This window comes from Xyrauchen texanus, chromosome 38, assembly GCF_025860055.1.
Source record: "Xyrauchen texanus isolate HMW12.3.18 chromosome 38, RBS_HiC_50CHRs, whole genome shotgun sequence".
NCBI classification, from domain to species: Eukaryota; Metazoa; Chordata; class Actinopteri; order Cypriniformes; family Catostomidae; genus Xyrauchen; species Xyrauchen texanus.
In genome coordinates this window covers 30,002,868-30,291,225 of record NC_068313.1, presented here as the reverse complement: position 1 = coordinate 30,291,225, position 288,358 = coordinate 30,002,868, and the positions used below count along the sequence as shown (strand labels likewise).

General features: G+C 38.9%; 2 protein-coding genes and 2 non-coding genes across 18 annotated transcripts; 1 reads left to right on the top strand and 3 right to left on the bottom strand.

Annotated features, from left to right (window-relative positions):
- Window positions 1-12,580: 12,580 nt before the first annotated feature.
- Window positions 12,581-56,329, bottom strand: LOC127632131 (neuronal tyrosine-phosphorylated phosphoinositide-3-kinase adapter 2-like). The gene is made up of 7 exons (XM_052110650.1): window positions 55,695-56,329; window positions 52,121-52,341; window positions 34,811-35,112; window positions 23,415-24,584; window positions 18,105-18,263; window positions 17,579-17,700; window positions 12,581-12,894 (listed from the first exon to the last, which is right to left on the bottom strand). The coding sequence occupies exons 2-7, from the start codon at window positions 52,315-52,317 to the stop codon at window positions 12,664-12,666; spliced, it is 2,181 nt and encodes a 726-aa protein (XP_051966610.1). The 5' UTR covers window positions 52,318-52,341; window positions 55,695-56,329; the 3' UTR covers window positions 12,581-12,663.
- Window positions 56,330-74,969: 18,640 nt separating this feature from the next.
- trnav-aac (transfer RNA valine (anticodon AAC)) lies at window positions 74,970-75,042 on the bottom strand. Its single transcript has one exon. It is a non-coding gene; the product is annotated as a tRNA-Val (tRNA).
- A 3,741-nt stretch (window positions 75,043-78,783) lies between these two features.
- Window positions 78,784-78,856, bottom strand: trnav-aac (transfer RNA valine (anticodon AAC)). The gene has a single exon. It is a non-coding gene; the product is annotated as a tRNA-Val (tRNA).
- A 7,220-nt stretch (window positions 78,857-86,076) lies between these two features.
- LOC127631731 (MDS1 and EVI1 complex locus protein EVI1-A-like) lies at window positions 86,077-279,173 on the top strand. Of its 15 annotated transcripts, none has more exons than XM_052109998.1 (17): window positions 86,077-86,483; window positions 166,064-166,419; window positions 244,341-244,457; window positions 249,699-249,801; window positions 249,885-250,131; window positions 252,031-252,178; window positions 252,354-252,531; window positions 260,632-262,033; window positions 262,570-262,660; window positions 264,799-264,825; window positions 269,505-269,671; window positions 270,767-270,844; window positions 272,095-272,264; window positions 272,722-272,866; window positions 275,871-276,110; window positions 276,209-276,380; window positions 277,141-279,173. In XM_052109998.1, the coding sequence occupies exons 1-17, from the start codon at window positions 86,309-86,311 to the stop codon at window positions 277,267-277,269; spliced, it is 3,945 nt and encodes a 1,314-aa protein (XP_051965958.1). In that variant the 5' UTR covers window positions 86,077-86,308; the 3' UTR covers window positions 277,270-279,173. The 15 variants fall into 15 exon arrangements, with proteins under 15 accessions (XP_051965958.1, XP_051965969.1, XP_051965965.1 ...); XM_052110004.1 differs by having other exon boundaries at window positions 86,078-86,483; window positions 252,354-252,507; window positions 262,573-262,660; XM_052110003.1 differs by having other exon boundaries at window positions 86,078-86,483; window positions 252,354-252,507.
- Window positions 279,174-288,358: the final 9,185 nt, after the last annotated feature.

Below are 288,358 nucleotides of genomic sequence, written 5' to 3'. Positions count from 1 at the left end.
TCAATAAAGTTAACATGTTTTCAGCCCTTCTGTCCCCAGCAGCCTGCACTACAGGAATTGTTTGTTTCTTGCAACTATAAACAGTGACCCCAAATGTATTTGGACACTTAGTAAAAATGTAGAAATGTTATTGCATTCGAAAACAAAACATGAAACCAAGTGTCATCTGCAAACAAATGAAGGTTGAGCTTTTCTCAGAACTAACTACACTTTTCTTAGCATTAGAAAATTTTGCAAGACACAATTTTTAGTGCTGTAGGAAGTCCAAACTGTGACAGATGTGAAATAATGTAGGACTTAAGTGTTAGGCTTTTAGGTTAAACTCAATCGACCGAATTTGTAGCATAATATTAATTACCACAAAAATGTGTTTGAGCTCGTCCATCCTTTTCTTTAAAAAAGGCAAACATCTGGGTTACAGTGAGGCACTTACAATGGAAGTGAATGGGGGCCAATGTTATATGTTAAAATACTCACGGTGTCAAAAGTATAGCCACAAGACGTAAACAATAATCATGCATTAATATGATTGTTGTGTGATTATATCACATAGTGAGCTTTTCAGTGACCATTTAACTCATAGCCAATTGTACATCTTTGTTTCCATTTCGATGTGTGTGTGTGTGGGGGGGGGGTCCCCTTGCATCACGGGTCCCCTTGCCTCATGTTGCCACATACACTCACATATAAAATAAAATTAGCATTTAACAAGACATTTATGAACATAAACTCTCTCTCTCTCTCTCTCTCTCTCTCTCTCTCGCTTTTTTTTTTTTTTTTTTTTTTTTGCTTGTTTGGGAGTTGGTAGGGGGCATGACTGTTGAAGTAAAAAAATAGACAGAGAGTGATGAATGAAAAAGAGGTGAATAATAGAAGAAAGGAAAGGAGAAAGACATGCTGGGAAGAGAAAGAGATGACAACACCAAAAAAAGGAAGAGAGAGAGAGAGAGAGAGAGAGAGAGAGAGGTTACATATGGAAGAATTTATGAATAAGGTCTCCTGGTGGAGGTGTAAGCTAAGGAATGCCCTTATAAAGTGAATAACAGGCTTTTGCCCTGGGGTAGCAGTTGTCACACACTTCAACAAACGTTTGTTCGTAGAGTGTGCACACACAGTCTTCACTTACAGTGGAAAGACTTGGCCTATAGAGGGAAATAAGCATGTGTGGTTAAAATGAAAGAGTGCATGATGCCGGTATGGCTGCTGTGATCGCTGACAGGTTATTTTCCATGTAACCTACAGCTGGTGGTCATATCTGTTAACGGACTGCACATACACATACACTCACACCAACACACTCTTGTGCACACAGCTGAATTAGTCTAACATACTCTAGTATTTGTGCCGATTGATATAGGACACTGCCACCTTGTGGTTCATCTTGATATTAAACTTGAGGGAATGTTTCAGGTTCAGTAAAAGTTAAAGGATTAGTTCAACCATAATAGACATGCTCTCATCATTTACTCACCTCGTGGCATCCCAGATGTTTTAAAAGAATATCTCAGCTCTGTAGGTCAATACAACGCAAGTGGATGGTGGCCAGAACTTTGAAGCTCCATAAAATACATAAAGGCAGCATAAAAGTAACCTATATTACTCCAGTGGTTAAATCCATGTCTTCTGAAGAAATATGATATGTGTGAGTGAGAAACAGATCAGTATTTAAGTTTTTACTATTAAAGGTGGAGTGTGTAATTCCTGCACAACTAGTGGCACCAAACGGAATTACAAAAATAAAGCATGTTTTCAAACAACCTTTGTCAACACCCCACATTCACACTCTCTGATTCCCTATGAACAAATAGGCCATTCTAAATAAAAGATAATAAATGTTTTACATCGCAATAAACAAGACCACTATAAAATAAACACACCATACAGAAAGCATTGCAGAGGGATCGGCTTGTCTGATAACATTGCTGGTGTTATGGTTCAACTGGCTTACTTCAAGGTGGAGTAAGCGATTCCTGAGAGAGAATGTTGATATTTGAACTCAACAGCCAAACAAACACACACCTTCCTTCAGTGCTCCTTCAGAAGCTCCATTGTCCATTGTCAATGCTGCATGATCGCAACAGTGTTGTGTGGATCGGTCTGATCCACTTTGTTTATTTTCCCATTTACAGAGCCAGGGCTGTGTAAAAACACCAGATTTGTTTTCACAGACAGCTAGTGGGCCGTGAAGAGATATTCACGGAATTTGACAAAAAATGTTTACTGGATTCTAATTACACATTGCACCTTTAATTTGCAGATATGCACGAAGAATGTGAATTGCCAAAAAACAGAAGAAGAGGAATGTGAAAGTGGAGATTTATAGTAAAAATTTAAAGCAAAACTTAAACCTCATATTTTTTGTTAAAGTAGTTACATGATTTTTACATTTTTTAAATGTGTATTATTTTAAAAACAAGATCGTCTGAATCATAATTTTGCGGTGGAACTACACCATACCTGCCAACACTCGATTGTACTCCGATTTACAATTTTTTTTATTGAAAAACACAAGTTCTATATAAATGTTCAGTAAGATTTATAAAATTACACATGTGTGAATACTATCACTGAGTCATAAAGACAAGAAGTATGGATGAAGGAAAAAAGTAACACATTTTTTTACATAAAAATATATATTAAACTAACATAGATCACAGATGTACACATAAATAAAATACAAATTATAATCAAAGAAATAAAAAGAATTATATTTTTTTACAAGTCATAGATCAGGAAAGTTCTCTATCTCCCTATTTTACATAATTTATTTGATACAATTTTTTTGTATCCTTGCACATATCCTGCCAACATTTTGTTACATTTGTTTTGTTTTTAAACGAGTGTTAAAGGAATAGTTCACCCAAAAATAGCTCCCACTTATGACTTCCCAGGTTCCTACCTTTAAGGTGTGCATTGGTGGGGGTGCCCAGGCCCCTGCTGAGGTGGGGGAGGTGGAGGTGATGCACTGTAGCTGCAGCTGTTGGAAGGTGTCGTGGGGGATGGTTTCAGGACTGTCCCTTTGTTGGGAGGTATCATGGGGAATGGTTACAGGACTGTCCCTTTGTCTTTCAAAGCGGCAGTATAACTCGTTCAGGTCGTTGGCTAGGCGTCGGTCGTTGATGGCCTGGGGGGCTTTAGGCTTGTAGTTGGTGATCTGCCTGATCCCTTTCCAGACAGACGCAGAGTCGTTGGCTGAGATCTGGTGTTGGAGCTTCTCAGAGTACCGTCGTTTAGCCTCTTTCACCGCCTTGCTAAACTTGTACTTCACCTCTTTAAATCTGTCTTTGTCCCTACTCCTGAAGGCCTCTTCCTTATCAAACCTTAACCTTCTGAGTTTGGCTGTAAACCAAGGTTTGTCATTGTTGTAACTCACCCTGGAGCGTGATGGAACACAGCAGTCCTCACAGAAGCTGATATATGACGTCACAGCCTCTGTGTACTCATCCAGACTGTTTGTAGCATTCCTAAACACGTCCCAGTCAGTAGAGTCAAAACACGTCTGGAGATCCTCCACAGCCTCACTGGTCCACTTCATTGATGTCCTCACTGCAGGTTTGCAGAGCTTTAGTTTCTGCCTGTATGCAGGAATCAGGTGGACCATGACGTGGTCAGAGTGTCCCAGTGCAGCACGGGGTACGGCATGATAAGGATTCCTTACTGTGGTGTAACAGTGATCCAGAATGTTCTCTTCTCTGGTCGGGCATTTAATAAACTGTCTGAATTTAGGGAGTTCATGAGTGAGGTTTCCTTTGTTAAAGTCACCAAGGACAATAACTAAAGAGTCCGGGTTGGTCTGCTCTTCAGGAGATAGAACCCCCGGAAAGCTGCTGGACCGGATGCTGTCTCCCCATCCAGCTTGAAGCACTGCGCTGATCAGCTGTCTCCAGTGTTCACAGACATTTTCAACACCTCACTGGAGACATGTCACATGCCAGCCTGCTTCAAGTCCTCAACTATCATCCCTGTTCCCAAGAAGTCAAGGACCACAGGACTTAACGACTTCAGACCCGTCGCCCTGACCTCTGTGGTTATGAAGTCCTTTGAGCGCCTTGTGCTTTCACACCTCAAAGACATCACCAACCCCCTCCTGGACCCCCTGCAGTTTGCATAAAGAGCCAACAGGTCTGCAGACGATGCAGTCAACTTGGCACTCCACTACATCCTCCAGCACCTGGACTCCGCAGGAACCTACGCCAGGATCCTGTTTGTGGATTTCAGCTCTGCCTTTAACACCATCATCCCGTATCTGCTCCAGGAGAAGCTCTCCCAGCTAAGTGTGCCTGACTCCACCTGCAGGTGGATCACTGTCTGACAGGAAGCAGCATGTGAAGCTGGGGAAACATGTATCCGACTCACAGACCATTAGCACTGGATCCCCCCAGGGCTGCGTTCTTTCTCCTCTGCTCTTCTCCCTGTACACTGCACCTCCAGTCACCAGTCCATCAAGCGTCTGAAGTTCGCAGACGACACCTCCCTCATCGGACTCCTCTCTGAAGGTGACTGAGTCCGCCTACAGGTGGGAGGTTGACCACCTGGTGACCTGGTGCAATCAAAACAACCTTGAGCTCAATGCTCTAAAGACTGTGGAGATGGTTGTGGACTTCAGAAAGAACTCAGCCTCACCTGGACATGCCCCCATCACCCTCTGTGACTCCACAATCGACACTGTGGAGTCTTTCCGCTTTCTGGGAACTATCATCTCCCAGGACCTCAAGTGGGAGCTGAACATCAGCTCCCTCATCAAGAAAGCACAACAGAGAATGTACTTCCTGCTGCAGCTGAAGAAATTCAACCTGCCAAAGACAATGATGGTGCACTTCTACACAGCCATCATCGAGTCCATCCTCACATCCTCCATCACCATCTTATACGCTGCTACTACTGCCAAGGACAAGGGCAGACTGCAGCGTGTCATCCGGTCTGCAGAGAAGGTAATTGGCTGCAATCTGCCGCCGCTCTAGGACCTGTACGCCTCCAGGACCCTGAAGCGTGCTGGAAAGATTGTGGCTGATCCCTCCCTTCCTGGCCACAATCTCTTTGATACACTCCCCTCTGGCAGAAGGCTGAGGTCCATCAGGACAAAAACCTCACGCCACAAGAACAGTTTCTTCCCATCCGCCACTTGCCTTATCAACAAGGCCCGGTACCCACCCTGACACTCTCCACTACTCTGGCTCTACATACCACTGTACTTACTCTGCTGTACTGCTCTCTTTTATTTTTATTCTTACTTTTAATATATATTTAAATTTATATTGCTTATATTTTATTACTTGTTTTTTATATTTAGAAAATGTGTGACATGTGCCTACAACACCAAAACAAATTCCTTGTATGCTTAAAAAACATACTTGGCAATAAAGCTTTTTCTGATTCTGACTTCCATTATATGTGTCTCCGCTATTTTAGTTTTTTATTAAATCAACAATATGCCACAAAAGCTTAAAAATATTTTAAAAAGAGAGATTTCTTTAACCCTGATTGCCCTCTTAAAAGTAATAACAATTATAATTAAAAGTAATAGTACTATTCTTTATAGCACCTTTCACAAACCCAAGGCCGCTTCACAATGCAAATACAGCATAAGAAAAAAGTATAACTAAAAAGACTATTAAAAAAAAGAATAGGTTCTTAAGATTATAGCACCTTATCATCAATAATAATTTTTCTCTTTATAGGGTTCTTGAGTTAGTTGTACTGAAAGATTTGACCAAGCATTTTCTAAAGAATAGAGAATAAATTATTTGTGGAACTTTTTTAAAGCTCTTTTTGGTGCTAATAGATGTTGGAATCGTTATATAACATTTTTTTTTAAGTTGCAAATGTTCAGCGTTACAATGACACAAACTGACATGATGTTATTTTAAATTTAGATTTGAAAAAAGAGCAAAGGTTTAGCTTGGAGCATACCCTCTCATGATTTACATCATGGCTTCATGGCTGCCGTGGGAGTGTGAGGTCATAAGAGATATGTGTGTGATCTACACCTCTGGATACTGTCTCACAGTTAGAGAGAGAGAGAGAGAGAGAGAGAGACATGACCCAGATATTACTGGGCAACCCGAATGACCAGACGTGTGACACTCACCTAAATACAAGAACATAAAAAAACAAAACACAGACAGCTAAATGCAAAAACATATGTTTTTATTTCTGTCATACTCTGTGAATTATTCAAAAGAAAAACAGTGATACAATAAGCATACTCTTTTTGTTTGTACTCTTTTTTTTTTTTTTTTGACATTCTAACGTAAAAATACTAGAAAAGGTAAAGACTGCAACACTCTTGAGTGCAGAAACAACCACACACACACACACACACACACACACACACTCGGACACCACTGTGCTAATGTTACACTTTCATAGTGCAACAAATGCGTCCACTGATTAAACTAGAGAATATTTACACACTGCAAAACTCAAAACTGCAGAGAGAGAGAGAGAGAGAGAGTGAGTGAGTGAATAAGAGAGCTTGTGTGTCATTTTTTTATTTATCAACCACAATTGCAATGTTTCTGAAATGTTCTCCTTTTTTCACTTTCTTTTTTAACATTTATTTTACGTTATATTTCTTTAGAAGTATTTTGTATTTATTCATTGTGTGTTTTTTTTTTCTCCAACATCTAGGAAGCTAAATGTTTTGTTTATCAAAAGTGTGTAAAAGTGCACTGCGAAATTACTGCAAACAACTCTGAAAGAAACTGGTAAGTGCTCTTTCATTTTATTTTTGAACTAATGGTTGTTAACTAACTTGCTAAGAGAACAAACTCCCGAAGCATTCGCAATGTATGCCACGAAAACCCGTATTCGGGAACATTTCACATTAGAATTAAAATGCATCAAAAACTCCATTTGCATCACATGCATTCTATATAGAACCCGCCTATCTTCATTTCAGATTCCATGTGTCTGACTCTGGGGAATCACTGTGTTGGGTTATGTATGCTTGGTTCTAACTCTCTAACTGAGATATTAAAGGAAAAACAGATTCCCTTCCTATCACATCCTGAACCCCCAATAAAAAGATCTGAATGCTTTTTTGGCTTTTTATCCTTTTAGTGTGTAGACAAGATGGTTAGATTCACTATAAGAACCATGATGGAAATTTTGTTTCTATTGCTGCAGCCCAATTAACATAATAAATTAACATACAAAATTAGAATTAGTGCATTCCAAATCATAATATGTTGACAATAGTAAGCAAATGGTGCCAGGATGATGTATTTGTAAGGGTTAAGTTAAAGGGATAGTTCTCTCAACATTACCTTTATGTCATCCTAGATATGTATGACTATCTAGGATGTTCCTCTGCAGAACACAAATGAAGATTTTTAGAAGAATATTTCTGCTCTGTAGATACACACAATGCAAATGAATGGTTACCAGAACTTTGAATCTCCAAAAAGCACAAAGGCAGCAAAAAGTAATCCATAAGACTCCAGTGATTAAATCCATGACTTCTAAAGCGATTAAGTCATTTTTTTATATAAATCGACATTTTAACTTTCACTTCCATATTCTTCTTCTTTTGTTTTTTTGGCGATTCACATTCTTCATGCATATCCCACCTACTGGTCCCATGGGGCTGGTCAAAGGTGGAGATTTACAGTAAAAAAATGATTTAAATATTATATTGCTTCAGAAGACAGAGTCTTATGGATTTCTTTTATGCTGCCTTTATGTCCATTTTGTGCTTCAAAGTTCTGGCCACCACTCACTTGCGTTGTATGGAACTACAGAGCTGAGAGCTACATTCTTCTAAAGATTTCTTCTGCAGAAGAAATATATTCATACACATCTGGGATGTCATGAGGATTTTTCTTTTTAGGGGGGAATTTTTTGTGTACCCCCAAAAAACTTCTGACCCCCGCCCCCAAACCCAGGCAAAAATATCAAGAAGGAGCACCCCCGGACCGACAAAGAGATAAACAGCTGCCCACCCTACAGATCCTAGTACCAGCCCTGACACAGGGTATAAGCATGCAAATTAGATACTTCAGCACGTTACTGCACCTCACTTTGCTCCGCTTATGTTTTTGGTCTTTGGATATCCTCCTAACTCTCTGTTTGTTTGCATTTGCTTTTTTTTTCTTTTTTTTTCTTTTTTGTGGTGAGATCTGTTAGTGATGTTAGTTGTAGAATTAGCCTTCAATGTGTAAACCTTTTAGGACATCATACCTCTGAACTTTAATACTCTTCCTAAATTCTCTTATAAATCACAGTGAACCCAGGTCTCCAAGGCAATGCTTTTTACTTGGATGCCAGCTTTGTACATGTGTATGAGTTTATATATGTGAGTGTCTGCGGTACAATTGTTTCATTTTTTTTTTTTTAAAGTGCTGCATTTTATGTGCAATGAACATGGTTAGAGTGAAATCAAAGCGATTAGGTATATTGTAGTGTGTCTTGTGTGTGCTGATTTAATGTTGTGTGTGTTATGTGAGCAGAGAAATTGTTTAGATGTGTGATTGTGTGTTGTGATAATGGGATGGCGGTACGGACTTCAGACTGCCCCATCTTTAGGTGTGTGGCTTTATCACACCTGAGCAGACATCAATCAGTGCTTTATCATGACATCACAGTCCTGCCCATAACAGTGCAAAGAACAAGAGAGCACAGTGTCTCCATGGCAATCGCTGTATACTAGAGCATAACAGGGTTTGTGTCGCATTAATTGGCGTAAAATATCTGCATTGGTCCCTCAAATGACTGACAGCAAATCCAGACAATGTCTAAGTGACGTCAACACCTGATCACTGCTCATTGGCAACTCCACATAACCATCAAGTAATAAATTAACAAAAAACAAACAAAAAAATACTTAAAAGGTAAGTGGAAATACAATCCACCTCTCCAATCCATCTTGATTCAGTTTTCTGAACCTATATTATACTACTTTTACTCTATTAATGGCCATAAACATTCTTTATGCACATAAATGAATGCAAATGCTACTAACCCCACAAGCATGCATTTTTCACACCACAATACAAGTATGGGTTGCACTCTCAGGCCACATCTACGCTCATCACTATTTTTAGTTTCCTAATGTCAGCATTTTCCAAAGGATGCCATAATGGAGGGTATTTTCGAAATGCTAAATTTTTGGTGGAGGACAATGCTGTTCAACTGTGGATGGGCGGTGTGAATGTTGCAATATCAGTCTGTTTTCAAACAAAAATGCATTCATGCGGATGTGGCCTTAGTGCTGCCACAAGGGGTGCTATGTCACATTAGCATAAATAGTGGCCTTATGCTGTTTATTGTCAACTACTGTCATGACGGTGCAACAGTTTGAAGAAAATCTTGCCAAGCAAGTTAGGCCACGTCCACACTAATACATGTTTGTTTATAAACACATTTTGCTACATTTACGTCTCTCATCCACACTGAAATGGCATTTTCCACCACAAGATATGGACGCCTTCGAAAACACTCTCTAGTACCACATTTTGGAAAACTATGACATTACAAACTGATAATGGAGATTTAAAACGAAAATGAATTGTGTGGACTTAGGCTACATTTAGACTAATAATTTGTTTGAAAACACATTAATTTTGCTATGCTTACTCACACTCACACGAGGACGAGAAGAGTAAGCGTAGCAAAATCAATGGGTGGTACGTTTCGCCACTGAAAATGGACACTTTTAAAAACGCTCTCTAGTAACATGTACTTTGGAAAGCAATGACGTTTTTAAACTGAAAATTGAGATTTTAGACAAAATCTGATTTGTGTGGATACGTCCAGACTAATATGCTTTTGTTTCAAAATGCATTGATTTTGCTACGTTTATACCTCTCGTCCACACCACAGCATTTCCCTCCACCAAAAGTGGACACTTTTGTAAACGCAATCAAGTACCACTGATGATAGAAAACTGAAAACAGAGATTTCTAGTGAAAATCTTTTTGAAACACATTGATTTTGCTATAAACGGCATTTTCCTCCACCAAATACGGACACATTCGAAAACACTCTCTAGTACTGCGTAATTTGGAAAACTATGATGTTAAAAGCTGAAAATGGATATTTAAAACTAAAACAAATTAGTTTGGACGTAGATTACATCCAGACTAATATGCTTTCGTTTTAAAATGCATTGATTTTGCCACGTTTACACCTCTCGTTCACACTGGAACAGCATTTTCCACCACCGAAAATGGACACTTTCGTAAATGCTCTCTAGTACCATGGATGTTAGAAAACAGGAGACAGAGATTTCTAAAGAAAATGGATTAGTGCGGATGTGGCCATGTCTACACTATTAGGTGTTAGTTTAAAAATGCATTTATTATGCTGCGTTTATGCCTCTCGTCAACACTAGAATGGCATTTACCTTCAACAAAAAAGGACACCTTTGAAAACCCTCTAGTACTGCATACTTTAGAAAACGGAAAACAGATTAACATAGAGGTGGATTTGGGCCATGTCCACACCAATACATTTCTGTTTAAAAGCTCAATAATTATGCTACGTTTAACCCTCTCGTTCACAGCAGAATCTCGTTTTCCTCCACAAGTGTTTCGAAAACACTCTCCAATACTGCGTACTATGGAAAACGATGACGTGAGTTTTCAAACTAAATCTGATTAGTATGGATATGGCTGAAAAGTTAAGATAGCTTCCTGCATAATAACACTTCTTGTTTTTTGAACAGATATTTGAAAGCAACTGTCACCCCCTTTTGGTTTGTTTTTATTACATTATGTACAATGGGACTGCAGTTGGTAATGCACTGGCTAAGCATTCGCATCTGCGTATTTGAATAGAGTATGTTTCCGGCCTAATCAGCTCATCTGATTCTAGAATCAGCTCAAAACATACATAAAGGCATTTACTCTATTGCCATGTCAGAACCATGCTTTGTTTGCCAGGGGGCAGTGCTTATGATAAGTACATGCATGTCTAACCCAGTTAACATCCAATGTCAAGTGTGCTTGAATGCACTGGCATGGCTTTTTGATTGTGGCAATGGTAAACTTGGAACGGCTATGGGTACAGCCTTGATGAGCGTAAATAGATGGTTCTTTGCTGCTTAGTCCTTCTTGTGTGAGCTAAGACTTTGTGCATAACCTCCAGAAAGCCTTTTTAGTACAACAAAATTGCCTCATGCCTGCCCTTGACTGTTGCGGTAATGCTAAACGAGTGTGTAAACTGATATTATGTCTGCATAGTGCATCATAAAATGTTAGCGTTTGTATTAGAAATGTATTATCTGACATGGTGTATGGCCAGATTTATGAAAGTCACTGTGATAAATGGAACCTCTCAACTAAGTCAAACGTGGTACCACAAAATCTTTCTTTATACAATCCCTGATCAGGTTACCGGAACTGCAAACAATTTTAAGGGATAGTTTACCCCAAAATAAATGTTGTCACCACTTACTCAACTTTTATGCTGTTCCAATCCTGTATGGAACAACTTTCTTATATGGAACACAAAAGGAGATTTTTGGAAGAATGTTAGATTCATTGTATGAAAATCCAATTAAGAATAACATGACGGCGAGTAAATCATGACAGAATGTTCATTTTGGGGGGATCTATCCCTTTAATATGTGTCTTAGTAAATTTCTTTAAAACGTTTTTCTTACAGAATGTGTGACTGTCATGTAGCTGTTAAGGTTGAACATTCAAGAAAGGAGTTGAACAGCACCAAATGTTAGGACATAAACAGGGCTGGACTGGGAAGAGAAATCGGCCTGGGATTTTATATAGCAACTGGCCCAAGAGGGGGGGGTTTCTCTATTCTGCATATCGCGGCACCGGTTTGTGGTCCGTTCTGCATAACTCGCCGGCTCATTTTAGCTTATCGCGGACCATTCGGCCCATTTTGGCCCGGACCCCTCCGTTCTCCTGATAGCCAGTCCTCCCCTGATTGGCCCCAAAGTGCATCGGCCCACTGGGAAAATTAGTTTCCAAGACTCACAATTGACAGCACCTGCTGACCTCACAAGAGGGACAGGAAGTGCCCAGTACCTCACAGTTTATCTGACCAACAACCTCAATAAAATCCATAAACAGCCCAATATCTACAGTAACAACCAATCTAATCAAACCAACAACCACATATCTCACAATCCAACCAATCACCTTCAAGTCCATCCCAGAAATCATAGGTCTGACACCTCACAATCCAACATTTTAAATACAGACACCAAAAATGTATTATTTCCAAATAAACTCTGCACACAAAAAAATTATTATTAAAAAAAAATAACAAACACGCCGTCCATGCTGTATAACCAAATGCATAGCCATAAAAAACAATGTCGTTCTCAATGGAATTACTGCACATATTTCACCACACATTATAGATTATTTCCCCAGACACACAGATGAGTGCCAAATATATATAAACACCCCAAAAAAGGATAGAAAATAAATATCCATTCTGAAGAGGACAAATATCATCTTAAGGGTAAAAGTATACTATTCTGACTCCGCTTTTCATATTAATCATATTTAATATTAAGACAGTTATTTCCAATATAAAAATATCAAATATAAACAGCGGAGATCTGATAATCCTTCAGGTATATTTGACGTAATCCTGCTTTTTTTCATCCTGCTAGCTTTCAATCAATGTTTTGACATGCCCCCAAGTGGGTGTGTCGGTTTATCTCCATGGCTGCAGTCTACTGGTAACCCATTATATAGCAGTGTCCCAAAATACAGTGGTTTGGGTGGAGTAAGGAGGAGGGCCGAATTTCTTTCCCCCGTTGGTCTTCTTCCAGCTGGGGAGGATGGGCATGCTTTCCTGTTTGCAGAGAGCTTTGTCTGTCGGTCTCTGTCTGGCTTTTATCTCCTTGCAGAGGTGACGTTTCTTCTCAATCATCTCCATCATGGTGCTGTCCCCACATGCCCAAGGCATCAGGGGAATCTAATGGGCAAGGAGGGGTGGCAAGGGGGGTCAGATAATAGTACCGCCAATCACACCTGGCCACATTTCAGAAAAATGTTAACTCTTGAATACTGTCTTATCTTTATAGTAACCAATTAGATTTCAGAATCCTAATTCAACTAGATTTTAAATTGAGACTTTCTGTAATCATTCACTCACCCTCATGTTGTTCCAAACACTTTCATTGCATCTGAATGGGAATGGCGACTGAGGCTGTCATTCTGTTATATAGGTTTGGAACAGCATAAGGGTGAATAAATGATGATATAATTTTTGTATTTGGTTGAACTATCTACAATCTACATCACAATTTAAGATTGTACGTTTCTGTACGGCCCTGTATTGTAACTCAACCACATTTGACCCTGTGATTAGGGGTGGCAATTTACCGCTTAAATTGTGTAATGCTGCCACATGGTCAGAAATACAAATTTTACCTCAGTTATTCAATAACATCTTTGTCAACTGTGCATTAGTATGAAAACACAAAAAGGTTTCCAGTATCCAATGGAAGACTAAATGTAAAACAAATTCATAGTGGAGGGGTTTGCTTCAGAATCAAAGCAAGCACTTATTCGAACTAAAAAGAGGAAAGTATTAGTAAACAAAGGAAATAAATCACAGCACAAAGAAATTAAGTCACAACACAATGGAAATAAGCGTCAACAAAACAAAATTAAAACACAACACAATTAACAGAACATAAATGTTTTAAACACTGATTTTTAATATGTGTGGGAATTCTGACTCAGTGAAGGCGAGATCTTGATTTAATTCAATCATAATTTTTTGTGTTGTGGATTATTTCCATTGTGTATTGGCTTTTCAGTTGTGTTGTGTCTTAATTTATTTGTGTTGTGGATTATTTCCATTGGGTATTGGCTTTTCTGTTGTGTCTTGATTTGTTGTGTTGTGGATTATTTCCATTGGGTATTGGCTTTTCTGTTGTGTCTTGATTTGTTGTGTTGTGGATTATTTCCATTGTGTATTGGCTTTTCAGTTGTGTTGTGGTTTATTTTGTTGTGGTGTGGATTATTTCCATTGTGTATTGGCTTTTCAGTTGTGTTGTGTCTTAATTTATTTGTGTTGTGGATTATTTCCATTGGGTATTGGCTTTTCTGTTGTGTCTTGATTTGTTGTGTTGTGGATTATTTCCATTGTGTATTGGCTTTTCAGTTGTGTTGTGGTTTATTTTGTTGTGGTGTGGATTATTTCCATTGTGTATTGGCTTTTCAGTTGTGTTGTGTCTTAATTTTGTTGTGTTGTGGATTATTTCCATTGTGTATTGGCTTTTCAGTTGTGTTGTGTCTTAATTTTGTTGTGTTGTGGATTATTTCCATTGGGTATTGGCTTTTCTGTTGTGTCTTGATTTGTTGTGTTGTGGATTATTTCCATTGGGTATTGGCTTTTCTGTTGTGTCTTGATTTGTTGTGTTGTGGATTATTTCCATTGTGTATTGGCTTTTCAGTTGTGTTGTGTCTTAATTTTGTTGTGTTGTGGATTATTTCCATTGTGTATTGGCTTTTCAGTTGTGTTGTGTCTTAATTTTGTTGTGTTGTGGATTATTTCCATTGTGTATTGGCTTTTCAGTTGTGTTGTGTCTTAATTTTGTTGTGTTGTGGATTATTTCCATTGTGTATTGGCTTTTCAGTTGTGTTGTGTCTTAATTTTGTTGTGTTGTGGATTATTTCCATTGTGTATTGGCTTTTCAGTTGTGTTGTGTCTTAATTTTGTTGTGTTGTGGATTATTTCCATTGTGTATTGGCTTTTCAGTTGTGTTGTGGCTTAATTTTGTTGTGTTGTGGATTATTTCCATTGTGTATTGGCTTTTCAGATGTGTTGTGGTTTAATTTGTTGTGTTGTGGATTATTTCCATTGTGTATTGGCTTTTCAGTTGTGTTGTGGTTTAATTTGTTGTGTTGTGGATTATTTCCATTGTGTATTGGCTTTTCAGTTGTGTTGTGTCTTAATTTTGTTGTGTTGTGGATTATTTCCATTGTGTATTGGCTTTTCAGTTGTGTTGTGGCTTAATTTTGTTGTGTTGTGGATTATTTCCATTGTGTATTGGCTTTTCAGATGTGTTGTGGTTTAATTTGTTGTGTTGTGGATTATTTCCATTGTGTATTGGATTTTATGTTGTGTTGTGTCTTAATCTATTTGTGTTGTGGATTATTTCTATTGTGTATTGGCTTTTCTGTTGTGTTGTGGCTTAATTTTGTTGTGTTGTGGATTATTTCCATTGTGTTTATAGCTTTTATTTGCTTTGCAATTATGTTGTGTTATGCACCCCTGGGCCACCGTAGTAAAGCCTTTTTTTCTTTTCTTTTATTGGAAAACAAAGCAGAGAAGATGAAAATATAACTTATTAAAATGTGTATTGTATTTGTTTATAAACGTGTTCTAATGCAATATATATTGCAGTTCTACTACTAATATGGACATTGTTTTAAATAAAAAAGGAACATTCATTATACTGTATATCTTTATCAGACAAAACATTTGATTTATCTAAAAAAATCACTATATAAATTTGTACTTTTATCACCCACCAATACCTTTGATATATGATGTCCACACCAGTTAAAACTATTTTTAAACACTTTCAATGGTAGGCTATATGTCATTTTATATCACTGCCCTCTTTAAATGCCATTGAGTTTTATATTTATGACTAAATTAATTCAAAATGGCACCAAGCATTGTTTTGCACCAAGTATCTCTGGAATATTGACTATTAGCTTCCTTCTCAGTGGATATATACCTAACTCTCTCAAAATACATAATTAAAACAGAGATTTGTTCCTTTTGATTAAATCATTCTTGAATCAAAGGGTTAAATCATGACGTTCACCCCCCCCAATATATCTGTCTTAATCATGTACACACATAATAAATGACCATCCGCCTTTAAAAAGTGACACAAAATCTCTGAGTTGAATACATGAGCACACACATTATTTCAGACATGCACGCACACGCACAAGGTAGGAGGCAGCAGACAGACACAGAAAGGACAGTGGACACCCTCTAGGAGAACATGTAATTTTGACAAGGTTTTATTTAGTTTTTTTTGTTTGGGTTAGTTTTATGCCTTAATTTTGCTGTGTATTTGGGTTAGTTAAATTACAGTCACTAACAAACAAACACACACAACTGGGGAGTGAGAGTGGAGCTGAAATTAAGTGTTCTGAGTAAAAGAGTTTACATTGTGTAAGCATAAGTTATCTATGTGTCATCAGTGTGTTTATCCTTTATCTATGGCTACAGCTATGTCCCTATGAAACAGTTTAATAGGTTTGTGTTCTAATATCGCTACATCGTGTTTTAATGTATCAGTAACCCCTGTCAGCTGTGAGATGTGCAACTGACTCCCCAGTCTCTGTGAAAGTGACAGCAATATGAAAAAACAATAATTTATTAAAGGATTTGTGTACATAATACAGTTGCTCTAAAAACCTTTCGAATAAGGCAACAGACAAACAGGAGAGGGCATTTGACAGATGACACTGATATAAATGCCATGTCTAGACACGTATACTGTATACAAACATCAAACGGTCTGTAGAATTAGAAATATTAAATTGAAACTTCAGACAGTTCTTTATTACTAAAAGTGGCACTTATGTAACACCCCCCCCCCCATTTACTTGCCCTCAGGCCATCCCAGATGTGTATGAATGTTTCGTTTTTTTCTGCAGATCGCAGATTTGACACCTACTGGCTGGTCAAAAGTGGAGATTTGTAGAAAAAGGATTGTTTCTCACCCACATCTATCATAACATTTGGATTTAACTACTGGAGGCATATGGATTACTTTTATGCTGCCTTTATGTGCTTTTTTGAGCTTCAAAGTTCTGGACACCATTTACTTGCATTTTATGTACCTACAGAGCTGAAATATTCGTCTAAAAATCTTTGTTTGTGTTCAGCAGAAAAAAGAAAATCATACACATCCGGGATGGCATGAGGGTGAGTAAATGATGAGAAAATTTTTATTTTTTGGGGTGAACTATTCCTATTACTAAGTAATATTGTAAGCAATGTTGCAAAATACTATGTTGAAATGAGATCTACTCCTCTGAATTTAGGAGCTGATCATTGTGTTCTTGTTTCATGGCATTATAGCACATGTTGTTTGATGTCTGTACATCTATGTGTCTGAAAGTTTGATAGAAAGAGTCACACTGAGGATGCAGCTGGTCAAGAGTAAGGCTGCCCGTATATGCTATGAGGAGGTTCTCATTCAAATTCACATCAGTTCAACCTTCTGAAGTGCTTAAACCACCTGACATGTAAAAACGTAATTGTGGATCTCTTGTCATAAACTCCACTGAAAGGATGATTTTAATGTGAGAGCCTCTTCAGAGCATGATGAGAAGAGCAGCCCTGGTCTGGACCAAACACAGACATACACATATAAAGACAGACAATGAACGCTTAAAAAGCGTTGAACCAAAATGAACTGAACACACAGTGGTAGCAGCAGCAGAGCCAAAGGAAGAGCGACAGACAGAATAGGATAAACACACAGCCGTAAGGTCAAAGGTCAAAGACATGATGTTTTGTATTGCTGGGCAGACTGAGAGTGACAGACACGGAGACAGGAACCGAACTCCACACACATGCGATCTCTCGCTCACTCTGAGGTATAAGGGGGCTGTACCTGGCACGGGCTCCCGCTCTGATGGGCCAAGAGGTCAGGGGCGTGCCTTTGGGGTGTTCCAACAGGGGAGGGGACTCCTGATGTGGAGGCAGAGCGACCAAGTTTACACCCGGCTTTTGATTCTAAAAAGTAGAGAGTACGTTAGTTCAGTGTCAAATATCAACTCAAGGGTGTTTCTTCAACTTCAGGCACTTTTAACTCTGTGGATTTCTCATTAAAAAAAAATTCACACTCGCTATTTTTTTAATCATCTCCTCACAATGTCCAACAGTGTATGTAAATGCATTAGAGGTGATATTTGTTAATCATTTTGGTATTATTATTAAATGTTAAATATGTGGGACATTCTTAATTTTTGAAAACTTTCTTAAAATTATTTTTTTATTTTTTTAACATTACCATAGTTTTAAACATTAATAAAAATTTGTATTTTTATAATGGATTTTTATTATATATATATATATTAATATGACACCTATTTGCCATCACCTGATTCATTTTCACACAAATATACCTAAAAACTCACCTCCAAGCATGGTAGTCGGGCTGACGGAAGAGCGGCCTAACCGACTGGGCGTGGCTGTGGGTGTGGATGATTGTCCTGTGGGCGTTTCCCAATCTTGTGATTTTGGAGGAGAGCTACGAAGAGCTCTATCCCTACTGTCACTTCTGCCTTTACTTTCACCTAGAAAAGAGAGAAGTAGAGATTTCAGTATGCTTTTGAGAAACCAAATGTCAAGAGTGATTGTATGAGATCAAGTGAACAGTAATGCAGCAGTACAGTATATCACCACAGGATGTCACCAGAGAGCCGATGTAACGTATGGAATAGCGTACAAACATTCTATATGCATTATTGTAGTATGCAGAATTCTACGTTTGGTTAAATGTGCAGTATACATCAGCACACTGTGCTGGGTACTTCCATTTCCAATGTATTAAACGAACCAGAAGGAAAATCAGCTATTTTTAGCATCTCCTTTTTGATTAATTATTTATTGTACTGCCAAAAGTTAAGCTAGGATTTTATTTCCATGATTATAATTGGATCCTACTTGCTGAATTAAACCTGCAATGCAATGAGATCAAGTGACAACAATATAGCCTAGTATTGTTTGTAATGTCTATATTTGCGTAATGCATACTGTTTAATAACCAAATCTTTACAAGTATAGTTTGAAGTATATGCAGTATGCCAGTATTCCATTCTGAATGTATTCATTGAGCTAGAAAATTACAAAGGTCCTCTTGCAATAAACAATGTTAGTATTGAATAAATATAATACTCAGATCTTCTTCTCCAGTGTGTTTCTTTTTGCGTCCTTACTCCTGTACCTATAGCCCAAATTTAAACATTTCTTTGTTGTTTATCCTCAGTACCTTCACCTTTAATTCAGACAACTTTTTTACCTTTCTGTTTGCCATTTCATCTCTCTCTTAATCTCTCTCCCCTCATAGGGGATCCATTAGTAGTCACATTCATCACATCTCTCATTGGGTCTGAAGACATTAGGGAAATTGGTTTACTAATATATGAAAGCTTTTCAATCATATCAGCTGGCAAGAGTATCTGAATACATGTCCATATCGTCCGTTTAGACGTGTGATATTGTCTGACACTTTTGGGCAGATGAATTGAAGGTGACATCAGTGTATGTCATCAGTGTGTGTGGGCGGGTGTGTGTTTGTATTGACCTATCCATATGCTAATACAAAGTCATGAGCTACTTCAGTTCATTTCAGTTCACTCTGCATTGCTACAATGTTAAAGGGCTAGTTCTACCAAAACTATTGTCACATATCTATCTGACTTTCATTCTTCTGTGGAACACAAAAGGGGAGGTTATGTGGAATGTTAATGTCAGTCACCATTCACTTCATTGCATCTTTTTCCCAGACAATGGAAAAGAATGGTGATTGAACTCTGTGTTCTGTATAACAAATAGTTTTGTGTTTAACAAAATAAAGAAAGTAATATGGGTTTAGAACAACATAAGGGTAAATAAATGATAACAGAAATGTCATTTTTGTAAACGAACATTCTGCATTCTGGTCCCATGCTATTTATAAGGATAGTTCACAAAAAATGGAAATTCTTTCATACTTTACTCACCTTCATGTCATCCCAGATGTGTTTGACTTTCTTTCTTCTGCTGAATACAAATGAACATTTTTAGAAGAATATCTCAGCTCTGTTGGTGCATACAGTGCAAGTGAATTGTGGCCAGAACTTTGAAGGTCCAAAAAGGACATAAAGGCAGCATAAAAGTAATCCATACAACTTCAATAGTTAAAGCCACGAATTCTGAATTGATATGATAGGTGTAGATGAGAAACAGATCAATGTTTAAGTACACGAAGAATGCGAGTTGCCAAAAAACTAAAGAAGGATGTGGAAGTGATAGTGAAATTGGAGATTTATAGTAAAAAATACTACTTAAATATTGATCTGTTTCCAACCCACACCTGTCAAATCGCTTCCAAAGACATGGATTAAACCACAGGAGTTTTACAGATTACTGTTATGCTGCTTTTATTTCCTTTTTGGACCTTTTGCATTCTGGTTACCATTTAATTTTATTGTATGGACCTACAGAGCTGAGATTTTAATCAATAATTCTTCATTTGTGTTCTTCAAGAAAGAAAATCATACACACCTGTGATGGCATGAGGTTGAGTAAATGATGAGAGAATTTTAATTTTTGGATGAACTATCCCTTTAAATGACTAAAAACCATACTTTCCATCCTTTATCTCTCTAGAAACACACACACACACACACACACACACACACACACACACACACACACACACACACACACACACACACACACACACAAACATGCACACATTCAGTTGTCTGGCCCACATCTATTGAAATTCCATTAGTCTTCGGTGTCCTACTCCATCATTCTCCATATAATTAGTGTCCTCTGTCATTAGTTTTGGGCGCTAATGCTAAGACTGCAACAGATTTATCATATTTGTTTATTAACATGCACACAGTCAATGCCTGGATGTGGCCTGCTGAAACACTGTGCTGTGTATGTGTATATGATTGTGTCCATTAGCGGAGGCAATTTGTGTAGGTGTGTGTTGGTAGGACTCGAGTCTTGTCAGTGTTCATAGAGTCAGATTTTTCTAATAAATAGAATTTTAAGTTACATTGGAAACAGTTCTCCTGTTGAATAGCACATACTGACAGCCAAACTGATCCGCCATGAAAATAACTTTTGCCCAGATAAGCCCTCTATGTCAAAGCAGGGCACAATGTAAGCACCACTGTACATTCTAAATAATGCTAATGAATGCCAAACTCAAAGCCATAATGATGAGGAAATATATAAAATGTGTGGGATTTTTATTAGCATATGCTAATGTAACCTTATTATTTGAACTTATACACATAATTTTAGAAATAATTCAACTATTCAGTGCTGCAGGAAAACCACTATTTTTTTAAATATAGATGCATACAGTACATTAAGGCATAACAGTATATTGTTCCCCATTAAGGCTTAATTTTAGCCAGTTATGGGTCCTGTAGGGCACATTAACCAAACTAACATGCCTTTTAATCTAGACTGCTCCTTAAAACAGATTTACACACATACCCACATATCTACAATTGCATGCCACTTGAGACTGGCACATTTTTAAAGTCAAACATTCAACACTCTATGCCTTCCTAGATCTAATTGCTAAATTATAATAGATCTTCCTAACAGTAAATGGACCAGGATAACTCCCCTAAAAAGGGAATAGTTTAGTCCATGAACTTTATTTCTGAATGGGTACTGCTCAGTATGACTGTGTGAAGTCCAAGCAAGCATTAGGCACGATTGGATATAGAGAAAATACATTCTGAAAGCAGGTTTTCACCAGGTTTATCTCATTAAATATTAAATCAGAATCATACAGTAAATTAATGAGTACACACTGATCACAAATGTATGCATGGCTACAATTTTCTCAGCTTTATATGAGATCTAGGTGTGTTTTGGATCACTGTGACAGACCGTATCTCTCTGTCTCTCTCTATGTCTGTCAGGCACATACACACTCACATAGTGGCAGCCTGTTAATCTCACATCCTCCGCACTCTGTCAGGCACGAAGCCAAATTCACAGATCCGTGTTAGACATATTGACGGGAGGTGTCTGTATGTTTGTGTGGGTATCTGTGTTTGTATTATGTCATTGCTGGACTGGGCGGCATAAAATTGTTTGTGATTGACAGACTGGTGTGCTTCTGTTTGCATGTGTGTGTGCATTTCGTATGTGTTGGTATGTGCATATGCCTCATTATACTGAAATGAACTCATATGATGTTATGTACAGAATAACAATAGAAAATATAATCTATGTGTGTTTGTGCATGTGTATTTTGAGGGTTCTTATGTTATCAACATGATAGCCTTGACTCATTAATCTCAAGTATGTCAGAATGAATAAATTACAATTTTATTCATGACTTGAAAGCTCATGAGAAAGAAAATCAATGACCCTCACAACACAACAATCCACAACAAACACTAAGTTTGATTTGAAGGGGCTTCCTTTGGGGTTGGAGAATCTGGGTAATTTTCTCTCTCTCTCTCTCTCTCTCTCTCTCTCTCTCTCTCTCTCTCTCTCTCTCTCTCTCTCTCTCTCTCTCTCTCTCTCTCTCTCTCTCCATAAGCATGTTGAACAGTCTGTGCGTAGGTTGATCGCTCAATTTTTAATCTGTGAACAGGCTCAAACACATATCCACACAGACACACCTGAGGTGATGATGGAAGTGGACCGTGGAAATAGGACATGAAAGCCATCTCTCCTCCACACACACACAGGGGAAAAAATAACACTTGAGAAAAAGTCCTTAGATGCAGCTCTCAAGATGATTACACGCGCTCTTTAAACCCAATCAAGCTTCACTCTCTGAGACAACATCGCTCACTTTGAAGTTGTAACTGAGAGGGCTACCAATCACCCCCGACGTTCAAACCTTTATTTAACAATTCTAGTGAACTGCTGTATTTGCTTGGTTTCAAATCTGTGGATCCAATTGATTCATTTCAAGGCAAACACTTGTTTGCTGATCTGGGCTGGTTTGTGCTGGTTAGTTCTGGTTTGGTGCTGGTCTAGCTGGTTAAAAAGCCTGATGGTGACACCAAGAAGACCAGCATCCAATATCTAGGACCAGCATGCTCCAAAACACAACATACTGTATGCTATTCTATCTACAGTGAGTTACGATGCATTCAAGTAACACATTTTTAGTTAAAAAATGTTTTATAAAAAAATGCTCCTGAGAAGTAACTTATATAATTCTTAATATTTTATTCTAAGCCCAGTATACACATAACGTAAAATATGATTTGATGTTGATTTAATTTTATGGGTAGAAGGAAATGCTTAGTCTAACTTTTCAGATTGAGAACTTGTAAATAAATTGAGAAAACTGGAGTATCTGAATAAAAGAAGGGGAATCCAGGGGGGAAATTTTACCCCTGAATCGAAAAGTTATTAGTTTCTGACCCTGTGAGCATCATGCCAAAACAGATGTTTTAATTTTAACAAAACACTATTTGTAGTCAGCCATGACTATATATTTCAGCCAGTGAAATATAAACGTGCAATTTTGGACTGCTCATGTAATCTCAATATGGCGGTGCTTAGGAATGTATGCCTAGCACCCTATGTAGAATCAAGCAGCTTTTTCTCTTATACTGCTATGAGTGTACATGATTTTAAGAATATTTTTACTATACAGCTATTACCATTACTTTCTGTTTAAAAGTTTAGTAATTAGCAAGAAAATTACTGAGTGCACCTTTAATACAATTGGCACTCACCATCTGCTGACTCTTTGCTCTTGCGTCCTCCAGAACCTTTCTTCAGCTTGTTCCGTCCTGAGGTTAACAAATTGCTAAGCTCATCCAACGGACTTGTGGGTGTACGACAGCTTCGACCCCCTGATCCTGAACTAGACCCGCCTGATCCCGAAGATGTGGAAACATTTTGCATGGAGCCCCCATGCACGCTGGACAAGTTTGAGAGCCGTCCACTTCCATGCGGAACTCCAGATGCACTGCGAGGGATTGTACCAGTCATGAGAACATCGTAAGGTGGGGGCCGTTTTAAGGTGAGGGGCGTTAGCGCACGACCCATACTAACAGGAGATGGACAAGCGGAGTGGCTCCGTGGGTAACCGTGCGCTGTGGATGATCCGCTGCTTTTGTACAGTGCAGATGTCAGGGGTGGGGCAGAAGACCGTCCTGATGCTGTGATCGTCTGTTGCTCCTTAGTCTCTGCTGACTTCTTATGATGGTGATGATGGTGGTGGTGTTTACCAGACACCTGCTGAGCTTCCAGTGGTTGCCCAGGGTCTGCAGAAGTTGGGGATGTACCAGGTTTGCCAAATCCAACATTGTCCAGCATGGGCAATTTGATGACCTCTAGTGGAGTGAGAGGGGACTCGTCAGAGTTGGGGGAACACTGGGCAGGTGCTGGTGGAAACACCAAAAGTGGGGGGCGATGGGAAAGCAGATTTGGGAAGGGGGCAGGAATGTCACAGAGTGAACCACGTGGAGTGGTTGGTCGTGTAAGTTCTACTTCTGGCACCAAAGGAGTGGGGCACTGCTCCCAACGTGATTGGGTGTGGTCTAATGATGAAGCAATATCATCGTAGGCAGGATATTTCATTTCCTCGTACACACTTTCACCTTGATCGTCCTCCTCATCGCCGTTGGCTCCGGCAATCTGACTAAAGTCTCGTAAAATGTTTCCAACCATTTCTATATATACAGGTTCTACCTCCTCGTCAGTGTCTGGGGCCGGGCTTTGATTCTGAGATGCCGACTTCTTTTTCTGTCGTCGAGGCAGAGAGGCGGATTTGGCCTTGCTTACATGGATTTGGGTGTAGGACTCGTCAAAGGACGTGCTGAGCTGGGTGTTAGGATTGCGTTTGGGTTTGGGAGGAGGCATGCGACGGTACTCCTCACTGCAGGGGCGGGATTTAGATGCTGTAGGTGAGAGAATGGAAAGTTTAGAAATGCTTTCATTATATCCATTTGCCCATTTGTCACAATATAAACATTACAAAACATGTACATTTTAATGGCATATACTGCATGTAAAGATTTCTCGCTGTAAACTTTTTCCCACTCATATGCAGACATGTAGTTACACTACAAAAAAAACAACAGATTTTCTTAATGAGCATTTTGGGGTTTTTTTCCTTACCCCATTGGCAAATATTTTGTTTTTTCATGTAATAAGCATAAACAAGGCTACATGTTTACAAAATATCTTATGTAATTTGGTTTCTCAAGTAAATGTACCTTGTATTAATAATGTTTTTTTCTTTACAGTGCAGCTGACTTGCTGTCTACCTAGGCAGCAACCTGCTATGGCATCATCCTCACCATCATTGAACCTCATTGACAACTGGTGTGCAACATAGGCACAAACGTCTCACTAAAACTGAATGAGTTGAATGCAATGTAGCAATATGTATAATCAATATTTTTTGAAGGATACAGGTGATGCTTCCTAATATTTGGATATCTTGTAAGTCAGTATAATTTTGCTGCCTACTCTTTGCAGCAGCCTGTCCAAGTAGGCAGCTCACTAGGTTTTGAAACACAGTTATATAATTTTTTTAAAGAATTTGCATGTAGCATAGAAATCAATAATCTAAGAAAATAAACAAGTTGATGTGGAAGCTTACATAGACAGCATAGCAGTATAGTATTTCATTTAGGGTGTTAACAGTGTAGTTGTGGCCAATACATGTGTTTGCATGAAATATTAGCACCGCTAAGGCTTGGAATAAAGGTAGTCAGCATATATTAGAATTTATTGTCAGTGCAAACCCACAAAGCTTTATGGGGCTACACTGTCCCATTACCTTTATAGTGTGTGTGTGTGTGTGTGTGTGTGTGTGTGTGTGTGTGTGTGTGTGTGTGTGTGTGTGTGTGTGTGGCTTCAAACATTTTATTCTTTCTGCTCTCATCAAGTCGTCAACTACCCTCCCTCTACGGTGGGTAATCCTGAATGTGTGTGGTTTTGAAGTGAATTAATAGGCTTCTCCGAGGACTTTTAGTGAGAATAGTGTTGAACACTCTGCTTGAGACAGGATTAATTATACACAGTTCAACTACCAGTGCCGAAAAATGAGGCAAGCAGGCAACACTCAATGTAACTGGAGTTGTCAGCTTGAAGAGATATTAAAGACCCCATGAAGTTGCTTGTCAAGCACAGATGTCTTTCCTTCGTATATTTTTCTTTTCTATTGAAACTGAGATGGGGCAGTGGTGGCTCAGTGGTTGAGGCTCAGGGTTACTGACCAGAAGGTCAGGGGTTCAAGCCCCAGCACCACCAAGATTCCACTGTTGGGCCCTTGAGCAAGGCACTTAACTCCAGGTTGCTCCGGGGGGATTGTCCCTGTAAGAAGTGCACTGTAAGTCGCTTTGGATAAAAGTGTCTGCCAAATGCATAAATGTAAATGAAACTGGAATTTTGGGTGGGACATATAGAAGGACTCATTCCTGTTTTTAAATAGCCAATAAGCTGTCATTACATCCTAGCCAACATTTCCTGTGTTTCACAGAAGAAAGTATGTCATACAGGTCTGGAAAAATGTTAGGGTGGGTAAATGATGACATCATTTTAGTTTTTGGGCAAACTATCCCTTTAAGATTAGATTTGTCAGTATTAGTAGAAGAGGTCATAAAAAATCAAACAAACACAAACCGCCAGTTTTCTACACACAGAGGAGGGTGGAGAGAAAGAACTAGGTGAAGAAAACTAGGTCATTTTAACTTCATGAATGAATTTCGCTCTGTCTAATAATTTCAGTGGTAAGCCTATTTCCATTTCTCTTCCTCCCTCCCCCTCTTGTTTACTCACACACTCCATCTTTCCATCATTCCTATCTACATCAACTCAAGTGGGCTCAGTGAAGGGCAGCTTCACTGACCCATTTCTTCTTGCAGTTTCAGGGGTGTGTGTGTTTGAGTGTGTCTCGTGTCAATAGCAAGTGCAAGTAATAGTTAATGTGGCAGCAAGGGATGAATGCAAATTTTTAATCTGCTGTAAAGCTGGCTGATGCCATAATTACATCACTCTCAAGAGGCACAGTCGTGAGTGAGTGTGTGTGTGTGTGTGTGTGTGTGTGCGTGTGTGCGTGTGTGTGTGTGCGCGCGCGCGCGTGTGCGTGTTTTTGTGATTTACGAGGACAATTTTGTAAGTTACAAATTAGTAATTACAAGGGTATTATGCTATAATTGTGATTTATGAGGACATTTCTAGTGTCCCCATAATTCAAATCGCTTAAAAATCATACTAAACAATGTTTTATTGAAAATGTAAAAATGCAGAAGGTTTTCTGTGAGGGTTAGGTTTAGGGGTAGGGTTGGGTTTAGGGGATAGAATCTATAGTTTGTACAGTATAAAAGTCATTATGTCTATGGAAAGTCCTCATAATGATAGGTAGACCAACATGTGTGTGTGTGTGTGTGTGTGTGTGTGTGTGTGTGTGTGTGTGTGTGTGTGTGTGTGTGTGTGTGTGTGTGTGTGTGTGTGTGTGCTAATGTTATGTAAAGGACATGACAGGGTGAAAAGTCAGCAAGAATGACAAAATGATATAACTTATTTTTTAGTGAAAGACTGAGAGAGAGAGACCACAGTACCTCACCCATGTGACAGAACAAGGACAGAGTAGATTGCATTCCCTCAGCAAAAACACACAGGCACACACACACTTTTTTAAATGTAGACTGTACGAGGACTTCCCATTGACTTTTGTAATTCTTAATTACTAGACCCTAACCCTACCTCTTACTGACACTTTTTGGTGCCTTTATGAACTATTTTAAATGATTTTACTAATGATGGTTTTAAGAGATTTTACTCTACTTGTGAGAACATTTTCAGAAATGTACTGAAAAACATGCATGTACATAATTATAATGAAACAAGTGCACACCTCATGCCCAACCTCTCTCATCTGTCCAACTCTTTCTCTCCGCTCTGTGGATGCTTTGTAGTATATTGTCTTGTTTTCTAGTAAAAACATGTAAAATGCTTAGAGAAATATTCCACATTAAGTTCAGTCGGCAGGATTTCAGCAATTGATAGAAAAAATAATTTTGAATCATCCCTACTTTTCTTTAATAATAAGCAAAAATTAAAGTTACAGTGTGAATCGGGACAATTTTTGAAAGGCTTTAAACGCAGAATGTGAAGTTTGTAATGTGATAAAAGCATTTAAAATAATTATTCTGTTAAAAATTCTACTGCTCCTGTATAATTTCAGCTATAAAAGGTTAGTAAGCGATTTTTTTATCACACTAAAATCATGTTAACACGCATATTGTTCACGTCTTGTGACTATAATCTTGAAACAGTGAGTATTTTAATGTTTACAGATTGGCCCCATTCACTTCCATTGTAAGTGCCTCACTGTAACCCAGATTTATAATTTTTTTATTTATTTACGTTTAGTGGGTTTTTTTTAAGAAAAGAGGGACAAGCCCATTTTTTTCTAACAATCTTACAAACTTCAAGTCAAGTAAATTGATCTTGTTTAAGTATTTTTAGACATTGTACTGGAAAACAAGACTATTCTTTAAAAAACACACACACAAAAAAAAAAGTAATTTAAGAATAAAAAAATCCTGTGTATTAGAAGATTTTCTCAAGTTGTTTGAGAGAAGAAATTCACAAAATGGACCATTTCCAAATTTTTGGGGTTGGAACCTGGAATTAAACGATTGTGGGGCAAATTCTGTAACAGTGGAAGACCACAGTATGTCTTATTTTGCATTTTAATTTACGCCAATAGCAAAGGAAATAATCCACTATTATTTTTCCATGACTTTGCAAAGGAGGTTAAAATGTGGTAGTGGCAGTCTGATGAGGGTAAAGCAGCTGCATTTGTAAGCCCATCGCAGCAGTGGTGACTAGTTTTTAGACTAGTTTTTAGTTAATGCCAGGGTAATATAACTTTCAATAATGTGAATGAAAAAAGCAGCAGGAATTTTGTGTGTCTGCGTGTGGACATGTACAAAGTGTATTAAGGCGTTTGTGTATGTGTGTGTGTGCAGCAAGTCAATTTGATGGCTGTGACTCTATGGCTAGCTGAAAAAAATATAGGGCACTGTGTTCCAGAGGGTGGCAGGTGCACAATGTACCTTCCTCTCAAGCACATCCCTCTATCTCTCTCTCCTTCTCTCTCTGTCCCTCCCTCTCTCTTTGAAGCAGAGTAACAGGGTTCTGATATTTTTCCCATCACAGGATGTGGCAAATGTTCTCTTTAATCTAGTACACTAGATCTAGTACACTAGATATGATTAGATATAATGTAGTAAGATCAGAGTTCCAACACTGTTTCGCCAATATGATTGCACATGTAATTTGTGCTTACTGGATACAGTTTTTTAAAAATCATTTTCATTCAGACTGATTTGTCATTAAACTTGAAACAATTCATTAAAAATGATCAACTCAAAAGAATGATTTGCTCGCAAACTGGACATCTTTATGGCTTTAAAACAGGTTTTACTCTACACCAGAGGAAAAACTATCTGATTATATGTTTTACAGTAGAGCATAATAATATAAATATACAGTACATTCACTATAGAAATGTTATCAATTTCCATGACTTTTCCAGGCCTGGAAAACACAATTCTAAAATTCCATGAAATGTCCAGGTTTTCCACTCCCATTGGGATCCTGTTAGATAATAGATCCTATTTCACTTATAATTTTGAATAGATGTTGTATGAGCACATGTTAGACAATGCATTTATATTGATTTTCCTCCAAATTAGAGGTGAAGTATGAGATATACAGCACAGGCCCGTAGAGGAACCACATCTCACATGTCATTAAGTTAAATATGATGCTGTTTAAGGAACGCTGATCATGATTTATTTAGGTTTGCATGTATGTCACAAGCACTCTCTCTCTCTGTCTCTCGTGTGTAGCAGAGTTGCGTGGATCAGAGATGATGTCCTGTGTGTAACGCCATGTGTCATCAGCTCTATATATGGAACAAACATGTTCCCTTTTACTGTAGGCCAACATATAGAGGAAAACACGCACACTAGCACACACATACTCTTCCATTTCTCTTATGGATCCCATGGAAAAAGAAAGATGGGTATAACTACCGTTTACTGTATAGAGATAGGGATAGAAAGAGAAAAGGGCAAGAAATTGAAGGCTACACTTACAAAAAAGTACCATGGTTTTACCATAATTTGTAGATAAAATGATGGTGTTGTACTAAAGCAATACCATGTTGTTTGGAAAATACCATGCTATTCATTAAAGTACATTGTAAGTACCATGTTAATACCAAGGAAATCATTTAGTCCTATGGTAAATATCATAGTACCATGTTAATACAATGTTTTTTATATAATAGCAATGCAATACAATGTTTTTGAGACATACAATTGTAATACTATAGTGCCCTTTATAGTACCATGGTTACTTGGTAAGTACCAAGTTAATATGGTAATCATTATGTGTGATTGTATATTTCAAAGTACTTCAGTATTACCATATACATATAACATTTTCATAGTATCACCATCTGATACTATCACTCTAGCATTATACCACTACAGGATGCTTTTGTAAGAATAGAAAAGGAAGAGATGGAGAGATAATTTCACATAGACTAAGGTTTTGGAAAATAAACAAGATGAAAAAATGGGAGGATGGTCTTTTAGAAAAATTGGGTGAAATAAAAGACAGGATTATAATGAGGAAAACCAGAGAAAAGGTACCAAAGTGGGTTTGGAAATGAAGGCAAGGAAGTAAAGGATGGTTGAAGGAGAAATGGGAGCTTGAGGGAGAGAGAGAAGTGGATACGGAGGAGAGAAGGAGAGATGTTTAGCTCTTTGAGGCTCCTCTAGACGAATAATCCGTTGCCCCAGCGTGGTGGAAATGCCACAGAGCCTCAAGCTAAGTGAATCAAACACAATCAGATTCTATAGGGAAAAACACATACTCACACTGCCTCTCTGTAAAGAGATCACTGGGTGTAAATCAAGGCATCATGATCATATATGATTCTAAATGTACTGTATATTCCGGATAGGATTTGAATGCAGGGAAGAGAAACAAGTGGATGGAAAAAGGAAAAAATGAGTTTGAGTTAGAAAGAGTTAAAAGTGTGTTTATGTGTGTAAGAATAGTAAAGATGATACCCAGAGTAGAGTATATAATGAGTTTGCATATCCCTTACAAAAGTACTGTGGTGGTATTATGGTAGAGTGATGGTGTCAGATGGTAATACCATGGTAATTTGATACATACCATATTGCTTAATGATTACCTTATTCATGTACCATGACATTTACATGGTACTCCAAGGTGCTTCAAACAATACCAAGGCACCATGTAAAAAAACTTGATATTACCATAGTACCATATCTTAAAAAAAATACAAAAACAATACAAGGTTGTACAATGATGCTTTTTTGTGCTTATTCAATTGGAAAGCAATCCGATCAGTAAAAGGCATGAAGTGACCAAATGTAAATTCCCTCTCAGTTACCTTATGATTCTTGATGGATCAGATTGCTATCCAACTGTGGGATGCACATTCCATTTACACTTAGCCACATAAATGCATCTCTGCAAAGTGGATATAAATCTGATCTCCCTATCTCGAATGTGGCTTGGAAGGCATTTACACTTGGTCTTTTTCATGATTGGGGACTAACAGTAAAACAGTAACTTTTTCAAAAGTATAGCCAAAAACATAAACAATATGCATTTAAACATTTTCATTTATCATACATTTTAATGTGAAAAAATCACTAGCTAAACTTTTCTGTGTACATTTATAACCAATTTTACAACTTTGTTTCCATGATGATATAATGACAACAAACCCTAAAACGACTGTAAATATTATAAATTAAACAACTTTACAGCTCAAATAATACATACGTTTAACAGAAGAATTAATGTAAGTGCTTTAAAAAATATATAAGCTTCACATTTTTGCCTTTTACACATAAACAAGTTGGCCCCATTTACTTCCATTGAAAGTTCCTCACTTTAACCTTAGTGGTTTTTTTAAACTTGGAATATTCTTTTAAATTATATTTTTGACTAGAATAAAACCATTTAATTTACATGTTTCCACATGAAGAACATTTATGTTACCTGACAAAATGTGTTTTACAGTGCGTAAATACCCCTTTATAAAGGCCTGAAGTGGAAATATGTATATTTATATAATACATGACTTACCACCGGTTTAAACCTTACTTAGGTGCAAAACAGTGTATCAGATCTGATCACGCCCTAGTAGTGTCTGAGTGGGGATTTGTGTCTGTGTTTTGTGTATGCCGATCACGTCACTAGTGTGCTGTATTCTGCTTCTTGACCTTGTAGCTGTGAACTTGTTTATATGAGGCATCATCTGTGTTTTGGTTGATTCCGTCTGAAGCTGTCACCGCCAGTAAAACACTTAGGCCAGGAATGTTGCCAACGGCAACGGTTGCCCCCATTCATAATAACACTGCAACCAGCGAGAGAGCTCCTGTATGCTCAGGGTGACCAATCATAGAAGGACATAGAGCTGATGTCACTTGTTCCTAGAAAGACGCTGAAGTAAATTGAAATGTGTCTGTAAAAGCATGGGACGTTCAGTGTTAAATGTGGTTTCATTCTATGGTGATCTGTGTAGAGAACTAAAAGAGAGTAAAGTACACTTTAAACTGCATTACAGCCCATTGAAGAGAGGGTAAATCTATCCCTCACAGCCTTGTTGCCGTTCCCGTTAAAAATCAAAGATGGTGCTAACATGAATAAGGTCTATTATAATTTTTTGGTCTGTATTCTACCCATTAATACTCTTTTATACACCCATCTTTCAGTAGTATCAGTGTGATCATAAATTACAACAGCAGACTGCAATCGATGCATTTTATGGCCATGAAAGCGCATTAGCACCATGAGTGCAAAAGTTAAACATTACAAGTTACACATTATTTACTTCATATATATTGATATAAATCATCATCGAATAATTAAAACAGTTTCTTTTTATGATCTCTTGGAAAGTATACAATGAGGCATAAACTCATTGACAACACATTTTAATGTCATTGATGTTTTACATGTAGTCTTAAGCATCCTCATGTTTAAATATACCTCTAAATACCAACAGTTTGACCATTGTCTGAATGTTTGCAATCAGTGTTTCGTTGCTCAGCTGTTTTGAACTTCTATTTGGCTCTGAGCGAAGAATAAAGAAGCACTTTGCCGTGAATGTGCCGGGCCTTATCTGTCACAAAAATAGGAAAAGTTCTGCACTGAAATTTAATCTTGAAAAGAGTCTTTTATTGTATTGCAGCAGGGGAATAAAGACAAACGTTTTGGACAAAAGCCTTCCTCAGTGTGTACTAACTCATCCATGTGATGTGGAGAGTGCAGAGAGAAAGAGTTTGTGTGTGTATGAAACCTAAATAAAAAAAAGCCCTGTATGTGATGATCCATGAGAACGAGAGATTGTACAGTATTTATGCAGTGGCGGATTTAGGCATGGACGACATGGGCAGTTGCCCAGGGCAGCATCTTTTTTTTGGTGGGGGGGGACTAGGCAGCGGCGGCATGGTTAGCATTCATTGCCATGGTATATATATAGTTTAAAATACCATAGTGTTACCATCTTATACCATCACTTTACAATGGTACCACCACAGTACTTTTTGGTAAGGACTTTGTTCCGGACATTCCAGACCACATGCATAAATAGGACACAAACACACCTTTCAGACCCATAAACTCTCATACTCATGTGAAAACGTCATGGTTACTAATGTAACCTCCGTTCCCTGGTGGAGGAAATGAGACATTGTGTCGATGTAGTGACACTAGGGGTTGCTCCTGGGAGCCCCAGACATCTCTGATCTTTGAGAAAAGGCCAATGAAAATTGGCGAATGGAATTTGCATACCACTCCCCCGGACATACGGGTATAAAAGTAGCTGGAATGCAACCACTCATTCAGGTTTCGCACTAAGGAGCCGAGACAAGGTCCCGGCCATTTCAGCGGGTAGGTCAGTGTTGTGGCAGGAGGGACACAAATGTCTCATTCCCTCCATCAGGGAATGGAGGTTACGTTAGTAGCCACGACGTTCCCCTTCGACGTTCACTAGGTGTTGTGTTGATGTAGTGACGCTAGGGGTTCCTAAGGAAAATGCCACAACTACTGAACTGTGTTACGTGGACTGGCGGTGCGAGCTGGGCAGACCTCTGTGTGCCTCGTAGCCAGCGCACCAGGCCATCACGCAACTACCCCCAATGCACTCGTGGGCGTCAAACGGTCCCCTGCAACTCAAAAAAAAAAAAATAAGACTGGCTGATCCTATCCAAAAGGGGAGGAGATACTACAAACACGGTGACCGGGGACAGAGAGGCCTTTGCCCAAGGAAGATGTGGTTTACCAACGTGGAAACCCTTTTGCGGAAAATACATCACACAGGGTTATTAACGGGATATCCAATGCAGGTGGAGCACCCACCCCAGTACAGGGCCTAATTGACACACGTACTGGGCCAACGGCGTGTTTCTCTGAAAACTCACCAGCCACAGGGCTAAGGAGGAAGGACATCCAGGGTCCACACTTTTGTGAATGTGACTGGGAGAAGGAGCGCACGTCTTCGCCTCAAGGGAGGGGAAAGGCACTATACCAACACGTGCTTGCCCCGGATCAAAGGCAAAAGCCTCCGCAGGGCAAGGAATACTGCCAGCAAGTATAATGAATATACTCTTTTAGGCTGCTGAAGTGCTCAAGGGTGTTCTCTGCACTCAACCGGTGCAAGAGGGGAGAAGCCGCTGTAATGTGCCGGCTAGAGATACAGCTACAGCTAGAGATAAATGGATCGGCAGAGTAATTCAGCTCAGTGAATACAACTGGTCGGCTCCGAAGAAGAAGTCTGAATGAGTGGTTGCATTCCAGCTCCTAACATACTGGTATATCCGGGGGAGTGGCATGCAAATTCCACTCGCCAATTTTCATTGGCCTTTTCTCAAAGATCAGAGATGTGTGGGGCTCCCAGTAGCAACCCCAGTGTCACTACATTGACTCAACATTGAGTGATTGACAGAAGGGGAACCAAACTCACACTTATAATTTCTCACAAGTGAAAAGTTCTGTCAGAATTATCCCAGAAAATTTTTTAAGCGAGCATGGTGCTCACACAAGTATTTACCATCACATGTCTCCTTCCCGCTGTTCCCTGTGCTAAGCCCAGCGTTGACGGTCTCTGAGGAAGTGCTGAGTTTGGTATTGGGATCTCGTCTGGGTTTTGGAGGGGGCTGTTTTCGGGACGTGGGGCTCCCCTCCTCATCTCCCCCACCCACTGAGTGCAGAGACTGCGAGCGCACAGTGAAACCCAGCCCACAGGGTGGAGGAATGCGGTCCTGAGGGGCCGGCATCGTCATAAAGCCCATGCGAAAGTGTTTACCTGCATAACCCCCTCCTTCCGTCACCCGGGCCACGTCCTCGCCAATCCTGTAGAGAGAAACACAATTTAGTTTGCCATTCACAATGTCCCCTGGCAAAGCAATAACTACAAATTGGCAAAATCATCTATGATCTTTTTCTTAAAGGTGCACACAAACCAGTTACAAAATTGCATTGCCTGCATAAGCACCAAGGCTCAACATGTCAAAAGCATTTGGCACCAGATTATTAAGATGAACCAGACCTTATAAAACAGTTAGACCTCTTAGATCTTCTTGTCTTGAACCTGTTGACTGTATCCAGATACAAAACTAAAGGTGATAGAGTGTTTGTAGTGAAGCTCCCACGATTATGGATCAGCCTTCCCTCTGCTCTGCAAATCTGCTCAATCTGTGTCTGTTTTTAAGTCTTGTTAAAAGTTAATTTGCATAGACTTGCTTTTACTACATTATGATTTTTTGTTTTTACAATGTGTTTTACTGAGAGTGTTTTTATTTTATGTTTGCTAATAGGTGCATTAAAATAACATAAACTAAAAAAATATATATATATTATTGTAATTAGAACCTGAAAAACCTGGGCTATGTGTTGAATAGTTGAATACTATACTGTACTATACTATACTGTACTATACTATACTATACTATACTATACTATACTATATTATACTATACTATACTATAATGTTCTGCATTTTGCAATTCTACAATGTGCTGTTCTGTACTATTACTATATTATACTAATCTATACTATATTATAATGTTCTGCATTTTGCAATTGTACTGTTCTGTACTATTACTATACTAGCCTGCAGTATACTATTGTTAGGGTTACCTCGTCTTGTTCTCACTGTTACCCCTTGGTTGTCATTTTTGTCACTTTTGTATTCCGTAGTTTTGCTCCACAGTCTCCCTGTTAGCGTTCGTGTTCTCATTCATTGTTTTCACCTGCCCTCGTTAATTTGCCACTGGTTTCTGTTTATCCCCTTGTTATCTTGTTTGAGTTCTGTTTGTTCATTGGTTCCTGTCTTCCCATGTCCGTGTATTTAAACCCTGTCTGTTTGCTCAGTCGCTGTCTATCGTTGAATGTTGTTAGCCTGGAATGTTTCCCCTGCCCGTGTTTCCTAGTTTTATGTTTATTTCCCCATTGAGGGTTTTTCCTTTGTTCCCGTGTTTTACGTGTACCTGCCTTGTTTGTTTCCTTAATAAAGTTGAACTGCACTTGGATCCGCATCTCCTCGTCTGCCTTCACTGCTCACTCATATATCACTATAAAGTGCTGCATTTTCCAATTATACAATTTACTGTTCTGTACTATAACTATATTATACTAATCTATACTATATTATAATGTTCTGCATTTTGCAATTGTACTGTTCTGTACTATTACTATACTATTCTGCAGTATACTATAATGTGCTGCATTTTCCAATTATACAATGTACTGTTCTGTACTATAACTATACTATACTAATCTATACTATACAATAATATAATGTGCTGCATTTTGCAATTCTACAATGTACTGTTCTGTACTATTACATACTATTCTACACTATACTATGCTATACTATAATGTGCTGCAGTGTGCTACATTCTACACTGTGCTGTTCCACACTATACTACACTACACTGTGCTATACTATAACTTATTGTACATTGTGCTATCCTGCGCTATACTATACTTTATTGTGCCGCAGTGTGCTATGCTATGCTGTACTGTTCTATACTATATTATATTAAGCTACAGTGTTATCTTTCAATATAATGTACTATACTATAATGTGCTGCAGTTTGCTATTCTACACAGTAATGTTATATTCTATACTATCCTATAATGTGTGCTGCTGTGTGCTGTTCTGCATTTTACTGTTCTATACTGTACTATCCAATGCTATGCTATACTATAATGTGCTGCAGTGACCTATCCTACACTATACTGTCCTATACTATACTTCATTACACTATATTGTGCTGCAGTATGCTATCCTACTCCATACTGTTTATACTATACTATTCTACACGGGACTGTTCTATACTATACTATGCTATAATGTGTGCTGCAGTGTGCTATTCAGAATTTTATTGTATATTTTATATCTATACTATATTATAATATACTATAATGTGCTGCATTTTGCAATTCTACAATTTACTGTTCTGTACTATTACTATACTAATCTACACTATACTTCTAGATGTGCTCACACAAACATAAGAAATTTGGTCTCTGATCATAAGCTTCTAGTACAGAAATACAACAACTAGACACAGAATTACAGGATAAGATGAATAGTTAGTATACATGTTTTTATACAGGAAAAAAAGGAAAGGTTATTATGTTCAAAAGGGTATGGGTTTGTAGAGGTAGTATAAATATGAAAGGTTAAATGTAAAAATAGTGATTCTTCATTTCGAACACATGGGTTTGTATAGGTAGCATGTACAATATGAATTTACATGTTTTTTACAAGCACATATTTCATATTGTACCATACTGTGTACTTCTATACCGCATTGCACTATACTGACTATACTGTACTTAGATAAGCATCATGTGAAGACTTTTAGATGCTTTGTCTGTGAGAGTATGCTCTGTGCATCGGGTTGAAAAAAGCTTTAATGTAGCTATATATATACTACAGTATACAACACTACACAACACTACAATATACTACACTATACTATATTGTGCTGCAGTGTGCTATTATACGCTGTACTGTACTTTTCAATACTATACTATACTATACTATACTATATTATACTATACTATATTATGCTACAGTGTTATCTTTCAATATACTATGCTATGCTAAGCTATACTATATTATATACCAAGGTAGGCCAAGGTAGGTGTTTGGAGGACATTCTGTGCAGGACTGTAAATACCTAGTCTAAGATCTTGTGAGAGATATTTACACCTTTTTTTTCCTGCCTGGATGCCGAATTTCTGTAGGGATTATTTCATTCTAAACAGCTTCTAATATAGAAGTTTAATTTTTTATAATTTATTCCATGTCTGATGTGCAGGAATGTTACAGAGGACAAACAAATTCACTTCATCCTTTCATCCATCCCTCATAACTTCATGAATCTATCTTGTGTGAGAGCAATTTTTGTGTAATTCAATTCAGAGCAATTTGCCTGGATTTTAGGATGATTTTTGCACTGAATATCAGAGAAAAATTGAGTTAGTTTCATCTGCCTGTTCATGAGTGTAATAGAGAGGGAGAGAGAGAAAGAGAGAGGTGGAGAGAGAAGGGGGCAGTCAGTTCAATTGCTGTCTCTCAATCTCTCTCTCTGAGGAAAACTAATCATGCTAAAGGGCAGACAGGATTTACTCACGTTGGCTTTAAGTAACCACACACACACACACACACACACACACACACACATTGTGGGTGTGTAATCAGAGTTGAGGTTGTTCGTAAAGAATGATTGAGTGTCTGGTTTGCTGTCTGCCAAACTTACTGCACCAGTGTCCCTCATCTTTCTACATCCTCACATCCTCTTCATTTCTTGCTCTTTCCATCCTTTCATCCATGTATCTTGTCATCTATCTTGTCTTTTTTGTATCGTCTGCAGTTTTTTTCCACCCTTTTAGTGTTCACACTTCACGCCATCCTGAGTGGCCAGTAATTTTAGTAACATCCCTTTTTAATGGATTTCCTTTCTCTTCTTACCCTCCCATTTTCTGAGTAAAAATTCTCTCTTTCTATCTGTTCGGGTCAGTGTAGGTAATGTGGGACACTCCTTCATAAGTTGTTATTGGCATTAATATAAAATACTATGGCAAATGGATTTTTAATAATATTAATGGCTCTTAAATTCATCTCCTCTACACTATACTGAGGCGAAAAGAAAGAAATATTAAATACAAAAACTTTACCAGCTGTCCCCTTTACATACTCATATACTCTCCTATGTTGATTAATGTAAAGAAGCAATACAAATTGTACTGACCATGACAGGACATTGAAAAGAGGCTTTGGATGAAACACTAAATCACATGCAAATATATATGTAACCCAAGATGTTTCACCTTCATATTCTCTTGTCTTGTCTTTATCTCTCCTTCAATCACTCCATTCTCTGTTGCTATTTCATATTTCAGAGGGACTGATGAGAGGAATGCTGTCATTCCTCCCCTCCCTCTCTTAAAAGCTTCCACATTCCTTATTTATTCACAGAAGAATATTGTATGGTATTGTTTCGGTTACTAATTCATAGATCACCTCACAGAAAGGCCTGGTGGAAGTTCACACTAGCACACTAGAAGTGTCTTTATGAGCGTTTTGGAGCATCAAAAGTTTGGCACTCATTCACTTAGTACGGACCTACAGAGATTAAATATTCTTCTTAAAATCATAATTTGTGTTCTGCATAAGAAATAAAATCAAACACATCTGGGATGGCATAAGGGTGAGCAAATGATGAGAGAATTTTACTTTTTGGGTGAACTATACCTTTAAGAAACACCACACTCGGAGTAGCAGATAAGGAACCACAGGTTAGGTTTTCGGGTAGTTTTTAAGTCCGTTTAATTTTATTTATTTTTTATTCATTAACATCATCCTTTACATAAGTTACATGCGCAGCAACTGACGTTATGCACTAATAGCAAAATATGTGAGCGCGGTAAAGTTAGTTTGACGTTCGACATTCATTGGACATTCGGTTTCGCAGATTTAAGGGACCTTCTGAAAACTCCACTCACTACGCTAAAACATAGGAGATATCCAGCCAATCATTCAATTCACGTACAAGTTATACATGGAAAAAAAAAAGAATATTCCTATAACTTCCCAGAGGACAGACAGACATACTACAGCTGATATTATTACAGTATGATCAATTATACAAGTACAGTAATCAATTTAATAAAAAAAAATAAAAAAAATAGATGTCCACTCATTCATTCAATTCACGTGCAAGTTATACATAAAACAAATTATAAAATTAAAATACATTTTCACATTCAGAATGTTCCTATAACTTCCCAGAGTACAGACAGAGATACTACAGGTGATATTATTACAGGATTATCAATTATATATGTACAGTAATACATTTTAGAGGACAGAAGAACTTACTAAATCACTAAAATAAAAAATAAAAATAAAAAAATACAGCCTTTAAAATTAGAAAATATAATTTTGGTGAATTTTTGTGATTTTTTTTCTATAAAACAATTGATTACTACTTATATATTTGATGATACTGTAATAATTGTACCTGTAGTAAATTCATATATCCTCTGGGAAGTTACCATAGCCTTTAAAATGAGAAAATATAATTTTGCAGATATTCACTGAATATTTCATCAAATATTCACTAAAATGCACCAAAATTACGTTTTCTCATTTTAAGGCTGTATAACTTGCACGTGAATTGAATGATTGGCTGGACATCTGCCGCCACATACACTTTGAGCGTGGATGGTGATCTGCCCTTATCCAGCAGCTCTTGTAGAAATACGAGCAGCGACGACACCCCACATGTCCGCGGGTCCAGGTCTCGGTCGGTGCACCATTTTGAGAACACAGACCATTTTGACGCATAGAGTCTTCTCGTGGAAGGGGCTCTAGCGTGTATGATGATGTTTATTACTCCTTCTGGCAGAGCGACGGGTAGTCGTTGATCACCCACGCATGCAGCGCCCAGCGCTCTGGGTGGGGATGCCAAATTGTGCCGCTGAGCTTGAGAGAGGAAATCTGCTCTCACTGGGATGGGCCACAGCGCTGTCAGTGACAGCTGCGTAAGCTCCGGGAACCATGTCTGATTCTCCCAACGCGGGGCTATGAGGAGCACCGAGTGACGCGTTTCCTGATCCTCTGCATTACCTGTGGCAATAGCGAGACGGGAGGGAAGGCGTAAAGCGGGCGTCTGGGCCAGTCCTGGGCCAGCGCGTCCTCGCTCGAGAAAAATATTGGGCAGTGAGAGTTCTCTTTGGACGCTAAAGAGGTCTATCTCCGCTCTGCCGAATAGGTGCCATAACGTCTGGACTGTTTGAGCGTGCAGGGACCATTCCCCTGGGGAATATTGTCTCTTGACAGTCTATCCGGGTCGCCGTTCAGGTGGCCTGGCACGCGCGTCGCCCTCAGCGAGCGCAGGTGGCACTGGGACCAACTCAGTATGCGTTTCGTCAGATGGAAGAGGTTCCTGGATCTGACACCGCCCTGACGGTTTAGGTAGGATACCACAGATCTGTTGTCCGAATGGACCAGGACGTGGTGACCCTGAATGACCGGGAGAAAGCGCGCAGCGCGTACTCGACCGCTATCATTTCCAGACAATTTATGTGAAGGAGCTTTTCCTGAACTGACCATAGGCCGAAAACCGGAGAGCCCTCGCAGACCGTGCCCCAACCCGTGTTGGACGCGTCTGTCGAGATGACTTTTCGGCGAGATACAGCTCCCATTGTCACTCCCCGCTGATACCATTCGGCCACTGTCCAGGGCTGCAGAGCTGAAATACAGGTCTGAGTCACCTTGATGGGCTGGCGGCCTGTGGCCCAAGCCCGGCGAGACGCCGGGTGTTTAGCCAATGCTGAAGCGGCGCATGTGCAGTAAACCCAGCTGAAGTACTGCTGCGGCGGAGGCCATGTAGCCTAGCACTCTCTGAAATTTCTTCAGAGGTGTGAGGCTGTTCATCTGAAATGACGCGGCTAGTCGCTGCACACGGCGCTGCGCTGTGTAGATAAGCGAGCCGTCATTGCCACTGAGTCTAGTTCTATTCCAAGGAAGGAAATTGCCTGACTGGGCTGTAGTGAGCTCTTGGTCCAATTGACTGCAAGGCCCAAACTGTTCAGATGACTGAGGAGAACTGTCCTGTGAGACAGAAGCTCCGTATGTGATTGTTCCAAAATCAGCCAATCGTCCAAATAGTTCAGAATTCGCAAACCCTGACTCCGCGAGGGGTGCGAGCGCCGCGTCCATGCACTTCGTGAAAGTACGGGTGCTAAGGACAGGCCGAACGGAAGGACGGTGTATTGATAAACCTGGCCGTCGAAGGCGAATCTCAAGAATGGCCTGTGACGGGGATTTATCTGAATCTGAAAGTATGCATTTTTCAGATCGAGAGAAATAAACCAGTCCCCCTGGCGCACATGTGCGAGGAGTTTGCTGGTTGTAAGCATTTTGAACGGTCTTTTTGCAAGCGCTTTGTTCAAAACCCTGAGATCTAATATTGGTCTGAGGCCGCCGTCTTTCTTGGGGACAAGAAAATAACGGCTGTAAAACCCCGACTCGCTCAGGGGAGGCGGCACTCTCTCTATGGCCCTTTTGCACAGAAGGTTTGCTATTTCTGAACGAAGCATGCACGCTGCTTCCGTTTTCAAAGTAGTTTCGAGTCGCGCTCTGAAGCAAGGAGGACGGCGATCGAACTGTAGCAAATAGCCCTGTTTTATTGTGCTTAACACCCATTCGGATATCCCTGGAATATCTTCCCACGCTTTGAAGCGTAATGTTAGAGGGTGAATGGCCAAATTGCTCTGATTGCTGCACACAGCGCGCTGAACAGAATGTGTGAGCGCGCTTACTGTGCTTATGCTGGACTGCTCGCAGACAGCATGGACAGGCTGTTCTGTGAGTGACTTCCCGATTGAGGTGAATGGGGAAAGAGTCACGTCTGTTAAGTGATGCGCAAGCATAGCCACGGGCACGGGACTTACATACAGAGAAGTGTTTGCTGGCCGTGTGACAGAGCAGGCAGAGAATGGGCGCGCGCACGTATTCGTGAGCGCATTTATTGACTCTAACACTCGAGTGGTTCGTAACCGCTTTTGAGTGTGCTCTGATGGGGACACGGAACGTGTAATGCTTGTGTGTAGAGGTGAACACTAGATCGTGGGCACATTTTCTACACATAAGGCTGGTCGTGTGACAGAGCGGCCAGAGAATGGGCGCGCGCACGGATTCGTGGGTGCGTTTATTAACCCTAACACTCGAGCGGGTCGTAACCGCTTTATGTGAGTGTGCTCTGATAGGGACACGGGACGTGTAATGCTTGTGTGTAGGGGTGAACACTGAATCGTGGGCACATTTTCTACACATAAGGCTTTATTTTAGGCGCCGTGGAAACGGCGTTTGAGTGCAGGCAAGCGGGTAATATCACCGGCTTGTTGGCTGCTGAATCCACCACTGCAGTAGCCTGAGAGAAGGGGACTGACAGGGGCGTACGGGACTTACATACAGCTGGCCGTGTGACAGAGCGGGCAGAGGAGGGAGCGCGCACGGGCTCGTGGGCGCGTTTATTAACTCTAACACTAGAACGGGTCGTAACCGCTTATGTGAGTGTGCTCTGATAGGGACACGGGATGTGTAATGCTTGTGTGTAGGGGTGAGCACTGGATTGTGGGCACATTTTCTACACATAAGGCATGTTTACTCTTTACAAGATTTCTTTGGGTCGCCGTGAAAACGGCGTTTGAGTGCAGGCAAACGGGTAGTATCACCGGCTTGTTGGCTGCTGAATCCACCACTGCAGTAGCCTGAGAGAAGGGGACTGACAGGGGCGAAGCTTTGACGGTGGTCCGGCCGTGGCGGGACTGAGCCGTCGTTTTCTCAACAACGCTAGGAGGACTTCGGTTGCTCAGGTTTCAGTACAATCTTAGGCCGAGGCCCGCAGGGGGCGGCTGTCTGAGCGCTGATCGAGGGCGGCCGCCCTGTCGACGCTGAGAAGTCTGGCTTGTTGAGCTGGGCACTGTGAAGAGGCTCGTGCAGGAGGCTGGTCACGTGGGCGGCCTGCAGAGGAGCTAGCGCGACGAGGCAGAAAGAGATTCATGGCTTGGGCTTCGAGAAACGGTCAACAATGCCACTCACCGCGGAACCGAAGAGACCGGACAGAGACAGCGGCGCGTAGTGCGTTCAGCTTCTCCCAAGTTGGCTAGTCAGATCTGAAACAGCCTCTGTCTGTAAGACGGCCATGGAATGCAGAGCAGATGCGGCTTGGCCGGCGGCGGTATAGGCACGGCCAACACAGGCGGAAGTAGTTCTGCAGGCCTTAGACAGGAGCACCAGCTTAGACCGCCATCTCGCGGAGGGCGGGCAAAGGTGCGGCGTGGAGTCTGTTGGGAGCCTGTTCAGGGGGCGGTGACCACTCGAGCCTGAGGCGGTCGACGGCCTGTGTGAGGAGGCGCGTTAGTTCCCCTTCGACTCCGGCGCGGGTCCTGCTGGATTCCTGGGCCGAGGAGGAGGCGTGTGAGCCTGACCACTCCTCGCTGTCCGAAGCCAAGAGCAGCTGCTCGGCGCCAACTGCGCGTCCCGAGTGGGCGGGGAGGGTGAAGGCGATGCTCGAGGGAGGGGCTCCGGCGAGGCAATCGCTTCTACCACTGGTTCCGGCAGCCTTTGAGAGCGGCGCTTTTTACTGCGCGGCTGAATGGAAGGCGGCGCGGCGGCTTCGGTCCTGAGCGCTTTGAGTCGAGCCCGCAGGGTCGACATCGGAAGCTCCTCGCAGAGATCGCATCCGCCTTCAGCGAGGGCGAGCTCTGCATGCCCCAGTCCCAGGCAGAGAGCGCAGATGACGTGACGGTCTCCGGTGCTGAGAGGGGCGCGGCATGAGGCGCAAGTGGAGCGAGGCATCTTTAAAAAGACGCTCGTACTCTTTTGTGAAGTTCATAAGAACTAGCTTGCTTTAAAAAGGATACGTCACCGGATGGCTTAGCTCGCAGGACGGCTGAAGGTGGCGAAGACGGCCGGCTTCTTCGAGCGCTGTCCACGCTTGCTTGATGCCCCTCGAACGGCGACGCGGCTTCCAGTTCAGAGATGCGAAGAGCTTCGCTGAAGAGATGAAAATCAGGGTTCCAGCCTACTGAACTACGCTTATATGCACTCTAGTCACGCCCATTTTGGCGGGCTTTGTTGCAGTGAGCGCGCGGACGCTTCTCATTGGATCGCGAGTTCGCCCAAGCTCGTCTATAGGCTGCAGCAGTTGCCGCAGAGCAACCTATGAGCTCGCTAGCTAGCCCGCTCAAGGTCTGCAGCTGCCGCACTGCGTTGACAATGGATACAAAAATTAAGGATAATTTTTTGGCTTCAATATCTCAGAAAAGATGAATCTTTCCCGTAGCGTAAGCTAGCTTACGCAATACTCGTTCCCTCATCTAGAGAGAACCGAGGTTACGTTAGGTAACCGATACGATTGGCTGGACATCTCCTATGTGGAGTTTTCAGACGGTCCCTTACATCTGTTAAACCGAATGTCCAACGAATGTCGAACGTCAAACTTTACCGCGCTAAATCAGTGAGGCCAACGACATCCAGCTGGATAGTGAGTATGGCGCGAAAAGAGCAGGAGAGACGGAAGAAAAAGCAGGCAGCATCGTCATTGTCGCAGAATATTGAACATATGTTCAAAAAGACAAACAACAAGGTTGTTATACTTGGTAAGCAATTTGACAATATTGTAGTAAATATTTTCAGTGCATCAAAAAGCGTGCTCGTTAAGATACAAGCAGACAAGCTAATCCAGCACAAATAGAACGTATTGAACCTCATAATCAAATGCAAAATGAGGGGGAAAACTGCAATAAGGTCCTCTTTTTGAAAAAAGAACCCCTTTCCACTAGGCTGGCTACGGGCCTGATCTGGACTGTGGTGGGGTGACATATCAGTGCCTTAGTAGCTGGTTGTTTGTGTTAAGGGCTAAAGGTCATGAGAATAGTGGTTAGTGGTACAACGCTTGGATTTTCTGAGCTAATGGATTTAATGGACACAGTTAGAATTGACGAGATATGTCTGTATACTATATAGCCTACATAGAGGATGTATTGATTTAGCATGCTACTATGAACACTTTTTTTTAACATGCAGATCCAATGCCATATGGACAGTTTTGTACTGAAATCTTTGTTTCAAACACACACTCCCTGTAATCTCAGTAGATGCAGAGAGATGTATTAATGTGTTTCTGTGAAATCCCGCTGTGACTGATGCAGGTGCATGTACAAAGCTATAGTTTGGACACAAGTTTGCCCCCAGAAGTGAGCCAAGTCTGACAAAACCTTAACTTTCAGGACATGTGGTGACAATCGCATTTATGAAAACGATTAAAAAATAAATGCATGTTATTTTAATCTAAAAAACTAAACAAAAAAGTATTAGGGTTTGGGTTAGTGTTATTCTGTACTGTAGTGTGCATAATTATCATAAGCTATATTGTGAGCAATGGCTGGAAAACCGCTTACAGGAATAGTTCACCTAAAATTTTTAATTCTCCCATAATTTCCTCGCCCTCATGCCATCCCTGATGTGTATAACTTTATTTCTTCTGCTGAACACAAACAAAGATTTTTTTAGAAAAGTATCTCAGCACTGTTGAGCCATTTAATGCAAGTGAATGGTGGTCAGAACTTTAAAGCTCAAAAAATAATATAAAGGAAGAATAAATGTAATACATATGACTCCAGTGGTTTAATCCATGTCTTCAGAAGTGATATGATACATGTGGGTCAATATTTAATTTATTTATTTTTTTTTACTATAAATGTTCACTTTCTCTTCCACATTTTTCTTCTTTTGTTTTTTGCGATTCACATTCCTCATGCATATCACCACCTAATGGGCAGGGAGGAGGATTTATAGGAAAAAGGGACTTAACTATTTATCTGTTTCTAACCCACACCTATCATATCACTTCTGAAGACATGGATTTAACCACTGGAGTCAAATGGATTACTTTCTTGCTGCCTTTATGTGCTTTTTGGAGCTTTAAATCTCTGGCTGCCATTCACTTGCATTAAATGAGCTGAGACATTATTTTAAAAATCTTAATTTATGTTCTGCAGAAAGTAAGTCATACACACATGGGATGGCATGTGGGTGAGAGAAATAAGAGAATTTTCATTTTTGGGTGAACCATCCCCATAATAATACTAAATAAGGTCTTAATGAGAAAAATGATCGTTTTGAGGGTTAGGTTTAAGGGTAGGTATAGGAGAAGGGGACAGCAAATATAATTTGCTCAGTATAAAAACAATTGAAGTCAATGGAAATAGATCATGATAGAAAGTGTACGTGTGTGCACGCGCACTCAGTGCTGATGTGTTATATTTGTCTTTATTGATCAGAGCTCAGTAAATAAACTTCTGTCTCTGCCCATCCAGCAGTTCACACCCATCTGCCCTTCTCTAATATATCAACCTCTCATCCCTTCATCCCTATCTGATGGATATCCTGCAGTGTTTTTTCTGTGCTTTTCCCGTTTTTGCCATTCTTTTCAGCCTTTGTCTGACTTTTTTGTCCCTTTCACCTCATTTTCCTTGATCTTGTCTTGTGCTTTCTTCTAGAGATAGCTCTCTGGGTTATTTCCTTTCTGTCATTTACTCATCTTCATGTTGTTCCAAACCTGTATGACTTTCATCACTTGAACTCAAAAGGAAATGTTAGGCAGAATGATGCACTCAGTCACTATTCACTTTTTTATTATATGAAAAAAAAAAATGCAATGAAAGATGCAATGAAAGTGAATGGTAACTTAGGCTGCCATTCTGCCTAACATCATCATATGTGTTTCATGGATGACAACGAGCCATATGGGTTTGGAATGACATGACAGTGAGTAAATGATGACAGAATCTTAAATATTTGGGTGAACTGTTCTTTTAAGAAAAGCCATTTCATTTTGCTGTTGTTTACATTTAGTCCTTAGTGACACTGTTTATATTAGCATTAGCATACACAATACTTTTGACTGCAGTTTGCTTTGGAGATTAAATTGCTTTTGGGTTTCTGGCTGCTGCCATGGCAACAATTTCAAAACTAATACTAGCCAATTTATTTAGTGTGAATTATCATTAATATCTGAAAGGCTGTCAGACAGTTCACCCTCTCTCTGTGTTACACCGTAATGATATATAGTGCACATATCCAAGTATGCACACTAACTAACCCTAACCCACACACATACTGTACACACTACCTGCACAAAGACCACAAGAATTAAAGTTTGTTTGTATTCTGGCTTATTTGCCAGTGTGTAAAATGCAATATAGTTTGTAATATGTGTGTGTGTGCTCATGTAGATCTTCGAAGGAATGAAATTAAATGGCCTGAAACTGTCCAATCAAGATTTATAGACGACTATAACACACAAAACGCAAACATTATTTGCCTGTGATCCTATCTAATATGTTCACATTCTTCTATATAGAAAAACGTGCACATATGTCACAATAGATGAACATTTGTATTTTGTACCTAACAATTCAGATTCAATCCCAATCTGATTTTATTCACATTTGCCTCATGAACACAAACACATCTAAAAGGTTAGATTTGTGTGTGTTGTAACAGGATTTGTGGCACTGAGTAAATCCTTGAAGGTCATCGAATCCAGATTTTCAATATGTTCTATTGGTTGTGTTGCCTTTCATCGCTTTTTCAATGCGTGTTTATGTGTGTGTGTGAAAGACAATGAATGACACATGCAAACCAGTCTTTTGTTGTGTGTTTTGAGGAAATGTGTATGCATGTGCCCTCAGGGGGGAGCAGTCTAAATTTATCAACGAGAGGAAGACGAGGACCAAGCCCACTGTTGCCATAGAAACTCACCCCTCTGTCTCCATGGTGACAGACCCCGTTTTTCTCTCTCTCTCTTGGCTAAGGAGGTGTGACTTAACTCCTCCCACAGTCAATGTTTTTGTTTGGGAGTGTGTGTGCTGATTCTCTGTCTTAATTCATGAGTTTATATTAATGAAATCTCATCTGTAATCCTGATTGTTTAATCTCACTAAAAACCTCTCACAGGAGAGAGACAAACCCACTGATGGACTCAGTGACACTGTGTGTTTGTGTTTGTGTGTGTGTGTGTGGGCGCGCACACGCACAATTGTTGCACTTCACTTCCCATGAAGAAGACCCCACTCACGCCCCATTACCGCAGTAAGAGTTGCTCAAGATGAGTGTCCCAACACTCAGAGAGAGAGAGAGAGAGAGAGAGAGAGAGATGCGCACGCTTACGAGGAAAGATCTGCTTAGGTTCAATTACAGGGTGAAAGGGGGAGGATTTGTGGGGTTAAATGGGCAGAGGGAGAGAAAGATGAGGGGATTTGGAGGACAAGTGGATAATACAGAAACATTTTGCAAAGAAGAGGCTGGTGAGTGTATCTGTGGATGAAGAGAATTAAAATTAATTATGGAAAGGAGAAGAAATAAGGCAAATTACTGTGTGTGTAATTTTATGGATTTTAGGAAATTAGGAACAATGTAAACTGTCACCTTTGACAACAAGAAATTAAAAGTGACCCCATAGAGGAATTCCTGCTGAAGTACTACATTACCCATGATCCAGAGGGATAAAGTCCACCAATCAGAGAATTGCGGCAAAGGAGCCCAGCAGATACTGGGAACCGCTGTGAATTATGAAACTGAGTATCCCTATACCTACACTCTCAAACTACTTATATGCAGTATTTGAATATTTTGCAATATACTTTAAACATATCTATCCTCATAATAAAGAACTTTAAATCAATCCATTGTTTTTAATTTGATTACATCATTAGTAATGCTTCATGGGATTGTAGTTCAATCCCTCATTAAAGACGTTTAGTATATGGTCTTGCATTTTTATATATACTGTATATATATATATATATATATATATATATATATATATATATATATATATATATATATATATATATATATATATATATTAGAGATGCACCGATTGCAATTTTCTTGGCCGATTCCGATTTTTTTTGGGAGTCTCCCGTTTTGTTATTTCAACCAAAAAAACTCCCGTAATTTGTATGGCCCAAACCACGTTATATGAATAATCACATCAATATATTATTCCAAGGTGGTCCAGTTGCCAGATCTTGAATGAAACGCGTCCTACTCACACAATCGACACATCATACAAATTTCAACCCATTTATGACCTCAATCTGGCAACCTACAACCCATTTGCACTGTTGATATCTGCGCAGGCAGTAGACGTGGGATGTTAAATCAAGCATCACTGGTAGATGGGAGGAGAAGAATCAGCTGGTGCTCCGGTGAAAAAAATAAATAAACATGTACATTTAACAACAACTGGATGGAAGAATTTAATTTCATATCCCGAAGCCATACCAACAATGCCCACACCTTTTTGCAATGTGTGTCGCACTGATATTAATATCGGGCACGATGGGAAAAAATACGTTACTCAGCAATTTAAATCACAACGGCACAATTTGTATGTATTTAGACTCTGCCTCCAGCACCCCACTTCCCCTCTCCCGGATTTGTGTACCCAAATGTTGACAGATAACAGGCTGCGTGTGTGACATGACACGAGATTAAACAACTCTGGCGATGTCGGAAAGTACCTCCTACTCCGCATTGAGGAAATGTAGCAGATTTCTGAAGCCTCTGTCCTTAACTATGGAGAACAGCTGGTCATCCAGGGCCATGAATTCCACAATTTTCCTCGTAATTGCTTTGGTCTTTTCGCTGCTCATACCAAGGGATGATAGGAGAGGCTGCTGATTTGTCGCTGGCTCTGAGCTCTGGCTAGCTTTAGCCGCTTTCCCTTTTTTTAGCTTCTTTTTTAAAATGGGCATGTTCAGCTGGTTGATGGTGTTTTAAATGTCTAATTATGTTTGTTGTTCTGAAAGTTATTGTGGTGGTTCCCCCACGGTTTACTTTGGCCTTACAATTATTACACATTTCGAACTTTATGTATTCTAAGATCTAACACGCCAATGACATGTTTACATGCGGCTGTGATGTTATTGCCTGCGCCGCTGGCAACAAAACGGACCGGCTTGGAATCGGAAAGACTTGAGGCTGACCGACCGGTCACCGGTCCGGGCCGAGCATGCGGAAAATCGGCTAATTCCGGTCCCTGGCCGGTTGATCGGTGCATCTCTATATACTTTTTTGCCCAAAATAAATGTTTGTAATGTAATTCTCCTTGGAGCTGGTTGGATTGGTTCATTGCATAGAACTCTTTTATGAAGGATGAATCTTTTATTAAATACCTATTAAAAAATAATTATGGGAAAAAAAATTTAGAACCAGGATGGCTGCGAAAGTAGTTAAGCACTGTTGCTCTAAATTACCAAAGGATAAAATAAAGTCTCGCCCAACATACAGTAATTCCCCGATGTATATTCTGTTTCAGTCACACATATGTCACATTACTAAAGTTAAATGTGTTGTGTAAAGGTGTTTTTTGTGTGTTTTTTGTCTGGATTAAACTGAAGCTAAATAGAAATCAAAATAGCAGTTAAGCAGAATGGAAATGCTCAAATATACCATTACACAGACACAAGTTTACATACTTCAGGTCACATAGAAGCCATATGCCATTAGATAAATCAGAGCATCCTTTCGTGTCTCCCATCAGTGAGATTGGCAGAAATGTCTGCTCTACATTACTCTCTCTCTCTCTCTCTCTCTCTCTCTCTCTCTCTCTCTCTCTCTCTCAAAAACATATGACATAATTGCCTAAGGTTTATTTTCACTCTGTCTCTCTAATTTCCAGCTATTTCCTCATTGACTTTTAGAGATCAGGACCAGGGACCTTTATATTTCTCTAACCTCTAAACCCTAAGAGCACAACTGGCTATAAAGCTAGATTTTGAGTGGTGCAAAGCTTGGGTGTTGTGGGTGCTTGCTAGGATGTTGCTTAGCAGTTGCAAAGGTGTTCTGAGTGGTTCTTGGAGCATTGCTGTTTAATTTTAAGGGTGATCAGGGTGGTTGGTGGTTGCTAGGGCCTTGCTAGGGTGTTCTTGGTGGTTGCTTACTGGCCCACCCACAAGTCACTATGCTATTCTCATCCCTAGATATGGCTTGGGTGCCCTCCAAGTCTGTGGGATTTTACCGTTCTATCATCTGCCAGGCAAAATCCATAAGAAAATTACTTCCAAAAGCCTCATGATTTAATGTAGCATGTGTGGGATGAGTAATGCACAATTTTAGAGGTTTGTTTAAATCCATAACCCTGAAATGAGCAATAGTAATAAAAATGCAAGTGATGCCTGCCTTAGTTTAATTATGTGCAATGTTCACATTTGCATATTGCGGTTTTAAACCATGCTTTTGTTTTTGTGTGTGTATCTGTACCTCTTGATAGCCTCTTCTTGCCGTCTCTTCTTCTGGTTTTTCTCCTGTAGGTATGTCCATTGCGTGTGGTTACGGATGCGATCGCTCTCTCTGGCAATGTCAGAGGCGTTCTGGATGACCAGCTCATCATAAGCCCTCAGACCGTTGTCCTCCACATACTGCAGGAAACGTGTGCACTCCTCTTCGCTAGGATCCATCCTTCACCAGAGCAGAGAGACTGCCTAGGAGGGAGAGTAAGAGAGAGAGCTGAGTGTCTCACACATAATGTCCTCTTGAGGGCCTGTGCTTAAAAAAACAAAAACAAATGCACTTTGGAAGCACAGGTGGGAATTACACACACACAATGGCATGTTTTCTCAGGGGAATATCTGATCCTTTAACACAGAAGAGCATGATTCACTGCTGGGAGAGGGCAAGCAGCTTCATGTTTAACACTTACACATGCATAAATACTCTTTATTCGGCACACACAAGGCAAGACAAGAAAGAGCAGTCAGTAACATAGCATAAAATGCAAATGGCTGTAGCATCTGGATAATTCTCGATATGTTCTTTAATTTTGTGTGTTTGTGTGTGGGTCAGGTTTGCTATCTTTATTGGTAACAAATGTTTCCACATGGACAATCAAACCTTAAATCACTTGCATGGTGAGGTCCCCATGCAGAAAACTGTGTAATTAGGGTGTAATTTGTTTGATGATAAAATACTTTCTCCTTTCCCATCTTAAAATGCAGATATTACTATAAGTAGTCCATTGGTAGATCGTAGATTCCCCCCCCCCCCCCAAAAAGTATTAATACTGTGGTTCTGTAATGATATCAAAACATTGGTCCGAGTTTGGGGCAGGACTATATGTCTGTCCAGCCAATCACTGATTCTTGAGATAAGGGACAAAACATGTCATACAAAAGTCCTCTTATGTTAAAAATCAAGAAATTCATAATAATAAAAATACTGAAAAAGTTAAATCTAAAGGAAATGTGTACACTCGGGGCATTCATTTCTTATATTTTTTTAATTTAATTAGAATGCAAAAAGGTTTCTGTAAGTCAATATAAAAACAGTAGTCAATGGAAAGTCCACCCTGTCACTCACATGCCTTGTACATTGCTGCAACTTTTTTATACTTCAACAATGGCCACCTTCTTTTTCAGGTAACTCCACCCATTCCACTACGTACGGTAAGCCTCGAGTGCTTGGTGCACAAAGTGTCCAACATTTCACACTCTGTTTTGACGGTTAAAGTACATCATCCAAGTACTCGTAGTACACTATGTTGTGCTTTCAGTCTCAACAACACTACACGCACTACTTGCGCTACAAGATGAAGTAGAAGAGTGCAGATGTGCTTGATTTGAGACGCATATAAAGGTACTAATTGATTTGAAGTTGATCATGAGTATAGAAACAATATATTTACACTATTCAATTCAAATGTGCTTCTTGGGCAAGACAAAATGTACAATGAAGAAGTGTGTGTGTGTGTGTGTGTGTGTGTGTGTGTGTGTGTGAAGGAGAAATTGTGCAAAAAGTTTATTTTAGCAACTATGTGAAGATGTCAGAAAGGCTATTGTTCATGTTGTATTATTCAGCATCTCTTAATATAGACTCATATATCTCTCCCCATCCCTTCCTTTGTCATAATCCCTCTCCTACTCATCTGCCTTTTCCTTTATTTAACATATTTCCTACACACACAAACACCTGCATACACACACACATTTAGACAAATGTCTGCAGCCATTCTCACATCCACACACACACACATTTGCACATGCCCAATGACGCTCACATACACGAATACACAGCTGTATTCTATAAATGGAACGCAAGGAAAGAGAGAGAGCTGTGGGTTTCCAGGCAACAGTGTCCTAGCGCGCTGACATAACGCAGGAAGCTGGGAACCTAATTCCGTGCTGAAGATGCATTAGTTCCGCTTTACACTGGCAGGCGTGGTATCCCAACCGTGTGTGTGTGTGTGTGTGTGTGTGTGTGTGTGTGTGTTTCTGATGTAATGCCTAAAGCATGAAACATGATCTTCCTTCCCTCTACTCTTTGCTGCAGATGGATAACATTTCCCCATCCTTTGTGTGCTTGAGCATGTGTGATTGTAGCTGTTTTAATATCACATCAAATTCAAAGTGTTGTATCACTCTTTGGAATGATGAGGTGGCAAGATGCCATATTCCTTGTACTCTGGACACACATAAAATAGGTCAGATAGAGACCACAAAACCACATCAGTGGTTCCTGGTGAGAGGAGTTCAACTTCCTTTTTCATTCCATTGCCCTGTAATTCATTGTTTCCACAATAATAGCTCCAATTCATCACAGCGGCATTGAAATAGCCTTTAAACCATTTAAAGACACATATACATCAAATAATCCAGCATAAGTAAATCAAGAACCATGGATTCACATAAAGAATGATTCAAACAGTACTGTCATCAGAACCGTTCAAGTACACCACCACCAACCAAATTTCTCCCCTTTTCTGCCCAATTTGGAATGCCTAATTCCCAATGCGCTCTAAGGTCCTCGAGGTGGCATAGTGAGTCGCCTCAATCTGGGTGTTGGAGGACGATTCACAGTTGCCTCCGCGTCTGAGACCGTCAATCCGCACATCTTATCACGTGGCTTGTTGAGCATGTTACCGCAGTGACCTAGTGGGTGTGATGGCTCACGCTATTCTCTGTGTCATCTACGCACAACTCGCCACGTGCCCCACCAAGAGCGAGAACCACACATTATAGCAACCACGAGGAGGTTTACCCAATGTGACTCTACCCACCGTAGCAACCAGGCCAAATGGTTGCTTAGGAAGCCTGACTTACTGATTCACTCAGCACGCCCTGGATTCAAACTTGCAACTCCAAGTGTGGTAGTCAGCGTCTTTACTTGCTGAGCTACCCAGGACCCTCATCTAAACCCTTTGAAAAAAGATGTAAAGATGGATCCCGTATCTGTACCATCACAATCAAGAGCTTGAATCTTGAAAGGATCTGACAGTGTAGGTATGTAATTTCTGAAATGTGATGATTTGGATCCCAAACCCTTGAACCCTTCGCTCAAGATGAAGCTGAGTGTGACATTTTCCTTTTATATGGAAGATGAGGAACTGAAGACGACCATAGAAAGATAAAGAAGGGATGGAAACCAAAAAAAAATCTTGATTTGTCTAGAAACAAGAACATTGATGTCAGATGGACACACACGTGATTAGGCTCAGAAGAAGAGACTTACTCATAGTATCCCAATTAATTTCATCTAAACACTTTGGGAGAAAAATAAATATGGTAAGATGGATCTCGTTTCTGTACAATGGCAATCAGGAGCTTGAATCTTGAATTAATCTGAAGGTGTAGGTGGGTAATTTCCTAAATGTGCTGATTTGCATCCCACAACCCTTGAACCCTTGACTAAAGATGATCTTCAGTTTGACACTTCCCTTCATATGGATGATGAAGAATTTATGAAGATGACCGTAGAAGGAAAAAGAAGGGATGAAATCGAGAACATTTTTTTATTTATTTATCTGGAAACAAGATCATTGCAAGAACAGGTTCCTACTCACAGTGTCGGTGAATCTCCAAGTACAGCTTATCTCCAGGTGTGTCAAGTGTGTGTTTCTCAATACCGTACGTTGTCAAATCCCCCCTCGAACACACTTGTGCTCACACACACGGCTGACAGACATGCCTGGCGACAGCGACGCAGCTCAGAGGAAGCACACACTGGTGTGAGGAAAAGGGTGAAGGTTGAGAGGAAGATGTCCATCTTTGGAATTCTAGAGGCTTGATGAAAAAGAATGTCTTCAGCCCTAGGTGGTGGTCGGCAGTCCGACCCTTCCCCACCTACGACCGCTCCTGCAGCGCTATGGCCACCAAAGCTGTCCCATGCCTTAGTACACGCTTCTGGAAAGATCCACACCTCTTCATTTGCGCTGTCCCCACACACGCATAGTGTGTGTGGGGTGGGCTACGTGTGGATGCTCGTAGTATGAGCGTGTTCTCTTTCAGCTGGCTGCGGTGTGTGCACAGCGACGTTAGGCTGCTAAATTCATCATGCCCTACAATCGCTCTGATCCGTCCTCCCCTGCTGCCACTGTGGCTGCCGTCTCACACACACAAACACACACCCCTCGTGCACGTCACACACATGCAGTGCTGAACCCAGCTCTGGCGTCATGTGCAGTTGGCAAAGAGACCAACTACAGCATCTGTCTTGTCTTCTATTCCTTCTTTTCTCTCTCTCTCTCTCTCTCTCTCTCTGTGCCCTCTTTACCTTCTCGCTCTCGTTTTTGCACTCTGATCTCCTTCCCTCAAGCTTTTCCCAACACTCTCTGCTTACTCGCTCTATGTCCCTGGTGATCTGTCATGCGCGCTCTCTCTCTCTCTCTCTCTCTCTCTCTCTCTCTCTCTTCTTTCACTCAACCCTAATGTCTCTTACCCATATTGCTACTCACTTAGAGCTGTCCATGGTTCTGAAAGAGAGAGAAAGATTCTCTGTCTTTTACTTAACATTATTTTATTTTCAGTTTCTTGCTATAAGTAAACTTTGGCAATATATTGTGTGTGACGCTACAGGGTTAGTTCTGTCATCGTTTACTCACCCTCATGTTGTTCCAAAGCTGTATGATTTTCTTTCTGCTTGGAGCACAAAAGACATTACACAGAACCAGTGGCGATTCCTTTAAGACTGTTCTGGAAGCACAGTTTTCCTTAAAATGTAATAAGAAATATGGTAATGAGGTGTTATATATATGTACAAATAAAATATATTTATAAATGACATGCATTTTGGTAAATAAAATATGTATAATATCACACATCGCTCTTACCCTGTTCATTCAAGTAGTGAAATAAGATTTTTTTCCTACATTAATATGTCTATAGAAGTCAGGAGACACATTGCCCACTATTAAAACCTTGCTTCAATGGGAGTCTGTGGCACATACAGTACCTGTACCATTCAAACTAATGGTTCAATAGATTGATGTTTATTGGACGAGAGGCTCTAAACAGGGGAGTAAGCACATGGTGGGCAGCCGCCCTAGGGCCTGGGTGAGAGGGGGCCCGCAACAGTCAAAAGCAACCATAAAAACGACTGCAGGCCTGACGAGCAATGAAAAATGGCCGAGGCTCCCCAAAGAAGAGGCCCGACAGGTTCTTTGCACTGGGGCCCGTAAGATCCAAGTTACGCCACTTTACACATTAATTTGTGTTGCGCCCAGATGCCATGGTTTTTTGAGAGTATATGGAAGCTGCTTGAGCGCTGATTGCATTAGATCTGCATCAGATTTTTTGTTCGAAATTTGTTTTTCAATCAATGTATCCCAGATGATCATTGACCATTCTCTCAAATGAAGGGGACTTTGCAAAAGATAGCCAGTAATTGAAATGGTGATGTATGTGATTATCAACGTATGAAATGTAAAAGTGCCACCGTCGAGTGCAGAGTGTCCAGTGGCTCGGAGATATATGCTCAGTAATTTACAATTTCAAATAACACCTTTATTTTAGTCATAATGGGATATTTGGCCTATTTTGTTGCAAAAAACAGTTTTGAGCTTTATTTTTTTTTTTCTTAAAGACATTTCTCTGTTGTTATAGTTTGAGTAAGGTAGTTTTGGAGTAACATTACAGAAACCAAAAACAATAATCTGTGCTTCCCTACTTTTGAAAACAGTAGGCAACAGCCACCAATGGGCAGAACGTTATGGACTGACAACCACAGTCAGCATTCACATTTATTGTAAGGAAAAAAAGATGCAGTGAAAGTGAATGGAGATGCCTTTAGTGTTCCATGGAACAACATAATGGTGAGTAAATGATGGCAGAATTTTCATTCCTTTAACAGTCAAGCTGATAGCTTTGTTGACTCCGACTTCGGGAGAGAGCACGAGTGGGTGAAGTGTGTGGCTGTTTGTGTGATGATCCTCTCTTGAGGGCATGACCGCTGTCCATACGATGCTATTGCCGGGGCAACTGCGTTTTCTGCGGAAAATGCACTCAACAGGCAGTCAGATATGTGTATTGATGTGTTTTGGAGTATACAGTATGTGTATGTAAGAGTATAGTAAACTAGCTAAACAGCAGCTTCACTTTTTTTTTTTTTCTCTCTACCTCATTAATTTCTTTGCTGACACACATACACGTCCAGTGAAAACAACATTGCAATAGAATTTGTAGGGGATAATGAACAGTCAGTTGGTCATTATCTTAAAAGAAACCCTGACATGGTGATCAGGAACCTGAATCAAAGCAGAGGGGGTTGTATCAACCTAAAAGGGTTTATTTTGCTATACATGACTGGCTGACTGCATTATCTTGCTTATTACACGGCTACTTAACAAATAAATGTATACTGCATACCGAATATACCACTTAACACATAAATAGACATGACATATTGATTATGAAACGTTAAATGAGAGACATGAATCTGTCACAGCTATGTAGCAAACCGGTACCTGGGACAATTATACATTTTACAGTTATAATAAAATTATAAGCATCACATTTCTGCATTTTAGTCCTTCAAAAATGGGATCTATTCACTTCCATTCTAAGTGCCTCACTTTAACCTCGATATTTTCTTTTTTGTATTTTAAGAAAAGGAGGGACAATTAGAAATTAATTTTTGTGGTAATCAACATTATGCCACAAATGCTGTCAATTAAGCTTAACTTAACTTGAACCCAGAATATTCCTTTAAGAGTCTCTCTCGTTCTTTGTGTATGTTTTTCTGTGTATGGGCTGAATGTCTGTCTAAGGGATTTTGTCCATCAATCACTCCTTGCCCCAATGACATCATAACCCCATTTAACCTGAACTGAACAAACACATACAGTAAACATGCACATTTTTAAAAAGAAATGTTTAAAGAAGCACATTTAACACTTCTAAACTTCAAGTTAGTTCTTTAGACTAGTGTGCGTCCTGTAGAAGTCATACAAGGATATTCCATAGAGACTTATTGAAGAGGCACAGGCATAAACACATTCAAAAGCAATGACGCCTATGCATTGGCCTTTGAGTCATAAAGGAGTCATATAAATAAACAAATCAAATGACTAAATAATCAACCCAAATCCTGAGTATGGGCAATGATTTGTTTTTACTTTATGTAATGAGGACTGAATAAAATAGACTGCACTGTCTCTAGTGGCCATTCACTAAAACTTTGTTTGACCTGAGCTTTGACTGACCTTGTGATCATTTTCACAATGCTGGACAGGGTTTGCTGTTTGAGTCAGTCTGACTCAGTTACTGTCACTGTTACAAAAGTATAGCCACAAGACATAATTTTTTTTAATTTAAAATAACATACAAATATTTTGTGTGTAAATGTATCCACAATATTCCTGAGTCCCATGATGCTTTGTGGGCAGAACTTCCAGATGAGCACAAACAATCGTTATGTACCAACACAGCATTAAATAATGACAGAAACTTGAGATCAAATGATCACAAAATTATAGCGAGGCGATGTTGTTCTTCCTCACCTATGTGTTAATGATTATGGGTTTCAGGATGATGTCCAAATATTGCAAATAGAAGCATTTTAGTTATTTTGTTGAGTGTTTATCCATCAATGGAAGAGCTTGAGCAGACTAACTTGAAAAGCTATGTAGCCTATTAGCGCCTTCACAGCTGTAAAGTTGGACATGTTTTGAGAACTGTAGATAGTTGTTTATTTTAAAGCATATACAGTATTCAGAACCTGAAGAGTTTGTTGTACCGAGATTATGTACTTACTGTAGATACAGGGGAGGTCCAGACAGCAGGATGCTCGTGTATTAGAGGCCTCGGACGATGAAACTGTCATGCTGCCGGTTTTTTGGGATAAAATAAAAATAGTTTGCAGGGAATCAATGTGTAGTAAGCTCAATCTAGCTTTATAAGTGTTAGTTACATACATAATCTCTGTATCTAAATGATATAACCTACATTAAATGTTTTAGTGTTGACTGAACAACTGATCCTGTTGATAGATTGAATTGATTGTTCTTTTGTAGGAAATACCGGTGTCTTAGCAGCCACACAATAAACTGTACCGTACAAAAAGAACTACATGCAATACAAATAAACATATTTATTTGGACAAACATTATAAACTTTTTACAAGAAAGTTCAATGTTCTTCGTAAAGCAACTATAAAACAGTATGTATTATTAAAAGCACTGTACAAATACATTTTATTGATACTGAATTAATGTCCACACCTTTTTCCCTTAAGGGACGACTTGCACAATCTGCAAAGACTCAAAAGAAAGTGAATTGCAGGCAGGAAAAATGCAGGAAAGGGGAAAATCATAATGCAATTAATTTCAATCGTGATAATACATCTCACTTCTGTGTATGTCTCATCTATATAATTATGGTCTTCCACTGTAGAATTTATCCATTTAGCATCACAGCATAAAAAAAGTTGAATACATCACTACTCACAGACAGTTCAGGTAAAACACTGTTCCTTTTTATACTCCGTAGTAATGCCATTTCAAAACATGTGAAGCATTCACAAAGGCTACCGCTGAATAGAAATTCACAAACTCTAAAAATTTCTATTGTAATTTCAGCACATGTACACACACCTGTTTGCACAAGGAGTTAATGTAACTCATTGCACTCAGTTTCTGGACTATCATAGCTGGACCGTTACAGTGGATAATACAATATAATCTCTCCCCCCCACGTGTTGACTTGCCAATAAAATGAAAAGAGCACACAAACAAATGATTGCATACTTTTTCAAACAGATGTTCCTAATCAATACTTCTGTAGGCAGCCAATGGAAGGAGCAGCATCTGGGACTGGAGCACTTTGCCTTGTAAGTGGTTTCTGATCATAACATTGCTGTTTTAAACAAAACTTGTTTAGTTTCTCTTGATTATTAGGATAAACATTAACTGCACACATCTGGGAAATTTTAGATATCTTACAACATTTAAAAAGCAAGCATAGGCTGGCTACACATAAAACGGCAACCAATCTAAAGATTGGCTGACCTACCTAAAGCAGCCTAATTGTGAGATGATGGATAAGTTGGGTGTATGCCTGGCTGAATAGATAAGTCTTTAGTCTAGACTTAAATTGAGTAAGTGTGTCTGTGTCCCGAACATTGCGAGGAGTTAATATTAAGAAGAGGTTCTGAGATTACAGGGAATACTTCTTTTAAGAGCTTATTTGATATGGGATCTAACATACATGTTGTGGCTTTTGATATTTGCGATATAACTTTTTTCACTCTTCGTGACATATGACAGTGAAGGAATGAAGTTGCATGTAAGGAAAATTATGAGACACTGTGACAGATGATTGCATAATTCCAATTACTGTTGTGCTCTGACGGAATATCTGGTTCACTCGAGGCTTTATTCCTAACTAGTTTAGCCACAGTAAGGATCGTTGTGGTTATTTTCTATTAATTTGCAAAAATATGCTGACCTGGTAGCTTTTAGTGCCTGTCTGTAGCTACAGACACTATCATTCCATGCACCGTGAAATGCCTCTAATTTTGTATTCTTCCACTTGTGCTCCATTTTCCTAGCTGCTCTCTTGAGAGCATGAGTGTGATCATTGTACAATGTTTTGCTTTAATTTTCCTTAATCGAAGAGGGGGGGGCGCAACATGATCAAGCGTGCAGTGTTGTGGAGTAACGGAATATATGTAATGGGATTACGTATTTAAAATACAAAATATAAGTAACCGTATTCCACTACAGTTACATTCAAAGAGTATTTTGATTACTGAAGAGATTATTTTTTTTTTGTCATTTGTTTCATTTAAGATATTATTAATTTCAGATGGAAAACCTTTATACATATAAATGATGCAATCCAAAGTGCATTTGAACAGCGGTGAAATGCTTTCTTATGATGTGTTACGTTCATATGAGCAGACAGAGAAGTACGTTTGGAGCAGAAGAAATAGAAAAAAACCTTGTGTAAATTATGAGTTTTACACTAAGTTAAAATGCTATTTCTATCCATTTTAGATGCACATGTTACCAGACACTATCATATTTTTATATCAAGAAAATTCACGTTGGATCATAATTTCTTTTTCTGTAGAAAGACCTTTTGATATTAGGGCAAAAATCATATTTTTGATAATAATTTTTTGTATTGTATTTCAGTAAAAATATCTAAAAATCCTTAACTAGATCAATGTGACTCATCTTGTTTTAGAAACAACACTGCACAAGATATTTAGGTTTTTCAGAGAATGTATTTTTAACGTGTGTATTTTGTTTTTCTGTACTGGCAGAGTTTTTATAGTCAAAACAAGTGAAAAAATCTACCAGTGCTAAAGAAGTAATCCAAAGTATTTATAATAAGTTACTGACCTTGAGGAATCTAATGGAATACGTTACAAATTACATTTAACAGCATGTATTAATCTGTAGTGGAATACATTTTAAAAGTAACCCTCCCAAACCTGCAAGCATGCTAGAGAGGACTTCTAGACATTTTGGCTATCTGAGTATATGAGACAAATCTGGAAGATTATATCTGAACCTATCTTTAGTGGTCGAAAGAATAGTTCTACCAGAACGATAGCATGGTGTTACATTAGCTAATCGCAGCATACAAGAGACAAGGTAATTATCTGAGATGTAATCGCTCTGCTGCATAATTTCTATAGTATCAACATCAACTCCACATGGCAGAATTAAATCTAGCTTATGATTATGGTGATGAGTTGGTCCGGTCACATTTTCTCTGACTCCAAGAGAGTTGAGAATATCGATAAATGCTAATCCTAATTTGTCATTTTCATGATCTATGTAAATGTTGAAATCCCCAACAATTAAAGCTCTATCCACAGTAACTACTAGATCTGATCTAAAACTAGAATACGGCACAGGTGAGCTATATAATGTAGCAAGGGCAAAAGACGAGATTTTTTTTTTTTATCTGACGGTGTCACATTAAGCATTATTAGTTCTAAAGACTTAAACTTATATCAGGTACTCTGAATAACTCCAACAACTTCACTGTAAATTATAGCAACACCTCCTCCTGTCACTTGCATTTAAGTAGGATAATCATTTTAACAAAAGTACAAAAAAAGTGCATTAAACATAACAAATGAAATTAAAAATTAAATCTAATATCAATGATAGTGCATGGCCAAAGTTTATAATTCAGAGCACTTGAGACATCAAGTTAATTTTAAGTGCATTACATTTAAATTTATTAATTTGGCAGACGCTTTTATCCAAAGCAACTTACAAAAGAGGAAAAACATCAGCGAATCATCTTAGGGAGACAGTGGTACAAAAAGTGCCATATTACAAAGTTTCACTATCATCAGAATAGTATACAAAACAGATTTAAGTGCAACAAGAAATGTAAATATATATTTTATTTTATTTTTTTAGTGACCGGTTAAGTGCTTTTGGAAAAGATGTGTTTTTAGCCGTTTTTTGAAGATAGAGAGTGAGTTAGCTTCCCGGATTGAGTTGGGAAGGTCATTCCACCATCGTGGTATGATGAAACTGAAAGCCCAGGAAAGTGTTTTGGTGCCTCTTTGTTTTGGTATGACAAGGCGACGTTCCTTAGCCGACCGCAGGCTTCTGGTGGGAACGTAGCTCTGCATAAATGTTTTTAGGTATGCTGGAGCAGGCCCCGTGACTGTTTTGTATGCCAGCATCAGGGCCTTGAATTTAATACGTGCATGAACTGGCAGCCAGTGGAGAGAGACAAAAAGTGGTGTAACGTGCTCTCTTAGGTTCATTAAAGACCAGACGTGCTGCTGCATTCTGGATCATTTGGAGAGGTCTAATAGCACATGCAGGAAGGCCTGCAATGAGAGTGTTACAGTAGTCTAGTTATGACAATGGACTGAACGAGCAGTTGTGTGGCATGTACAGAGAGGAAGGGTCTTATCTTCCTGATATTGTAGAGTGTAAATCTACATGATCTTGCAGTCTTTGCAATGTGGTCTGTGAAATTTAGCTCATCATCAATGGTTACCCCTAGATTTCTGACCGTTTTGGAAGGTGAAACTGTAGTTGGACCCAGCTGCACGGTGATGTTGTGTTCAACAGCAAGGTTGGCTGGAAAGACAAGGAGTTCGGTCTTGGCTGGGTTGAGTTGAAGGTGGTGTTCCTTCATCCAGGCTGAGATGTCTGCCAGACAGGCAGCGATTCGAGCGGTAACTGTGGTGTCGTTGGGCTGGAAAGACAAGTAGAGTTGAGTGTCATCAGCATAGCAGTGGTAAGGGAAACCATGTGACTGGATGATGGGTCCCAGTGATATTGTGTATATGGAGAAGAGAAGTGGCCCAAGCATTGATCCCTGAGGTACCCCAGTAAGTAACTGGTGTGGCTTGGATACCTCCCCTCTCCAGGCTACCTCAAAGGACCTTTCTGAGAGATAAGAGTTGAACCAGTCAAGCACAGTTCCAGTGATGCCCAGTTTAGCATTAAACAATAGCAACAGTACATTACAGCAATGACGTTGCTAGGTCAAAGCTTTCACCTTAAAAAAACGGAAACGCTTTTAACCCTTACTGCTACTGATAGTCCATCACCTATTCCAAAGCTGAGGTTATCCATGCTGTGGATTCCATTGCATCTGAGCTACCCAGACTCTTAACTAATTTCATTATTAAAAATTAAACAATAAATAGTCAGTTCATTTGAAAATACCATCTAGATTTTTCGTCAGGTAAAATTCAGCCTGTTATATTTCATTTAACAAAATTTGCTTCCTCAAATTCAGTGGTTTAAATTCGGTTGGATATTCAACCTTCACATCTGGGAACTGCAGGAAAAGCAGCAGCGTACTGATGCTCAATCTCAACCTGGTGCTATTCGATCTCACCAGTAGGTGGTGAAATGCGATCATGTGTTGACTGCTGAAGACCAAAGCTACAGGTAGAGAGAACAGCCTTGTACGTTTTGATAGTTTGTTTTTCAATTTGAAACGAAATGAGCAGAACATTTTATAAAATAATTACAATAAAAATAATGAATGAAAAATTAATTAGGCCTCAATCAATAAACAATAGTCCTACATTTGTGCACGAGTTGGTACAAAGTGTCTGCATGATATACTATTAAATTCAGAAGGAATGATGATGTTATACTGTATCTCCGGGGAAATTGTCTTTGCGAGTCTTCCCACATTCCTTTTCTTTACAAACTCATCTTTGTTTCTGACACCGATTGACGCTGTCACGTGCACATTGTTTGAATTGGCGCAAAGCACTGATCTCCACTTAAACAGTTAATGTTTGTACATTTACCCTATGTTAGTGCTTCCGTCGCCCTATTGTGCACATGAAATGGGCCTGCCTATTTGAACGTTTCTTTCTATCATTTAGAGAATGTGCGTTCCCAAACCGCACACCTTTATTCTGTTCTACGCCATTTTGTATTGTTAGTAGCGCGTGTTGTATGTTTACACTCAAAATGCAACAAAAAGAAGTGTACTACGAATACCGTATCATGCACCGTCAAAAAATGTGGATGCTATTTTTTGCTACAAGTGTTGGCTGAGGTTGGCTGAGACGCACGCTAAAGCTAGCTGCAGCACGTAACATTCGTTTGAAACATCACTTCCGTAAGCTGTTGAAAAATTCACACACATGGTCTCAACAACTACAGATCAGTCACATACCTCATCTGATATCATGACAACCTCAGAAAGTGGGTCCCTCACTGGGGTTTAAGGAACTGCCACAACTGGATTTGTGGTTCTTCCAAGAACCCTCTATGACTACAGTATAAAAACTGGTACTTGGACACAATAACATGCAGTATTTCAATATTATTGACATTCGAATACAGTTGATATGCAGTATTCTAATCTATGTAGAATAGTATAATACAGTAAAAGCGCTCTGCCATATTTGGTATATACAAACACAAACCGGCACACAGATGTCAGCAAAGAGACAATAAAACAAATATGACGTTAATGTCAACTGCTTTTAATGAAAATTTCAAATCTATTTGACTTCCTTTTTTTTTTTCTTTTCATGGAATGCAAAATATGTTAGGAAAGATTGTTAGCCTCAGTCACCATTCCCTTTCATTGTAAGGAAAAAGGATGCAATGAAATGTAATGGTTACCCGGGGGGTATATTCTTCCTAACATTTCCTTCAGCACTTCACCAAAGAAAGCCATATGGATTTGAAGAACATGAGGGTGAGTAAATGATAGAATTTTCATCATGGATGAACTATCCCCTTAAATCATGAATGTTTGGGGTCAATGGGAGGAATCGCTGATCAATCCATTTCTTCTATTTTCTCATTCTCATAACTGCAAATCCCTTTTTTATGCCAGTTTCTGTTAAAACATCTCCCATGTTCCTCAGCTCATGCTGGTGAGTGTTTACATTACAGGAGAAATGTGTATGAATCTCACACAAATTATTCAGCTCCTGAAATAGCCTGTGAGTCTTAATCCCTTCTAAAGGGAGGATGTGTTAGTTTGTCCTCTGGCTGGTACAGCAGAAGGAGTGAAGCTCCAGGACAGAGAAGGATTAGGCTATTTTAGGCCCTTATCAACACACTTTAAATCTTTCTGCTCTGAATGACTGATTGGGTGAGAGAAAAGCCTGAATTAACGTTTTTATATAGAGACTGCGGCTACACAAATGCACACTATTCTTTAACAAGGTAATTTCCTGCTGAATACATTACGTGCAGGCCAATTAAACAAACAAACTCATTGCAGTTGCTGCACACATAATATTGTTTCACATTGAATTGTTTGTTAAGGTCACAAACTTTCAATTCTGAAATATATTATACAAACACACTCAGAGGTTTATTGCAAAGTCAATCCATCCTCCCGCATATATGATCTCATTCTTTGCCATCCATCATTAATAATGATGGATGGAGAGAGAAATGTTTTCAATCCATTCAAACCTTCCTCTTGCTCACAGGTGAACTGTGAGTGTGGCTGTCATCTTGTTCTGGACAGTTATCTGTTCCTTTCTGCCATTCTGCCCCCGTAATTAATATTTTATGGTCCGAGCACTCCCACTGCTACAGCATGGTTTATCCTAACACACATTATCTCTCGCTTTCTCTGTGTATATGAGAGAGAGAGAGAGAGAATTCCCCAGTTGATTTAGTTATCTTTTTTCAGGACAGCACCCCAAACTGGTTCAGCACTGTAATGACATCACACTGCTCATTTATTAAGATGATGAAATCATAGACTGGTGACCTGAACACACCCTTGGCACTGAGGGATATAAACTGTGATTAGATTTAGCATCGATCACATGATCAATGCTACCTTCCTCCCAGGGTACCAAACCACACATCCTTTTCTCTCCCGTTTCTTTTTATTTTATTGGCACTGTTTACTGACCATGGCCAAAGTAGTAGTAGTCTGAATTCATAACAGCCCGTAATAATTTGTATGAGACGATGAAATTGTAAGATATTGTTTGACTTTGCTCATACAAAAACATGAAAAACTCATGTTTGTCTTTCATTCCCATAGAGACCAACCAACCAACAGAATTTGAAATCGATAAAATACGGGCATCTAAGTTTTAGCTTGCCTACTATCCAACACTTTATTTTAAGAAAGTAAACGTATGTCTACAAATGTGGTTACTTGTTCCATATTGATATATACAATACAACTAACTGATATACAGTGCATCTGGAAAGTATTCTCAGCGCTTCACTTTTTCCACATTTTGTTCTTTTACAGCCTTATTCCAAAATGGATTAAATTCATTATTTTCCTCAAAATTCTACAAACTATACCCCATAATGACAACGTGAAAAAAGTTTGTTTGAAATCTTTGCAAATTTATTAAAAATAAAAAAAAAAAATGAAAAAATAACCTGTACATAAGTATTCACAGCCTGTGCTCAATACTTTGTTGAAGCACCTTTGGCACCAATTACAGCCTTAAGTCTTTTGTGTATGATGCTACAAGCTAGGCACACCTGTTTTTGGGCAGTTTCTTCCATTCTTCTTTGCAGGACCTCTCAAGCTCCATCAGGTTGGATGGGGGGCGTCGGTGCACAGCCATTTTCAGATCTCTCCAGATATGTTCAATCGGGTTCAAGTCTGGGCTCTGGCTGGGCCACTCAAGCACATTCACAGAGTTGTCCCGTAGCCACACCTTTGTAATCTTAGCTGTGTGCTTGGGGTCGTTGTCCTGTTGGCAGATGAACTTTCACCCCAGTCTGAGGTCCAGAGTGCTCTGGAGCAGGTTTTCATCAAGAATGTCCCTGTACATTGCTGCATTCATCTTTCCCTTGATCCTGACTAGTCTCCCATTTCCTGCTGCTGAAAAACATCTCCACAGCATGATGCTGCCACCACAATGCTTCACTGTAGGGATGGTATTGGCCAGGTAATGAGGCTTGCCATTCAGGCCAAAGAGTTCAATATTTGTTTCATCAGACCAGAGAATTTAGTTTCTCATGGTCTGAGAGTCCTTCAGGTGCCTTTTGGCAAACTCTAGGCGGGCTGGCCACTCTACCATACAGGCCTGATTGGTGAGGTGCTGCAGCGATGGTTGTTCTCCTTTCTCCACAGAGAAATGCTGGAGCGCTGTCAGAGTGGCCATCGGGTTCTTGGTCACCTCCCTGACTAAGGCTCTTCTCCTCCGATCGCTCAGTTTGGCCGGGCAACCAGCTCTAGGAAGAGTCCTGGTTGTTTCAAACTTCCATTTACGGATAATGGAGGCCACTGTGCTCATTGGGACCTTCAGTGCTGCAGAAATGTTTTTGTTCCCTTCCCCGGATCTGTGCCTCGATACAATCCTGTCTCGGCGGTCTACAGACAATTCCTTGGAGTTCATTGCTTGGTTTGTGCTCTGACATGCACTATTAACTGTGGAACCTTATATAGACAGGTGTATGCCTTTCCAAATCATGTCCAATCAACTGAATTTACCACAGGTGGACTCCAAGTTGTAGAAGCATCTCAAGGATGATTAGTGGAAACGGGATGCACCTGAGCTCAATTTTAATTGTCATGGCAAAGGCTGTGAATACTTATGTACATGTGATTTTTATTTATTTTTTCCCCCATTTTTTTATTTTTAATACATTTGCAAAGATTTCAAACAAACTTCTTTCACGTTGTCAATATGGGGTATTGTTTGTAGAATTTTTATGAAAATAATGAATTGAATCCATTTTGGAATAAGGCTGTAAAATAACAAAATGTGGAAAAAGTGAAGCGCTGTGAATACTTTCCAGATGCACTGTACGTCAATAACCTTGAATACGCTTCCCTACTTGTAATTTTCACATTAAGATCAGGGTTAGATTTGTGTTTAGAGTTAAACTTAAGATAAATTCGAATAAAATTGGTCATTGATTAGTTTATTTTTTTGGGAGTAAAAGTCATTTACCCTTTAGTTAAGGACATAACCTGTTAGTTAAGTTGAGAATGTGCAAGTTCATTAGCTGGACCAGCTTGAAAAATAGCATTTTTATTCCTTCATCTGAGCAAAGAAACCATTTATTATACCATTGTTGTCAGATTTTACTGCTGATTTGAAAATGCTTTATGATCGTAATCTCAACCAACCAGGAGCGTTACAAAAATGGGATTTTTTGCAACCCAATGACAAACTACAGTTTGTCCGGTGCTATATAGTACTATAGTTCTTATACAAAAAATCCCTTGTGTGCAGATCAATCTACCTAAGGGCTTTTTAATCAAATCCCTGCTTGTTTTATTTTATTAATATTTTTTTTTATAATCATTCACTGTGAATGATTAATGAACCTTCTGAGATTCATACTGCAACCCATTTTTGGAACATTGCTTTAACTCAGGGAAACATTGTTTTAACCCAGATTTAAGCATGGTAGTTGATTGTCAGTTTTGTGACAATTCTAGTAGCATATTTTTAGCTTTGTGATTGTAGATTCTAGAACTTCAGCTGAACTTTATCTAAAAAAAAAAAAAAAAGCACCGGAGGGAACGCTTTGCTCATAACTGTGAAAGCCGTTCTCTGATATTGCTCACACTACTGTTAAATCTCTGGAGATAACAGCTGTTCTGGAATATCAGAAAACTTTAGATTTTTTTTGCCCTGGCTAAATCAAAGACCAGAACACACGAGAAGAGTAGCGATGGACTCAAAGTTTCTTAATAAATTAATAATGTGTGCATCAGATTTCTATTAGTGGAATATGCATCTATCATCCCAAAGGGGATTCTCAACTGCTTCCTAATGGACAGACTTTATTTAAAGAGAGTGAGACATAGATCAAGAGAGACAAAGAGAGGGAAGAAATGGTTCTAATCCATTCAAACACTTCTATTGCTCACAGTTGGCCTTTTAGCCTTTCAGTATCTCCAGCGAACCCTTATCACACACTTATCTCTGATTGGACAGTCCATCAGAGGGTTGGTCATCATCTTGAGTAAACAGCTATTCATTTAAAGAGAACAAATATGTTTTGCATAATTATTGATGTGAGTAATGCGATAAGAGTAAAGAGCAGGAAGTAATCTGTTTAGACAAACGACTAGAGTGTAAGTGGATCCCGTGAGGGAAGTCCATCAGGCTTTGTGTCTCCTAGTCCAATTCTGTTTGTTCGATTCTGTTGTCCTCAGTCTGCCGGATGCATTAAACCAGAGTATGTACGGTACATTTGTTTAACATAGTCTGGGGCTCCATTCCTCTGAAGCAGATCACAAGAGATACATGAGCAAAATGAGGACAGTCTTATACTGTTGTGAAATATTATGCATTATTAGCACTGTACACACATTTATCATAGTAGTAAACTTAGGGAATTAAAGGAATAGATCTGGCCTTGATTATTTGAATTGACAGGGTCATGAATCTCCCTTGACCCCCATATGCCACCTTAGTCAAAGCCTCCCTTGCTCCTTTGAATTTTGCCCATTCCCCTGTTAACATTAATTTTGATTCCGATGTTCTTACTATGTTGGGAATATATGTTCCCATTATGTAAATGAGGAGGGAAATTGGGCCCTAAGGATATTGGCATTATTTTAGCATAATAAGTATGGAAAATCTATTAAGCCTATAAAGCTTAAAACAATCAATAGGCTGAAAAATGTTCTATAGACTGATTGACAAAACTTACAAAAATGTAGTAATTATAGTTTTTAACAAAATTTTATATTTGTATTAAAAGCATAGTGACAATGAAGAGCTCCTCACAATCATGGTTATATGAATGTATGGTTTCTAACGGATGGCATTTTATTAAAATGTTTTCATTGGTTATGAAAAATAGTAGCCCAAACATTTAGAAAATATAACCTTAACTGTAATATTTGTGATTAAAAAGTATATTCATTATATTCCCTTAAGATTATTTTAACATTAATTTACATTTCTTAAATACAGTTTGTTTTACTATAGTAAAACTATGGTGCATTTTCGTATGGGGATGCACCTCACTAGAAAGCTGCATTGTTTTTTAATTTTATTTTTTTGGCTTGGAAGGGAACTGCTCAGACATTAATACCACTCCGTTATGACATTGTTATGAGTGGCTACAATTTCCGTTGTCACGGATTAATCACAAATCCGTGAGCAAATCTTCTGCTATGGGCTTTTGGATGCAAGACATGCACGCACTTCTCGCTGCGTACAGTTGTGGTTGCCATAGCAATGAAATCTCTAAATCCTCTATTCTTTTCCCAACTGAAAGGGATAGGGATGCCAATTGATGGTAAAAGAGGGGAGAAGGGAGATGGGCAAAAATTTGTGATGAAGTTGCTGTATCAGTCAGAAAGAAAATTACATTATGGCTTTCATAGCAATGGAGCCCTTTGTCAGATTACTCCCAAGTTATGTAGTTGATTTAAAGGAATAGTTCACCTAAAAATTTAAATGATCTCATAATTTACTCACCCTCATGCCATCCCAGATGTGTGTGACTTTCTTCAGCAGAACACAAACAAAGATATTTAGAAGAATATCTCTGCTCTGTAGGTCCATAAAATACAGATCAACATTTAAGTACTTTTTACTAGACCGAGTACACACAGCCTCTTACGTGTTGTAAGAACCAATGAAGCTTGTGAACAGCATTCAGTTGTAAATGAACCGAGCTGCACTTCCAGTTGTATGGTGTCAGTTCTCACATGAACATGCCAATGTTCTTATATCAAACGAGAGGCTGCGTGTACTTGGTCCTCACATGGATGCACTCTGGAGAGCCATTGGAAATAAAGAATTATATCGAAAGGACTTTATTTTGTTGATCCTTTTCTCACCCAAAGCAATTGTATCGCTTTAGAAAACATTAATTTAACCACTGTAGTCATACAGATTACTTTACGATGACTGTGTGCGTTTTGGAGCTTTAAAGTGCTGATCACCATCCACTTGCATTTTATGGACCTACAAAGCTGAGATATTCTTCTAAAAATCTTTGTTTGTGTCAGCTGAAGAAAGTCACACATATCTGGGATGGCATGAGTTAGAGGTCTGCGAATGTGTTTCTATCCCACACCCGAACTGTCCTGCTGAATTTTTCTCCATGTTTACCCGCTGTCTGCTCGCTTCCTGACAGCTCTCGTTTCGCAACACTGCATGTGTTTTCCACATAGGGCAAAAGCCATGAAATGTACACAAACGTTTTTCTTTTTCTTTTATTGCGATGATCAAATGACGCATGACCTGATGCCCATCTGACTTGCCTGAGGTTGATTTCTTAAACCTAAATTTACAAGTTTCCCATCCTTTGAAGTCCACGCTTTGTTCTTTGCCATTCTTCTATAGCCCCTTTGAGTACATGCATAGCCTGCTCTAAATGTTAATTTGATGCACGTGTTGTGTGCACATTTTACTGCGTATTTTCTGTTATTGCTATCAAACGTTTTTTCATTGAAAATACAATAAAAATATTTTTTGGGGATTCATGAATTAATAACATTAAAAATATATCCAGATTGGATTTGTCATGCTCTTCTATGACCAGTTGCTCCCGCACACCATTCATTGGAAGTACCATCCACTCTTGCCTTTAAAGGGGTCATATAATTCCATTTTTGTACAAGTTAATATGAATCTTTAGGGTCTAAATGAAAACTTTGTAATATACTTTTATTAAAAATTCTCGTTAATATTTTAAGAAAACACTAATTTTACCTGCTCAAAAACAGCTCTGTTTTCAGCACGCCGTTTCAGAGCATATGACTTTAAATGATAATGAGCTTTGGTCACCCCGCCCATCCGTTCTGGAGTTATTCTCCGTATAACTGTTTTTTTTTACATTACTTCTTAATCAGTAACATACAAGTAAACCAGGTGTAACTTAGTGTTACCATGTTAACTGTAACACCTGCGTACACAGTTTTTAATAACACAATAACCATAACGCATTGTTCATTATAAACGTGGGATTATGAATTATATTGAGAACGTCGTAACGTTATGGAAAACATGCTGTAATGTACCCTGAGTGTAAACATTAGCCACATTCATTGTGAAGCGTGCAAGCGATTTGCAAAGATTAATATAAAGGTTAATAAAACGTTACACTTACTACTTCTGGAGGTGCAGAGGGAATATAAATAGTTGGTACCGAATCTTTTTTCAGCAGCAGCAGCTTAGCAAAACCAGCTTTACACTGACCCTCGTTTATAAAGCAGTCTGGTGAAAAATGATTCGCGCAAACATGAACGCATTGACGTTGCTCGTGGGGAATATTCCCATCGTAAACAAAACTCAGCCACTGCGTCTTCAGCGGTTCAGATTTAGGAACATCAAAATGACTGCTGTGTTCGTTATTACACCGAAGAACAGAACACCACAATCGCTTAGGCGCCATTCTGCTCCAGTGTATCAACTATGATGATGGACTATGATTGACAGCTCGCTCACGAGCGAGGGCGGGTCTGTGTTGAAACACTGCTGTCAATCAACAATCCTGGGAGGGGCGTCCGACCATGTGACGTCACACGGTCGAACGGCTTGATTTGAGGCAGGGGAAAATGTATAAGGAGATTAAAACAAAAACACTAGATGGATTTTTATCATAATAGGATGGTTGTGTACAGGCACAGCCAACACACATTTCAGTACAATCAACTTGAAAAAGTGCACGTACCATTATATGACCCCTTTAACTCCGAAATGTATTCCTTCGCTGCAAGAAATCAAAGTGGGTTCTGAGGGAGTTTCACGGGAACTCATGCGACGGGAGCGGGTCGCTTTTGCCAGGAAACAGCAAAGGATGTGACATTTATGCACACTCCCGAGATCCTCATCTCAGTGCTTCTCTTCCGCTATTCAACAGCGACAACAAACTGCAACACATGGTAACGTTATCTTAGAGATGGAATCCAGCAAACGGCCGGGCGAAACTCGATATAAATATATCTAGATTTTCCGCTTAACCAGACGGGAATCCCGTCTGATTAAGCGGAAACTCGAGTGAAAGCTAGAGTGAACATCGGCAGGGCATTTGATGAAGTGCTAACCAGAATTACATATCAGAAAATGAATTTGTTTTTCATGTGGTCATTGGATCTATACTTTCCCTCAAAACTGGGCATACTTTCTGTGTTTTGCAAATGCAAGGTTTTGTTGCCATCTTGTGATAAAAGCCAGTACTGCAATTATATAGTGAAATGTCAATCAAGGTGTTGAATTTGGTAACAGAAAGATTGCATATTTTGTTTTGAAAATGTGTGCTGTATTAGGGTTATATTTTTCATAGTTTTTGGCATCAACCAGAACAGCTAATTTCACAGCCACACATTTTGCTCGACGTCTGTTTGATGTAATTCTTGATTTTACTAATATACAGTGCGTGGTACAGACGCAGATTTGTGTTATGGTGCAGAAATGCATGTAGCACAAGTAGTATACAGTGAAATGAAAATCAAAAATTGCTTGTTCCCGCCCGGTTTCGAACCGAGGACCTTTCGCGTGTTAGGCGAACGTGATAACCACTACACTACGGGAACTGAGCTGAGCACATTTAGAGAAGTGACGTCAGTTTAAAGTTGCCCGCCGCCTTTTTAATTAATATAAGTACAACTTCATGGAGAAAAAGTACCAAATTAGGTTTTTAGGGCTGAGTCACTTTAAAGTTGCCCCAAGTGCAGTCTTTTTTTTTTTTTTTGCGTCTTAAGTTATTAAGCCTTAATGTATATGGAGCCATAAATCTGACAAAACTATTTGAATTCGAATTGTGTAAATTTGAATTATAGACTTTTGAATTTGAATTATAAGTGCAATTTGTCCAAATCTAATACTACGTTGTATTTTAAATAGGTTTGAATTTGACATTTTTAAACTCCAATCCTGGACATTTCAGTTTTAGTTCTGCATTCTTACACTGTAAATATTCCGTTTTAAAAAAGACAGCTTCGAGTTTTCCAAATTCAGTATCTAAAATTCAAACTGCAGAAATTCTGATCTACAGAAAGTGGGTCAGATTTCAAGCTTCCACAGGGGAGAGTAGAGGGTCTCAGAAAAGTCGAACGGAGCATTTTGGCCAATTACAGGCGAGGAGCAATAATTCTCTGGCGCCAGCGTGATTCAAAGGTCGCCATTCTGACCATGTAGTGGTTCTTAAACTTTTATGATTTATATTTTTATGGTTCGCATGTTGGCATATTCTCAGCACATGAGACATTTGTCTAAGCCAGGGGTCGGGAACATATGGCTCTCGAGCCACATGTGGCTCTTTGTGGCTCTGGTCGTCAAAATATAATCACGTTTCGTCAAACGTGCATTTTTGTGTCTTATTTTATTGTAATATAACACTCCAATAAGTCTTACAGATCACCTTCCACAGGTAGTGCAAAATACTCGGCATGAAAAATCCACATTTGGCGGGTGTTAATTTCAAACCTTGTTAACTAGAAGTAGGCTTTAAAATTCGGGAGACAGGAAATCAAAACAATATCATTGAATTCAAGCTTTGCAATCGCACCCAAACTTACTGTTGAAAAAGTATCTCTATAAAGTTTTAAACATTCATGTGTTGGTGAGAGACCCAGCGAGCCACCTGATTTTTAACAAAGAGCCACATATGTTCCCGACCCCTGGCTTAGACAAATGTCTCATGTGCTTAGAATGTCAGAATGGCGACATTTGAATCACGCTGGCGCCAGAGAATTATTGCACCTCGCCTGTAATTGGCCAAAATGCTCCGTTGGACCCTCTACTCTTTCCTGTGGAAGCTTGAACTCTGACCCACTTTCTGTAGATCTGAATTTCTGCGGTTTGAGTTTTAGACACTGAATTTGGTGTTCTGAATTTCTTCCTCATCTTGAAAACTCGAAGCTGTAATTTTTTTAAACTGAATATTTAGTGTAATACCGTGTCCTAACTACACGCGACGCGACGCTGCGACACGCAATAAAAGGTATCTTTTCCATGTTAATCAGAGTTTTTGTCCTAACCAGACGCGACGGCGACACGCGAAGTTTCTAATTTAGAAACGGTTCCTATTTCTGCGACGTCGCGGCTGACAGATCCGCCCACACAGAGATCTCATTGGATGGAAGTTCTGCGTGTCATGAATATTTAATCATCAAACATGGACGACGAGGAACTGATTGTCGAAGTTCAAAGGCATTCAATTCTCTACGATAAATCCCACAAATTCCACAAAGACATCAGGAAAAAGGATTCCGTCTGGAGAAGTATAGCTGAAGCATTGAATACACATGGTAAGTTAAGTTTAGACTTTCATCTACAGCCAGATATACTGTTTACAGCGTCATATGTGACTACTTTTGTAGCATACTGTTCATATATAATTTCCAAGTTTGTTACAAACTATAAACTACTGTCTACTACTGTTTATTTTTTATTTTTATTGTTTTTGTTTTTGTAAAGGCTATGTTGAAGCACATTTGTGTGGTCTTTTATAAGGTTGATGGAAAAGTGTTGTGTTGAGCAATTTTAAACCAGTTGCTATGAAATAAACTACTTTACAGATTTTTTTTTTTTTCTGTATAGTTGTTTCTTCTATGCATAGTCATCAATTGAATAGTCTTGTATAATGTCATCATCATTTGTGCCCCCAAATGGAATTGCAATATATTTACCTTAATAATTGAATTTTCATATTTATATATCTATAATTGTGTTTGAGGCATTCACCTAATAACAGTAAAAACAATAACAATATTTGCAATATTTGCATTTAACTATGGATAAAAAAAGTGCTTTTATACAGACTTTCTTGACATATAAGCCATTTAAGACGGCTTCTTTGACAATTTGGTAAAAAAAAATAAAACAACAGTACAGTGTATTTTACTTACCTTAGTGTTACAGCAAGGCGTTGTTGTGGCTCAACTGGAACACGGTATGATGTGGTCTGCTTCCTCAGGTCCTTCCCAACATAGGACAGCACATTCTCCATATCAGTGGAGGACATACGGAAATAATTTAAAAAACGTGCCTTGTCCAGGAAAAGTTCCTGCACTAGGTTGTGATAGGCCCCTTGCTCTGCTCTTCTTTGATTTATTGGATGCACCCACATCCTCGTCTTCCTCCCCTGTAATAAAAGAAAGGCCACTACTCTCTTCCTCCTCCAGAGCTCTCGTTTGAACCTCGGACCTAAATGGGGGAAATAATGAATGCGATATTTCGTATTCAATAATCTCATTTGTAATCTTTTTTGGTCATTAATAATCTCAGGTGTTCATTAGTTTTTTGTATAGTATTAAAATTGTTTCATTTGAGTTTGAATATAATTTTCCTTCCATCCATAATAAAGCGACGGGATGGATATGAATTTCCCTATGAACAAGATCGAATAAACTGATTGTCATATGAAGAAATTACACTGGTTATGAGTACACATTATTTATTTTTAGTTAAAAATAGGTCACTGTGCCACAAGCGATAATGGATAATTTACCTCAGATTTTGAAAGCATATAATATAGCGTTCAAACTGAATTCAATGCAAACATACAACTGTACTTCATAACAAAATTAGTCAATGAGTATATTTTGTTAATGTTTTGATTTTTAATAATGTTATTTCTTGATTTGATTATGTCCTTACCCATTTCCAATGCGAGTGCGGGCCAGCAGTGCGCTTTCACAGAGAGACTCCGCCCACACGCTGTTCTGAATGGCTGTGATTTTTGATTGACGTGTGGCGTCTCACAGTCGCGTCGCGTCTAGTGTGGACAGACACACTTGCTGTCGCTGGAATTTTATCGCGTCGCGTGTAGTTAGGACACGGTGTAAGAATGCAGAACCAAAAATGTGCTGTTTTGAAAATACATATTTCTAAAATTGTGCCATAAAAAAAAAACTTTTACATTTGGTTAAATATGAAATGTCCAGGATTGGAGTTTAAACCTATTTAATCTAATTCAAACCTATTTAAAATACAACGTAGTATTAGATTTGGCAAAATCACACTTATATTTCTAATTGAAAAGTCTATCATTCAAATTTACACAATTGTAATTAAAATTGTTTTGTCATATTTCTGGCTCCATATACTTCCCTCAAAACTGGGCATACTTTGTGTTTTGCAAATGCAAGGTTTTGTTGCCATCTTGTGTTAAATGCCAGTACTGCACTTATAGTGTGAAACGTCAATCAATGAGTGTTTAATAGCAAGATTGCATATTTTGTTTGAAAATGTGTGCTGTATAGATTTATACACATTGTGGTGCAGAAAAGTATGTTGCACAAGTAGTATGCAGTGAAATGAAAATGAAAAGATGTTCCCGCCCGGTTTCGAACCGGGGACCTTTCGCGTGTTAGGCGAACGTGATAACCACTACACTACGGGAACAGAGCTGAGCATATTTCGGGAAATGACGTGCACTTTAAATTTGCCCGCAGTGTGGTCCCTTTTTTTTGTTAATGTATCCCCCTGACTGTTTTATTGTTATTCATTTATTTGTATTTTTGTTCATACGTTTTATGTTATCCGTAGTTATAAAGCAATAATAAATACGACTGATGTGAATGATTGTACTATAAGACACGACACGCTTTATTTACCAGCGGTGTTTTTCAGTGTAATTAAATCGAGTGGTTGTTATGAGAAAATTTATAAAATTAAAACTCATGTTTAAATTGTGCTGTCCTCTTTGATATATTGATTTCTGATTGACACAGGAATAGAATAGATTATGGAATATTCTCAATAGGATTTGTGTTATGTCAGTCTATTATGAAATAATATAAAATGTAGTATAAAAACTATTTTTAAAAATGAAAACGGTAACCAAACATTTTCTGAATTAAATGTTCTCTTGACTTCTGCCTTGATGTGGGTTCAGTGGATCATCATCATCATCATCATCAGCCCCAGCATGACCCCCTCTTCCTCCTCAGGATGTTGAACACATTTCTGTGACAGCAGTGTTGTGACTGGATTTTTTTTAGGAGTTTTGGGAAAGTCAGTGTGGTGTTCATAAGCTGTTGTTACTGCTTTCACAGCCTTGTTGACCTTAGACTTGCTGATCCAGAAGCCATCACCAACCACCTCCTTAAAACTTCCCACAGCACAATAATGCAGTGCAGTTCTAGGAGTTAAGGCGTGGTTTCTGTGGCCCTCTGAAGGTGCGGTTTCACAGCCTGCAGCAATTCAAGGATCTTGGTCATTAGATTCCAGAATTGTCTTTTAAAGTCATCATCAGATAGAGAGTCAAGTGAGGAGAAATGTGTCCTTATGTAGGCGTTTATGTACACTACCTGACATCTGCGTCACCTTCTGTTACCTTCTGTTGCCTTCTGTGCTCAAGCGGTAGGATTCTTTGTAAAGCCGCCATTGTTGAGCATTTAATACACACATAGATACTGTATTTATTAGGAGAGTCATTAATACACCTGCTACTGATGCACCTGAGGAATGGATAGAAACACCTTGGTGGCTAATAATCATCTAAATTAACTAGCTCAATGTGAGTGTTTCATCAATGATTTGTGACAGTAATAGGGCACTGCTTCATTTGATTATCAAATTATTGTATTCATCTGTATTCAATGGGTTTTTGGTTTTAAAATAACCTGATTTCATGCCGTTTTCTTTTTCCGTAGTTTTCATGCTGTGGTTTGGGAAAAATGAGAAGGCCTCTCTTTAGAACTGTATAAGGATTTAAATAAAGGATGTGTTTTGTGTCATGTTTGCCTTGTATTATCATGGCTATTATCTTGTGTATTGAGAAAATATTTGCATAGTCAGTTGTGGCGTATGTGATGGTGGGTTATCACCACTACAAAACAATAAAGGTTTGTATTTCATTCCATACAGGATTCTTAATCACTTACAGTATATAATTTATTAATGACATTATTCTGGTAGTTGATAATGAAGTAATGACATTGCATGGCATGTTTCACACAATAATTGTTTACATTTGTCTACCCATTCTAATGCTACTGTGATGCACCAAGTCACAAGTATTGCCTATTATGTGCTAATTTCTGCATGTTAAACTACTGGATGAATTCCCAGTGTATTAGAAAATGGGTCTTGATATTTTTGCTTGGGTTGTGTTATCGGATGCAATGCAAACAAGTTTCTAAAACATTTAGGGTACAACAGGGCTAAAGGCCCTCTGGGATAAAACACATGTTTGACTTTATTTTCTCCCAAAACACTACATATCAACAAAAACTATCCACACATTTCTTTGCTAAACACCTGTCTGTCACTATACCACAATCCATGAGGTCATCACGTACAATTTCTAAAGGTTCACTTTGATTTAATTTGATCTAATTTTTGATAACTTTTACAGTGTTGGAAATGTATGTAGCTAGCGAGTATCTTCTAAATGATCAAATTTATTTAGAGACAAAATAGCCTACTTATATACATTGTGATTAAATAAAGGTTTTCCTATAACTAAATAAAAATGATAGTATTTGGGGTAAAAAAGCCTCTTGTTGCAGGAACTATAGTTCTTTATAAAGCGCCTCCATAAAACATAATTTTTCTTAAGTGGGGGAATTGATTTGTTATGAAAGTGGGCTTGACTGATTCAATCACAATGGGATTCATTTGTTTCTAGAATACTTGAAATATCATGAAATGCCAAAAGCGATTGAAATAAACAGGAAATGGTGCACCCTTTTCTGAAGTGACTTTTGAATAAGCATTATTTTAATTTGTAACTTAAAAAAGCACCTTGCTCCCTCAAAATTATTTGCATAGTTGCCCCCTTTCTTTTAAAAACATTTGAATTAAAACGACCTTTTTCTTTTAGCACAAACAATCTTGCTCTAGGAATATTCAATCAAAACTATTATTTTTTTCATTCAATCTTGATAAACTTTTTACATTTTTAAGTTATTTTTAATCTGATAAAATAGAGAATGCCAAGTGTTTCACTATTATATTTTAAAGTTTGGTTTGGTCAGTGTAGCTTCTGAGAGAAATTGCTAGTCGATTTTGACTAGTGAAAAAAGTTCGTGCTCATTAAAAAACTGTAGCCTATTTGTTACTGTCGGGGGCAAACAAAAAACTGTTATAGGCTACACAGTGGCTATACGCTTTATTTTATAGAGAACGACAGAACCGGGAACTGACGCGCATCACAACATGTCCATATTTACTGGAATCGAGGATAAATTATTCTGTTCGACTGTCCACATCGATTGCTCGTCAAGACTCTTCGCGCTGGCTTCTAAGGGATGGATGAGCATCGTGTGTGTGTGTGTGTGTGTGTGTGTGTGTGTGTGTGTGTGTGTGTGTGTGTGTGTGTGTGTGTGTGTGTGTGTGTGTGTGTGTGTGTGTGTGAAAGAGAGAGCGAGAGCTTTAGGATAAACGACTGCCTATAAAGCTGGCGGGAGCGCTCTCAGGGCCATAAATACGTCCACAGATTGTCTCGAGAGCGCATCGTAATCCTCGTTGATTGCCAGTTGCCGGGAAGGGCAGTTGCAAACCGACGATTCTCCTCCAATTGCTGTCAATCAACGAGCACGGGTCAGACTTACAGAGGGGCAACAGTTGGCATGACTCATGCATGTCCAGTCATTTCTCTTTCAACTCTAATTAAAAAGCAGACTGACTGTCGCATCTCTTTTAAAGCATCATGAAAAATTAAGAAAGTCATGAAACATGACAATGTTTTTTGACTTAATCTGAAATGGTCGTGTGCATCTTGTTGTTTATTTGTTTGGCACTAGATGGCAGTAAAACTCCAATAATTAGTCAAGTCTCTCAAGATCAGACAAATAAGTGTAATGAGACATGCATAGCTACTTAAAAAAAGTCGTGTTAGGTTGTGTAGTCCTACTCACCCGTTGCACAACGTAAACGATGCACAACAATTTTGTGGTAGGCTATATGTTTGGTATATGAACACCTTAATTATTTGGAGAAATGGATTCATGCATGGAAATTTAACCGTTAAAGATTGATTAATGATTTATGGTAATCGCCGAAAAACTTAAATAACGGCGTTTTTTCCTTCAGCCTAATATATATATATATATATATATATATATATATATATATATATATATATATATATATATATATATATATATATATATATATATATATATATATATTATACTTTTATTTTTATCTTATACTTTTATATTTTTCATTCTGTTCGGTTTTTCAATCGTACCCTGAATAGCTAATTATGAACGATTTTTACACTAGCCTATTTATTTCACGTACAGCAACTAACTCCTATTTCCAATCTCTCAGTCTGTTCTTTCAGTATTTCCTATATTTGATAAGTTTTGTCAATTCCTCTACAAATAGTTTGCATAGCCATACCTTAAAACCTATGGTCTATTTTAAGAGTAAAAAACTAAATAAAAATTGAAATTAAAGTAAAAAAAATAAAATAATTAATTAATTAATGGTTATCTTGTAGCTTGTCAGTGAAATACATTTTCTTCACGAAATGTGTTGTGTAGTCGTGTCTGCAAGAGACATAAAGAGTCCAAATCCGCTCTGCACGCGCTATTTCAGGCTTTCATTTCTTGCGCGCGCGCTCTCATGTTGCCAGGGCATAAAATCCAGTCTTGGCTTTGCAACAAGGAATTCAATTACTAAATAGGCTACCCTTTCACAAAAAAAAAAAAAAAAAAACGACACCCAACATATGAATGACTCAGATTTATTATAGGATAGTGATGGAATGGAACTTTATGACCAACGAGCAGACATGCTAGATCAGCACAATATCCCCACAGAGAAGTTTAATGAGTTTTGTTTATAAAACTTCGTCAAGCAGCATCCTTCTCATAAATTAATACACTTAACTCAGAGACTTTTTAAACCATTTGAGCTTGATGTGAAATTATTAATATTGTTTTATAAAAGCCGTTTTCAATCGTCAGTGATATCACAGTAATCATACATTATTTCTGTTGGAGCTCCACCGCATACAGGCTACTGCTCGTCTAGCAAATCCATAGCCTGCATATTTTTTTAGAAATTGCAAACGTTTAAATACAATTTGGATTGTGCTTGCCACTTTAAGACCGACAGACAGACAGACATTTAAGTTTTGCATGCACGGGGTTGGCTGTATCTGGTCTACCGTCTCTCTGCCGTGAAGCCTGTGGTTACGGAATGTTTCCACTTGTTTGAGGCGGAGAGGCAGGGCAGAGTCGTTGGCAGAGTCTCCGCGGATGTGAAGAATGCCGTGTTCGGTCGGTCTCCCGTTATGCACGTCTCCTCAGAGGGGCAGTGCTCGCTGGGGTACCGCTGGTCTCCGTTCATCGTGTTCTCCTGCTGCCTCTATTCGTACCCCCCCACCACACACACACACACACACCGCGCAAACCAAATTTTCTGCCAAACCAAACCTTCATTATGTCTTTAACTCTACAGTTAAATAATCGATAAATGGTGCCAGTGCAATTATATTAATTAAATGACCGTGGGTCAACCGTTTTATTTATTTATTATTATTATTAGTCCTATTATATATTTTTTTTTTTTTTACGATTGCAAAATTAGATTAATATAATTGCTACTCTTCTTGACAGTGCTACGCATCTTTTGCTTGCATTTCTTTCTTTCTTTCTGAGAAACGTGAAATGGAAAAATATTGGGCTAGTTTTTTTTAGCAAGTTTGTAATCAGTTATATTTTAATTATAGGCCTAATTCGATTATTTCTTCTGCTTCAGTGGAAATACAATTTGTAGTTCCGTATTTTTGTAGATAATATTGTTTACCTTGCTATTGACCACCATATTAAAATCACATATATGCTATAAAAATGATTTCTCCTATTATTTCACTCGCTTCCATATCAGCTGTGTTCTCAGTTCGTGTTTGAGGAGCGGCGGACTGGATGTAGCATTGATAAATATCCCTGTTGATCACTTGATTGATTACCTCGCGCAAAGGTCACGCGGGCGCGCGGTAATTTCCTTGTGCCCGCGGCTCCCATTTCACTTTCAGTCTGGCGCGACAGCCCCCGACTTTACAAATTATGTTTTTATTTTAACCCTTCCCTTCTCACTCATTACATCACACTGAATCTGGCCGACGACCTATGCGTGCTTTCCATCTAACGACAGAAGAGGGCAAACCATTAATTAGATTGGCGTTATAATCCCAAAAGGTAAACTGTATTCTCTATTTTTGATTGGGTTGAATTTAAACCCCACGACAAGCTAATTATTTGGACATATTTCCAAAAGGGTTCTGGCCTCAATTAATTTTCAATAATTACAGCCCACGGGGTCTTGACTGATCCTCGTTCCAGAGCACCAGCTATACGCAATCTCTGGCCGACGAGGTCAGAGTATCATAATAAAATATGTTCTGTGTACCCGACTGCATGCGAATGTCTTTAGGATACTGTGTCCATTTGGACTAATGGGAACGCAATGCAAAACAAAGCAGACCTGCTGACAGCCTTCAAGCACATGCTCTCTCTCCATCTATCTGGCTATCTCTCTCTCTCTCTGTTTGTTTGTCATCAAGAGAAGTGGTGCATTATTACTGTTCTTCCACTCTCTTTTATCATTTATTTATTTTACAACAACTGTAGATCCCCTTTATTCCATTTTCTTTGGAAGTTCCCTGCATAAAGAAAGTTGGCAACTTTATTGTACGATTTGAACATTTCTCCATAATTAATCAGATAAATGTCTTTCTTTTGCATTTCAGTTGAGTTTAAAAAATGTGTCCAGTAAAAAAACAATTAATTAAATCTGAATAAATCTCCATAACATAACGGCCATTTTTAGTTGATAATTCAGCAAAATGTAAGTTTCTAGGACGACTTTTATTTATGGAGATGCATTTATGCTCAGCTCAGAAAGGACTGAACGCCAGCTGATGTTTGCACTGCACGATTCATTTGTATGCATAGTGATGTCAGATTAATTGGATCCGTTTTAGAAATACTTAATAATCAATATGAGAGCGAGGGGAAAGCGACCCTTTAAAAGGTTCATGGACACGGTCAACATGATGTCACGCGACTCTAATTAATGAGTAATTAACTTGATGACCCAAGAGTTTCCCAAATGTTCACACATCTTGAAAACTGTTTAAACTAATAAATAAATTAGGTACGCTATAGTTGAAATGCACGTGATGTGTGATGCTGGACATCTACAAAAATGCGTCCCAAACGCACCAGGGTATCACTCTCCGCTTCTCATTAACAAGTAAATACTCTTGAATAAAGTGTAGGAATAACTATATAAATCAAAACTATTGAGTGGGCCTACTTCACAAAATAGTATAAATGCAAGATTTTTTGCACCAGAAAATAATTGAAAAGTGTCTCCAAACTGAAGAGAGGGTGAAAATGCATCCCAAGAGAGAATTTAGGCTTTGTGCGCGGACAGTAACGGGCGGGGGGGGGGGGTATATTTATGTATGTGCAGCGGGCTGCCCTCGGTAAAGACTGCCCACGCGCCCGGCTGAGGGAGGGGGGAGAAGTAAAAGTTTTTTTAATCCATTTCACAATTCCATAACTATGCTCAAATCTCAATTAAACAACATAAAACGTTTGATGAAAACGTTTTACAGTAGTCATTTACCCGAACAGTGATTAATTCGTCTTCATTTAAAACACAAAAGACCGGGCGCCTTGTACGCTCGAGACTGCTTCATTATAATTAATGTCTCCAGTTCCTCGTGGACCCGGAGGTCGCGAATGGCTCCGTCCCGTGCCCACTGATCTCTGAAGAGCTGACACGAGAGGGATCTCGGCTATTGCAACCTGACAAGATCTGCAATACTTGTTTGATGAATCGTTCAGAACTTTTTTTTGGCGATGCTGGCAGCTCGATGGTGTGCGCATGTGCGAAGGTGTCCAAACTGACAATGCTGGAGAGATAGTGCGTCTGGGATTGAGAATCACAGAGAAAAAGGACAGAGGAAAAAGGAGGAAAAGTTTTAAGAAAAAACCCGACAAACTACACAGAAAGACGGGCATCATGAGGTCCAAAGGCAGGGCAAGGAAACTGGCCACTGGTAGGTGCAACATCTCCTTTTTTAGCTCTTTTCAAACTGCCATCTTGTACATGTGTATATGCAGCATATTTTCGTTACCAAACATTTATAGCCAGCACTCTGCTCACTCGTGTCGGCAGATCCCAGCGGTTTCTGTCGGTGTTTGTGAGAGTTAAAGACAAGCTAAACGCGAACTGTGGCGCGCGGTTAGACATTGTAAACCGAGATTAGCAAGTGACAAAAAGTTGCGCGTGCCGCTCAAACTTTAAGGATTGCATGCTGTAATCGCGTTCTATATCGCATACTAAGCGTCCCGGTGTTATAAAAGCGTTCGATAAAAAAACACTGTTCGTGCAAGTTTCAGGGGCTCTAGTCACATTAATTTGGAGCCACGACTTTGAAAAGACAGCTTCTCCTATAGTCGAAAACAGAAAGCCAACTGCGGAGGCACGCTTTTAAAGGCAAACAGGTAGCTTCAGCTACGGCACGGGCTGGCAATCCAATGAATTGCATACAACATGCCAAATTAACAGGACGGTGTGAAAATGCTTTAAAGTGTTTTAATTAGCTGGACATTAATACCCTACCCCTTTTTCTATAGGCTATAATTGTTGGAAGTGGTTGTGCAACAAGTGATCAAATCCCGTTATTATTTTTGTTCCGGTATGAACAGCCCGGAGAAATGTTTTTGTTTGTAATGGCATTCTAAACGGTCCACTGTAATCTTAGCTTTTGATTACGGGTTGCCTTGGGTGCTTGTTTGAGCTGACGTTCAATGCGTGTGTGTTTTGCCACGCCACAAGCTCAAACGCAAGTTCTTGAACATCAAGTAGTTAGTGGGAAGTTGATCCCCTCCTCACTGGAATTATTAGGAACGAATGTATTGCGGCCAGGTCTGTGAATAATTCGACCTCCTCTTGCGCATTTGCCTGCTGAGTCTCTGATTTGAGTAATTATTTTATTTATTTTTTTAATTATTTTTTTGCTGTTTTCAATAAACATTCATTGCGGTCCTAGGAAATCCATGCAAGTTCTTTTAGTTCATTTCCTAGTTAAAAGTTTTCTTTGAAGTGCATTCGTTCGCATAGTGGAAAACAAAACCTTAGTACGATAGGCTACTTAAGGCCAAGAATGAAAAGGTATCATTTATTTATGTATTTATTTAACATTTTCGAGATCCAATTGCTGATATACTATTATTGCTGTAAATAATATTGTTTATGTATTTACATCTTTCATATAATTGTTAAAAGACAATAGACAGTGACAGCTGAAATTTCACTCCATATGAAGGAAGGTAAGAAAAGAGGCACCGAAAACAAAGTGAAGGATCATTTTGCAATTGAATTATTGTTTCCTTTCCTGTCAACTGCACCGTGATGGGCTCGACACTGCGCGCGCCCCATCTGGACAGAAACAGGGGTCGTGCAGGTCGTATCCGTTCAATAAACTACCTCACGAGCTCTATGCCCTGCCATTGTACAGTGAGAGGGGTTTTTCAGCGCACAGCAGCAACTTGTCATATACTCACACTCACACACTGTACAAACACTGAAATATGCAATTGTACTGCAATTGTGCAGGTATGGCTCCTCATCACTGTTTTTAAGAAATTGTATTCTTACAGAAAGATCTGACAACACTCTTTTTCTTTTACTTAAATTAATATAATTGACTGTCATTGATATTGATGGGATTTCATAAATAATCTTTATCATGACACACCACTCTTTTAGGTTTTTGCTTATCCTCTTATCACTCGATTTCAACTGCAGATTTTAGTTTACTTGACTTTGAAAGTCAGGCTCTCCCCTGCACTGCAATGACAGAAAAGTGGATTAGCTAAACTGGAAATTCTAGCCTGGAAAGCATTGGTAATAAACATTAGTCACTGCTCCAAACACTGTAGTTGTAGTAAGTAGCTAAACTCTTCATGTTTAAAATTGCAAGAGGGAGTTAAGGTACACACTCTCACTGCAAAATTGTAAGAATTCATATGACTTTTCAAAATTTTGCTAATTCGTATGATATCATACGACTGCACTCGTATAAATTCATACGACTTATACAGCCAGTGATGTCGCCGGTCATCATTTCCATCTAATAGACACAACAGCTTCCTTTCGTGTTTTCACACTCAACTGATCGGTTAGGTTTAGATGAGGGGTTTGGGTAAGGGCATAATATTAAAAATCATGTCCTTATCACACTCCCACTTACTTCCCCATTACACATCCGGGCATTTGCACATGATGAAATCGTACAAATTTATAGGATCAACTCCTATGAAATCATATGAAATAGCCAACTCGTAAAATATGTACATGTTGTTTTAAGCCTATATTGACTTGTGGCAGTGTACCTTTGTTTGTGGCAAATTCCATAGGACCCTCTCAGACCACATAGAGAAACATATCTCAGCACCACTGCTCTAAAGCATGCAGAATGACAAAAATAAATGTCACATGCATTTACAATAATTCATTGGTTTGATAATATTAAGGGGAGAGTGTCATGTTATGCACTTACACTTTTCTCTTTTGCACAACTGGACGATTATGGTCAAGCTAAACGTGCAAGTCAAAAGTCAGAGATGTTCGCCAAGGTTGATACAGACTTTCCCACCCCCTCCCGGAGTGTATCGACATCATAATTTACCATCTGAGAATAGTGGGATAATTGACGGGGGTGTATTTAAAGATGATTAATGACCCAAGATGTAAGAAGAATATTTATATTCTACTTATTAAGTCAAAAGGAGTAAATGGTCTCGCGAGGGCTCACGTGGTTCCCGAGACACTGGCCTCAAGCTGGCCCCTGCACTATGTCAACCCTGGATATTTAAATTCCCAGACTCCTTTTAACGGAGCCTACCGGTAAAACGCATTCAGCGTGAGTCTAAAAAGCTAGACTATGGAAGGAAGGAAAGAAAGAAAAAAGTCCTCTCGTGTGGCCTCTGCCGTGCGCTCATCACTCTAGCTGCACGCGCTCGAAGTGATGTGTGCCGAGGCTGGAAAGGTAATAATAATCAGTCGTTTAGCTGGTGTGTGTGCGCTGTGTGTGTACACGACATGTTTTGTGGATTTGGCCAGCAGAGCCGGACATTTCACCTGCAGGTCCAACAGTCTTAAATCGTCTATAATGTTTTAACATGCTGTGCCAACTGTCTAATATTCCTTAACATGATGCTGCAGGTTTTCTTTGAATGGGGTGAAATTACACCATACGATGAAGTATAACGACCTTGGCTTGACCTGCCAGAAATCAGACAATGTTGTCAGATGAAACCGTCTCCATTATTCTGACGTATACTCGCATCATCAGGACTTGACACATTTGAATGCTTTTGCCCAAATAACTGTTTTAAAACCAACAATTTTTTTTGTAGCATCAACCTTTATACATCTTTATAAACGTATATCAATTTTATAATTGTATTTAAATTAGCAAATGGTTCCAGTGCTAATGCAGATTATCATAGTTTATTAGATAATAACATAGTCTACAGTAGGCCTGCTTATGCAGCCAAGTTTGAATGTTTTCTTATATATCTTGTATAATTTTCAGTACATTCCCCCATTTTTATTCAAAATTGTATCTTTCCGGTTTATATTTTTATTGTGCCTTTTGTCCCATTCGACTCTTGTGTAGGCCTACCGGTAGTCTACGTCTACGACATCTCCATCAGTTTCACGCCACGTCTTTTGTTTTGTCTTTGATGCGACTCGGTTCACCGTGAAAGTGTCCAAACTCCAAACAACGGGAAATCAACTCGACTCAGCGCAAGAAGAAAAAAGGCAGGACTCCAAATTTAACAAAGTGACATTCCGCGTGAGTGAAGCGCGTGAGAATAAGCCCTGCGCGCGAGCATTCTCTCCGCCTGTCAGCGCGTGACAACAATACGACCGTCCGTGTGCAATAGGCCGGACTGCTGCATTCCGCGTTCGCTGCCCCTCGCGCTCATTATCAAGTCTATTAAAAACGTGGTGAACGGAGCGGGCCATTTAAAAAGGTGAGTGCACGAGGAGATGGGGAACCCTATTTAATATGGGATTGTGATGATTGATCTCTGACTGTTTGCATTTCCACAATACAGATCAGATCATTTCTAAAAAAATTCATTTATTTTTGTTTTGGAGACAGTCAAACTGACCAATGAGTTAATTATGTATAAAACAGTAGGCTCTGTTAGGGTCAGTTTGAAACAAGGCTATTTCCCCAGGAATTGATTGATAGAGTGTGTGTGTGTGAGCGCGTAAAATGGAGAGCGTTGTAGGCCACTGTGGGTTTTGATCATGATTGATCACATGTTCTCAAAGGATTGATTGATTGGCCAGAAGCCGCTGGGTTTAGGCAAGAGGTCTACTTCTGTCCCAGGAAATTATCCTCTTGTCTGTTTTGAGATTTTTTCTGCAAGAACAGAGAAAGTGTTGAGGTAAGGAGATACATGTGCTGATTTATGTATGATTCTGTTGAAATGTACGTCTAGACTAGATTGTCCCATAGTACATTAGAAGTTGTTTCCATGATATTTGTAATATGTGAGAGGAAGTACTGGGATGTAGGTGACTATAACATGGTTACCCTCATCCATCAACACACCTATAATACCACAGCTCTCTCTCTCTGTGTGTATGTTAATGACTCAATGAGTATCTGTGTCTACTCAATAGCAAAATGAAATGGCCAGGTCAACAGTTTATTTATCCTGTGCTCTGATTGGTCAGGGGTCAGGTCATATGGATGTTTATTTGGAGATTTGATTGGTGTGACTGATGACTATGACATTTGTGTCCCACAGGGAATTATGGGGGTTGTTGTTCACTGCGTCCAGTTCCTTTTTATCCCCAAGCGACAGGTCCTGAATCAGTTTACCCACCCTCAGCCCTGAAGTCAGCGTGAACCAAACAGAGCACAGACATCAGTCCAGTAATATATCACTGTCAAGTCAACAACCCCGAAACCATCAGATGTCACTGTTTGACTGGTCTTGACTCATCTTTACATGGAGAGGATGGAAGTGTATTGGCCTTTGTGAAGTGAAGACTTTATAAGAGACTTTCCCTCACAGCTCTACAAAGTTTTTCAAACAATATTTGAAAACGAGTTATCTTATGAAAACTAGCCCAAGTCAGAAATGCTCAGCCTCAGCCATGATGTTCTGCAGCTGGTTGCAAGAAACCCCTTAAAAGATTATTCTGGGTTCAATACAAGTTAAGGGCAGTCGACAGCATTTGTGGCATAATGTTTATTACCACAAACATGTATTTCGACTCGGCAAAAATCTGGGGTTACAGTGAAGCACTTACAATGGAAGTGAATGGGGCTAACCATAAACATTAAAAACACACAATTTTAAAAGTATAGTCACATGATGTAAAATTTCTTACTAACCTTTTCTGTGTGTAAAGTTACAATATATCCAACTTTATAATTTTGTCGCCATGACTTCATAATGGCATGAGTGCTAAAATGAATGAAAAACGATGATTTAAACAACTTTACAGCTCAAATAATACACGTTTTAACTGAAGAATTAATATAAAGGCTTTTATAAAATGATACTCTTAAAATTTCTGCATTTAAACCCTCCAAAAATTGGCCCCATTCATTTCTAATTAGAAATGCCTCACTGTTACCTCAAAATGTATACTTTTGTGGTAATCAGCATCATGCCACAAATGCTGTTGATTGAGCTTAACTTGTATTGAACCCGGAATATTCTATTAAGAAAATCCTTAGTTACAATAGCCTTAAAATTATAACTAAAGGTTTTCTTAACTTAAGGGGTTTCTTGCAACTGGGCCTTGGTCGTTTTGGCTCAGGTCCCTCCTAAAATGTAAATCTAAGAGTTTTTTTTTTTTCAACTATTGTTTTCATCCATCAGGCAAAATGCATGGTGCTGTGATAGATTAAAAAAGTAATAGGGTGGCTCTCACAATATCTGTCAGGGAAATGTCCTGGTCCTGTTTTACTCTGAAATCAAAAGAAACATTTAAGAAAATTCATTTAAAAAATAAAGCAAATTGTTAGAGCCATTTAAAATTTACACACATTTTACCACCCTGTAATACAGAAAAAAATTATCTTTAAAGTAATGAGAGTCATAATTGAAAACAATCGGAATAGCAAAAGCAAAAACGTCCAGACACATTATGGTAGTGATAACTGGGGGCTAAAATGTGTTTAAGTGTCCAGGAAATAATGTCACAATTAAAAAAAAAACTGAACAGTCCTAAATTGACTAAATTTTCTTGATGCAAACTATAATTTCATATATATTGATTTGGGGTGAAATATGACCAGGCCATTTTCTTGACAACCAACAGTGAATCTCGCTTTAACAAGCCACACCATTTCATCCTTGTATGTGGCACAAACAGTGTAATTACAGAAGTTTATTGAAACCCTTGTAGTATGCAGGGCTGTCATTATAATTGACAGCCAGGGGCAACATTTTTATATTTGGGCCGGGCACCCTCTCCTCTGTCCTAAGAAGTAGGCTGTACCATGGAAGACTTTAGATCCCCAAACTCAGCACCTGAGACAAAGTTCTCTAAGCTCAAATGACAGCCCTTTAAATATGCACAGTAGTTATTTCAACAGCAGCTTTTAACAACTTAGAGTAAAAATGTCCTTTAATTCTTATTTACATTGTCTGATACAGTCTAAACTAGTCTGTGCAATATAGTATGGTTAATTTCCGCAGCAAGAAGCAGGTACAGTAGGTAATTATTCAAGACTGTTTGCGGTGCCAGGAGGCCCTCAGGGGTGTGTCTTCTATGAGTTAAATGTTTACACCGAATTAATACTGTATGTGTATAGGTGTGTGAAAGAGAGTCCAAATGAGAGCAAGGGTCTACAGTGCAGCCTGGGTGCTGTATAGACATTGTTCGAATGATGTGGGTGTGCGTTGAGGAGGCCTGGGAAACTTTCAGATGTGTTTACGGCAGGGAAACCAGTACCAGCACAGAACAATGAGTAAAGCTCTCCCTGCCCTCAGTCCTAAGATCAAACTGTCCCTGATAAAGATATGAACACACACATACACAAAGGCTCACTAGTGCACTGCCGACAGTCTGCCCAGGGTGTGTGCCAAGGTTGAGGTCATTATCTACATACAGTCTCAAAAACTAAGCATATTATTGTACTGTGAATATGTGTGTGTGGAAATCACACTTTATTAATTGGCCGGCATGCTGTTGACTTTATTTGTCTGCTTGTTGGTTGAACGGGCACCTCCCTTGAGCCATTGTCTGTGTGTGTGTGCAAGTATGTGTGTTTAGATGGAATCAGTAATCCTAAGAGTTACCTGCATTGTGTTTGTATGTATGCAAGTGTTAAGGGGTACTTTGGAGTTGTATTGTGAATGTTTCGTGAGATTGTTGCCTCCTTTTTTCCATGGAATAGATTAGTTCTACTTGCATTAGTAGAGTTTTAGTTGCATTGTTTTATAAGTGCATTTGCTGTCCCCCTTATGTTTTATAGGTGCAATGCTCTGGGAGTAGGGAAGCATTGGGAAAACGTTTATTTTTCTTTCTTTTTTTTGATTCAAGAAATGTTATCTAATGATACACACCTGCAGATGTCAGCTAACAATCCTGCGGCAAGTACTATTGAGATTTGCATTTCCAGGAGGAAATGCCAGTGCATGAAATGCTGCAAAAGAGTAGTGTTAAAGGGATTTGCCCAAAGTTGAATCATGACTGAGGCTGACATCTGCTTTTGTGTTACACAGAAGAAAGAAAGTCATATGGGTTTGGAACAAAATGGGGGTAAGCTGATGAAGATATTAAAGAGAAATCATAGCTGAATTTTCATTTTTGGCTAAACTAGGTCAAATGGTAGTTAAAATAAAAAAAAAAACAGAAATAGAGATAGGAAAAAAAAGAGGGAGAGATGGAGATTTATTGCAACTGATTTATCGCAGATTGATAGCAAATTCAAAATGGCCCAAATGCAGTATAATTCCAATTCAGAAATGTTTGGTAAAATAAATAGTTAAATTACACAGTAATTTGATTAAAAACTGTGGAGACTGTGAATCAAAATAAAGGCAAATGATTATTACAGTCACTTGATTTACTAGCGATTACACATCTATTAACATACAATAGCGTAAGTGAACAGAGCTGTTTATAACATCTCATAACACACCCATTTTGATGCTGTGAACTGTTTACTGTTGCTTTTACTATGACTTGAATCAATCCATAAAGAATCCTTTATTTTGGTCACACATTATACACACAGTTCTTTGCATATATACATTGAAATGTATTAGTTTTCACATATCCCAGCTAAGCTGGGGTCAGAGTGCAGGGTCAGCCATGATATGGCGCCCCTGGAGCAGATAGGGTTAAGGGCCTTGCTCAAGGGCCCAACAGTGGCATCTTGGTGGTGCTGGGACTTGAACCCCCGACCTTCTATTCAGTAACCCTGAGCCTCAACCACTGAATTAATGTTCAGTTATTAGCTTGAATTTACCTTGGAGCTAATGTAGGTGTCGTTGCAGATGTTATATGTTGATTTGGGTAAATGCTCTTCTCCAGATAATTTAAATATTATAAAAAAAAAAAAGAAAGAAAAACATGACTGGTATCTTCTCTGGGTTACTCGTGTCACTAATACAAATGACCCGGCAACAACATGTTTCTATCTTAAAAAACATCCCTACCATACTACCATAGGCTGACATTGGAAAATAGCAAACATGTGTCAGAGTAATGGCAGCAGGGCAACAGTTGCTAAGACAGGATTGGTCAGAAGCACTTTTAAGGCGATGCTTAGCAAAGGGTCAATTAATTGCAGGAATTTTGGCAAAGAAAAAAACTGGGAAAAGTAACTCCACATAATATGATTTCACAGGAAATCGACATGTTTCTACTGAAACCCATGTGCCCTGAAATCACCATGGTCACCTTTCCCTTCAGCACTACTGATGCACAAGCACAAACTCCGATACAGGGGTTCTGGTCCTGTATGAACCATGAAGTAATCCTGTCCACATGTGCAATGGTGAGTGCAATTTGGAGGTTGCATTTTCACTCTAAAATTAAATTTTTACCCCACTGACAGTAAGGTTTAGGGTTAGGTTGTAAAGCTAATAAAATATGCATTCCTGTTTACTGTCTTGCATCTTTTACAACAAAAAATACATCTCGCTTTTGGCACCACTCTGTGGACATTTCTCCAGGAAACTGAGCTCACACATGCCAATACGGTCCACAACATTTTGGTAAGCACAGCATACGTTAACTACTGTCGTCGAATTCACAGTGTGATCAGTCTGTAAATAGTTTTTATGTTGAATTTCAGTACAGTGTTGCCTTACAAACACTATAACAAGAAACAACAAGAAAAGAGGGGATCCCATTCTAGAAGAGCTGGTGCCCTGCTGGCCCGTTTATGTGGTCGTATGGGTATATCTCATGTATGTGTGTGTTTGTGTGTGCATTCACAATGCAGTTTTGTTAGTAATTGTTGGCAAGAGTCGCCTCTCTCTTTGCTCGTCTGGATCCCAGGCATTAACAGGAATTAGTCAACAATTGCTTTGTGAGCGGGCCGATAACAACATCACTTTTTCAGAAAGTCCCCATCTTAATGTTCCAGCAAAGTTTGGGATCCAGAGGGTGTGAGTATCTCTCTCTCTCTCTCTCTCTCTCCCTCTCCCTCTCCCTCTCTCTCTTTGTGTTTCTGATGAACTTGAGTGAGAGAAGTTTAAGCCCATATTGTGTTTGAGAAGGTCAGGGAACAGGAAAGGCAAGGGGACATTTCAACACACCTTTCATCTCACTCAATTACACACACACTTAAACACTCGCTAACTCACTTTATCTCAGTTTTCAGGTTCAGTTTTAAGGTCTTTATTGGCATGCCAAATATTTGTACATTTGTATTCCTCTTTCTCTCTCGCTCTCTCTGTTTCTCTCTCTTTGAGACTGAACTCTCTCTTTTCATAAATGATCTTGCCACTTTCTGTCAAGGCATCTGAGCAAATATGACCCAAAGATAAAATAATTTTAAAAACAATACAAATGACCAATGATTTTGAGCACAGAGAAAATATTTACTATTCCCATAGACCTTAGCCAATTCATTGTACCCTTATGTACATATTGGCATATAACAGTTTCCGAGGGTGCTGCACACTTTGTTTCACAATGATGCTGAAGTTCTTTCAATGGGAGGACTACTATTAACTCATGATGATTTATCAATCCACAAAGTTTGATGGAATGAATCATATCATTTTTAAACAGTCAGTCGACATCTGATAATGCAATTAATTGCTTTTACTGACCAATACCGATGTTTGATTGATACAACAGTGCATCTCTCTACAATAAACGATGATTAGCCTAAATGCTTCCTTGTTTGATCATCATCTTCCTTTCTCTAGGCGTGAGCCAGTCTCAGCTGGGCTGAACCTGTTTTAAAGCACTTTAATCTCTGAACTCTCTGACTGAACATCGTTTGCTGGGTCTGAATGAGATCCTCTCCAGCTATATTCCAGGTCATACAGGGACATATTTAGATGTGTGTGTGTGTTTGTGTGTTAGATAGAAAGAGAGAGCAAAGGAATGCAGCTCTGATTACTGAGAGTCATGTTAGCTATGAAGGGGAATTTGGACGTGCATTAAGGCCGGTCCATCACAATCGGATCTTTTCCATTTCGACCCGGAGATGAGGTGCATACACACTCGCACAGACTGAGGAAGAGGCCGAACAATAGAGACAGTAGAGATTCCCTTCCTCTCCCAGCGGCATTCCAAAGATTCCCAGTGGCCGGAATATGGTCCCAGCCCAGGAATCTGGCTCTCGCTCTGCGCTTTGATGAGCCCTGTTCCCAACACTTCCTGAGATTGTGACTCATCTACAAACAAACTGAAAACAACCTAAGGGATAGATGGAGAAAGACAGAAGGAGAGGGAGTGAGAGAAGGTGTGATGGAAAAAGAGAGAGAGACTGAGACTCGACCACAGGATGTCCTGTTTTGATTAGTGTTAGCATCTCCGCTCACCCTGAAGAAATATTATTCTAACAGTTTCAGGAGCTCTGTCTTCACACTACTTGTCTTCCACATATACACACACCCTTCCCTTAAAAATGGCCAGATATTCCTTCTGTTAATGTGTGAATCACATGTTACTGGAAAGGAGCCATGGATTGCATACAGGATCATGCCAAATAACCGATTTGCAAATGCGCAGATTTAAAATAAATAAATAAATAGCCCAGGATGCTTTTACATGGTTATGAGAACCATCAAAGCCAATCTGGCCTTATAGAATCAGATTACTATACAAAAATGTTTTGCAAAATTATTTTTAGTGTCTTGTTGCACATCAGACCTCTACGGTCACGTTGGAGAAAGAATCGCCATAGGCTTGTACATTATGTTTTTACTCATCAGACTTTTGATGACATGCAAGTATTAAGCAAATCAAGAAGGGGGCATCAATATATATATCAGTATATATAAATTAATTAAAATTTAAGTGCTACTATATTGTGCAAAAACAAAAAAAAATATTTTTTACCAAACCTTTGCATAGACAAGCCTATTTGTTCAGTTCTTTTTTTTTCCTCCCCTTTTCTCCCCAATTTGGCATGCCCAATTCCCAATGCGCTTTTAGTCCTCGTGGTGGCGTGGTGACTCGTCTCAATCCGGGTGGCGGAGGACGAAACTCAGTTGCCTCCATGTCTGAGACAGTCAATCCGCGCATCTTATCACGTGGCATGAACACATTGAGCACATTACCATGGAGACCTAGCATGTGTGGAGGCTCACGCTATTCTCCGCGCATCCACGCACAACCCCACAGAGAGCAATTGGGCCAAACGGTTGCTTAGGAAGCCTGACTGGAGTACCTATTTGTTAAATTATTTAACATTTACAGGTTTTTCTGAAGTTATTTCATAATGTATGATTGTCCCTTTTAAAAACTGTTTTATCTATTTACACATTTACTACACTTACTACATTACTACATTTTGTTAAATGTTTGTTTATATGCACTTGTGCAATTTACATTGAGTTTATATTGATATGGATTACAAGGCGTAGTGGCGTAGTGGCTAAAGCACAGGGCTGTTAATCACCTGTTAATCAGATGGTTGCTGGTTCTAACCCCACGGCCACCACCATTGTATCCTTGAGCAAGGCACTTAACTCCAGGTTGTTCCAGGGGGATTGTCCCTGTAATAATTGCACTGTAAGACGCTTTGGATAAAATCGTCTGCCAAAGGGTTGAATGAGCAGCACACATCAGAGCCCTTCTAGCAAGGTGAGCCTACAAGCTTAGCATAAAATAGCTTCATGCTGTGGCCCCAAAGACACTCATCGGTACACTGGTGAGTAGACGAGGGGTCTTTTTTTTAATTGATGTCTATGGAGGAGATGCTAGAGTGTACTGAATAAACTGCTTTCGTGAGGAAACAGCTCACTTAATGAATTGCCTGCCTGTCCGCTAATCTTTCACATGTTATACGCTAAAAAAATCTATTTGGAATGAACTGTTTGTGGAGTTTACTACAATAAAATGTATGTTTTGTGAGAGAAGACTTGGACAATTTTGTGATAGGTATGTATCGGTTTACGGCCCTCCCCATTCATTTGTATGGTATCCACAAACGGTGACTTGCTGTCATAACATGTTAGTTGTCTTACCACTCTTTCCTGTGGTAAAAATGCAGAAGTGGTTACCTTGGTATAGAAGATCTTTGGTGCTCATTAAAGTTGTTTTCACTCATCCATGCAATTTATTATTAGAATTAATGTTAATTTTGATATTTGTTTTTAATCACCAACTGACTCGAAATAACAGAAAAAATATATTAAAAGAGAAAAGAAAATGGAGTGGATTTTGTCTTTAGCACAAAATAAGCGGAACGAAGCAAAAGGAAACTTTTACTTGCATAATGTATGACTTGCTTGTACAAATATTTATTGTACACATTCTCAGATTCAAATCTACAAGCCCTCGAGTTTTTGCAACACTTTTACCTTCTAACCGACTTCCAACAGGCACAATACTTGTCTGTAGCCATGCTGTAAAACAGGGAATGTTGTGAAAACAGTCAGTGGAAAAGATTAACCAAAGTCAGAGTTGACGGTGTTAAATGTAATGTCAAACACATATCACGGCTCAACTAAAGCAATGGTGACAGCGTGGTCACAAAACCTTAGGACCCACTGCAGCCAAATAAGGTACATTTCCTTCAGAGTGCATGTTGACAAGACAGCAGGCAATAAAGATGAGGCTCAATCCAGCTTCTTATTCGCCATCTACTTATTCAGTGAAAGGATGATGATGCTTAAGTTCTTCTTCGCCACTTCACAACTCTAACTCTGGCAAGTAATATATGAATATTTACTAGCCAATGGCTAATAACAGAGAACATCTGCAAGAACATTTAACTCACTGTTAGATTTATAATATTTAATTGCATTTTGTGCTCCACGGTTGCTCGTCTAACATGATTTACCAGCATTAACCAACTTGACCAAGATCCACCAGCTTATTGTCCAGCTGATCAACCATCTAGGCCAGTTTGGATCAGATATTGACCAGCATGCAATAAAAACAGCTACCACCTTAAACTTATTTTAGCTGGTCTTTCCAGCAGGGAGATGAAGACATTGTGTATGTGTGTGTGTATTTTACACATATTCACTGTTTTACTGTAGTTCACTGTTCCCTGTAGCCTAGGCCCCATGGAGCAGATGTTTGACTCTTTAGGGCCCCAGCCTAGTTTCTCTCTGTCAGGCAGACATCAAGTCAGTGGACCCTAGTGTTTGCTGGGTCACTTGCAAAGCTGTATAAATCTCTCTGTGTGTATTTGTGTGAGAGAGAGCATGTGCGTCTTTGGCCATTTGTGTTTAGCGGGTCATCAGAGAAGCTAATGAATTTTATCTCAGTGTCCATCTCTCTCATACAATCACGCACACACTTACACTCACTCCTCTAGAGACTAACATGTCCTTTCAGCTCTCTGTCAAACCTCCCCTGCTCTGCTGGTGCCCTGCTTGGGCTGCAATTTAAATTTAGCTCCCTGTCTGTTCTGGGCCCTCCTGGGAGAGATGGATAGAGGGAGTAAAGACTGAGGAGGAGTGCAGATCATAGTGAAGGGTTGAGAGATTGAGAGAGATGAGAGTTTGGGAAAATGAGGGGAGACGTCTCATCTCATTCGTCAGTGAAAAGAGATACTGCGCTGACACAGAGAGAAGTGTCAGCCAAGCACAACACAGCACCCAGACACACAGTTTGGATTTGTAGCCAGGAGACAAGCTGGCAGACTACTTTAGTTCTTGCTGTATCTCTACACAAAGACATACAGGCTAATGGAATATATTCAGATTTGTCTTGTAGTAAATCGTAGGCACCATGCAGTTGAAGACATTTAATGCATTAACAGTCTCTCATTTTAATAATAAATTTTGTGTATACAGTCATATACTGATTTTAATGGTTAGACTTACATTATTTCACTATTATACATCGTAGGATGTTCTTTGTGAAATTACATTAGTCCAATAACTGTAGTCTCTGGGTGCTCTGTTATTATTTATGAATAAACAGAATGCTGACGCTTTACTCCATAGAGCTCAATTAGGGTTGTGCCGATGGACGATATCATCGTCCATCGTGATGGCTGGCCAACATCACGATGTAGAGCCACCATCGTGATGCCACGCCCCCTTTTGCGAGTCTTGCTAGTGTGACTCACTAATCCTAGTCTCTTCTATAGTTAACCTAAAAACTTTGCAGGGATTGCTCTGTAAATTAAATTGAGAATATAACTAATGCATATATGCTATTTTAAATACTGTAGTATATGCCAGAGACGTGACGTGTTAGTCTGTGAAAATACCGTGTCAGGCAGGCTACACAAATATTGATCTTGACATTGTTAGCTTCTTGTCTTTTTTTTACATGTCACTGTACATTTAGATTAAAATATTTTATGTTGTAGGCTACAAGAAAATAGCCTTTATTAATTAATTATTAGTAGTTGTAGTGTCTCAGAAAATCCTGCTCATTGTCACATAGCTCTTGTATACACTGAAGCAGCAGTTTAAGATAAACCCAGACCAGCGAACGTCAAATAACTTTTGTCTGGTTAATACTTTTAAAGAAAAATTTCCTTGGCCATAAATCCATAATGTCAAATCAAATGAAAGAAACAAGGTGAATATGAATAACACACATTTATTAAAACATAGAAGAACAACAAATAAAACAAGAAAACGGGAACAACACTTAGACCGAAACTCGGCATTAACATTTCACTTATAATTAGCAGCACAATTAACTTCAGCACAGGCTACAAAATAAATTATGTTATTGAAATATTGTAAAGTGGTCATATGAACTACACAAATGAACGTTTAAAAAATAATATGCAAAATCGAATAGCTCCGCAACGGATGGCGAAAAATGCGTAAAGAAGTCTAATATCTTTCACCACAGACCATGTTTAAATTTCGATGTTTCTGGCCAGAAATACCAACATATTCACTTTATCTGGTTTTAATAAGCTGCGGATTGGAGTAACTACACTACCGCTGTGCTGAAGACCCGCTCTGATGGAGTACTGGTAGCACATATGCACAGATATTTCCGTGCTAATCTTGCCATGAACGGAAACCTTTTGTCGAATTGGGAAATCTGTATCAATACAAAGCCCTACAGTTAAGTACCGAGGAGTTACCTATTTATTCTTTTAAAATACTGTGGTTTGTTAACACCACAGTAACTCAAGAATGCATGTTAAATGATGCAATTGTGTGTGTGCAATGCGTTGGTCAAAGATTTGCGTACTTGAGAAGAGTACTGTGTTTCTCTACCTTATTTTGCTCGCTGAGATTCTCCCTTGGTGTGGGGCTAGCAATACATGAGATTTCAGTGGCTTCACTCACAAACATGTTTTCGTTACACCTGTCTGGTCCCATCCAGCAGCTGCGGGTGTGTATGTGTTTTTGTTGGTGAATGTAGGGAGTACTATAGTTTGCCCATCAATCGCTGACAGCTGACATTTTAATCTGAGCGTTCAGCAGGTCATTACTGAGCATCGAGAGCAGCCAATCGCATCAGCGATCAATGACAAAGAGAGAGAGACCAGTACGGGCAGCAGGAAAAGGGATCAACTAGCTCAGTTTGTGTGTGTGTTTGTGTGTGTGTGTGTGATATGTTTGTAGTTATGGATGTGAAGGTCAGCACTGGCTAGTTGACAAACAGGCTGTCAGGTGCACATAGATAGGAGGCGAGCACCTACACACAAACTTTCTCCGGTCAATAAAACAAGTTCCTCAGGCACACACACACACACTCTTAAAATCTATCACTCATATTTGACTGAGAAAGTTCTAGGATAATTTAATGTGGACGTCCACATATAAATTCCCTATACAAAACTCTCAATGTACGTACAGGTATGTGTGTGCATGTGTGTTTGCGAGCCACTTTGTGCACAATATGTAAAATTTCATAATTATTATTTTTTTTAAACGCTGTCTATCAAAATGTACTACCTGGAAACCAGGTCTCTATGGCACCCATTTGTCCCTCCTCCTTCAAAATGTCCAGGCTGCTTTGGAAATGACCCATGGTAGTAAGGACCTTCCCATGTTTACATGACTCCCAAAGACAGACAGAATCCTGTTAACTGAAGACATTCCTCATACTTTATGGACGATATCATGTTTCATATGCCAATGAATGTCACTCTGCCAGCGTTCTCTCAACATTAGCCGAATATAACCAAGCCTGTTGAAGGGCCTGACTATAATTTTGTCCGCTGGGCGGCTCAAGAATTCCATCCAGTGTCACAGAGAAGGGAGAGAGAGGGATTTAGATGGAGAAAGACAGAAGAGTGAAACAAGCAAAGACATTGAGTGCAATTACTTGCACACCAATATGCTTATAACTACCAAAAATCAGCTTATTCCAAAAATCTGACAAATGTAAGAAAACAGTGTTTACATGAGACTTGAATTCATCAGTTTATTCTGTACTTTTGAAGTCAAAACGTTAACAGTCACATGTACAACACTTGTATACATTGGGTAAGCTGGTAATTATGATGAGGTGGTTACTTTAGGGATGGGCATTTTAGTAATTTTTTAATCTCAAGTGGGGTCAGTGGGTGGGGTGGGGGGTGCACATAAACATGTACATATACTGTATGTCAGATGTATGTTTTTGCTGCTGCATTGCATCTCAATATTCCAATGTCTCACCTATTCATTGTTATAGGCTGTTATAACGTAATCTGTCACGAAAAGTACAAAAGATAGTATAATCAAAACGCAATGCATCATATTTTGTCAACATTTGAAGACTCACTGACCAACTCAATAAAAGAAGGTACAGAAAGCGTGTCTCTCTGCTTGTCCTTCATGTTACCGTAATTATCTCAATAAGCGCACATCACTGTTTTTGTTGTGGCTAGCTGAACCGTGTATTTGCATTTTTGAAACACTGCGTTGAAGGAACATTCCAGGGTTCAATTCAAGTTAAGATTAATCCATAGCATTTTTGGCATAATATTGATTACCACAAAAATTTATTTGGACCCATCCCTCCTTTTCTTTAAAAAAAAGCTAAACTCTGGGCTACTGTGAGGCACTTACAATGGATGGGGGCCAATTGTTTTTGTTAAAATACTCACTGTCTCCGTGTTAGAGCCAAAAACTATATAAACATGCAAGACATAAAGGATATGCATGTAAACATGCTTTTAGTGTGATAAAATCACTTACTAACCTTTTCTGTGTAAAGTTATATCCAATTTAACAACCTCGTTGCCATGACGATTTAATGTCATCAACTAAAATGACTGTAAAAATTAGTATTTTAACAACTTTAAAGCTCAAATAATAAATAATTAATGTAAGTGCTTTTATAAAATTATAAGCTTCACATTTCTGCTTTTAAACCCTCCAAAAATTGGCTACATTCATTTCCATTGTAAGTGCCTCACTGTAGCCTCAATTTTTGCTTTTGTTAAAGAAAAGGAGTGACGATTTGAAATAATTTTTTTTGGTTATCAACATTGTCACAAATGCTGTCGATTAAACTTAACTTTTATTGAACCCAGCACATTCCTGTAAGTGAGCAATATATACAGTCGGCAAGGAGGCCCCGCCCACTCGTGGGGGAAAGCAAAGTGCTGTTACCATAGTTACTCATACATTCCTATGAGGTAAACGGGGAGACATATCCAATGGATTTGGCTGTTATAACAATGAAAAACACAAGAAAAGATGTTGTGTAGTTTTTTGCACTTCAAACAATGCAAAGAAAACGGAAAATGTTTTTTATTGCCCGCCAACTGACAGACATATGAGCCCAAAGAAGAGAATTGCTGCTGCAAGCTGTTGAGCTATAAAGTCTTTTCTGAGCAGTGCCAGGACACCCCAAGACAGAAGTTTGTTTATGCCATGTTAATATTTTGTCATTCAGTTGGTATCTAAAAACATTTTATTTATACCTTTTAATATGATTCATGATAAATGAAATTACTGTATACATAAATTAGCTCAAATTTCACATTTCACATCCACTTTACCAGAAACCCCATTTACTAAACACTTACTGAGAAATACATCCCCTTACAAATGTTTGATTGATTAAAGCATGAAAAACAATAAGCAGTGCTCTACTCTGATCATGTCAAGATTTTCAGGTATCTTGTCTTCTTTTCTGGTGTTAACTCATCATTATGTCTCTGCTGGAGCCACTGTTGTGATTATATGATAATCGATTTAGTCTCGAATCGATGTTTCCCAAATACATTTAAGCACATATTCAGCATTTGGTCAACTGCTGCCACAGTGCTCTTCTATTTCTGTCAGTTGGCGGGCAATTAATTTTTTAATGGCATTGTTTGGAGTGAAAAAACTACACAACAGCTTTTCATCATATCTTTCTTCGGTAATATTTTTCGGACATTTCTCCCCTTTTTCCTAATAGGAATGTGTGACAAGGCTTCGCTTTCCCCCATGCTAAACCACGCCCCTGGTTATAACGTGGTGCATACTGTATCTATAGTTTTGAAGACCCTGCGTTCTGTTACATTCAGCTACACTCCGTCTAGCTGTTTAAAAAAAAGGAAGAAATCGCCTGGCTTGTGTGTGCTTCCCAGGCCCGGCTCCACAGGGGGGCGTGGGTGGGCCTGGCCCACACAATCATGAACTTGGCCCACCTTGAGAACTACACCTATACCCACCCCTCCAACTGTTCGGCTCACCCAGAGGGTCCTATGGCCTACCTTACATCTTAGAGCTGGAGCCAGGCCTGGTGCTTCCTCAGATTGTTGAGCACTGTATCTGCCCTGGACAAAAAGTCACGCTGCGCTGTGTTGGAGTTTGTTGGTGTAATAATTAATGCTGCGTTTTCGACTTCCTACTAGGAAAAGTGCAATGAAATGTCAGTTTATGTTTGACTTTCAATTAGAAATCTTGTGCAGAAATCTTTGATTCTGATTTCACCAAGATGCAGATGACATCACCCAAACATGTTATTATCCAGGGAGATTTACAAAGTCTATGATAATAATAATAATAATTTTGATTATTGTAAACCTGTAAAATATACGCTAGCATTGCAGCGTTGTTCTAGCATTTATCAGTTTGTCTGAGTTTGTATGAGACGTCTCTGTTGACAATCAAGCTACTGCTGAAAATCACAATGCTATCAATCTCAAAATTTTAATTTGGCACATTTGTGCATTGTTGTCACTGAATCTCGAATTTAGTTAAATGCCATGTCGCACACAATCATTGTCATTAATTGTTTTCATGTACGATCCTTGCTGTCACTTTCATGCACTTTAGTGCTTGAGTACTTGAGCCCATCTCTAGTTAACATGCAGAGCGAAATCTACATGTGCGCAATGGATATAAGTCTACATGTGCTGATTGGTTTTTACTTAAACCATTTTATAACCTTATCCTGATAAAGGAAAACCGTTTAAAGGCATTTAAGTGACATTTCACATAGATGGCTTATTAAGCATAACTGGTGCGTGTAAACACACTCACTAGGGAAAAAAGTCGACTTTAAAAAAGATAGTCCCGTTAAGTCTCTTGCACACTGTAGCAACTCAAAACAAAGACAAAGACAATGTTAAGCTTAATTTAATGAACCAAATAGCTTTCAACTGTGTTTGATATAATGGTAAGTGATTTTCTAGTACCAAATTATCAATTTAGCATGATTACTCAAGGATAAGATGTTGGAGTGATGGCTGCTGGAAATGGGGCCTGTCTAGATTTGATCAAAAATTACTTTTTTCAAATAGTGATGGTGCTGTTGTTCACATCAGTAATGTGACTATACTTTGTGATCAGTTGAATGTCACATTGGTGAATTAAAGTACCAATTTGCGAAACAGCAAAATCTGTACATTATTCCAAACTACGTATATATCATTTATCTGTGATGTGAGATCCAGCTTTTGATACTTAGTGACCATTGAGGGACACGTACACAACTATTACACAAGGTGCAAACATTTACTGATGCTCAAGAAGGCAACACACTACTAAAAGCATATTATCCTTTATGTAAATACCTGATATGTAGATTTTGAAGGGTACTAAAACAAAAAATAGAAAAATATATTTTCTCTCTTATATTTGTATAAATTCTGAAATAGGTGTGAAAACGTATGAGACAAAAGGGGAATGCAAATGTATGCACTCAACTATACAGCATATATATTAAACACACGATTAATGAGCTATCAGCTATTTTTATCTTTCTATCTTGTTTTTGAACAACAATTTAAATCGATCAATTCTGTGATGTGGCATCTAAAACAGCCATTTGGCTCCTAAATGTTTCAGTTTAGGAGCCAATGGCTCCTTAGTAATTTTTTTAGTCTGCAGACCTGGTAATTACTTTACAAGTTACTTTATGAAAATTATAGTATAAATAGTATATAAGCTTCCATTTTAAAAACTGAATCATTGCCATATTGTACACTTCATAATGCACCACGCATTCTCAACTTGAAATGGTCAGGACTGCAGTCAGGCCAGTCGAGCACCCACACTCTTTGCTTATTCAGCCAGTATGTGGTTTGAAATGTGGTCCTAGAGAATTGTAGGACATCCCTGGAAAAGACGGCACTGGATGGCAGTATATGCTGCTTCAAAATTTGTACATATCTGTCTGCATTAATGATGCCCTCACAGATGTGCGAGTAACCCATTCAATGGGCACTGACACACCACTGGCCCATACAGACACACTGGCTTTTGGAACTGATGCTAATAAGAGCTTGGATGGCCCTTATCCTCTTTGGCCCGGATAACACGTTGGCTGTGTTTTTCAAAAACTATTTGAAATGTGGACTCATCGGACCAAAAATCATGGTTCCACTATTCAACTGCAGCACATCTGGACAGTGTTGATATATGGCTTCTGCTTTGCATAGTAAAGTTTTAACTTGCATCTGTGGATGCAGTGGCGCGTGGTGTTGACTTACAAAGGTTTACTAAAGTTATCCCAAGGCCATGTACATGATATCCATTATAGATGAATGACATTTTTTAAAACAGTGGCACACGCATTCAGAAGTGGTTTTCATCTTGCCCTTTACACACAAGATTTTACCATATTCCTTGAATCTTTTAACTATATTGTGAACTGTAGAGGGTGAAATGCCCCAAATCCTTCTGTCTTTGGGGAACATTGTTCTCAAAGTGCTGGATTATTTGCTTAAGCATCTGTTGGCAAATTGGCAAGTCTCTAATTATCCTTGCTCTTGAAGGACTGGACTGTATTTGGAGGCTCCTTATTAACTTTAACACAATTGCCTCACCTGTTTAACATCTCCTGTTTCACACTACCTTGTTATTTCAACTCTTCAAATTGTTATTAGTCTTAAATTACCCCTGTCTCAACTTTTTTGGAGCATGTTGCAATCATCTGATTTGAAATTACTGCAAAACAAGGTAAATCATCATATAATGTGTAGTTGTTGTGCTATCAATATAGCAAAGGGTGAATATAATTGACAAATTACTCCTTTTGGTTTTTATTAGCGTTTTTCACACTGACGCAACTTTTTTGGAATTGGGGATGTAACATACAGTACAAAACTAATGTAATAGAGGATAACTTGATCATAGAGGAGGAAATGTATCCTCTGTGATCAGTGATGGGTGTAATGCATTACGAATTACATTACTGTAATTAAATACATTTTTCATTGAAAAAAGTAAGTGAGGATTACTCTTAATTTTTCAGTAATTTAATTACAGTTACTTCTGATGTAATTGTGTTAAATACTGTATAGACTATAGAACAATTCTATATAAAACAATAGTGAATTTAAAATCGAAATTGAATGTCTAGTGTTCAAATTTATGTTTACTAATTTACTACAGCCCCCTTAAATTCTTTGGCCAGTACATGAATAATTTTTTTTATATTACACGATTTATTTGAAAGAATTAAAAGAACAATTTCATGTCTATCCTTATATTTTTCATCTGATCGAGGTTGATAAGTGTTGTAGAAAGTAATTAGTAATAAGTAATACAATTACTTTTCAAACAGAGTAATTAGTACAGTAATCTATTTACACAGTAGAAAATGTAATTAGTATGTGATTAGTCTGTGCACGTGATGGTGTGAGGAACCGGACGTGGGGAAAAACATAATGTTCAGTGAATTGCAATGTATGTAATTGTAACTATATCAGATACTATTAATAAAACAGAAGAACTCATTGCGTTGGCATATTTTGCTCCCATATTTTAAATTTCAGGGATACTTTTGTCAATTTCAGTGGCAGTTTTGCCCCGAGTCCCCGTTAATTTCCGACACTATTGGCATTCTATCTTTATAAGGTATTTAAAAAGTTTGTTTTAGACATATAGTAGCAATTAAACAAGATATCCCCACATCTATGTTAAACAACATTGTGTTAATGTTTGTCACAGTTAAGTTTGATCAGTAGTTAAACGTGTTCAGACGGTTCCCTCAGACCTGACGGAACGGCTCCTTTCCAGAATAAAATGAAATATGCAGAAAATCACAGTATTACAGTTCTTGTATAGTGAAAGGGCAGAAAGTCTTGGAGAAGCTAGAGAAGAGAGGACACTAGCGGCAGTTTATGCAAGCTGCTGTGCCCTGCAGGCTTCCGTCGTACCGCGCACAACACGTTTTAGTTTATAAACAGATTTAACACTTAGAACTTTCTTCTTTTGTAATTGTGGTGAAAAATAACTATAGAGCAGTTGATTACTTAATCAGTTCAAGTAAAGGTACTGATACTTATTGTTAAGTGTTACCAAAATACTGCAAAATGTACTGTAATGAGAATCTAATGAGAATAATCATTAACAATAATGGGGAAAAAAGACACAATGCAAACAAAATGAATTGCCACTTGACGTGATTTTATTTATGCAAAATTAAATTAACATGAAATGATTTGTTACTATGTTAATTTACTATTAAAGAGATAACAGCTCTGTCCTTGATGAAGACGACATCTGAGACTTCCTGTAGGTGACCTTTGACCTTTTCTGTTTAATGAACTGACCATGAACATCAGAGCTCTGGCTCAATCTCTTTTTCTCTCATGTCCTCCCCATCACTTTATCTCTTCATCTCATACTCCCTCATTTCTGCTGGTTTCACATTAATAAATCTGTTCTTTCAGTCATAACTCACTCTCATTTTTAGGACTGATGACGACTGATTAACTTAAAACATTATGTAAACATTCCTCGCCAAAGTTTTAGTTTGAAAACAAATTAAATTAGAGTTTGTCTCAGGGGTGCGTAACTTAATTTTTTAATATTATCCATAGGTTTTCTCGCACAACTAGTTGTGCAAAGCCGAATTTTATCAAACTTGTCAGACAGAAGAAAAGGGAAAAACAAAGAAAGAGGGGAAGACAACGGGAACTGAAAGGACGAATGACATTTTGGTCACGTTTTGCTATTTTATTTGATGTTGGCGTTTAATTGGATCGCTGCGGTGCAGAATTCCGCCCAGACCGAAGCGTTAATACGGCAAATGGGAGTGTTTGGATCGGTGCGGCGCTATGGAGAAATGTAATTTCTCTTCTCCCTGATTTGATCAGGAGTGAGGGAGTGGGTGGACGAGTGTAAATGTTTAAAGAGGGAGTGGGCGAGGAAGAGAAAGGAGAGAAAATTATATTACAGGTATTCCCTGTGCACGCAATGCATTGTGGATGTTAATGCAATTCTCATTTCAGCACCTTCTCCTGATTGGTCGACATTCGGGCCGGTGCTCTTGTGTGTGTAAGTGCATGTGTATCATGCACACAAGCATACATCCTGTTTGATTGTAGAAAACAGTATCCGAACATCAAAACCGTGACATGACATGATTATACCTTCAGTCAATATGTGCATGTATGTTTGAATGGGTGTATTGTCGTTGTAATAGCTCAGTGTTTAATGTGTGTGTATCTCTCAAGCTACAGAGAATTCTGGGACATATTGATTTGTCTGGACTCAGCAACACATTCATTGATGTGTGTGGGAGGAGGTCAGCTGTGGGTGAGAAAAAGGATTAATATATTTAATCGGTCTGTTTTTTAGGAAGAAAAAAACTAAGTGAGGGAGGCCTTGAGAAAGAGAGATGTCTGTCATTCTTTCTTTGGGTCTGACAGATCTCATCTCACTCTGTTCACTTTGGCAGGGTTCTCTAGGTCAAGAGGTTAAGGATCTGTGACCTCTGGTGTACATGGGCACTGCTCCTGGTCTTAACCTTGGCCCAGAATGGCTCTCTGATTGGTTTTGTGAGGATTTCAAGTTCTAAACCCTTAAAGGAATATTACGGGTTTAATACAAGTTGAGCTCAATCATCTGCTTTTGTGGCATAACATTGAGTACCACAAAACTTAATTTTGACTTGCCCCCTTCTTTTCTTCAAAAAAAGCAAAAATCGAGGTTACAGTGGAAGTGAATGGGGGCCAATTTTTGAATGTTAAAATACTCACTTTTTCAAAAGTATAGCCACAAAACATGAACGTTATGTGTGTAAACATGATTTTAGTGTGATAAAATCACTTACTAACATTTTCTGTGTGATGTTAATTTTATAATTTCATTGCCATGACGGTGTAATGTCAAAAACTCAAAAACCCTCAAATAAATGGCTGAACAAAAGTTTTAAAAGAACAATTAATGTAATAATTTTTTATAAAATTATAAGTTTCACATTTTTGTTTAAACCCTGCAAAAATTGGCCCCCATTCACTTCCATTGCATGCCTCACCGTAACCTCGATTTTTGCTTTTTTTAAAAGAACAGGAGGGACATTCAAGTCAAAATAAATTGTTGTGGTAATCAACATTATGCCACAAATCTTGTCGATTAAGCTTAACTTGTATTGAACCCGGAATATGAAACCAGACGCACCTCATTATGGAGGTTTACTTGTCTGAGCACTACTACATTTCTTTCTTCCATGGAACAACAAAAGAGATGTTCTGAAGATTGTTTTTTTAAGCAATTCAATCCAGTTACTAGTATAACAGAGCGAATGGGGCTTGTTGTCACACGTTTTACTCCATTAAAAATTTATCTTTGTAGGTTTATTTTTAAATTCAATTTCTGCATAGCCACACACCTTGAAGTCATTGCTACAATAATGCCATTGAACATTTTCACCGTTCTTGACCAGAAAAAAAGATACAGTTCATTGAACACATGTTGACCTTTTGTGACAACATGTCCCTATAGCGGAACATTTCCCTCACAACCAAAAAACAAAACCTACACTTCTCTTTACATCTACACCTGAAGTAAACTGCCTAATATAGGCTTTTCAGCAAAATGTAAAAGTGAAAAAATTATAAAGCCCAGATCTATTCATTAAACAACAAAAAATGAAAAAGTTAATATATAAAAATATCTAAATATTGTTTTGGCCAAATTTTTTTTATCTGCCCCGAAAAAGTGACAACATGCCCCAACCTGACTTTTATTAAAATTATCTTTGTTGTAAGAACACATTTAAACCTTTTGGTAAAAATCTACCTTTGTAACATATTTGACACTTGCCATTATGTTTTCCAGTATGACTTGATTATATTCGCTTGTTTACCCAAAAATATGCTGAAAGTGAATATGTACTTTGAAAATGTATTTATTTCACAAAACATATTATGTTTTAAAAACGCTTTGAACTAGTTGTTGGAAACCAACATATAAAACCTCTGCTAGAGAACACTTTTGACTTTTGACTTCAAATCTTTTAGTTACTGAGATATAGACTTTGTGACCTAACCCTAAACCTAACTTTCCCATGTGACCAATACCGTCAAGTAGGGCTGCAACTAAGGAGTATTTTGATAATCGTTTAGTCTTTAAATATTTCTTCAGTTAATTGATTAATCGCTAAAAAAAAAAAAAAGGCACATTTTAGGGCCATTAAAAATGTTTCTTTTGCATTTTGACATTATTTCTAAAACATTTAAGCACATAATTGTTTACAGTTATGAAACTGGATGTTTCCTTTTGAGTTTCTAATTGGTAACTCATTGGTTTTTATAATTTAAATCAACATAAATTAAATGCAGTACAACGATATATACTGTATGACACAAACATGTTCTTGACAGGCTTTGTAACAGTCACCCCTATATTTTCTAAATGTATAATTTGCCCAATGTTGTCAATGTACATTAAACATTATTACAATTGATCAAAAGAGAGTTGTTGTGTTGGTTTTCTTTTCAACAAGTCACATAAATCTTTTCAAACTACGTTTAGAACATTTCACCAGATGGAAAAAGAAATAGATCTGTTTTAATACACTAAAGTGTGTCCTATTATATATTAGATAATCCTGTTGAAACATACAATGTTAAAACGGAGTATATTTTTTCCTGAAATATTATGTTTTCACTAACCACTAATCGAGGACCCACCTCACCATTTCATAGCATTCCTCATTCTAATTCACCAGTCTCATTTTTATTCAGCACTAACTCCTGTTTTCCCTGCAATATTTCAAGTAGCTTTCCCTGCCATGTTTGACTTTTTTCTCTTTTATTGTTCACTCCTTAACTCGTCTTTTTGTAATTTCAGCCCAATTATTTCTGTCCGTAGACTTCATTACTCATGTCCATGTCAGACACCCATACACACACACTCACACAAATCCTATTGACGACACATGCTGACAAACATTGGCACATGTGGTCGCAGGCACAAAAGCTCATGGATATAGCTGCATACACACACTCATACAGACAAACACACTTCCACAGGTATGGAAGTCATCAGCTGTGTGTCAGAGGTCAGGCTCATTACCCAGCTCTAGTGAAAACTTTCAAACCTGCATTTAATATGTGGCCGTGATATAAGCCCCTCTGTCTACACACACACACACACACACACACACCATAATGCTCCGTCTCTTCATATTTGCAGGTATAAATCACAGAGGGCCCCACATACCACTTAAAACTCTTCCCAAAACACAGGCGCACACACTTTATATAATATATCCTATACTCTTACTCTGTAAACAATATAATCTTTCTCTGCTCTGATATGATATCTGTTTACATATCTTTTCTGAATTCCAAAAAAACTCAATTATATTTCCTGCAGATGTGAATGTGGCCATTTGATGAAGAACTGTAGTATTCCTGCTGTTTGAGTGTGTGCGAGTGTGCATGTTTGGCGTGTGCATGATGGCTGTTTCCTGACATTAAACATCTCTACATAAAGCTATCAGAGAACAGGGGCTCTATTCATTCACACTGGAGTGATTAACACACACACACACGCACACACACACACACGCACACGCACCCTGAAGCATATACTTATCCACACACTTGTTGTGCTCTTTCACACCTTTATACACGAAAACTGTGCATACAAAATCATTTGCATTATTTGGGCTGTCATTCTGAAAATGCAAAAATACACATACAGTACATGTATGTACTAATATACTGGTGCATGATGGTGACATTTTAAAATAAAGCCTACTTTAAATACAATCAGATCTGTCATATGCGCTTGTTGTTTAAAATACTCAACTAACCTCTCAGGCATTCGTATAAATCTTGAGGTCGTCGTTTCAGAAGGCCACCATATGCTGACATGTGACATAAAGCAACCATATCCATTCAAAGGTGACCTTGGTGGTCGAGACCTGGCATGCAAATATGTGTGCATGTGGAGTGGAAGCAGTTAGAGGGACACAGAAAGACCAAACTGACACTGGACATACAGTAGACGCTAAATTAAAGGGATAGTTCACCCAAAAATAATAATTCTCCCATCATGTACTCAAGCTCATGCCATCCCAGATGTGTATGTATGTTTGGTTTATTTTGTTCTGGGTTTTTTTGGACTCATAATTTGCATATAATGAATGAAGTCAACTAATTTGTGTAATTGACTTACCTATCTATGTGTAAAACTTTTATTATGATGATGCTATCTTTCTGCATAAGGTCATTTACTGTATTTGAACTGTAGTTTTGCTCCAAAATCCAAAGCAAAAATTTTCATTTTGACCCTTTTACAAAATTATTGCTCAGTAAATATTAGTCCATGGCATTTAATATATTTATCATCATTTAAAAAACAAAAAAACTGGGGACTTCTGATTGAGTAACACAGAATGACCCAAATGTCTGGGCCACACTATCACACATTTTGATATTCAGTTATGATCATATCGACTGTTTAACTAACTTGTTCAGCCATGACAGTACCTGGCCTTGAAAGAGAAAACTGACTGTAGAATAGGACAGTTTACTCCAGTGCCCATTATTACGCCTCTTGTGGCAATGCTAAGTATCCCACATCCGTTTTGTTAGGATTTCTGTTCTGACTTATTTCAGAATAAAACAACACATGAGACTGAGCTTCACACAGTATGTTTCGGGTCTTTCAAGCACCATAAATAAAAGCTCTGCCTTTTTTGTTGTTGTAACCCATAAAACATCCAAGAACACATGACACTCTGGCCTTTTTTATACTCACTATGGATGCGTGACAGTAAAGGTGCCACCTCTCATCAGTTATGGACTCTAAAGGAGGAGATTATGATCTATGATTATAGTGACTTATGAAAAGGCCTGTAACTGCATGCTGATTGGATTATAGGGTGCTTTACGGGTGATGTGATTGGCGGGGGCAGTATCGTGATACCAAGAGATGAAGAGCACAAAAGCAAAATGTTCACCTGCTCCTCTATCAACCCTGTACTGCTCAACCATCACACATGATTGTGTGTGTGTGTGTGTGTGTGTGTGTGTGTGTGTGTGTGTGTGTGTGTGTGTGTGTGTGTGTGTGTGTGTGTGTGTGTGTGTGTGTGTGTGTGTGTGTGAAAGGAAGAGAGATGAATATTGATGTATTTGTACAGTGTCAACTTGTCCAGTGACTAAAATGATTTTATAATATGAGAAAAAAGATTGCAGAGTGATACAAGAGATGTGAAACAGACACCGTTATATGTAGGAAGTCTATTGCCTGGGACAACAATCAATTATACTGTTCTTCAATCACACTCAGTCGTTACACTTTTTATATTTAAACAGTTTTGCTTAGTTATTACACATCCCTTCCATCTTCACTCAATTCCTAATCTCCTTGTCCTGTCTGTTATTTTTACTTTTTGTTTCTTGATATCACTGATAAATGTAAAAATAAAAGTAGATTGTCTAAAAGTTAGTTTGACATTCTAATAAAATAGACAAAATGAAAAGTAACTGGACGTTCAGTGAATCTCAGTCCTTCTCATCTCTTTCAGTTTAGCGTCTTACTCTCTTCCTCTACACCTGTCTCCTCTTCTTTCCTGCCTTTTTCTCATTCCATCCATTCATCCATCCATCCATGTTAATCCTCTTTCTCTAGCACTCCTGCTTTTGACACTTGTCACTCTCTCAAACTTTCCACTCATCGGACCCTTCACTGTCCTGCCTCTCTCTCTCTCTCTCTCTCTCTCTCTCTCTCTCTCTCTCTCTCTCTCTCTGTGGGAAAGGCTAGTAGATGAGAGAGTGAGTGGAGGTCATTCTACGCCTCTTAGATTAGCCCTTGCTAAAGGCTATTGTGTGCTGAATGCCGGTCTCTTCCTGCTGTCACTCAAAGGCCAGCTCCGCCCACTGCCTCTTCTCTAAGAAGCTTATCTCTGCTGAAAGGAAAGAAGGAATGGAGAGAGGGAATGTAATGAAGCGTGTTTTTAAGCAAACGACAAAAAACCTGGGGCTCGGAGGACAGAGGACAGCTGCAGCTCAGCCTCCCACACCCCTTACTTTTCTCTCTGTCCACCTATCTGTCTTTCTTTCTTTCACTCATTCTTTATTTCCTCTTAATCTCCCACTGTCGATCCGTCATTTGCCCCCTCTGTCAAAGTCCTGACCAGAGTCCTGATCTATCTATCTATCTATCTATCTGTCCAACCATCTGTCTTTTGATTTGTCTATCAATCTATCTATCTATCCATCTATCCATCTATCGACCGACCGACCGACCGACGTTCTATCTATCATTCTGCTATCATACCTGCTATCATTTTTTCTAGCATTCTAGTTCATTCTGAACTCGTTCATTCTGTCTATTGTTTGGTCTATTATTTGTTCCATCATTCTGTCCTTTGTTCTAATGTTTGTTCCATCATTTGTTCTATTGTTTTTTCCATCTGCTTAAAATAACTTTTATTTTCTTTTATAAAAGTTTTCACTCTCTTTCATCAAATGTTTTTATTTCCATATATAAAGTATCGTCTCATGTATCAGGTCTTTCTAAGTGATGTGTGTGCAGTCAATCGGCAGGGTGCAAGAGCAGACTTTAATGGTGGGGGGGCACATTGTGTATGGACTTGCATTTGTATGTGTGTGTGTTGGGGGTGTTTTTCTGTGGTTGTGTCTCTTGTTCCTGTTCAGCCGTCTGTGTGCTCCCGGCTGCCTGCTGGTGTCTTGCGTTTTTGTCTCGGCCTGTTTGAAAAGGGGAAAGTTTAAGTGCTGCACGTTCTTAGAGTGAGCCGACGAACAGAGAGCCAGGGTTAAGCAGCAGGAGCCATGTGAGTGTGTGTTTGCCTACTGTTCCTCGAGACATCTAAGTGTGTTTGCATGTAGCACATTTGTACATAAGGTGTACAAACACTGTTTTACACAGTTTATCTGTTTTTAGCATTTATCGACATTTATCGACTATAAATAAGATGCCCATCCTCTCAGTGGCTGTCAAATTTAACCTTTAACCCCCATTGGTCAACACTTGGCCTGGCTCTTTAGGGCCGTGTCAGAGTGTCGAGTGGTTCAGGGTAAGTGTGTGTGTTGGTGGTAGATCTTAAGTGATATAATCAAGCTGTGTTGGGGAACTCATCAGTCCATTTGGACTGTCCTGTGATGTGTGTGTGTGTGTGTGTGTGTGTGTGTGTGTGTGTTCAAATAGGGTCATGTGTGGTATAGAGTCCTAATGGATGGTACCAGCCCTGCTGAGAGAACGAAATAAATTATTTGAGAAAAAGGAAGAAAAAAACAGAGCGAGCACATAGGAAAGAAAAATGACACATGAGATCTCTTTAAAATCTCAATTGTTCATCTTAGTCAGGTGATTAAGTGGCGAGCATATGAAGACAGACCTAGTAATTTTACATGTTTCTCTTGTAGAGTTCTCAACAATGTCTCAAACTGTTACTAAAATCTGCATTTGAAAATTCAGAGGCTCAAACGTTTCTCATCAAATTCTTCCAAGACCAATTTATCTAAACTATTCTACACACATTAGTTTTATAGCTATATATTCATACTGCATTTTGATTGTCTCACTTTTTAGGAGAAATATCTGAGAAAAAAATGATCCTTATACGAAGCATAACTGCATAAAGTCTCATGAGCTATGAAAAAGCAACCTCTGAGCAATTCAATTTTTATCTGGAAAAATACTAAACTAATGAATATAAATTTGCATTTTGTAAGATATTCTAAGATAAGCCATCTTCACTGACATAAAGTGTAAATATGTAGTTGTTACCTGAAAATCTCTTATAATTGCATCCCAGATGTGTATGACTTTCTTTCATCTACTGAACTCAAATGAAGATTTTTAGAAGAATTTCTCAGCTTTGTAGGTTCATTCAATGCAAGTGAATGGGTGCCAAAGTTTTGAAGCTCCGAAAATCACATAAGTCAGCATAAAAGTAATCCATAAGACTCCAGTGGTTAAATCAATGTCTTCAGAAGTGATGTGATTGGTGTGGGTGAGAAACAAATACATTTTTTTACTATAAATTCTCCTCCCTGCTCATAATCATAATTTGTGTTCTGCAGAGGAGAGAAAGACATACACATCTTGGATGGCATTAGGGTGAGTAAATGATGAGAGTGATTTTGGTGAACTATCTAGTTGATTTGATCAGTCTAAGTGGTCGAAAAAACTGTTCCCGGTCAAAAGTGACCGTCATAGGAAATGAAAAATCACAGATTTCTTTCCCCATTATTTATTATATAAAATCTAAAACAAAACAGACACAATGCAGAACAAACACACACATACATGAATGTGTGAGACTACCAACCATCAAGAGTGCAAAACATAAACACACACACACACACACACACACACACACACACAAAACTGAACTGGTCAGTCTATAAAACAGAAATTTGTCAAAAATAAATAAATAAAAATAAGTCAGCCGCAATGCAGAACACGCACACCAAAATGAATAGGTGAGACCATAACAGATATACAATGCTGAACACACACACACACACACACATGCACACGTTCATCTTGTTACAACCAGGGATAAATTAGGTTATTACTTCAGGTATGCAAAAACGGACAAAAATAACCTCAAACAAATCAAACAAAATGCTAAACTTTGACAAAAGTAGTCTTTGATAATGTCTAAATATATATCTAAATGCAGAACTTGTGACAAAATCTAGAATCATCTTCTCTTCAACCAGGGATGATTAAGTAGCTCTCTGCAGCCATCTAGTGTATATACTTGTAATTTCATCTAGTTTCTGTTCTTTAAATGGACAGCAGAGTTTGATTCTTGAGACTTTAAGCTTTCAAATGTTATATAATTTATGAGGATTGGTTCAGTATTTGAGAATATATTCATAAGAAAAGTAAAAAAAAAGTGAATTTTCAAGCTCACGGTCATATAGGTAAATAAATTAATTACTAAAATTAAAAGGTAATCCTCCCACACACACACACGCACATTTCTTCATAACAATTAAAAAAATTATACGTTTATTTTTTAAGGTCACTTTTGACCGGGAACAACTGGAATGTGATTTAATGATGAAAAGTGCATAAGGGTGATGGAGATTCTACTTGATCTTACCTTAAATTACATTTGTTGATCTATCCTAAAGTAGTCCGCTTCATTTAGCCAAATACAATTTTTGACAGGACCAAATTTTTTTTTTTTCAGTGTAAGATGAAGCAACCAAAATGCCAGCAAGCCTAACAGGGAAATCTAAGAATCTTCTCCCCTCTCCTCTTCTCCCGTTTCCCTCTCTTTTTCTCATCTCCTGCCTTCTCATCCGTGAGCAAGGGTTAGGTGGCACATTATGTTGTGGACACTGAGTGGATTTGAAGGTTCTTTTTCCGTAAACATGTGAAGGCCTGTTAAGGGGAACAAAAGAGAGGAGAAGGGCATGTTTGGATGGGTCCTTTTACTCTAAATAGACATTCTGTCTGCGCACGAATCAGCCTTCAAAAAACCATCCTCACCCGCAATTACCATTTCTATCGGCCAGGGCCGAAGATTATGCTATTGGGGTGTTCGTCTGAATTTCTTCCAGTGGATTCACTCTCTGAATGTGACACATTTTGTGTCACTCCACACACCCCTCGAGTGAATTGAAAAAGTTTTTTTTTTGGGGGTCTCCCAATCTGTCTTATCCTTTTGGAGGACAAGAGTCTTGGTACTGAATAGATATAAAATCTCCTCAAGGTTCGGACTTAACCTTCCCCTCTGTCCTGACTCCGCCCCCCCAACTCTGCTCTCAAACCAATCAAGATCAGATGATTAGTTAACAATATCTGGGTGTGTGACAGACAGGTAGGAGCCTCTGCGGGATTGGCTGACTTTGCTTTTGTGCCCGGTCTTTCTATAGCACTGTCAAGCGCACACAGTCACGGGTGCGCGGGCACACACACATAAGCAAACAAAAAGTGAAATTACTATTCAGTTGGAATGGTGCCATTCATCTTTGTCAAGTGTGGACGCAGGCCCGCGTTAGGCCGCTCCCAAGTCCAAATTAATTCCTTGTTTTGCATCAGCTGAATTTGGTCAAATCCAGGAGGATAGCGTGATTTCTCTCGCGTCTGCCTCGCGCTCTCGCCTGGTTTAATGTGGTAATTCCAACTGATTTGCCTGAGCAGACGCCGCACGTCTGTGTCAATATTTACTGCCTAATTCGCAAAGAGTTGGAGAGAGATATGAAAACAAAAGGAAAATAACCCAAATCTAGCATTGCCAGAGGGATAGAGAGAACAAGAGAATATGAGAGCAAAGGAAACTAAAACAGATGGATATAGAAAGGGAAAGTGTGAATAAAAAAGTGAAAGTTTAAAGAATGAAAGCACAAAGATGGAAGACAATGCCACACAGATGAGCAGAAATAAAGAACTGATATAGCGAGAGAGAAAGAGGTTTAATGCAGAGTGGAATTTTTGTTTTTTTTATTATTTCAACCGTTCTGTTGGACAGCCTGAGTGTAATGTAGACATATAAAAGGTGACAGATTTGATAAAGCACAGGTGCCAAATGTAGCCTGCGGGATTATTTGAGGGGAAAAAAAATGCTTAAAAACATTCACGTTAATTTAGCCAATTACATTGGTATGATGAGGTGTTTTGGCTACAGCAGGGTAAATAAACATTTTAATTTGCTGTGTTGCATGGATTCTATAACTTGCATCACTGGTGGAAATTTGTAATTTAGAGGGATAGTTCAACCCAAAATGAAAATTCTCTCATTATTTACTCAACCTCATGCCATCCCAGATGTGTACAACTTTCTTCTACAGAATAACATTTCAGCTCTATAGGTCCATACAATGCAAGTTAATGGGGGTGCCAAAATTTTGAAGTTACAAAATATGCATAAAGGCATCATAAAAGTAATCCAAACAACTCCAGTGTTTTAATCCATATCCTCAGAAGTGGTATGATAAATGTGGGTGAGAAACAGATCAATATTTAAGTCAGTTTTTATCATAAATTCTCCTCCCTGTCCAGTAGGGGGTGTATGCATGAAGAATGCAAATCACCAAAAACACAAGAAGAAGTATGTGAAAGTGAGAGTTTACAGACTGAAGATCGACTCTGAATCGACATTGATTTAACCACTGGAGTCTTATGGATTACTTTTATGATGACTTATGTGATTTTTGGAGCTTCAAAAATTTGGCACCCATTCACTTGCATTGTATGGACCAGAAGAGCTGAGAAATTCTTCTAAAAATCTTCATTTGTGTTTTGCTGAAGAAAGAAAGTCACACATCTGGGATACGTGACATAAGGGTGAGTAAATGATGAGAATTTTCATTTTTTGGGTGAACTATTCCTTTTAAGTAAAAACAGTTTATTTGTATAAATGTTCAGTTAAAACTAAAACTATCTAGTCCAGATCTTTTCTTGTTGCTTGATTCTCTACCTCTAACTGATGTAACGGCTTGTTGATGAAATAATAAATTCCATGATCTCCCTTTTTATATTACCCCAATAATAATTAAAGCAGCATAGAGTTTATTCTGGACTTACAGTGTTTCCTGCTCTCATGATCTGCTTTTATCCACTTCTGAATCTCCATCGTCACAATTAAATAATTCGTTTTTACCAAAGTTTTAATTTTGCAGACTGTATTAAGCAGAGAAAAAATTCCAAAACAGCACACCTCTCTATTGCGTTCTCAAAACCAATGGATGAATTTTATGAGCTGGTTCTTTCAATTAAATTCTCCAAATGATTTGCCAACTCACAAGTTATTAGTTTGAATCAGTCTGAAGAAACCTTCACTGAATGAACTCAATGAAAAACAGCAGCTGAATTATGTCTGATTCACTTATTAAACCGCTATTTTTTTGTATCTCTGTCATGACAAAATCAAACAAGAACTGTTTTGTGTACAAAATTCATTCAACTTAATTCAGTCATTCCGCTTGTTGTTCAAATGATAAGATAGACCATTTTTGTAATAAATGGTTTTATAATTTTAAAACATGCTTCTATATATAGTCACCTTTCACAATTACAACTTAATACAATAATTCTGATTATTCGCGATCGAAGATAGCTTAAGTTAATCACTCATATTTCTTGGTTGGTTGTGGAACTTATTTACCCCCTCTCTGTGAGGACTGAAGTATTCCAGTAGAGGATCTTTCTTTCTTTCTTTCTTTCTTTCTTTCTTTCTTTCTTTCTTTCTTTCTTGCCAATGTCTGTTCTTGTTGTCTGCTGCCAGTGGCCTGTCCTCATTGGGTGGAGGATGCTACTAGCCTGTGGAAACTTTCTTCAGTAGATACTGTGTGTGTGTGTGTGTGTGTGTGTGTGTGTGTGTGTGTGTGTGTATGGAATGCATATTTCTGGACGTTCTCACTGGCAAATTTTGATGCTGTTTTAAAGAGAGGCTTGCTTGCTAAAAAGGGCTCCTGGGTTAAATTTACGGTTGTGTGTGTGCGCCCTGAGCCCTGATTTGCGATCATCCAGTGTTTGTCTCCTGCGGATTCTGCGATCTTATCCAACGGATAGATGGATGACACATGTCCACCGAGGTTTGTTTACATGGCCGCTTTTTTCCAGGCCAGAAATATGATAGAGTGCATTTACTACAAATGTGGCCTGACCTCAGAGCTAAGGTCACAGGGTCAGAGTTCAAAAGCCATTTCCTGCCCTCCATGTGTATTTGGGCTGAGGATGATTCTAGAAGATGATATCTGCATGCACATTTGTGTGTTTGTTTGTGTGTGGGCGTCAGAAGTGATAGTATCTGTTTGTGCATGCCGAGTCTACAATCATGATGAATTCAAAATAGTGGTTCACCGATGCCACTTTATCTCTACTGAGCCGATTTCAATACCTGAACTCTCGATTTCTGGAGCTCTTTTATATAAAAACAATCACAATACTCTGAAGTGTATTAAGAAAAAGTTGTTAAGATGTTGTTTGTTTGTGTGGAGTGCTCACCTATTGTGTACCTTTATGCCATCACAAGCTGGATTTGATGAAATGGTCAAAAGTTTTACCCACCCTCCTGGCATCCCAGATGTGTATGACTTTCTTTCTTCAGAAGAAGAATAAGTAAGATTTCTCACAATGCAAGGTATTGGTTGCCAAAAATGTGTAGCTCTAATATAAGGAGCATAAAGGTAATCCATAGATGCCAGTGGTTAAATCCATGTCTTCAGACATGCTATGATAGGTGAGGGTGAGAAACGGATCAATCTTTAAGTCATTTTACATCATAAATTCTCCTCCCTGCCCAGCAGGGGGCAATATGCATGAAGAATATGAATCACCAAAAACACAAGAAGAAGGATGAGAAAAGTGAAGTGGAAATTGACTTAGCAGGGAGGAGAATTTATAGGAAAAAAAGGACTTAAATATTGTTCCATATTTAAATGTTATTGCTTCAGAAGATTTAACCACCATAGTCTTCTGGAGTACTTTTTTGTTGTCCTGGATATTGGAGCTTCAGCACCCATTCACTTGCATTGGATGGACAAACAGCTGAGAAATTCTTCTAAAAATCTTTGTTTGTGTTCAGCAGATAAAAGTAAGTCATCCTCATTTGGGATGGCTAACGGGTGAGTAAATGATGAGAGAATTTTCATTTTTGGGTGAGCAATACCTTTAAGAGAGCTTTGTTGATTATAATGTGAGCAATCTAGTTTTGTGCTCTCTAGTTTTGTTTTGCGTCAGTCTAGCCAGAGTTGTAACTGTATTGAAAACAAGAAATGTTTCTGCATTAAGCGGTTCCTGCTTCAAGTCTCTGTGTGTTTTCTTGCCTCTGTGTGTGTGCGTGCATGTTTGAATACTTTTCCTCTTCATGTCAAACCTTTGCCCCCCTCAAAGGTTCAATGAATTACATCTTGTGGCAAATTATGCATTTTTTTTCACCCGTTGCCCCTCTTTAAGAGAGAGGGCTTATTGGTAAACGAATAATGAGAATTTCAGCTCTTTGGTCCTTTCAGTTCTTCACTTTAGACACCTGCACCTCTCCCTGTCCCTCTCCTTTTCTCTTCCTCCATCTCTCTTTCTTTTACCTCAAGTGCTCACTTTGTCCTGGGACATGCCATTGTGCAGCAGAGGGCCCTTGAGTGTAGTGGTCAATGACCCCCGCTCTCTGCGAAGTGGGCTGAACCACTGACACAAAACCACAGATTCTTTGAGGATCTACCCAGCATTCCCCAGCTATTAGGAGATGTGTGCTGGTTATCTATGAGTGAGAGATATACTCAAACCTGAAAGACTTCAAGCAGGCAGGAATTAATCTCTTTTGCTTGGTGTGTAGTTGAGAAAGACATGCAGAAACACCCATACACACACAAACACTCATTCGTCTGCATTACCTTGATTTATATGAGATAAAGACAGGGACTCTCTTACTCTCTGAGTGAAGGGGAGGAAAATAGAGGGAGGGGGGGGGGGACAGAATCTCTGGGTCAAAGTGCAATCAAAGGAGGTGAGCTCCTGTTTCCCAGTATGTTTAAAGAGGTGTAACTGATGAAGGATGGTTTGTGAAAAAGCTGAAATAAAAGTGGCATGTAAGACAGCCTCTGTAGCACTCCCATTTTCACCTACAATCACCAAAACTGGTTCATATATAGTTCTCATCAAGCCGGCCAACTTTCATAATTATAGCTATTAGCTCTGTCCAACAGGAAGTCTTTTTTAATATTGCAATCTCTGAACATTTAAATTCTCCTCTTAGGGGTTTTATGATACCCATTTAGACAACATTATGCTAAGACATTGAAGATGCTAAATTGTGAACATATTTCTTATATATTGAACGGTGATGCCATGGCGAGGCATTAAATTAATGGTGAAAAATGGGAAACAGGAAGTGTCTCATATCTTCTGTGTGCAATGTGTGATTTAGATTAAAAAATGTAGATGTATGTTTAGTCTTGGGGGCTAATCACATGGATGTGACTATTTTGGGTCACGGTCATAGCGTCACCACCTGGCAGCAGGAAGTGTGGCTCTTACAACAGACTTTAAAATAGTCCTATTATATTTACCCAAAATGCTTCAAAATAGTTTTGAATAATGTCAAATACTAAATGCATGTGTCCACCTTGCATTGTTTTCCGAAAGACACTGGGTGGAAATGGACCCATGGTGCTTGGGCCCGTCATCGCTGCTTGCAGCTCTATTTAAATGTCATCTTTCTTCCTTTTACACTGAACAACTTTGAGAGTTTTAATCGTAGTAAAGATTTTTGAAAGTAACTTAAGATTATTAAGTACTAATGTAACTAAAGATTAACTACAACCAATATCCTTTTGTCCATAGAAATTGTCCAGTGTTAGAGTTTGCAAGCAACTCTCGGAGGATTGTGTGTTTGAAGCTGTGTGTGTGTGTGTGTGCGTGCGTACGTGTGTGTGTGCTGTGCGTACGTGTGTGTGCGTGCGTGCATGTGTGTGTGTTTGTGTCAGTGATTAGACTTTGTCTCTGGTAATATCTGTAATGGGTAGCAGCACATGAAAGGCCTGCCTGTCACAATGATGTGAATCAAACTGGATTCATCTGGAAACTATAAGACTTTTCACTCATTATATCTTACACACACACACACACACACACACACACACACACACACACACACACACACACACACACACACACACACACACACACACACACAGGGGTGTTGAAGTGAGGGGTAATTGTTGAGGAGACTTGTATGTCTGTATGTGTGTGCTACCTGAATGCCGGCCTGTTTCCTGAATGTCTATGCAAAGACATCTGTTCTCTCTTTGCCTATTCCTGCTACCTGTATGTGTGTGTCTTTAAATTTAAGAATGCACATGTTTCCTGTGAAGTATGTGTGTTGTGTGTGCTACCTGTGTATATGTTGTTTCTTGTAATTGCTCCACTGTATTCAACAGTCATTGAGCATAATATTTAAAAAAAAATAAAAATAAAAATAAAAATAAAAAACATATACATGCAACAGATAACATTATTTGGACAAAAACTCATGTTTTTGGTAAAAAAAACAAAATCTGCACTAAAGCTGTCCTTCATGTCCGCATGTTTCGCGGCCGACCAACCAGGCCGCTCGGTTCTCCCGATGGCCATTCCACCCCTGATCGGCCCCAAAGTGCGTCGGCCCACTGGAAAAATGCCCGGTATGCCAGATTACCAGTCCAGCCCTGGTTTTTGCTGGCTTCCTCAAACACTTTTAAAAAAAAGAACCTGACCTGGGCGGAACTACCTGTTTGTTCGACCAATGACAGATGTGGTAAATGTTCCTCGAAACCTGTTTGAAAACAATCATTGTTTTAGACGTTTTTGTTTTTCTGTGAGGAAAGCCATTGCTTTGACAGGCCGTGGGTTATTTATAGATGGGATGATGCGATTGGTCTCAATGAGAGGGTCAGCGTGGCGTGGAATTTGTCTAGCTTGTTTTTCTTCGTTATTTGTTACTGCACAGATATGAATCATCTAGCGCTCAGCACCACCTCTCCCAGACAATGATGCTGCCATGCAATGCCAAACCAGTGTGTGTGTGTGTACTCTGAATGTATATTATCTCTCCAAACACTCTGTGGACAGTGCATTAAAAGTGTTTGACTTGGCCAAAGGCCTCTTTCCGTATGATAACAGTCCATGTCGTTAGCGCCTGTCGAAGAAAAGGAGCTGAAACTCTTTGGGGTGCGGTTAAGCTAGAGTCACCACGGCGATGGCGAAATCAACCTGTCAGCCCCGTCGGGACATGCAGAGATGGGAGCGATATGAGATGCCAATTGTTAAGGGGTGTATCTGAGTGTTTGTGCGATAGATGTGTGTGTTATCCTGTATTTGTTGACAGATCTTCACACCCTGTTGATTAGCATCTTTAAACTTTCCTAGCGCAAGAGATCAAATTAAGCGCTAATGTGTCAGCACATGAACTAAGCTACACCCAGCCCCACCGGACAGGGAGGAAACAAACCCCTACACTCCATATTTACCCCAGTCAGGGGGAGGCAGTCCTGGGGAGCGAGTGTTGGGTGCTTCTTAACAAGTTTGGAAGCAGTTTCACGTATTGTAACACACAATAAGATCAAATTAACAAGACCTCATTTGGTCTGTCTAGTTTATTATGAAAATGGAGATTTTCAGAGCTCACACTCTATAGCTAATTTTATATCTCATATTTTTGTAGGGATCAGAATCATAGGGAATATTACAATTCTGGTGCCAGTTATGGAACCGGTTCTGAATACAAACTGATTCTGTATTGCTAACCCTGATTTGTATCATGTAGTCCTATATGGATGTATCTGAACCGTTAACAGACCAAAACATTATGAAATTAAAGAGACCGTTCACCCAAAATCTTTAATTCTCTTATTATTTACTCACCCTCATGCCATCCCAGATATATACAGTATGACTTTCTTTCTTCAGCAGAACATAAATTATGATTTTTTTATTTATTTCTCAGCTCTGTAGGTCCAAAAATCACATTAAGGAAACATAAAAGTAATCCATAGTACTCCAGTGTTTAAATCCATATCTTCAGAAGCGATATAATAGGGGTGAGAAACAGAATAATATTTAAGACCTTTTGTTTTACTATAAATCTCCACTCTAACTTTCACTTTCAGATGTGAAAGTGAAACTAAACAGGCACTACATGTGACTTTCAGATGTAAATAAGAAAGTGCAGATTTACAGTAAAGAAGGAAATAGAATTGGATCTGTTTCTTACTCATACCTATTATATCGCTTCTGAAGACATGGATTTAACCACTGGAGTCTTATGGATTACTTTGATGTTTTCTGTATGTACTTTTTGGAGCTACAAAGGCCTGATCACCATTCACTTGCACTGTATTGACCTACAGAGATGAGCTATTTTTCTAAAAATCTTTGTTTGTGTTCTGCTGAAGAAAGAAATTCATACAAATCTGGGATGGCATGAAGGTGAACTCATTATGTGAGAATATTCATTTTTGGATGAACTATCCCTTTAAAAATTCATAAAAATAAAAATACTGGAACTGAATGATTTTCATGTTCAGGTTGGATAACTGGTCTTAAAGGTCTTCATTCTTCTTTATTACCAAGCCAAATACTAAGCTTATGTATGGAGTGTGTGAGTGTGTGTGATTGAGATGGAGATGGTTCAATAGACCCTCAGTGGCAATGCCAGCAGGCGGAGTCCGGCTTTTTTTGGGCGCCACAATGTGGCTGTCAGTCTGTGGGACATCACACACATAAACGCACATGCACTCACAGTCTTCAGGACGTCCCACAGGAGAGGAGGGAGAGAGGTGCAAATGTTGCCCCCATCTAACTCAAACCATCCATCATACTGACACGGACTGAGAGTAGTGCGGGCCTGGGAACGCCACCGGCCAGCAGGCTGCAACACACACACACACACACACACACACACACACACACACACACACACACACACACACGCCAAACCAGAAAAGTCCATGCCAACAGCACATGTTCGCACTGGACTCCATCACAGAAACACTAAAGTGTGTACGCTTGTATTTATTAGTGCATAAGTCTGGAGCTCCTAAACTTTAATCTCGTTTTCAATTTGAGACTTAGACATGATGTACATGCGCGTTCTTTGCTCAAATGTGCAATGAAATACACATTTACTTACTAGCAATGTACCGCTCTGTAACATACTGGAATAAGACACATGCAAGTTGGTCAATGGTGCTACTGAGAAGCCTTTTACACACACTTGTTCTTAGGCAAAATGTCTGAGTTCTGAAAGTTTTGACTCTGTCCTGTAGCTGGATTGTTCTCCATATAAAAAGTCTCTTTCTGGGATCCTTGCATAAAACATACAGAAGTTTACTGTTTATCCCGGTGCATTAACTTTCCCCATAGACTTTCATTGTAACTATTAATGTAAGCATGTTTTTTGCAGACTTCTGAGGGACTAGTAATTATTGTCTGAGGTTGATAGAGCTTGGCTTGTATTGAACTCAAAACATTCTTTCACCATGTTATGAGATTCTTACGTAATGGTGTTTTTTTTTTCCCCCTTCTTTAAAAATCACTTTGAAACAATAAGTAACAACACAAGAGGAGACACAAACACAGACATATTCTGTGCAGTTCATGTGGAAGTGATTTTAGATAATAGGTCAAAGGTCATCTGCATTCAAAAAGAGGATATCACCTCCAGACATATCACATACACTGATGTTGGTGTTGTGTGTGTGGTTGTGAGAGAGTAACAGTGGCATTTTGACCTTTTGGGACTCAGTACTGGCCTATTAGTAAACAGGAAATAATTAACGACATGAACAATGCGACGATATGGACAAACTGTGTGTCTGCCTATCTCTCTGGCTTTACAGACTACTTTAGCAACTTTCTTTACTTTGGCCTGTCTACATTCATTGTTGTGCCTTCAAGTATGTGTTTGTGCGAGTGAGAGAGCGAGAGACAGACAGAGAGAGACGACTCCTCCTCCTCATTAGAGTCCTCTCTGTGTGATCAGGAAGTGAGTTTAAGTCGGCATTAATCTGTCACTGTGGCCAGACCATCCTTGCCACGGCAACTGTTTCCTTAGATAAACCCTGCATCGCCACGGCGATCACCGTGGTGACAGGTGCTGATTGGGCATGAGTGGGAGGAAGCCCCTCAGACAGGAAGAACAGACGGTTCTGTCAGTGAAGGAGCAGAGAGGTCAGGAGGAATGAGAGAGAGAGAGAGACAGAGAGAGGGCGAGAGAGTTTTGAGGCCTTTCGAAAGTTTTTATCCTGATAAATTGTCTTAGACTGTTTTAAGTATGAAATACCGTTGTCTTGGTGGTGGCAACATTTTAATGACCATCATAGTTTGAGAACCTACTTTTTTTTTGGGGGGCATTTTCCTCAACCATTTTTGTTAGTAGAGAGAAAAAGAATGCTATTTAAAAATAATAATACTAAAATAAAACAATTAATGTCTTAAATATCTCTGTTGTTTATCCTAAATTAGATTAAATGGACAGCAAACTGTTGCTTAAAGGGGTAGCTCACCCAAAAATGAAAATTCAGTAATCATTTACTCACCCTCATGTTGTTCCAAACCCATCTGACTTTATTCCTTCCGTGGAACACAATAGGAGATATTTAGGAAGTATTAGTCTCAGTCACCATTCACTTTCATTGCATATTTTTTCCACACAATAAAAGGAAATGGTGACTGAGGCTGTCATTTTGCCTAACAGAAGACAGAAATTTCATTTTTAGGTGAACTATGCTTTTAAGTATCCCTTTTGACAGATTTTCAGAATTGTATATGTCTCAGAATTTCAGAAGAGATCTGAACAATGTCAAACTGTGCTAAGAATGTCAAGATGCCAATTTCTGCAAGCAGAAGTAAATATAAATACATAAATAAATTAAAACAAATACTTTCAAAACCAAATCATCATTTATGTCTAATTGTATTTCTACTAAGGAATTTAGGAGAAACATTTGTTTTCTCCTCCACTCTTTAGAGTTGCCCAGAGGAAAATATTATTCAGTATTGTATTAATTAAAAATATTATTGACTGCCTGCATCACGTCGGTCTAATGATGGACTACACTCTTATAATGGAATACACAGACTATCAATTAATTGCCAACAAAACCCTTCATCAGCCAACTAACAAGGACAATTTTATCTATGTGAACTTCTGCAGTTAATACAGGATGGACTTCAAAGACATTAGTCATTAATCTTACTGTTTGTGATGTCACTGGCCCTTAACACTTACTTAGTTGACTCATTTTAAACTATGGCTTGTACTGCACATAAATAAAAAATATTGGCATTATATTCATGATGTTAGCCAGAGGGGAACTGGCCCCCACATTGAGTCTGGTTTCTCCCAAGGTTATTTTTCTCCATTAACCAACATCTTATGGAGTTTTCTGTTCCTTGCCACAGTCAAATTCGGCTTGATCACTGGGGTTCTGGAAAAATGTATGAAAAAAATTGTTGTAGTGGTGTGTGGGCACCCGGAATTGTATGACACAACGTCATACATGTACAGAGACCGGTTGAAATATGACATCACTTGGAGGAAAGTGAGCGAGGAAGTTGGACTACCTGGTAAATTCTGAAAATATGCGCATCTACTTGATTCCAGCTATTGGTTGTACTTTACTATGAACAAAGTCATAGAAGCCCCTCCTCCTGTCCTTTTCTGGAAGAGAAGTTGGAATACTAGCTAGTTTGCGTTACTTGCGCAAATGCAAGTTTAAACACACATTTATAATCCCGCGGTCAAACTCGCTAGACAAATATTTTCTTCACGTTGTATGTGAACGCACCATTAGACTTTATAGATATTACTCTTTCATTTTCTGTTAATGCATGATTTTCTGTGAAGATACTTTGAAACGATGTGTGTTGTGAAAAGTGCTATACAAATAAAATTTGACACTTACATATATGCATTTGGCAGATGCTTTAATCCAAAGCGACTTGCAGAGCATTTATTACAGGGACAATCCCCCGGAGCAACCTGGAGTTAAGTGCCTTGCTCAAGGACACAATGGTGGTGGCTGTGGGGACCGAACCGACAACCTTCTGCTTAACAGTTTAGTGCTATAGCCCACTTTGTTGTCTCATGAAACATAGGCCTAATAGAGTTCTCAGGTTATTTTTAGTCTCAGATTTCTCCTAAAACTCCTAAAATAGAAACAAATGAGACAATTGCTGATAGCAAGAGACTACAAGTATAAAGCCATAAAATTAAAGTGGACAGCTCAGTTCATTTGAACACTTAGAAGTATTTGCTCAGAATTGTTTGAGTTCTTATTGCAGTCTCTGACTTTTGATTGCAGACTTGTGTCTTGGCAAATCTGAGCACAGTTTGAGACATTACTGAGATCACTTCTGAAATTCTGGATGAGACACATGAAATTATTGAGGTCTTTTTCTCAGGAGAAAATCTGCAAAGTCAAACTCGTATGCAAAAGTCTCTGTGTGTTCTCCAATTAAGCTGTCTAGGAGAAAAATTGAGATATTAAAGAGATCTCGTTTGTGATTCCCCCTATGGAAGGGAAGAAGTTGAGGGGAGGGCAGAGAGAGAGAGATATGGACTGATGAGTTGATGAATAGGTATTACTCCCTGCAACAATGTACTTGTTGGTGCCGTTAGTTCAACAACTCTTCTCATAATCCTTCAAGGCAAATGAGTGTGTTCATCGGCTGCTAAAGAAAGATATGGAGGAAAACAGAGAGAGTGAGAGGGAGAGAACGGAGTAACAGCAGGGTCCAATTCCTCCACTCAAGTGCTCCTCTCATGCAGTAGGTCTGATTAGACTCTCATACCCTGCCAGTTTCTCGGCAGGAGTACCGCAAGCGGGACTAACTTCAAATACAGCCCTGCTCGCTTGCCCCAAATAAAACCTGACTGCTCCCCCCACCTCCTCTCCTCTCCCTCTGCGTCGTTCCTAATGGACAGGGTTTAATCTCCCTTTCTCTTTCGGATATTTGAAGATTTCCTCCTGCCGCGGCTGGCCACCACAGAAAGAATTCTTTGCGCTTTGTTGATTAAAACTGGCCGCACTCCGCCGTCGCTTATCGACCGGTGACGAGCCGCTCTTTTTAATTAAAACTAAGACACCACAAGTGCACAGTTAACAGCTGGTAATTACGTGGAGTCTCTGAAGTGTGCCGGCACTGCGTTCGTTTCACTCGCACGACGGACAAGTGGCTTTTTGATCTCTAAATTAGTGAACCCTTGTAATATTTGTTTTGTGGCAGATTCGGTGGGTTAATTGTGGCCTGTGGTGGCCTTGCGCACATGATTGATGTACCACCACAGAAAAAGGGACATTAAAACTGTAATAGTCTATCAGGATATGCAAATCACACCTTCATGTTAACAAGCAAGCAGGAGCTGAAGGAAGCGTTTAATGTACAGGAAAAACAATCAGCCACTCTGCCTCAAACTGATTAGTCCATTTGAATTTGAAAGTTTAATTAAGTGCCTCTAATACACAACATTTTGGAGACTGACATGTAACATTTAACCATTTGATGCTTAATTTCATATCGTCTAGTCGTTGTTTTTGTTTTATTTGCAAGCTCACAGGGTTTCAAATACGCATCCAATTCCAAGCGTCAAGAGTGTCATGCTACGCGGAGCGCTATTCCAAAGGGAGGGGAGAAATGTTGAATTCATTTAAAAGCTTCAAACTAATCAGCGATGAAAATAGTTCATGAGAAGCGTGCTCTTGCAGAATATCAAGCAGAACCCTTGTTTGGCTTTAATTAGTATTGATTTCCATCTCTGAACACAGCTTGTGTTTTGTTATTCAGTTAAGAGTTGTTGTTTGTCTTTTGTTTAGTTTTTTGGTGTTTTTCTTTCCTTATCCGCATTCCATCGGTGTGAGAACAATTATACCGAAGCGCTTCTACAAGAGACAATGAATAACAGCTCTCAAATGAAGTATTTCGAAACTACTCCTGGGTTAAATGAAAATATTTGTTTTTTAAAAGCCTTATTTCCTTTATAACTTACCTAAAAACCTGGGTTGATAAAATATAAGTTCACTAGAAACATTTTTTTTTACATACTAGCATTTTTCTATTCTTTAAATTAAAATATAGCTGCATTTTACTCAATTTCAAATAGTTTCTTTTTGTTTTTGATTCTTGCAGGGTATATTTAAAAATCCCTTTTTCATGTAAACAAACATTTTCCATCCTTTTATTTTTATATATCTTTATTTTTCCATTTATTTATTTATTTATTTATTTATGTCATATCAAGACTGATTAGTTCACAAAGTCATGTAATGCATACAAACAATATGCTTTAAACACAAATATGGCTATAGTTTTATTTAATTCAAAAAGTGTATTTTTTTTTAATTGCAGTATAACTTTAAAATGTCCTTTTTTCCTGTAATCAAACTTTATCCATACTTTTATTTATAAGTATTTTAAATACATATTATTTCTTTGCTTTACTAATTGCAGGTTGTGTTCTACCCATCTGAAATGGTCATAAAGCTCAATTAAAAACTGGGCTGAATGCCTAATTAAATTCAGATTTAAAGATCAAAGTTTTTGCTTTATCAGACAGCAAAATCAATTAATTAGGAGCTCTGTAGTATTCAAAATATGTAGTTTTTTTAAATACGTTCTAATTACAGTTTAAGAGTCACAAAATTACAAGAATTACAAATATTTGTATTATTATTTACAAAAACATCGTTAGATTTTGAAATGCACATGATTGGATTAACTTACTATTTCAAACATCTTGCCTCGAAAGTCTCTCTCACTATATAAAACAATGTTTTCAATTAGACATTTTGTTGTTGTTGTTTCTAAACAAGCCCTGCATATATGATACAATGGGATAAACGAGCACCTGTGAGCATCTCTGTTCGCCCGTGAGCTTCATTAGGAGTGAGTTATGAATGCGGTCTGTTTTCAGCAGGTGTGTCTGACGGAGCCCAGGCTCACATCACCAGAAGTCCAACAGGATATAAGAGAGTTATAACATGACGGCTCCATTCCAGACTGAATTTCATGTCAAGATTGATTAGCCCCCATAAAATCATGCAATGCAAACAAACAAAATGAATGTTGCATGTTTTAACTGTTATTTATTAGAGGCAGCAGCAAACATAATGCTAAAATAAAAATGTGTTGGTATCCCATAATTAGACATAGACTAATAAACAGTTTATCTGTATTTTTAACAGATATTTACACTTAATTACACTTGATCAGATGTCAGGTTTGCAGATAGAATCATAGTCCAAAACAAAGAATAACTCATATGGAAGGCAACTTTGCAAAGAGTTCGATTCCAAAAGACTTCAAATTTGATTGATTTTCTGTTGACTATGTGCAATATTAGTCTGTTAAAGCAGGCTATTCACCTTCAGAAATGAGCTATGGATGGTTTAGGTTTTATTGTTACTAAGAGCAGAAATAAAAGTAATAATTGATTATGCATAGGCCTATTGGTTATACGAAAATGAAACATAAAAATAACCAGTATCGTTCATAAAAACAATATCAGTCAATCTCTAACAATAATACTGCCTGCAAGTCCACATGGATGCAATTTTTGTGATGTTGGTAGAGTCATTCTACGAATTACAGCTCTCTGTAAAAACTTCAGTTGCTGCAGCTAATGTCTCTGTTCCTAATCAGAAATCCACCTTTCAAACAGAAACGCAGAATGAAACAACCCAATCCAGGGAGTAGTCAGAACTCATATACAGGTCTTACAGCGTTTCAGACCAGCACTATGCTGAGACATAAACAGCTATTTAGCGTCCAGTTCATGAGTGTGTGCGTAATAGTTGACGTGTGTGGATTGCATGTCTATATCACAATGTGCATAGCTGCCTCTGAGTGTGTATTTGCAGACCATTACAGCTGGATTTAAAACAGAATGTCACTCGTTACACTTGGGCATGTGGCTTTGCTTAGGGAGCCTGTTCTCTCCTATTAAAGACTGACGAGAGAGACTGAGGTAGGGACAAGGGCCAAACACACAACATAGAAAGAAACTAGAAGCAGTGTGTAAGTGTCTGTGTATGCTTGGTTGGGTGAGAGAGAGACAGAGAAAGAGATTGTTTGTGTATGTGGTCACTTCTTATGAAGAATGCATTAGTGTAGTCACACACACACACAAACACACACTTATGGAGTGTGTGTGGAGGGGGTTTCAGGGACAGTATCAGTCCGTATAGTCATGTCATGTTTCCATGGCAGAATAATAGAGGACTTTGTAACTGTCAGGTTCTTATCGTTCAGTCACCGTCAGTCACCGTCTCGCTGAATTTATCCATCAATCTCTCTGTTAATCTTCCCTGGTCACCATCCATTTATCTATCATGTACCCAAATGTTCAAGATTATGGTGAAACATTTTTAAAAGTCTAACACACTAAGTAATGCGACAAGATTCCATCCACAAGTAAATAGTGATATTTACTACCCAATCACAGACAACCTGAACATATTTTGTTTTTAATACACATTTATGCAGAGTGAGACTTTGATGTCTTGTCTCATCTTGACTCTGTTCTGCTCTTCTCTGCTATGCTCTTCTTGTCTCCTTTCTTCTCGTCTTGTCTCTTCTTTTCTTCTCTGCTCTTCACTTTTCATCACATCTCTTCTCGTCACTAAATTCTCATCTCTGAGATGCTCTATTCATCACTTATTCTCGTCTCATCTCTACTTGTCTCATCTCATCTTGTCTCATCTCTGCTTGTCTCTGCTCGTCTCTTCTCTGCTTTTCCATTTTTTTTCTTGTTTCTTCTCTTCTCTTCTCTCTCTTCTCCTCTCTTCTCTACTCTTCTTGTCTCTGCTCTTCTGTTCTCTCTTCTCACTGTCTCTCCTCTCTTTTCATCTTTTCTTCTCTCGTCTCATCTCTGATTAACATATCTCATCTTGTTTCTTCTCTACTCTTCTCTTTTCATCACATCTCTTCTTGTCACTACACTTCTATCGGGAAGACACGCAGGCTTGAGTGAAGTTTAAGATGCCATTTATTTGATAGATGTAAAACGGGAGGTAATGTCTCTCTCTTTGGCAGAGGCCCTTGTCCGGCAGTCCAAGGGAGTTGTACCCGGAACCGTCATGTCCTGCCGGAGATAGGAGGCAGGGGCGAGGAGCCTACCCCCCTGCGGGACAGGGCTCAACAAGTGGTGGTGGGGAGGTGGAGGTTGCAGTGTTAGCACACCGAAACAGCAATGTGATAGATTGTGAGCGGACTTATCAAGCAATGGCTTACGTGCCATTGGCTAGGAGTTACCCAGCTAATGAGGTGATGATGTACACCTGCTGGTCTTCCCGCTAGAACTACGCTCCACTTCTATTTCTCATCTCTACTCTTCTCATTTCATATTTTCTCTGCTCTGCTCTTCATGTCTGTTATCTTATCATCGCATTTTATCTCTGCTCTTCTCATCTCTTTTCTTGTCTCTTCTCTTCTTGTCTCATCTTGTTTTTTTTTCAACTTTTGTAGTTTTTTGTTTTTTCTTGTCTCTGCTCTTCTCCAGTGTCTCTTTTTGTCTTTTCTTGTCTCTGCTCTTCTTCTTGTCTCTTATCATCTTGTGTCATCTCTGCTCTTCTTGTTTCTTCTCTTCATATCTCTTCTTATCTCCTTTCTTCTCAGCTTGCCTCATCTCTTTTTTTGCTCTTCTCTTCTCTGCTGTTCTCATCTATTTTCTTCTCACTTCGTCTCTGCTCTTCGCTGCTCGTCTATGCTCTGCTTGTCTTGTCTCTTCTTTGTTTTTCTCATCTTGTTTTTTCTCTATTCTTTTCTCTTTTCTCCTCTTCTTTTGTTCTCTTTCCTCTCCTCTCGAGATGTCAGGGGTTTGTGTTTATGTGGTTCAGAAATTTAGTTTGACAAGTATGCACATTCTTTCATGATTCGTAAGGCAGTAAATAGAATGTTTTCGTGATTTGAAATTATCTTAAAAACATACAAGATCTTTTTTCTCCCTCTCTCCAAACATTGTGTCAGTATTACATGACTGACTGGCAATGTTTAGCACTGAGGCAGTTCTGCATTAGTGTTTCAGTGCACTGAAATACAGTCCAAGTCTGACAGGGAGACCATGCTGAGTCCAACTGAGGAAGCTGATGGACATTTTGGTTCTCTGTGTTATGAAGGAAACACACTCTGAATCCATTAATCTGTAAGAAGAACTTCTGCCACCCTATATAGAGTGTGTGTGTTCGGAGGAGTGGTATCTGGAAAGCACGGTGTCTCTGTCCTTCTCTCTCTCTACACACACACACACACACACACACACACACACACACACACACACAAGTGCACTGGAATGGGCTTTTAATGAGAGTTTATATGGAGTTGGACCCATGAAGAGAAAGCAGGAGAGAGAGCGGGCTCACATGGAAGGCCGCATTTATCTGTAAATACCAAATGAGGAATGTCACCAAACTTTGTATGGCCAAAATACGGCGTATAGGGGCTCAAGCGGTCCAAAAGTCTGATACCGCATTATTTATTTATTTTATAATTATTTAAACCTGTAAATAAAGAAAGTTTTATGATTTTGATAAACAACAAAAAGTTACTGAAACTAAATCTGAATTATTTCTATGTCGCTAGTCAAATGTAAGCAAATTGATCAGGTTTTGCGCAATCTTGTGGAGTCCAGTTCAATGTCATGCAGTCATTAAAGCAAAAAGGGAAACATACCAAAATGCAATGAATTTCTACAATTGATTAAAGTTTATTTTAGTTCCACTTTTTATCTCAGATTCTTATGCTGAAAATATAATTTGTAGTGAAATATCTTGTTGTTAATGAGAAAAGAATGTAAACCAGAAGCATTTTCTGAGGTCTCAGACTTTTTGACCCCACTGTAGGTGAGCTTGATGATTAGAAAAGAAGAATGAAGGACAAACACAGTGATAGAAAAAGACTGAAAGAGAGAGAGATGGAAAGGGAGTCAGTCAGAAAATTTTGCTTTTGCCCCATTGTGAGATGTAAACAATGCTAGTTTTGATAACCTCTGACCTTTCGGTATATGAGTCCAACAAAGTAGACAAAAAGCCCAAGCAGCTGCTCTTGAGAGGCTGGAAGAGCAAGAGAATAGAAAAGAAAGAAAAGAATAGAAAAGGAGTGAATGAGGGAGAAGGCACTAATTAAAGTGTTAATTAAATGAAGCTTTTTGCCCTAAAGCTTCCTGGTTTGCCTCTGTAGAAACATGCACACACACACACACACACACACACACACACACACACACACACACACACACACACACACACACACACACACACACACACACACATACACACACACATGTTGTGTTTCCATGTTTTATGGGGACTTTCCATAGACATAATGGTTTTTATACTGTACAAACTTTATATTCTATCCCCTAAACCTAACCCTACCCCTAAACCTAACCCTCACAGAAAACATTCTGCATTTTTACATTTTCAAAAAACATAATTTAGTGTGATTTATAAGCTGTTTTCCTCATGGGGACCGACAAAATGTCCCCACAAGGTCAAAAATTTCGGGTTTTACTATCCTTATGGGGACATTTGGTCCCCACAAAGTGATAAATACACGCTCACACACACACACACACACACACACACACACTCAGCAGAAACAAGAGGAAAGGAAACTGCCACTGTTAGAACAGTAAGTATCGTTAGCATTGACGTGTTTCATGAATGTTCTGACAGCCGACAAGCTTACTTATAACATTTTAAAATGAACCGTTGAGGTCAAAAATGTCAGTTTATATTTTCAAAGTGGTATAATATAAACAAATTAGCACTGTGCGATTAGCTGAAGTATTTGGTCTTAACAGAATTTTAATTAACTTAGGATGGCAAAGTTCATTTGCAATAACGTCTTAAAAGTCTGACTTGCTCTTCTTGCCAAACATTGTTTATTTAGTCTAATTTTATCCTGTTTTAATTTTTTTGACTGGTGTATATGAGCGGATCCAGACTCCAGCTGTACTAAACTGTAGCTAAGTCACTTAGAGTGGCTCCAAAATCAGCCACCCTTTATCCGTATGTTAGAATCCAGGTCTGTGATAACAACCCTCTGTCGTAGGCTATAAAAACAGAGATACTTGGAAGGCGTATTGCGATAATGTGTTTTAATCTTACATGTCTGTTTTTAGCTATCATTGCAAATCAAACCAGCTCACTCGATAGCACCAATCTACTTCTAAAATAACTAAAAACAGAGGTAAAATAGTTTGCAAAATCATTTTATGTGACTCAAGCACTGCAGGTCAAAACCAACAAAAACATGGTTTTAGCATTACAGCTTAGCATGGATGAACTTGTGGCTCAAATGTGCCAGAAGAAACAACATACTTCTTCTAAACCAACTAGAATCACTTTAAAGTCATCATGGAAGGGCATTCGTGGCACATTTTACTTACTCAATGAAATTTATTTTTTCAAATTTTTTCAGATATTTGATACATTTCCGTATATATTCGAGATTCAAAAAGGACTTGATTAGGACTTGATTTTATCCATTAAGGGTTGATTGGATCATGAACAGATCTTTATATGACAGATGATTGGATGAGAGAGATTTAATGAGTAAAACCACTATGTTTTGTTCACTTGCCACTATGTCTCACGTTTCATCATCAGCAGTTTTCTAGGCTTATGTGTGATATCAGCTGAAAAGGAAAGTGATTTCAGAAGCAACTGTTTTGAAAGAAAGTAATAAGAATGTATGACATGTTAACTTTAAGTGATCATTTGTACATGGTTCTGTGATTACATGCGTGTTTTACAGTGTATATTTGTTTACTGGGTCACTTTTACCAAGACATCTCTTACGACTGGTGTTGACCTGCAAAGCCAAGATGGGTGATTTGGACACTAACATCATTAAGCATCCATTTAAATCTGTGAGACACAACGATCTGCCTCAAAGACTCCAGGGAAAAGTAGCCCCCATCTTATGGCCCTGTTGAGAAAACACCTCTTCCGTGATTGTGGAGTGAGTGGGTGTGTGTGCGCGCTTTCCCCAAGATGAGATGGATAAAAGTGTGGATTGAAGATGAAGTGTGTACACAGCGTCTCTGTTTGTGTGTGTGTGTTCCCTTCTATCTCCCAGACAGAGACAAAGGGCAGAGGTGAATTAGAAATTAAATGTGTTGTTGCGTTGGGCGTGTGATGTTCGGCGGGCTGGCGTGGAGATGTGTCTGTGTGTCAGATGCCACAGTCATGGGAGCAGGGCCATTTGTCATGCAGGGACTTTGATTATCTCGCCGGGGCTGTGTGATCAGTGCTGACCCTCCCTGACAGACACTCCCCCTTCATTATGTCACCATGGCTCAGGTGTCACAGCGCCCACACTCTAACTGTCTGTGTGACAGCAGCACACACTCACCTCATCACTCTTCTGCTGTCGCACTCACTTTGTGTGTGAGTGAAGGTGAATGTGGGAGTCTGTATCATGTAAAGTTCTTTACTCCTGAAAAAGTAACTAATTATGTAACATTGTGGCTTTTTATGGAAAGCAATGCATTTGTTTTTGCATGAATTTTTCTCATGTGCATTTTGCAGAGGCCATCTTTTCTTCCAGAGCTGTGAAAATGTGCTTGGCTATGATATTGTCTTCCATCATAGTTTCAAAAGACTTTAAAAATGCCTATGAATGCTGTGACACTTTTGTAGACTGCTTCTTTGATTGTAATGGTATCTAATTGCTCTATGTTGCATCATCCCAAGCCATACAATAACTTTTGTGTGTGGAACGTACTTCAATTAAAATCATTATAAACTTAAAATGATTCCCTCCACTGTAACACTCAAATCACATCTTCAAAATGTGTCAATAACAGCCAGCATTGGTTCACTTTCGCATGTCTTGTAACAACTAGATGTCCCTACAACAGAGTGCAAAAGTCTGGTACCGAAAGTAAAAATCCCTGTCATTTTCTCCACAGGGAAATCATTTTTTAACAATAACTTATAAACCTTTAAAGACAGATCTACCACGAGCTCTGAGGTTGATAATCAGTGGTATAATGTTGAGTTGAAGCCAGTCCTTTATAATCATGTTAAATAGCAGAATTTCTGGTGAAGAACTACACTACCCATAATCCTGAAGGGAAAATCCACAAATCAGAGAATCCGGACGATCAAAGCACGTTGAAACACCTTGTGAATGACGCAATGGAGTCGGTCTCCCTACAAACGCCTAATATATTTGCATATATTTGAATATTTTGAAATAAAGCTAAAATATATTGTTTATATACTTGGAATCAACCACTTTAAATCAATAGTTTTATTTAGTTCCATATTTTTTTATTTGATTATATCATTCACAATGCATGGGATTGTAGTCCATTCCCTCATTGAAGATATTAAGTATACAGTCTTGTACCTTTGTCTTTTTCTACCATTTTAGTACCATTTTTCTACCAAAAGAATAATACTTTTTTGCTTCAAATCAAAGTTTATAACGATGTGATTCAGCTTGTGTCTGGTTCATGGCTTAGAACTACTTTATGAAGGATTTTATGAAATACCAGTGGAAAAAATTAATGGGAAAAATATGTACGGAATCAAAACAGATGAAAAAGTGGGCAGCCATTGTTGCACTCTACTATAGTAAAGTTTGAGGCCCTGGCAATGACTCCTGTTTTGCAAAGAATCAAATTAATGTTTAATTAAGGGAATTTTCAGGGTTCAATACAAGTTATGCTCAGTTGACAGGAGTTGTGGTTTAATATTGATTAATAATATTGATCAAAAAGCAAAAATCTGGGTTCCAGTATAGAACTTACAATGGAAGTGAATGGGGCCAATCCGTAAACATTAAAATACACACTTTTTAAAAGATATAGATTCAGAATCAGAATGAGCTTTATTGCCAAGTATGCTTCCGCACACAATATAGACACAAGACTTAAATAATGTGCATGTTAACATGATTTTAGTGGGATAAAATCTGCGTAAAGATATAGCCAATTTTACTACTTTGTTGCAATGACGATGTAATGTCAATAAACCCTAAAACGACCCTAAAAAATATGATTTAAACCAATTTAATGCTCAATTGATACATTTTACATACATATAGTTTTAAAAGAATAATCACTGTAAGGGCTTTTATAAAATGATACGCTTTACATTTCTGCCTTTCAGACCCTTCAAAAATTTATCTCATTCACTTCCATAGTAAGTGCCTAACTGTAACCTCAATTTTTGATTTTTGAAATAAAAGGGTAGACAAGTTAATATATATATATATATATATATATATATATATATATATATATATTTTGTGGTAATCAACATTATGCCACAAATGCTGTATTGCATCAATCTTATATTGAACCAGGAATATTCCTTTAAAATCTAAAACTGCTAAGAGAAAGATGTTAGGAGTAGGGTTATGGTTAGATTGTTATTATTATTAGCATAATTTAAGAACAAAGAAGTCAATAGAAAGACACCATGATACAAACACAAACACTTCTGTGCTTTGTAGCAGTTTGCATTTTTTTTCTTTCCCTCTACATGACCATCTATCAATTTTCATGTATAAAATTGGCAGGGATATTAGCCGGTCACAGCATATGCTCAGAGCCCATTGTCTGTCAATAGCCTGTAATTTTTCAATTAGCTCTCATTAGAAAGCAAGGCTGTTGAAATCCCAACCTATGTATTTAGCCCCTGTGTCATCCATGTGTGTAAGTCTCTGTTTGTGTATGATTAGTGGGAAGGGAGAGCAGAGGTGACAGAATTCCTCCTCAAATATTTTGTCTTCATTTTTCTGGCACAAGGTCTCTAATTATAGAGCACTACTTAATTACGGCCGCCTTCATGTTTTATTCATTCTGTTCATTTAGAGCTTTATTAACAACACTGTGGCCAGCAGCCCGGTCCCTCTCCATGTGTGAGTGTGCATGCAAGTGTAGAGGACTTTTAAAAGTAATTGCTTAATAAACTAGATTTGTCTAAGTTGCCTTCTATTATAAGGTGTTCTGAATGTTTCTAAAAGTTCTAACTGCCCATGGTTTTCTAAAATCTTTATAATGGTTTGTTGAAGAATAATGATTATTGATTAAAGAATAATTGTTAAAGGATTACTTCACCCCAAAATGCAAAATCTGTTGTCATTACGTTGTTCCAAACCTGTATTGCTTTCTTTCTTTCATGCAACACAGCTATCATTTTAGAATTTTTAAATTAATTTAACATTTTAAATTAAATTAAAATCTCTTAAAATGCTTTTGCTGATTTAAAAATTATATTTAATATTGCTTCTTGTTCATTTGTCTTTCTCAAAATGGATTGTCAATTTGAATATATTGCATTGTGCTGTGTACTGTTTTTAGTGTGCTGCTCTGCAGCTTCAAAGGTATTCTGAGTGGTTCCTGTGGTATTGCTTTGTGGTTGCTGGGGTGCTTGGGATGGTTGCTAGGTGGTTGTCTATTGGCCTAAGTCAGTAGAGCGCATTCCATATTTCCCTCCTTCAGTATAAGTCTATGTGATTTTTTTGCACGATTTATCGCCCACCATGCAAAACTCCACAGTCCGATTGCTTAGTAAAGTATTAACCCATCTATCCTAAACAAGTCACACAATTTGAGGTGTCATTCATTTAGGTAGCACAAATGAGGCAAGATGAGTTACACATCAAAAGAAAGAAGAAAGCAATTCATAAACATCTGGGATGCCATGAGGGTGTGTAAATGATAAGAGAATTGTCATTTTTGGGTGAACTATCCCTTTAACACTTTAGATAAGGAGTTTGTTCAAATCCCTAACCCTAACACCTGTCTACACTGGACGTGAGCGTCGTGTTGCGTCAAAAGTAATAGAACCCATTATAATCAATGATGCTGTCTACACTGGAAGTGTCCGTTGCTGCGCTGACAGTAAACGGGTGTTCTGTTCCATTTTGCACTGCACACGCTTGCACAGTAGTGCCAACAACACAAATACACCTTATTCACGTAGCACTATCTTTGATATTGAATGGGAAAGACAATAAGGCAGCGAGACCATCTCTTCAATGACACGAATGGTATAAAGCTCTAAAATGTTCCCCAACTCATGTTGTCTGGAGTTTTTTATCTATCCCTCACTGACTTGGCTCATTGGCATTCCTATTCAAAGAAAAATTCAAAGGTGGCGCTTCTGCGAATAAGGTCTAAAATGATTTAGAACGTTCGTATTGACGCGTCCAGAGTAGATAGCCTCAAGCCATTGTGTCGGATCAGTGGACACTCCTGGTGTAGACAGGGGATTGGTATAAGCAACAGCAGTAGTGTGGCAGGGCGGACGGCGGGGCCGGGTGCGTAGGATCACGACCCGGCCCCGCTCTCCGCCCTGCCACAAGTAGTGATAAAATAAAACAAGTTCATTTTAGCACACAATTGCAAAGATTCTCAGGAGTTTAGTTTTTCCTAAAAGAGTGGCTTTGTGGTTTTAAGCTGTAGATCATAAAGGCAAGTACCATTGTTCAGGGTTGGTGGGGTCCAGCGCTGATAAGGCAAGTTTGCCCTTAGATGGTGTATTTAGTGTATTGTCATCATGTTGGTGGAGGGAGAAGGAAGGGGTGGACGAAACAGGAAAGGGGCATATATGGGGCAAATCTTAAAGTTTGGCCCAAGTAAAGGGGTGTTTATCGGGTGTGTGAGGGGGTGAATAGGGGCGAGTGACTCCACCTTCCTGCTCTGAATCAAACCCATCTGCATCCAGCATTGAGACTGATGAGACCAATTTTGCAGCCCACACTTCTACAGTGAGATTGATGTTGGAAGAGAGAACGAGAGAGAAACATACAGAGCGAGATCATGCGAGGAAGGGAAAGATGTGAGCAGAAAAAGAACAAGACAGATATCAAGGGCACAGAACGGCAGAGAGTGACGAAACGGTCAAACACCCCCCTCCCCACTGTAGCCTTGGGCGAACCTGTTCCTGTGGGGTGAATAAAAGCTAATAGGCTAACGCTAGCAGCCCTGATTGTTGATGCTGATGGATGTGGCGTGTCAGGCGTGTGCGAGCGATGGCTCTTTGATAAGACTTATCATCCACCTCACTCCATAAATATTTTATCAAGCGTAATGGAAATTGTCAAATCAATCTAATTGTGTAATACATTACTGGGAAATCAAAATTAAACAAAGCACATATGCTATCATTTGGCCTTCTGATTGGGCAGCCAGGTAGATGCTGCGTGGGGGCCTCGCGGGGCCCCAGGGCTGGCAGCACAAGCGCTGGAAATATGCCTCCCCGGCGATGGCTGTCGCCTGACAACGCACACTCCATCACTGGATCAATTTCTCAAATGTGGACAACTGTGCCGTGTAATCAGGATATGGCAGGATGGCTTGGGCCACAGTCAGACCGTGTGTGTGTGTTTGTGTGTGTGTGTCTTACCTGCCTATGGTTTTCTGAAATGTTTATAATGGTTTGTCAGCTTACCAATATGATTAAAAGAAATTTGTTAAAGGGTTACCTCACCCCAAAATAAAATACCTGTCATCATTTACTCATCATCTTGTCATTCCAAATCTGTATGACTTTCTTTCTTACATGGAAAATAATGCATTCAGCGATCATTTCACATCATGTATTCCATTCATACAATACATAAAACTTGCAAACTGTGCATATGTACTGCATACTGCAAAAATAGTATGAGCAGTTTGGTAGTATGTCATTCTGTAAAATGCCATTTATAATTAGAGGGATTTCATCTTTGTCACATCATGACAATGTTAATGGTTTGTGTATGTGTGTGTCTGAGATGGTATCAGTGTGATTCATCAAATGCTGCCTGAAAAAATACACGGAAGGAGTGGAGACATACACGGGCAGCCAAGAGACATGGCTATAGAATAAGATGAAAAACAACAAACCTGAAAACAGATCAAATGCTAACGGTGTGTGACAGGAGACAGACAAACACAGATAGTGTGAGATAGACCCAAATCAAATGCTTAATATGTGCGACATTGAATGCAAAACCTCTGACTGGTTCCTGCTGGATTTAATCAATGACAGACACACATTTACACAAACAAACATGAAAATTGTTTCACGTTTTAATGTCTGGTTATACAATTGCAAATTGAATGTGCCAGAACCATTTAGTGACATTTAGTGAAGCATTCACTTTTACATTTTGTTTTTTCTCTCCCTCTCTCAAACTAAAATTGTCCTTCACCAAGACCTGGTAATATTTTTAATTTGTCTTTTTTGTTGAACAAATGGATCTCTTGGAAACTTGTTACTTGAGATGCACTATGTAGATGCACTAGGCAGATGCTGTTCACCCATAAATGGCAGATATTAATTGCACCCCAATCCAGGTGCAAATAACACTAGACACCAATTGCACCCTGGTCTAAATAGTGTTGGATACTATTTGCACCCATATTTAAATACTAACATATATGCGCATCACTGCAGTGCATTTATTATGGTAATTTAGAGTCCCATAGACACACTGCATTAAACCCTACCCCTAACCTTACCTTAGAAACAATAATCTTGGTTTTACTACAGTAACCATGGTTTCTACACCACTACCATATTACTGTAATAACACCATGGTTTAAAACTATGGTTTATGCCAAAAAACTTGGTTACTACAATATTACTTTAGTAAAGCAGTGATGCAATCTACACACAAGTGATGCCGAGCCGTGGGAAAGAGTGCGATCGATATTCACTGTGACCAAATCCCTGTGATGAAATCAACATTTATATGAATTTGTATCTATTATTTTAAGTTGTATTAAAGGCAATATTAAGAGTGGAAACAGGAAATCAGATGGTGAAAAAAGTGGGACAAAATGACTTTTGAACCGATTCGAACTGCGGTCGCTAGGACAACAGTACACTTTCACATCTTCTTTACACCCCACGCCACAGCAGTGACACCTATTGTCTAGTTTGTGGTTTATTCCTGTGGTTTCACCAGACTATTGGGGTGCAAATAGCTGCACTGTGTGGCAGATGCTATTTACACTGGGGTGCATATTGACACTCCGAAACTTAAATTTAACTTAAAGTGCCTTAATGGAAAAGTTCACCAAAAAAATGCTAATTCTCTCATCCCAGATGTGTATGAATTTCTTTCTTCAGCAGAAAACAAATAGATATTTTTAATATTACAGCTCTGTAGGTCCATAAAATGCAAGTGAATGGGTGCCAAGTTTTTGAATATCCAGAATGCACATATAGCCATCATAAAAGTAATCCATAAGACACCAATTAATGACTTCTGCAGTGAACACTAGGTTTGTGTAAGAAAAATATAAAGAAAAATGTTTGCTTCCGCCTGCTTGTTGACACAGGTGGAGTTCAATCTGCCTCTTGCATGATGTAAGCACAAAAGCCTCCTCTGCTTATATATTCATATGTAGATACCTTATTAGCAACTGTTCCTATTGACCGCAATACTGTTTCTGCACCAAAACACATTATGCAGTTTAGCAGTCTGAGGCATCTCCATTCACTTACATTCAAACTGATTCAAACAGCTCTCCTTGTTGACCGTTCCAAGATGGCGCCATAGTTGATGTATCCAAACCATCCGAACGAGGCATTTACGTATGAATTTCTATGTTCCTCTGTTGTAAACAACACTGCACTTCAGTGCTTAGGCTTACACCCTCATGTCATGCGAGAGGCAGTTTGAACTCCACCCTCGTCAATGTGCAAACAACAGCTGTCGAACATTTTTAGTAAAGAAAAGTTTAAATATTGATCTGTTTCTTGCACACACACCTAGCATTTTTCTTCAGAAGACATTAAATAATCGACTGGCGTTGTATGGATTACTTATATGCTGCCTTTATGTGCTTTTTGGAGCTTCAAACATTTGGCACCCATTCATATTTTATGGACCTACAGAGCTGAAATATTCTTCCAAAAATCATCATTTGTTTTCAGCAGAAAGAAAGTCATACCCATCTGGGATGGCATGAGGGTGATTAGATGAGGAGAGATTTTTCATTTGGGTGAAGTAATCCTTAAAGATTATTATGTATTGCAGTGAATGAGGAAGCGTGTGTGTGTTGCGGTAAGGGTTAAAAGTGTGTTTTCTGTGAGTCATGGCGGGTCTGAATAAGCAGTCGACTGGGATTCTGACTCATTAAACCAAATGCAACAGTCCAGCCTCATAAAAACGTATCTGGTACAGAGAGAGGGAGCATATGTTGGCTGTCTGTTGTTAGGGACTCTTAATGAAATAAAGTGCTCTAGTTGATATGCGTGCAGCCGTGCAGCTCCTTCAATGATATTGATTGTGGTTTAAGATTCCGCTACATTAACCCTAGCTCGCTCTTAGTATGTGTGTGTGTGTGTGTGTGTGTGTGTGTGTGTGTGTGTGTGTGTGTGTGTGTGTGAGAGAGAGAGAGAGAGAGTGAGAGAGTGAGAGAGAGAGCGAGCGAGAGAGCGAGAATAAAGTATTTACAAGATTTTATAGCTAAAATAGATTTTCGCGTTTACAGTTTTCACTTCTTGCAAACCACTACATATTAACACTCAGCAAACCTTTTTTCCAAAAATATCCAACATCTCTAAAATGTCAAAATGATCCATGACCCTTTAAACATGAAGGTTTTCCCTTTCCCATGGAATTAAATCACATTAAAATCATAAATTAGCAATGGATTTTTAAAGTGAACATTTTCATTAGAGATATTGTCGAGTATCTGACATGAAGTTCTTTTGGAACATTGTCATGTCCTCGCATTGTGACAAGCTACTCCGTCTAAAACTATTTAAACTGTTATTTTTCTAATCGTTTTCTAATTATTTTTCATTCCCACTTTTATTATCTCATTATCAATGTAGAGACTGCATGGAATAGGCCTGTTTCTGAGCTGCTCCATCGTTTTGAGACTCTTTGATCAAGAAACGTATTTTGAGTTCTATGCACAGAAGAAGGAAAGTAACGCTTTCTAAGAATATAATTATTATGTTTCTATTCCAAACTGCTGCTGAGATATAATCCTTTTTACTGTTGACTGATAGAATAATTTAAATAAAAATAAAAACAATTTTTGTAAACATGTAAAAGACAAATTCAAAACATGTTTTTGGGACAAAGTATCTATAAGTGTAGGTCACTTTTGTACTTTAATTTATTTTTTTTTTGGCACTGCAGGACCTTTTATATTAACTAGTGAAGGCAAAAAAAAACTTGACAAGGACCTATATTTACATTTTGTTAAACATTCATATACATTTGAACATTGATTAATAAGTAAATAAAAGTCCATGAATACGTTATGCATTTTCTACTCGTGTGTGTCTATTCTGTATTCCTCATGTCAGGTCTGGTCGGCACAAGGAAGAACATGACTATTTAACAAGCCTCACAGATAAACACTCCTCCTCTCACTCTCACTGCGACTCTATCAGCATCACGTGCAAACATCTTTATCCAGCACTTGTTGTCAGACAACATTAGATAATTAATAGGTCATTTGTCAGGCTTGTGAGAAACATGTTGAAGTCCATCTGCGCTCCCAGGACACAACCAGCTGTCTACTGCATTAATACATACACACACACACACACACATGCAGATGCACACACTCTTAATTAATTAGCATTAGGAGTGATTAATAATGAGCTGTTCATGGCAGAGATGTTTGCATAAGTGTGTGTAAGAGAGGATATCTGTGTGTGCACGTGTGTATTCAGGCAGGCACAGCGTGGCTTGTTGTACAGTGTTAATTGTTTGCCGCTGCATTGTGTATTAATGAAGTGTTGTGCCATGCACACTAAGCTGGGAGTCAGTTACTAACAGAATGAGTAAGAAACAATGCACTCATTAATTAAGATGCTCTTAGTGAGTCGCACAGGTCACTGTATAAGTACGCTTTTGTTCGGAATGGAATACTACTGTATTTCATGCTGTGCAGTATGTACTGCATACAGTTTTTTTAAGACCTCACTAAAGCCGTGGCCAAAAGTATTGGCAGTGATATACATTTTGTGTTTCGCAAAGTTTTCTGCTTCAGATGTTGTTGTGTTGATTCACATTGTTTCTAGATTATTGTGCAGAGTGATCAGATGCATTTTAAATAATTGCAAAAAGCTTAATTGGCCAAAATAATTTACTTTATCACAATAACACAAATTTCAATGTTTTTTGGCCCTGGCACACAATGACCAGCTTACATAATTTCACTAACCATATCAGCAGCACCTGGGAAAGTGTGAACGAGTACTAGTCAGGTGAAATCACTCTATCATTCTAATTGGATTATAAGAGCAGACTGATTACTATAAAAGGAGGGAAGAAGTGCTTCCAATCATTGTGTTCTAGTTCGCAATGGTTACCTCTAAAGAAAGACGTGCAGCCATCATCGCTTTGCATCAATATGGCCTCACGTGCAAGTAAATTGCTGCAAAGAATATTGCACCTGAAAGAACAATTTACCGGATCATCAAGAACTTCAAGGAGAGAGGTTCAACTGCAGTGAAGAATGCTTCAGGAGGTCCCAGATTGTCCAGCAAGCGCCAGGACCATTTCTTCCTGAGGAGTCAGTTACGGAATTGGTCACCACCAGTGCAGAGCTTGCTCAATATTGGCAGCAGGTTGGTGTGAGTGCGTCTGCAATGGCCTGGTGTCAAGAAGGGCAGCAAAGAATCCACTTCTCTCCAAAAAAAAAAACCAAGGACAGACTGAAATTCTGCAGGAAGTACAAGGATTGGACAGCAGAATACTGGCGCAAAGTTATTTTCTCTGATGAAGCCCCCTTCCGACACGTTACCACGTGAACGTTACCACGAGTCCTGGGTCGTGCCAACAGTGAAGCATCCTGAGACCATCCATGTGTGGGGTTGCTTTTCATCCAAGGGAGTGGGCTCTCTCACAATTCTGCCCAAAACACTGCCATGAATAAAGAATGGTATCAAAACGTCTTGTAAGAGCAACGATCTAGGATTAATTTAGTGATGATCCATGCATTTTCCAGCATGATGGAGCACCATGTCACAAGGCAAGAGTGATAATGAAGTGGCTCGGAGATCATTACATTGAAATTTTGTATCCGTGGCCAGGCAACTCCCCGGATCTTAATCCCATAGAGAACCTGTGGTCAATCCTCAAAAGGCGAGTGGACAAGCAGAATCCCACAAATTGTGATCAACTCTGAGCACTAATAAGGCAAGAATGGATTGCCATCAGTCAGGATTTGGCCCAGAAGCTGATATCCAGCATGCCAGAGTGAATTGCAGAGGTTATGAAGAACAAAGGTCAACACTGTAAATATTGACTCTTTGCATATATTGAATGTTTTTGCCAATAAAAGCCTTTCAAACTTATGAAATGCTTATCACTGTACACCATAGAAACATGTGAACTTTGCAAACTTTGCAAAACACAAAATGTATGTCACTGCCAATACTTTTGGACACGGCTGTAAGTTGCATGTTTATTTCAACATATGATGTTTGTAGTTACTGAAAATAAATATGGTCATTCTGCATTTTTTGTGTAAAAATATTGCAACTTGTGTCAGTTTGATCAAATAATGAGGCAAAAATAGATGTTACACATTGTAGTTGATATTGTATCTGGTTAGTCATGTATAGAATGTCTATTTGGGCACATTGCATTGTGAGATTTATCTGGTGGTTATTGGCTATACTGCACGTTTGAGCAGAAGTATTAGGACATCCAGGTATTCCATGCATGCATAAAATGTGCATACTGTGGACAATATACAGTACATACTGTAAACTGTATGGATAATGAAAGTAATATTGGAGTATACTATTGGAATGGAATAGTAATGTACTGCTTACTGCATCTTGTGCAGTATATGCTGTAGATTATACTACATGTTAATTGTAAAAAATAGAATGCAGTATGCAACAATAAAAGTGTCACATAACCTATCCATGTTGTTGTTTAATCTGGCAGTTAGTGTCTAGTTTTGGTAATAAATCCAGTTATTTTGCATTATCAGTGTATTTTATGCATATAGAAAATTAATATGTTCTGCACAGAATTAAATACATTGTGCAAGAATAGTATGAGTAGTATGGTTATTTGACATTCAGCACACATTACCTATGTGCACGTCTCTTTCTCGCGCTACCTGTGTGTGATTAAATGCTTAAGAGAGATTGTGTAAACAGCCGTTGAGTTAATACTGTTGCAGTAAATTTGTGTGTGTTTGTCTGAAGGGAAAAGCTGTTGGATTCTCACCCTGATCCACTGGTGCTCTCATTCAATTCAGTGTCCGGGTTAATTATGTATTGTGTCGACTGCTCCTCTTTCCCTTTGGGCCATAGACTTACATCTGCTACACACACACACACACACACACACACACACACACACACACACACAACACACAAACACAAACTCATGAACTCATACTCTCTCACACACTCTTTTCAAACATCCAATCAGCCAGGCCATTGAGAAGACAAATGTACTCATTTAGTCCTGCTGGTCTCCAGTGGCCAGTGAGAGAGCTGAGTCTTAATTCCATACACACAAAGGCTGGCAACAAAGTCTGGAGTTTGTTAGCGAGGGCTTGTTACAGGACAGAAGGGAAATACTCAGGGAGATTTGAGTTGTAATGGTTCTTGAATGCGATGTGGCAGCTTGTGCAGTGGTTTGCAGCCATGCTGGTCACACACCCATTTCAGTGTGTGAGCAGATCTTGAAGCTGTAATGCACTTTTCAGTGTCTTATGGCATATGTTACTTGCTCTTTAAGACCCAGGCTGAATCTTATGAGACTAAATGAGGCCTCTTGCTGAAAAGACCAGCTTAGGCTAGTATTAATTAGGGATGTGCGAGACTAGTCGACTTGTCAACTAAATGGTTCTGATGCTTCTAGTCACTGGAATTACTAGTCGGTAGGGCTGCTCGATTAGGGCAAAAATCATAATCACGATTATTTTGGTCAATATTGAGATCACCATGAATTAACACGATCACTCATTGACTTTGGAAACATCATGCATTTATTGAACTTTTGAAATTTTTATTTTTATTTTTAACAGTTAATTTCCTTGAACTTGAAATGTAAACTGCACTGGGTAGGGGAGGAGGCTATTGTCATATGATAATTATTTTATCCTAATATTTTTTAAAGCTACTAAATTTACCCAGTCAAGAGCAGTGAGTTTTGTCTCGTTTTCTTGTTATGGTTGTTTGATTATAATAATGACACACTAGACGGCAGCAGGTCTATTAACTTAAATTTATATTTACAAGTCCTACATTTTAACACAAATCCACCTTTTCCTCCGCTGATTACGTTCACATGTGTTTACATAAATACCTCACCATGACTATTATAACCAATAACCAAAACAAGCAAGTACATCAACTCTGCTTGTCCGGTCCCCTTCAAAAATCCAGTTGTCCCGGACAAGCGGGCAAGCATTAATGTCGAGCCCTGATTAAATATTGTATTCAACATTCTCTAATAAAAAAAAAATCTTCTGCAGTTTTGCTCCTAAAGTAAATGTACAGGGTTTTAAATGAGTTTTAGATATTATTTTGGAGAAAAAGACAAAAACGACTAATAAAAACATATTTTGTTCCAGTGTATAATGGGCTAAAGCTACAGTCCATCTTTAACTCACATAAAAATAATGTCTCTTCTTAATAGAGCTGCGTATCGGCTATTTTCTTCATGATAAGATACACACAGTGAACATGACACATATATTATGATCCACTAAGTCGCAAGCCATCACGTTATAATCTAGCTGCGCGAAACGTGCGCGAGTGATCAGCCGGGAGAAGATTCAATCTCTTAAGATAAATGCCCCTTTTAAGTGGAATTTAGCGTCAGATTTGGAATAGATTTTAATAGAAAGTATTTTAAATGGGTCACAAAAACACAATTTTATTGACTGTTTTCAGAAGTTTGGTTTCTTTTTAGACTAGTTGATTAGTGGCCTCCAAAACGTCAGTGAAATTAGTTGTTCCCCTCATCCCTAGTATGGAGTGGTGGTGGTGTAGTGGTCTAAACCACATAACTGGTAAACTGGTAATCAGAAGGTTGCTGGTTCGATCCCCACAGTCACCACCATTGTGTCCATTGTGGCAAGGCACTTAACTCCAGGTTGCTCCAGGGGGATTGTCCCTGTAATAAGTGCACTGTAAGTCGCTTTGGATAAAAGCGTCTGCCAAATGCATAAATGTAAATGTAGTATGAATTTCCATGATGGTCCAAGCTGGTGGTCCATAGTAGAGACACCATCAAACCAGGCAGCATCCCAAGCTGGTGAAAAGCAGTGCTTGTCTTTTCAAAATGTGCAAAAGAATGAAATATTCTCAAAACGATTAGTACCAAGTCCAGTGATTTTATAATTTAGCAAACCTGTTTGGATATTAGAACAAACTTTGGAATTCATTCTAATATCCAAAACAAAAATGATCTCTGCAGTGCCCTACCTCAGAGTTAATATAGATGCATTGTTTTTCTTTGTAAAATACTGTATTGTTGTTGTTGCTGTTGTTTTTGTTTGTTTGTTTGTGCCCAAATTCAAATTAATCAAGTGAATTAATCAAGTATTTTCAGGTGTCACTTGATTACTTAAATTCACTTTGGTGTGAATTGGATTTGGTATCAATAGGCCAAATCTGAATGTTAGGTAATGTAATAATGAAATGTTTCACTTTACATTACATTATATGTACATTTTAGCAGATTTTTTGTTTGATAGATGCTTGACAATGTTCATGATAGATTTATTTGTAGTTTAGTTAAAAGTCGATATTGATACACCATAGAAAATTCAGTTAGGCCAATGTCTTGACTGGATAATCTTCTGCTGGGAAATGGGCCCAGTACGCTTGTAACAGCCATTATATTGCTTTGTTGCTTATCAGGTCAGCTTTCTCTTCTCTCTGCCCTCTGGCTGTGTCTCAGTGAAGTGATAACTCATGGCCCTGGTAAAAACAGGTCTTCCTGTGGTCGCTCTTGTCTGGAGCGCACAGAATGTTAACAGCACTTTTATAACAAGAGATTATGGAGTCCATCCCTCCTTAGGAAGTACACGGGTGCTTCTCTATGTATGACTATGTTTGGAATGGAATAATAACATATTACTTACCACAAACATTTGTCTTAGTATGCAAACCGTATGCAATAATAAAGACTTCAAACAGTAGTATGCTACATTGACCTCACTATGTAGTATGCTATGTGTTTAATTCATCGAGTGCCGTTTAGACATAATCTTACAAATATTACAGTTATTTTGCAGTTTTAATACAGTTTTGTGTAACTACGTTTTGGCAGTTTGATCAAATAATAAGGCATGAAGATTGTTGTTCATATACTGTAAATAGTATTAGATTACGTCATCAAACATGCCCCTCGCTGCCATGATGAAGTGAGACACCAGTAAACAAAGCATTTCATTTCTCTGATACCAACGAGATAAAACAATTAATTAGAAAGATTATTACCGCGGAAAACATTTAAGTGTATTTAGAAATGTTGGATAATATTTCACGAAGGTGCTATGAGAAGATCGATATGAAGATAAACATAAGTGGTTGATTGTTGGAACTTCTTAACTTCTTGTTCTCATATTACCCACGTGCATCCATATCCTCACTTGATGCACACTGTTGATACTTACACACACCAGGATGTAAAGACATTCAAGTCCATAGGATCATGTCATCATTTCTTCTATGGATTGGTGCTCGATTTGAACGATTTACAGGTTGGGGCCTGTGCAGCTCCACGAGTATTAATGCTGACTACCACCCCTGGAGTCACAAGTTCAAATCTAGGGTGTGCTGAGTGACTCTAGCCAGGTCTCCTAAGCAACCAAATTGGCCCGGTTGCTAAAGAGGGTAGAGTCACATAGGGTAACCTCCTCATGGTCACGATTAGGGGTTCTCGCTCTCAATAGAACGTGTGGTAAGTTGTGCATGGATCGCAGAGAGTAGCATGAGCCTCCACATGCTGTGAGTCATGCACAGCGATCCACGTGATAAGATGCGTGGATTGACTGTCTCAGAAGTAATATGGTAGTAGTATACAACCCCAAACATAACCAATGGCTATGTTCCGTATGGAATTGTAACGTACTGCTTACTGCGTACTGCATACTGCATACTGTGCAGTATTTACTATAGACTGCATACTGTTAAGTATGCAAAGTTGTATTAGTCAACGTTGTTGTCACATCACATAACCTCACCAAGTTGCTGTTCAATTAAGTTATCATTTCGGAACTTGACACAGTCATTTTACGTTTTTAATTGCAAACAACTGGTATCACTTCTGGCTCAATTTTCACTCTCAAAATGGAAGCTCAAGTCGAGCTCATTCCAAAGGAGTGCTTTTACACTCTTATCAGTATGTGCTGTGAATGGTGGCAGGTGGCAAGTGTTTCATTGGCTGTTTGTGCTCGAGTTGGCGAAAGTACAAAATGTTGCTGTAGTGTTGCTGAGTGGCTTGTTCAATGTTTTCGAACCGAAAGGGGTTAGTTGTCAAATACGTTAAGCATGAAGGAGGTGTTTGTGTATGTGTGTAAACAGAGATCAAGAGGGAAAGAGAAAGAGTCAAGGAAAAGGTTTCAGCTTTTCTTAGATCTTTTCTATTTTAATCTGCCCTCTCAATCATCCCATTTAAAGACTGATCTCGGCACAGCCCTTAAGAACACCTTTTTCTATATTTACAGACTACACTGCTGCAGGGTGAATGTGTGTATGTGTGAACGATATGCCGCATACTCTCACACTTTTGTCCTATAGGTGTGCGTGCATGTGTGTGTGTATGTCCCGACGTCCGCAGGCATTGACTGGGTCACCTCTCCATTAGGGCGTGTTGTCATGGTGATTAATGGCTGCTTCTATCATCTTTAATGCTGGTGGTAATGACACAGGGTCCCGTGCCGCCCACAGTAATCGCGTGATGTATGAGCACTCCGAAACCCCGGAGCAGAGGTGAAAACTACACACACGCATACACACACACAGTTACTGATGTTTACTCACAAAATTATAAGTAATGAACTGACTTGTGTGCCATAAGCGATACATTATATTTCATAATGGAATTAGTATTCCATTTAGGGTTTATATATGGTGTGCATATGTATGGGTGTTTCTTGAACTATGGGCACTTTTGAACTATTTTTTTGAACACTTTTTTACTAATGTAATGTAATAATTTGTATTTTTACAGTGGATTTTCATTGTTTAATATTAAAAGTCTGGGAATGGTTCAAGGCTAAAACAATCAAATCTAAACATTAAAGGCCAAAAGTATATATTGAAAACATAGAAAAAAGTTTTCATCTGATCTTGTTCAAATAAAAATCTAAATGTAAAATTATTAGAGCATCTAAATTCTATTTACAATACCTTCAGTCAATGAATATTAATGTTATTTATAAAATGACATTCCATAGTATCAATATGCAAAGTATCTGCCAATTAAAAGCTTAAGCAATTAATCACTCGTTATTCTTCTTCACTAACTAGATCATATTTGATCATTTCATGGACCACAGATATAGCATAGAGGTTAGAGATTAGATTTCTTATCACTTTAATTCATGTACTGTACAATTAAATGCACACATTTCCAAACTTGTTCATTGCACTCTATTATCTAAGAATACAAATGAGACATGCTGCCATTTAGAGTCACCCACAATGCCCTCCTTTAGCTTGTGGTCAAGTGATTCAATGAAAAAGTGTTTCTCTCTGATGCTCAGCCTCCTCTACTCCATCAAGCTGTACATGGTCCTTCTCTAAATTACGTTTATTATTCTGCCTTTCGATTGCGACCTTTTACAACTTCCTCTTCAACAAGGAAGAGGTGAGTTACTTTTCCCTAATGCTAAGATCATGAACATCTATAATGGATAATTAGACACACGATCTTCAATTAATACAACATCATTTAATTCAGCAAGTTGCTGGAGGCAGATGGACCCTCCTCTACATGAGAATGCCCAGCCATGGCCTTTTAGGGGATAAGAAAACAAGCAAGTTTTAATGCAAAACTAAATAAGAAAAGAACATAATGGACATGTAACACCTATCATTGTCCACCTCTGTCACCGCAGACCTTCATCTTATAATATACATGAATGTTAATACCTATTATGAATTTCAGTGCTAACAAATAACATTATGGTCAACCTATTAAACATTAATGTAGGTGAGAGAGGTCTAATATTAATGTTGAATTAAACTTTTAAAAGTACGGTAAAACTTCATAGCTTAAAATTTCCCGCATTAATTCAGTATACTTTCCGTCATGCAAACTCTCAGTCCTAAACCAATGCAGCTCCTAACGCTAGATGAAATAATTCTCGTTTGCAGACATTAAAACGTCATGTTTCGCGCCACTGAAATATGGCTTGCATTACTTTTTAGCATCTAGCTTCTGTTTCCATGGCGACTCATGAAACCGATGCTCCATTGACAAAGCCTTTTCTACTCAACGTATGCGTGCGTTAACTCTAGGTTACCAATAGGAGGTTGATTAAACTAACTCATCAAATGTGTTCTGAAACCAGAATAAAGCAGGCAATGTTTGGGTTAATCAGCCTAGAGGTCAGGGTTTATGTCTCGGTAGGTTAACCTTGCTTTCTGGAATACCGCTCAGGTGTGTGTTTGTGTGTGTGTGATGTATGTTGCTCAATACTGTCTCTGAAGCTCACACAGCTGGTGTCTGAATTAAACACTCTGTAGCACTAATGTAAAGTTTATAGTTTATAAGTTTCTTATGCTGATGTTTATATGTATAAATCGCACCTTCCAACTAGTGGTTGCCATGTCATCAATCTCTTTTCCTTTCTATCTATTTCTATCGCTTTGTTCTCTAGGGCGTGACTTTGTAAAGCATATGTCTGAGTAGGGGAAAAATAAACATTAACAATGAATGTCTTTTTACACACCACATTCACCAGTGCTTTAAAATGCCACTTTAAGGGTGTAACAGTAAGTGATGAGTTATTTTCTGTATTAAATGACAGGAAATGCTCCTATTCTTTAGTCTTCACAGTTTGTGATTGTTTGGTATAAGTGACATCATCACTGGGACATTTATAGGTCATATCACTGTTCTGTTCTAGAATGTCCTATTCTAATCAGGGATGTTCTATAGGTGACTTTTCCCAAAGACAATAATATCTATATATCTCTTTGACATCATAATTGCCAGTCTGTGTCCATACTGATTTTTATCTGTTCAATTGAAGGTGGGGTACTTTTGTTTCGAAGGATTCCTCTGTTCTAGATTACAGGAAATCCTGGGTTTCTCACGGGCCTCACACAAATATGTTTCTATTTTACTTACAGACATCATCTAGTTCCACGTCAACCTTTCTTATTCTAATCAATTAATTCTAAGCAAATAAAAACAAACCTCAAAAAACTTAAGGAAAGTTCAGAAAACCTCACCACTAACTTATGCCAAACCATATTCTTTATCTGCAATCTAATACTTAAACTGCTGCCATTTTTTGAAGAAATAGACCACATTTTGCACTTCACTTTGGTATATTTTTCTTTAGGGACGTTTACCTTTGAGAAATATATATGTTTATAGACCCAAAGAAATCTCCCGCACTGCTTTTTAGTGTCCTGTACCATACCGTTTTTTCCCCTTGTTTCTTTAACAGGCAGGATAAAGCTGATCAGTTGGTGGCGGCAGGAAAGGAGGGTTGGCAGAGGAGAGATTGAGTTACCTTTAAAAGCTCATGGTTTGAAGAGTGTGGCCAAATAGCTTTCAGTCTCTCTGTGGGCAGGAGCAATTTATATGGCCCTGTTCTGATGATTATTACGTCCTCTCGTGCTTAGTGGATCCATAGGCAAATGGTAGGACCCTAACCTGGTCCTCAGCTGTCATTGTAAAGCGTGCCTATGTGTACATACGCTGTGTGTGTGTGTGTGTGTGTGTGTGTGTGTGTGTGTGTGTGTGTGTGTGTGTGTGTGTGTGTGTGTGTGCAATACCACAAAGTAAAAACCGTAAATGGCATACAACATAGCATCTGGAAAGACTTAGCATAGATCACCTACGATATAGAGTCAGAAGCAATATCTTTATGAAGCGAAAGACATCAAGTTTGGCGGTACCATTCTGAAGAAATGTGGCCTTCTAAATTTTGACAAATGTTGTTGACCTACTCTGCACAAGGTCTGTAATATTCATTTGAAAAAGTCATGCGTCAATTGGAAATTGTGCCATTGTAGACCATTATTTACCCCTATTACTTTAACCATGTTATTCACCATTGACAGCACCACAGTCTATAACTGTACACTATGTTGTAATGATAATATTTAGTCAAGGGTTAATTAATATCCCTTTACAGCATTAATGACCCTTTTCAGATGTGGGCTACCACATGATCACTACTGTCCAGGCAAATCCAGAACATATCTGATTTTACTCCAAAAATGTTAACTTTTAGTCCTTGCTATTGTGAATGGCAAAAATGTCTAATGCTACCTTAGAATTCACTTGTTTTCACAGAGGGAAAGGCAAAAAAACAAACAAAAAACGGCTACACCTTCTAATAATGGTCCATCATTAATATGTGTGCAGGAATTAATGCAGAATTAATGAGTAGTACTACATTAACACTTTAGTTACTACTATTAACTCATATGGAAACATGATTAACTAATAAGTAAGTAATAGTGAACTGATGACTGAGGTAGTTCACTGTTAGATAATCAATAATTACTGAATTACATTTTCCTCATTTATAACTTTTATCTAAATATAGCTCATTTAAAATAACTATTAATCAAAATATTAACATGTGTATAAAATGTGAATGATTATGTTTTTATTGTGAACATGATCATGAAATGATCCTTCAGAGAAACATGCGCCTCATGTGTGTTCCTTGCTGGAATTAATTTATGAACATAACAGCTCTCTAAATCATGGCTACAGTATGTGGTAGAGTATGATAGTCAGCTTAGACGCCCAGCATGTGTATTCCTTGGGATATCTCTTCTGTTCATTACAAATTATTAACTTCGGCAGGTTTGATATTGCTGGAGGTATTTTAAAAATTATTTTGGTAACCTATAATTCATGAGTCAAGTGTTACTACATAAACATGAAGGAATTACTAATTATTTTAAAGTGAGGGTCATGGTAAAGCATTATTAATAAATTAATACACACTTGAATATACACAACATTTTTTTATTTTTAAAATTATTTTTTTAAACCTAGATACTGTAGGTTAATCTTACAAGAAGTGTTTAATTTTATGTGAAGTGCATTTTTTTCTGAGCAACTTAATGTATCCGATAAAAAAAAAGAATGTCGTATCTATCAAGCTACTTATCCAATCATGGTTTGCCATATTCAATGCTCACGCTGAAACTGAAAGAAGAGCGAGTGCGGTTTTGCTCCGCATTTCCCAATCCGCCTGCATGCAGTAAACTTTAACATACATTCTGTTCTGTTCATACCGAACATAGGCAAAGGAGGGAACATGTCAAATTAATTTGATAAAACTGTATGTATTTACAGTTATCAACACACTTATCCTTTAGAAATATAATTTTATTATTTTACTTTATGATAAGAGATTTTTAAAACATGTAGTAACCATGAGCACCAGCCATTAATTCAATATAATTCATTGGAAGAATTTTATGTTTTTGAATGTTTGTGAATGCTTGTTAACTATCCGTTTGATTAAATGAGTACATTTGAGCAAACACTTGAGTATTCATTAATAACTGACAAGTAACACCTCAGTTACTATTAATGGTTTGTAATGTGTTTTTTACTTTAGAATAATGGTAAAAATAACCTTTAACTCCCAAGAAAGGAAACAGTAAGATCTCATTAATTAATAATGAGTTACCATGACCCTCACTTTAAAATAATGGTCCAGATCATTAGTAATTCCTTCATGTTTATGTGGTAACAATTGACTTGGTTGTTCACTGTCCTTTTCTGCAAATCTTGGCGCCATTTTGTGGTCCGTCCTGCATAACATTTTAGCTTATATACATTTAGCTTATATACATTTAGCATTTTAGCCATTCGGCACATTCGCGGCCTGCTCGGTTCTCCCGATGGCCAGTCCGCCCCTGATTGGCCCAAAAGTGCGTCGGCCCACCGGGAAAATACCCGATATGCCAGATTACCAGTGCAGCCCTGAATATGATACTCTACCAGACATTCTAGCCTTAATTTAGCAACCTGTTACATTCATAAATTAATTTCCACAGAGAACCCATGCATAATCTTGATCACAATAAAAACATAATCATTCACATTTTAGGCACATGTTAATGTTTTCATTAGTAATTAATTTGTAGTTATTTTAAATTAGCCATAATTAGTTAATAGTTCTCAATGAGGACAATTAAATTCCGTAGTTATTGATTACCTAACAGTGAGCTACCTCAGTCATCAGTTTGCTATTACTTACTGATTGTTTAATCATGTTTTCATATTAGTTAATAATAGTAGTATCTAAAGTGTTAATGTAGTACTACTCATTAATTCTGCATTAATTCCTCCATAGTAACCTATTGACGGACCGTTATTGTAAAGTGTTACCAAAAAAAATTAAATTTTGTCTTTATAATCTGCCCTGACATTTAGGTCTGCCTCCATTCTGGAATGTCAGTCATGCCCAGAAAGTATGCCTCAATTGCTTTTTCTGTTAATAATGTTAAGTTCAGGGGTAGGTTTAAGGTAAGTGTTAGGTTTACCACTTGATTAAACCAAATTTAGACAAAACTATTTAGCAATGATAAAAACTGTAAATCAGTGATTTTATCATTGCAAAATATCAATGATACGATTTTTGGTTGTATTCAAAATACAGTAGGCAATTGTTAAGAAGTGAAGAATTTTTTTTAGATGGTTGTTAATGGGATATAGGGCCCAAAATATGCTCAATGAATGGGATGACCGTGACTATGAAGGCACCGTGTAGCGTAAAGCTCCCACTGAGTGCTAGGAATGTGAGGAGACAGGAAGATGTGCAGGAACAGTGGCCCAGCCCTCATTAGCACTCACCACTACCTGTCACAACATGTTAGCCACAGCATGCTAGCCACAGCATGTTAGCCCCGCTGTGTCTTATGCACAGCAGGTTAGCTCCAAGCGTGTTAGCAACGCCACATTTGGTAAAGCATGTTAGCAGCTTGTTAGCTTTTAGCCACAGCCTCTCAGGTCCCAGTGCGTTAGTGATGGCAGGTTAAACAGAAGAGTTACGATACGATAGAGTTACGTTAGCATACAGTATTTGTGAAAATTAATTCACCAAAGAATGATAGGAAACTATTAAATTGATGAGGCCAGCTTACACCAGCATAAGGTGGTTTTCTGGTCTTCAATAATTTCCAGCACTGGTATGGTTTGATGGTTTTAAATTGGTTTTGGGTACTTGTCAGCTGGAAGACCAGCTGGCTGACCAGCTGAAGACCAGCTTGGCTGGGTATTGAGACCAGCTAAACCTTCTTAAACTTATTAAGACTAGTAAACCATCTTAGATCAGGCTATAGTTTCAATTTCCAGCAGGGAGTGAGGCAGTGCAATCAGGACATGATGCAGTCTGGACGCGAACCAACATTCCCAAAGCACCATGGCTCTTATGTGTCAAAAGCATTCCCTGCTGAAAATATAAACAGCTTAAACCAGCCTAAACTGGTTAGGTTGGCTGGTCTTAGCTGGTCTCCCAGCCTGGACAGTTGAAGTTTTTTAGCTGGCCAGGCAGAGAGGCCAGCTAGACCATCGTGGCCAAGGTGAGAGACCAACAAACCAGAATAGGCTGGTTTTAGGTTTTTATTTATTTATTTTTTTCAGCAGAGTGATCGTTGCGCCATGGCGCTGAGTAGAGTAAAAAGTTGTTTAAAGCCTTGATTTCCTACTAAGAAGCTGTTGGTCATGCTGGTGTTGATGTGTCAGCAAGCTCATTGTATACAGTATCATGCTTTTGAGTCCCAGAGGGGACAGTATTTGAGGACAGACAATATGAAGACTTCCCTCATCATCCACGCGCTGGTTTTCCTCTCTGGGTAGAGCAAGAGGGCATGGGTCACCAGACAACATCCTCCCGGTATTCAGCTCATAATTAACCCAAGCAGCTACAGCATCCGCTGTTTTCGAACTGGATCCTCTTCACGGTGTTGACGGGAAAAAAATCGGAACACGGAAACATAAAAGTGTTGGGGGCAGCACAGAAAGTCCAAGGATCGCTTGGCTCTAGATATTCCCATCCCCGTATCCAAACATTCCAAAGTGGGCCGCAGAAGGAGGATGAGAGGGTGTAACCGTCAAGGCTGTGAGGTCGATAATCCCCCTAGACACCTTCTTATCCAGACTATTAACTGTTATCACAGACGTAAACCACTTTCCCTTTTCCTCTGTTTGTTTAACTGATTTGCTGGTCAAATATTTTGATATGGCGCTGTGTATATTTACCCGTAAGTGCAGAGGGTTGGTTGCATGTTAAAGGCTGGCTGTGGTCTAGAAGTGTGGGTCTTTTAAAATAAATCGAACAAAAGTACTCAACTTGTGTATAGCGCTGCTACAGGAGTAGTACTTTGTTTTAACTTTTATTGTATTCCTAAGTCAAGCATTACTATTCCTGTTGCTAATGTTTAAGGTTAAATATTTGAAAAAAATCCCAAAGTATTTCACTTTGGTGAGTAATTTGCAATGTTTCTTCTATGGACATTTATTGATACCTCAGATTGTACAGCTAGATGAAGATTTTTACCTGGTAGACAATATAGACAAATCCCAATGTTTGTGGTACCTTGAAGTAGGGCCCAAGCCATTTCTAGTGATTAGAATATAATTGAGACATGGGGGTTGGCTCTTTTGACTTGGGCCAGTATACAGAGGCCCTTGGGGAGTTGAAATCTTAGGATTTATCTATAAATAGCTAAAGTGAACTAATGTTGTCTTTATTTCTATTTAGGAGATGGAGAGGACTTTTCTGTTTTTGCCTCTGATGATCTGGAAGAAGTTGCACAAGTGTCTGATGTGGATCCAATCCCATTGGCCACTCCTAATGACCTTCCTTCCCCTGGCCTATCGGGTGAGGCAGTCTCCCCGATAGCTTCCTCCCCTTTCCACCCATCATTCCACACCTCAATGTACCTGGCAGGAGAGGGTTTCAAATCAGTGCCCCAAGACTTTGAAGTCCGAGAGTCTGGCGTTTCCAGAGGAAACCTGGGCGTCTGGAGCCGGAGGAGACTGGAGGTGGGAGAACGTCTCGAACCCTACGAGGGTGCGTCACGACACAGCCCAGAAAATGACACCCAGTCATGGGAGGTAGGATCAAACGATGAATTTGTGAAGTATTCTCTTACAGAGGTCTGATAACAGGCTTATCCAAGACTTCAAAGAAAGTCTTCACGCAGTTGAGGAAGAAAGTGCAGCAGATAGCACGGGCTTGTGGGCCGCTGGTCGGACTGAAAGCTTTGCTGTCATCAGTAGCAAGGCAGTGTGATTAACCCTGGCCTTCATGTTTTATGATGGAGCACCTCTACTCCGCTCTGTGATCTTACACTAACCCCAGTTAACAGTTGCCGTAATCCCATTAGTCATGATTATTAGACAGCCTGTTGGTAAGTAAAAATGTATTCTCAGTTTTGTTGAGGATTTTTTTTCGTGCAATTTTAACACTACGTTTTTTCTGAACCTCAGCATAGCTGAGCCAAAGCTGTCTGTCAAAGAAATCTAACTTTTTTTTGTCTTAAATCATTTGTTTTGTGTGTGTGGCCAGATCAGATTTTTTTCTGTTCAGACTAATGTCGCTTTTGCTAGCATGTCCTCATTGGTTGCCATATTAATGGTGCAAACTATGTGTGAGACTTTAGCAATAAATGTTTTGCCATTGAATATTTTTTTCATGAGGGCAGTATCCAACTCTAAACATGTTAATTGCAGACAACAGGGTAAAAAACTGCAATTCTTGTCACAATCCCTGACATAAATTAGTCTCAACACATGACGAAAAAGCAACATGAAATCCAATCTGACAGTTCAGACTGAGACGCATTAACAAAAGTCAGATTTTATTCAAATTTCATACCACCTACAAGTATATTTGAATCTGGCTTGAGAAAACGGGATTTAATGTGTTTTTCTTTGTTGAGACTACAAAAAAATAAACGCATTCAAGCTGGATTGCTAAAGAAAATCTTATTTTTGCTACCTTTCTGAACAAGGCATAAGAGAACAGAATTCAGACATAACTCAATTTTGGCTAAATGTACAGGTTCTGTATTTTGGCTTTGCATGGCAGTATTGGCCACGCTTAACTTGTGTATTTTAAAACAAATACAGTCAAAAATGTGAATAACCACAAACTAGAATTGGAAAAATTAGATTTAGCTAACGTGGGTTGACTTACCAGTTATCTATAATGTAAGTATATAAAAAAGATGACCCATTGTTCTGTACATGTGAGATTATAATGATAGCTCTGAAGCGAATGTACAAAAAAGGTTAAAAAATAACCTGTCTATATACGAACATGGATGCAGGATAAACGATTCCCTCAGCTACTGTTTACTGTCTAACAATGGTCTGTATAATTTACTTCTGTCTGTCTTTCTGGTCAAATGGCACCATGACCTCACTGAGAGATTAGAATGGTCTATGCTCCCTCTGTGATGTCAGAATCCAATGTGCCACAACTTTCCAAAGTCAATCAAACCGTGAGGCTCCTAAATCCTGCTTTTTGCCAGGTTAAAGGCCACTTTTTAGAGACGCCCCTCCCCAATAGTGCCCTGTCTATCAGATAACGGTCAGTCTACTCTCCCAGTCGAAACCAGGGTCACATGACAAGGCCAGAGGTCAAGTGTTGTCTTGGTCAGGGTCAGTTTAAGCTAATTTCACCAGGCCAGAGAGGTAGCAGGAGGGGTATCAGGCTAATTGAAAGTTTAAATAGACCCCGTATTGCCATGATAAAGAAAATGTAAGCCTTATTCTCAGAGATTGACCATTCAATTCCATAAGCCTTCGGAATGGCTCATAAGAGTGCCATAGTGTCATAGTTACATACTATTACTGCCTTGAGATAGTTTAAAGAAATTTGTACTTTTACATACTTAAGCGTACAACACTGTGCCAATGGAACTATACTGCATCGGCCCATTCACACCAAGAATGATAACTATGGCAATAACTATATAGATAACTATATTAGCATCTACACCAGCAGATGATAACATTCTGTTTATTCTAAGCGCACGATGCAGTTATGTTCACAATCAAGAACATGGTTGTAGATGACCTGCTACTGCTCCACGTTTGGCAAAGAAACTAAAAGAATAATAGACAGATACAACTTCAAAAGTGACAAGACAATGTTGTCGATATTAGCGCTGGATGAGGTAATTTTATGCTACCCGCTTGCGTTAGCTTTTCATTATCTCATCTCTGTTAATACTGACGAAAGTGCAGAATAACATTGCCGGTTCTTGAGCAGGAGTTTCCATTTTGTTTGTGTGAGTAATAAATGGTGATCCGGTGCTGGAATGTGTTATTTTGAAGATGAGTGCATGTTGCGGCTCTAAAGTAGGATGGATTTTGATTGGCTGTCAATGATTTTATCGTTCATCAGCTGGAAAACCTTTAAAGTGAACCCAACAATATCGTTCCATGGTGTTGGTGTCGCTGTAGTTGTGGTGTGGACGCCGTTATTCTCTTACAGTAAGACCAATTTCTAAAACTTTGTTTATAGTTATCGTTATTGGTGTGAATGGGCCTTAAGTATTGAGTTTTTACAATATGTTTATTTATGATTAGTTCTGGTCATCTAGGGTCGGAAATTGGTCCTGTTGCATGGTGGTGGCCATTCTATGCAGTTTTTTAGAGAAGTTGTAGAGAAGTTTTTGTAAGGATATGGAATTATGGTTTAAGTTCAGTTGGTGTATGTAATTATGGTTGACTTTGACTAAACCCTGTTGAAAGGTTCAAATTAACTCTTGTGTTTTCTTCTTGGAAAGGAAGAAAGAAGGTAATATGAGTTTAGAACAACACGAGGGTGAGTAAATGATGATAAAATGTACATTTTTGCGTGAACTATCCATTTAAGTTTTTTTTCCCCTCCTACACATGGCCCTTGTGAACAACAGAAGTCTTACATGTGCAAACATTAGGTTTTAATATGATTGAAAAGGCTGCTGTCTACCAGTGGTAGATTTACAGTCTCATGAGCAAGCACTCTCTCTGTCTTTTTTGCTGTCTCTCTTTCTTGTTCATTCCCTATGTTAGGAGATGAAGAGAAATAAAAGGTTTCATGAATTTTAATTCCTCTGTAATTTATTACATGCTTGAATAATATGTATTTAAGAAACTGAGAAGCCACAAAGAGAGAGAGATCGAGGATGGATGACAGCGAGGCACAGCAGTGCTGTATCACTATGTTTAATTAGCTGGCTGACAGCAGCCCATAACTCTCCCCATTAAGTAAATAAGTTGTAAAGAATTTATGATGAAGTGCAGCATTATTCAGAGGGGATATTCAATGATGACATGGACACATTAAATATGGTAAATGGCATTAAGCATCTCTCCCAGCCTTTTCCTCTCATTCTCTTTTAGACCCCCTCCCTCCGCCCAAGTGCGTGAGAAGCCATCAATATGCCAATATGCAAGAGACTGTAAAAATAAAATTGATTTGCTAAATGTGAGTTAAGATAGATCTGTTTGCTTTCATCATCAATTCTGCCGTGGGGAAGAATGATGTCACCAGCTAGGGTACGATAAAGACAAAACCCATCTGGTGGCTTTGATGAAGTGTGTGTGTGGGGGGGGGATGAATGGACACTCAAGCCACAAGTACTGGAATGTTTGTACAGATCTATGAGCATGTTTGTGCATAGGTTTATGTGTGATTGTGTGTTTGTATATGCATGAGTGAGAGTTTGTTTTTGTGATTGGTGTTTGTTAGTAAAATTGTACATAGATGTTGTTGTGGTGTTTGTTTTAACACAGGTGATTGTTTGTGTTAAAATGCACAAGCGTGTTATTCACTGATTGTGCACAAATATTTGTGTTGTACACAAGTGTTTGGGTGATTGCTCAAAGGTTTTGTTTGTTTGTTTGAGCACAAGTATTTTTGTGATTCTGTAAAGGTGATTGTTTGAAGAATTGTTTGCGTGATTGTGCACAGGTGATTTTTTTGAAGGATTTTGTGCTGGTGTTTGTTTGATAGTGCAAAGATTTGTCAGGGGGATTGCGTGCAGGTGTTTGTTTGGTTGTGCAGAGGTGCTTGTTAGTGTGACTGTGCACAAATGTTTGTGTGATTGTGCACAGGTGATTGTTTTTGTTTTGTGTTTTGTTTGTTTGCATTTGCGTGAGAGCTGTATATGCAATTGAAAGTTTGTGTGTGTGTTTGGTTGGGGGAGTTGGTGGAGATATGTGTCTGCGACAGAATTTGTGTCTCTAATTGTGCACAAGTGTCTGTTTTCGTGTATGATTGTGTGGTTGTTTTATGTGTGTTACAGATTTAGATTGTTGTATATGTGTGACTGATTTTGTGTGTGTAAATGTGTGCAAAAGTTGTATCTGTGCACATGCAACTTTTGTGTGCCGTTTTTGGGCTTGTGTGTGTCTGTGTGCACGTGTGCGTGCATGTGTGCGTCTGTGTGTGTGTGTGATTGTTTGTGTATGATTGTGTGAGAGGGTCCATAACTGACTAAGAGGAATGTGTGTTGCTGAAGAGGCCAGAAGCTCTCTGAACCACCATCATAAATTTTAACTTTTACTGTGTGTGTGTGTGTGTGTGTGTGTGTGTGTGTGTGTGTGTGTGTGTGTGTGTGTGTGTGTGTGTGTGTGTGTGTGTGTGATTGTGTGTGATTGTTGTGTATGATTTTGTGAGAGGGTCTGTAACTGACTAGGAGGAAAGTGTGTCGCTATAGAGTCCAGAAGCTCTCTGAAATACTAATAAATTTGAACCTTTACTCTGTGTGTTTGCGTGCGTGCGTGTGTGCGTGCGTGTGTGTTTGAATGAATGCTATTGAATTACCAGTTCAAATTACTTCAGTAAATAAAACAGCCACCTGCTTCACCAACACACTCACACACACACATACACATGCACATAAAGCCATTTTGCAGGGCATAGAAATTTGGTAGTGGGCTGACAATCTGCGACAGTGTGTCTTGACCCTTGAAAGGTGTGTGTGAGCATGTTTGTCATATGGCCTATGTGGGTGTGTGTTTGAGTGTATATGAATGAGTGCATCTAGATGTGTGTATGTCACAGTGTGGGGGGTGTCCAGCTTTTGTCCACCTTTTGAGTGTAGGGACATTGATGGAGGGGACGTAGGAGATTAGCCCTGTGTGTGTGTGTGTGTGTGTGTTTGTGTGTGTGTGTGTGTGTGTGTGTGTGTGTGTGTGTGTGTGTGTGTGTGTGTGTGTGTGTGTGTGTGTGTGTGTGTGTGTGTGTGTGTGTACATGGCCGGAGATTAAGAGTGTGTGTGAATAGAGGTGAGGGATTAGGCCTCTTCAGCATGCCTGTCCCAACACTCCTCTGTCTTTTCATCCCACTATCCTAGTCTCCATCCTCTCTCTCTCTCTCTCTCTCTCTCTCTGTCTCTCTCTCTCTTTTGTCGCAAAACACTCTTTTTCCCTCTGTCCTTCTGTCTGTCACTCTCCTACTCTCGTCCGCTCAATCTGTCATTCTTCCTCAGAAATATTTATCCGCTCCTTGTCTTCCCTCATTCTTTCCCTCCAATATATATTCCTCCTCTCTTTTTCAGGACCCGAAAGGAAGTTTAATCCCTGTCTCAGGGAAACTGACCTCACACACACAAAACCATTCAGAGAGACTGCTTAAACTCATCTCATGTGTTTTTATGAAGCATTATGTTTTAAAGTATTCACTGAGAACGTTTCCACTCATTCACCCACTCATTCTCAGGAGAATAGAGAGAAAGAGGTTTTCTGCATTGGGACAGGACTGGCAGAGAACTGCTTTGTACAATACTGGCACAGTTTCCATGTCGTTTTATTTAAAGACAACATAGAATTGATCCTATTTACATATTGAGCACACACTATTCTAAAGAATATGAATATAGAATTGAATCAAACATTTTCAAATCTGATCTGGGCCACTTTCATATGTGGAAATAAATCAGATGTGTATCCGATTTTTTCAATGTGCATATTTGCATATACGTGTGGGCATATTTAAATGTTTTTTTTTTTTACATCAATCTAACTCAACATGAGCTTGATTCATTGCAAGTTGTATCTTTCTAGTTAACAAATTCAATTCCAGGTAAGAAAATAAAATTATAAGCTTCAGGAGTTGGGTTCAGCTATGTGTTTATATTACAAGTAAATAGTAAAATATACGCATAAAAATTATACTGGACTGAGGTAAATTTTTAGAAACAGTGCTCAACTCATGTCACTCGCACAGAAAGTACAGTTACTATATTTCAAGTGTGTCAATACAAATCTGAAATCATTAAAAATAACAACACTTCTCAAACTAAACAATGTGTTTGTTTCACTCATAAATAATATTACATTCTTTAGATGATAATTCAAATCCACAATACAACTGCAAATGTCATATCAATACTACATTATTTCTCCATTACTTGCTGATATATTATTAGATAAACCATGTTTAAAAAAAATGACTGATCATTTAATTACAGTTATAATGACAAACATTCCATGGGGAATCACCCAACATTGTGGATCAGTTTATGAGCATCAGATGTTCAGACCAATGCCTGACATGGGCCATATTCTCATGTGTCTGTCTGCGGGAGAGTGAGAGTGGTAAGGCTCATCACCTGGGTTGTAATATCTCTAATACCTGTCTCTCATTATAGTGATGGCGGAGGGAGACCTGATAAGGCACGCCAGAGTGAGAGAGAGAGAGAGAGAGCGACACAAGAGTGGTATGAACTCATGTACCTGAAAAAGTCGTGTTAAAGTGTTAAAGAATCTAAAGAGTGTGCAACGAGTCAAAATAAACACTGACCTTGAACCTGTTCCGTTGTCTCCTGACTCCTCCATTGCCCATGAACTCAGAAAATCACAATCAGATTTGAACAGAAAATCTAATTTGGGCCACATTCAGATGTGAAGTGAATGTAGCCTATGATATTCTGGCTCGGGTCCCTTCCAAGTAAATTCTTGGGATGTTTTGTCTGTATTATCATCCACCCAGCGAAAATCCTAAGTCTGAATACTTAGAAAAGTAATTGCACACCACTTCTCAACAAGCCGTTTGATTTGGGGTATCATTCATGTCTGTAGTTTAAATGGTGTGGGACGTTATGTGCACATGTTTAATACTTAGGGTTAGGGGTTTGTTTGAATCCCTAACCCTAGAGCCAAAAGTGTACTTCAGTCAGACGTGAACACTAGGCACACATTTCGTCATCAGCAGAGTGCACGAGCACCGTACACAGAGTGTGCGGCCCGATTTTTCTAACCGTGCATACTCTGATCGTGCAGTAAGTGCATGCGTCTGGAAATATTTGCACTTATGTGGCAACACTCACAATTGAGCCTTTGCTGTCACGAAGAAGTGGAAAAAGATGTAATCACCAGTAAACAACAGGTGACCAAGGGTAGAAACAACAACAACAGTGGAAGTACACGTTAAGAGCGTGTGAGGAGGTGAGGAGATACAGTATCTGCATTTGTGTGATTCAAGACTGAAGTAATATTAAGACTGGCTCTAAACTCCTGAAGAAAATAAGTCCAGAATCTCATAGTAGTCGTAGTATGCATGCGCCAACTGCCTGTTTATGCGTGCACTGTCAATTGAAGTATACTTTGAGAGGCGAGCATTCTAATGTATGCATACGCTAAGCATTCGCGTCAAAACTGAAGTATAATTTGGGCTCAAGAGTGGCCAATAGTGATAAACATGTTTGCATCAGCAACGTGAAATGGCATTCACAATGCATTTTACGTTGAGTGTTTGAAAGTTGAGAAGGAAATAATGTAGTTTGGGACACTACTCATCATGAGTGGAATTGGATCGTGGATGTCAGGCTATTAAATGTTGTGCTTGTCCCGTCCGAGCAAGTTTGAAATGTGCGGTTGACCTAAAGCTTGAGGGAATGCACTGGCTAGCCTTTAAAAACGAAGATACGTAAATCAGTTGGGTTACAAAATAGCACTTTTTGCTTTCTCGCTCTCTCTCAGTGGGGTGGGGAAGCCAGTGTTAAATGCTTGTTGAGCTGGTATAGAAATGATGTTGGGACAAAGCTACTTTTTGTAGGGTACGGTGAGTGCATGCATGTCACAATGCCAGGTGATGGGGGGAGTCTCTGAAGGTCGTGACCTCATTAGATGTGTAAGAATGGTGGTGTGTGTTTGGGTGCAGAGGGCTTTACCTGCTGAAAAGCTCTGTGGGGAGGTGGGGGCGGGGTTTCATTAAAATAAACCTTCCTTTTCCTAGATCTCTCTCTATCTGTCTCTTTTTCTCAATCTCTCCACAAGACAAGAATTCCAACCTGCTGCGTTGTCTCCAAAAGAATCACACACACATACTCACATCTAGGGTCCAAAATTAACATTTGCCAAGCATCAAGTGTGAGTAAAATTTGGCAGACTCCTTTATTCAAAGCGACTGAAGGCCCTGGCACACTCATGGCGAAATTCTTCTTCGCTCAGAGCAAAAAATAAGTTTAAAACAGCTGAGCAACGGAATATTGTTTGCGAACATTCAGACAACGGCCACACTGGGGGAGGTGTTTAGACGAGCATTTACATATGAGGATGCAAATATGAGGACTACATGTTATACCTGAACTAATGTTACCTTAAAATTATGAATTGCTTCATGCCTCATTCTATGAGTAGAATTCACATGAGATCAGTTAAAGAAGCTGTTTTTGACATTAATATAAATTAATTAGTGTAATTTTTCATGTTTACACTCTGCATTCATGGCGCTAATGCTCTAACATGCTAAACATGGCCATAATAAGCACCAGTTACACTGTTATTGTCATTTATGATCACACTGAAACTACTGCAAAGATGGGTGTATAAAAGAGGGTAAATGGGTAGAATACAGACAAAAGACAAATGATGATTAGCATATCTTACTTTGGGCAGATGTGTGAAGGGCTTTCGGCTGCAGATGGCACATGAGCGAATGGGCACTTAAGAGTATTTCAGTAGATTTGATTCCTTTTGTAGACTAATTTAACAAAAAATAAATCACAACATGTTCTTGGAAAATGTCACTATGCGAATGATCGTACAGATGCAGGTAAGTTGCATGCTGTTGTGTTAATGTTGACTGATCTTAACTGACTGAACAGTGTAATAGCTGGAAATGAGCTGTCGACCTCAAAGTAGGTGGAGCTCCAGGTCACACCTACTGATGACATGGACCAATGGCAGTAAGAAGGTGTTTAGCAGCTGGTACAAAGTTTTCCCGGTGAGCTGATTTGAACTACCGACACAAACTTTTGTTATTCATTCTCCGATTTTGTATGAAGGTCGTTTACACAGCATGCAAGGTATGCAATTTTATCAGAAGGTGTGTTCCTTGGGAATTGAACCCATGACATTGGCATTGCTAGCACTCTTCCATGTACACCTACTACATAAAGAAACATCTATAGTGACTCATTGCCATAGAGATAAAAATATGTTTTAATAAAAAAAGATCCAAACACAATTTCATGGTCAGTAAGAAATACTCATGGCAGGTGAATAAAAATGTAATTCACCTGCCATGGGCATGCTTGACAAGAAGTCGATTTTTTTATCCTGTACACATTCATTTGACACACTCATCATGATTTCTGTAACAAATGTGGGAAACATAGGCAAGTGTAGTTTGTTGTAGTTGTGAATCAACTATGCTAATATCTGCCAACTTTGCTCGAGGAAATTGTGTTTCATTGATCAAAACCCTGAGAAACAGCGGCCATCACTCAATCAGAGTAGCTATTAACATGTTTATCCAAAAATATACTCAAAATTTTGCAGTGTTTGCATTCAAACACAGTTGTACTCTGGATTTCCTTTCCTGTAATTATTTTCCCCCCAACCAGAACACGTACATCTCAAACGGTGCCGAAGCCAGCGAGCATTAAAGGAGTGTTCCAGAAGATTTCGGTGGAAATCTGTTTACATCACATTGTCAAACTGTCAATCACTCCACTGGACGATTGGGTCAGGGTTAAACTTAAAACGTGATCGCTAGTTATTTCTGGGGTAATTTCCTAATTACAAAAATAATTAAAATCTAAGCAGATGTGTACCAGTGACCTGGAAGCTGTTCAGTTTTTTTAACAGACATGTTTGAGAGGACTTGACAGGCTGTTTTGGTCTGTGGGGTTGCGTTGGATTCGATTCATGCCTCTCAATGTCATGTTTGTAACCGAAAATGAAAGTTGATGGAAAGCGTGCCAGTAATAAGAGGAAACAGGATTTTATTTCAAAATGTCTAACTTTTTGGCTAATCTTGATTGCCTACACCCTGTCTCACTTCCTTTCTGTCTCTCTTATCTGTCTTTCTCTCTCAATCTCGCTTTTCTCTGTTTCTCTCACCATATTTTTCGCTAAAATAGACCATTGAGTATTCACCATTGGCACAAACAGTCCAAGGGGATAGACATACAGACTGTTCCACAGACTGCACTCTGTTCAATCTGATTCATTTTCATAAAAGTGATTCGATGTACAATTCACACAAATTCATTCTGCTTGTTTCATGAATTAGGCCCAGTATTGGTTTATACCTGGGTGAGAATCGCTCAGCTGACAAAACATTCAAAATATGTCTTTCCAAAAATGTCCAATGGACAACAAAGTATATAAAAATGAATCTTAATATGACTTATTTTGTTTGTGTCTATTTAATACATTCTCTCTACATGGACAAAGGTCTATTGCACCAGTATTTGATTTTTAAATATCATTAGATCAATTAGAGGCACACATATTTCAAAACATTATCTACTCACACAGCAGTAGTTTATTATACCACTGAGGTCATAAACTTTTAAAGAGTAACTTTGAAAACTTTCTTAACACACAACAAACAAGTATACACACTCATAAAAAGAAATGACTGAAATGACTAAAATACTGTTTAAATGTAACATTGTAATAGTGGTTTATGCACTGTCATTCTCATTTAGTTTGATCAGATCTGTAGGACAGTTATACTGGACTTTCCTCAAGTTCTGTCCTCTACCTGCTTAAGCCAGTTCAGAGCAGAACACAAGCGTGGATCAGCTTTCTTTGGCTCCATTCGGATCTCTGGTTTGGTTTGCACACTGTTGTTTTAACATCAGTCAGTTTAAACAGTTTTCTCAGGACTTCGCAAGAAGACTGATTCTATTTATAAAGTACCTGAGTGAGTGGAAAGGAGAAGTGTGTGTAAAAGAGCTTGTGTGCTTAATTGTATGTATGAACCAGTTGTGTTTGTTGCTAAAGAGCAGTGTGTGTGTGGTGAGCAGAGTGTGATTGGAGCTGACACATGCTTTATTATCATGTGTTTCACGTTAGCTGGCTCTAAACTTCTGTGTGGGGTAGACAGTTCAGACATGCCACTCAACCTTAACACAGACACACACACACACACACACACACAAACTTACCTCCTTAACTAAGAATAGAGCTCAGCAAAACAGATAGAGTTACTCAAACCTGTGGATGAAGGGAGGTGGAGGGGAACAGAAAGTGAGAGAAAACGAGAGTTAGCCAGAACCAAAACAATGAATTAAAACAAGAACAGGATAAAATCTGGACATTACTAAGAAAAGAAAAATGGACTGAACATGTGTGAAAAATGAATGAAACATTGAAAAGAAAGAAAGAAAGAAAAGATAATGAAAAGACAGACAGACAGGTTTGGAACTGGAACAAGAAATGAGGAAAGAGAGAAAGAGAGAGATTTTCAGGGTGGCAGCAGGTAGACTGAGTAGGACTTTGTTCCTGGCCATCCTCTTGTATAACGGTTTAACAGACAAACACACACCCACATACACACACAAATGCACACTAGCCAGTCCTTTTGGTTGGCTGTGTCAGCCCTGATCTATCATGAAGGATTTCTCTTGGTATGTGCGTCGGTAATGTTAGGACAGAGATCTGCTCTAATTGTTGTTGTTGGTCAAGACGAGTTACCATCTCAAGGCAACCACAGGAATGCCCTCTCCTTCAGTTACCCAGCAGATTATAATTCTGCCATCCACAACTTTTAAAACAAACTCCATAGAGAGTAGAGATATCTGGTTTGCAATAATGTAATATTTATGTTTTAATGTATTGTGAAATTCATCATGTTTGTGACTCTCATCCATACTAGAACGTCATTTTCCACCACCAAAAATGGGGTGTTTCGAAACACTCCCCATTACTGTATACTTTGGAAGATTAAAAAACAGATTAGTGTGGATATGAAGTGGTGGTCACTGTTTAATATCCCCAAAAAATATTCAAACTATAACTAAAAAATATCGACTTGTGGCATTAAAATATAAATTTTGTATTGCGAGGTAAGTATTGTTTTTCCCCCCAGATCTACAAGAAAGAAGTGTCGACCATAAGAAAGATAGAGAGTGAGATGTTTTTTGTGTATACAAGAGAGAGACTCCCAGGGATTCTCCTTTAAATAGGGCGAGAGCACATCCATCTTCCCTGGTCTTCAGATTGTTTGGCTGTCCTTTTTACCTTCTCTTACTTTCATTATGACAGCCATTGTAACTTCTTTAAAGCGGCAGGGGGAAGCCACACCATTGGCCGTCGCTCCTGAGGCCCGGCTTGATTGACAACGGGAGTCCGGCCAACTGCCACCAGGACACTCAGCCATAAATCATCAGCTATGGAGCGCACCCACTTCCTGAAATGCTACCACTGCCTGCAGGGGACAAAAAGCCCTTTGTGGAGGGATTTTATTTGGGAGAAAAGGTTTAGGGGGTCTCGGGACAGTCTGCCAGGGCCAACCATGCTGCCTGCCTCTCTGCTGAGAGACGACTGAAAATTAAAGCCAAGTGCCGAGAGAGAGATTTCACTTGTTGGCCACTGTTTGCACTTTACTGACACTTGCAGCTTTTCCAGGAGCCCAACTGCCCCCTCCACCTCTACTAACCCCTAGTTAAAGTCATTCAATTAAAACATAAAACATAAGCAATCGATCCCTTTATTACAAGAAACATAGAATTTTAGAACAGTAAAAAAGACAATTTTCTTTCAGTTTGAAGGGAGAGTTCACCCAGTCACATCCCCAAGCCAAACCCTTAAATCTGATTGGAGGTAGATAAGAATGTTGTTCCAGGACCAACAAAATCACAATTGGCAAAATCACAGTCACCAAACTATGTAGTCTCTAACATTCACAATTAAAAGCTTTGGCAGACGTCATTTCTGTACAGAAGTCTTAAAGATACAGTAGCAAAACAGCCTTTTTCATTCTATAGGTCTGCGAGAGGTTGGGAAATGGCCATGTAAAACGAAATAATGACTTTTGGTGCTAGAAACCTTGACTAACAGTCGACTTCAGGGCCAAAAATAAAACGCATCAAAAGTGTAGAATATTGCCATTTTAGTACTTTATGTAGCCTCATATCTAAAATTCTCCATTAGAGTCATGCCTGTTATAATGCTGTAGGAACATTTTCCATGTGACAATTAAACCCTCAATTGAGTTCAACTGATGCCTGACGGTCAGGTATCACTGGAACTGAAACGATTGTGAATGATCTTGCATTGTGGTCAAAGACTCCGACATGGAAGTGAACTTCCCTCAACAACTGCATCCAGATTAGAGTCCCTCACCAGAGGAGATCTCCATCGCTCTGTTTTCACTCATCTCTCTCTGTCTGTTTTTCTTTTTCCGCTACGTTGTCAGACAGAGAGAGAGACGGGCCTGTTTTCTTTTTCAATATAGATCTGAAAGCGAGGGAGAAGCAGAAAGCGAGATGTTACCCTAGAGAGGTACAGACGAGAAATCCCTGACACCTCCGTAAATCTGGACGTCCCATGTCCACCCTTCATTGCAAGTGTGTGTGCTGCGAGTGTCGACCAGCCGCAAGAGGAAAACATTCCTGTGTGGTTCTCACACAAATTCAGGAGGTTTGCTCTGAAAACAAGGTCTTTCCTCACAGCTTCACTCGTTCTTTTCCTAGGCTGGTAGAGGAAAGGATGAAGGTTTTCATTGTGCTGTTGTTGATTCTGCATTAGGCTGTGTTTAGCTTTTATGATGAATATGCAGCTAAGCCTGCGCTGTTATTTTGCAGTCTCACTAGGTCTCGCGTTCTGTCTTTCTCTCTCTCTCTGGCTATGTCCTATAGCCTAGTGAGATACCTTGCTTCCTATACCCAACAGGACACCTTTTAAAGACCTTAGTCACAGCAGACACCATCTAACTGTTCTAGATCACATCTATATATTGCAAAAATTAAATATGGTGTCTGGCTGCCCTGACTGTGATCTATTACAGCATGTAGACTGAAATTGAACCTCGTAAGTGACTATTTGTGTGCTCTGCATAGTACATAGGCAGCAACTCTGTTTTATATAAATAGCACTCTTCACACAATGATTACAGTGAACTCAATTCACTTGGAGTTAAATTCCATAGAGCTAACAATATGATATTCTATTAAGCTTACATTTTAGAATAGAAGCCATTATTTTGGTCACACAATATACATACATTTTTGCATTTGTTTTCACATATCCCAGCTAAGCTGGGGTCAGAGTGCAGGGTCAGCCATAATACAGCATCCCTGGAGCAGATAGGGTCAAGGGCCTTGCTCAAGGGCCAAACAGTGGCATCTTGGCAGTGCTGGGGCTTGAACCCCTGACCTTCTAGTCAGTAACCCAGAGCCTTTACCGCTGGACCACCACTTCACATGAAACTCCATAAGATGTTGGTTAATGGAGAAAAATAACCTTGGGAAAAAAACAGATTCAATGTGGGGGCCAGTTCCCCTCTGGCTAACATCATGAATATAATGTCAATATTACTTATGTATAGTGCAAGTCATGGTTTAAAATTATTAAACTAAGTAAATAGTTGAATCCAAGATGGCGACACGGTAGCACTCAGCAGCCACTCCGGATCCAAAATGGTGCTATTTTTGTCACTTAGCCTGACTTTTACGGCACATGAACATTGGAGCAACCGGTGTTCATGTCTACCATCGCCAGACTCTGTTAAAATATAAGATTCATGCAACAACCAAGCTGCATGATGATCTGCAGGAGTTGTTACACAAACTCAGCTTGCAGCGGAGACCAGGCCTCCAGTCTGCATCTCTGTGCGGTAAGACTAGCAGTGGTGGCTTGTGTGTTTACATCAACACGGAATGGTGCAATAACACTATGCTAGTCTCTAGTTACTGCTCATCGCTGGTGGAGCTTGTGACTGTTAGATACAGACCTTTTTATTTACCACGGGAATTCACCACCGTGTACCCACCTCGGCTGCTCAGACCACATCTCTGTTATGCTAATTCCAGCTTACAGACAGCTCGTCAGATGCACAAAACCGCTCCAGAAGCAGGTGAAAACCTGGCCAACAGGAGCCATCTCTGCTCTTCAGGACTGTTTTGAGTGTACTGACTGGCACATGTTCAGGGAGGCTGCAACATATAGCGACTCTACCAACTTGGTGGAATACACAGCATCAGTGACCAGCTACATCAGCAAGTGCATTGATGATGTCACCTTCTCCAAGACCATCACCACACGCTCCAACCAGAAGCCGTGGATGACTGCTGATGACTGCGCTGCTGAGTATCCGAGACTCCGCCTTCAGAGCAGGCGACAAAGCTGCCCTAAGAACAGCGAGGGCCAAACTGTCCCGGGCCAACAGAGAGGCAAAGCGTGCACACGCCCAGAGAATTCACAGTCACTTCCAGGACAGCGGCGCATGTGGCAGGGCAACATCAGTTGCCTGTGACAAAGATGCCTCCCTTCCGGATGCGCTGAACGACTTCTATGCTAGGTTTGAAGCACAGAATGCCAAGAGCACCAAATTCCTTGGTGTTCACCTGGCAGAGAACCTCACCTGGTCCCTCAACACCAGCTATATAACCAAGAAAGCCCAGCAGCGTCTCTACTTACTTACTTCGAAGGCTGAGGAAAGCACATTTCCCACCCCCCATCACTACATTCTATAGAGAGACAGTTGAGAGCATCCTGAGCAGCTGCATCACTGCCTGGTTTGGGACTTGCACCATTTCGGACCGCAAAGCCCTGCAGAGGATAGTGAGGACTGCTGAGAAGATCATTGGGGTCTCTCTTCCCTCCATCAAAGAAATTTACAAAAAACACTGAATCCGCAAAGCAACCAGCATTGTGGATGACCCCACACACCCCTCACACAAACTCTTCACCCTCCTGCCGTCTGGCAAGAGGTACCGAAGCATTCGGGCCCTCACGACCAGACTCTGTAACAGCTTCTTCACCCAAGCCATCAGACTCCTCAATACTCAGAGACTGGACTGACACACATACACACACACACACACACACACACACACACGTGTCCAGAGTTGCAATTTAATTATTGTCACTTTATACCTGGCTGCTACCTCAATAACTGCTATGTGCATAGAACACTATCTCATAGTGTTATGTTTACATTTGGCATTTTTAGAAACTTTTTGCTCTACTGTGTACTGGTCGGTGCTGCACTGTCTCTCACTGTGCCTATTTTCCTGTACATTTTTAGTAATTTATTGTACTGTCCTGTAATTTTTGCACACATTTGCATGTGCACTTTATATAGGTATGCTATTTAGTCTGTGTAGTCTCATGTGGTTCTGTGTTTGTCCTGTGTTGTTTTATGTAGCACCATGGTCCTGGAGGAACTTTGTCTTGTTTTACTGTGTACTGTATATTGTTGAATGACAATAAAAACCACTTGACTAAATGTTAAGGGTCAGTGTTTAAACAAAGGTTTTGTAGGAACTGTAAGATTAATGACTAATGTCTTTGAAGTCCATCCTGTATTAACTGCAGAAGTTCACATAGATGCAATTCTCCTTGTTAGTTGGATGATGAAGGGTTTTGTTGGCAATTAATTGACTCTGTATTCCATGTCAAGAGTGCAGTCCATCATTAGACCGACGTGATGTAGGCAGAGATCAGTTTTGTGCATCGCAGTTCAACCTGGCCACTAGTTTTGGTGAGGTCTATCCTAAGGTTCAGTCAATGGCATATGAAGTATCCCATGTCTTATGGTTGGAGTTGGCATCACACATCTTTTGGGTAAAATAGTCAGTTTTTTAGTATATTAAATGGTTTTAGCTACACTTTTGAGTATGAATGAATGAAAAATTATATAATTTTGTATATAAATATATAATTTTGTATATATTATCATATAGGGAAGACCAGGTCACAATTTTTTCTCAAGCAAATATATCTCAGGATTGTTTTTGAAAGACAATTTCTGCATAACCAACTACGTTTAAGTCTTGGAGTCTTGGCTACAAAAAAGTTTTACAGTTTTACCATTATTGCCCATGAATAAAGAACCAGTTCACTGACGTACAAAGAAAATATCAGAGCATTATTTTGGGCAACAAATTTGATAAATTCTATACATTGTCATATAAAATGCATGTGACAATTTGCCCCAAACTGACTTGAAATAGAATTACCATTGACCAAAGAACACATTTAAACATTTTTAAGAGTTTTTTTTTTTTTATGGATGTTTTTAAATCAACATAACCACTGCTAGAGGACACACATTTTTTTGTTGAACTTTTGAATCCCAATCTTGTAATTACTGAGACAACTAGCCCTAGTCTCCTCTTATATTAAAATACATTAAGTACTCTATGTAGTACGTATTAAGATTAATCTCACTTTGTTCTCTCGCCACGTTTGGATATATATTTTAACAAGGCATTTTAAGAGACAGCATGATCTTGCTCTCTACCTTCTTGAAGCAGCCTTTACGTCAGGAGCATGCCTGTAACGCCTTAAAATGCTGACTACTAAGGCAGCTCAATATTGTAGGTTTTGGAACACAGTGTATCTCTCTTCCTATCTCTCTATATCAAGCAAACACACACACAGACATCTAGAGTTAGCCATATTAGCCAGATTTTTCACTCAAATGGAAATGTGTGCTGTCACATGGCCATCGCCCCTGACGATCTGCGGTCCAATCAGTCACGAGCAGCCTGCCGGCCCGCAAATAGGCCTGTCACTCTCCCCATCAGCATGGTAAAGGATGGTCCATCATTAAAAGGGGGCAGGCAGGGGTAGAGTATAGGTCCAGTGGGTGATGAGTCCACTGCACCATCATGAGATGCGTGTGTCTGTGAGGAGTACATGTATGTGAGATGTGTATCTTTGTTAGTTTGTATGTGAGATGTGAGATGAGCACAATTAAATGTTTCATTACAGTTTTGGAAATGTACCACGTTTTTGGATGTTTTCCATGGTAATAACATATTTTTTGGGCATGTAGCATGGTAGAACAACGTATTTTGGATGTGTACCATGGTATTATAATGTTCTTGGATGTGTAGCTTAGTAATACCCTGTTTTTTGGACATGTACAGTGATACTACTAACATGTTGTATTGGACTTAAAGCATGGTAGTACAATGTTTTTTTTGTACATTTACCATGTTATTTTCATGTTTTGGATATGTACTGGGGTATTTGAATGTTTTTTTGAACATGTACTATGGTACATTGGTTTTTATCATAGTACTACCATGTTTTTGGACATGTATCATGGTCTTAGCATTTTATTTTTACTTTTACCATAGTATTACCTTGTTTTTGGACATGTATCATGGTCTTAGCATGTTTGTTTTGTTTTTACCATAGTAATACCTTGTTTTTTGGACATGGATCATAATCTTAGCATGTTTTTATTTTTTGACATTTACTGTGGTATTACCATGTTTTCGACATGAACAGTGGTATTTTTTTATTATTGTATGGTATAAACATGTGTTTGGACATATACCATAGTATTACCATGTTTTTTGAAAATGTACCGTGGTGTTACTGTGTTATTTGCATGTGTATGGGAAGTTAGCTTGTAAGTTGTGTGTAAGAGTGTGTGTGTGTGTGTGCGTGCGTGCGTGCGGGCGTGCGTGTGTGTGTGTGTGTGTGACTAGTAGCCTTTGGGGATCGTAAATAAAAGAGCTGTACTTTAGGAGGAGAAAAGGCATTATGGCTACTTACACTGACTCACACTCACCATCCATCAACACACACAGATACGAGTCCGATCCCGCCGTGTCACACTTATTTATGTCTGTCGCTCTCTCTACGGCTACATTGGGGTGTTATACTCAATGGAGTCATCCGTTTCTCACTGTGTGTGTGGATGAGAAGAAGATGATGCATTCTGTTGTCAGGGAAACAATCAGCAAGGCCGGTCGTTACGGTAACAGGATCGCCATGGATGCCTGCCCGGTAAATAACACCTCCATCGGCCCGCAGGTCATCACGGAGACAAATGCCGGCTTTTAATTAGGCTAATAAAATAAGAAGAAAGGGCTGACGGCCCGAAGTGGCTGTCAGTTACAGAAGATACATCACACACAAACACACACACTTACAAGCACACTAAGAACCTCTGAGAGCCTCAGTGTGTCCTCTCACATACACACACTTACAGTTCTTGGCTATATAACTGTGGACAAACTATATTCTTCTGTTGTTTTTATATGAAGCTACTTATAGTTACTATAGACTAACCCAGACACTAGCTATAAAAGAAACGTTGTTCATAAATAAAAAAGGTATTATTTTATTTATGAATATTTTTTTTCAAATGAGGATGTTCCCAAATGTGTGTGTGTGTGCGTGCATGCGTGCAGGTTTGGCTGGTTAACGAGGACATTTTTTTAGGTTACAAACTGGTAATTACAAGGGTATTATGCTACATTTCTAGTGTGAGTGTGTGTGTGTGTGTGTGTGTGTGTGTGTGTGTGTGTGTGTGTGTGTGAGAGAGAGAGAGAGAGAGAGAGAGATTTGGCTGACTTCTGGGGATGTTAAGCATAATGTTGCCTCAGTCACCATTCACTTTCATTGCATCTTTTTTTATATAAAATGAGAGTGAAAAGTAACTGAGACTAACATTCTGCCTAACATCTCCTTTTGTGTTCCACAGAAGATAGTCAAATGAGTTTGGAGCATGAGGTTGAGGAAATGAGGACAATTTTGATCACTACTTGAAATTAGTTACTGTCCAACACTGATACTCAAAAGTTTGTATTTTCTCATATTTTCTAAAGTATATACATATATTCAGTGTCTAGTAAACTTTAAATATCAAAGTAGGAAGTTGCCTTTCTCTTTCTTGCTTGAAATCTCTTTCTATTTTTTTTCTCTTATACACACACCATCTTGGAAGAGATACATGGTATTTCCAGATCCAAGTTTTTTCAGGTGCTTTACTCTCCTACTCAACCTACATTTACCAAAACTAATTGAAATAAAACTCTTTCCTTCTACTGCTTATGTTCACAACATTTCACTTGTCACCATGAATGACCCAGTGTCTTTCTGCTGGCTTAGCAAAAAGCTGCCCTGCAAAGCTATAATGTATGTCATCGGCTCGGGATATTTTCTCAGGACTAGAATATTTTAAAGGTGAAAAAATAACAGTTACAGGTAATAATAGAGCCAGACGGGCTCCACATGTTTCAGTGAAAAAAGCCACTTGGTCAGATTTCTCCTAAGTCTTCCCTCAACGTTCTGCTTCATTTCTGCAAAGTCAACTAAGTTGATGAATTCAGCTCAAGAGGTAGAAAATGATGTAGAATGGAATACAGAATTGAGTTTTAAAGGGCAGCAACTGTGATGACTGAATTGAAATTGAAATTTACATTTATGCATTTGGCAGACGCTTTTATCCAAAGCGACTTACAGTGCACTTATTACAGGGACAATCCCCCCGGAGCAACCTGGAGTTAAGTGTCTTACTCAAGGACACAATGGTGGTGGCTGTGGGGATCGAACCAGCGACCTTCTGATTATCGGTTATGTGCTTTAGACCGCTACGCCACCACCTCTCCCAGTAATAGAACTGACCTCAACACCTTGCGTAGCTAGCGATGACTTCGAAGCACAAACCGCTTTTGTTCCATTAAAACACTTTAATGGTAGGAAATCTCAAAAACACATGCCGTATTGAATATAGCTTTGCCATCTGGTGTCAACATGATCAGACGGGACATCGCCATGTTGTTTCTGAGAGTTACGGTACCCTAAGATCGACCACATCATGCCGACTCACTGACAAGTGGCATCTCATGTCAGACATTTTTTCATCCATTCCAACATATTTAATTTCCCTTGTGGCACGACCAGAAGCGCTTTGCGTCAGATGCGTGGAAGACCCAGGTTCAGATACTGCGTTGAAACCAGGAAGTAATCAAGTTTACATAATCAGTGACTAGTGCGATTCGGAGGTTGCAATTTTACCTCTGATATTACATTTGTACTCCACTGATGGTTAGGTTTAGGGTTTAGGTCGGGGGTACAGTTTATAAAATATGCATTCCTCTTCACTGTATTACAGCCTGTACAGCTGAAAACAAATCGCTTCACCACTCGCTTTTGGTACTTACTTTTTTCCTTGAACATTCCACCTGAAAAAATGGCGCTTACGACCAACAGCACTTACTGTTTTGGCCACTGGGGGCAGTGTTTCACAGACCAATTTCAGCAAAAGAAAAGTCAACCTACTGCTTTCGATTTCATGTGAGATCATTCTGAATTGTGGTGTAGCTTTTGGTTAAAGGTCTGGGTAAATTTGTAAAAAAATAAGTTAGCACAAAAATGAACAAGAATGAGAGTTTGGACGTGTGTAGAGATTGGATAAAGTTAGAGGATAAGTGTTTCTGAGTTTTTGTACAAAAGTCCCACCAGGTCTTGATACTATGGTGAATATTAGTGCAGAAATGGCTTCGGTCCAAATTTTTCTTTTTCTTTCTTTCCGTCCTGCTGTAGTAAACCCCCACAGAACACCCCAGATGCAGGGAAGTAAGGAACGAGGGAAAGAATGAATGGAAGAGAGTGAACAGAGGAGTGGAGCTGCCTAGTCCTGATAACAGCATCAGGCTTTAGGGCCATGAACAGATGGGCCTGTTTGATGTGCTCTTATCATGAAAACTTTAAACACTGAACCAGCCACTCCAACCAAATCAAACACAGCCATTAATCTAGACTTTATTAAATTATGAGTTTTTAGGCGAATACATGCAGGGAGGTGGATTATGCACACACAATTAAAGCCTCTAATGACTGTTAAGCATTAAAAAGCTGTTTTCCTATTTTCATTTGATGGTTGTTTTTCTCTCTTTGCTTGCATTTAAGCAGACACGCATGCCAGTATGCTCTTAGGACACACAGATGCTGTCCAGTTATTCTTGACTAACTTTTAACAGTTCTGTATAGTAGTACCAAAGCAGGACCTAAAACCAAAAATGCAGAAATTAAAGAACTTAAAGTGATAGTTTCCCCGAAATTAAAATTCTGTCATTATTTACTCATTTCTTGTGTTGTTTCAAAACCATATGACTTTCTTTCTTCCATGTAAAATAAAGGATGTTACGCAAAATGACAGCCTCAGTCGCCATTCAATTCCATTGTTTGGAAAAAAGATGTCACTTTGCTGTCATTTTGCTATACACCTCCTTTTGTGATCCACAGAGGAAAGTCATATGGTTTTGAGTGAATAAATGAAATATTTTAAGCATGTTCATGTTGCTTTTTAGCATATAATGAAAGCATTTAGAATCAAAGGGGCTGTCAGGCTCTACAAAAAAAAAAAAAAAAAGCACTATTAAAAGTTTGAATAAAATAGTCAGTTTGGTTAGTGTTCTGAAGACATATGATAGCTTGGCTTTTTTTTACATCTTTTAAGGCAAAATTAGCTTTTTGCTATTCCATAAAAATGTATAGAGAGAGAGTTTTTACTAGAACGTTCTTTTACATTCTCACAATCAAAACGTTTTCATGTGGGGTCATCTGAGGGTCGTGAACTCTTGGTGGCATCGTTTAACCGCCTCCACTAAATAAAATGAAGAAACTGAGACGTGTCTTGAATTTATTATGTTATTAATGAAATGAACATAAATACTGAAGTCTGTTGTCATGTAGAATTCCTACTTTATGTTACTAATCGAGAGTAACAATGGACCGAATTGTCGAACTGTAATCTAGTGGAATTCGTGAATATCTTACTGAGGCCTCCGTGTAACATATTTGGCTAATTCATATTTTCGTACTGTTGATGAGCAAATCATAAGGGAATAGATGATCACAGCCACAGGTCTTCATCTGTCTGTCCAAGTATACAGTATGCGTAATCAAATAATATACCTCTACTTGTTTGTGTTGCGTTCAAAGCCCAGTTTCAAGTACCCTACACAGTCACACGTCTCCTCTGTCTTTTAGATTATGCGCACAATGCCCCAGGCTAATTGTGATCCGATTAATGTGTATACATGCTGGACGAAGCCAAGCAAATATTGCATTATCAAAGTCACAAAAAAGACTGAAAAGGATGTTTGTCAGACTTGTTTTAGTTCACGTGAAACCGAACTTTTAAAGTGCATGTAAACATACTGCCTGTCTGTGTTTAACAGTCTCTCCTTAGCATCTCTTTGACCTTTGACCTTTCACCCCACGGAAGCGGAACGCATAGTCTGAAGCCACTGCCATGGCAACGATCCAGGGTCATTGTTGGGTCATTGTGTCAGGGTACAGTAGCAGTGTATTCCTCCACTTCAAACTCAAATGCACGCTCTGAACGCTTTCAAAACACCAACAACTGAATCCCGCAATAATGATGATTCCCTATTATTTCGTTTTGCCCCATAAATAATCAAAGCATCCAAAGAGTGCCCCGTACCCCCTGTTCCTCTCCTCTTGTCTCTTGTTCCATCTCTTTTGTTAGTGCGGTGCAAGAGATAAATCAGGTGGTGTTAAAGAGCGCATGAGGAGAGGAGATTTAGTGCTGGAGACATTCTCGCTCCTCTCAGACGCTCCTCACAGCAGAGGGAGTTCATTAAACTCTCTGCATGAAGATGGGCTTGATGCTGGATTTACCACTGACAGGTCAATATATCCCACACACACCCATTATCTCAGTGAAGAGGCTAACGAAGTGATTTTATGCGGGCCTCATTGATCCAGGAGGGGGGAAAATGAAGAAATGAATGAAATTGGATGCACCTGTTATGACAGAGAACTTGTTTTATATACCGATGTGTGAAAAGCTTTGATGTCTTATTTAGTTGGACATTTGTGACTGCAGAGACTACTGAGTAGAGACTACTCAATTAACATACTGCTTTTGGGACACTACTGTAAATCATAAGGCAGCAAGCGTATTTGGATGTAGAGTCTGTGTAAAATTTTTAGGTGACACTGTATCAAAATATTGATGACCTCATTAAAGTGTTGACACGTATACTCATTCGGCTTTCTTACACAAAAGCAAGAATCATAAAGGATGTTTCTTTTGCTGATTTGATTACAATGACAGTTGATAGTGACTTACTTTAAAGCTTAAGAAAGGGCCCAAAAGTGTCATTAAAGGTTTCCATGTGACTAATGTGTCATACATTTCAAGACAGACGATTTTGGTAAGAATTAAGCAGAAAATTACCTTCTTGCCATAGCTCTCTTTTGCACATCAAAGGGATAGTTCACCCAAAAATACAAATCTCTGGTCATTTGCTCACCCTCATGCATCCCAGATGTGTATGACTTTATTTCTTCAGCAGAACACAAGTGAAGATGTTTCAAAAAATATCTCAGCTTTGTAGATCCATACAATGCAAGTGAATGGTGGTCAGACCTTTGTAGCTCCAAAAATCACATAGAGGAAACATAAAAGTAATCCATAAGACTCCAGTGTTTAAATCCATATCTGCAGAGGCGGTGGTAATAGGTGTGAGTGAGAAACAGAACAATAGTTACATCCTTTTTTAAACTCTAAATCTCCCCTTTAACTTTCACTTTCAGATGTGAAAGTGAAACTATACAAGTACCACATGTGACTTTCGGATGTAAAAGTGAAAGTGGAGATTTAGAGTAAAAAAAGGACTTACATTTTGATCTTTTTCTCACCCACACCTATTATATCACTAATGAAGATATGGTTTTAACCACTGGAGTCTTATGGATTGCTTATTTGTTGCCTTTATGTGAGTTTTGGAGCTACAAAGTTGTGTTGTATGGACCTACAGAGCTGAGATATTCTTCAAAAAATCTTAGTTTGTGTTCTGCTGAAGAAAGAAAGTCATACACATCTGGGATGGCAAAAATATATTTTTTCCTCACTTTTATAAACCAAAACCTATTATATGCCCTCAGAAGACGCACAAGCCACATGCCATTACTTTTTGGATCCTTTTGGATCCTTTTTTAAGCTTTAAAACGAGTCACTGTCAACTACAATTGTAGTGAAATCAGTAAATGTGATATCTTTTAAAAAAAAAAAAGGAAATCATTCAGTTTTGGAACAACATGAGTGTGAGTAAATGATCACAGGATGTTCATTTTGGGTGAACTGTCTCTTTAAACTGTCTTAATGTTAAGGTTAGTCTGCTATAATTATATTAGCTTTAAGAAAAATAGAAATTAGTAGGAAGTCCCATTTAGATGATTAGATAAATACATGCAGTGAGATTACATCACAAATGATAAATTCATTATGAAACAATACAAGCATACATCAGCACACATAAGGGACCATGTGAACTGCCTGAATATTATAAATACAGGCTGTTACACAATCGTACTTTCACACACATCTAAATAACTGGTACGACATAAAAAAAAAAGAATGAAGGGAACATTAAATATTAAAGCTATTTTATACTGTGTGTGTGTTTATATTTGTGTGTGTTGTAAAAGGTCACTCAAAGGTTACATTTTATGCAGCGTTCAGTGTTGAGGTTTCCCCACATCTAAATAACACCACCAGCCTGACACGCACACACACACACACACACACACACACACACACACAGTTCTTCTGAGACTCCCAGTGTGGCTGGGCTTTATCCAGCTCTCTTCATTCCATCTTACCATTCCCGTCAAACACACTGCGTTCCCGGGAACATCAACCCTGAGGGAGACCCCCCAACACACACACACACACACACAGACAGAGACAGAGAGAGAGTCACTGCCTCTATAAATGTAGCATTTATAACTGTGCCTCAAACTCTTGACCATGAGAACTGTGTGTGTGTGTGTGTGTGTTATACTACATAAGTTATGTTCTTAATCTGTATTTTGTCCTTTTTTCCTGTAGAAAATGTCTAAACATCCTTAAATCAAGATACATTTACTTAAGAAGGAAAATAACAAAAGGTATTTAGTCTCAATTTCAGAAAAATCAAACAACATTTTGTGGCATTAATGCTTAAAAAAGACAAAAACTATTTGCCAAAGAGGCAAGAAAAATACACTTGTTTTCCCTTTGAATTGAGTTTATCGTTCTTACCCCATTGGCAAATGATAACTTCTGATGTTTTCAGGATGTTTGATTTTTAAACACTGTAAAAAGTGTGTGTGAGAATGGAAGTTTAAAGTTCAAAATTATTTTCTATTAAAATCTAAACATTGCAAAATTATGATCGGATTTGGATTTAACCTTTAAAATCCTAAAGGGTCTAAATTCTCCTGCAGTGCACCCTGGAGTAAGTTATTTCTGCACGTGACACTGCACAACCATTAGAGGGGGGCAGAGTATGGACGAGAATTTTTTTATTTACTTTTTCATTACAAAAAAATAAAATACTGTAATAAACATGTGAACAAATGGGCTATGTTTGCTATATTTATTTTTTTTTTTTATATATATAGCTAAAAAAAATGGTTTTACAAATATCAGCAGAATTAACATCTCAGACTGTGTGTGTGTGTGTGTGTGTGTGTGTGTGTGTGTGTGTGCTAATGTGAACAGACATGACTGCATGATAATCACGCTCAGCATGTGTTCACTGTGAGTATACAAGTTCTAAACTGTTATCGTGGTGCTTTTGTGATAGTTTGGCTGTCTGTTTCAGAAAACAAATGTATTCCACATCTGCACCTAATACGCAGACGGGGCTGTGTGCATGGGAAGATCATGTTTAGATGGGATTGTGCATTTACAAGCTGTGAACAGTTAACGTGGTATTGACTGTGCGTATAAGAGCTGTAAACTTTTTAGCATGGTACTTTGGTGATGAGTTGGATGTATGTGTATAAAATAATATGAGTAAATGTTTGAGCCAATATAAATTACAGATGCTTGACCAGCATAGCCAATTTGATATGTGTGACGCTACTCTGCCGGGCCCAGTTATTAAAAAAGTTATCACGTATATGTGACGTATGAAAGGGTTAAGGAAGAACAATTATCAGACAGAATTGTTCTTACTCATGCTTTATTACCTCATTGCCCCATTTATGTGTATGATTCATATCTTCATTAATTATTGAGTTGATACAAATTATACTAACGTTCACTGGTGCACCTGTGCAATTTCATACATGTGTGAGTATATTATTCTAGTTCATTGCTCAGTCATTAATCAAAGACCTGACAAACACACACACACACACTTTTTTGCAGCTCTCATGTGTGTGGTTACTACGGTTAGAGTATAATGGTGTATGTGTGTGTGTGTGTGTGTGTGTGTGTGTGTGTGTGTGTGTGTGTGTGTGTGTGAGCATGTATTTATCACTTTGTGGGGACCAAATGTCCCCATAAGGATAGTAAAACCCGAAATTTTTGACCTTGTGGGGACATTTTGTCGGTCCCCATGAGGAAAACAGCTTATAAATCATACTAAATTATGTTTTTTGAAAATGTAAAAATGCAGAAAGTTTTCTTGTGAGGTTTAGGTTTAGGGGTAGGGTTAGGTTTAGGGGATAGAATATAAAGTTTGTACAGTATAAAAACCATTATGTCTATGGAAAGTCCCCATAAAACATGGAAACACTACGTGTGTGTGTGTGTGTGTGTGTGTGTGTGTGTGTGTGTGTGTGTGTGTGTGTGTGTGTGTGTGTGTGTGTGTGTGTGTGTGATTTAAAAAATAAAGACTTTAATTGAATATTTCTAATCTTGTCTTCTTGTATTCTTTTGCTTTAAAGGATGAGGCAGTCTTGTATTGTGTGTTTGTGTGTGTGTGTGTGTGTGTGTGTGTGTGTGTGTGTGTGTGTGTGTGTGTGTGTGTGTGTGTGTGTGTGTGTGTGTGTGTGTGTGTGTGTGTGTGTTGGAATGCTTCATCCTGCACATGGGAGTGTTTTGCTTTCGGCATTGTGCTCAAGGCTTTGATAATTGAGGTCCTCATTAAGCTCATTAGTGCTTTGCTGTATGAGTGGATCTCAGTGCTTGATTACAGTTCGTTAGGAGAATGCCAGTCAGACACTTGAAATAGACTGATGTCTGCACAGAGGAGAAACGAGTTTTATAGCTTGATCTCATTAAAATTATGTGACTGGCATAATTTCTGCAAAATCACATTACATGTTTCCTTACATGTATCACGGCAGTTCCAAGGTGAAATGTCCACTGTGTGGCATTGTAGCTTACACCTTAAACCCTTAAACCTAAACCTAACCGATAGTGTCATAAAATGTGAATGTGTTATGAAAAATGCACATCATTTTGCGGAGCTTGACTGTGCGTATAAGAGCTGTAAACTTTTTAGCATGGTACTTTGGTGATGAGTTGGATGTATGTGTATAAAATAATATGAGTAAATGTTTGAGCCAATATAAATTACAGATGCTTGACCAGCATAGCCGATTTGATATGTGTGATGCTACTCCCAGTTATTAAAAAAGTTATCACGTATATGTGACAGTACGTATGAAATGGACTGACGTCTGCGTAGAGGAGAAACGAGTTTTATAGCTTGATCTCATTAAAATTATGTGACTGGCATCATTTCTGCAAAATCACATTACATGTTTCCTTACATGTATCACGGCAGTTCCAAGGTGAAATGTCCACTGTGTGGCGCTAAAAGCGAGTAAAAATTTTCCCAAACCGATGTGGTTTTAAAGGTTAATGATCTATTGAGTTTTAAATAAATAAAATGTGCCAGTGTAGCTTACACCTTAAACCCTTAAACCTAAACCTAACCGATAGTGTCATAAAATGTGAATGTGTTATGAAAAATGCACATCATTTTGCGGAGCTTCTATGACACTTTTGGCTCACATGTGGACTCTCAGGCTCTTCTGGACTCGTACCCCAATCCTTCACAATTGCAACACTCTATTAGTTGAGCAACCGCATAAGTTAATCATGCTCAAATAACTTGTAAATATAGTTGCTTTTGTAATCCAAATGTTTAAATGTATCCCCTTACAAGTCATGTGTGATAGTAAAAGTGTTTATATGTCATATTTAAATTTACATTTATTTTATTCATTTGGCAGATGCGTTAATCCAAAGCAATTTACAAGAGAGGAATGGAAGTGTTTAGGAACTAATAAACTGCTGTTTTACTGCTGTGATTTGTGTCATTGTTGTAGCGCCTATTTATTTCACCAGGACACTGCAGCGTAAAATGAAAAATGTAAACATCATTTAGCAAAAATGCAGGTATCATAACATGGTTCTATAAAAGCAGGTTGCTAAGGCTGGATTGGTAATCTGGCATACCGGGCATTTTCCCGGTGGGCCGACACACTTTGGGTCCGATCAGGGGTGGACTGGCCATCAGGAGAATCGGGCGGGCCGATGGGCCGGCTGCGTAACGGGCCTTGATAAGATGAAATGAGCAGCCTGCTTTATGCAGAATGGGCCAAAAAATGGCGCCACAATATGCCGAAGGGGGCAGCGATATGCAGAAAAGGACAGTGACAACCTGCTCAACAACTTTTGGGCCAGTTTCTCTGTAAAATCCTGAGCCGATTTCTCTTCCCAGTCCACTCCTGCAGGTTGCCACTGGATTCTATATGACCAGGTTGCGAGTGATTCTTGCCCCTTTCATGACCAAAATTGCATGATGTCATGTCCATTAAAGGGATAGCTCACCCAAAAATATTAATTCTCTCATCATTTTCTCACCCTCATGCCATCACAGGTGTGTATGACTTACTTTCTTCTGCAGAACACAAATGAAGATTTTTAGAAGAATTTCTCAGCTCTATTCTTCCATACAATGCAAGTGAATGGTGGCCAAATGTTAATGTCACAAGTCAGCATAAAAGTAATCCATATGTCTCCAGTGGTTAAATAAAATATTGTTTTATAAAAATTTTTTTGAAGCAATATTATACAGATGTGGATGAGAAACATTAAATTGTTTTTAAAAAAAAAAAAACATTTTTAAAGTTCCTTTTTACTATAAATATCCACTTTCACTATCACATTTTTCTTCTTTTGTTTTTTGGTGATTCACGTTCTTTATGCATATCGCCACCTGCTGGTCGTGGCTGGTCAAAGGTGTAGATTTAAAGTATAAAGGACTTGTTTCTCACACACACCTATCATATAACTTCAGAAGATTTGGTTTTAACACCTGGAATTATATGGATTACTTTTATGCTGGCTTTATTTTATTTTATTTTTGGAGATTTAAAGCTCTGGCCACCATTAGCTTGCGTTGTTTGGAACTACAGCACGGAAATATTCCTCTAAAAATCTTTGTGTGTTCTGCAGATCTGGGATGGCATAAAGGTGAGTAAATGATGAGAGAATATACATTTTGGGGTGAACTATCCCTTTAACCAATGAGGTTTAATGTTATTTATTAATGTTACTTTATTTCTTATTTGATTTGAGAGTTAGTGTGACTTAATTTATGGTCTGTTAATCATATAAAGTGAAGGTATGTCTTCAGAAGGCTTGGAATATGATGCATAAATCGCATGGGCTACTTTTATGTCAGTAACTTTGCATTAAGGCCATGATTTTATCATGGTTTTTCACTACTGTATGCAAGTTATGTGCTTATGATAAGGGTGTAACAGGTTCGAGGAATGAGGAAACGGGAGACAGCGAATCCAACTCAAAGGTAAATTTATTCTTCACACAAAACACTTTTGCTTGACTGCTTTACGGTAAAGCTTCAAACAAAAACACTCAAACGCTATATATAGTGAGACTTGCAGGGGCCAACACACTGGAAGCTTCAACTAGGCTCTCTCCCCCTCACTCTGAGGTCTGGCCCCTTTTATTTCCTCTGTCTCTCACTGCGAACAAAGGAAGAGCAATTACCAGCAATTCATCTCAGGTGAAAACCCTTACTGCTTCCTCTCTCCCCCAGACGAACGCTCGACCACGCCCTCGCCTCCACAAGGGGTTGAAATTTGCAGATGTTCAATGACCATATGGTTTTCATCATGTTACGTTTTAAACAGTAGTTTCATTCCGCTATCTGTGCTTATTGCCCCCCCCTCATACTTTAATTGTTATTTCTTTATTCTCAAACTTTCTTCAAATCAATAAAATCAGATCAGTTCTTCTCTCTGAACCTCACTCTTTGTTCTCTTCTCCTCCTCTCCTCCCTCATTTTTCCTTTATTCTGGCCTTCATCTTTGGTTCTGGATGTTTTATAGTGTCTGTGTGCCAGTCCTCCATTGAGCGTCTGCTCTCTCTCTCTCTCTTGCTCTCTCTGTTCTAATCACAATGTCATGTTTTCAAACTGACTAAATGGATGCCTGACTCTTCATTGTTTTCAGCCTCAAATATTTACAGCGGGAGTTATCTGAGTTTGTGTGCCAGACACTGTAAGCCAAAACTCTCTCTCTCTCTCTCTCTCTCTCTCTCTCTCTCTCTCTCTCTCTCTCTCTCTCTCTCTCTCTCTGTGTGTGTGTGTGTGTGTGTGTGTGTGTGGGGGGGTATGGTGTACTGGGAGCTTAACTGAGATCTCAAAGTGACAGCTCTGAATGCTCATAAATTACAATGTGTTGGCCAGACAGGCCTGGCTACAGCACTGCAGTGTGTGTCTGTGTGTGAAATAACACACTGAACAGTCTTCCTTCTTGATAAATCCTCCCATTTTCTGTTTAGTCTCCTCCCATGGTCAACGTATAGTCATCTATTGAACTTTTTAGCTGCTCGTGTTATCTGTCTGTTTTGGAAAATCAAGCTCCAACCGTTTCCTCCTTAATTAATTTTGTGAAGTGCACTTTTGTTATGTGAATACAACAAGTCTTTCAAGTTTGTCTAGTTAGTTGTATTAGCAATGGTAATCGTCACTGTTATGATTGTTTATACTTCATTTAAACCCCTAACCTTGCATATCAAACTGTTTATTACTTTTCTAACAGATCAGATTTACTCATCAGACTTTTCATATGACGGATGATTAAACGGGCAAATTATTCCCATAGACTCACATTGAAGGAGTGACTCAAGCCATATCTAGAGACAGGAATATCGAACGGTTAATTCCTTTCAAAACCGCATAAAACCGACCAAGTTAAAACGTTTGTTTTTAGTGCAGCGATTGACAGGTAAGTGGCCGAGCTTTGCATTCGAACAATTCGGCGTTTACATTATGACCCTAATGTGGTCACATGCATTTTCGACCAAGTTCAACCACCTCCGAATGTGGTGGAAACGGACAAATCTCTAGATGGTTTGTACACCGTTTACACGTCTTCAGCATTGTCCTGTTTCAAACAGATTTAAAACACATACTGGAGTCATACCAGCTGTAAATGGGGCCATAGCGACTGGCAATTGGGCTTTTTTGACTCCCACCTAGCAACCACCCAGATTACCCTAGCAACAACCTAGCAATTAGTAGAAAACGTTTTTTTCAAGTTTACCAAAGACATACATTCCAAGATAAATGCACAAAAACACACAGTGCTCACACATGTAGCGCGTGTGTCAATTACGCAGAGTTGTTCCTTTAATTTTCGAAGTTGTAAGGAGAGTGATGTCGTCAGTCTGTGCTTCTGAAAACAATCTGGAAATCTGGAAAATGTCAGTCTCTCTCTAAACATATGTTTGTGTGTTAAAGTGGGTTCTAGTGCTTCTTAACTACCTCCACACATGAAACACACATGTTTCACAGACAGACAGACACACCGTCAAACATGGAAAGCTTCATACACACCTCATCACCACAATCGCAACACCTTTCTCACTCTACTTTCTGGAAATCTGCAAAAAACCCACCCATATTTACTAACATATTAACATTTAAGAAAAAAAAAATATATATTTTTTTTTTTAGTCGCAAATCCTGTTTCATTGACTTTTTGTCCTTGTAACTTTACCCTGAATGTTAGCCATTCATCAACCCTAACTTGTTAGCTAAACTACCTGACTGCTTATTAGCATATATTAATCAATTACCACTGATTATTCCTGACTTTCCAAGAAGTCCTCCACTGAAGCGGTAATCCGCGGAAGAGAATAGAGAGAGAAAAGGAATAGAAAAGGAAAATACAGCCACTACAAAGTGAGCGCTGGTGCATTGGGTGCCAGTGTGTTGGGTGTCCTTGCTACGTATGTTAATGTGTTAATGAAATGCACAGGAACAGGAACCCCCATCCCTATAAATGGCTTATAAAACTTATGAGGAAAGAAGATGTGGTCATGTCTTTTTTTAGGTGAGTTCCATTAAAAAAACGAACTAATCTCCTACATGCTCAAAGATAAAAATTGAGACTGAGGAAGATTTTGGAAGATTAGAGCTGTCACTTACATGATAATACACATTAAATAAAGCTGTGATAACAGAAATTTGCCATCCTATACAAATATTACCATGATAACCATAGTTAGTACATGGTAAGCGCCAAAATAAGTTGCAACATTGTCATCAAAAATAAAATGAATGTTCTGAAAGCTTTTTTTTTTAATGTTAGGAGATATCTATTATGTTTTATAACAGTTAAGAATAATTAATAATTGTTAATTAATATTTTATCCACATTGACATTCAAATCTTATATACTGTATGCAATGTAACACATGTAATAACTATTTAATAACACATTTATAACATATTAAGTACATGTAATAGTGAACATTAGAGTCTCATTACTGTCTCAAATTCTGAGAGCAGCTTTTAGACTTTTGTTATATATTTTCATAATCTGCAATTTGAGATATTTATTCAGAGCTCTGATTAAGATTGGAAACTTTGCACAGCCTCGATTAAATACGTCGAGGGATGGACAGAGAGAGAGATCCATGGAGACTTTTTTTGTGCACTTACAAATCATCCCACACAGACATATAATATTTATTCATAGTCATATATGCTTCCTTACCTACAATATAAACACAATCACACACATGTGCTCTCCCACTCAAACACACACACACACACACTCTCTCTCTCTCAGACTGCTGCCCAAGGGCAGCCAGTGTAATGGGATCCTGAGTGTTATTTTTTGCAGAATAAAATAAATCCCACTAATTAGCATGTTAAAGTGATTGATGGGATCGCAGGGCCGCTCCGCTTCGCAAGAACAAGATGGGGAAAAAAGAAAAAAGACGGGGGAAAAAGGTTTAGGAATGAAAAGAAAACAAAATGAGTGAGTAATAATGGGAGAAAATATCACCAAAAGGAAATAAAAAAGGAAATACACTGACAGATGGAGAATGTGATAGTAAAGAGAGAGAGAGAGAGAGAGAGAGAGATAGAGAGAGATATATATATAGAGAGAGAGAGAGATTATTCAAAAAAGAGATAATCCAATTTTTTTCCCATGTTTTTTTATTTTACTTATTTTTTTCAGAATCTGTAAAGTTCTTTTCTCCACATTACCTTCTTTGTAAAGCATCAGACGGGAGATGCTTTCTGATTTACAGGGTCCCTGTGCAGTGTTGACTGTGCAGGGGACATCTGTAGTCACTTGTGGTCTTGTGGAATGTCTTTAAATACAGTCACAGAGATTAGGAGTTTCAGGTATGATGACATAAAATACTTATTTATATAAATATAAATTATTAGACTTAATAAATATAAATGTATAGAATATATCCAAGTGTATTAATATAAAAATACATATATTTTATATTAATATAATTAATCACACTCAAAGCCCCTATATTTATTTAAGAATGACTGTTGCAATGATTAATATGAGAATAAATGTGTACCTCAGGTGTATTAATGGGATAATTTAGCCAAAAATGTATATTCTGTCATCATTCACTTTATCTTCTTGTTGTTCCAAAACTGTGTGTCTTTCATTTTTCAGTGGAAACACAAAAGGAGATAATGACAGCCTCAATCACCATTCACTTTCATTGTATGGGGGGGGAAATACAATACAATTTAATGTTGATTGAAACTTTATTCTGCATTACATCTCCTTTTTTATTCCATGTTATAAAAAGAGAAAGTCATATGGATTTTGGAAAAACATCATATGGATTTGTGAAGGAACAGAATTGTACATTTTAGTGAGCTGTCGCTTTAAGATGAATAAGCCTGTAAATTATGCCTAACCCTAACCTAACCCTTTATTTTAGCTTTACTTCATACTTAGGTGGCACATAATGACCCCACGCACCTGGGAAACAAATAGAGAAAGAGACAAATAGCAAGAGAAGGCTAGAAAAAAAAAACAAGTTATGTAGATGTAGAATGGGTTTAATGAAGAGAGAATGAGAGAGTTCAGAAATGTGACACGGTAACTTGAGTGAGTTTGTCATCCGAATGTGTGTTTGTACATGCACCTGTGTTTAAAGTGTCCAGATTAGAGCTGACCCTCATAAAGGACTCTGGTTTCCTCCTCTAACGTTAACACACATACTCACGGCTCACGTTTCTCTGCTGCCTTTATGCCGGAGGTGTTAAGCTGTGTTTAAACAGCACATATCCACTTTCTACTGCTCTGAGATCTCATATCGCACTTCTTTCTCTCGCACACACGTTTTTATCTTTCTAAACCCGTGTCGTATTTTTTTACATCTTTCTATCAAGCCTTTGTGGATGATCTTCCACAGTAGCAGCTGAAAAAAATGAAACAGGCCAGGGATGGGAGAGAGAGAAAGAGGGATAAAAGGGGGCAATAAAGAAGAGAATAGAGTAGATGAAAGGATAGATAAGGTCAAAGGTCAAGTGCATTCCATCAGCACCCACTTGACTTATTGAGACACAACAATGAGCCAAATCACTGAGAACACACACAACCCTCAATACAAATTGAATCTCATCCATATGCAGTTTGAAAGAGCCATACAAACATATATATATATATATATATATATATATATATATATATATATATATATATATATATATATATATATATATATATATATATGCCACAACAGTTTCACACAAGGATAACCTTCTGATATTTAACCCCCAGTGCAAAATTGATTCTTGTCTATATGAACAGTTTGAAAGAGATGTACAAACCTTTCTCTTGGTCATTATCTCTCTCCCTTTCTCTCTTCATTTCTCTAAACAGTTTGATGGCAGAGGCTCATCCCTCTTTCTTTTCAAACACCATCTTCTTATTTGCATTGATGCTGGATTAATGCAAAAGACCAGAGAGAGATTCAATGGAACTCTTCCAAACACACACACTCTTTCCCCTTGGGTCCAAACACACTTAGAGACCTCACAAATCCAGCTTCTTTGACAACTGTTAGGTCAGCCTAGATAAAGAGGATCCATTAGGGCCAGAGAGAGGGAGGGCAGATGAATGGAGAGAGACGGAGGTGTCAGCATGCTCATAACTCTAAGAGAGAAAGTTTTGTTGTTGCTTTGAGTAGAGGTCCGCATCACATGTGTTTTAATTAACTGTTGACATTAACGATCTCATTTGCATAGACAACACATTTGGAAAGAGTTGGTCTCAAGGGTCCATTCGGTCATTCTTTAAATTACCCTCTCTCTCTTTCAAGATTCCAGATTTAAGTAGCTTTATTGGCATGGAAAAAAATGCTTACATTATATATACAGTACACTTCCAGTCATAAGTTTATACACACATCTGTCCAACCATCTGTCTTTTGTTTTATCTATCTATCTATCTATCTATCTATCTATCTATCTATCTATCTATCTATCTATCTATCTATCTATCTATCTATCTGTTTGTCCTTCCATCCATCCGTCCGTCCATCCATCTGTCCGTTCGTCTGTCTGTCTATTGGTTTATTGATCTGTCTGTCTTATCTACAGTATCTATTTGTCTTATCTATCACTCTATTTGGTTTTATATCTACCTGTCTGTCTGTTTGTTTGTCTATCATTCTATCAATCTATCTGTCTGTCTGTTTGTCTAACGTTCTGTCCATCTGTCTGTCTGTCTGTTGTCTATCTGTCTATCTATTGTTCCATTATCTATCTATCTATCTATCTATCTATCTATCTATCTATCTATCTATCTATCTATCTATCTATCTGTCTGTCTGTCTATCTATCTATCTATCTATCTATCTATCTATCTATCTATCTGTCTGTCTGTCTGTCTGTCTGTCTGTCTGTCTGTCTGTCTGTCTGTCTGTCTGTCCGTCCATCTGTTTGTTTGTTTGTTTGTTTATCGATCTATCTGTCTGTCTGTTTGTCTGTCTGTCTGTCATATCCGTCCGTCTGTCTGTCTGTCTGTCTGTCACTCTTTTATATCCGTCCATCTGTCTGTCTGTCTGTCTGTCACTCTTTTATATCCGTCCGTCTGTCTATCTGTCTGTTTGTCTATTGTTCCATCCTTCTGTCCATCTGTCTGTCTGTCTGTCTGTCTGTCTGTCTGTGTATTGTTCTATTGATATGTCTGCCTCATCTATCTATCACTACTTCTGGCTTTTCTATCTGTCTGTCTTTCTGTCTGTTGATCTATCTATCTGTTTTTTCTGTTTGTCTATTGTTCTATCATTCCATCCATCCTTTGATCTATCCATCCATCCATCCTTCTGTCATTCTATCATTCCATCACATCCATCCATCCATCATTCTATCATTCCATCCATCCATCCATCATTCTATCATTCCATCCATCCATCCATCCTTCTGTCATTCTATCCACTCTCTCTCTTTTTCATGTTATCTGTTAGTTCTTGCCTATTCTGTCTATATCTCCTCCGCTCGCCTCTATTCAGTTGTGTTTAAAGTTATAACTGTTACGCCAGAGAGTGTGTGACTATGGCTGTGTACTGTGAGGTTTAAAGTTTCAGTCAATAGCTCATTCACAATGTTGTGTCAGTCCATGTGTGTGTAGTTGACTCATAATCATGCATGTTGTGGTGTGTGGTTTTTTTGGACAACTGATGCTACAGCACTTGAACGGTTCACAGTGGCGAAGCCACCCCACTCGAAACCACCCCACCCCCACTCTGTTTTAGTCATTTTTTTGTTCATTTTTTGGCAGAATTTAGTTCATTAGAGGTGAAATCATCTCTGTATGATATCAATTATTTCTCCTTGACAGCGATAACATTAAATGGAGAGCAAATTGCGGCTTTTGCTGAAGTCTCTGTGTCCATCTGTCTTTCGACATGTCCTCCCCTCTGTGTCTTTGTGACAGTTTTAATAACAGTGGATTACTACACACTTCTTCTAATAGACTCAAAGTCAGAAATACACAAGCATGCATGTGTGTACACTCATGTTAATCAATGTGTCTGTAGGTAATGTCCTAAATCCAGAACAGACGGTCGATAGATGCTGATTGGCTGTAAATCTGGTGAGCAGACGAGTTGCATCATCGCTTGTAATCATACTCACAAACACATACGCATGTCCAACAAAATTCTCTGCTTGTCATGGTAATGAGGTTTTAGGGAATTTAATTTAACTGGGAAAGGAGAATGATATCATGAAACAAGGAAAATTATCAAACTAAATGTGTTCAGTAAGATCGCTTGACCAAACAAACTATTGAATTGATGAAAAAAAAAGTTATAATGATGTCACAACCTGAGAGAGAAACGCAATACAAACTAGAACCATCTGCACTCAAATCTCACATTAGTTTCATTTGAACGTTCAACGTAAAACATTAACAGAAAACACTAGTTCATTTGCACTTCAGAGAGTGAGTTGACTTACACTGTGTACTTGAATCTCTCAGACGAGTATCAGTGTGTTCAATCTCTCAACATACAGAAACTGACTCGACATACAGTTGACCGACTTCTTTTGTCTGACTGACTCTGTTTGTCATCTGTGACCTTTACGGAGAAAAATTTGCCCTGAAACCCACCTGTATTTCTACATAATTTGACTTTCATGGTCCCAACACTGGTTATAAAGATTTTAATGAGAAAATTGTGCTTTTTTACTTTCTGCTTTTGAAATACTATTCAGGTCATCGAGCTGGTGCAGACATTGTAACAACATTGAATAGATTTGATGACAAATGATTCTACAGTATTTGTAGTTTACATATGCCCTGTTTATATTCTGTCATGCTGATCTCTTTGTAGTTAACAGATGTGTTTTCTTGTTACATTTGATGCCTTTGTATATGTATATGCATATAATATTATTTTCATATGTGATGGGATATGTTTTAGATTTACCACCCATCACAAATAGACACATCTGACCCATGTGTTCTATAGAGCAAAAAGGATAGCCCCAAGGCACACACACACACACACACACACACACACACACACACACACACACACACATTAACCTTAGCTAAATAAAATTAACCTGTCCCAAACCATCAACCTTAAAGAAAACTGTTTGCAATTGTAGAAAAATAATAATAAAAAGAACATTAATCACTTTATTTATAGATTATTTTTATGTTTGATAAATCTTTGCGAATAGGGAGGGTTTTTTCACTCAGATTTAGTTATCTTCTGGATAAAACAGTATATATAATTTTGGATAATTTTGTTTCTATTTAGTAAATGTTGTTTTAAAATGCTTGCATGGTGTGCGTGCGTGCGTTGCCGCGCGTGTGTGTGTGTGTCAGGGAGGTATGGGTCATTAAGTTGGTGTCCTTTGTTTTGTCAGTTTGTTTTGTTGAGCCCTGCTGTACTGAGTAAAACCAACCAAGCTGAAAATTGTCTGCAGCATGTTCAACCCCCCAAACATACACACACATGCCCTGGAGTGGAGGGCTCCCACTTCCTCCCATACTAGCCGCTTTACCCTAGATTGATCACAGATCAGCCTGCACACTCTCTCTCTCTCTCTCTCTCTCTCTCTCTCTCTCTCTCTCTCATCTAATCAGGTTGTTTTTGTCATAGAGTAGGAAATAGTGAATTTTTTAAATCTGACATAAACAGGGATAACTAAGACAGCAAACACTGATAAAACCCAAATAAAATCTTACTCTCTCAGCTCAATGATATCGTCTGAATACGACAGTATTTATTCAAACAAGCCACATGATTGATTTCATTTTAATGAATTACAGCAGAGCATAATTTATTGCCCTAAACAGCTGTGACTGGGTGCATGTCACATTAGTATGTTTATAAGGATGAGTCTTATTAATCAAAGCAAATATTATCGATGAAACACAATGGATGTTAAACAGAATTTTAGGGACTGACAGTCTCAGTCAACATTCATTTGATTGTATGGAAAAACTGTGTTATGTGAATGGTGACTGAGACTAACTTTTGTCTAACATCTTTTTTTGTGTTCCATGGAAGAAAGAAAGTCAAATGGGTTGGGAACAACACGAGGGTGAGTAAATGATGACAGAATTGTCATTTTTGGGTGAACTGTCAGTTTAAATCAAATATTTGTTTCATTGATTTCTTGATTTATACATTGAGGAATTTAGCTTCTTTTGACTGAATGCATCAGGAAACAAATCTGAACTGTTCAGCTGTATGTCTTCTGCTAATTCATGATATTGATTTTTTTGTATTATTATTATTATCATTTGAACGATTAAGGAGTTATTATGTCTTATTGTTTTTAAAAGACAATCTTGAGTAATTTTGATTGTTTGATATTTTGCAACTTTATAAGAGTCTCTTTCTCTCCCTTCCTCTAATTCTCCTCTTTAATTTTATACAATGTGTTAATTATTTGGAAAAATATGGCTCTATTACCCAATTACACTTTGACACGGCAATAAATCAAAGCATGTTGCAAATAGCAGGACTTTAATTTTGGCTCATTTATCTGAGAGTCCCATTTCCTCTCTACTTTTCTTTTCCTAATCTTTCTCTAATGAAGTGTTTTCACCTGTTGATCTGTGCAAAGGACACTGTACTGGTAGAAAGGCATTCTGAGAGCCCTGCTGGGAGCCAATGAGAATTTGCGGAATCTGAGAATGATCTTTATTGTTGCGGAGCAGCAGGCTTGTTACCGTGGCGCTTTGATATGCCGCCTATAAGAGTGCAGATTTTAAATATGTGCACATGTCCAACAAACTAGAGCAGAGGGACCTGGAATATGTCACGGTGTGTGAGTGTGTATGTGTGGGGAATAATTAAACCCGTATTCACGTGGAAAGCAGAGAGATTGGTTAGAAGTGGGAAAAAAAAGAACAAAACATAGAATTCAATTTTGGTGATTTTGGTTTTGGTGATACTGGGCTTGTTTCAAATACCTTTGGCTGTTTTACCAACCAAGGATGCCCTGGTTGTAGATGTGAACATGTACCCCACCCCCCCTCCCCCCAATAAAAACATTTGGTTTATAAACATGCATTTTCAATGACAGATCGTTAAAATTGTACAGCCAGTATTTAATGTTTGACTGCATCCTTGAAAAGCATTATTTGAAAAAAAGAAAGAAAGAAAAAAAAAAGTGTGATTTTGATTTGCAAAGTTTTTTCTTTTGATCAGGGTTGTTTTAAAAATGTTAAGTGAAATAACTATTTAGCATTTATTTCACAAAAAATATCAAATACATATCATTTGCAAAAAAAAAAAAAAAATATAATAATAATTTTTGTCTAATTTCTATTTCTAGCAAACAAGATACAATTACTGATTATGAAAATGATTTTCTGCAGGTTAAATTGTCATTCAAGGACTCATGGGAACATTTATGAATGATGATGATTCAGCCGAATCAGAGAATCATTATTTTATAAACGGATCATTGAAATGAACCTTCCAAACATACTACGTTCTTCTAATTTCTAATTAAAAGTATACCACTCAGAATTTCTGTTGGGAAATAAACGTGTGAGAACTTAGTTTACCGTTAATTGGCAGTTTTACAATTTGGAGAAAGGGGACTATAAGATTTTAAAAGAGAAATGTGGAGACATTTGCTACTTTGAAGTACTTTGCTCTGTTAAATTTCACTGTGTGTGTGTGTGTGTGTGTGTGTGTGTGTGTGTGTGTGTGTGTGTGTGTGTGTGTGTGTGTGTGTGTGTGTGTGTGTGTGTGTGCATGCGTGCGTTGTAACTCTAGAGGATGTCACTGAGTGTGAAACATCTAGAATTTCACAACATTTAATTATTGCTTGCAGAGAGAGTTCAACGCAGAGTGGATCTTCCTGTTTGTGTGTGGGTCATGCTTCAGTGACCTTGCATTTGCCCTTTGTTACCGTGGTAACCTGAGGGGCCGATGTCTTTATCAGTATCGATTTCTCTGTCTCACCCACCAACTATCTATCTGTCTGTCCATCCATCTTTCATTTGTCTTTGCGATCTCATGTCTTGTATTCATGATAGGATATAATTTATCTCCGTCTCCCTTCTTGTCCTCTTTCCACATGTCAGATTTCACGTTGCATGTCTTTTTCATTTTCACTTTGTCAATCCATTATGTCTTGCTCTCTCTGTGACTCGCTGCAGCTGTTTGTGATATTCTGGTTTATCCCGTCCTGTTCGGACCGAAAATGATGCGGTGTATCTTTACGCAGAGTTTAATTTAATTGCCGTATTTTTCTCGTATAAAAGCTTAATTGAAGTGCCTGAGGCTGTGCTGCTAAAGTCAATAAAAGACTGAGAATAGGCTTTATAGGACCTGTCTATGGCTGTAATTAGAGCCTCCAGGCACAGCCAAAAATCTCTTAAATAAATGGTTATGCAAGAAAGACCTGCTGAGAGTGGGGAGGTAGGGACAGAGTGAAAAAACCATTAGAAAGACAGAGAAAGAGAGAGAGAATACAAATCATCGTCTGTACGGACACCTCTGGGACAGCCTCATCCTGACAGCAGCTTTACCACACACACACACTTACCCAACTGTGAAAATAAAGTGAGTGAAAACAGGGTAATTCATAGTCAAAGCAAAGGAAATTTGGAGGGTGCTGAAGAGAGAAACAAGAGTGAGAATGAGACAGAACAACAAAAAGGTTTTGTAAATATAAATGAAATATGACAAGATGGATATAAGAAAACAGGAAGAAAAAGAAAACAGTCCCCCGCCAGATGACAGATTATGCTTTCTTAGATCAGGAAACTTAATTGAGTTTTCAGGTATTTCATTTAAATATCAGTTTTGTCTCTGATGTTTCTCCTAAATTTCCTGAGGATAAATACAAATTGAAACAAATGAGAAAATTCAGTAAGAGTATAGATATGAAAGATTTCTCAGAGTTTTTAATAAAAATTTCCCACTTCTAATGGCAGCCTTTGGTATCTTTGTTAATCTGGGCACAATTTGAGACATTGTTGGGACACATGTGAGATGAATGTGTTTTTCTTAGGAGGACAATCTGAGAAGCAGGAGCCTTTAATATGAAGTGTGTCATTTTTCTGATGTTCTCCTGTGTGAATGTTTCCATGTAAGAGTGACATTTAAACTGACTTTGATGTGTGTCCACATCTCTGAATGAGTTTGTTTCTCCTTAATGAAAACGTCTGTGTTTCTGGATCACTGACATCCCAGAGTTAATTGCCTGAAACTCTCACTTGAGGGAATGCAGGTTTCAGGGGAAGAGGGTTGAACCAATGTAATGTGTGTGTATTTTTCTGAGTATGAAGAGTTGGGATTCTAAAGCTCCTGTATCCACTTACCCTGATTGGAGCGTCTCAAATGTGGCCAGTCGAGATGCTAAGATGAGATGAAATGCTAATTTTGATGGCCGTTCTAAACACACTACCAGCTGCTCAGCAATACATCACGGGCCAATGCTTTATGTGTGTGTGTGTGTGTGTGTGTGTGTGTGTGTGTGTGTGTGTGTGTGTGTGTGTGTGTGTGTGTGTGTGTGTGTGTGTGTGTGTGTGTGTGTGTGTGTGTGTGGCAAATGAGCAGTATTTCTGTTTTCATGTTGAACATAACTCACCATTTGCATTTAAATAAATTAGTTGACAACAAATAGTCCTTACTCTTCAGCCAGGTTGGGTGAAATAAGTTATTTAAAAGTCATTTGTTAATTTTATAACATTACATTTTTATTAATTAACCCTTATGTTGTGTTCTGACCATTTTGACACGGATTACTTTTTTCCTTACAATTCTTTTTACTTAGTCCAGTTGGAATAAACTTCCTTGACTTTGTTCAAACATGTTTTTTTTTTTTTTTGGTTTTATTTCACTTTTTTACACTTGTTTTGTTCCCGGTCAAAAATGAGCGGCCTTTGGAAATTAATAGATTAGACTACAAAATACAGAAATATGAAGTGTTCAGGACCATCCCAATCCTTTAGATGAGCACATATATGGATGTGTATTTGCGCACACATAGTGCTCATACATGTTCGCACACACGCACATGCGCGCACACACACACACACAAACACACATACAAAATGGGTGTTGAGTGCCCTTTTGCACATCTTCTTTGCATTTACATTCTTTGAGGAATATGTCATGCTCTATTTATCATATTATGTTGTGTTTGGGCTCGTTTGAATCAGGATAGTCTGCTGTATGTTATAATATGTCATTATTTATGTTATATGTATGTTTCAGGAAATGTTTAGGAAAAAAGTGACTAAAACACTTGTTTTTATTATATTTATGTGTGTCTGCGGGAATTTTATACACTAATACTCACTGCAGTTTGACCAATGAATGAAACAAATTTGATAATTCTACTAATAGAGACCTTTTCAATGATTTATAACACATGACTATCTCATCTTTTTTATGGTTTTACCAACTCTGAATATAATTGTTATGATACATTTGCAAATGATGAGAATGAAACAGTTCTTATTTGTCTGCAAATTAAAAAGGATTATTTAAGAATTTGTTGGATCAGCTGTATGCATTGTAAAGTCCAGATTCTAAGCTTTAAAGTGACACCTATTTTGTTCATATCAAGCAAGTGGTTATTAATGTACTATGCAATTATTATTATTATTATTATTATTATTATTATTATTTATTTGAGTTTTCTGCAGGGTGTGCCCCCCACTGGCCTGGTATAAGATCAGTTCAATTAATCCTTCTATCAATAAAATATGTTCAAATACGGAGTACAAACCTGTCATAATTACAAAAACAACCAAAAAAAAAGTTTATAAAAAGATCTCATGCAATATCTTGTGATATTATATATAATATGACAGATGTATAAACAATCTTAGCGGGCAGGTCATTTTTGACCGGGAACAAAAAATTGTCAAAATGAACACAATACAAGGGTTAAGTAGTGTAGCATGTTGTGTTAAGTATTTTAAATTTGTGTAATTGTATAATTAAATTTTAGGCTTTTTTAGCCTTTTTATGTTTGTGAATAAAAATAAATTCACACTCTCACTAGTTTATTTAATTTATCTACTAACAGTGTCTAATGGTTTACATGCATCACAGGTGATTTATATAATTTTCATAATTTTGCTTACTGTAAGTCATAAAAATTCCCACCACGGTGTAATTTTCACCACATCTCAAATTCTGTATTAAAATTCTGTAATTCTAGAATTTAGTGATGCATTTGACATTTTTCATATAAAATAGCAGATTCCTTTGTCTTGCTAATGCTGTTTTTAATGTTTTTTAATAATATTTTCTGACTTTTTGCATAGTTTGGCCAAATTTCAGCTTGATGGGCCAATGAAAATATTCTGCACCCAAATGATATTTTTTACAAATTATTTTTACAAATAATATCATTTGTCTCATACTTCGTCTCAAGCATTCTCTTCAATAACAATTTTGTCAACTTGGTTAACAAGTACAATAACTTACTTTTTTGAGTAACTTTCCCAACACTGCTGTGTGTTGATGATAGATGATATTGTTAGGAGCAGATAACTGGTGGGGAGACTTGAACAGAGATCAGCCAGGGCAAATTCTGCAAATCCCCATAGACCACCCAACACTGCAGCCTCTGTATGTGTGTGTGTGTGTCTGTGTGTGTATGATGTGTGTGCGTGTGTGTGTGTGTGTGTGTGTGTGTGTGTGATGTGTATGATGGCAGCTCAATTCTCTACTTGTTCATGTCTCTTAGCATCTGTGTCGGTGTGTGTTTCTTAAAGAGTGTGTGTAAGTTCACACTGTTGTCTGAGGATGTTTGTTTTTTCAGCTTTTTGTGTAGAAGTGAGCGGCTGTGGCCCTCACACACATTTGCACACACCGTTTGGCGCCAGACAGGCGCTGTATCTCCTCTAAGGGATGTTGAGGGTCCGTTGGGATGGAGGGAAAGCTTGAATGGAGGAGAGGAGAACGGGAGGGAAGAATAGTGGGTCAGATTGGCATGTAAGAGCAGTTCTGTTCTGTTATCAGCTTTTAAAAGGTCTGCCAGAGACCAACTACACATTAAAACCTTTGTCTAGACTGAGCTGCATGTGTGTGTGTGTGTGTGTGTGTGTGTGTGTGTGTGTGTGTGTGTGTGTGTGTGTGTGTGTGTGTGTGTGTGTGTACTTGTTTTGCTTTAGTTCACTATAGTATAGCTACGTTTCTGAATTTTCTCACAAATATAGTAAAACCTCTTAGAACCGGAAACTCACAGACCAATAAAATATAATTGGTTTCATTTTCGTTCAGGTATGCAACTTTTCTCTGACACTGGCAAAACTTGCCATTGCGTTTGGTGTGAATATATTTGAAGCTTCGCAGACAATTATTGTCACTTTGTTGCGTTATTTTTCTTCACTGATCAACAAGATATGTTTGGTTTCATTCATTTAATTTATGCTCAGTGTGCTAATTTGTTAGGTGAATATTTGCAGATGATTGCTGTCATTTTGTTGCATCATGTCAGTTCTTTTGTACACTTGCTAAAAAATAAAAAAACAACATCAATAAGATATAATAACTTTTGCTTTCATTCTTTCATGCTTCAGAGATAGCGTGTGTGAAAGTCACGTGAAACACAGCTGAGTGTGTCTAATGAGAAGCATATTCAGAATGCAAGATTAATGTCATTTAATTTACTTCAATGGCCTGAAATTTGCTTGGGCGGCCACCGAAAAATTGTAAACATCTGAAAAACTCTTTCTTATTTCTTCAGTTCTCTCATTCTCACGTAAAGCCACTCAGCCTTCCTCCTCCATTTCTCAGACAGAATGTGTACCGCATACATACGCGTTACGTGACTAGAACGAGGTGCACATTTCTTGCCATGCGGTGGCATTTCGCGTAATCGCGATACAGACGATAATCCAAAATGTATACCAGTTGCCAAATTTTTACCAGTTTATTATGTCTACCAGGATATTGGCCACCTCTATTTAGGCATTCAAACTTTTCTCTCAGTGAAAACCAGTGCTGGACTGGTAATCTGGCATACCGGGCATTTTCCCTGTGGGCCGACACACTTTGGGGCTGATCAGGGGCGGACTGGCCATCGGGAGAACCGAGCGGGACAGTGGGCCGCCCGTGAAACGGACTGAATGGGCCGCGATAAGCTAAAATGAGCTACCGCGTTATGCAGAACGGACCACAAAATGCCGCCACGATATGCAGAAAAGGACCCCCGCTCAACAACTATTGGGCCTGTTGCTATGTAAAATCCCGGGCCGATTTCTCTTCCCAGTCCAGCCCTGGTGAAAACATTTACTTTTTAACCAATTTTCACAGACTGTTAATGTCACTTTGTTGCGTCAATCATTTTTCTTCACCAACCAATAACACATAATTACTTTCGCATTCATTAATGCATTAAAACTTTCCTTGTACACTGATGATAATTGCTTTCATGCTCTTTGTTAATAGTTAATTTCTCATACAGTTATCATCACTTTGTTGCGTGAATAATTTTTCTTCACTGATCAATAGAATATAGTAAGTTATGCTTTCATTCAGGCATTAAAACTTTTCTCTCACAGTGATAAAAAATAGTTTTGTGCTCTTTGTGAATAGTTGTCAAGATTCGCAGACAGTTCTCGTCGGTTTGTTGCATCAACAACTTTTCTTCACTCACCAATACGATATAATCCTTTTCACTTTCATTAAGGCATTAAAACTTATTTCAGGCACTGACAAAAATAGCTGTCATTGTAAATATTTTCCAATGACTGTCGCTTTGTTGTATAGCTCGTGGTTTGAAAAGGCCTTGAGGGAGAGAGAGAGAGTCTCATTTGTATCATTCTTAACAGGTAATTAATAACTGGAATTAGTGTGTTGCACTCTAATTGTAATAAACTGTAATTGCTTGGTTTTTCTTTGTTTCCAAGTGATTAAACAGACAGGGTTTTTGCCTTGTCAGCAAGCAGCAGTGTCATAAGTCTCTAAACATCCACATCCACGTGTCATGCATCTGACCAGAACATCACAGCGTGTAAAATGTTGGAACCGGTGGAAAGGAATGCTCTGGTCACTGTGTGGAATGCTCAACAGGAGAATGTAGAACGTTCCTCGCTGTTCCAAATTCTATTTTCTGCACTCGGGCAGCATGCTGTGGTTTCCACACAGAGGAGCAGAGCTTCTCATTAGCCGCATTGCACCGCATGATGGCCAGATAATGACGGACATCATCAGCTCGGCCGCTGACCTGAGACCAGCCCTGTTAATTCGCTGCATAATTATCCAGGTTGGGGAGGATGGTCCCAGGTCAGCATCTAGCCACAGTGTGTAATGACAGCCCTCTTTCAGGACTTTGAGTTTCTATTGGCTGGGATTCAAGCTTAAGGGGTTACCGAGAGTTCCCCTGGCACCTACACAAACACGCACACACTGTTGGATCAAACTCACTGTCCTTTTGGTCCAGCTACAGTGTGCCAGGACCAATGAAGTGCGTGTTTGTGTGTGTGTGTGTGTGTGTGTGTTTGTGATTCATCTTACTGTAACCGGGTGAAATAGGGTAAACTCAGAGCCTTCTTTCTTTAAATTATGATGCTTATTGGTTTGGAAACTAAACATTGTGCCAGTCTGAAAGCTCTATTGTGATTCTATAGGTTGAATGAGTTGCATAAGATAAAATATTTGAAATTAAAAAGTGTCAGAGAAGGATAATGTGTTTCTCTCCTCCCACCTTTGTGTGGCCCTCCAGGTGTCCGCTTCCTTCCAGACACAAACTTTGTGCCCACAAGACAGACAGACCCCTCCAGGGCCAATCTGGTCCCAGGTGTCAAGATGTAAAAGGTGTGTGTGTGTGTGTGTGTGTGTTTTTTTTTTTCTATGCTGCTTTAAACTTTTACATAATGTTTTTTTAAATATTTAAATGTTATTTTATGTATAGAGACTATGAATGGGAAATTATGGGGAGATCAATCTTTAGTTTTGAAAATATTACAACGGATTTGAATCTGTGTTCCCTACATGCGCACTAAAGCTCAATGGGTCAGGGTATGAAGAAATGAACCACTTTGGGAGATGTTGCAAGCCAGATTTGAAATTATGTCGCCCACATGAGCACCAAGGATTAATGTGTCAGATCAAGGAGAAAAGGAACATTATTTGGAAATGTTGCAAGCCAGATTTGAACTCATATTGCCCACAGGAGCACCAAGAATCAGTTTGAGAGAGCAAGAACAAAGGATCAGTTTTGGTGAATGTTACAATCCAGATTTTAACTCCTGCTCCTCACATGAGCACCAAGGCTAAGTGTGTTGGAGTAAAAAGTAAAGAACAGTTTTGCAAAATGTTGCAAGCCAGATTTGAACTTATGTTTCCCACACGCGCACCAAGGCTCTATGTGTAAGAGCAAGAAAAAAGGAACCGTATTAGGAAATGTTGCAAGCCAAATTTGAAGTAATGTTGCCCACATGAGCACCAAGGCTCAATATGTCAGAGCATGAAGAAAGGAATGGTTTGGGGAAATGTTGCAAGGCAGAATTTGAACTTGTGTTCCACATAAGTGCCAAGGTTCAACGTGTCAGAACAAGGAAAAAGGAACAGTATTGAAAAATGCTAGATTTAAACTCATGTTGCCCACATGAGCACCAAGGCTCAATATGTCAGAGCATGAAGAAAGAAATGGTTTGTGGAAATGTTGCAAGCCAGAATTTGAACTTGTGTTCCACATAAGTGCCAAGGTTCAAGGTGTCAGAACAAGGAAAAAGGAACAGTATTGAAAAATGCTAGATTTAAACTCACGTTGCCCACATGAGCACCAAGGCTCAGTGTGTCAGAGCAAGAAGAACAGTATTGGGAAATGTTGCAAGACATTTTGAGTTTTGAACTCATGTGTGCTAACCAGTATGCCACAGCTCTGACAGTAATATTTACTTGACAAAAACTTCAATCCAAAGAGACAATGCATTCAAAGTAAATATTTTTTTAAATCTGTATTCCATGGAAATCGAACCCATGACCTTACCATTGATTAGTGCCATGCTCTACAATTACATTTTTATAATATTGGATATTATAATTTTTTTTATATAAAAATCCTCTACGTGCAAGGCTTGGTAAAGTTCAAATGAGTTTATTTACACATTAGATTTTTATAGAAGAACACAGCATTCCAACGACACGCACATATGCACTTTTTTATCGTATTGTCCCTCCTTTTTATCTGGTCTCTAATGGTTCTGCAGCCAGAGGGCTCACCCTCAACCACAGCGGGGTCACCTAGGCGACACAATGTCATGGCAATGAGTTTTCACCTCTACCTATGGCTCCAGGCGGGTTCGAGAGATCAGTGAGTAAGTCTGTGTGTTTTGAATTCTGATTTCGGATTTTCTCAGGTTCAGAGGTCATAATTACATGGGGTCAGAGGGATTACCTTTCACTTAGACACACACACTTACACACACCACTTTCTAATGTGTCTATATAGTTCTAAACTTAGTCAAGAATATATAAGAAAACATGTGAGCAATCAATTACATTTTTAGGTATGTTAAAGTGTGTGTGTTTTCAGGTGTGTGGCTATGTATTTTGTTTTTAAATATGGGTTTTAGTATTTATTTATGTGTCCAAGTGTGTGGGGTTATGTGCATGTTAATTTGTGTATGTCTTCATGTGTGTGTGTGTGGGGGGGGGCAGGTTTAAGTGGTTTACGAGGACATTTGTTTAGGTTACAAACTGGTAATTACAAGGGTATTATGCTATAAATGTGGTTTATGAGGACATTTCTAGTGTCCCCATAATTCAAATTGCTTAAAAAGCACACTAAACAATGTTTTTTTGAAAATGTAAAAATGCAGGAAGTTTTTTGTGAGTACAGTATGAAAATAATTATGTCTATAGAGAGTCCTCATTAGGATAGCCGCACCAACATGTGTTTGTGTGTGTGCGCTAAGTGTATGTGGTTATGTGTGTGTATAGATTTGGTTTGTCTGTGTGTGCTTGAACAACTTCTCACCTCCTGTGAATGCTGTCATTGAGCAGTACTTTGCGGATTGGCCAAACGCAAATATTTGCTCTCTGCATATTTAATATTTATGATGCCTAAGACAAATATTGTGCCCTGTGGTGAGTGACAGACAGAGGTCAAGTACAGGATCAAAACTGGCTGGGTGGGGTTTACACACATAGATAGGTGTGTGTATGTGCTTAGCTCTAGTTCGGGTCAGAATTGTCCCTCAACTTAAGCTAAATCTCACAAAACCTCCCTTTGGGGACATTTAAGATATCCTCATTTGGAATCAATACAATTGAAATAAAGTAAATCATGAGATCATGAAATCATACAAATACAATTTCAAAAAGTTTTATTTTAGAGTTAGGGTTAGTCTTTAAGTCTATAGTACTTTATATATAATCAATGAAGTCTATTGCACACTCACCGGTCACTTTATTGGGTATACATGAACATCTACTTATTCATGCAATCATGTAATCAGCCAATCGTGTAGCAGCGGTGTAATGTATAAAATCATGCAGATATGGGTCAGGAGCTTCAGTTAATGTTCACATCAACAATTAGAATAGTAAAAAAATGATCTCAGTGATTTAGATCATTGCATGATTGTTGGTGCCAGACAGGCTGGTTTGAGTATTTCTGTAACTGCTGCTCTCCTGAGATTTTCACGCTCAACAGACTCTGGAGTGTAAAGAGAATGGTGCGAAAAACAAAAAACATCCAGTGAGTGGCAGTTCTGTGGGCAAAAACAGCTTGTTAATAATTACATGGGGTCAGAGGAGAAAGGCCAGACTGGTCCAAGCTGACAGGAAAGTGACAGTAACCCAAATAACTACACGTTACAACAATTCTATGCAGAAAAGCATTTCTGAACATACAACAGCAGGAGACCCCTCCGGGTACCACTACTGTCAGCTTAGAACAGGAAACTGATGCTGCAGTGGGCACAGGCTTACCAAAACTGGACAGTAGATGACAACATCACCTTGTCTGAACAATTTATATTTCTGCTGAGGTACACAAATGGTAGGCCCACTGCAGCCTCAGTTTTCTGTTCTTGGCAGACAGAAGTGGAACCCAACATGCTGTTGTAACCCATCCGCCTCAATGTTCAACATGTAGTGCATACTAAGATGCTATTCTGCTCACTATAAATGTACAGAGCGATTATCTGAGTTACCATAGCCTTTCTGTCAGCTCGAACAAGTCTGGCTTTTCTCCATTGACCTCTCTCATCAACAAGGCATTTTCATAAACAGAAACATATAAATCATACTAAATGATATTTTTTGAAAATGTAAAAATGCAGAAAGTTTTCTGCGAGGGTTAGGGGATAGAAAATAAAGTTTGTACAGTATAAAAATCATTATGTCTTTGGAGAGTCCTCATAAGGATAGCTGCAACAACACGTGTGTGTGTGTGCGTGTATGTGTGTGTGTGTGCATGCATTCGTGCATGTGTGTGTGCGTGCGTGCGTGCGTGCGTGTGTGATATCTCCCTCTCCTTGTGCTCTTAGAGACACTATCCACATCACAGGTTTGCTCTGACCTTGCTTCTTACCCACACACACTAGTCAACTGTTTACCCAAAGACTCACTTTATATGGCATGGTTCAGCAAACAATAATATGAATATCTTTATTCTACATTCCAAAAAATCCTGAACACAACCCTTGTAATGTGTGTGTGTGTGCTTGTTTCGTGAGAGTATGAGTTAGCAGTCTTAATATGTGTGAGCAGTAGCAGCGTTGCTAAAGCTTGGGCCTCAGACTGTCTTTGAATTGCATATAACATTACCACAATCCACTCCCACACAAAAACCAGCAGATCAGATCAGTTATATAACATTACTTTCTTCGATCTACTTACAGCTACTTTTACACAGAATACATTTGTACACACATGTTAAAAGTAACTCTCACTGTCACATACATACGCAAACATCTCAATCCAAGACCATGACTACATATGCACAAAGCTGTGTGACCTATTTCTAACTTTCTTTCATCTTCTCTTTACCCCATATTTTCATTTCTTTTACAGTTTTGCTCCGATAAGCGCAAGAATGTATACACGCCTTGTTTAAAATGTCTTCTTTTGTTCCTGAATGCAAACAACACACCTCCCTTCTGCCTTTCGGCCTCTTGGACAGGAACGAGAGATGAAACGAAACACAAAAGAGAGACAATATTTGTTGATGATTGGCTGGAGGTGGCGGTGTGGAACTCAGATAGCGATATAGAAGTTTAGTCATGGAGAAAGCAGGTGTACTAGCCGTTTGCAAACTGGGTAGGTGTTCAAATCATCCGGATAAACACGCACAAATGCACACTGGATCATCAGTTGCACTTTCAAAAAAAGCCATTAAACTGTTAGCTAAACGGCAGCTGAGACTGCATTAGCGACATCGCGACTGATTAGCATCTACACGCACACACTCGTACCAACTCACACACGGTTGGTCTCGGCGGAGCTGACCTGTTGACATGCGGATCGGTTTGTCAGAGATGGATGGAGTATGTCAGAACTGTGGAGGAGGAGTGTAAAAGAGACGGAGAGAATAATGACTCAAGAGCGAGTGACAGAGGGGCAGATGGATGGGTTCGGGGCATTTACAGAGATGAAGGGAGGCTGTTGAGGATGAAAGGATCGAAGAAAAGATGGAGAAAGACAAAGGGAAATAGATGTGTAAAAGAATCGAAGACTTTCAGGCTATTTTGTTTATTTGACCTCATAAAAGAGTCAAAGTTCAAGTGACTTCAAAAGGCAAAATGCGAGTAACACTAACTCTGTCGCTCTGGGACGAAAGAGTGTTTGCATCCCTTCAACGGCAGCTGGAAGACCAGAGCTCTCTCTTTTATACGCTTGTTTCCTCTCTTAGATAACATTGAAAGAAGAGAATGAAAGCGTTTTGTCCCAATGCAGCTTAATGAGAGATGAGATATCATCTTTCAGAACAGCATCTCGTCGGTGGGTTTGTGTGTAGCAGACATAAAACCAAGGTGATGACATGCTTACAAACTTAGCACTGTTTTCCAAAGGGACATGAGTGTCTAGGACACTCCTGATGTGCACTCACACCTTGTGTGGCAGTGTGTGTGTGTGAGAGTGTTCATTTTACTTTCCTGTACAATTCAGACTCTACATTTAGTGTTAAAGCCGATACACAGGTGTTTGGATCTTTTTGTACTGCTTTCTATCCTGAGTAATCACACACTGCAATGCTTGACATATTGTGTGTGTTTGCTTGTGTTTAGTCCTTCAGTGCTTTATTTTCCAAGTGTATCATAGAAATATCTCTTAGTGCATGTGCCTACACAGAAAACGCTTTCTTGAACATGAATTCCCCAAAAAAATTAAATAATCATAATAAACAATAGAAAGTGCAGTCAAATAACAGGGCATCCACTAATTCGTTTTTGTTTGAAAAACGTTCCTAATGTCATCATTTTTCAAATTACGCAGTAAAAAAATGCTGTTTTAGTGTGACTGAGAGGCATAAATGTACCCCTATAGACCCCTATAGAATAAATCATTGTTTCTGTTTTTATTAATGAAAGAAAAAATGTTACTATGAAAATTTTGTGTAAAAATGTAAAACAATTTTTCAACATGACAAATGTTTTCAGGATAGCTTGAAAAGAATTATTCATAGAGCTGTTTTCAGCAGCTCGAACAGAAAAACAGCCGTAAATAAATATGTCCGCTTAAGTATCTCTTTCAGTGTACTGTACAGAGAGTGCAGCAATTATGTGTGTAATATGTTTCATAATGTGTTGCTCAGCTACACTTGTTTTAAGTCAACATGAAAGGGCGTTTGAAATATAGTTAACTTCAGTAATGTAATATACAGTATATTCATGTGAAACATTATCTTTCATCACTTGCTGCTTTGGTTGTGTCAGCAGACATGGAAAGTTGTAAAAATTGTATATAAGTTAGACAAAGTTTTTTTTTTAAAATAACATTTACTGATGAATAATTCACTATAAAATCAGAGACATATCAATAAAGTTAATAGTGTCCATTTTTATAGCAGTTTATCATTCAAATAGTGAATGTACAACAGCTGACAGTAGAGCCTGTCCAGGACTGATTTGTACATAGTCTGTTAATAGCTGTTGCATCAGATCTGTTGTATAGAGTTGAGTCTTACTCTCTCCACTCTGTATGTCTGCTGTCGAGTTGGAAAGAATCTCCTGTGTGATTGTCGTTGTCTCATAGTGTGATGAAATGTCATTGTCTGCTGTCTGATGTGCCATTATTGTCTTTGTTCAATGTTGTCTTTGTGTTTCTGATATGCAGATGAGTGGAATCAACCCTGAGAATGTGAGAATAGACTGATAACCATTTTCAGCTATGCCACTTGGTGTGTGTGCTGTGTGTGTGTGTGTGTGTGTGTGTGTGTGTGTGTGTGTGTGTGTGTGTGTTAGTTTGTGAATGCTTCTGTTACTTGTATCAACCCTATTGGCAGTTCTATCTCTCCATTGTTGTTTGTTTGATCAATCGTTCTATATACAGTATATTAATCTATCGTTCTATTAATAACTAGCATTCACTTTATCGCTCTATATCTGTCTATCTATCAATCGTTTGTTCTAGCATTTGTTTGGTTGTTCATTTGTTTGTTCTGTCATTCTATCTATTGATTGGTTGATCGTTAGTTAGTTTTTTTGTATCGTTCATTCTGTAGCTCGTGTCTTCTCTCTGTCACTCATTCATTCTATCTATCTATTATTCATATGTTAGTTTGTGCTTTTGGTCATATGTTCTATCTATTTATCGTTTGTTCCTTTGTTTGTCCATTCATTCTGTGTATATCATTCATTCTCTTGTTTGTTTGGTTGTTCATTTGGTTGTTTGTTCATTACTTCGGCTGTCATTTTATCATCCTATTTATGGTTTGTACTTTTGCTAGTTTATTTGGTTCATTCGTATGCTTGTCCATTTGTACATTCTGTTAAATGTGCTATATCAATCTATCATTTGTTCTATGTATTGTTCTGTTGTTCATTCATTTGTTTGTTCGTTATGTTTATCTATTAGTCTTTTGTTCGTTCGATTGTTCGTTCTGATTTTCATTTGTACTATCAATCGTTCATTATTTTGTTCTATTTATCATTTGTTTGTTTGTTCTTTAACAATCATTCGATCCATTGTTCGTTCGGTTGTTCATTTGTTCGCTTTGGTTGTTTCTTCGTTCTGTCATTTTTTCGATCTATTTGTTTGATCATTCTGTCTGTCTGTCTGTCTATAGTTCTTTATATCTATCGTTGTTTTGTTTTATTCTTTTAAGCCCGCTGAACCATCCAGAGCCAACTTTAGTCTGCAAAGGAAACAATTACTTTGATCCAAACTTGATGACACGCCTAATACTACTACTTGTATACTACACGTAATACCCTGTACACTGCCTACTATTTAAAAATAATAATAATAATAATAATTACTGTAAGAGGGTTGTAAAACTAGGTATAAAACATAGAACATACAAAACTTCTAGAGAAAACACTTTAATTGGACTTAATTGTAATCGGAGATTTGACTCCATATTAATGAGTTTTTGAGATATAACGCCCTTGTGAAAACTTCCTCATATGACAACTTGCCCTGGTCTTCCCTACATTCTGCATACCAGAGCAATAGTGAGAGTAGTATAGTAGGTTGCTATTCTGTACATAGCTAAAGAGAGAGAGAAGGAGTTCATGAGAGGATGAGAAGTGAATGTTCTGACCCAAACTCTGCCCTTGCTGTCGTCCTTGTGATGGATGGACTCGGCTTTAGAAGGACTCTAAAAGTAGATAGACACACAAACAAACACTGCTCAGTATAGACTAGTGTGGCTCATCACTCTTCAATAGACAGAGCGAAAGAGGAACGTTCCCTTAAATATCAAGAAAAACAATCAGGAAATTGATAGTTACAAACTGAATGGTGGAAAGATGAGAAGCGAAATTTGAGAAATATGAAGGGAATTATAGGATAGAAGGATTAAAAGCAAGTGAGATGGAGAAAACAAGTGTACGTTTGAGGAATGAATTGGTTAGCGATGTGTTTGTGTTTATACACTCATATACAAAATACATTATTTATCAAAAAACATTACTTTGAAAGACGTCCACAGATGTAGGTTTTATCAGATTTAGCTCAGCTCATTTCTCCGTAAAGTGTGTGTGTGCATGTGTGAGCGCGCGTGTGTGTTTGCGTGCGTGTGTGTGTGTGTGTGTGCGCGCGTGCGTGTGTTTGCGTGTGTGTGTGTGTGTGTGTGTGCGTGCGTGCGTGCATGTGTGTGTATGTGTGAGTGTGTGTGTGTGTGTGTGTGTGTGTGTGTGTGTGTGTGAGTGTGTGTAGTGTGTGTGTGTGTGTGTGTGTGTGTGTGTGTGTGTGTGTGTGTGTGTGTGTGTGTGTGTGTGTGTGTGTGTGTGTGTGTGTGTGTGTGTGTGTGTGTGTGTGATTGGTATAGCTGACATGCCCTGCTGTTTTATTTCTTTTGTTAAGCGTCCAGCATTGAAGCAACGTTACATTTCAGTGATTGCAACGCTGCAGCTGAGACCGCAGGAATGCATGTCTCTCCTTCACACTCCTTATACACTTTATCTCTTCTTTAGTCTGTTTTTCTCTCTTTCTCCCCCATTTCCTCTCTAACTCCTGTCTGTCAATGTCTCTTTATAGTTATCCAAGAAAGGAAAGTTGTCAGTGCAGTAAAAGGAGCTTTTGGGTTTCTATGCAAGTCCAGTGAAATGAATCTCACTCAATGCAGTTTTATACACATACACATATACTCCTGCTGGTGCACAGTTAATGTCCAAATGTATTTAACACTAAAGTCATAATAATAGAATAAGATATGGAAATCATAAGAAGTTGGCTTGTACAAACACGCACTACTTTTACTCCCATAGAGAAACATATTCAAACCAACGCACATTGTTCAACCTGGTCCCATGAAGTTTATGTGAACATGACAAAATTTTGCAGTTCAAAATGTACATGCTGTATAACATGTTTGGCTGCAGGTTTCCAGTTAAATGTCCAGCTGGGAGCAGCAAAAGTGAATGATGTCATATTCAGACGCGGTTTTAAGGTGAATTTTAGATTTTTTTAAAAATTCACACATACCTCCCAAACCTAAAACATTTGCCTGAACCTAACCAATAGTGTTTTAAAATACAAACGTGATGTTAAAAAAAGACATCCTTACCTTATCAATACCTAAACCTAACCTATAGCGTTTTAAAATGCAGAAGTGAAATGAAAAAGCACATTCTGAAGGAACCACCTCATTTCGTGCCGCTTCTATGACAGCCACGTGTCCATGGCTGGACTTGAACCACGGTCCTCTGACTGTGAGTTCAATGCTATATCAGGTGAGCTTTATAGTGGAATAAGTGTATATATGTAGGTGGGTCTGTAATACAAGCATTAAAATTAGAGTTAGAGTAAAAGTGTGTCATATCATAAAATAGTATGGTCTGAATAATAAAGAGAAAAATAAGTGTTTACAAAGTCATTATCAACCTTTAAAGTCATGATTTGAGTGAAAGTGAAGTAAACGCAAAGTTGTTGTAGCGCCTCTAGTGTTCATTTCACCTGGAAACTGCAGGGAATTGTACCTGGAGACACGTATAACAAGTTTTGCAAAAATGTATGAACTATAGAGTCAAATTTTAAATATGAGACCAGATTGCATACATCAGTCATTTGTATATATAAACTGAAATGAGTAACCAAATATTTTCACAAGTTCAAGTTTCAGAGGAACATGTTCATCTAATCCTGTCGATCACAAGGCAAGGATTATAATAAACATGTAGAAAAAATAGGACAAAAATGAATTACAAATGCCACACAGAGACTTCTGGGGACACTTTTGAGTGCTTGTCCGAACTGATTCACTAAACATGAATATTTCATTTCTAAATATTTTTGCATCTAGAAACAGTGCTTGTTCACCTGTGTGCACCTTAATCTATTACAGCATGCTGAGTTCTCTCTCCCTCTCTTTCTGTCTTATGCTGTTCTAGTCATTTCTGCTTTTACCTGTCTGTCTTCCAGTTATTCCTGTGTCTTCGTTTTTGGCCAGGCATGTTTCCACTCCAGATAGTTGTTGGTTTTGTTTTCTGCAACCACAGAGATCAACCCAGTCCAGATGCCCCGAGTTCATTTTCATGACCATCGGGAGGGATTTTACAGCTCTAAACTGATACAATTAGCTCTATGTTCTGCTGCTAACAGATGTGTTGGGATACACTGGTGTAGAAGACCTGAGAGAGGTGGGGGATGGCAAAGAAAATGTCCATAAGAAGTTGTTTTAGATTTAGAGTGAGAAAGAGAACAATTTATAAGAAGAGACAGAGAAAAAGATTTTTAGCATCTCCAATCTGTCTTTATTATATGGAGCAGCTTTTTGGTTAGGGGTAAATTGCTCTGTGGGTCACTGTAAAACAAGCTGTTCCTTTGCCAGTGGCCTTATGTTGAACTACAAGGCCCAAACCCAGTATACTAGTACTGACGTTCAATGCTGCCAGAGTTGGACAGTCCAGTGCATTCTCCAAAGGGATGCATCATGGAAAACAGAATTTTCCTTAGTCTTTTCAAATAAAAGAGTTTGATTTATTATGCAAAAATGCACTAATGTTCCCAACGCAAAACTTCCTCCCCAGTCTAAATAGACCGTGTATGGAAACTAAGCTGCAAGAACTCACAACCGAGAGTGCATTAACCAATGACTGCCCACATTTACAAATCAACACCTATACAGTATTAAGCAACTTTGCCTACCCTGAAGAACAAGTGTTTGAGCTCTGCCAGTGTGTGGAGGCTAGCCAATCAAAACAGAGGTCTTTTACATGCAGAAAACTTAAGGGAATGATCCAGGTTCAGTAAAAGTTCAATTCAATCGACAGCATTTGTGACTTAATGTTGATTACCACAAAAATGATTTAGACTCATCCCTTATTTATTAAAAAGAAAATAATAATAATTACATTTAAAATTGCGGTTACAGTGAAGGACTTACAATGGAAGTTAATGGGGCCAGTCCATAAATATTAAAATGCACTTTGTTTCAAAAGTACAGCTACAAGACGTATACATTATTAATGTTAGCATGATTTTAATGTGATAAATTCTGGGATATACCTGTGTTAGAGCGTTTACCAGATTACAGGGATTAGATGCGTTACATCGCCATGACAACATAATATTGTCTAAAATGTTACACTTTTAAGGTTAGTAAGTGATTATATGACACAAAAATCATGCTAGCATATATAATGTTAACATCTTTGGAAACAGTGTGTATTTCAATGTTTATGGACTGGCCCTGTTCTCTTCCATTTTTTTTTCCAAGTGCATGTAACCCGCACACACACACACAAGATGAGACTTTTATTAATAGCAGTGCAGGCAAAAGTACAAACAGGGTAAATCCAGAGAAGGGTTGTCGAGGGAAGCGTAGGGTCAAAAGTCAGGGAATCAAAGTGGAGTAAAGGGGCAAATCCGGGAGAGAGTGGTCAACGAGAGTGGGGGGGTCGAAGCCGGGAAACAGGATCAGAGTAACTAGACGGGACTAGTGGGGAGCAAAAGACAGGGGAACAAGGGGAGCTGGCAAGCTAAGAGAAGGACAAGAGGAGTTCAAAACTAGACGAGACTAGCAGGGGGCAAAGACACGGGAAACTAAATACATGAACCAACGGGAGTGAGACGAAAGGGCAGTGATATATATAGGGGAAAGTGCAGGTGTAAACAATGAAAGGTGATGAGACGAGTGCAGGTGAAACTAATGTGGAGATTGAGACGAGTGCAGGTGTACATAATGTTCTGGCGATAGGAGAACGAGCATGCGAGCTCGAGGGAGCAAAACGAGCGTGCGAGCTCGAGGGAGCAAAACGAGCCTGCGAGCTCGAGGGGGCGGAACGAGCGTGCGAGCTCGAGGGGGCGGAACGAGCGTGCGAGCTCGAGGGGGCGGAACGAGCATGGAAGCTCGAGGGGGCGGAGCGAGGGAGCGGGGTTCGTGACAGTGCATTAATACTTAAAAAATAAGGTTACTTGTTATTTGGTAACACCTTTAGTTAATATAAACTAACAATGAACAGTACTTTTACATCACTTGGTAATCTTGGTTAATGTTCATTTCAACATATACTAGCACATTTTTAAAATCAAATGTTGTATTGGTTAACATTAGTTAATTCACTATGAACTAACAGGAGCTAACAATGAACAATTCTTCCCTAAATAATAAAAAAAAAGCAATGACGGAATATATATTCCTTTCAAAGTTCCATAGCAAAAACAGCCTTTTTAAAGGATTGTGCAGTTTTTCTTTTTTTAATGTTAAAATCTTATCCATAAAGTACAGATTTCTCAAAAACTTCAGATGTGGAGTGGGTGGTAAAAATGTTTGGGACTCATGTTTGGAAAGAGTCATTATTTTAGCAATCCCCAATATGATTCCACTAGGGTCAAAGAGTGGGTGGAAATTGTTCATGTACAGTACAATTCAATTGTAATGTTGTTATTGCAAGATACCTTGATTAACTGTCCTTTAAAATGCATGGATGAGTTTTGTCCACACAATCTATTCTCTGTCAAACAGCTGCTCTCGTTTCAAAGCAACGATTACTGAACGCTCAGATCCAGCAAGAGTGCCTGACAACCCTATGAGTGAGCAGTGATAGATGTGTATGTATATGTGTGTTGGGGATGCTCATGTCTTTAAGAGGTCTGTTTGAGGGGATCCCAGTTCAATATGAGGATTTTACATACATCATTTACTGATCACTCTCTCCAGATGCACATTCCATATTTCTCTGTGGCTCATCATTATTTTGATATCAACTCATCCGAGGAGATATACAGAGATTGTGAAAGAGACAGACGGGGTCAGAGAGTTAGACAGAGGCATGTGAAGCATTTATTCTTTCAAACCGTTCCACTGCATTCACAATCTGTGTCTTAACCACACAACTCTATCCCTACCACTTAATGAAAACTTATACATTTTAAGAATTACAAAATACATTATTTATAAAAAAGAAAATTGACATTGGAAGACATCCACAAATGTAGGTTTCATATGATGTAGCTCAGTTCATTTGTCCATAAATTCCACTTTGTGTGTGTGTGTGTGTGTGTGTGTGTGTGTGTGTGTGTGTGTGCGTGTGTGCGTGCGTGTGCGCCTGTGTAAGTTAATTAAGCTTGATTAATGGTGTGTGTTTTTTCGCTCTTGTGATATCTGTGATAACACAAAGCAGTGTTCAGCCATGTCAGGCTCAACGATCACTTACCGACACACACACTCATCAATCACACACACACACACTAAGAGTTGTGTGCACCCTCAGCCTCGTCAAGCACCACAAACACTGAATAAGTGTTTATGTGATCACATGTGATAGGTCCCCTCTTAGTAACACACACTGTCATCAATCACAGACACACACATATATAAACATATAGGCCCACATACTTGCATACACTACCAGCCCAAAAAATGTGACGACCATGTGTCTTTTCCTCGCTATTTTTCTGTTTATCTCTCATTCTCTCTAAAGCATTTCTCTCTTTTCATAACTGTAGATCATCCCTTTTTCATCCTTTTGGCCATTTTACTGTCATCATATCTCTTGTTCTCTCCCTTTCTTTTTCTCTCTTTTCTATCAATTCCAGTCCTTCTTTGTCTTTTTCTCTTCCCTTAGTCTCCACTTCTTTCTCTTTTTTATGTGGAGTTGCCGTAGGCGGCATGGCTGGCCGGCGAGGGTCACCAGAGGGAATTCTGGGAGCTGAGGTTCCAGTCATCCATTACACCGCTTGTTTCTCACTCTGGCAGCCCTGCGACAGGGTTCTATTAAGAGCTCTTACACACACAGACACACACATACACATACACACACACATGCATTTGATCAGTGTTTAGATTACACACTGAAATCACTGGACACACACATCACACTGTGTCGCAGGCTGCAGCCTCAGGGTTCATATGCACGTATAATGACATACAATATTCCACTGCAGTTTTTCTTATTATGCATGTAAGCATGTATTTATATGGGAGTGTGTAAGTTCTGGTGCGGAGGATATTAATTTATGCTGACCCTGACCAAAGAAGGAGTTGAAAGAAAGAGTGGAGGAATAAAAGTGTTATGAGAGTAATTATCAAGTTGGTAACACTTTACAATAAGGACATATACATTAGTTAATGCATTAGGCTTCAAGAACTTACCACGAACAATTCATTTTTACAACATTATTAATCTTTGTTAATGTTAGTTAATAAAGATGCAATCCTTCATTGTTAGTTCATGTTAGTTCAAAGTGCATTAACTAATATTAAATACAACTTTGATTTTAATAAGGTTATGTTGAAATTAACATTAACAAAGATTTATAAATGCTGTAGAAGTATTGTTCATTGTTATTTCATGTTAACTAATGTTGTTAAATAATGTTAACCAATGGAACCTTATTGTAAAGTGTTGGCATAACGTTTCCTGTTTGCTCAATTGTGAGGAAAACTTGAAATCAAAATTGACTCTAATTTCTTGATTAATGAAGGAATGTCTTATTGTGCATGATTCCTCAGTGCAGGTTATTCTGAAGAAAAAAATCTAATCTTTGATCAATAATGTATCAGTTTTCTGCACCCGTAAATGTTTTTATTAATTTATTTATAATTTATTTTTTTCTGCTGATGTAATAAAGGCAGTGTGGGCTAGATAAATATTAATAATATTTGTTAACAATGATGAATTCATTATTGTTAATAATGATGATTTGTTATGTTATTGATGTCAATTATTAATACATAAATATTTAAATAAATATAAATATAAACAAAGCATTTAATTAATATAAATAAATTAATTATGAATTGATTATTGTTCATATTTATGATTAGGAATATTATTAACAGTAATTATTGATAAATACAAATAAAATATATCCAAATCTTCATTTAAGTATACAGTATTTATACATATAAATAATAATTATTAGTAATGCTATTAATTGTAATTCATATTATAATATTCATAATAATTATTGATTAATAAGTATAAATTATAAAATTACTAATGATATCATAAGCTAACGTGTTGATAGCCAATCAAAACCACATGGATAAAATCAAATCCTGCCCTAAACTGAATCCTGCTCTGTTTTTCATTTCACTCTGAAGAATTTAAATGTGTTACGAATGCTGCTTTATGATGTCTTTTAAGTATTTATTGTTTACGCACTGAGGCATTGAATATTCTCTATTAGTTGTGAATAATTGAGTTGCCACTCCTCTAGCCTTCTTCTAATAGAAACCTAGAAATACAAACACATTATCCATCAAATCCACACACACACACAAACACACACACACACACACACAAACACACACATATCAAATAGATGCAAGATACATGTACTTAAATACAATATTTTTTCTCCATTGATCCATTTGAACACACAAAACCTGGATTTAAAACCTGCGGTGAACTTTAAAGCTCTGTACAGCTGTGGCATACATCATAAACCTGCGACCATAAGTACATCATAAACATGAGCCCTCACACAATTCACAACTGCCCCTGAGTACAGCATGCTCAGCCAAACACAGACTGCATTATTATAACATCATAAAGATGAGACCTAGACAAATATTTCCTCCAATTTGTTTCCCTTATTTCTTTCCCTTAAAGAGAGAATGAAAGAGAAACTACTTTTAAACAAAATATTGAGTTCAACAAGCAATCACCTACTTATAAAAAAGACAAACAAACAGATATATGGAAAGAAATAAAAAAAGGCTGAGAATAGAATCGAAATAGAAGAGAAAAACAGCAAATAAGTGAGAACGACAGAAAATGAGGAACATGAGAATGGGAAAAAGACGAGAAAGATGGAGAGAAGGAAAGAGACGGACAGTTGAAAGTGAGACGATAGTGCTCCTGTCAAACAAACAGATATTTAGTGCAAGCTCATCTATCGAGCCGACGTGCTGTGTACACACTCTCTGCGTCTTTATAATGAATAACTTTCACTTTTTTATAAACAGTCAGAGTGGAAAGAATTACTCAGAGATAGAGGATTGAATAGAGAGATGGAAAGCGGGAGAGGGGAGTTCAGGGGTCTTGGTATATGACTATCTGATTTACGTTTTGACAGATTTAGGCTTTTGGGGTGAAGGGAAGCTTAACACCAGGAAATTTATAGATACTTGTGAGATATTTTTGGAGGCATGTACATTTTGGCTTGTGGTAGGTGCTGTACTTTGGCATTTCCTTGGAAATTGGATGGTGATTTTGTTCTAATAAACATCTGAAGACTGTAGAAGTGAAATGTTGACTTTTGGGTGGTAATGAGTAGCCTTGGGAATAAAAAAATCAGTCAATTTTTTAAAAAGTAAAATAACTGAATGATTTTAATGGCATTCGTTTCTGTTTCAATTTTGTTTCATGTGTAGAACCTATTCAACATAGTATCTTGACAACTCGTAATAACTTGTACAAGATGTCAACATTTTTTAATTATCATAAAACTTGGCTCATACGAAAAGGTGCAACTTTCATTCTCATAGAGACCAATGAACAAACAGAATTTAAAATAGATACAATACAGGCATCAAAGTTTATTTGCATATCCAACACTTAATTTTAAGAAAGAAAATCTCAGTGAACAAATCTGGTAATTTATGAAATACAAATGACTGATATATATCAATAACCTGTAATATGCTCCCCTCGTCTCGTTCCAAACCCCAAATGTTTTCTTTGATCCATTTATCCACAACCATTTTTGCAATTGAAAGTATATACCAAAGTATATACTTCGGTTTAGACTTGAACACTTTATGAAGTGAACGCTTAGCGAACACAAGCTTGTCAAAGTATACTTACTCCCTTTGACTGGGCACACATGGGCAGTTGGCGCATGTGCGCTATGATTGATATGAGTTACTTGACTATTTCTCTTTAGGAGTTTTGACACATAAAGGTGTCTTTAGATTCTTTTAGATTCGAGATGCAGGTATCTCCTGACCTCCTTACGGATGCGTTCTTGACGTGCACATCCACTGTTGTTGTTTCCACATTCCTCTCCTGTTGTTTACCAGTGATTACATCTTCTAGTGCTTCTTTGTGACAGCAACGGCTTAACTGTGAGTGTTGCCACCTTGTGGACCAACTAATTAGTGCAAATAATTCCAAGTGCAAGTGCATTCTGCACGTTCAAAGACCTCCAGAGTTAGAAAAATTGGGCTGCAGGCATTCAGTGCTCGAGCACTCCGCTGACGACTAAATTTGCATCACACCTTTTGGTACACAGACGTTCGTGTCTGACTTAAGTATACTTTGGGCTTCATGGTTAGCTTTAGGTTTGGGGTTTGGGTGTAGGGGTTAAACTTTAAAAAATAATTTAATAGCATTGTTGGATGTCGCCATTTTGTACTAATATTTCTACTGGTCATTAGCTTGCATTGGGCCTATTATTTCTTCTTCAAGAACAGATAAGGAACTTGAATAATTGAGTAAAGTCGGAATTGAAACCAGAATTGTTAAATCCCTTATCATTTCCATCCCTAGTGATGAGAATAAAGAAACTGTGATTGGTTGTATAAGCGCACCATTTTAGAAGTGGGATCTTTAAGAATGACTGAGTGTGTGTAAGTGTGTGTTAATGAGAAGAGAATGTGCGTGTAATCAGTAGCCGTTTCCTGTCTCTCCGTCTACTGGGCCCCTCTCTCTCTTCGGCTTTTGTTTCAAACTCTGTCTACTGACAACTTTTGCAAAACTACCGTGTTTGGGAGTCTGTGTGTTTGTATGTGGGTTTGTGTGTGCCTGTGTCTGCACTGATATACTGACCGATATTTCATGGACATACAGATGTTCCTCATCCACAGGCGTCTTGTGTATGAGTGAAAGAGAGTGAGAGACCAGTGGAGTGAGAAAGAGAGAGAGAAATGCATCAATGTTAGTTTATGTAAGGAGAGTGTGTTTATATAGAGTTCTGAGACGCTCGCTGAAGCACAGATGAATCAGAACAGCTTCTTGCGTAAGGACATCATCTTGGTTAGGACTGGAGGACTAGGGAAAGCACTTCTCCATTTCTTTCATCCACTAAGAGAAAGGAATGGAAAGAAAGAGAAGGGGAAAGGCATTCTGAGTAATGGAGAGAATGAGGTGAAAGATGGATGAAGAGGTATGCCAAAGGAAAAGATGGAGAGCAGAAGGAAGAGTGAAATATTGGAGAGATGGAAAGACGCAGAGTGATGAAAGGGGGAAATAAAGAGGGAGAGAGAGAGAGAGATGATCTAGTCATATTCCAGTAGTGTTCCATCACCCCAAATGCACAATAAGCATCGATCCACCTGTACCTGTATGTGTGTGTGTTCTTGCCTCTCACCATTGTCTCTTTCACACATACACACAAATGATTGATCACTGAATCAGTCTCTCCAACATTCAGCCATAAAAGCTATAACTGGCCCTCATAAAAGCAGATTTATCAGGCCAGGCCTGCCCAGTGCCCGCACGCCGCCCAAAAGCGTGTGACACCTCCATGATTGGGCTGGAATTGAATAAACCTGCACTATTGACGCCCATGTCTGACAAGTCAATCAACTCCTAGTACACAAACACACACACTAAAGTACTGAGTCATAAGAGCAGGGTTTGATCCTTTGGTAGAATTTAAATGAAAACTTATCTGGTAGTTGAGGGACTTAAAATTGAAAGGAATATTCAATGGTAAAATACAAGTTAAGCTCAATCGAGAGCATTTATGGTATAATGTTGATTACCACAACAACAAAAAAAGAAAAAAGAAATTAGTTGTCCCTCATTTATCTTTTTTAAAATGCGGAAATCTGGGTTACATTGTGGAAGTTACAATGGAAGTAAATGGGGCCAGTCTGTACAAGTTAAAGGGATAGTTCACCCAAAAATAAAAATGATCTCATCATTTACTCACCCTCATGCCATCTCAGATGTAGGGCCTATATGATTTTCTCTCTTCAGCAGAATACTGAATGTGAATGGTGATCAGACCAATGTAGCTCCACAAATCACATATAGGAAGCATAAAAGTACTCCATAAGACTTCAGTGGTTAAATATATATCTTCAGAAGCGATATGATAGTTGTGGGTGAGAAACAGAACAATATTTAAGTATATTTTTACTCCAAATCTCCACTTCAACTTTCACTTTTAGATGTGAAAGTGAAACTAAGCAGGCATCACGGGTGACTTTCAGATATAAAAGTGAAAGTGGAGATTTAGAGTAAAAAAAGGACATACACTTTGTATCCTATTATATCACTTTTGGAGCTACAAAGGTCTGATCACTATTAATTTGCATTGTATGGACATACAGAGCTGAGATATTCTTTCTTTGTGTTCTGCAGAAATAAATTAAGTCATAAACATCTGGGATCATTTTTGAATGAACCATTGCTTTAAAATACTCATTGTTTCAAAATTATTGCCACAAGAATGTATGTTTACATGATTTTAGTGTGATAAAATCACTTACAAAACTTTTCTGTGTAAAGTTTTCTCCAATTTTACAACTTTGTTGCCATGATGACAAAAGTTTTTAAACCCTGTAATCCAGCTAACTTGGTAGTTCACCGCAAAAATGGCGATTTAAACAACTTTACGGTTCAAATAACACACAAGTTTTAACCAAAGAATTCATTTATGTGCTTGTATAAAACAATAAGCTTCACATCGCTTTTAAACCCTTCAAAAATTGGCCACATTCACTTCCATTGTAAGTGCCTTATTTTAATTCTTGATTGTTGCTACTTTTTATTTAAGAAAATAAGTCAATAATTTTTTGTGGTGACAAGCAATATGCCACAAATGCTTTCAATCTTGCGTTGAACCCGGAATATTCTTTTAAATATAAAAGGCTTCATATATAAAAAGACAATTAATTCACAAACAAACTCATAAACGCAAACGTGTGGACAAGTTTGTGTTTATTTGTTTGGCTGCAGTGCTCAAAGCTGCAGCGCTTTGGTATCTTCCTCCGAACGCTTTAATCTGGGTTAAATATAAACCATCTCTAACTTAAATCCCCTTTGAAGCTACTGAAAACCAGTGAACCTCTAAATAGGAATAACCAAATCTCACTGCTACAAGTTAATTAGGCCAAGTCTTTTTTATCCCCTTTGAAAGTTGCATTCAGTTAGTTTTGCTTGCATATAAACTAGGGGTGTCCATTTCCTTTAAATGTTCTTTAGATAAACTCTCAAACATAGCCTTCGGAAAAGTCCTCAATAAAAGTTGCCCATGCGAAAAAGCCTATAGGATTCCAATCAGAAAAAGATCACAGGCTTGAAGAGGAAATTGGTCTTTTTTTCTATGGCATACAATAAGCATTACAGCCAAGTGAAGGGAAATCAAATAACACAACATTACAATAATAGGCTATGATTTACATGATCTGTACATTATCTTTAAGCCTGTTTGGCATTTTGAAATATTGCATTTCCATTTCAAAGACTGACAAAGGGCTAAATCATTTAAACAGATTCTGTTTTATTTGAAAATCTTTTCACACTCATGATTTGTCACCTTGTTTGACTTGGCTTGCAATTAAAAAGGTGCAAACACATAATGGTGGCAGGCCAAAATGAAAATAGTTTAAAGTGGGTCGATGCACAAGCTGCCGTGTACAGCCTGTGCGCCTGCTAGCCATCAAGCCTTGCACATTTCACACATCAGTAACATGTGTGCGCCTCCAAAACACCTGCGTCTGCATCGTGTTTCCAAATGGACTGGTGTGGGGTGGTGTGTGTGTGTTGGGGTAGGGGGGGCAGCCTTTTAAACATTTTTTTCCACCTCTAATGACATCAGTTTAAAGGGTGGCATTAAAAAGATTGTGTTGAGCACTAAGTGCCTCTTACATGCATGATTATTAAAACATAGACCTGACTGTTTTAATGACCAGCATTGCTCCACAGGAATTTCATTTCCCGCTCGGTTTAAAAACCAAGCGACAGGGCTCGGCCTGTGGATGTAATGAGCCTTCTTTGTGGGATCTAATTTCCCATTACAAAAAGGTGTGTGTAAGTGTTTCTATGTGTGTATGTGTGTCTTTCTCTGCTGGTCTGAGCACATCAGGCTTATCTCTCAAATATTAAATATTAGCCTTTAAATTGGACACGGCGTATAGAAAAGCTTGCTGTTACCCCTCAAGTGCATCGCACATCAAAATCCCTCAGACAGCTCAATAAATATAATGAATGTTCAACACCCCTGCCTAAGATCTTAGGTAGTATGTTTTATTGCGTTCCACTAGCATTAAAATGGTCTTTTAAAGATGATATCTGCAAGCTTTTAAGAAGCAATTTGCTGTCCCTACAGAGTACAACAAAATGCTCTAATTACCCCCAAAGCCCCAACCTGAGGAGGTATGTGTTACTGTGGTAAAAAAAGAAAGTGTGACAGACTGTTTAAGTTTCCAGTGTGTCCTGTTGCGATTTAGGCATGCTCCTCCTCTTCTCATCTCCCGCCTCAGCTAATTTATGTTTAAAAAATGTTACCTCTGACACCGCTGTGGACTTTATCACACCCTATGGCCGGCATACAGTGTGGGCTGTGTGTGTATGTGGATGTATCTGTGATTACCGCAGCCCTGTATCGTCCTCCTGGCCGTCGTAAACCCCCTTCTTTCCCACCCCAGAGGTGGCACATTCCAACGGCCGGCTGTGTGCCGCACGGTGCCTGAGGCCACACTTCAGGAGGGAGACTTCTCAACCCCGAAATCAGCGGTGTGAATACAAGTCCAGCACTTCCCACCTATGTTTTTTAAAAAATGTGGCCCCTAAGTCTCACAGTTTGAATAGCGCATTGTATTGCAGACTACTGGTTCTTTTTTAGCAGTGGCTGTGTTATTGCTCCCGAGTCACGTCTTGTCATTCCCACTGTCAAAGCAATTAACTTCATGTTAGCCAGGGAACACAATCTATCTGTTTCACAACCGACGACGGTCTGGTGTAATGGGTACTTCCACTTACAAGAATGCATTGCATATCCAAAACATAAATTATGCTTGTAATAACTGATCCTCCTGAGAAGACCACAGTGACTTTTTAGGTTGTTAATGATTACTCAGATTAATTGTTTGAAGATGTTTTAAACTTTATTCATCTGCTGATAGTCATGAACTAAAGATGAAAGCATCTGATATTGAAATGAAGTGGTGCATATCAAGGGCGATTCTAGGATTTTAAGCTTAGGGAAGCTCAGCCCCCAAGAATACTATAAGATGTGCACAGTCACATGACACTAATTTGTGAATTTTACAAAGTATTACTTTTAGACCAACCTATCACATACACTTCTTTCAACTACTTAACTGATATTTCCTTTTATTCGTCTTCTTCTTCTGTGGTACACAAAATGTATTTTCCAATTACGTAAGGGGTTTGACTTTATGGTTACTATATTTGACTGGTTGGTCTAAAAGTCATAAGTTTTTATACAACCCAACTCAAACGATTATTATGACATTTCATGAGATTGAGATAGATGAGATTTCAAAATAAATAAATAGGGATACAAATAGCATATGTTAGCAACACCTATGGCGCATATCCTATTTACAAAACTAGTTTTATGTCATCTGTAATGTCAGTTGTTTGTTCCACACAGTTGTTCTTCAAGTATAAAAAGTAGCCTAAATTATTCAGCTTGTAGATGGAAATTTTGGGAACTCAGCCAGTTTTGTTTTCACTTGGCTGTTTCCAAACTGTGTGTGTGTGTGTCAGGATAAAACATAGGCCCCTCATTGTGCAGGGAGGCCCCGGGGCCCGCAGGGGACACGACGGGTGAGACTGCACAGACGGGGCCAAGATGATGGGGTACTAATTCACTAAAACGCAGAGGGCTCACTCCTGAAATAGATGGCAAAAATGCTCTTTCTTAGTCTCTCTCTCTCTCTCTCTCTCTCTCTCTCTCTCTCTCTCTCTCTCTCTCTCTCTGACCCTGGTGAATGAAAATAATCTTAAATAATTAGGAGTGAGCCGGTCTGGTCTTTGGGTGAGAGGGTAAACATGGCGCAGGCGTGCTTGTACTAAGCCAGGGCACTTTGGAGAAGGGGGCGGGGGGCTCACTGACCCCGTCCACATAAAGCTGTGATTTATGGTGCACAAGGCTCAGCAGCGGGGATGCGGTACCTCTCTCTGAGAACCAAATTACAGAGGTGGAGATTAACATGCACGCTACGGGCCTACTTCCAGATCCGAGGAAATTTTTATTTACATTTTTCCACTTTCATTTCCTCTCGTCTCTTTTAATGGTAATTGGCTGGTGTTAGGAAAGAGAGCTCTCAAAAACTCTCAAGAGTGTTTTATTTGGGGTTACAGATGGAGAAGAGTGGCCATTTTGTGAGCCGCACAACATATCTTTAATGTGAAAATGTACAGAATTGTACTGACTGAGATGCACTTACAAGTTGGAACTGTAAAAAACTGTAACCTTGATATTAGTCTTCTCTTTATTTATTGTTTTTATGTGTACAGTTATTTTAATTTTGTTGCTCTGGAGAAATGAAAACCATTTAAAAAGTGAGGTCCTTTTACAGTAATGAGCCCATTTTGCAAAATGTTGATTATGATGTTGTTCTTGTTGTATTTTGTATTAGTATTTGAACGTTTATAACGCTCAATCTAGCCACTTTTAAACACATTATATATCATTTTTCATTAGATTTTCAAGCTATTAGAGGCAAACAAAAGATGACTAAATGGTAAGGAGTCTCAGCCCCGGTCTCTAAATTGGTCGGTTGGAGCAGTTTTAAATGAGTTTTGGTTGAGCCCATTGATTGAGTGGCCCCGCACTTTAAATTAATAGCTGGTTGTTGAGATGTCCAGCGTCTGCAGGGAGGCGCGGTGCAAGCTTAATGCAGATTTTCGCTCCTGTCAATGGGAGGTCTATCTCAATGAATGGTTGAACTATTTCATGTGGATTAGGCTGCGATATTTTCCTTTTTCTTCCCCCCTCTTTCCCGTTAGGATGTGCTGGAATGCATCTCGTACACAGTGTTTCCATTAGAGCGCGGCTCCAGGGCCGAGGGGAGACCGCGGGGAGCAGCTCCTTCCCGGCGTCAGTTTCTCGCTCATCTGGGATTCCCCTCCGCAGAACTTTTACCCTAACACGCAGTCTAGTGCGAGCCCACTGCAAATAAACAAGTCCAACTGCGCAGCTCTCAGACAACAGCGAGCCGCAGTACTGTCTGTGCCTGCCTGTGCATTAAGACTTGAAGCGGGAAAAGGCAAATGCATTGGCTGCATCAAACGTTAGAATCCAAATTCTCAGAAATGTTGTTTCAACTTTAATTTAGCTATACAAGATACAGCTTTGAAGTGTCCCAAACCAAGCAAATAAATAAAAACAAGCGTGACAAAACTTAAAAGCTATTTTTTTTTTTAACAAAAAATAAAATAAAAAAATATGTATATACATATATTTAAAAATGCCTTTGAAGGCTTTCATGATCGAATACAAAATGATAAACATTGAGAGCCCTGCTTTGAACTGCCAAACATGCTTTTTTTTTTTTTTACAAAGCATGTTGTATTTTATTCTAATATTCAAAGCACATGCAGTCAGCTCAGCTGTAACATGTAGGCCTAGTTTAAATAAACTAAAAAAAAATCTATATAAATTATAGTGATTTTATGTAATAAATTCATTAAAGGGTCGGATTAAATTCAATTTTATTGGATTCAATCTGGTTTAAACATTGAGCTGCATTGTAGGTCGTTCGGGCGATTTTCTATTTGAAGGCAATACAACTGAATCTTTCATGTTCCATCTAGCAATTTGACGCCTAATGTGTACGGCGTTGCGTTCTGCAATTTCGCAGCCGTGAAAAGAAATGACTCCCGTCTCGGTAGCTCCACAGCTCCACGCTTGACTGATGCGCTTCCCTGTAGAGGCAGCGAGAGGCGGGTGTTTCTCCCTAAATAATAGTCTCACGACTCGAAGTAAATGTCCACAAATCTATCGAATTAAACATTTGTGGCCTTTCAAATTCCGCCTGTATGTTTTTTTTTTTTTTTTTTTTTTTGCATTCTGACATTAAATAACGTGTCACTAATGCAAAAAATGCAACTTAAATTCTTGAAGAAAGTGGAAAGATTTGCTTCCTTTAATAAACTCGGCTCAGTACGCCATCTATTGAAAGAGGCGTGAAATGACACTTCAAGAGTTGCCCCTGCCCTTTGGGGCTCTCTTACGCCGTGTTACCCCTGGCTTGGTGCAGATACCCTTTTGTTTATCTGCTATCGCTTCCTGCTTTTGAGAAAAATTCAGCTGAGGAGACTCTATCACCAGCCTCCATAAGACCCCGGCGAGGCCAGGCAATCACTTTCCCAGATTACTTGTATTTAATACACAATGCATCATAAACCAAATCCCTCATCCTGACAGGGAGAAAATAGAACAGCTCATAGCTTGAGCTTTCCCAATTTATGGCTAAATTAAAAAGGCTTCCAACAATGGACAAGTCGAGGAATGGCAGGAAATCGATGCTCGGCGGACCGGGGTCTCTTTGCGGTTCTCAAGGAGCGCGGGTGTATGGGAATCTCTGGCGAGGGCCGCCGTATTTACACATGATTTTTCCTGTCCTTCCTCCGCTTTTGCCCTGCGATTTCATTAAACAATGGACATTATCTGAACCTTGAGTTTAATGTCAAAGATAGGCCAGGGAGACATATTCGTCTTCATCATACAGTGAGTCCCGTCACTGGACTGCGCTTCTAACATGCATGGGACGCTGAGAAGTTCACTTGATTTTGAAATGTAATGCAAATACAAAATAACAACAAGAAGGCCAACAAAAATTCATCTTTGAATTTCAGGAGCATTTAAGAATGTAGTAACTTCAGTCACAAGACATTTAGTGGACTTCTTGCACACTTAAAATTAGCAATTAATTTAATTATAATTTGGAGATGTTGGGCAGCACATCAATTGTAGAATGCTTCTTTATTTTCCTGTTCTAAAATAAAACTGCGCCAAGGTTTGTTTTAAAGCGCACAGTTATGTGAAATAATGCATTTTTCGTGAGGTCTGTCAATTGTGTGGCTTGGAGCAGGTGTGTTGTGCATGAGGAGAAAAAAAAAAAAAAGGGGGGAAATACATTTTTATTATTTCAAAGACCATTAAAGTGTCCCTTTTGTGTTGTTTAGTAAGCTAAATCTAAAAAACAAAATATATATAATTATGACAATTATACGTAATTGACTTTCAAAGGAAATAATCTCTCAGAGTTGTACTTTGGTCACCTCGTGCACTTTCACTGCTCTCGACTTGCACGAGCCTCCCTCGTTTCTCTCGCGTTCTTCCCCCGCGAGCAAGAAAGCGGGGAGGAGGGAAAATGCCACTGATTTCGTGATTGCTGGATGGTTTCAGCGTGCGTGGCTGTAGTCTATCCACGAGCAGCTCCGTCCCGGCCTCGCGCTGACCTCGCCTCTCCGACCGAGCGCTTCTGTCACTTTAAAACTTACCGCGGGGAGCCTCGTGCAACTTCCGAACGGTGAACACGCGAGACAGGTCCCCCTCCTCCTCCTCCTCCACCTTCTCCTCCTCCTCAGCGCATCTCCCTCGCATGGGACAGCACGGGACAAGAGAGGATCCACTTTAACGGGACAGTCAGCGCCTCTCACACAGACAGAGACACTCCTACGCGCTCAGGTCAGGCGTAAATAGTGGAAGATCCTTCCAGTCCCTCTTTTTTTACGCGTAGTCTTTCTTTCACAATCTGATGCCAGGAAGAGCGACAGTGAAAGAAACGAAAATCATTTGCTCAGTGAACAAACCGACACCTGGAGACTTTCAACCGCATGATTCGTGGAAGCACAGGCTGAAGTTGGACGAAGTTTTTTGTCCGGGGGGAAATTTAGCGTGTCGTCCACTTGATAAGAGCAAAGCGAGAGGAGAGAGGTGGCGAAATCTCTAGGCATTTGCCAAATTGTTTCTTCTTCTTCTTTCTTCTTCTTCTTCTTCGGCAAGAGACACGGTGTACATGTCGCAAAACACAACAAACCGAGCGGTCTCGTATCAGCTTCATTCGTGAATTTGTGTGCGTTTTGATGCCGTTTCAGTGAGTCATTCTTCCCAGAGAGATTTCCGTGGAGTTCTTAAGGTAGGCGGTTTATATTCTTATATCAACTTTTCTCTCTGACACGCTGCGAATTAATGGACAAATAAAAGTCCATTCATCCTTCACCTTTGAACTTGTTTAATTGTATCGATACGAAGGTCTTCGGCTCTTTGCTCTGAAGCGTAACCAGTAATTGCTCTAATATATGATATTTTATTGTTTTCTTTGTCTTCACATTTTGTAGGCCTACTTGACATTTTTAATGTTAAAGCGAAGTTTTATAAACTCTTCTTTTTATTTAATTTTATTCAGTGCGTTTGCGCAACTTTATTTTCTTAATGATGTCTCGCGATTTGTTTGATTTATTTTAATTTTTTAATTTTTTTTAAACTAAAGATTTTATTTGCTTTGTGAGTGAAACCAATTTTGTTCACTTGAACTTGCAGATGGCTTGTTATTACAAGACAATGCACAGTAAAAACGAAAATAACTGCATTTGACAAAAGTTTTTACTTTTACGAGTTTGCTTGGTTATAAAAGCGTTTTTCTTTTCTTTAAGAAAGCAACATTATTTTAACAGTATATTTCCAGTCAATTAAAATAAAATTGTACCACATAGCCTGTATAATTTGTGACTTTTTGTTTTGAATTATTTTTACACAAATTGTTTGTTCTCGGGTTTTTTTTAGAAGTCTTCAGAATGTTCCCTCAAGTGTCTGAAGTGCAGTGAAACATGTGAAAGGATCAGTGTTGTCGGAGTTTTTTGGGAAGGGGTGGGTAAACTACATAAATCACGGACTAAATATTAGATAAAGGTTTAGGGTTCAATTATGATGCAAATGTTATCTTATCCCGTTTTTCGCGATAAACGATGTGTTCATTTCCACATGAAAAGAGCAAGAGAGAGAAAGTTAGTAGGATTGTTTTGAAGTCACTGTGAATGATGATCCCGTTACTTTGTTTGGGGAATTTTGGGCTGAAAATGTAGAAATGCGCGAACTGTTAAACTGTGCAAAATATTTTTTGTAAGCAATTCGGGATTTTTATTAGGTAGACATAAAATGTTTTTATTGGTTTGCATGCCACTCTGCAATGTAGAACCTTTTGAAGCATTCAATTATTATTATATTATTAATATTATTATTATTTTTGCGTTTAAATAATGTGAAAAACTTTTCTAATAGTATGACATATATTTTTTTGCTGATCGATTAATTTTCCACAAGGTTTGGAAATACTAATATATACATATCATTGATGTAGTATTATCTAGCTATTATTGTGGTTACTCCAAAAAAAGAGTACTCCTTCAAACACCTTCAATAAGATTAGGAAAAAATACTCAGACATGTTTAATCACTGTAGCAATGATGTGTACTTGATGGTGCAGCCTTCAGTGAGCTGAACTTCTAGATGATGTTTATGTTCTGTTTATTTTTGCTTGTGATGGTCACTTGAAGACCACAAGGTAAAGGTGAAGAGTCTGTGAAAGAGGGAGAGAAGTGAAGTGTGCAAGGAAGATGTTGGCAACGTGTGTGTGTGTGTGTGTGTGTGTGTGTGTGTGTGTGTGTGTGTGTGTGTGTGTGTGAAATTGGCACTTGTCTGCATTACTTTTTTCTAAATCTTTGTGGGTGGCATGAGATTTTAGTCATTGCACAGTAATCTGTAAATGTTCAAGATCAAAGACTGATCTCTCTATCTCTCTCTCTCTCTCAGGCGGAGCAGACAGGTTTGGATGGGCGCGTGTTTGATCGCAGGAGCTGGCTAAGGCACGTCCAGATCTCTCCATTCACTCTTCAATACAACCTCACAGCCTGCCAGATACATGAGCAGGTATGTAGAGAACACACACACACACACACACACACAGAGCACCTGCATGGCCAATAAAATGAAGTGTTTAAAGGTGTTTCTGCTATCTTTAATAGCAGATTCCTTCTGCATTCTCGTTCTATGTGTTTTTGAGTGTGCCACTGTGTTTTTGTTTTGTGGTCTTTTGTGTCTTGGCTGCAGCGTGAAGGACCACAGACCAGGAAAATACACACAACCACATGCACACTCTTGGTCAAGCATGATGATAATCATTCATTTTGTATCTTTGCACACGGATATGAGGGACAACACATTCCTGAATCCTTATTGAGTGAAAAATAGTGGAAAAGAGACTCTCCAGCAGAGAGAAAGACAGAGATAGAGAGAATGAGTCATATTCCTTATCACAGTTTTTATTCACAACACAATTTTTTATGTTTACATGTTCATCATCTACTTTATATTTTCTTCTTTAAAGGTTAGTTTGTAAGGTTTGCATTATTAAGTGATTTTTATTTTAACACTGATTCAAAAGATTTATGTGAAGAGGAAGAAGAGAGGAACAGTGCAGCGCTGGTGTGAATAAGTACTGAGAGTAGTCGAATTGGATTGAGATAAACTGGATTAAATTGAGTGTCATTGGGTTGTGTTGAGTTGAGTTTGGCCAGATTAAATTCAGTTGGATCAAACTGAGTTAGGTTCGTTGAATTGAATAAGGGTTAAATTGAGCTATATTGTGATGGATCAAATTGAGTTAAACTGGTACATGTCAAACTGAGCTCGATTAAATTAAAATGAGCTAAATTGATCTGAATTAAACTGAGTTTAATTGGGCTGAGTTGGACTGGAATAAAATAAGGGCAAAATTACTTAAATTCAGTTGCTGGATTGTTCTGAGTGTGACTGGATGAAATCTAGTGGAGTGATTTTAAGTAGAGTTGGGCTGGATTTGGTTAAATTGTGTTGAGTTGGGCCAGATTCAATTGGGAGTGATAAATTAAACCGAGACAAGCTAAATTTATTTGGGCTGGATTTTAAATTTCTTACATGCAATCAGTTCAAACAGTCATTATCAATTTGGATATATTGCATGTTTCTGGACATTCAAATTGCACAATAAGTTCTTCAGTCAACACAGTCATTACAAAATCAATTTACCATTTGCATATCTGCAGATATAAATTACTTCTTGAAGCACCAGTCAGCCTTTTCAAGTGTAATGATGTATGCTGAGAATGCATTAAAATGATAAGCAGGCCAATGTTATATGTATTGAACTTTGAAACATGATATATTTAAATCCAATTGGAATCAAACCAAACTTCTTCTCATTTTAAACTGTCTTTTTATTGTTTGACCAGCAGTCCATGAATGATGATAGAGCAGGATAGCTTGATGGCTGGGGGGGTCTAAGTTTTCTAAATATTTTACTTTTCTAGAGGTTTGCATGAAGAGAAGCAAGGAGAGCGAGAAAGAGAGAGAGAGGAAGAGGACCGGTCCAGACACAGCATTATGATATGGGCCATAATTGTTAAACTATGACACCTTGTCATAACAAAGAGTAAGGCTTAGACTTTATGGCTTCCGGCAACCCACATGTTTTATAATCTCACTGCACCTCCTTATAGCAGCAAAACAGAGAGCGATAGATACAAAAGATTGATTGTTATCAGTTTTAAGAGAGAATAGAGAATTTTGGTTGTGGGTGGTAAAGGTATGTGCTGCTTTTTAAAAGGGTTTTTTAAAAGGGACACTTTTATATATATAACTGTGACACATAACACTTTGATGTTTAAAATTGATGCTTAAATATTCTTCGTTAAGGTGTTATCTAGAAAAGTGGTTCTCAACTGTTTTTCCTACAAGGACCCCCATTGTCCCAGAAAATATTCAAGTCATTCATTTTGTGATTCCAGTAGTTTCAGGAACTTTAGATGTCGTAGGACAAATTTTAAGTGTGAGTGTGTGTGTGTGTGTGTGTTTTTTAATTAGCATTTTGGTCATTTATGTACAATTTAATTTTTAAATAATTTTTAAAAAAGTGGACGCCGAGGAAGTTTGCCAAGGCATCCTGGCTGAGAATCACTGACCTAGAACAATTATTTAAAAAAATGGCAGACAGTTTTTGATCAACCTTAATTCAGAACATTAAGATTCATTTTGCACACAGCTCACAGAATCGATGTTGCTATTCAGCTTTTAAATATTCTTAGTTTGGATGATACCAAGAATAATTAACACATAGAATTAGTAGATTCTTAATTTGATTATCACTTCTTGTCACTCGCCAACATTTTAAGTGTAACTTCATAAATTGTGTAGAACCTTATCCTGTGTGTGTGTGTGTGTGTGTGTGTGTGTGTGTGTGTGTAAGGGAAAAGGGTAGTTTAGTGGAAGGCGTTGGTCGGTGTAAGAGTGTTTTTCATTCCTATAGTACTGAATGAAGGATCTAATGGACCTGTTTATCAGGACATCAGGTGACTAACATCCGTTTCTCATAGACACTTACACAATAGAGCCGAGCTCCGTAAGTATGTGTGTGTGTGTGTGTGTGTGTGTGTGTGTGTGTGTGTGTGTGTGTGTGTGTGTGTGTGTGTGCTTGTATACAAAGTGACCTTTCTTCTTGAAAAACAAGAGAGGAAAATCTTATGTGGTTTGTTTCAGTAGTCATTGAACTCGAGGTAACAGAAATTTGTGCTCTTCTCAGTGCCCTCAAAGTCAAGTGTAAATGCCCATGGGCATGGTTGTGTGTGCTTTAGTGTGTGTTTTCACCTAACAGTCTCAGAGCGATAAGCCCTGATAATAAACATTTAAGGACTTGTCCTCTATGACTTGATATGGGTCAAGGATCGGCAAAGGATCATATTTATTCTCTATACGGTTGAAGTTTAGGTACAGGAGAGGCCTAGTTTATTGACACATTGTGTGTTTGTATAAGGTAGACTCAATTGACTCTTTACTATCTGTTATTATTAGCCACCACAAGTTTACAAGTTTGCAACCTACACTAAGCAGTTGACCTGTAATGGCCAGACGACGAACGGAGATAGACAAATAGATAGATAGATAGACACAAAGACAGACAGACGGATTGACGGATAGATGGATGGATAGATGGATAGACGGACAGACATACAGACAGACAGATAGATAGACAGACAGACAGACAGACGGATTGATGGATAGACGGATAGATGGATGGATAGATCTATAGACGGACAGACATACATACAGACAGACAGATGGATGGATGCGGATGGATGGACAGATTGTAGATGGATGGACATACAGACAGACAGACAGATGGATAGATGGATGGACAGATGGATGGACAGATTGTAGATGGACAGACAGATAGATAGATAGATAGATAGATAGACAGACAGACAGACAGACAGACAGACAGACAGACAGATGGATAGATGGATAGATGGATGGATGGACAGATTATAGATGGATGGACAGATAGACAGACAGACAGACAGACAGATAGACAGACAGACAGACAGACAGACAGACAGCTAGATAGATAGATAGATAGATAGATAGATAGATAGACAGACAGACAGACAGACAGACAGACAGACAGACAGATGGATAGATGGATGGATGGACAGATTATAGATGGATGGACAGACAGACAGACAGACAGACAGACAGACAGACAGACAGACAGACAGACAGACAGACAGATAGATAGATAGATAGATAGATAGATAGATAGATAGATAGATAGATAGATAGATAGATAGATAGATAGATAGATAGATAGATAGATAGATAGCATTTAAGTGTTGCTAAGTAAACCCACACACACTGTCTTACTCTTTTTCATATAACTTTCTGTTGTGGTTACCCTTCCTGTAAACATTAATCCTCACAACCAATGTGAAGGATTTTCCATCTCTTTCTATACTTAATTGTGTGTGGGTGGGTGGGCATGTGTGTGTGTGTGCGCAACCAAACACACACGTTTTTGTAGTGTCTGAAAAGACTTGCAGGTTGGCACTCACCCTTGGCACTGAAGAACCAGGCCACAGCCCAGGATATGTTGCCAGGAGTGATGCCCAGTAAGCTTTCCTGATCTCTGGGCTTGGCTGGCTCGCTGCTTACCTAGTCAACAAGTTGTATGAGTGTGCCCATATCATTCACCCCACGGCCCCTCACACCACCTTTGAACAGCTCTACCTTTGTCTCATACTCACAATATTATTGTGGCCCTTGACTCTCTGTTTTTGTTTTAGTGTCTGTGTATTTGTGTGTGCATGAGAGAGAGATGGTCGGTTGTGACATTTCAAGTACAAGATATCAGAGATCTGCAGGAAGGCACCAAAACAGGCCGTTGGAGTGTTTGTGTGTGAGACTCTGTTCTCATGTAGTCTTGAGGGTTCTCCTAGTTCCCTGTATTCTGCTTTTAAACAATAGAGCAGGACTTTGTCCCTCTCTGTCACCCATGGCCTGCTGTGTCTCTTAAACACACACACACACACATTCACACACACAAACACTTGACCATGGTGTTTCCCAGAGGTCTCCACCTTGCATACCTTTATCATTTAATCTGGATATGTGATATTTGTCTATCTGATTGTTTGACATAATAAGAATGTTCAAATGTAACCACCAGTCTGAACAGGAAGTGAACTGTCTATTGCCTTCAAGGCTTGCCAAAAATAACACTATCCTGACTGTTTCTCCCACTACCTATTGTGTTCACATGGGAAGTGTGTGTGTGTGTGTGTGTGTGTGTGTCAAACAGATAGGTCTCCATTTGGATTCTTTAACACACACACACACACACACACACACATTCACCCGAGCTCAGGTTCCCATCATTGTTTGTCCATCAAAATGTGTCCTCTGAAATTGTCATTAATTTATTTATATATATATATATATATATATATATATATATATATATATATATATATATATATATTTTGATTCCACATTCTCATAAAATAAAGACATTTGGAAAATCCTCTTTGTAAATAAAAAGGATCTGATACTAATAAAAATTCATTTGACACTAAAATAGAATATGTTTGTGATTATCAGAAGGTAGAGTTTTAAAGTTGAGTTTGATTGTTGTTTCATGATCAGTCATTGCATTACCGAGCACTTAAATACTTGGGTACCTAGAGTTTAGCTATTGGAAACACAAATACACACCTTGAAATTGAAACGTCCTGTGCCCACGTGTGGTTGTGTTTACACAGTTTTCTGTTTCATCCAGTTTGTGAAACCTGTGTCTTTCTGTAGATCTTTTACAGAGTGGTTCGAGAGGTTCAGCCGGGTGAAGAACTCTTACTGTTCATGAAGGCTGAGGAGTTTTCATGCGAGACCATGGCTCCAGATATACACGGTCAGTTCCCACATACACACATACATACATACATACACATGCATAAATAGGCTCGCTCCTAACTCACCATCTTTGTCCTGCAGAGGAGCGTCAGTATCGTTGTGAGGACTGTGATCTAAACTTTGAGTCTGGTTCGGAGCTGTTGGATCATCAGAAGCACGCATGCGGTACACCGCCTTCCTCCGGCTTCAAGTTGTCCAAACAGGGTCTGCCTAGTGTTGGGGATGCCCCTGATCATGACCCCCTGCACCTACACACTCATCCTCTGAACTTACCTCACTCCCCACAGGAGTGTAAGGAGTGTGAGCAGGTCTTTCCTGATGCTCAGAGGTAAGAATACACACATGGAAGCACACATTAGGCAGCGTACCACTAACCGACTCAAAACATCTTGATTTGGGTCAGGGGTGTCACAGCTACCAGCTGTTGTTTCTGAAATGATTGCCTGTGATATTTCTCTCTCATTCCCCTGTAACATACTGTATAATAAGTATGCAGTACATAGAGTGCCTTTAGCCTGTGAATGCAAAAGCTAATTTTTTATTTGTCCCTTGTCAGAGAAAGTATTTGTTCATGCGCAGCTTGAGTGTGAAAATGATTTACATTCAATCACACTGCTTTGTTGGCATTAACGCCCTCTGATTTTTGAATGCGTACTTAAAGGAATAATTAACTCAAAAATGAAAATTCTCACATCAGCCATCCCAGATGTGTTTGACTTTCTTTCTTCAGCAGAACACAAACGAATTAGTATCCGATTTTCAGAAGAATATCTCAGCTCAGGTCCATAAAGTACAATTCAACAGGGTCCAAAACTTTGAAGCTCAAAAAGCACATAAAGGCAGCATAAAAGTAGTCCATAAGACTCCAGTGGTTCAATCCATTTGTTCAGATTTGATAGGTGTGGGTGAGAAACAGATCAATGAATTTTTTACTATAAATGACGACTTTCAAACGGGCCACCAAATCACTCTTCTCTCCTTCTTTTGTTTATTGGCGATTCGCATTCTTCCTGCATATTGCCGCCTACTGGGCAGGGAGGAGAATTTATAGTAAAAAAAAATTACTTATTTGGGTTCAATACAAGTTAAGCTCAGTCAGGAGCATTTGTGGCATAATGTTGATTACCACCCAAAATTTTTTTGACTTGGTTACTGTAGGGCACTACAATGGAAGTGAATGTGGCCAAGTTTTGGAGGATATAAATGCAGAAATTTGAAGCTTATCATTTTATAAAAGCACATGTTAATTCTTATTTTAAAACTTATGTGTTATTTGAGTTGTAAAGTTGTTTAAATTGTATGGCAACAAAGTTGTTAAATTGGGTATAACTTTACAAAAAAAGGTTAGTAAGTTATTTTATTACACTAAAATCATGTTTACACACATGGAATTTTTTTGTATTGTGGCTATACTTTAGAAAAAGTGAGTATTTTAACATTAAAAAATTTGCCCCCATTCACTTCCATTGTTAGTGCCTCTGTATCCTCGACTTTTGCTTTTTTTAAAGAAAAGGAACAGCAAGTCAAAATAAATGTTTTTGGTAATCAACATTCTGCCACAAATGCTGTCTACTGAGCTTAACATGTATTGACCCAGGAATATAATACATTAAATATTCATACAACTTAAAAATAAAACTTAAATTTTTTATATGTTTCTCACCATTACCTCTCATATCACTTCTGAAGACATGGATTTAACCACTGGAGACTTATGGATTACCTTTTTTTAGCTTCAAAGTTTTGGACCCTGTTGACTTGCATTGCATGGACCAACAGAGCTGAAATATTATTTCTAAAAATCTTTGTTTGTGTTCAGCAAAATTAAGAAAGTAATAAACATCTGCGATGGCAAGGTGAGTAAATGATGAGAGAATTTGCATTTTTTTGGATGAACACTTTCATTAAATGGCGCTTACTGCTGAAAATCTGTTGGAAAAATTGGCCAGTGGGAAGCCGGCCATAAAGGGATGGTTCATCCAAAAATGAAAATTCTATCATCATCTAGTCACCCTTGTGTCGTTCCAAATGTCCTCATGATGTTCCATTTGGAGAACGTCGACAGTGCTCTTTTTTTAACACAAAAGTAGTGAATGGTGTCTAACTCTGTCCCAGTTCTGCCTAACATCTGCAATTGTGTTTTCATTTTTGGGTGAACTGTCCCTTTAATGACATTTCAATCATATTTAATAGTTCACATAATGATTTCTGTCTCTCTTTGTCTCAGTCTGGACACTCACTCTCTGTCTCACTCTGATGAGAGGGAGTATAAGTGCGATCAGTGCCCAAAAGCCTTCAACTGGAAATCAAACCTGATTCGCCACCAGATGTCACATGAGAGCGGCAAGCACTATGAATGTGAAAACTGCACAAAGGTAGAGTCCAGACAAAATATGCATCTGTGTTTGTGTCTCTTAGTTCACCTTTACATTTTCCAAATCATTTGCCTGTTTTATTGCCTGTCCAAAACTGTAATATATCTCACTACAGTGTATATTTGTAGGCTGTGTATGTAAACTCTATCTCCTGCTCTCTCTCTTTACCCAGCAGGTGTTCACAGACCCCAGTAACTTACAGAGGCACATCCGCTCTCAGCACGTGGGGGCACGAGCTCATGCTTGCCCTGACTGTGGAAAAACCTTTGCCACCTCCTCGGGCCTTAAACAACACAAACACATCCACTCCTCCGTCAAGCCCTTCATATGTAAGTCACTCAGACCCTTCATATGTAAGTCTGCATGCTTTCTACTCTGAACACCACACCGCAGAGCTGGAGAGCTCCACTGAACTTTTTTGCTCTCTAGAATCAATATTCTACATTCTGGATTCTAGAAAGACCCACTCCTCTGTACTATTTTAAAAGTCCACCCAAAACTTTACTATTTGAGAGAGAGAGTTCTGGTGGGAGAAGCTTTTATATTCTAAATTCTGGAGAGCTCCTTTCCCATTTTCCCACCAAAAGTCTGTCTCAAAGTGTTAAAGTTTGGTGGGAAAAAGTGGAGGGTGCTCTCTAGAATCTTGTTATGATATTATACATTATAAATTCTAGAAACATCCATTTTCCTATAATTTTTCAAAATTTACGGCAAATATTTGACTTATGAGAGAAGTGTAGGTGTTAACTGATGCTCATTTTTTAAAACATTTGGTTCAAGTTTTAATCTTGGGGGAACACATTCTCAAGCTTATTGTTTTTTAAAAACTGGTGGAGCTCTCCCGCATGTTGATGCCAGATCTGTCTATTACCCATAACTTCTGTTTTAACGTAGCATGAATTTTATAATAAAAACTTGACAATACCATTGTTTTTACCTGTCTATTCGCTGTGCTCGAATTGATTCCAGTCTTATGGGAGTCCCTAAAGGTTGTTGGCCGGTTGCTGCCCCCCCCCACTGCATTTCTTTTATATTGTATGGGGGGTCCCTAATGCCTTATTGGGGTTACTCCCCCCCATAAGACATAACAAAATAGACTTTGGGGGGGGGGGTAACCCCCATAAGGCATTAGGGACCCCCCGTAAAATATAAAAAACACCATTTATTTAGAATTTATAAAGATAACACTGACAAGTACGAATTCATAAAATTGTAAACGCCCCTATGTCAAAATATATTTCTTATGGGGAGGTCCCTAATGCCTCAATTCGAGCACTGTCTATTCATTCACAATGCACATTTTTTTTGCCCAGTAATTGTCACTCTGTGTAGTCATGAACCTGTTTTTGGGTGTACTGTTTATTCTCCACATGTAGGAATGATTATCAATAGACTGCGTTTTTCAAATCAGTTATATTGTGTTCCTTTGCATAACCTTTTTTCTACAGGCAGTAATGTTTGATACCCAATGTATTGGCTTTGTGTTTATATGTGCGTAAGTTTGTGAGAATGTGTATGCTTAAGTTTCTGATCTGTGGAGAGATTAGACTTTTGTTAACCCTAACCCTAAACTTGACTTTGGAACCAACACCTAACTCTTTTATCAAGACATTTGAACACTCAGCACAATGGGTCAGTTCTAGAGTAAATGCCATTGCCTCTGCATGTATTGTATTTGCATATTCATCTACATCTCGCAAAACATTCTCATGATCATGTCACCTCTGTCAACTCATGTCAACTGTCTTATTTTGACCACTAAATCACAAACTGACCTTGGAACACACCCTGAATGTTTACCCTAAATTTCCATACAATACATATCAGTACACCAGCTCTGCACTCTTGATTTCAATGCATGAACTATGACCTTAGAGCTTAATCTCATCCTGCATAAGGACCTCACATGCCCCATAACGATTTAAACTGTACTATGACCTCTGAACTTTGCCCGATTGAACTTTATGCACTGACCCTTGTAGTGCTGATCCCACACAGTTTATGTAGACACTGCCCCCCCACCCTGAAACAGACAGTAACTAGCTTGCTAACTCTGGCCATTCCAAGCAAATCACTACCACATGCAGCCCTGCCTGAACAGAGACTAACACAGCACCATTTACAGCAATCAGCATTTAAAAAAGCACTGCTAACTACACTTAATGACCTTATAATAACACACACGTAAACACTGCACAGACACATCGTCTCACATGGCATACATATAGACACACATACACTTACAAATATTTCTGCAAGTATTTGTTTGTGTACATTTTCATTTTTTTGCAGCTATTAAAGCTAAAGTTTGTAATTTCTTTGCCACTAACGTCACCAAACGGAATTGAATATGATTACTGTTTTCAAACTGGTTTCCCGAACCTGGTCTTCCATTAGTCGTAAACAGATGGCCCCACCCCAAACTTACGCCATTGATTGAACCAATGTTGCTATGTATGATAGCTCTACGAATAGCTTAATTTTACAGTAATTGTCTCTACATATTAAACTAGGATAGGAGAAAGTATTTCCACGTTGAGAAAATGACACACTTCACTTTTAACTGAAATCTGCGTTATGTATACCTTGTCTTGTTTCACCGTTGCCCTTTTGTTTGCCATTTCTGTCACTTTTGCACTCCTTAGTTTTCACTTTTGTCCCTTGTTTAACTCCATAGTCTCCTTGTTAGCGTTTGTGTTCTCTGTCATTGTTTTCACCTGCCCTTGTTAATTTGCCTTTGGTTTCTGTTAATCACCTTGTCATCTAGTTTGTGTTCTGTTTGTTCATTGGCCCCTTTGTCCCATGTTTTTGTATTTAAACCCTGTCTGTTTGTTCAGTCTCTGTCAGTCGTTGAATGTTTGTGAATGTTGTTAGCCTGGTATGTGTTCCCTGCCCGTTTTCCTCAGTCTTGTGTTTATTTCCCCATTGAGGGTTTTTCCTTTGTTCCCGTGTTTTCCGTGTACCTGCTGTTCGTTTTGTCAATAAAGCTGAACTGCACTTGGATCCGCATCTCCTCGTCTGCCTTCGCTGCCCATTCGTAACAGAACGATAGACCAACTATGGATCCAGCGGTTCAGCGAGCAAACTACCACCTGCTCTGCTTGCAACAAGAAGACTGCCCTATAGAGGACCACATCCGCGACTTCCTTAAGCTGGCGAGTATTTCGGATTTCCCGGACTCCTCTCTGGTGGTCTTCTTCAGGGGCAATCTGCACCCCGCACTGAAGGAGCGGCTACCACCGGCGACGCCTGACTGGACCCTCCACGCGCTGCTGAGAAGGACCCTTCCTCACCGTCCACAGTGGAGTCTCTTCAGCCACCCCCGGCGCCCCCTGTAACACCAACTCCACCTGTCAAGGTGACAGGCTCGCTCACGGTGACATGCGTAGGCGCAGGCTCGCTCACGGTGACATGCGTAGGCGCAGGCTCGCTCACAGTGACATGCATAGGCTCGCTCACAGTGACATGCGTAGGCGCTGGCTCGCTCACCGTAACAGACGTGGTCACCCTCACGTCAGTTGCCTTCCACGAGCCAGCGCGACCCTCTTCGTCTGCCGGAGGAGGGAGAGAAGACGGGATTCCGCCCTCCGGCCCACGCCTGCCCCGGTCTTCGAGCCAGAGCCCACGCCTTTCACTGTGAGCGAGCCAGTGCCCACGTCTGTTACGGTGAGCGAGCCAGCGCCTATGCATTTCACTGTGAGCAAGCCTATGCATGTCACTGAGAGCGAGCCTGCGCCTACGCATGTCACCGTGAGTGAGCCTGCGCCTACGCATGTCACTGTGAGCGAGCCTGTCGCCTCAGAGGTCAGTGAGCCAGCGCCTGTAGCCTCGACCGTCCCCGAGCCAGCGCCTGTAGCCTCGACCGTCCCCGAGCCAGCGCCTGTAGCCTCGACCGTCCCCGAGCCAGCGCCTGTAGCCTCGACCGTCCCCGAGTCAGCGCCTGTAGCCTCGACCGTCCCCGAGCCAGCGCCTGTAGCCTCGACCGTCCCCGAGCCAGCGCCTGTAGCCTCGACCGTCCATGAGCCAGCGCCTGTAGCCTCGACGTCCCTGAGCCAGCGCCAGTAGACATGACCATCCAAGAGCCAGAGCTAGTAGCCATGACCGTCCAAGAGCCAGAGCCAGTAGCCATGACCGTCCAAGAGCCAGCGCCATTAGCCAAGACCGTCCCAGAACCAGCGTCATCCGATCTTCCCAGAGCTCCGCCTTCCGAGCTTCCCAGAGCTTCGCCTACCGAGTCTTCCAGGGCTCCTCTCGAGCTTCCCAGAGCTCCGCCTTCCGAGCTTCCCAGAGCTCCGCCTTCCGAGCTTCCCAGAGCTTTGCCTACCGAGTCTTCCAGGGCTCCTCTCGAGCTTTCCAGAGCTCCGCCTCCCGAGCTTTCCAGAGCTCCACCTCCCGAACTTTCCAGAGCTCCGCCTTCCGAGCCTCCCGAGCTTTCCAGAGCTCCGCCTTCCGAGCTTTCCAGAGCTCCGCCTTCCGAGCCTCCCGAGCTTTCCAGAGCTTCGCCTTCCGAGCTTCCCAGAGCTTCGCCTACCGAGTCTTCCAGGGCTTCTCTCGAGCTTTCCAGAGCTCCGCCTCCTATGGCTCAGCCTCCTACGGCTCTACCTCCCGAGCCTCCCAGGTCTCCGCCCCTCAAGTCACTCGAGTCTTCTAGGGCTCCGCCCCTCAAGCCTCTCGAGCCTTCCAGGGCTCTGCCTCTCAAGCCTTTCAGGGCTCCGCCTCTCAAGCCTCCCGAGCCTCCTACGGCTCCACCTCCCGAGCCTCCTACGGCTCCACCTCCCGAGCCTCCTACGGCTCCGCCTCCAGAGCCTCCTACGGCTCCGCCCCCAGAGCCTCGTGATCCTCCTACGGCTCCGCCTCCCGAGCCTCCTACGGCTCTGCCTGCAGAGCCTCCTACGGCTCCGCCCCCAAGGCCTCCTGAGCCTCCCACGGCTCCACCACCTGAGCCTCCCGAGTCTCCTACGGCTCCGCCTCCCGAGTCTCCTACGGCTCCGCCTCCCGAGTCTCCTATGGCTCCGCCTCCTGAGCCTCCTACGGCTCCGCCGCCAAAGCCTCCTGAGCCTCCTACGGCTCCGCCTCCTGAGCCTTCCTCGGCTCCACCTCCTGAGCTTTCCTCAGCTCCGTCCTCAGAGCCTTCCAGGCCTCCTGACCTGGCCCCTGTCCTGTGGCCTCCTCCCAGGCCTCCTGATCGGCCCCTGTCCTGTGGCCTCCTCCCAGGGCCCCTGACCCTGTTCCTGACCTGTGGCCTCCTCCCAGGCCTCCTGACCCGGCCCCTGTCCAGTGGCCAGCCCCCAGACCACCTGAACCTATCCTTGCCCTGTGGCCAGCTCCCAGACCACCTGAACCTGTCCTTGCCCTATGGCCAGCTCCCAGACCACCTGAACCTATCCTTGCCCTGTGGCCAGCTCCCAGGCCACCTGAGCCCGTCCTTGCCCTGAGGTCAGCTCCCAGACCTCCTGCACCTGTCCTTGCCCTGCGGCCAGGCCCCAAGCCTCCTGAACCTGTCCTTGCCCTGAGGCCAGCTCCCAGACCTCCTGAACCGGTCCTTGCCCCATGGCCATCTCCTAGGCCACCAAATCCGGCCTCTGTCCTGTGGCCACGTCCCAGGTCCCCTGAACCGGCCCTTGGCTCACAGCCATCTCCCAGGCCACCAAAACCGGCCTCTATCCTGTGGCCTCCTCCTAGGCCCCCTGAGCCGGCCCTTGCCTTATGGCCAGCCCCCGGGCCATCTAAACCTGTCCCTGCCCGGTCGATACCTCCCTGGCCCCCTAAACCTGTCCCTTTGTGCCCCCATAGACTGCTTGCCTGTCCTCTCGGCCTTCTTGGACTGCCTGTCTGCCAATCTTGATCCCCCTGGACTGCCTGTCTGCCACTCGTTGCCCCCTTGGACTTCCTGCCTGCCCTCTGTGCCCCTTGGACTGCCCTCTTGCTCTTGTGCCCCCCTGGTCTGCCTGTCTGCCCCGGTGCCCTCATTTTGTTTTTTGTGAGTTTATGTCCTTGGTTTTTTTCTTTAGGATCGTCTGGAATCCGATCCTTTGAGGGGGGGCTCTGTTATGTATACCTTGTCTTGTTTCACTGTTGCCCTTTTGTTTGCCATTTTTGTCACTTTTGCACTCCTTAGTTTTCACTTTTGTCCCTTGTTTAACTCCATAGTCTCCTTGTTAGCGTTCGTGTTCTCTGTCATTGTTTTCACCTGCCCTTGTTAATTTGCCTTTGGTTTCTGTTAATCACCTTGTCATCTAGTTTGTGTTCTGTTTGTTCATTGGCCCCTTTGTCCCATGTTTTTGTATTTAAACCCTGTCTGTTTGTTCAGTCTCTGTCAGTCGTTGAATGTTTGTGAATGTTGTTAGCCTGGTATGTGTTCCCTGTCCGTTTTCCTCAGTCTTGTGTTTATTTCCCCATTGAGGGTTTTTCCTTTGTTCCCATGTTTTCCGTGTACCTGCTTTGTTCGTTTTGTCAATAAAGCTGAACTGCACTTGGATCCGCATCTCCTCGTCTGCCTTCGCTGCCCATTCGTAACAATCTGCATATGCCAAATATTACTAATTAATCTAAAAGAGATCACTCTTACACACACACACACACACACACACACACACACACATGTTGTGTTTCCATGTTTTATGGGGACTTTCCATAGACATAATGGTTTTTATACTGTACAAACTTTATATTCTATCCCTAAACCTAACCCTACCCTAAACCTAACCCTCACAGAAAACTTTCTGCATTTTACCTTTCAAAAACATAATTTAGTATGATTTATGTGTTTCCTCATGGGGACTGACAAATGTCCCCACAAGGTCAAAATTCGGTTTTACTATCCTTATGGGGACATTTGTCCCACAAAGTGATAATACAGCACACACACACACACACACACACACACACACACACACAGTAGTAATAATTAATTGTACCACTGTGGAATGTGTTTATAATATTTAGTTACAGTATATTAAGACCTGACAAACAATCTCTCATAGATCTTCCATCACACACAAAAAATCAACATGAATTTCCTCCTTGTTTTTTAACGACAGTATGTACACAAGCTGGAATGGACTCCACATATTTGTAACCTGTTATACAAAGGAGTTAACATGGTTAATGTCACAATTTTGCATATTTGAAAAGTGATAAAGAAATAGTGGAGAATCTTAAATATTTTTGTCCAAATTCTAAAACCTTGTTTATTTCTAAGTTTAAATAAAGTCAAATTGAATAGAATTTCAGTGTGATCTCAGACTTTTGGAAACCACAGTACATGGTTATATGGTGCCTTCATGTTTAAGTTCCAAAAAGAAAAAAACGACTTTAAGGCACACTTAAGTCATCCTCTCTTCTTGCACTAATATTTACACCTCATCTCTTAATCAGAGCCTCTGTGAGTGACTGACTATATAAACACATCCTGCGGTTGAACATCCTCTCATACTGTACCTCACACTTTATGCAATCCAACAGGGATTAGCAAACTACCCCACTACACTCTCTAACAATCCCTTCAACTTCCATAAATTTGGAAAACATCACATTTGCAAAAGATTTTGTGATTATGATGAGAAGTGTTGGTAGTTCAAAGGCTTCATTTCACACTAGAGGTGTTGGATTTGAAATGTGTAGAGTGATTTTATCACATTCACAGTGTGTGTGTTAGTGATTTCACTGTGTAAACTGCTGTAAGGACAGAGTGTGTGGGCAATGACATGAAAACAGTCGTTTGGGATCAATCATGTGTTCTACCAACATTGTTTGACGACTAGATGGTGTGTTAGTAGATAGGATAGTATTTGCTTTGTAAGTATGTGACATGTCAATATATTTTAAATTTGTACAGCGCTTTTCACAATATACATCGTTTCAAAGCAGCTTTACAAAATAATCAAGCCTTAATGTCTTTAAGCACTGAGCATTCCAAGTGTGATTGTGGCAAGGAAAAACCTCCAGTAAGAAGTTTAGCTATTGAAGAAAATACTTTGAGAGAAACCAAATTGTACTGGAGGAGCCCATCCTCCTCTGGCTTTATGATTAATGTACATATCCCAGTATTATGTAATACAAGTCATGTGTTTATAAATTAGATGAAATAATGCAATTTTTCAATACTTTAGTAAGGCAGATCAAGATGTGTATGTAATATGTGAGTGTGTGTGTGTATGTGTGTGTGTGTGATAGACAGAGATGTCGCTTGGTCCATGGGAACGGGCCTACAGGAGAGGATTCATTCAAATCTGTTTCCTTCTCACGCTTAAAATAGAGCCATTGTGCTGTCCCTGTCTGTCTGTTTGTGTTTGTGTGCACCTGTGTATGACATTGCATTCTTGTATCTCCCATCCTTGCTTATTGTGCATTTTTGTTTGTTTGGATGTGTGTACATGTGTGTATATGTGTGTGTGACATGCTAAAATATACAAGTCTTCTTATGCTGTGTGTACATGTCTCACTGTCTTTAGGCGAGGTCTGCCACAAATCATATACACAATTCTCAAATCTGTGCCGCCACAAGCGTATGCATGCAGATTGTCGCACGCAGATCAAATGTAAAGACTGTGGCCAGATGTTCAGCACCACATCCTCCCTAAACAAACATCGGCGCTTCTGCGAGGGTAAAAATCATTTCGCTGCCGCCGCAGGAGGGTTATTTGCCCAGGGCATGGCACTCTCTGGTACCTCTGGCCTGGACAAGTCGACACTGGCTGGAATGAGCCATGGGAGTCCTGGTTTAGCAGACTATTTTGGGACAAACCGACACCATGGTGGGTTGACATTCCCAGCAGCCCCTCCAGCATTTCCATTCAGTTTTCCAGGACTATTCCCATCAGGACTTTACCACCGTCCCCCTCTAATCCCATCCACATCGCCAATTAATGGCCCTCAAACCACAGAACTTCAGAAGAGTCCACTGCTGTCTTCACCCATTTCTGGGTCACATGACTTCTTGAAGAGTTTCCGTAAGGACTCTTTTAATGGGGAGGGAGAGGGTATAGAGCATCAGAGAGAAGGATCCGTCTCCAAGCCACGGCAGAGTGGGAAGATGAGCGACCAATCAGAGAGTAGCGATCTGGATGATGTCAGTACTCCCAGCGGGAGTGAGCTGGAGAGCACTTCAGGATCAGAATTGGACAGTGAAGCCGAGAGTGATCGGGAACGGGTGCGAGTGCGGGAAAATGGGAAAGGACCAAAAAGGAAGTCTAGTGGGTTCAATGATGCCCAGAGCCCAACTCTTATCAGTTCCAGTGTTAATAGCAACACTGGTAATGGAAAAGACTTCCCGACACCGGGGCTCATCCAGCCATCTTTGGACGAGCACACTGCTGTTTCTGGTGCTGTTAATGACTCAATCAAGGCCATTGCTTCCATTGCAGAAAAATACTTTGGTTCTGCTGGACTTGCAGGCCTGCAAGACAAAAAAGTTGGGGCACTTCCATATCCTTCCATGTTCCCTCTCTCTTTCTTTCCTGCCTTCTCTCCTTCTGTCTATCCCTTTCCTGAGAGAGAGCAACTTAGACCTCCAGGCCACAAGGGGGAGCCAGAAAGCCCTCCAATTGTGGCTAAAAAACCTAAAGACAGAAACGCAGAATCACCTTTTGACCTCACCACCAAGCGTAAGGAAGAGCGTCTTGCCTTCACTTGTACTTCGTTGAAACTGGAAGCCTCCCACGTACAATCAGCCAATCAGGACCAGCCATTGGACCTAAGTCTTGGTGGGCGAAATCGAGGCAAGAGTGCGAGAGGGGAGGAGTTAAGAAAGAACCCCATCTTCGGTGAGGAGAGGGTGGAACCAGAGCCACCCAAGGCCGACCCCTCCCTCCAGCATGCGAGACCCACCCCTTTCTTCATGGATCCTATTTACAGGTATTGTCAATCACAAGTCCTTCCTACTAAAACAGTAATTGTAGAAAAACATACACTACATGGCCAAAAGTATGTGGACACCTTCTGTTTAATGTGGCTAGGCCCATTGATTCCAGTGAAGACAAATCCTAATGCTAATGCTTGCAATGAAATTCTAGAAATAATTGAGGTCCATAAAGAAATGATTTACTGAGTCTGGTGTAGACAAACTATACCTGAACCCTACTGAACACCATTGGTATGTATTGGAACACTGACTGCAAGCCAGGCCTCATCGCCCAGCATCAGTGCCTGACTTCGCTGATGCTCTTGTATCTAAATGGGAGAAAATGACTGCAGCCTTGTTCCAACATCCAGTGGAAAGCCTTCCCAGAAGACTGGGAACTGTTAGGTAGAACCCTATCAATTTTGACACTGATTTTGAAATAAAATTTTCAAACACATATGGGTGTGGGGTTTGAGTGTCCTCATACTTTTGGATTTAGAGTGTAGTCTGGTTAAACTTACCCTGAGAACTGATAGAAGTTTAACATCAGCAGGGTTGAGAAGAGAAAGATGAATGATCCCTTCGAAGTCCTAAAGGACAAGTACATGCGACCAGCTCCCGGATTTTTATTCCACCCACAGGTGAGATTTGCCAGAACTTTTTCCCAATGCTATCTAACATTTTATTTTAACACAGTCTCTCACAGTATCCCCACAGTCCTGCACAAATCATTACCCAATTTTCAATTGCTTTGTGTGCTGCTCTGGTTTGCCATTCCAGACTCAAATGCTAATAAAAAAGGATGTGCACAGTGACCAGTTTGAAAGATTTTTCATCAGTTATACTGTAGTGTAACACAATTCTTAAGTTCCCACCAGTTTCCCACAGAAAACGTAATGCACAATATTGTTCCAGAAATCAATGTCAATCATAATTTTTTTACAATTACCAATACCTCAAATCCTATAATCTCAAGCCTAAATGTTTACGTTTATGAACATTTGGCCTTTGTTGAATTAGAGTAACTGACAGCAATGACAAGATGGACCTGCATTTAAAGTAGAGTTGTGACTGTTCAAACATCTTTCCCCATTCAAGTATATAGGAGCTGTACTTGCATCCCACTTGTATCCAATAGAGACCCAGAAAATATCTGCCTGGAAGCGTTACGAACATAGCTGGCGAGTGAAATGGCTTGCCTTAAAGGGGCTTTGATACAGCTTTCTGCCAATGTTGCGAGTTTTGAGTGGGACTACCTGTTTTTGTTTGTTTTTTTCAAACAATAGCATATGAGAGGCATGATTAGGAAACAGTCCTTCATTTTGCAGTTCATTTTTCCACCACTAGTGCTGCAGATATCGCTCACAGCAACTTTAAATCAGTTCAGCATATCAACCAAATTCAAAGCAATTTTAAATGCTGACATAACATTATGTGTCCAATTGAATGCAATTTCCAGTATTGACAAAGTAACACTATGATTTACTTAATAGTTGTCAGTATCCTTTTTGAGCCCTAGAGTTTTAGCATTAGCATAGTGACTCCCCTGTTCCTCTGTGCAGTTGCAAATGATCAGCTCCAGATGTGGGATTTAGAAGGGGTGGGAACTTTGTGACATGTCTCTGTGTGGGTGTCTTTGATTATGATGTCACAATATGATACCCTGTAAAACTGCCAGACAAGAACCCCCATTCTTGGATGGAGTGTGTGAGAGTGTGTGTGTATGTTTATTGTAAATCTCTATGATATATGTGATTTGTGCATCTGGATTGAGTGAATTTGTCAGAGTGCAGAACTGCAAGTGCTAGAGTGTCTAAGTGACCTCATTAGTTTGTGTGTATTCAGTAACCTGTCTGCTCTATGTCAGTGGTTTTGTGTGTGTGTGTGTGTGTGTGTGTGTGTGTGTGTGTGTGTGTGTGTGCATGCGTGCATGCCTGTGTGTGTGTGTGATCAGATTTACTCATAAGTTCTCATACAAACCCACACATATATATTGGCCCTTAAAGACACACACAGACACTAGATGGTGTAGTGTTTTATTGGCTGTTCCAGGACAGTCTTTTATGAGCTGTTTCATTGGGTTGATCCCCGTGTATGCTTTGTGTCTATGCATGATAATATCCACATGTCCCTGACACACTGCCTAACAAGGTGACCTATCAGCATCCTTTTTTACTGCAATTTTCCAACTGGACTCTCAATCAGCACCAGGAATGCAATTGACAGCACAGATGTAATATGGGAAATGCAGTTTTATGTATTAGCGTGATACTACACAGAATAGAACACAATATGAACAATGGAAGTGATGGTCAGTTAAAGTGGATTGTTGGGAAAAGTGTATTATTTACAATGACCTTTAGTTTTCTGAACACTTTTAAGGATTTATTTTCTTCCATTTGTGCTGATTTTACAGCCAGGGGAAAATATAAGGTAAAATAAAATATAGAAAAATAAAATAAAATAAAACAATTAGGGGTCAGTGGAGGCCTTGTCCTCTACAAGTTCTCCACCAATCACATGAGAAAAATATTTACACATGCAGCTCCATTGTCCCAGTATATGATTGCAAGATAGCATACCTTTTTCAATCAAATGCATATTTATACATTTTGTCTGAATTTGTCCTATACTTTTGTGAATCAGCCCTTTTTAGTTTCATTCACTCAGCTTCTTTGGCATGCAAATCTTCACTCAAAATCCCATTACATAATCGGATATGATTGATCTATTTGATTCTTGATTTTGATTCACTGTTTCCCTTCTGTCCCGCCCCTAGTTTCGCATGCCTGATCAGAGAACATGGGTAAGTTACTCAAAATGACATTTGCATATGCTTGATAATTCCATGTCTTTAAAACGCAAACGCCTAACTTTGCAATTTTACACACACTGTTACTCGCTCTAAGCATGATACACCAAATATAATGCATGGATTAAAGACAGAAATGCATGGGCAAAATTATCTTAAAATAAAATGAAAAAATTGGTTCAAAGTAATTTCCATTGAGAGGCAATTGATAAAGCAGTAAATATGTGTTGTTGTTGTTATTGTTTTTTTTTTTTTTTTTAACATGATCTATTCAATGCATGACAACAGACTGATTAGTTTTGTTAATGTGCATGAATTTCAAGACTGGTTCATACTGGTTAGTGCTGGTTTGGTGCTGGTCTGCCTGGTGAACTAGCAAAGCCTTGCTGTTCACCAGCACAAAAATACATGTCAGTCCTCATCGTCTTTCTGTTGAAGCTGTTTGACTAAGTCTTGCTGGTTTAGCTAGTTAAGAAGCCTAGTAGGTACCAGTGTTGCGTAAATTACTCCAAAAAAAGCAATCCACTACAAATTACTAATTACTTCTCTTAATTGTAATGATTATTTTACTGATTACCTGATCGTAATGAAAAATCTACTCTACTTTTCAAAGTTTTTGAACTTAAAAATGCTCAAGCATCCCAAAAGTGGGCAACCCCACTTCCAATGTCTCGTTAGTGACTCTTCTGCTGTCACAGAAATGCAAACAGAATAACTGATGAAAGTAATGTATTTTTTAAATGTATTAGACATAATAATATTTTAGAAATGTTTAACCACCTAAGTAATGCACTTAATAGTAACTAACTTAATTGAAAGTCAGTAACTGTAATCTGATTACAAGAATTTAAAATGCATTACACTACTTTTATAATAAAATAGTCAGATTACACCTAACAGAACATATGCTGGTCTTCTCAATGGGGTAGTACAGAGCACATTTGATCCTCTTACAAGTTCCTTAGAAATAAACATTTTAAACACACAACTACTGTTGAACACTGGATGAATGAAGAGTCTTTTGGCTGTGCCTACGTGAATGAATCTGCTGTGTACATGTGTAATTTGGTGTATTTGCATGCATGTCTCCAATCTTGTGCGTTTGTGTGCCAGTGTGTGTTTTAAGCAGACAGAGCAGTTGTTATTTCTGATGGTTCCTCCGATAATGCAGTGAGTGTAAGTGTATGATTATTTACACAGAGAGAGGAACAGACCACGGCACTGATTTGGGGGCAACACCCCTGTATGGCACCGCATCACTGGAGGGGTAACAGTCTCTCTGGGACCCCTCTGTGTGTGTGTGAGAGTGGAAGGGGGGTTTCCAAACCCAAGACATCTGGTACCCTGATAAGATCAACAATTGAAAAAACTCTTGCTAATGAAGGGCCTCTCAGACGCACACTACTGAGATCTGGCAACTCAACAGCTGCCCTACCACAGAGTGAGATGGAGAGGGTGAAGGCTATTTAACTATCCAGGAAGTTCATTCATTGCCGATCACGGATTTCTTTGGACTTAGTTGTTAAAGCAATCACAGAGATACCAATCTAATCTAGAACCAATGAAATTGCCTATAAAATATGCATGTTTATGCTAGTGATCCAAAGTTTTGTTGCTCAGAGTTTCTAGTTCGAGACACTTGATGTCATTTATGTTTCATTTTAACATGGTCTCAGATGTTTCTCATTTCTTTTTTCAATTCCCACAGAATTATGAGACAAGTGTTGACAAATAGTACGAGTATGGAGTTATGTGGATAGCGTAGCTCAGATAATTTGGTCTGGGGTGAATTTAATGAGAATTGAGTTCATATTGAGATCTCTGACTATTGATTGGCATTTGTTGTGATCTCATCTGAAATTCTAAAAAAGAGATAAATAAGAGATTACTAGTTTTTTCTCTTGAAAAACATTTAAGATACAAAAGAAATCTCATTTGTGATTTTTCATTTCTATGGAAACAGGTCCCAAGAAGTTAACTAAATCTGACTAAATTTCCAAAAACAGTAAAACAACAGTAGATTTAGGGTTAGTCTGTCTTCAATAGCATTCTAATGGCACTTTTCCACTGCACGTTATGGTTCGAATCGCCTCAGCTCGACTCGCTTTACTTTTCGGAGCTTGCAGTTTAGTACCACATCAATGTGGGTGGGATTATAGGCTGATCGTCATAGTTGTGCCGCCTCTACTGGCGTGACATCATCTTAAACATGACACAAACTGACCAAAACAATAACCTGACCGCTAGCTGTTAGAAACTAGCTCATTGTGCTGCATAAAGCAGTTGTTGCATGGTGATTTTACACAAGTGTAACACTTAAATAGAATTGATCTGGTTGTTTTAGAAGCAAGCTTTCCAGTAGCTGGTCAACTAAATAAAGTGAAACTTTCAAGCAGACTATAGAGTTAACATAATATTCCATCCTCCATCGTGGCTGAGTCCAGGGCACTCTCCCTCCCATTGCTCGCTGATTTAAATAGCGTCCATTTGGTTGAACCACTTCCAATTTTCCTTGATGGTTCTGTAGTCACTTATACGTTTTTTGACTTTTCCCTACACTGTTGTTAGGTCTGGTGGTAGCCGTGTGCGGCCAACAGCTGAGACACTTCCTGAAAGACTTTTTCATTTCACTCATCGCTAACGAGTGGACCATCTGTACCTCGTTTATTGACCATGGCGTGGATTTGCGCACAGCCATTTATTTTTTCACAATTCGAAAGTCGCGTGAACAAATGATTCTGCTATCGCTGTTACTAAAACTTTAAAACTAGCGGGTTGATGCTGCATGTCGGAAATCCAGTGACGCTGGTAGTGACAATTCTCCCTGACCAATCCGTGATCTGCAGGATTTTGACGTCACTTTTAGTATCGGCTCGCATGGAACCTCGACCGAGGTGGTACTAAAAAAAGTAGCAGGTACCAGGTACCATCCACAGTGGAAAACCCCAAAAAAGTGAGCAGAGTTGAGTTGAGTCGGGTTGTACCGTGCAGTGGAAAAGCCCCATAAGTGCCTCACTGTAGCCTTGATTTTTGCTTTTTTGTTAAAGAAAAGGAGCGATGAGTCTAAATTAATTTATGTGTGGTAATCAACATTATGCCACAAATGCTGTCGATTGAGCTTAACTTGTACTGAACCAGGAATTTTCCTTAAAGACTATTTTATGTGTCCAATCAGAGAGCTAGGTAAATGCGTGTTGATTTAATGCTAAAGTGTGTTATGGTGTACTTGACAGTTTTAGTGGCTCTACTGATAAGAATGCTTTTGTTGAGTTGGAGATACTAATTGAGTGTTAGCCTACCATTAATAGAGACAACACATCATGCAGATATATGACAGAAGTTCATTAGGTGCACTTTCTCTCCGCCCTCTATCTCTCTCTCTATCTGTCCCTCCCTTATTCCCTTCGTCCATGATTTATGAAGAGAGCGGGAGAGATGGTGTATCCCTAATCAAACAGATCTGACACTTCACATCCTCTCGGAGGATATGAGCCTGATGTGCCGATTGAGAACTTTAACTCCCAGCTGTCATTCCTCATCATATGCCCAAATTATGCTCTCAACTGCTTTCTCAATACCTCAATTTTACTCTATTCTCACACAATACTTTTTCTTTTTTTTATTCTTTCTGATCAGATAATTTATCAGATGATTCGATCTTTTGATGAGAGATATTTTATTTTATTTTGACATCTTGGACACTTAATTGCAGACTTTGGTATCATGGCAAATGAAAAGAGAGCTCTGTTTGGGACATTGTTGTAATCTCTTCTTGAGGAGATTGAAACGTTTGAAAAGAAGTAGACTTTGACAAAAGCCTCCATTTGCTCACCAATTAATTTTTGTTTACCAGATTCCTTCCTTCCTTCCTTCCTTCCTTCCTTCCTTCCTCCCTACTTAGAACATTTGTAAGAAAGAAACATGTGTCATTTTTGGATGTCCTTCACAACAGATCAGGTCTGATTTGTCACCAAATCTAAAATAATAAAAGGGGAAAATTCAAAACACGCAAAATAATTCAAATCTGCGGTTGCTTTCTGCAAGCCCCTCACTATTACGCTGAAGCTGATACGTTGATCTACTGGAACACCCATACCCCACAACCCCCATGCTCCGCTACCTCCCTCCCTCACTGTCCTCCCTATGATATCATTATTACTGCTGTCTCAGCCTTGATCAGTAATGTCAACATCTTTCATATTGACGAATGTGCTGTCTGCTCATATTGTGCACTGAATGCTTTATGGCCAACATAGAACATGAATCACTCCTGCTCCTCAGTGAACCACACACACACACACACACACACACACTCAGGTCTTATGTTGTTCTCATTTCTGGCTGACACACACATGTAGCTCTTACCCCTTTGAGAGTGTGTCCATTCTGTTGAAAGCAACTGTTAGACTTCATTAGTAAATTGGCAGCAATTCTTATCTGCATGGATCTACTGTGTGTGTGTTCCATCTTATACTGTGTATTGTTATTTGTAGTTTGTGTGTGTGTAGATAAAATTAGACATTGCAGATCAGCGAAAGAATTTGACACTCTTATCCTTAAATAAAAGTTCACGGTTTGCATTTTTATAGTGTGTAGAATACAATGCCACGTCAATAAATGTGGTGACGGATGTCCCAAAGAGCTCATAACCTTTTGCTGTCTTTCTCTCGCAGATGTCAGCAATTGAGAACATGGCCGAAAAGCTTGAATCTTTCAGCACTTTGAAGCCAGATGGCGGTGACATCATGCGTTCCGTTCCCTCAATGTTCGACTTCCGGGCTCCACCCACCACACTTCCTGAGACACTATTACGCAAGGGAAAAGAGCGCTACACCTGCAGGTAACCATGACGATGAACACTCAATTCCACCTGGAAGTCACCATGATGACCACATCTTGAATGATATAGAATGAAAAGGCACAATATATATATATATATATACAGTAGAATACTTAAAAAATAAAAATGGGTTTTTTGTCATTTAAGAAATGTAGTTATATATAATAAATGTTTTTGTACTGTATGTTCAAATAAAATAAGCATGTACTACAATTTAAACACGTTTCTTTTGTAAACAATATAGTAAAAGTTCTATAAATTTTACATTTAAAAGAATAAATTTTTTGGGGGGGCCTGGGTAGCTCAGTGGTAAAGACGTTGGCTACCACCCCTGGAGTTTGCTAGTTCAGGGCCCAGGGCTTGCTGAGTGTCTCAAATTGGCCCGGTTGCTAGAGAGGGTAGAGTCACATGGGGTAACCTCCTCATGGTCGCTATAATGTGGTTCATCCTCAATGGGGCATGTGGTGAGATGAGTGTAGATGCCACACAGGATGGCGTGAAACCTCCACACACATTATGTCTCCGTGGCAACACACTCAACAAGACATAAGATAAGATGCGCAGGTTGACGGTCTCAGGTGTGGAGGCAGCTGGGATTCGTCCTCCACCACCGGATTGAGGCGAGTCGCGACATACGTGACCATGAGGACTTAAAAGCACATTGGGAATTGGGCATTCTAAGTTGGGTGAAAGGGAAAATAATAATAATAATAACATAAATAAATAAATAAATTGTGTGCATTTAAATCATGTAAGCATGGAATACAATCTAAAAAAATAGTTAACTGTTATAAATATTTACCATATGTTTAAATAATGTGAGCATTTACTACATTCTGGGGGGGGGGCTAATTATTGTAGTCTAAAAAAATGTCCGTATATTTAAATAACATAAGCATGTTCTACATCATCAAAACTTTTTTGTTTGTATTTTTGTCTGTTTTTATTAATGACAATATACATAAATAAACATTTGTTTGATGTTTAGTGAATGATGACAGCATTGACTGTTGAATGCAGTCTGTGTTGGGAAATGCGTGTATGTGTGTGTAATGCTGAGTATTGTTCCTGGAATTCTGTTTCCTTCCCATATAGATACTGTGGCAAGATATTCCCACGCTCGGCCAACCTTACAAGACATCTACGGACACACACAGGAGAGCAGCCTTACAGGTAAAACACTTAATGTAACTAATTATTTATTAATTAAATTACATGCTGTTTATGAATGCAAAATCTGATTGGATAAGCCGCATTTTAAGATGTTTTAAAATAGCCAATATACCCACCCATTTTACCACAAATCAATTGAATTCTATATTAATATGGCAAACATCTACACACCATTAAGCTAAATATGAAATTTATTGAACTATATTATTTGCAGAAGAATTGTTTTTTGCAATTAGTAATACTAGTAAATGCATTCATTAAAAATTAATAACTTTGATTATACTAATGTTGCAATAACGTTTTTTAATGCAGTATGGGAATTAAGGGCAGTTTTTTTTTTCACCTTGCTTAACAACACTAAAATATCTTCAACACATGCCCTTCTCTGGGTTATTGCTTTATTTTAATTATGACTGTATAATGTTGCCATGAATTACTATATCTAAATTATTTTATAGAATATGTCATAGAATGTAACTATGATATAAGCAGTTATATTCAATGGAAAAGAGTGAAGGGAAGTTCACAAGAGAGAGGGAGAGACAGACAGACAGAGAGAGAGACAGCCAGGAAGACTGAATGAATAATGGAAGTGATGAGTGTCGTACATCTGTGGGCCAGCAAAGGCAGCTGGGTAATTAGGATTGTGTTTGGGGCTCAGACTCTTTTAGGAGTTTTAAAATACTGCACAGAAACAGGCGTGCACACACTGCGTTTGTGGTCCGTTTGACCACAGGGGAGGTTTGTGCAGGGCTCTGTTACTTTCCAGATAGCCTCAATCTCCATGCGCTGGCAGGGCTTTAAACAAGCCGGTGATCAGCTCTTAAATGCAATTTAGTTTCAATTTTTTCTGTTGCTTTTGGAGGAGGGCAAGAGAGAGAGAAAGAGCGATAACAGGTTCCTCGTAGAGGCAGTTTAGCGCGCAACTCTGGACTACAGGAAAGATATGATCACGTAATCACAAGGGATAATTCTGCATGAAGAGACTTGGCACATACAGTCGTTTTCATGATAGAGGGAGAGAAATAGAGAGGGAGGACATGGACTATATAGTTTGAGTGTTACTGAGTTGGCCAAGGATGAGAGACAGAGTTCATGACCACTCAGTCATGTGTGTTGTGCGTATGCACGAGAGCAAGACAAACAAATATAAAGAGAGTTTGATCCCTCATGTTTGCATATTGTAAAAACAGATTGTCTGATTATGTTTATCACTTATGTGTTTGTTTGTTTTGTTTGTTTGTTTGCAGATGTAAGTACTGCGATCGTTCATTCAGTATTTCGTCAAATCTTCAGCGTCACATCCGTAATATCCATAACAAAGAAAAACCTTTTAAATGCCACCTCTGTGACCGCTGCTTTGGCCAACAAACCAACCTGGACCGCCACCTCAAAAAACACGAGAATGGTAATTTATCAGGTATCCACACATAAAAGAAAACAAAATGAGTTTAAAGTTTGCCTGTGCAAATGTTTATCGTTTGTAATCAAAGGAATAGTTCACCCCAAAAATATAAATTCTCTCATGATTTACTCACCCTCATGCCATCCCAGATGTGTATGACTTTCTTTCATCTGCTGAATAAAAACAAAGATTTTTAGAAGAATATTTTAGCTCTGTAGGTCCATACAATGCAAGTGAAAGGTGGCCAAAATATTGAATCTCCTAAATCCACATAAGGGCAACATAAAGGTATTCCAGATGACTCTGATGGTTAATCATATCGTGTCTGAACACATGGATTTAACCACTGGAGTGATAAGGATTACTTTTATACTGCTTTTATGTGGATTTTGGAGCTTTTGACCTAGACACATTTTTGTGAAATTCCACTAATACATATTAATGACACTAATGTGTGTTTTTTTGTATGTAGGAACAGCGATGTCATCACCTCGATCAGAGCTGGACAGTAGTAGTGCCATCCTGGAGGACAAAGAGGATTCGTACTTTAATGAAATCCGAAATTTCATCAGCAACACAGCACAGAATGCCACGTCTCCGTCACATTCGGAGGAAGGGTAAATAAAATCTTCTTCCTCTCTTACACTAATGAACACAATACGCCTAGCACATAAAAATAAAATGGTCTAAAATGTATTGTTTTTCCATTTCAATTCAAATTCACATTATCTTTCATGAACACTAGTAACCAATGTAGCCATTGATCTGGGCCGATTATTTCCTGTAAAGGGGGCAGAAAAAAATCATGTCCGACAATGAGCCTACAGCTCGTGCTGTGTGAAAGAAAATATCTCTGTATGAAATAATTTGGATAGTTGCAATCTGTAAAGAAAGCTTGACATAGCAAGAAATATGAAATGAGAGTTTGTTAAAGCTAAAGTGGAGGCTGCTTCAGCTAAAAAGGGTAAGAACATTAAAAATGTTCTGCTGTGTAGTTAATTATCAGTAATTTGATACAATGCAGCATAAAAAAGCAGAACCACCAATCTATTGGTGTCAACAGATATTGCACCTTAAATAAGCAGATAGTATCAGCATACTCATTTTGTTTCAGTGCATTCCTAATTTAACCAAATTCATATTGTTCTTGTTCCATGAATGAGGCCCCATGAAGTGTAGATTCACACATTAACACACTGACTAAACATCCATGCTTTTTTATTCAACCAAAGCTGGGAACACGCACCCTCAAATACACACACAAGACACACATGCAAAACGGATTGAGCATTAGGCTGTCAGTCACCAGTTGGCGCTAGTTGCCAGAGGCAGAATGGAGGTTATTATACACAAAAATTACTGAACACAACACTTCTCATGCCTTATTCATTAACCCTCACCTCTGTGTGTGCATCTGTGAATACCTTTGTATGAGCACATGAAAGGAAAGGACTCATGTATCAAAGTGTGTATTCACAGCACATGTGAACTTTTCTGTGTGTGTGTGTGTGTGTGTGTGTGTGTGTGTGTGTGTGTGTGTGTGTGTGTACATATATTCTGGACGGTTGTTAATCATTACCCTGTCGCCTGCGGTTTTTAAGAGCAAAGATTGGGGCAGGTCTCCGGCAGTACGTGATTACTGATTGGCCGATTCAGAGCGCATGCAGACCGCTGTTGACTTTTGGCTGTGCGCGCATACATGAATTTTGCCATCTGCATATGATAATTAGCGCACAGCATTTATGCTGATCATTTCCTAGCAATGATCATCAGGTTGGATGGACCTCTGACGGTGTAAACGTTTGACCCGGTCACCCGTGTGCACGTGAGTGTGCATGTGTGTGTGTGTGTAACAGACAGATTGAGTTCGATAGAAATATAACAGACTTTGGATTATTTCTTCATTGTTTCATTAAACGTTTCCTAGAGTAGTTGCAACATTGACTGTGTCATAATGTGTATGTGTCTGTATATATGTGTGTTTGTGTGCATCCAACATCTGGTCCCAACATGTGTTTGTGAACAGGAAGTAGGTGTGGGAGAGGAGGTCAGAGGTCGCTGAATGTTTCCTGTCAGAGTGACTAATCCTGATAGATAATTTATCCTGCACAAATTACCCCAGCTCTCTCTAATTAGCCAATCTGTTTTCATCATCACGCCATCCCTCACGCTCGTTCTGTCCTTCCCTCTCGCTGTATTAGCAGGGTGCAGAGAGATGAGAGGAGGAGATTTGTGGGATTAATCGACATGTGAAAACCGCATTATATGTTAACCTTAGCAGTGCTACGCTAATCTGTAGAAAGAATCTAAATGTAGATTTGAAAGCCACTGAGGAGGAGACAGACGAAAAAGATGAAATGTGAGGTTTTTGGATGGAATATTCCGGGTTCAGTACATTGGCATAATGTTGATTACCACAAAAAATATTTTCAGCTCATCCCTCCTTTTCTTTAAAAATGCAAACATGGAGGAAACAGTGAGGCACTTACAATGGGCTAATTAGCTATTTTATCACACTAAAATCATTTTATCAAATACATTTGTTCCATGTTTAACAAAGAAGTCTGGAGAACCAGTAAATTATTGGGAAAATAGGAATAAGATCAGGACCCAGGCCGGATTCGAACCTGTGTCTCCCATTTGAGTACGAAGGCTCAACGTGTCTGGTGCACGCACGCTGCGAGGCCACAGCTCTGACTCCCTGTCTCTTATCTTTCGATCACTCTCTAATCCATTATTTCTGGCAAACATACAAAAAAAGTTTCCTGTTGAGGTTCTCTAATTGAGATCTCTAATTGGAGATGGAATATATCTTGGGGATATTTTCATGGCTGTCCTTGCACATCTGTTCACACAGACTTATATGTTCTTTCTCTCTCACTCACTTTGTCATTTAGGTGCTATTTTTAAGCTGAGGAAAGAGTAGAATCAGGACAAAATGAGTGAATCAACCTTAATGTTGCTCCTTTGGCTGGTTTATGCATGTGTGTGAGTTTGGATAGCTGGGCTCTGTCTCTGCAGGGAAATGGCTGCTTTGGCAGCTCCTTCTCTCCACTCACCAAATGGGCTGTCAGCTAAATATTTGGCCTATTAGATGAATTGGAGATAAAGAAGAAAATAAACTAGGGAAAGAGGAGAGAGTTGAGCTTCCTGAGAGAGCAGAAGGGAAAGGAAATGTAGAGGCCTGCAGTCTAAGTGCCCTGTCGATGGGCGCCTCCTTTCTGCCAACCAGGGGCCCTCATAACTGATGACAAACAGGGTTTCACTTCTCTTTCTCACACACACTCGCCCTCTTTCTTTCAGCATTTCCTCTCTGTTGGCATGTGTTTCTACTTTTTAAGGTGGTTTCGTTTTTAACCAAACAAACTGAACCTTGTTTCAGCACTAAATGGTTTTCTATCTCTAATCAGAAATGGACGTATCAGTCACCCAGCCTAAGATAGTTTACTATTCAGGCAGGTCTGTTGGCTGGTTTTAGAGGGTTTGGCTGGTATTGGGGCATTTTTAACATGTCAGACTGGGAGAACAGCAAACCAGCTTAAGATGTTGTTTTTCAGCGGGGACAAATCAGATCATGAATTCATGACTGTTTAACATCATTACAATTTGCTCACTCTACAGGTTGAATGGCAGTCATTTTGATGGCGACAAGGCCCTGCCTGGCCAGGGGTCTCGAGACCTGGATGAGGAAGAAGGGGAGGAGCTTGAAGGAGAGGAAGAAGAGGCGGAGCATGGCGACAGTGTCAGGAAACCCAGCGATGAGGGTGTGACTAGCAATCTGGACCACGACATCATAAACGATGACATCGATTTTGAGGGACCAGATGATCTTGAGATGAATAGCAAATCTTCACCACGAAGGTATGAATGCAACAAACCTTGCAAAATTTTTGGTTTTATATTGTTGTTTTATGTTTGTGAGCTAAAGATCTGAGATGGTCTCTCGGCATGGTTTGTAGGTTTAATGAAGATGAGGATGATGAAGATCACAGCAGTTTTTCTACGCTGGATCACATCCGCCACTTTAGCATGGAGGACGGGGACCTTAGTGACGGTGATGTCAGCAGCTTTGGCCCCGCCCACCTGCAAGAAGGCATTAAACAGCCTCTGTACAGGAAGTCAAAGTCACAGGTAGCACCATGCCAGCTAGTCAAATTAATCATCTAAGTGGATCATGTAAATATTAAATGTAATATATTAAACATGTATAATCATGTAATATATTAAATAAATATTTATAATATAATTTTAGATACATAATAAATAAATAATATAATTTATTAAATAAAAAAATATTATAAATATAGAAAAATATATATAATTTTATAATTCCAGCACAACTATTAAAATTAAATATTTAAAAAATAATATTGTCATTTATAATTTAATGAAATTCGTTTTGTCATTTACATATATTTTAAATAATATAATTTATTTAATAAATAATATAAATATTATGAATGCATATTACAATTTTGCATGCTTTTTTTAATAAAGTTTAAAAAGAATACATTTTAAATTCAATATTTAAAATACACAAATATTTAAAAGAGTAACAATTTATATTGTCATTTATATTATAAATAACATGGTTAGCATAGGTAGAAATATAATAAGAAACAAAATACAAATTTGTACATAAATCTTTTAGATAATAAAAATTCAAACACAAGTATTAAATTGTAATATTTAAAAAAATATATATATTTTACAATTATTTAAATATTTAAAATGTAAAAAAATATTATTGTCAATTAGCTGCATGTTCTTTTGAAATAAATCTGCATTATTCAGGAATAAACTGTGTGTGTGTGTGTGTGTGTGTGTGTGTGTGTGCACTCACATGAATGTGTGTTTGTTTATTTGTAACAGTATAATTCTCTGTTTATAGGCATATGCAATGATGTTGTCTCTAGCTGATAAGGATCCACTCCACTCATCTACCCATAACACCTCGATGTGGCACAGTTTGAACCACACTGCGGAACCCAGCACTATTCAGTCTCTCAGTCATGTATGACACCCCCATGTGACCTGATTTAACAACAGTGTGTTTGTTACACTACAGCCGGAGTCCCTGCTCCTCACATATACACACACTTGCACAAGTGCCCAAATCCTCATACACACCCATATACTGTCCATAACTGTACATTATCCCATATTCACACGCAAATTATTGATCATCTGTTTGATTGACATTTGATTGATTGATTGATTGATTGATTGATTGAAGTACAGTCAGTAGAAATGGTAATTTTGATGGTGATAATGAAGACGATGATGACAATATTAGTGATACATAATAATAATTATAATTGTATTTATTCTGTCAATGTTTTGCACAACAGTGACAACTGGTGAACAGTTTTTAAGATTGCTATTGAAACGTTGGTGTCATGTTTGTGAGTTTTGTCCGTTAAAACAGATGGTTACTAAGAGTAACAGCTGATAGTCTTCCACAAGATAAATGTGATTCCAGACTATTTAGGCACAAAAGCCTACCGACCTGTAAATATAGCAGAATTAACATTGTCACACACGTAAACACACATACACACAAAAACTAAAATGCAAACACAGACAAATACAAAAATGTGTGTTTTTCAAGCATTTTACCAGTTTCTTTTAGGTCTTGTATAAATACGTGCAAGTTTACAAACGTATAAAAAGGGTGGGGGGTGGGGGGTGGGGGGGGGGTGCAGGGAGTTAGCGGTTTTCATTTAAGATATTATCGAGGAGTTTGTGAATTTAAAACTTAAACATACAAAAAAAGGTGTGACCTTTAGACCTCACTGACGCTGCTTTAAAAAAAAGGTGAAAGGAGCAAGACGGTGACTATTCAAGTTCTGTCCAATTAAAGCACTGCATTACGTTCAGCCCATTTTCCTGCCAGTTTATGCGAAAACATGCTTTCTTTTTCTTTAAGGGGAATGAGCGGTTGTAAAACAAAAAAAGGCTAGAAAAATCTCTTATGTTTTCTTTTCTAAACTGAGAAAATAAACAAGTAGAAGAACTGTAGATTTTGTGAGAAGGGCATTCTGTTGTTTCCATGGTAACCCTTTCCATTAGTAGGCGATTGATACCACTAAATAGCCTGAGTTCTAGTCTTTAGCTACATCATCCTCGTGTGTCTTTCATACATAGACAATCATGGCTTCATTGTTTTGTTTTGTTTTCTCCCTTGTTGTTTGTTTCTGTCTTTCTTTCTTGGTTGATGTCGTCAATGTTGTAGCTGTGTATCTTGAAAGTTGTATTTATTTCTCTGCAAACTGTAGTTTGTTTACTGAATAGCACTGCTCTCAAGCACCCCTTGTGGTGAAATGAAGAATTTATCACTGAAAATTTGGGGGAAGAGACTCCAAGGTCTCCTGGGTTTTACAATGTCTAAATGCCAGATAGTATTAAACATACCATCACAGCTTATAGGCCTACTTCTAATAAAATTGGTAAATTATATAGATATTAATTAGTTTTTTGTTTTTTTGTATGACAAATTAATGATTTAACTGTAAAATACAAAAAGGAGAAAACAGAGGAAAAAAAGGAAAGAGTAAAAGCTGATGTTATTTCTTCATAAAAACGCATGATTGGTCCGAGCTGTAACTGACATTTTCAATGGTTGTCTGCAAGCTTGTGTGATGTTTCGGTCCATGTTGATTTTTTGTGCCAAACCTATGACAAATTCCAGATTGTGTTTATCCTCACAAGGTGAAGGACCAGATCTTTCCTATTACACATTTCTTTTTTTTTCTTTTTTTGTTGATGTTTATAATCTCATTTTTGAAAGTAATCAGTGAGTTGAGGTACTTCTGTTTTAATGCTTTCTACAATGTAACTGTATTGCATTATAATTCAATACTGTGGATGGAGTTCTTGACAAATAAAGAACTCCTGTGTGGGCGGACTGTGCACTCACCTACTGTCTCTGTGTCTCTGTTTATTTTGTTCAGTATTTCTTAGTTACCTTTTGGGTGAATCTCCCCAAGAAACGTCAGGGTCATATTTCTCAAAATCAAAAGAAAAATTTTATTTTGCATGAGCAAAGGAATCTGTGTTTAGGACCATTAAGATATATTTATATTTTCTTTTTTTCTTTTGCATTGTTATATTATTTTCATGAAAATTATAAGCATATTTCTTCCATCAAGACCTCATTCTCATTACTGTAATAAACATGTATTAATAAAAATCATCCTGTTTGGATATAATTTAATTAAATACCGTGCAACAAATACTACAATGATGTATACTCAAAAGTTAAATTTTTTATATATAATTCTAAAATTATAAATTTTGCATTAGAGTATTAATGACAAATTTTCACTTTACATTTAGGCTCCTGAAAATGTGGATGTACTTCACAAAATAATGTCACAATGCATAAAATGATTCTAAAATCGGGTTTCATTTTCTTTATACTTTGGTTTGAAATTTCAAACATTTATTGATAGGTTTTTGAGAATCACTCTTTTATCTCTCTTTTTGCATTTTATGTATCCTACATCTTTCTCATTCTTTATAATTTCCTCCAACTCAAAATTGGAGACACGAACATTCGAACAAGCAGATGGTGCCATCTAAAACTGTGACAAAGATGTTCTCACACACACCCCCCCAAAATGAGGCAGACACATCTAACTGCTTCTAACTATTACACAACCACACTTGCATTATTTCAAATGAGACACTTAAAATCTCGTTCACACACTGCCAGACAAACACAGCGCGAGTCTGAACCCTGGTCATCGCTCTCACACAGTCCTACTGTCCCGCAGCCAGAAAGAGTCTGAGACAGAGAAAAGCAGCTGAAAGGGAGAAGAGGGAGGGAAGTATGTGTGCTGCATTCGTTTGTTTTAGGGAAATGATGGATGAGGTGGAGAGATGTGATGACCTGGCTCATCGCTCAAACTTTCAATGAGAAACAACTTTCGACTGACGTCTTTCTTTCTGTCTGTCTTTCTCTCGCTCATAGTTTGAAATGGGATCCAAGATTTTAAAGCCAACCTCTTTCTCCAGCTATCATAATCACACCACTTATTGTCCTTCTTATCTTCAGTGGGACTTCTTGTCATTCCAACATTGTTATCACACTCTCTCCCTTCCTCTTTTCCCAGATCTATTATTATCTCTCTGTCCCTTTCTCACTGTTTATTCCCTTTCTCTTTTTATATTTCTGTAGTGAGTGGATGCCATTGTAGAGAGAGGGGTGATGACTGGTTGTCTGGCACTGAGTCTTTGTGTATGTGTGATGAGAGGCGGGGTGGGATTTTGCTTGGGAAAATTAGTTAAGACCCCTTCTGTGTTTCCTTCCATTTTCCTTCAATGTAAACCCAGATTTGTTGCCTCTGTCTGCATTTGAGGTGAAAGCCACGAAGCGCAGTGTAAATATACTCTTATCGCAAACACTCCACATTACATTACAATTTAATTTCATCAATTTAAATCAAACCAAAATCGAACTGAACCAAAGTGGGTTTTCTTTCCTGATTAAAATGTAAACTGAAATGTAAGGTGATTTTTCAATGAAAAATCTGTGTCACACTCTCATAATTGATAGCCCGGTTTTTTTCCCTGATGGTCAGAGCAACCCGTCAGTCTCCAAGCTCAGTGGGCCGTCCTGCTTTGATGAGGTCATCGTGGGTCAGCCAGCTCTGATGAGGTCACAGCAGGTTGTCCGACTTTGATGAGGTTGGCTGGAGAAGGGTTTGTGGGTGCTGTAGTAGGGTGAAGGTGATAATGGCTCTACAGAGGAGGAAAAGAGGCCAACGTGGACTATTACTGACCAGCTGTTTGGCATGTAGACTCTCATGTGCATGCCTGTGATGCAGTGAAAGATCATAGGCCCGTAGCTTGCTCATTCCCCTCTACAGGTCAACAGCTAATTCATCGAGGGGTGTCATGCACCAAATATTTTTGAGGGGGTACCAGTGGTATTCCTGGTAACTTTTGTACCCTATGCAAGATGACAGAAGTCTTTTAACAAATGAGCAATTTTATATTTAACTGTAAAACATAGTCTAAATGCATGGTTTTAGTTTAGCGTATAATAATAATAATTATTATTATTATTACAATATATTATGAATTATATTATGATTGTAAAATTGTATGTTAATTGTTGTTTATTTTATATTTATACAATTGTACTGGTATTTTAAATTTTATATAATTGACATTTTATTATAAATAATTAATATTTTATAAAATTATAATATATACACGCATGTGCGTGCGCATGTATGTGTGAGCAGGCAAAAGAAAGCGAGACGCTGAAAGAGATTGCGTGTGGGATTACCTCTGTTTGCAGAGGATTACATCAGCAGTAACATCGTTTCAAATTGCCAAGATGTAAGTTTAAGTATGGGCAACTTCTCAGCAGTAGCGTGGATGTGTTGCCATTCTTGTATATAGCTTTCACATTGCTAAACAACAGTTTACAACCCCAATGAAGCCCAAAGTATACTTCGGTCAGATGTGAATGCTGAGTGATTGCGTACAGGATGCCTGATGCACATTTTGTCATCAGCAGAGTGCTCGAGCACTAAACACCTTGTTTTTCTAACCGCACGTCTTTAAATGCAGATGCATCTCAAAGTGTTTGCACTAATTAGTGGTTCCATAAGGTGGCAACACTCACAGTTGAGCCGTTGCGGTCATAAAGAAGCACTAGAAAAAGATGTAATCGTCAGAAGACTAATGTGGGAAATGCCTTGTGGATGTGCACTTCAAGAGCACATGTATGAAGAGGTCAGGAAATTCCTGCATTTGTATAACGCAAATCTGAAGGAATATAAAGACTTCCTATAAAGATATTCCTATATTTTTGTGTCTGAACTCCTGAGGACACAGTCCAGTATTTCTTAGCAGTCGTAGCACGCATGCGCCATCCAATTACATATCTGTGCACCGTCAAATGAAGGATGCTTTGAGAGACGAGAGTTCAACTGTATGCGGACACTAAGCGTTCACATCTGACCGAAGTATACTTTAGGCTTCAGTGGGGTTGTAAACAGTTGTTTAGCACTGGCCTTTATCATATCCTTAAACTTTAATCTTGGCAATTTCAAACTAGCATCGATGACTTGGGCTCTATTGAAGCAAGATGCTGAATCCATGGTGTAAGAAAGTATTTCCACTAACAAGAGCATTTTAGGGATGAAAAAAAGGAAATGTCCAGAGATAAAACCTTGAACGATTTCCTAAGGTGCGGTACCTGTGGTATAAGTAGAATAATTGACTCCGGCCCGTTGAATTATTGAAAAATAATGCAAACCAGGGGTTTCGAGGTTCCACTGTGTGCATTATTTTTCAATGTTCAACAGTCCGTCATTAATTATTCCTTACATATAATTACATAAATTACGGTAAATTTGTATTTTACTGTTGTTTTGTTATATATTTATACATACAGGTATATATAATTTATCTAAAAAATTATATAAAATAATATTTTTAATCATGTAAAAAGTACCTTTATAGTACAGAACATATGGGTATTTCTACCACTTAGATTAGCAGCTCTTTTACCTATAATAATCAAAGCTTAATTTTCAAAAATATTAAACATTATAGTTGAATGGGCATGATGCTTCTGATATCAACACTTAAATATTCTGTAAATATTAAATACATACCTTCCGTATGAGTGCTTTTTTGTTTTGTTTTTTGCATTCCTGTATGTGTGAATTGGAGAATGCAATTGGAGGCATGCTCCTCCCAGACACACAGACACATTTGTCTTTCTCAAGGGAGCGGTTGCATTTAATTTCCCATTGCTCTCATCAGAGTATGGGTCCATTCCTCCTCATCTAATGAGCTAATGAGTCTTTTGGCATAGGTACAGAGCACATACACACACAACATCCCACTCTCATATGTGTTCAAACACAGACCCCTCTCTTTACATGCCCATACTCCCTGCCACCACCCCAGAGTGGCACCGCAGCCCTGGTCGGGACATCTATCATGGCCCCTGAGTGCAGGGTGTGACACTGCTGGCACACTCTCCCTGATTAACTTGGCACCACCAACTCTCCCCTTGCCAGAAGAAACAGCAACCGCTGTGCTTAGTGGTGGGCTGGCATAGACAGCAATGCCAGCCTTTCATATTACACAGCTAGAAATGCAAGATGGGCATAGAGACTTTACAGTTATTTCTATTAAATGCATTACAGGCATTTTATCGTAATATAGTTCCTTGCTCTCTGGAAAACTTGGTTCTCATTGGTCAGTCGTGGCATTCTGTGGTCAAATATTTTTGTATTAGTACCATTAAGCTGTAAGTATGATTTACAATGACAATAATCATAAAGTTTAGTGGTCTATAGGCTATACAAAAATATTGAAGGTAATTTTCTACATGGCTGTGCTATTGTTTCCTGTCTATTGTATCATTCTGCAGTCCATTTCTCTAACATAAAATTATTTGGAAAGCATTTTGGCATGTACTATACTTCTCAAGTGTAACTGTAAGTTGTTTACAGTGTTATAATGGTTTGTAGCAAACAAATTAATATAGAAAACTTGTGTGTGGTCACAAGTGTGCATATCCACTATTTTAGCGTTAGTTTTTCCCACCTGCATTCCACCAAGTCCCATCATAAACATAATGAGGTATTGCATGAGTGGATCGATACCGAGGTACCAGGGCTGGTTTCGTACCGAAGCCAAAACCTTGGTATCGGAGCAACCCTGTACTATACACTGCACAACACATCTAGATCCAGATATCATTGTCAGGTACAAAAGATGGTTTTACTTAAGTGAATGATTGTTATGTTGTAATTGCCCAGGCACATATAGAGGAGCCTGATGAGGAGGTTTACGTGCCCTCCAATTATGTTTCTTCTTTTAATATCTCTCTTGCTAGCCGAGCCCTCTCTTTTCATCCTTCGCTGTTTTTGATAAAGTCAGACCGGTGGCAGCTGTGGTTGGATACATGACAGCTCGTAAGCCGCAGAAGGAGTGGCGGCCCAGTTAAAGACTGGCGGTTTCATTTGGGTATTTGTTGTGATCCCCCGGGAAACGGGTCATTAGCGTTATTGATGGGCACTCAGTGCAAGCGGTGGATGCCGCCATGCATATGGTTTTAATATGACAAGACGTGTTAGGGGGAACGGCTTACTGTTTAAAATGCCTCTGAGGTCCATGGACCTGACGTAAAGACCCGTTTAATCTGGAATGGGATGAAAAAGTAATTGTGCACTTACCTAGATATTATGCGCATGACGCACTGAATTTAAGAGTTGCTTCTTGACTACTTAAGGGTTTATAAGCTACTATAATTTGGACCCTCAAGATATTTTCACTTGTATGTGGAAATAGTGCCACATTTCCTTTCAGTAATACACTGGTAAACAGTACACCCACCACTTAGTGCCACAACAAACACACAATCACAGTCTTGTCTAACTTAGTACCAAAGTATTTGCTCATTCTTTAGTTACGAAATATGTTGACAATGTTGAACTTAATGTAATAATAAAAAGTCACAGTTAAAACTGCTTAATTAGATGCCACCTGAATGGTTATGGTAGTAAAACATGGATTTGTGCGTGGTTAGATGCTACGAGTGTGTCAGAATTCTAGATTGACCACTGGCAAATCACAATAGTGTATCGGGCGCCACCTAGTGGTCCGCTTTGACACTGACCCAAATTGGCAAGGCAAGAAGACTTGCTCATTGACATTCACCCAGAACCTGTTAAATGATCCTTGAATAAACAAGATTAATGACGGGTTCCTGTTAAAAAGAAAAAGTATGATATTACCCCTTCTCCTTACGTTTACACAGAGATTGTTTGTCTTTTGTTTCTTCACTGAATTGGGGGGATTTCCAACATCTAAAGGGGCGTTTAGTTTGATTACGTTCAATCCGCGCTAATTTTTAACTGTTGGTCTATGTACCCATGCGTCAGACAGACGTCTTTGCTCGTTTTTGTCACGTCTTGTAGCATGAATGTTGCGTTTTTAAGACGGCGTGTACACGGTTGAACTTTTACAATTTCTTCATTCTGAGAATGCGGTGCAATTTCGCCTCTTGACAAGTAAACTGAACCTTTTGTCAATGTCAACATTTAAACAAACAAAACATGCTTTTAGCCATTCAGAGCCATTCATTTTTTGTATTTTTTTTTATTATTATTATTATTATTATTTGGACAATGGCTGAATATTTCTCAACCCTGTTAAAATTGACATTACATTTATATATATATATATATATATATATATATATATATATATATATATATATATATATATATATATATATATATATATATAAAATAAAGAACACACCTCTTCAACTTTTTATTAAATGAATAATTACATGTCAAAATATCTTACATTTGCTCCAAAATAATGTCCATATTCATGTAATTTGTATTTAATTTAAATTACAAAGTCAGTTTTTCATTTTAACGGAGCCCACAAGCCCAATTCTATAATTATTTTATAGTATTTTATTTATTAGAATATTTTTTTTTAATGCACCGAATGTAAATGTAAAAAAAACAGGAGTGATTTCTTTTTCATTTTTTGGATAAAACAATGACGTAACATAGTTGAATGCCACGTAACAGGTTTGAATATTGGGTAACAGGGATTTGGTATCTATTCCCTCAGTTTGCCTTCTTTTTCACATGCTCCATCTACTTGGGCCCAAACTAGAAATCCTTATCACGTTTTATTATTTATTTTTTACTGTAACTCAACCCTGTTTCTCTTGAATGAGTAATAGGGTTGATTTATTTATGTATTTATTTTTTACATATATTTAGCAAACACACCAAATATGGCTATTTAGTGTCTATGGTAATGCCAACAGATTCACATAAAATGAATTTTATTAAATTAATTTAATATATAATTTAGGCAAGTGTTGAAATTTGACCAGTAGGCTACCCTCTCTGTAAAGATCATATCAATGAAAATACACCAAAATAATGAAAATTCTTACCTTTTGTTTTTCCATGGCATTCAGGAAATTAATAAAATGTCACTGGAACATGTGATTTGTGGTATATTCCGAATGTTTAATAGGGGTGAATGAGTTCAGGTAACAGCGCTGAGTAAAAAATGTGCCTCAGTTTGTTCCTGGCTGAGTAGCCTGCCAGGAACAACGTATGGCACCTTTAACTATAGGACACATCTAAAATGTATTTGTTTTTTCATCACTAATCATGCATAACTTATGCCTAAATGTGCTTTAAACATAATACAAGTGATGCATCTACAAAATAATGCAAAAATATTAATAACTTTTGAAGTAGGTTACTTAAATGATTATTTTTCAATTAAAGTGTAGTGCCAGAGCAGGGGTACATGAGATAATGTTGTTGTTGTTTCCTCAGCTTTGCAGATTTTCTTTTCTTTGTAGGCTACTTATCTTTTCTTGGAATCACCAAAAAAAAATACACAGCATACCGAAGATACCAGAACGCGCATGTCTCGTTATGCGTTTATAAATAAAGTTTGTTTGTTTGTTTTACTTGACACAGCGTCGAAAAACGAAACGCTTCTGCGCGAGACTATACTCCAAAATTATCTGTACGTGACCAGACGTACAGAAAAACACTGTCGGTGTGAACGGCTGCTTTCACGTGTCTCACAACGATTAGCTATCATTAACGTGTGTTTACACCAAAGTGCAACAAACAAACACAAAAAGACGAGGTTTTTACACCCCCCTAGTGCGTTCACAGACGGGCAGTGTGGGAGAGTTCGCTGATACTCATCTCCAGAGCAGCTCCTGCATTTTAGGATTTGTTGTTTCTGTCCAACAAGTGGCCCAAATGGTGCGAGACTTCACTGAGTTGATTTCCCTTGGTCTCTCTTCAATTTTATCGCCAGTTCAAAAAGTCACGGCCCTCCGGGAACGGGCGAGCATAGCAGGAGAAGAGCTTAATCTCATTGGCGCGAAAAGACAGCGGCGATAGCGTCGCTTCGCTGACACTGTACGCGTAATTGCCGCGCTAGAGTTCCCGCCAGATCGCATCTGACCTCGCCAATGGGTTCTTTCATCACAGCAGGCCCTGATCTGGCTGTCTTTCAGAAACGAGGCCTGTCTTCGCTTATTAAACTGTATCTGTATGCTATAATACAGAGGCTTTCATGAGTCTGGGTTGTGTTGTAATTGTATTACATCCATTGCAAAACGTGTTTTAAATATCCTTCATGAAAAATAAACAGATCTACATTGACACTCTAAAGTATTTCCAGGGCATGTTTAATGCCTGGCCGTGTGTAACAAACCGCTGGCTCCAATTTCTTCCTTTGCAAGACACACATTTTAAGAAGATATTTTAAATGCAGTTCATACTCATCTGCATGCCTCAGTTTAATTATACTTTTTATTGAATGCAAAGATTGGCGACTGCAGGGCCCGAGACCAGGGTAGTAAAACTAAATCCATCTCAATGCCGTTCCAGTAAAATTGCAATTTGCCTCATTGACATTTCACCCAATTCTTGTAATAGACTACATGTCTGTGTGGATGCAATAAGGAGCAGCTAAAAATGGAGTCTGTTGGCTTTGACCTGTTTGTGCCAGATAGCTCTAGCGACCCAAAGAGACAAGATAGACCTTTGTCCAGTCTGTATGTGCCACCCGTCCACTGATCAAAGCGAGTGTACAGTATTGTGGCCACCCAGACCATACTAAATGAATAGGCTTTGGAGGTCTGTTTGACTGGACTCAGGTGTGTGTGTGTGTGTGTGTGTGTGTGTGTGTGTGTGTGTGTGTGTGTGTGTGTGTGTGTGTGTGGATTGATGGCCTGTAGAGCACTGTTTGACTGGAAACAGGTGTGTGTCATCCACTGCTGGAGGCTCTGGCTGATAAACATTATTGGAGAACATCTGTATGCTGTCACAACATGGTCCGGCTAGTGGAGCCCCTCCCATCCATCAGACTCAGGGGCTCAATCCACCGACAGCCCCCAAGCTTCCATCACTCATGTTGGGCAGAGCGTGTCAGGGTGCAGGGGTCTCTGCCTGGCTTTCCCACCTGCAGTGATGGTCCACTGCACTTGAGTAATGCTGTAGGGACAGACCATGATGGCAGCAGTGACAGAGACTAACACACACATACAGTATATGGTCAAACAC

Coding starts and splice junctions, on each gene's coding strand:
- LOC127631731 (XM_052109995.1), top strand. CDS start 86,309: ATGTGCGAAGGTGTCCAAACTGACAATGCTGGAGAGATAGTGCGTCTG. Junction 86,484..166,063: donor GGCAAGGAAACTGGCCACTG/GTAGGTGCAACA, acceptor ATTTCTATTTAG/GAGATGGAGAGGACTTTTCT. Junction 272,867..275,870: donor CCGTCACATTCGGAGGAAGG/GTAAATAAAATC, acceptor CTCACTCTACAG/GTTGAATGGCAGTCATTTTG.
- LOC127632131 (XM_052110650.1), bottom strand. CDS start 52,317: ATGGATCCTAGCGAAGAGGAGTGCACACGTTTCCTGCAGTATGTGGAG. Junction 35,113..52,120: donor CAAGAAGAGGCTATCAAGAG/GTACAGATACAC, acceptor TTCTCTCTACAG/GATTGGCGAGGACGTGGCCC. Junction 12,895..17,578: donor AGAGCGGGAGCCCGTGCCAG/GTACAGCCCCCT, acceptor CTTGCCCATTAG/ATTCCCCTGATGCCTTGGGC.